This window comes from Vicugna pacos, chromosome 13 (assembly GCF_048564905.1).
Source record: "Vicugna pacos chromosome 13, VicPac4, whole genome shotgun sequence".
Taxonomy (NCBI): Eukaryota; Metazoa; Chordata; class Mammalia; order Artiodactyla; family Camelidae; genus Vicugna; species Vicugna pacos.
Genome location: NC_132999.1, coordinates 5,289,123 through 5,511,992, shown reverse-complemented (window position 1 = coordinate 5,511,992; position 222,870 = coordinate 5,289,123). Strand labels below are relative to the sequence as shown.

Below are 222,870 nucleotides of genomic sequence, written 5' to 3'. Positions count from 1 at the left end.
CCAATTTTCGGTGTCATTTCAGCCAAAGATTCTTTTTGCTGTAGGCCAGTGGGGGAAGGAATATCGTATTATTTTTCTTTGAAATTCTGATGGAAACTTTGGACCTCTCCTCCAGGCAAAAGCTCATCTTTCCACATAAAACTTTGCAGAATTGATGGACTCCCCAGAGTTCCCTCTTGCCCCCTTTCACGTTAAGAGTCCTTATTTTAGAGAGTGTTATGATTCAGTCCCCTGTGGAGATATTTAAAGTCTAAAGTCTAAAGAACAGAAAGTCTAAAGATGAGTGAAACAAACATAGGAAATGGTATAGTGAGTGGGGTTCAAAACTACATTCCAAATTAATTCAGTGATGGAGTTCATGGTGTGTCGGAAACTTAAGTAGTGCTTTGTTTTGCACAACACGTGGGAGGAGCGTTTACAAGAGACACTTTGCGTCCCCAGGTTCTCACAGTCCACAAACATTTCTCACGGTCTACCATTAAAAGGCAGATACAGGTGAGTACCCTGAGGTGTGATAGTGGTAAAAGGAGAGGACTGCACCTGCTGGAGGCCTGCGAGGGAAGGAAGGGGCCGGAGAGCCACTAGAAGGAGGAAGGAAGAAGAACTTAACCCCTAGAGGGAGTTTCCCACATGTGAAATAGTGATGATGTTTGAACCGTGTCTGCTTCCAGAGGACAGCACGAGGAACACCCGAGTCCTGCTTCTGCACATCTACCCGACACCTTCAGTGTTAGTTTGGAAAAGACTTGGCTGAGAATGATTAAAAAATTGCCTCCCTCACCCCTACCCCACCAGGGGTAAACAAAGCAGAAACCTGCTTCTCTTTATGTAAATGTCCAGACAGAGGGAAGAGGGATGGTAAGGACCACCATGATGTTAGGGACACAAATGCCTTCTATATTTTTCTCCATCATGCATTGCTCTTCATTCCTAGAATCACTTCACAGCCCAAGATGGCTGCTTCAGCTCTTACCATTGCCACTTAAATTCCAACTAGTGGGGAGAAGAGAGACAAGAAACATACCTCCTTCCTTGAAGGACACTTCCAAGAAACTATAGTAGGAAGTAATATTACTTCCTCTTGTATTTTGCTGTTCAAAATTCAGTCACATTCCCACACCTAAGCTCCAAGGGAGGCTTAAAATATTTCTCCTTTTTTTTAGAGTCTATGGGCTCAACTGAAATCAAAAGTTCCATTATTCTGTACACAAGGGAGAAGAAGTATTGGGGAACAACTTCCTGCTACCTCCATCAGCTGGCCGTTGAGCACTCGGAGCAAGTGACACTGAAAGTGTGTATGTGGTTGTATTTTTCTCTAGATTTGAACTTGGGCTCAGACTCCCTTCAGTCTCCGGATATTTTTATCATGATCAGTTTTCACAACTATTTGAAGCCTTGTTCACTACCCCAATCCTAACTAAACTAGTCCAAACTCCCAGCTTTAGACCTGGACTACTCTCTAAATGCTCATCAAAAAAAAAAAAAAAAAAAAGAAAAGAAAATATCTTAACTGAAAAGCAAACTGAAAAGAATCAAATCATTCCTCGGACTCTGTTGAGAGATTTCAGGCAAAATTAATAAAGACAGTCTGGCTTTTTCCTACCCGGAATCAAGGCCGGGGACAGACAGGCTTGAGTGCCTTGGTAAAAACTGAAGGTGCTTTCATTCCTACCCCTTTGCCCCTCCCCAAATCTAGGGGCAAAGTGGTGTGATTAAAACAGACCAGAGAGAGGCTGGAAGTACTTGAAATTCAGCAGGTAGGCAGCCTTTGTCTCCAGACAGCTGTAAAACCAGAGAAGTCTGATTCCTTTTCAGGTCACACTGGATTTCTGTTCACAGGATCTGGGTCTGCAACTAGCAGCGAATACACTTGCTACCTGGGGAAGCACCTCATGAGCATAAGTGGGAATGCGCATGCCTTTATGCCAGTATATCTTGTGTGTGAACTGTTTAATGTTGAATCTGAGTATCCTCAACCAGAGGGGCAGACAGGATATCTGAGTCATGAGGAATTTAACCAAGTAACCACCACTCCACCTCCCCGCCCCATGTTTGAACCTCGGATTCAGACTCTACAAAGGACACTTAATGAATTGATTTAAAGGCAAGGTCACAAGGTCGCTTTTCTGTAGAATCTAAGTTGACACGTTCTTCTCTGGCCAGTGCAGTATGTGTATGTTTTGACAACTACATGTGTGATCATCTAGGTGAGGCTGAAAGCTCCAATTTATTACAATCTCTGTAATTCCCTAATACTTGCAACCAGCAGCTGCATTTATTTGCATTAACCATCTGGACCCTGATGGGACATGCAATTTAGACCCCTGATCTAAAGCAAAGAACACACAGAGAGCTTCCTCAGAGTACGTGAATTCAAGAATTAGAGACTGCAAGTGGATTTAGTTGGAAAACAAAACACGCTGGCATATTGCATTAGAACGTGCAACAGATTTGAGCGTCATTTGAGCGGATACCTAGTAGACATGAGGATTATGAAGGAAAAGAAGCCGACTGGTAGAGCCTCTTCATTTTGTCCTCAATAACTATCCCATGTAAGCGTGAATTTTGTCCTTCTGAGCTTAGCATATACTGTCCGGGGCACACACTGTCCTTCCATTGCATTAGTGAAATCCATCCCTGAAGGAACTTAATTTGGAAAAGTCTAATGGCCCAGAGCTGCCCAGGCACTCCCATGTTGGGAGGCCGAATGCAGAAAGCACTTACTGATGGTGGTCCATCTGTCCCTGCTGGCCATCACAAATGGGATGTGCAGGGGTCAGGTCTGGGCATGGAGCCATTAAGTATTTTCTGTAATGATTTGGAAGATGAAGTTAAATGTTCAAAGAGCTGGCTGCTACTGGACCGATATGCCTCTTAGAAAAAAAATTTTTGTTAATTCTGCTTCTAAACTAGGAACAGAAGCTACAGGAAGGGGAGAGAGAGCAATGGGTGCATTAATGAGCAGCTTGTTAGCTTCGTGCTGCAGCTCTGTGGGCAATTAAGTATCTTGCATACCATTTCTGGCCACTAGTGGCAGTTCTATATAGAGAAAGAGATTGAAATGATCACATCCAGGCTCATTTGGTGACTGTGGCTGCCTTGTCTTTGTGAATCTCAGGAGAAGAGCTGTGTCCAGCCTGACCCTGGAGCAGAATAATGGAAGCCCCCGTGAGCAAAGCAAGAGAAGTCTTCGGCTGCCCACAGTAGGGAGCCAGGTTGTGTCTGCGCCGGTTAGGATGCATGTCCCTGTGTGCAGCAGTCTTTCGGGAGAAATCGCAAAAGCTGGGGAGGCCAGGTACTCTCCAAATGGAAAATATGTCCCTCTTCCACAGAATACGTGCATGGGCAGACCTACCACCTTTATCATAGCAGAGGTGGGAAAGCGGTCAGGGAGCACAGGCATAAAGAAAACTGAGGGTACTGATTCCCTGTGGAACAGCCGCGGCCCCGGCAACCAGATCCACACACAAGGAGGTAAGGAAGCATCTGCTACGTGACAGCACGCGCCATCACCTGGACAACAACCCACGGGGCATCTTGGGTCACACAGCCTAGAGGCCTTAAGCTTCCAGAAAAGTCAGGGAAGCAACCAAGGAAAGACCTGCCACCAGCTCTTACCCAGCTCTGTCTGGGGGCTGCCTTTATACCAAAGTTTGAGTTAAATGTCTTTGTTTTGAATCAAAGATACCAGAATCATTCAGTAAACTGTGTTTCACGTCCTTTTTCGGTGGATTAAAGTCTACCTTCCTATCCTGGGGAAACATCCAATTTGAAAATAAGACTATAAAACTGATCAAATTATCAATGTATTTTTGAGGAAAACTCAGTAAAAACTCTTCAAGTAACCAGCAGTTTCTGCCTTTAAGAATCAACGTTGGGGACACTATCCTCTCTCCTGTACCAGAACCCAGTGATACCAGATGGGAAACACAGTGGTGCAGTGGGTGGAAGCGCTGGGGCTTCTCCAAATGATTCTGAGTTTGAATCCAGCCCCACCACGTACTTGACACGGGAACCTGGGTAAGTTGCATGGCTCCTCTGAGCCTCGGGCACCTCATCACTTCTCTAGTGTAGATACAGAGACGGTGCAAAGCAGCACTAGCCTGGCCCCGTCCAATAAAAATATAACACAAGCCACAAATGTCATTTAAATTTTTCTAGTAGTCACATTTTAAAAAGTGAAAAGAAACAGGAGAATATATGCAATCCAGTATAACCAAAATATTACCTTTTCCACATGTAGTCAATATCAAAATCATTAATAATATGCTTAACAATCTTTTTTTTTCATGTCTTCAAAATCCACTGTGTATTTGACACTACAGCACATCTCATGATGGACAGATCAAGCGTATCAGTCAGGATTAGTTTCAGCTGACAACCCAAGGAACGGTGACTTAGACAAGACAGAGTTTCTCTGCCGTGTGTATGACATCTGAAGGTAAGGAGATCAGAGCCAGTACAGCCCCTCCATAATCATTGGGTCCCAGACTTCTCCTAGCATTTCTCTGCACCATCCTCAAAACATAGCTTCCTATGTGGTCCAAGATGGTGGCTTAAGCTTCAGTTTTATTACAATTGTATTCTAGCCAAGAAGGAGGAGGAGGAAAGAAGGGGACCTCTTATGAGAAGTTGCACACAGCATTTCCACTTATATCTCTTTAAAAAGAACTTAGTCATTTGGCCATCCCTGGCTGCAAGGGAGGTTGGGAACTCCAGTCTTTCTTTCAGGCAGCCAAGAATTCAGCTAAACAAGGACAGGAGAGTGGATACCGTGGGGGTAGTTAGCCATCTTTCCATGATACCAATCTCATAAACCTGATGGAGGATTGAATGAGAGTACATTTACAGTCATTGGTATTACATAGTAAGTGCATGAAATATGGTTTTATTACTCTGATCTCACTCCATTTCAAGCCCAGCCCAGTCCCAGAATCAGCAAACATATGCTGAACCCAAATACTGCTCATTTGAAGCGTCCTAATATGGCTGAAAGATAAAATCATTACTTTCTTAGGTCCTTGGATACTGAGTGGCTCTAGACGCTTTATCTTCACAAGGGCACATAAAAGAGAAAAACTTGCATTATTTAAACTCCATGAAAAATTGTCACGCTGAGTTAAGGGAAATGTGCTGAGCAAAATGCATATAGGCTTTTATTGGTCCCCAAAGACCCAGAGAAGTTAGTTTGAGGCATTTGGTGCATTCTAAATACATCCTGTTCCTAATCCAAAATGAACATTCAGTGACATTCAAGATGGTTTTGTGAGACTAACGAAAGGGAGACCGCTGATCCCTTTGTGGTTTTAATGAAGACATGTGTGGGTCCATAACAAACAGTAAGAAGTTTTTAAAAAAATAAAATTAAAAAAGTCTCAGTAGATCTGCATTTGTTAATCTGAGCCAGTTAGGTTGACATCGGTCTGTTTAATTGTCTATTTGGGCTGATTTCATAATGAATTTTTAATGCTAAGGTGACTTCTCCCAGCCCCCGGAATGTAGGTTTTGCATTGGTCTTCTGCATGGTGTACACGTAGAATGCAGAGGAAGTTACCATTGGCCGAACCCACACACAGTTATAAAGAAAACTGGAGCTATGACCCCACAAGGGAAGAGGAAAGGACACTGAACTAGGGGTCAGGAGACCTGCGTTCTGGTCCTGGATCCACTACTGATTTATTATCGGCAAGACTTTGTACAAATCCCTTAAACCCTCCTGCTTCAACTGCTTCCCATGTAAAATAAACAAGTCCAACTAGAAGTTTATTTCAGAGCTCAGTGTCTTTCATTTTCTAAGAATCCAATTATTTGATTTATATGTGTCACTGTTTCTCTCCACCATTCAATTAAAACTCACAGCATTGTCACGTTTTTACGATGTCATTTCCATTTCATGAATATCCTACGGTTTCAGTCTGATTATGATTCTCTCTTGGCCTTGTCGTGGGCTGGGAACAGCTGCTTTTCTTGAGAATTGTCAAGTTTGCTTATTTTACAACCCCATGGCTTTTGCTTCAAATTACTCTGATTTTAAATCCCTGGTGGAAGTACCTCCCCTCTATGAGTAGGACCTCTACACGATCAGAGCCCAGAGTTGAGGGGGTGGGAAAGCACAGACTTCCCAAATGGCTCGCTGGGAATGCTGGTTAAGTGGGGTCATTTCTATCTCACCCTTTGATTGGCAGCCCCATGTGTTCTACTTTGGGGGGTATAAGAATCAAGTGTTTAGGGAATGCACTGCATCCTGGAGGGTGGTACCCCCATTAGCACGTGGTATCATCTCCAAGCTGGAGCCTCAGTTGTGCCTTTAGACCATTCCATCACTCTATCAGGACAGCGGCTTCTGGGTGGTACAGTGCGTGATAAGACCATTTGCAAACTGCCACGTCTCCTTTGAAGTAGACGTTTGGTCCCTTGGTGTGAGTAACATTGTGTGGCATTGTGCAAACCCTTGGGCTGTAATGCCGGCTGGGCCCCTGTGGACAGGAAAGGCACACTCACACCCGTAATGCACATCACTTCTGGTTTAGATGAGTCTCTGCTCCTTTCAGAGCGAAAGGGATCCATGTATTCAATTTGCGGCCAGTCTCTCAAGGATTTGTGCTGTATCGAGTCTCACGCGGTATCGGTCTCAACCGCTAGAAAGTAGGATATTTGTCAGCAGGTTATGTACGTAATGAAAGCAGGATCCCATGCTTTTGGGTCGAGGCAGAGCCTCCATCCCTGCCACCATGACCACTCTATCAGGAGTAGGGCTTACTGGGATTACCAATGACAGAGGCGAGGCCAGCTAACATCAACCGGCCAAGCCGTCTTGTCCGCCTGACTGGTCGGTGCCTCTTCCATGGCTGATGCCCTGTGGTGGGTATTATACAACACAAAAATACTCTCATTTAATGACCACTCCCACAGAGAGCTGCACTCAGGTTTTAATTTATAAAGATGACTGAGTGACAACATGGAGATGTCAATGCCATTGAAAGATGAATTACCTGCAGTTCCTGAGGAAAGGGGGGCATGCCATGCCACAAGGGAAGCATCAAGATCTGGCCAGGAGGCAGACGCAGGAGCTGGGGGGAAGCCTAGGTTTTGTTGGGGTGCCCACTGGAAAGGCAAAGCAGAGGAAGTAGGTTAGGGTTGGCTGGCTTGAATAATTCTGGCAGGTTTGGGGGCACAGGGGCTGTCTCTGCTGTCTGGTTCCTGGCCTTGGGTTGGCTTAGGGCAGGGGAAACACTGGCTTGGTGTGTGAGAGTTCGAAAAGGAGGTGCTGGCCTTGTGTGTGAGACTCATGCTCCCAGGTAAGTTGTTTTCCATCTTTAATACCAGCTTACACTATGAGAGGGGCAGTCTGCCCCCGGGTCTGTAAGAGCCCCCAAGACGTCAAAACAGAAGATACAGAAAATTAAAAACATGATTAATACACACAGATCCATTCTACTTTCTACTCAGCAGTCTTCCAATCTTTCTCTCTCCAGAATCCTGACTAACCAATCAAGCTATTTGCCACTGCCCATGAGTTTATATATTTTCGTACCGAAAGCCACTTTCCTCCCCCAACACAAAGTAGATGACACTTTTATGCATTTCCTAAAGCTTTACTCACTAGGAGGATTGCCCTTCACCACTGTCATTAAGAACGACCCTCTTCTTACGGCCGTGAGAGGTGAAGAAATAGTGATGGATAACATGGAGGTTGGGGCCATGCGCCTTTCTTGTGCCCTCCAGCCTTAGTCGTGCCTAATCCTGGATCTATCATTTCCATCTGACAATGGATTGCTGCTGGGCCTGCCAGAGCCTAATACTTGATGCGTTTGATAGAAACCAGCTCATAATGAGCAGCTCCACGCACCAAGTCCCTTGTTGTCCCACAGTCAGACATTTGTCTTTCCAAAATCTAGGAACACACTGGGAGCTAATTTTAAAATGGTGATTAATTCTCCGCTATAGACAGCATGGCCTTTCTCTAGAACCCTAGGAGTCTACCTTGTAATTTCCCTACTAGGGCTTACCGTAAGCCACACACAGTGTCTTCCCCAATGAAAGGCACTTCTAATAGCACAGGGTCTGCTGATTCATGTGGCCCAGGTAACAGGAATGGTTGTACCTAGCCCAGACCCGCTGCAGCAACGTTTAGCGCTCTGGGCCCCACACAAAGCTGGAAACCTTTTCATCCAGTAAATGGGCTGGAGGAATGTTCAAATATTCCAGTGGAATATGATGCCCCTAAAACATGAGGAGACTACTAGGCACTGTGTTTTCTTCTTAGTGGTAGAAAGTTTGAAATGCAGTAATGTGTCCTCTGTTCGGGAGGGGATGTCCTGGAATGCCCCAGACTAGGGATCAGCACCCATTTTCTGCACAGGGCCGGAGAGCAAACACTTCAGGCTTTGTGGCCAAATAGCCTGTTACAACTTCTCAACTCTGCCATCATAGCAAGAAAGCAACCAGAGACAACATAAGAAAATGGCTATGGTTGCATTCCAATAAAATTTTTATTTACAAAAACAGGTAGAGGGACATTCTGACCTAGACCACTGGGCTCCTAAAAACTTCACCAACATGGTGGACCCGTGATGGATTTCTCTTCCATTCTCCAGAGAACAAGCATCACTTCTTGTTCTTCCAGTCCAGCTAACATATCATGGATACAAGGGACCAATGTGATGTTCTGTGGAATGTCCAGATAATGGTCCAAGTCTGGACTATCATGCAAATGGCAAGAGAGTTAACATGGTCCTAGGGCAAAACCATAAATGTGTACAATGATCAACCCCATGTGAATGGAAACCAACCGCTATTCCTCCTTGATTTGAAAGTTTGATGGGTTTTACCCCATCAGCACCCTCAGGATCAAGTCCCCTGTGTATCTCCCAGCTCCTGCATATACTGACTGAGTCTTTGCCACTCTTTTGGCCCGTAGTCCCTTTCCTCCGTTAGCAGGCCCAGCATGTCTCGGCTGGTTTACAATGTGACTTGATCCTATTTATAGGTCTGGTAGCCAGGAGGGGAGGTGGGGATAGATCCCAAGGGGGCATGTGTCTCCTAGCTAGGCAGAAGCCTCTGTGTCGTCCTCAAGCAAGGGGGCCAGTGCTACCTTTTAACAGGAAGGAACAGGCCACCTCTGCAGGCCCAGAGAATCCAAGGAAATCTGAGGATTCAAGATTGAAGGTGCCTCAGTCAGGATCCTAGCCTTGGTGTGACAGGCCTGTCCAGGTTGAAAATTCGATCTTTCTCAGAGCTCTGCTTTTCTTAATTAAGTCCTGGGCCCACCCCTAACTTTGGTTTGCCGCCTGGATGGAGAGTCTCCATTTGCTGCTGAGGAGTCCCTCTTGCTTTCACACGCTGCCTTACTGATGCTGGTTGTTAATCATCCTCAGCTTTTCATCGCCTTGATGCACTAGTGGTCCCCAGCCACACCCACTCCAACTCCATAGTCCTTAGAGTCATTTTCCCCAAGCCTCTCAAGCATCTGAGAAATTGTCCCTGCCAGTATAGTCCCTTCCTCTAGTATCTTACCCGATTCAACTCTGGTAAAAGTTTTAACAGTTGTATGACTACAACACGGCAGGGGCTCATTGCTAGCAGGCCAATGGGTGGTCCAGCTCCTAAAATCCCATTTCAAAGTCCCCTTCCTGTAACTACTCCTGGTATCACAGATGTGCCCGTGAAACACATATGAGACCCTGAGATTTTCATGCAGGAGGTTTGTGAGGAGTGCTCGGGAACAATGCCTGTGAGCAGTGAGGGAGCAGGATAGGGCAGAGGGAGAATTTGAACTGTGATGCAGTTGCAACGGAGGCCTCAGCCAGTCAGGAGCTGTGGAGCTGGAATGTCCCAGATGGATTGTCCCAGCTGAGGTGAGAGGGTCAGGACTCCATCTCCCACACTGACTAGCCCTAGATCTGAGCTGCTCCCGGGGGGTGGGTATAAACTTGGGTGAGACAGCCTCCTTCCGTCAAGGGCAAGTCCTGCAGAGAGACCCAACTGTAAGGCATTCATGGCCAACACTTCTGGCATCTGAGTGCTTTGGTCCCAGGAGAGACCTGGGTGGGTAATGCCCCATAGCATATTTGACAAGAGCTTACTCACCCACTTTGGGTTCATGGGGGAAACATCGCCACACACTGAAGACAGCAGAGCAAAGGAGACGGGAGCCTGAGTTGCCAAGTCAATCCCAGGAGAGCCGATCTCTAAACTTCTTAAAGATAACTTTTCAGTTTAAGGCACTAAGGTATTCAGTTGCTTGCAACAAAAAGCATTCTAACCCACGCATGCATTATCTCAGTCAATCCTCAGTTACTCTGAAGTAGATATTATTCCCACTTCAAAATTAGAATTAAAGTTTAGGGTAACTTGCCCTAGGACACACAGCCAAAACTTGGTGGAGCTCAACCTAAAACTTCACACTATCTAGACCCAAAGTCCATGTTCTTTACCATTCATGTGGCCAAACCAGAAAGCGAGATGTGACATCCTAGGTCTGAAATAGTAGTCTGTGTGTAGCTAGAGGTCCAATATGTACAGAAGAGCTGTCCTCGAGAAGCTCAGTTCCGAGTGGTGGCCCTCAGATCCTATGTCCCCATCCTAACCGCCAGAACCTGTAAGTGTGATCTTAAAAATGTGGGGGAAAAGGTCTTTGTAGATGTCATTAAGTTAAGAGTCTTGAGATGATGAGATCACCCTGGGTCATCTGAGTGGCCCCTAAATGCAAGACAAGTGTCCTTATAAGGGGGAGAAGGAAGAGGCTGTTTGATCAAGGAAGCAGAGCTTGGAATGATGTGGCCACAAGCCAAGGAGTCCCTGAAGGTACCCAAAGCTGGAAGAGCAAGAACAGCATCTCCTAGCACCTCTACAGGGAGCACACCCTCGTTCTTTGCCTCCAGAACAGTGAGGGAGGACGTTTCTATTGTTCTACGCCACTGAGCCGGCGTTACTTTGTGACAGCAGCCTCAGGGAACCAATGTATGTAGGATCCTTCTCTTATTCTACATACACGTATTTCCCTTTCTCATATAAAAGGTAATCCTTACACCTTCCATGTTTAGTTGAATATATTCCTTGGGCAGTAAATTTCTAGTGGAATTCATTAAGGATAGAGAGTTACACAACTTTCTTAGCAGATGTTGAGCATCTGTAGCGACGTGAATGAACAGTTTCCTGGAAAGAAGGTCCATAGCCTTTATATTTACAGTAGGCTGGCGCTCCATAGGCTTTAAAGAACTTTAAGAATTTCTGAGAGTCTGGGCAAATGGGAGAATGAGAGGCACCTGAGCGCTGAGAGAAATTAAGAACAAAGACTATGAAAAATAAGATGAAGTTGCCAACATTTGGAAGAATCCAGAGTGATTAGAAAACTAGAAATCTCGTCGTCTTGAGAAATGAGCTTTGGTTTTCGCACACATGCAGTGAGGAAGCAGGAGCCACATTTTACAAAGAAGACTGCAAAAGGCAAACTCCAGACAGCCCCACGTCCGAAGGAAGAGGAATCTTCTCTCTGGATTGAGGGTTAAGAGCTTGGAGAGAAATTCAGATTTCTGTAGTTGAATCTTGCAGGTGATTGAAAAAGGTAAATTCTGTGTCAATGACAAATAAGTAAAGCTCTGTCTCAGGAGTTATTTCTGTTACACGGAGGGGGTTTGTGCAGAAGGGGAGAAAAAGCAGGTTACTAGAAGCGAAGAATGCCATGGTAAAAGGAAAAGGATGGGACATTTTCTGAGCCTGTCTCTCCGGAAAGTTACGAGAGGGAATTTAGAGGATTTGGAATAAGTCTTAGCCAGATTCTTGGCTGCTAAGATCACAAGCCCCGTATGACAGCTGCTCCTCCGAGAAGCATGCAGACTGCCTCCCGGGCAGCGAACGAGCCAGAATCGGCTGCTTCATCCTCCTGTGAAAGTTACTTGAGGGGCTGGGGTGAAAATGGGGAGATAAGAGGGAGAAGTGTCGCGAAAGCAGCTCTGCTTCCCCCCCAAATTGGGAGAGAGTCCACGTGGCCTTCCATAAGGAAGTCACAAAGCGGTCTGACATGGGTTACCCAGTAGGTGTTTACAGTTCAGGCCGGCCTGCCCCTCTGAAAGGAGCGGGTGAGACGGGAAGCCTGGTCTTCAGGCTGTAGTTTGCCATCTTAAACACAAGAAGTCACCTGTTGGGCTGCACCCTGCAGGCCTGCGAGCCTTGTAGTTACCCAGCCCGGAGACTGAGGAAAGAGCCTGGAGGCAACAGTGACAGGGAGGTCAGTGGCTTACTGAATCCGACACAGACGGTCCTGAAGTGGAAACAGAAACAAGCCAAAAAAAGCCCCTGAGGGCTCTGGAGTGACACCCCAGCATTCCCAGCAGACGCAGGTAGGACACAGCAACCTCTGATACTCGGGGGAGGAGGAGGCTACCATTTATAGGGGGAACTGACGTCAGGCTGGCCCATCATCCCCAGGGAGCCCGGCAGCTGGGGCAGGGGCGGCACACAGGCGCTTACTGACCCTCACGTGAGTGAGGCAGGGGCTGGTGGAGCAGGCACTGAGCAGAGGGCAAGAGAACAGCCCCCTGGAGTGGCCAGACCACACACTCCACCCCTCTGCACCCTGCACGGCCCTTATGGTCTTGGTCCGCCCCCTTCTGTGATCCCCCTGGGGTCCGCTGTGTCGAGGGGCACCACAGCCAAGCACCACAACTAACACAGACGCCCACAGATAAGGGCACCCGGAGGAAGCCAGGCGCTTGTCGGGCAGCTTTACCCGGGCATCCCGAGAACGACATCTACTGGGACGTCGGCGCCTCACTGCAGACCCAGCAGTCGACTTGCTCCTAAGTGAGGCCGCCGTTGTCAGCAGATTCCCACCGGCCGCTTAGACTAGGGACGAAATGCAAGACGGCCAACAGGCGCCCGCAGGAAAGAGCACGACCGTTAATCAGAATGCAGGCAGCAGCGGCACTCTGAGATGACACCAGCCCTGCCCATGGTTTCTGTCCTGACCTGCAGAGCTAAACCGCCCGTCCACGCTCCGTCCCCGCAGCCGGGACTGAACGCCGGCGAGGTGTGTAAACGCAGACCAGGAGGTTAACGAAACGGTGCCTTTACCAGTGGGAGGCCCCGATACATCACCTTTGTAGTCTCAGGTGCGCCGGTAGAAGGCAGGTGACGTTTGTAATCCGTTTCTAACCCTGTTCCCACAAGGCAGCAAACCCAAACTGCAGGGCCATTTTATGATGTGTCCCCTGGGGGTAGGTCCTGGGCAGGGGCAAAAGGGAGCTATTGTCCCGGCCAATAGTTGGCAGCGGTCCTTCCGTGGCCGACAGTTGGCCTCAGATGCCGTGGACTAGCTGCGTCTGGGCGAACAGGGCGCAGGCACTGGGACGATTGCTCCTGGGATGTGTCCACGTGTTGAGAGCCTTCACGGCTGAAGTGCCCGTTTGTCCTTCCCGTTAGCTCAGCAGCGGTGGGTTGTAAGGCAGGTAGAAAGGCCAGTGTTCGCCATCTTTATCAGCCCATTCCTGAACTTTACGGCCGGTAATGTGGGCAGGGGCAGTTGGGGCAGGGGGCAAGCACGTAGGCACTTACTGATTAAGCCCCTTGATTAAGAGGACTGGATAGTCACGTGAGTGAGGAAGGGACTGGTCAAGCAGAGGATGAGCAGAGAGCAAGAGAACGGCCATCTTGAGTGGTCTGACCACACAACATCCTTCACAAAACAGGAACCCGGTCCTTGAAATTTTCACAGACCACAGGCTTTCCTGCCCCATATCTGGGATATAACATCCAATAGCTCATTTGCAACTAATTACGATAAATGTTTCAAGAGCTCAGGAGAAGCAAAATGCATGTATGTATAAAATAGGCCACAGTTTCTAAGAATTCTGCTCTTCTCTGAAGCAAATACAGTGTTTCTAAAGTTTATATGACCAAAAAGAATATCAAGTAAAAAAGGTCTAATTAAGTTTTTTGTTTTTCTTATTTGCTTTTTTAAAGGAAAAAACCATGTTAGGTTCTAAATTCCTCTTTGCACAGAATTATCGGATCAGCAGAGGAATAAAATGTTCTAGCCACTAGCCATGCGAGTTACATGATGTAGAGGCACATTGTGTAACGGGCGTATTCAGCATAGCACACTCTCCTTATCAGGCATTCTTCTGCATCCTTCTTATCTCATATTCTGTGCAAGCAGGCAGCAGCTTGTGGACGGCCTGCAGCACCTTCTAGGGTTCACCTCTCTCAGGCCTCCCATCTCTCATCTCACCCACAAAGTTCGATGATGACTTTCCACTTATGTCTAATAACATATGAAAAGACAGCAGGATATTTCCTTTAACAAACACATACAGAAATGTCTATATACCAGGCACAAATGCTACCGTAGGTCTTTTCAAACATTAATTCATTTAATCCTCAAAGATACCTGTGAGGTAGGTTCTATTTTCACCTCCATTTTAAGATGAGAAATCTCATCACAGAGCTAGTAAGAGATGGAGCCAGGACTCACATGAGTTTGCACAGTCAAACATGGCACCCTGCCCCCTGAAGGAGTCGTATTACAAAGGTGAATGCAGAATTATCAAATAATATTAAGTACTTATATGTAAGTATTTATAAAAATGGAGACAAAAATTTTATTAATGGAGTTTTTAATGGAGGAAGGTCATCTGAATGTTCATGTAGACAAGTTTTCATCATGGGCTTCTAAAATTATAGTTTATGGAGATTTATGGTATATACACAACAGTAGTGTTAGTTCATTGATGTAAAGATAATCACCACTCAAAACTACATATATCTTTAAATCATCAATTATATTTAGTTCTTGATTACAAAGTAATAAATGCTCATATCTGAAAGATTCAGAAAACCACATGGCAAAAAAAAAAAATCATTTATGGTCCCACCATCCAAAACCATCATTGCTGATTGTTGTATTGCTACATATACACATATATATACAGTCATCCACCCAGGTATTAGCAATTAATAAATGTGGCTCTTTGTGCCAAAGTGATAAAAATGAAAACAATTTACTTTTTTTTCAGTGCCTCAGTGTATACTATTCTCTAAGGGTTGTAAAAGTCATAAAAGCAATACATGAAGATTATAAAAGTTCTTTAAGAGTAGAAATAAACTCCTAATGACACTTATGCTAGAGCATTCTTAAGAATTCAAATATTCAATCTAATTGAAACCACAATGGTGATATTTTTTCAAAATATGATTTTATCATTACATTTTCTGCATTACTAAGGAGCAAGTTTTAGCATTAGTAGGATGAAAGCAATGCTTGCTTCTTAAACTTGTGTACAAATTAACACATCACCATTGATTGATGATTATCTTCTTAATAAATGGATTCTAAAGCTTCTCTGAGATAGGAAGGCACAAGACAACTAAAATGAAATATTGATTTATGATTATTCTAATACTGCTCAGCATTTGTGAAGAAAACGGTATCCATAAAGCATGGTATAATTACTAATCATAAAACACTCTGCTGGGCTAGATGAAGAATTCTTTCAAACAGGAGGAAAACACGTTAGCACCATGAATCAACATAATAGATTGAAAATCTGCATGGCTACACATCATGATTTCCAGCATCACAAGTGGCTCACTGAATGCCTCAACTAATCATGGACTCCCACTGGTGGCCACGATGTCACAGCTTCGAAGTCGGCTTCCTCTTGAGTTTACCAGTAATTCTGCCATATGGATTGTCTAACGGTAGGAAGACCTGTAGAAAAACCACATGGTAACTTCAGAGGCACTAGAACAGACCTCTCCTTTTTACTATGAATCACTACTATTAAATTGACAACAAAAACAACTTGCTAAACAAGAAAATATGTAGGCTCTCCGGTAGTTACTCCAAGCAAAGCAATGCCTATTTTCCTGGCAATAGCTGAGCGATGAGGTGATTTTTCAGAACATTAAGGAGTTTTTTGAAAAATTTAAATCATTGAGATATAAATGTTTCTCAAATGCATTACACATCCCTGCTTTTTAAATAGCTGTCGTGAACATAATTTGGCCTTTGCTTGATGACTTGCTTTGAGCATCCATCATCGGCCAGTGCTATAATACTGCCGTGCCCTCAGGAACGTTTGAGGTCCTCAGGGCTCTTAGCCCAGTGCTAAGTGGCTCCAGACAGCTGTGCATTTAGAGTTCTTCTGTCCTCCCATCATGTCACTGGTCACTTCTCTTCTGTTTTCAGTGTGACCTGACTCCCTGCTTCTCACATGTTGACTTTACTTCGTACACACCTGCTGGGTGAGGGCCTGGGAGTGAGTGCCTCCAACCATCCCCAAAGTGCGGACACAGACATGCGGACAGGTTGTTTAGCCACTCGTGTGTCTTTATGTGGAGCCCTGGCCCCTTTCTGCCTCCAGGTCTCCAGCTGGGTTCTAGGAGGAAGCTCTGAGTGTAGTTTCTTAGAGCAGAAGACACTGTGGCCTCAGTCCACATCTTTGAGCTAGGCCAGTGCAGGCCTGAGGTGTCGGGGGGCCCTGGGAGACACTCTCCCTCAGTCAGGGGTCCGGGAGCCTGACCCATTCTCTGTTTGGGGTCCATTTGTTTCACCTTTGTTGAACATGGCCCGGTCCCTCCCCTGTCCTTGAGAAAATAATCCTTTAAAAAAGGCTTTATATTCAAATTAGTGGCATTCTGGGAACCAACGTCCTTCCTTCCTCTGAAGTAAATAGTGCTGCCCCTCCTTTCAGCTGAAGGACAGCACGTGGGACCAAGGCTGCCCTCCTCTGCAAAGTCAGGGCCTCTATCAGCTATCCCAGGCACCCAAGCATGGCCTTAGTCACCCAGCGCTGCACCCCAGGCCCCGCCTACAGCTGTGGTGGTGCAGAGCCTGATGGAGCCATCAACACTGCGCAGAACAGAGACAGGGCACCTGGCCAGAGGGGCGTGGCGAATAAGGCTCCTGGGTCAGCAGGCTCAGAATGTAGGACCTTCGGGACACCTTCCTTGGGCTTTGTCCCCAAAAGGGAATGATTCTACCTACGGCAGCAGAGCCATGGTAATAGATGGCCCTTCCCCACCTCACTCTCCCTACACACTAAAAGCAGCCAGCAAAATGGTGTTTTTTTTGTTTTTTGTGTTTTTAACCATTCTAGAAGCCTGTGGAAAGATGGGTCCAACAGAGAAATCCTGCCATTCTGAGAATGGTCCAAGTGGGGAGGGACAGTTCTAATCTCCCAGGACTGACCACAGGACTGACCACAAGCTGCCTGCTGGGACTTCAGGCTGTCAAGTCACACACACTGACCTGGTTTAACTTTCTGCCATGGCTAAAGACAAGTCAGGGTAAGCACTTTTTCCAAGGCAAGGTTTCCTTTCAAAAAATTAACTTCCTCATCTTGCCTTCTGTAACTGCAATTAGAAACACAAATACCATGCAGTGTATACTGTATGCTACTTAAATCAACCAAAAGTTAGGGATGATGGAAAAAAATGAAAATAGAATGTTTTTCCCTCTGCATTGCCTCATGACAGAAGAATGATGACGCTGTGACCCTCTGTGGCACTTCCCCGAGAAGCAGGTCTCAGAGCTGTTTGGGTGCACTCCGTTCTTTCTTTGTCTTTTACTCTGCAACTTCCAACCCTCCTCTATAAGCATTCATCCACTTCTAGGGTACTCCAGCCTCAGATACTGAAAGGCCAGCGTCTAAGAGCGCTCTAATCAGTGGCAGCTATAAATAGTCCAAAAGCAACAGCTGTTAAAAGAGTTGTGGTAGGGGACATTATCATCCCAAGTTTAGAAAGAGGGGTTAAGGGAGTGTGGGGGAGGGGAGAAATATGCTTTTTAAATGGAAGCATTTTTCAGTTTCTCTTACCTCTTCCTTGTTGATCAGTCCCATTTTGGACATGTCGATTTCAACGTAGTGAATGTTTGGCAGGCTGAGTTCCACATCTTCTATCTGGAATCCACAACAATATGTGTCACACTGGGCAACTCTGTCTCTCATTCCCCCCCGCTCTAACCCCCAGCTACCCACTAGCTCATTACTCAGATGCCACCTCCGTCTCCGAGATGCACGCTGATGTTCCTCTGCTGCTTAACCCTGTTCTCTCCTGCTAGTACTATTATTAAGTGATGGACCCACTCTCCTTGCCTCTGTGTGTGGAATCTGTTTCCAGAAAAGTCAGATCTCCTTGGGTCAGAAACCTGGGAGATCTGCAGCATCCAACCGGCTTCCTGGTGCTGGCCTGTCAATCTCTTAAATTCCCTCTTAGCCCAATCCCTCCCCTCCAGGCCTGTCCCTAACATTTACACGCCTGGAAGAAGAGTATCGTGGAGGCCCCCATACCAGATATTTAAAGATTTCAAAGCTATGAATCAAGCTAAAATACTTTCAAGTGAAGTTCTGTCCCTCTAACTTGACAAAGACTCCTTCAGAACAATCTGGAAGGCCAGGATCTAGTTTAAAACTCTGACTCCTTGCAGCATCACGCCAGGACACGGCAGCATGGGAAGGGCCAGCCCCCAGCCCCTGGCCCATCCCATCTTCTCTCTTGGACTCGTGTGGGTTGATACCCCAGCTTGCATGTCAAGTCTCATCCATTCCTCTGACAAACACCTCCCCTTTGCTTACTCTAAGGCTTAAAGGTATACTGATGGCCTGCCCTGCCCTGCCCTTCATGGGGTAGAGCTGGGGAAGAGGCCTGCACAGGTTCTAGAAATAGTCTCAGGGTTAGCTGGGCAGGAAATTCTGGGATGCAAATATCCAGAGAATGGTCTAGAAGGGGAAGCATGGGCTGCTGAAATGTTGGTTGCCTTGGCCTCACCGACTCCTCGTCCAGTGGAGAGAGGTGTAGCCAGAGCAAGGCCTGAACGGGGCCTCTAGGCCATGGCGGGGGTCCCTCCTGCTGGGTCTAAGGACGGCCCCGCTCCTCTCCATCCCATCATGGCTTTCGTCCAGGCTCTCCTTGCCAGTTTTCTGCAACAACCTCCCAACAGGTCTCCTTGTCTGTGGCCCATCATGCTATCACACGCCTTTCATTCAGAGTGGCCTTTCTTAAGTGCAAACCCAGTGGTGCCACACCTTGCTTAGACCCCTCAGTAGCTCCGAAGAGTTTCAGAGTATAAAGAAGCCCACAAATGCCCTCCTGCTCTGTTTCCGGCCTCATCTCTAGGCACATGGAAGGACTTTCACTCCTGGAGCGTCCCATGTGCAGACCCTCCACAGCAAAGGACTGATCCATGCTGCCTCCTGTCTCCATGCCTACCCCCTCCCTCGCCCTCGAGTGTCAACCCAGATAACCCCTGCTTGACCCTTAAGGCCCAAATACCTCTCCCTCCGGAAAGCCCGGCTGGCCCCATCCCCTATATTGGAGTTAGGCACCTTCCTCTGAGTTTCCATAATATTCTTTTTTTTTTTTTAATTCCAGAGTTATTTATTTATTTTAGTTGAAGTCAGTTTACGATGCTGTGTCCGTTTCTGGTGCACAGCATAATGTTTCAGCCGTGCATGTATGACTTTTCACATTCTATTTCATTTTCATTATAGGTGACTACAAGATACTGAATATAGTTCCCCGTGCTGTACAGTATCCACTTGTTGTTTATCTATTTTATATATAGAAGTTAATATCTGCAAATCTCAAACTCCAATTTATCCCTCCCCCCAACCTTCCCCGTTGGTTTATTGCTGTGAGTCTGTTTCTGTTTTGTAAACAAGTTCATTGGGGTCTTCTTTTAGATTCCACATATGAGTGACAACTCATGGTATTTTTCTTTCTCTTTCTGGCTTACTTCACTTGGAATGATGATCTCCAGGTCTATCCATGTTGCTGCAAATAGCATTATTTTATTTCTTTAATATATATATACACACAATGGAATACTATTCAGCCATAAAAACGAATTTCCATAATATTCTGTTCTCTATTGAATCATTAGTTTACTTACTTTCTTATTTCACTGAATGATGAACTCTTTGAGGGTAGGGGCCTTGCCTAATTTACCTCTGATTTCCTCATGTGCTGACCGAGACATAACAGTCATTCAATAATATCAAACGGATGGAAGGACGGATGGATGGAATCGCTCCACATCTATCCTTCAGTCTCTGGCTCTCCTGAAACCCAGGCCCTTGGGATAATTACCCCTCCTTCAGGGCATGCAAGTCTCCTAGATATAAAACTTAAATTGTAGCAAGTTGAGGAGGCTTAGAATTTTCAACAGAACTACAGAATTACAGCAGTGGCCTGTGTTTTCAGGTTGCACAGATTTTTTTCCATTTTTTCCTCTCTTCTCACTAGCTATAAATAGCTTTTGAACAACAACAGATGTCATTTTTCATGTGTCTTCCACTTTCTTATTTTAACTCTCAACTCCTTCTCAGAGCTGACAGGAGACACAACAAACTCTCTCGGGCCTCAGAGGGCAAGTGACAAGCCGTACCTCAGGGATCTGGCTCAAGGAGAGCACCTGGATGTCACAGAGGGTCTTCTGGATAGAGGGCGAGTACTCGCCTCTGTCAAAGGGTCCAGCAAACTTCTTCAGGATAATGTCCCTCATAGTGTCCCTAAAACACAAAAAGAGAACGGAGGGCTCTCACAGGGTGGCCTTTTGGGAATGCATTAGGAAGCTAAAAAGTGGTGACCTTTCTGTCTCCCAGAAAACAATTTTATTGCTGGTTTTAGAAAGAATTAGAATCTTAAAATACAAACAAAAACAAAAAACCCACCCCAAACACCTCACTTCCCATTTCCCCGTGCACACACACTTCCCGGTGCACGCGCGCACACCAGAGACAAACACACACCATTCAACAGACATAACTAGAGCTGCCTTCAAAGCCTGGCCCCGGGCCCAGTGGGCCTTCCAGGGTAAGACTCCCTCCACGTTTGAAGACCTTACGAAGAGGACTTCCTGGTGCTCTAACCTTCCTCCCGCTCGGTCACTTCTTTGAACTGTTGCATTTTCAGGGGTTTTACTGTGCCAGGCTCTGTGCTGAGTATTTTATGTGATTACTTCATTAAATTCTCTCAATATAGTCAAGGCAGCAGTATTATCACCCCCAATTTAGAGGTGAGATATCTGAGCTTACAAGTTAAATGATCCTCTCAAGTCCCTCCCTTTAGTGAGAGGCCCGACAGGTACCCTGACTGACTCAGTTTCATGTTCTTTTCAACACAAATACATCAGGCGGCTGCCCGCGGGGAACACGTGAACAAAAGGGGAAAAGTGATTGAGATGAGGTTCTCTTTAAGCATCTCCAACCTATCACATAATAAAAGGAGCAGAGCAAAATGAGAGCAATGGGGGGAAGCTACCAGGGGGCAGATTCTGGCTCATCGTAGGGTCGAAATTTCTAACAACTGGAGTGTCGGCAAAGGAACGAGACAGGAGAAACCTGGCCAGAAAGCAAACTCTGGGAACTCAGAGGCCTAATTACTGCTTGTCAAGGATGTTAAAATAGTCATACTTGTCATTTATAAAGTGCTTCTGTAACTGTCATCTCATTTTGCGTTTAGCCTACGGTGACCAGCTGTCCCAGTTTGCCTGGGACTGAGTGGTTCCCTGGGATATGGGACTTTTGGGGTTAAAATCAGGAAAGTCCTTGGCAAACTGGGATGAGCTGGTCACCCTAGTACAGCCCTCGCTGCATCTGCTATGAAGTAGGAATGGCATAGCATTTGGAAATGCCATTATCCTTATTTGACCCAGTGGTTCTGAAAGTGAAGCCCCTCGTCCAACAGCATGAATGTCACCTGGGACATGGTGAGAATGTTCTCAGGTGCCATCCCGGGCCACAGAATCAGAGCCTTTTTGGGGGGGTCGGGGGGGTGGGCTCAGTGAGCTGCAGTTTAACAAGCCCTTCAGGTGGGTCTCATACACAATCACATTTGCATATTGCTGATTTCGTCAGTTAAAAAACAGAGGGTCAAGCAAATCAGGCGACCCACTCAAGGTCTTCACAGCTCATAGCGTCCTAGGGTCACCTGCAGATTTACTAACTCAAAGTAAGCCCAGGGTCTTTCTGTGATTCATCAGAAGGGGTTTCTTCCAGTGAGGAGGTTGAGTTGAACGGCTTCCAAGTTTCCCTCTCAGAGGGAAGACTCCACGAACTCTGGGCCCCTGGCAAAGAGGGCAGACACTGCCTGCACCATGCCAGGCCCGAGCCCTCATGCATACCAGGTGGCGTCAAAGTCCACATCTCTGCCCGGGTGGTAGCGCCACCTGCAGTACACTTGGGTGGCAAAGATTCGGTCCTTCGTCTCTGGGAGGGTGGTGAATTGGTCCCTGATGAATCCTTCGAATCCGGACTGGGTTGTTTTCAAGACCTTGAGGTCTTTGATTCCAGAATGAATGACTGGATGTCCTGTTTTAAGTCAAAAGGTAAGCGGGGATGAGGTCATAAACAAAACTGCCCTAAGGATCCTGGTCATTAAAATGTGGCACAGTCTGTACAGACAGCTACATCACTGCCCATGTTTTCTGTCTCCTCTGAAGTCCAAGTGATGAAGGTGGTGTGCCTGTCCCTCCTCTGTCTGAATTCCACAACTCCCTGCCCTCTCCTGCCCTCGGGGAACTCAAGGTCAGAGGCTAAGCCTCCAGGCTGTGTTGAAGCCCACAGGAACAAATACCTTTTTCTCAGCTTGTGCAGGAATAGCTTTTAGGCCAAGTTATCTTTCACATCTTGAGCCCCATCTCGTTCATCAGGCAGTCACGCTGGAATGAGGTAACAAACTCCTCAAAAAGCCGTTCCTCTGTTTGCTCTGTGACGTCCTTTACTGGGGGCAGTCCTCACGCTGACCACCTACACTGCTGATGGCTCCAGTCACAACCAGACCCTCAGTTCCCTTGTGTTATGAGCCCAGCAAAACCAGACAATGTCATAAACGGGGAGCAGCATGGGCCTGTTTTTTTTTTTTTAACCTATCCATTTTTTAATGTTTAAATTCTTGATATTACAGAACCAAATTGAAATTTATTAACATTCCACTCTTACAGTTCTTATCAACAAACAGAAATAAAATTCATGAGCCAAAAGCTCAAGACAAATTAAAAACAGGGAAAAGCTTATAAAACTAAATATGGATCCCCGCATTAATAGCTGAATAGAGAACGTGATTTTTCAATTCTAAGCAGATGATAGAGCCTAAATAGAGACGGGGAAGATGAGGCCAGTGGCCCACGAGGCGCAGATTGCCTAAGTGCGTACCCACAAAGGCTTTAGTTTTTTTGGCTGAACTTAGAAGGGGCAAAGGTGGCTCATGGGGGCCTGGGCAGAGAGGGCAGAGCTGAAAACAACAGAGCGGATGGTACAGTTCTCCTGCAGCCCCCGACATCACCCTATGAAGTGGTGGGCATAACCTGATGCTGATGGGCATAATCTGAAAAGCTGTTTACTTGTGCTTCAGGCAGTTTTAGCTCAAGGCCCAGGTGACAGATGGGGTACAGAGTCAGTGAGAAGAGTCTCTCTTTCTTTCTCTGTGTGGACACAGTGTACCTCCAGCAGTTTGGTGAAGACTAAAGAGAACATGGCGCCAGGGGACACCGTGGGAAGCCCCAGGGCACCACGTCTGTGGGGAGCAGCATTCTTTCCAAGGAGCAGGGGCACCGGGCACAGCAAACAGTGGGCAGAGCTAGTGAGGCAGAAGCTGCACACAGTGGGTGCAAACTTCTTGAGCACATGTGAGACAGCCCTCCAGGCTGGGAGAAGGTGGGAGAATTTTGCCGGGAGGCACAGCGGTTCTGTAACGAGAGAGCTGTGGGGCCAGGGGAATTTGGGAATTAACATCACCACGGCCTTATCTGTGTGGGCAGGCTCGCGAGGCCAGGACGGTCGGGGCCACGTGGGTACAAACCCCCAAAAGCAGCGTGCCAACGCAGGATGACTGAGGTCACCTCTTTCCAGTCTTGAAATTAATCCACACTAGTATCTATCCTTTTTCGCCTATTTAATCATAAGTCAACAGCTGGAAGTATCAGGCATCACTATGCTGTACGTGGTCTCTGTGGAAGAATAAGAATGTATCCATGATCCTTAATCAGAATCCTGGGCAGCTCTTAATAACCCAGTGATTTACATCTCCTGTGTGATTTCAATTGCTGTGGTTAACTCAGGAGCTGCAGAGTTTCAGAAGTAGGTAAATAATGGCTATATTTTGGTATTTTCCCAGCCACATGTGTGTACCAACAGAGAGAGCAGAGGCCATGGTTAGTGGTAGGTCTGCTAATTAAATGTGTGCTGATTAAATAAGGTGTTCTGGTCAGAGTGTTCTAGGATAATGTGGTAAAACAGAAAATGGTACTTGTTTCCCATGCTGAAGTTCCCATTGGAAGCTATATCTGAGGAATAATCACAAGAAAGATACCAGAAATGACTTAATGCCTTAAGCTGGCTGAGTAGATCAGATTCTAAATGTAAAAAGACACGATTCTGCAAAATCAGCGTTTCTAAATGCAGTGTAGAGCTGATCCAAGTGAGTCTCAGTCTCAGGCCCGAGAGAGCTGCAAAAGCAATCAATAAGTATCTGTTGAATTGAATGAGTGCAATAAAATTGATTCACATTAACAACTTAGTCTCTTTTTCTTCTAGACAGTTCTCCCCTGTCAATCCTTACTATTTCCTTCCTGATCTGCCCCCTCCCCTCAACTTTCACACAGAGCGTGGCAGGAGGAGAAGGCGAGGGCATCAACACTGGCTGAGAACGTCCTGTCAGCATCCTTCTGGTCATATGGCTAGAAACTGGCAGAGGAGGAGTTTGAACTCAGCATCCCATTATGAGATTTCATGCTCTTCTTCTCCCTTTTGGGGTCCCTCCCCATCCTCACAATTCCTCCTTCTTTTCACTCTCCCCATTTCTGTACTGTAAGAGGATTTTCCGACAGACAAGAAAGCTGCCACCTCCATTCCACAATGTGCTTTGAAGGCCCCAGCCTGAAAAATACCAACTCCATTGGTTCAAAATGAACATTAAAGCATCACTTTTAGAAACGGCCCTGTAAGTCTTGAAAACATAGTATTATTTAAAAATTTCCTATTGAAATAGAAAGACCCCTTAAAGGAGTGACTCCTTAACCTTTACAAACTAATATAATTTACTTGCAATCATAATCCCTTCTAGAAAAAAATCCTACAGAAAATAAACTTGGATTTGCAATCGGGAGTAGGGTTAGAACAAGCACTGAGGAACCCGTGAAGAGGGACAGAGAGAAGGTGAAGGAAACCAAAGGCAAACTTTACTCCTACTTTCCCTACACAGCTGGCCTTGACCGCCAGCATCCATGTGAGCCGACCAGACTGGCTCCTCCAATGGTCTCAGTCATAAAAGGGTTTCTGGATGCAGTGCTGAGTCCACAGTCCTGGGACTAGAGTCCTTGAATTCACCCCCGGTGCTCTCAGTGCCTCTCCTCCCCTATTTATGAGCAGTGTTGCCCTGAGAAAACTCCTTACCCTCTCTCTACCTTGACTTTCTCATCCGCAGGAGGTGATAATCATAGCTATTTCCTGGCGCTGACAGATGTCTAAGATAATACACATAAAGGACTCAGTCAAATGGCTGCCCCATCGGAAATGCTCTATAAAAGTTACATTGATGATTTTGCCACAACTGACGTTTTTTATTGCGTTCAACCACCTGTAAATATTTCCCATGCTTCACAAAGGCTCACTGGGGTCTAAAACTACTTCTGACATGCCAGCCCAGTCCACCCCAGCCCTGGGATGAGATTTGCTGACCTGAGGGGAGCGTCAGTCTGCCAGGCAGCTTTGAAATGATCTACTTTCTTGCTAACGATCCGAAAATGGAGAAGGCAGCTGCATTTTCTAATGTGTTTTGGCCTCAGCTTCTCACCGAATAAAACATTTCATGTTCTCAAAGACGGTTCACTACTGCCCCAGTTCAGGCAGGACGCAAACCATGTCCTCTGGCACACTCATCACCCTGCGAGCAAACAACAGAAACCTATTCTCTTTGAACGTGAAAAAATACATTTTCTTGGCGCACATTAGACACTCGGGATGAACCCTGGGAGCTTATTTTCCCTTCCCTGTTGGTGATTCCCCAGCTTTCTGAACACTGGTAAAAAAAACAAACCTGAGCCTTTCAAATTCATGGGCCCATCAACTAAAAATATGATGCCTCACACACTCTAAAAAAGATTCCAAGAAGTAATTCGACCAAAAAGACTGCCCTTTTCTAGGTTCCTTCCCATGAAACCACTTAATCAGCTCTATTTTGCCTTTCGGCCATGGTTATGGAGTGATGCAAAAGGAAGATTTTCCCATTTTACTTGGTTAGAACATAATCTTTTCTAGCTTCTAATGTCCTCCTACACACTTGACAGATTGTGGTTTCTCTCCCCGGGAAGCACGCATCCTACTCCTCGAGCTCTCCAAGGGGAAGAAACTCACTGCAAGTTAAGAGAAAATCACCCCAATTCCTTACCTACGCATCAGGTGTCACAGAGCACAAAGCGTTACTGAGCCAAGAAAAAAAAATCCTGTCACCAAGAGGATAATTGCTTCTACATTTAACACCTCCAAAAAGGACACAAATAGCTACAAGGAGGATATTTTAAAACTATATTAAATCATTCTAGTAGAAAACCTCAAACTTGTAAAGTGCTGGAAACAGTGAAGACCAATTAAATATCATTTGCCTTTGAGAGTCCATCTCGCCCAGGCGGGGAGGGTGGAAGCTCTCTCTGTGCAGCTCTGGCTCTGGACGGGAGAGATGGCGTCCCCCAGCCAGAAGACCGTTCACTGGGCTGTTGTACAACTAGGTGGTGATCAAGATGATTTTAAAAAGGTCTTGGGCTTGCCAAGAACTTTTCTTCTGGAATAAGATAACTGAGGAGTTATCTTATCTTGGCATCAAAAGGACATCGGCAGCCTTCTTGGCAGTGGCTGCCTCTGTCTGTCTCCCACTTTCCCCACCTCATTTCTTCCGTCTGCCCTGCTTGACGCCTCTTAAATCCATTCTCCTCTAGGACTTAAGTTTCATCAATCCCCTTCCTTAAGACCATCCTCCTGTGCCTACTAGTCTCCATGTCAATAGATTATTTTTCACCACCAGAAGGCAGTATCTCTTACTTGAAATCTCTTTGCTATCTTTCATTCCTGTATTTGGATATGCTTTAGTTGAGTTTTTATAATTAGTGTCAGATTGGGAGAAATTTGATGCTTAAAGAATTGGGAATTATAATTCAAATTTGTGTGTGTGTGTGTGTGTGTGTTGGGGGATGCTCTGCTATTAGTTCAATTAGTTTAAATTAGTGACTCAACCATCCCAGTGACTTTGAGGCTTGGCTGAACTTGTAGTTCAGAGAGACACACAGGTGAGAGCTGGGAAGAGCTGGGTTCCATGTAACACCTGCACCGACAGCCTGCATCACAAACGCGGAGCCCAGCTCTCCCCTCGGAGCTTGGGAAGTCACAGATGTAACAGCGGCCCTCATCCCTGCGGTGAGCAGACGTCTCTCTCTCTCCCAGGTTCTTCCATGGAACTAGCAGACTTTGAAACAGCTAAAAGTATACTTCATGATGTAGCTTAAAAGACACAGTAGGAAAAAAATAGGGTAATGGGAGTTTTATAGCAAGTCTCAGGGCCTAAAATGGGTGCTTGAGATTCAGTAGGCTTTCTATAAATGTTTGTTCAATTGATAAGAATAAATCCAGCCTACAGGAGAAACCCAGTTACACACCCTGCTTGGAAGGGCTGCAGGCTGCATGTGTGACTGAGCGCACGCGCTGGAGGGGGCAGAGTCCTCACCCTCCCGGCCAGCCCCGCACCAAAGGCCCAGCTGGGAGGCTGGTAACGGCAGCCTTCCACACGTGAACTGGGGGGCGTGTGTGCGAAAGATAATGATTACTTTCTTCAGCTAAGCTTATGCAAGGGGATTTCTTATGACAACGATCGTACACTGACTCACCTCACAATATTCACTGTTCTAGCTCTTGAATAATAAGCAAACAAAGAATTAAACTTTGTTAGCAAAAAACGCATAGATCCCTACTCTCCAAAAAGGGACAGAGTACAAATGTCATCTCCACACACACAACACGGAACGACACACACATTCAGGAAGGTGTGCACACACACACTGCACACACCCTCGGCAGCAGGCGCCTCCTCCCCTGGCGACCCGTGCCAGCCCGCATGCTGTCCGAGTCAAGCTGGAGCCCCAGGGACACTGCTACGGAGGTCGCAACACCCTGAAGCTTTCTGCGGAAAGGAAAGGTTCTGGCCTGATTCTGATGATTAGTTTTTCTACTCCACAGCCGCCAGGTGACTAGAATTCAGGCTGATGATAGTTCCTGGTAATTCCTGGAAAGAACAGGGTGTGAAGAGCAGTCTGTTTGCTTCCTATGATCAGCAGAGCCCTGTATCTGGCTACTCCACTTCCACCTCCAGGGATCTGCGAAATATTCTCGTGGACAGAGGTCATCAGCGACCCCTATTTGCCAAACTGCACACTCTCTCCAGTCTTTGTTAACCCAACTCCTTAACCTCCTGTGGCAGAGACCTCTGGCTCTTGTCTTCCTCCCGGCCCCGGGTGGACTACATTTCCCGGCCGTCCTTGCCGTCAGGCGTGGCCGTGAGACGCGGTTCCCTCCCGCAGCTGTGCTCTGTACTGCCTTCAGACCTGGTGTTCGGCTTGAGGGATCTGCTTCCTCCTGCTGCTCCTCCGAGCTCTGCCCCTCTCCTGGTTGTCTGGGATGGGGATCTACTCTCAAAGTGGCACCAAAAAGTAAGGATGAAAAATGTCTGATTATATCAACCAGGTACTTGAATAACTTCCAGGAGCAGAGCATCCTCCAAACACGCGCACGCACACACTTAACTCCACTTTTACAAAAAGCGGTGAACTTTGTGTGTGGAGCCACTGCACATAAACCTACTTGTCATGCATTCTGTTACCCACTAACTAACCCTCCTTTCTCGAGATGTATTTTTCTTTTGCATCCATGACACCGTCTCCAATTCTCCTCTTTCTCTGGCCATTCTTCTTTCCCATCCTTTACACTGTCCAACCCTTAAGCTGGGTAATTTTCCCCAGGGCCCTCTCATCTTTCCTCTTCTCCCTTTATATGTTTTTCTGGAATGTTCTTTCTTCCCCATGGCTTGACCTACCATCAGTCTCCAAATCTATCTCTGTCCCTTATTCCCAAACTCACCAGCTTCCCTAGGAAATTTCCTCAGTGCATGTATTCTTCCTGGTCGACTCCGCTAGGCCGCTGACTTTAGGGTAACTTTAACCCCTCCTTCTCTCGAACCTCCCATCCCTACTCAACTACTCAGACCTATTAAGTACACTTCAGAAGTGCTTCCTATGATGCCTCTCCCCCACCTCTGCAGTCTCTCCATTTCTACTTTTACTGCCTTACTTCAGACTCCATCATTTCTTCAACATCTCATTACTGCCGGTTTCTCCAGCCAGTTCACTACAACCTTGGTCAAAATTACTAATCAGCACACTCTATACATTAAGCCCCTCCATGGATTTCTATTGTCATTCTAAATAATAATAATAATAATAATAATAATAATAATAATAATAATAACAACAACAACAACAACAACTATCTTTCTTATGTGCCAGGTACTGGGCTAAACGCTTTACATTAAGATTTATCTCCGTTAATTACCTGGACAGTTGTTGAGGCAGACACTGTTCTCCTCATCTTATGAGTGAAAAACCACTGAAGTAGTGTATGCAACTTGCTCACAGCCACAAAGTTATTAATTAGTGGAGCTCAACTTCAGAGACAGTTTAGCCTGATTCCAAGGCCTGTGGGCTCATTAACTACCGTGTAAAACTGCCTTTGAGTCACTGATCTCATTAGTATGGTACATGAGGCCCAAACCAACCTCTTCATCTTCACCTGCTCCTTCCATTCTAAAAACTGGACCCTTCCAAGCTGCTGTCATTCCTCAGACGCCTTCCCCTTTCAACCCGAAAATGACTTGCCCACTAGGGTGATCTGCGTGAGGCAGGCGCAGATGAAAATAGTTTAGTTTCCCTTTTCCACTCCTTTATGATTCCTACCCATATACGTTCTGTTTCTTCTGCTGGTAATTTCCTTTCCCCCTTCTATGCCCAGTACGCTCTGAATCATTTTTCAGAAGTCATTTGGAATATTTCCTCCTCCCTGTCAAACTTTCCAAACTGCCCTAGGAAGTTAATTTTCTGCACCTCTTTGCTCCCATCCCATAACTTTAATTCCTTTATGAGGGTCTTTAGCCTTTCATATTGCAATAAATCTTTTTATAAGTCTATTTCCTACTGTTCATCTACTGGGAACTCACCAGGGTCAGAGAATGTCTTATTCACCTCTGAATCTACTGCCCTTCATATACATAAGAAGTCCTCAGAATCACTGTTGAATGAATAGTATTTCCATGACTGACATTACTATATTTCATAGAAGCTCTCATTTTTTTAGTTAGCTTTCCTGAAATCTACTTCTAGCCCCTGCTATTATTTTACATAACTGAAAGTAGAATAAGGAATATGCTAAGTAATTGCAAAAATCACCTGAAATGGTTTAGAGCTGTGCTAACCAATATGGCAGCCACTAGCCACATGTGGCTATTAAGCACTTGGAAAATGGTAAATGAGAACTGAGATGTCCTCTAAATATAAAGAATTGCAAACACTTAATTTTTAAAAAATAATGTTAAGTATTTCATTAGTAATTTTTATATTTGCTGTATACTTAAGTGGTATTTTATACATATTAGGTTAAATCAAATGTATTATTAAAATTCTTTTTGCTTTTCTAATGTGACTACTAGAAAATTTTAAAATTAGGTATATGGCTTGCGTTATATTTCTGCTGGGAAGTGCCAGTTTAGAGTGGTTTGTATAGGAAAACACTGGCCTGGGATATCAGGAAACCTTTCTTTCTCTCACTCCTCCAAAGTCACACACAAAAGGCAAGAAAGAAGGAAGGAAGGAAGGAAGGAAAGGAAGTTACATCTTAACTAACAAACAGCTCAGTCACCAAGTGAATGTTTCACATGACTACCCATTTGGGGGATGAAAAAAGTCATTGTCTCTTCAACTTAACTCAACAACTAGTCATTTGGTCTCCTTTACAGGATAATAATTTCATAACTGTTAGTTAAACACTGAGAAGGCCCTGGCTGTGTCTAGAATTCAACACAAAAAGGGAAAAATATTACATGATAGCTACAATACTAGGACTTTCTAAGGGATGGCATTATCCAGCAGAACTCAGAACAGGAGGGACTTAATATTTTATTAACCTTTTTATATTTCTGCAGTTTATGAGATGCCACCTCAAATTCTTACTAAAGTAAGCTAGAGAAGAAAGAGAAAGAGACATACAAAGAAAAGAAAAAGAGACAAATGAGCAGGAAAGAGGAAGAGAGAAGAAGAGAGAGAAAAGGAAAGAAAAATAGAAGAGAAAAATGTTCACAGTCCACATTCTCAATTTATAATGACCATTAAAGTTTATTTTTTATTAGGATAGAGATATTTCTACTATGTTGGCGTCATGGTTCTTAGAGATATTCCAGTCTAACTCTTCGCCAATTACCGAACTCTGCTCTAACAACCTCAACAAATCAACGAAAGACGAGCTTTGGGAATTTTAATATTTGCTAAGTTCAATCATCAGTACTAATAAGGTCTGTATTGTAATTATTTCCACAGTTAATTTTTAGATTTCTTGGTAAACAGAAAGAATTAGATCACTGTCATTGCTATTTTAAATGAGGTCCATTTTATGATAATTATAATAGTATCAGTGGTTTTATCATTATGACAAATAGAATTTTAAGGAAACTTCATTGTTACTTACTAGGTATTTCCTATAAAGGTTATTATAATCATAACATGGCGTAGTACCAAAAGCACCGGTCAGAAAATTCAGAGATTCAGGTTTTTGTCAGACTGTGCCTTTTTTACCCCTTGCCTCAAGATCAGGCAATAAAAATGATCTACCCCACTCCCCAAATTTGTTGCAAAGGGTATTATTCCATTTTTATATTTTTAAGATAAAAAAATTGATAGTTCTTTAATGTAATCTAAGGTCACAATGCTCATTCCCATCTCAAATTTTAAAGACTTCAAAATTCTCTAAGGTTTTCCTTGATGTTAATACAGAGTTGTTTAAAAGAAAAAAAAACCTGAAATTGCTATTGCAGAATCAAAACATGAAAAACATTTTTCTCACCACTCCTCATCTGCTCAACCTCACAGAAGTGCTTTTCAGTGGGAGTATAAATAAATGCATGGACATGCTTAACTCCATTCTGAAAATTAGAAAAAAAATTATTTCCAATAAAATTTCAGCATATATCATAAAACCAATTTCTTAATTTAATTAAACTGAAAGCATAAATAAAGAAGAAAACCTTTTCAAGACGCTTCCAAGGAACTTCTTCCATATAGACTCCAACTCGGATGACATGGTCAAAGGAAGAAAGGAAATGCTCACAGACATGCATGGCAAAAGTTTCTATGCTTTTAATCTGTAAAGAGAAACAAATGCTAGTGATCAGAAATACTTGCCCCACTTAAAAATCATTTTTAAATATCCACAACACTCTATTTCCTGATGAAATGCTTTTTTTTTTTAGAATCAGAGAAACAAAGAATTAGAAAGAGTCTTAGAGATGAACTGGTCTTTACCCTAATTTTCGCAAGGGCTTCTAAGTGTGGTTAATAGATTGCCACCACCAGGTGAGAATATCCTGTTTTTAAAAGAAACTTGTTTGCAGGAGGGGATGTGTCCATCAATGGATGAGCAAGAAGTGATCTTAGCATTCAGATTCTCCTCACGCTGAGCTCGGCCACCACCTGTGCCAGCGGAAGTCCTGCAGTAGGCTCCAGAACACCCTGCTCCCTTTACGAGGCTGGCCAACAGGCCTCCCAATTTCTCAAGGAAAAATGTCCATGAAGGGTCACTTCAGCTCCCTTGCCTTGCAAACAGGCCTCCTAGTGACCATCCCCAGCTCAGCTCTCTATCCCCATAAAGCAGCTCCCTACTTCCACACAAATTCTTCATACTAATCTCTAGGCAATATTTTATGGTCCTAGTACAGTCTACAGATTATTTATGGCTTTGCCTGTAATTCAGGTAAACTATTTACCTATAATCAGATTTCTCCAAGATAGTTTTATTTTATACCCGTTGTCGCAGAATAATTATAAATAAGCATTCCATTTCACTCTCAAAGTATCCTGGTATGGATAAGAAATTACATTCTATCTATAATGAATGGACTTAAATTATTTTTACTATCTAGGGCCATTCCTTCACTTTTCTGTACCTCTCACTCAGTAGAGGAAATATAAGAATTTGTGTTACTTGGCCCTATGCTATAGCACAGTATAGAGGTTTATTTTCAACGTAGTTTTTTAAGAAAGCAATGGCTTTTTCCAGAGCCCTGTGTAGGCTTGCTGGGCCATTCTGATCAGCAAGAGAAAGGTTCAGGGTGGAGAGAGGCCTTGCAGAAATAATATTCCAATTATTTTGCTCATTTCATGTATTATGGGTATGAATTTCATGCAAAAGCATGAGAAAAGAAGCTTGCCAGTCTACACGTCTTGCCTTTCTAGGCTTCTCAGCAAATAAAAAAAAATTATCTTGAGTTGCTCAGAAATCTGCTGGTTGTCCAGCACGGCTTCATTCACACTTAAAGAAACCTGACATACAAGTGCTAAAAACTCAGATTCTGTTAGTTCCAAGATCCTTTCAATGGGTATAATTACCACCAAATAGGGACACTATGTGGTCATGGAGTTGGGAAAATTCGGAAGGCGTTAAAAGTTGGACAAATAGATTTCAAAACGTATCTCATACTCAAGATTTTCTTCTATAGTAATGCCAAGAGGAGAAATGGTACTTTCTCCTATAAACACCATTCTAGAAGAAAAAAATAACAGGACTCAGAGAAATGCAAGACAAAAATGTGTAAAATTATATTCTGAAATCGTGTCAAGGCCTTGATTTGCCAATGACACTAATTAAGAGACAATGTGTAAATCTGTCAAATAGGATTCTCTACCTAAAAGATGTAGTGAGTTGAGAACCAAGAAAAGGGAACAAAGGAGAAAAAAAAAAAAGAGAAGAGAACAAAGAAGTGAGTTTAATTAAAAAAAGATTTTCTGTAAAGCTGAGAATATTAGAATAGAAAAGGAAAAATTTTAATAGCTTAAATGTAAAAATAGGGTTTGAAGTTAAAGGGAACTTGAAACAAGCAAGTAATACCCTCATACTGTAATACAGTGAATTCTGCATCAAGACGGGCAGCATCTAAGAAGTATGAGACATACGCCTTTGGTCTTTGCCAGGACATGAACTGTGTTCTTCATGGTGTCTGTGGGGATGATGTCTGCATTATCCCCATACAGGTAGTCTTTTTTGGAGCTCAGAGTAAGTTCCACCGAAGTTGCCACCTCTTTAATGCTGTGATATTTTCCATTTCGCTGAATACGAAGAACTTTGACCATATCCTTCCCATAGCCAGTTCGGACAAACTCCACGTCATCGTTCTGCAACGAAAATGATCGTTACTGAAGAAGGCTAAATGAAAGCAAGAAGTCAGCTGTAATTTCTTTAAGTCTTAATTTTATCATGTAATTATGAAAGGTGAGAGTTGGAGTGTTCATGAAAGCAAGATCACGCCCTACCTTTGTAGAGGAAAGAGAATTTGTATGGAGGGAAGAGAAACAGATAAAAATACATCAGACTGGTCTGAAGAGAGACAGGGAGATGACTCCCTTGATAACAATAAACAACAATAAAAATAACAGTACCTCCTGAGCCAAACTATTTACTGTCTTATTTAATCTCTACTAACCTAATCCTTATATCAGCTCTGTGAATTAATATTCCCATTTTGTAGAGGGAGAAACTGAGGTTGGAAGAGTTGAAGTGACTTGCCCTTGTTAGTAAAGGACAGAGGCAAGAGTTCAACCTCAGGTCTGTTGACTCCAAATTGTGCCTTCTAACGACCACGTAAACTGCCTTCCTCTGTAACACTTTTTTTATTCTGTTAACTGGAAATACTTCCCCTTTTTTATAGAGAATAGTATTCTAGAGAAAATGCCCTGTGATCGATAAAAACAATTTGAAAATCGCTTCTTCTACTTGCTGCCAGGAGGAAGAGTAATTAGTGACAGGGTCCAGATTACCTTCAGCAGTGCAGAACCAGGGCCATCTGGCTGCAGGGAAAGCCATGCTTTGAGCGAAGAGACACTTAATAAAAGCCGAGTGATTGATTCATGAGTACCCCTACCTGAAGCTTGCTAGCGAACACATCCATCTTTACTGCGCGCCTAAGACTTGTCCCTGGGCCTTGTTTGTGTTTAAAAAAAGAGGCAGGAGGGAGCAGACAGACAGAAAAACCTATTCCATTTGGCATGAAAATTAACATTGAAATGGTCATGAAAGAAGGTGACACAAATAAAAGTAAATTAAAAACAATACGCAGTGAGAGTCTGGGGAAGGTCACAAAGAAGAAACCTCACGTGCTGGTCGCACACAGGTGACATGCTTAGATAGATCAAAGGCTGCCCCAAAATCTGCCTGCAGGAAAAAACTCACCAGATCCTCTGGGAGGAATTTTAAAATACTCGCCAACATCAGGAGTTAACTGCCATATTCTCCGTGAAAGTGCGGCGGGGAGGCTGTCTTCAGTCTCGGGACTAGAGCCCGGGAGGGCGTGTTGATTACTGATCACACCCTGAGGGTTCGGGGGTCTGAACTCAGTGCTTCCTCTGCAGGAGGGACACATTTAAGGGTCATCTTCAAGAAAAGTGTCAACAAGAAAACCTGAAGAGCAACGTAACGGATCCTAGTAAGAGATAGGAGTGACCGGGAAAGAGGCGCTGTTGTACGGTTGTGGTGGCTGTGAAATCGGACCAGGTCCGAATGCTGCCCTGCCACTTACAGCTCTGTGGCTTGTGACAAGTGATTGGATGTCTCTGAGCCTCAGTTTCCCGCTTTGTACAAATGGAGATAACCACCCTTACTTGTAGAGTTTCTAGTGAATGTGGAAGGCCTGGCTCAGTTCCGAGTACCTAGCGGTGCAGTGAGGTCCACCCCAGCCAGAGGGGCCATGTCAGGCCTGGCTGTGGCTGTCACAGCAGCAGAGACAGCAGAGGAGACCTTGAGTAAGATTACTAGTTTCTAGAGCGGGGAGCGCTGCTGGCAACAGCAGAAGGATGCCGTTGCTGTGTATTGAACCACAAGGGAGGAAGGCACCTAACTGGCTTGGGGTCCCTGGATGGTATGCACTGGGGTCCAGGACCAAAGGTCTCTGAGCTCTTCCATTGTCCTCAGCACATGATGGGACTCAACAAACATTATTCTTTAGTCCTATCCCCTGTCACTGAATACTCAGGCTACAGTAGGTTCGTCTGTCGGAAGCAAGTGGTACGTGAGATACATAGAAAGGTTAAATGATAGCTACCCTTCACATCCGCACCCCTGCTCACCTCTCCAGCTTCGCATCCTGCCACACCCCGTTTCAAACTCTGCTTCAGCTATCTTGAGCGAATTGTGGTTGCCCGGGCCCTGCATGTTTTCTCTGCCTGTAGGCCTTTGGATCTGTTATTCCATCTTTCTGGAACATTCTTTCTCTTCCTTGGTACCCAACTACCAATCCCTTCACCTGCCTAACTTCTTCAAGTCTCAGATGTCATTTGCACTAGGTGATCTGCCCCAGCCTTCCTAGTCTGGAGTGGGTGCCCCTTCTATGCGCTCTCTGAATACTCTGTTTTCGTCTTATCAGAGTCTTTATCAAATTGAATTACAGTTGCCTCTTCATGTGTGATTTGTTCAAAAACAGGAAGCTATGAAAGTGGAAACATTTCTCTCTTGGTCGCCATGGCAACCCCAGAGCTCTGCAGAGTGCTTGGAACACAAATAGGCGCTTAATAAATGTATCGTGAATGAGTGAGCGCTGTACCGCCACCTGCCCCGCTTGGGTGATGACATGGAATAGTTCAGGGAAATATCCCCAAGATTTCAATACAGGAAGAGCTGCTTCAGCTCAGACCCTGATCAGGAAGTTCCTCTTCCTAGGAGAGTGGGGATGGCAACTTCTGCCCTCCAATCGCCACAGCCTGGGGGTCACAGGCAGAGCTGGCCAGAGACTAAAGGCCCAGGAAGGGTAGACAGAGTCAGCCACACAGCACCAAGTGTTTACACTGCTAACAAGGCAGAGCGCTCCAGCACAGCGCGGCCACCCTGGGGTTCGTGTGTGACATGCATGGGAGGGGTCAGCACTCCTCAGCTGGCTCCTGCCTGGGCCTCGGCGCTCCAGCAAAGCTTGAGTAATCATGTTTACGAGCAGTGAGTCAGAATAGAGGACACAACCTTCTGAGGCTGGAGCAGGTTTGAACAAGAACAACAGGGGACACCCAAGAGTCTCTCAGCAGGACCTGACAGAGCAGAGAATGGCCCATACCAGACTGAGGCTGGTCTCCACAAGAACGCCTCCCCAGGCCCGCAGTCAGAGAGCTCAGAAGTCGGTGCCAGCACCCTATTGTGTATAATGCACAGTATGGGGTGGGGACCAATGTCCAAGGCAACAGAACAGTGACACACAGAGGTAGCGCTCGTCTGGAGGCTGGGCGGGTGGCTGAGAAGATGGGGCCAAGAGACAGACCCTCTTCTGCCGCCTATAAGCTCTGTGAATGGGGGCAAGTTTCTTCGTCTATAAAATGAGTAATAGTAGTGCCCATCTCTCAGGGTTACTGTGAGGACTGCATGACAAAAAAAAAAAAAAGCACTTAGAAAAATGCCTGGCAAATAGTAGGTGTTCAATAAATGTTAGCTATGATTATCATTGATAAATAATCATTATATGTCATGTTTTGCATCAAGGGGTCCTTCCAGTTACCATTAGAGAGAAATACTCAGACTGCACACCGATCCAGAGCCCAGGTGGCTGGTGGATATGGCTCAGTGGTACAGCACATACTTAGCATGTAACAGGTCTTGGGTTCTATCCCAGTATCTCCATTAAAAAAAAAAAAAATCAGAGCCAGGGTGGCTAAAACCAAGGGCTGCTGCTATGAGAAGGCCTCCTTGTGTCTTTGTACTTCGGTTGTCCTTCCTCAGGCTTGTGTGGCTTGAGGGAACGAAGTTATAAGAGGAAACTTAATTTCCTAGAGTAATACTCTGGACAAAATATCAGTAGGAGTAAATCTATACTTGGCTCTGCACAAGAAAAATCTCCTTTTCTGAGACATGTCTTGAAATATAAAGGGATAAGAATCATTACTTGCCTGCAAGTGATGTTGGAGTGAACGCTCAGAGATTTTAAATGAATCTTAGGCATTTTCACTGTCGCAGTGAGACAGTGAGCGTTCTCTCGTTTCCAGACCACACTGAAAGCGATCTAGGTTGTCATGACAGGTCTGGGGCTTCTCAGCCTGGAGTCTGTTAACCTCTCTAAGGCCCAGAGGGTGGATTTCAGGTGGAAAAATACCAGAAAAGGTAAGGGCGGACTTTTATCAATTTAAATTCTAAACTGACTAGAATTTTCTCTCGAGTATTAGAAGAGCTTCTGTAAGCATATCTCTATCCTGCATAACAGAGAGAAATACAAAACTGCTGGCTATTTAGGACCCATCACACGTGTTTAAATCTCAGTCCAGTTGCAGTGCGCACCGATGGACGGAAGAACTGTGCGTGAAGACATGCCTCCCTCGCTCTGTCTTTGGAATGTGCTAGAGAAGTTCTTCCAATTCTCTGCCTAGATTTTCCCTCTGCCTGGCTATTTTCTTGGGCATCTGTGAACAAAACGTTGAACTAATATGAGAAAAAGGAGCACTCATATGAACAATCTTAATATCACTTCGGTGGACCTTAATAGCACATGATGATAAGAACAATAATGATGAATAATAACCTTAGAGGCAGCTGGTATATTTTTGGCTGCCTAGGATCTACTAAATGTCAGATGGAAAAATATTGATATCCGGTAGAAAATGTCATGTTGCTTTAGGCTGTAGAGTGGCTTATTTTTACTGTCAAGAGGGGATATGCCTTGAGTTACGTTCAAAGTGTGGCTCTGAAGGGATTTGTCAGGCAGGTGGTTCAAGCACAGTGTAACTCATATGCATAATCAGGGTAGAAAGGGTGGCCTGATACCTAATGAAGTCTCCATTTACAGGTGCTCAGTTGCATTCATGCTTCAGCCTATTACAAAGGGAGAGGACTTATCACTAAATGCCAAGGGAAACGCTAATTTTCCTGGCAGCCTCTCCATAGGACTGATAGCCTTAGGGCAGGGGACTGGAACAAGACCTCAGGGGCCTCTAGGACTAGCGGCAGGGAACCTCACAACGGAAGAATTGATGGAGACCTCCAAGTATGCAGTTGGAAGGAAATTTTACTGAAATGCATTCACTAAAAGATTTCTCTTTCCTAACGTATAAGTCTTGAAAATAGAAATAATAGTAACAACCACTTAGTGAGCATTTTGATAATGTGTTGGGAAATTTGCATATATGATTTCCTCTAATCCTTTACAAGAACCCTGTGAAGTAGGTATTCATATCCAAGTTTGACAAACAAGGACACTAGGGTTAAGTAATCTGCCAAAGTTGCAGAGTTACTGGGTGACAGAGGCAGAGGAGAACCTAGCCCATTTGCCCCAAAAGACATGTTCTTTCCCACTACATCAGGGTCCTTACACTCACTAGGGAGAGAAAGGAAGCATTCGGATCCCAATAAAAGAGAAAAATGGGCATGCTACTGCAGAAACTTGTATTTCTACACCATTTAACAATTTTCCATCCATTAAAGCCCCATCTTATCTTATCTATTCCTCACAAAATTCCTGTGATTCGGTGGGAAGAACCCCTATTTTAAAATAAACTAGAGCAGTGACGTTAAGGGAGCTTCCCAAGGTCACACAGCTGACGGGCATACTGGAGCAGGGCAAGGGCCCTCCTGGGACTGTGCCAGACAGAACTCACCCAGCACTGACAGATGCCCCCTGCCCAAAACATCGCTTCTTCTAGCACTTGTAATTTTTCTAAATTACAGAGGAATTCTAAGCTCAGATGGATTCTGTGCTTATTGCAGGGATGTTTAAACTGCGAAGTAAGGAGAGGAGGGAAGGGTGATTGCTCTCTGGGGCAGGATGAATATTCAGCTTCAAGCGTTCAACAACGGGGCACTATGGTTGAGTTGAACATTGACTTTTATCTGGATCAGGACCATTGAAAACATGGGTGATACAGGTTTATTTGAAGTCATTAGAACCATATCCTCAAAGGACTGTTTTTAAGTCCATCTGCAAGGATGAAGAAATAACTGCATCATGACAGAAATGGAAACAAGGTGAGAAGGAACCAGCATTTAATGAGCACTAGTTATGTGTCAGAGGCTATGTACACAGCATCTCACTGAACCCTGATAGTGTTCTATGAAGATACAGATCATGAGTCCCACCTTTAGAAAAGGAAGCTGACACTCATGAAGTTAACTAGTTTGGTCAAAACTTCATGGCTAATGAGCGGCAGGGCCAGGCATGAAACCCAGGTCTGCCTGATTATTTTTATGATACTCAGCCACCTCCCTGATATAACATTATAATGAAGTTCTTTGTAACGAGATTTTACCTGCATACCCACTTTTATTTTATTTCTCTGATGAGATTTAATTCATTCTAAAATCTGCATGACCCCAAAATAGAAATCTCTGAAACCTTTTTCATTCAATCCATCCACTCATCTCTATGTATTTACCTGCTTCTAAGTTACAAGCTCTGCAGTAAGTGCTGGAGATGTAACAGGAAACAAGACAGACACTGTTCTGCCCTGAGAGGGATTATACAGTAGAACAAAATTTTTGGTAAAGAATCAAGAAGTATTTTAGGTTTTGCAGGTTATATGATCTCTGTTGCAACTACTCAGCTCTGCTATTAAAGCATAAAGTAGTTACACGTAACACATAAATGAATGAGTGTGGCTGCGTTCGAATAAAACTTTATTTACAGAAACAGAAAGCGGGCTGGATTTGGCCCACAGAAGTTTACTGACCTCTGCTCTCTAGAGGAAGCCTCAGGAAAGTAACCAAGTAATTAGAACACATTGTGATCATTACTCCCATTGAACAAATACAGCGAGTTCTAGACACCTAAGCCAGATTAAGAGAGATAGAGGATTGCTTTCAGGAGAAACTGGCAGCCACAAAGCCATCTGAGTGATGAGTAGGAACTAACCAGGTAAAACTGTCTGGTCCTCTTCCACTTATTCTCCTTGTGTTTTCTTTAACTACATTTCTCAGGAACAATTCTTTATTTTACAAATACCCAAATACCTGAGTCATTTTGCTGGTCTCATTCCTTTTCATCCAAATAGTTCAAGTCCCTTCCCCCTTCTTCCTACAACAAGCACATCAACTTTTTCTTTCGGTCTGTCACAGTCTAGATTTTACTCTGTATGCTAATAGCCTTCTAAAAGTTTGAACAAAAGTAAAGTTGAACTTCAACATATAACTTTTGCAGTATGTAAATGATACCTCAAAAAGCTATTAAAGGTAAGTAAATAAAGCCAGCAGGCTGACTCCCAGGAGTCCTCCCAGGATGACTGAACGTTGATGAAGCCAACATAGACCAGGGTCTGGAAAAACCCAACTTTTTCTCAATCTCAAAATTCCCACACATAAAGCTACAAGGAACATAAGCTCATAACCAAAAATCAAAAGCACACATGGTAGCAAGGTATCACGAGAGAGAGTCATAGAAGTAATAGATGGCAAAGTCTGGCCTGCAAAGACTTCAGTACTGGAATTATCAGACACAAAATATAAAATCATGTATTTAATAATTTTACAGAAATAAAAGAGAAGATTGAGACAGCTTCTCCTTGAGATAGAATGTATCTTCTCTTAAGCAATGAGGAAGCATAAAAAAAGACGAAGAAAATTTGAAACAGACCTTCTAGAAATGCACTAGTAAGTGGATTAAGAAACAGACTGAACACAACTGAAGAAAGAATTAGTCATTTGTCAGAGATAAAGTAATAGATTAATGCTGCCAAAGAGAGAATTAGAGAACGGAAAGACCAATCCAAATAAAGAATCATACTATACACACACACACACACACATACACACACACACATATATACACACACACACACACACACACACACACATAGGCTTCAGAAGAGAAATTTTAGTCACTAAGTTTGAATAATGAATATTTAACACCATTGATTCACTTCTTATAAACTTTCAGGTCCAAGGTTAGCACATCAATTCATGTTCCCCAACTTTTCTTACTGTTATAACTCCCTTACTCTTTAAACATGCTTACAACACAAAATAGTGGTAGAATCTGAACTCTGTGCTAGATGAACAATAAACCTAATTATTCCCATATGGCTCCAGTTCCTAAGAGCTCACACACATGTGTCCACCTTTATGTTCATCAATCTCACGTCCAGCTCAAGAACTCTGAGAAGGTCAGAGATCTAATTCCTCAACATGATAAAGGCCATATATGACAGGCACACAGGACACAGAGGAGATGGAATATATGAAAGAGACATAAAATGTTCTACAAGTATATGATAGAATGTGGAAGAGGCACAATTCGAAGAGATGAAGACTGAGATTTTCTAGACTTATTGGACGAATGAATGCAGACTTCCACCTGTAAAATAAGAAGCCCAGTACCAGGTGAAGAACTCTTCTTCGCTCACTGAACTTGGCCAAGTTACAATAAAGGGGTTTCCTACTACTTCTAGAGGTAAGCATGTGAAGGAGACGTGGTATTTTCATAGTATTGTACTACATGGGCTTCAGAAGTGGGTAATACGGTGAAAAACATTCTGCCCAGCTTGAGTTTTCTCCATCCATCAAATTCATCGTGCTACTTTCCATATTACTCTGCTGTTTTTAGTAAAAACCCAGGACACACTGGAATCGAGGCTTCAGGGTAATGTTGAAATCCCTGGAGTCCCTCAGTGTCCGGTACAGTGTTTAAAACCTGGTGATTGCATAAGGAAGGTTGTTGACTGACAATCAGCATGATCAGGTCAGCAACAACGGGAGATAAGAAAACTTACTGAAAGTGACAACTGAAAGAAAGTAACCTAACTGTGTATCTCCAGACCATGAAATACGATTAGCTTTCAAAACCAACCTCAGCCAGATATCCCGCAGCCCAGACACAGGAAGGGCCCAGGTTGTAGTAAAAACAATCTTAGATAACATTTGTGGGTCGTTTACTATTTGCCAGGCCCCATGCTAAGCATGTAATGAGGAAAAAACAGGAGGTATTTTATATCTTATTCAACAAACGTTCCTTAACCTACATCACTGAAAACAAGTTGTATGTATTCTCTAAATGCATTAATGGTGACTCACCTACTATCATTATGATACCAAAAGGTATCATAAGATAAATAAAATTAAATTTATTTCACTTTAAATAGAAAAGTAAACTTCGTGCTATGAAATTTTTTTAAAAATTGATGAAAAGTTTGGGATGGCTGAAATTCTTTTTTCTGAATGCAGTAAAAACATATATTAAATAAAATAACACCCACGGAGGAACGGTCAGAAAAATGCTTCTTGGTTTACCAGTTTGGTAGGTTGAGACACCAGTGCATCACAGCCTTGGCCCCAGGGCAGCGGGTCTAAGGGTTCGGAGTACAGCAGCATCACCCAAAACCTCATAAGTAATGTAGCTTCCTGAGCTCAACTGGAAGGATTCTTATGCAGCCAGTTTGGGTTGAGGTCCACAAGTGTGCCCTTGCTGCAGGCTCCACGTGAAAATGTGGGCAGGTGGTCCAGAACATTCCTCACAAAACTATGTCGTAGGAGAAATAGAGCCCCAAGCCCTCCCTTCCCTGTGAACCCCAAGAATCCTGAACAACTCCAGCTCAACCACAGAAGTGATCTGATTTGCAAGGGTCCAGGTTCGCCTGATCAGTGACTTTGATCTGGCCCCATAATCAAAGGGATAGAGCAGAGCCATAACGATTTTCAGGCATAAAGTCAACGGCTATTTAATATGACAGTATCTTTAGTAATCCATTCGAAAGCATCAAGCACTTAAAGAAATTTCATATGCCTGCCTATCTCTTCTCTCCTCCAAAAAAATAATAAGCTCACCTTTTTATGGTCATTATGGTAATGAGCCATTTTCCCTTTGCCTTCAACTTCAGATTCACTTTCAAGAATGAGAAAGAATAATTTGGGCAAAACAGATGCTTGTGACATTTTTTATTTGATGAGTGGTCGATATGTTTACCTGATTGCATCACAACCAATTGGACACCAACCCCTCTTTGAAGTAAAGCGCCACACTGAGTGGCTAAAACCAGGAGGTGGAGAGGATACATAAACATCTTCAGTAAAATATAGCTGAATTTGCTCTTTCTTTGAAGCAACCCTCTGAAGTACCCTTTAGGAAATGTTTCCTTGAGACAGAGAAAAATACAAGTGATAGATGCCGATTGTTTCTAAGACATAAGGTTTTGTCATTTCTGTTCAATGTGTGACCCACAAGCATTTACTCTCACTCACAGAGAGACAGTCATCAGGGAAAAAACAGGATAGATTTAATTCAGCATCTATTTATCAACACGGAGTTCTCCTGCCCACGGAACTTCATACTACATGATGTTCACTCCAAAGGGTTAACTCCACATCCCGTTTTTTCTCTCCAGAACTTTCTGATGACTTTGCAAACCAGTCAACAATTCAGCACAAAGGCATTCAGAGTCATGCTGGCATGTTGTGACAGGATCACACTGTTACGCGGGACTCGTCCCATTCAGAAAATGCCCCAACAGTAAACGGCAGAGGTAAACAGAATCACACATCAGAGCCAGCACAGTCTGAGACCTGAAACTCAGACTCCGCGGTCTCTGGGGAAAGCTTCCCACTGGGTCACGGAGTAAAGGTGACAGACAGAAAATGACCACAAGACTTCTGAGAAAAACCCTGGCTTTGCTCTTCCTTGGCCTCTTTGGGGTCATGAAGGCGACAACAATATCATGCAGGAATGAAGAAGGTGAAGCTGTGGATTGGTAGGTAAATGAAATGCAGGGGTTGGCGTGTGCAAATAGAAAGCCAGGGTATTATTGGTGGCCAACTGTGAGGTTCCGGAGGAGACTTCCACCCTGCCCCTCCCCTCAAAAAGAAAGGAAGTTAAAGTGTGTACATGGGCCACACATCCAGATCGGGGTAGGCTTCCGAGTGAGGGAGCATCCCCTGGGGAGCGAGCTGAGCAGCCCCTGGAGGCCCTGATTTACACTCTCAGCAGGGCAAGGCTGCCGCCACAGAGGTGCAGCAGAGCTGACAACCCTCAGCTGGCAATTTCCTTTCATCGCATTGTGGCTTTCCTAACAGAACCCTTCCCACGTCCTTTTAGAGACTGACAAACGAGAGGAGGTGGACTACTGTTTTCCCGGCACTGGAGCTTCTCCTCACGAGAAGGAGAGAGACGGCCCGCTGGCACACAGCACTGTTTGGGTCACCTTGTTTCTCAAGCAGCACAGGGAGCTGCTGGGGTGGATGGGAGGTCACTGGTCTCCTGCAGTGTCACAGAGATGAAACACCGCTTTGCCTTACAGTCACGATTCCCCTGAAGCTTTGATCACTTTTTCGCTCTTTAATTAGGGTGCTTAGCTTTGCCTTTATGGTTGGCATCAAGGTTTGTGTAAACTTCAGGCTAAAGAACACAGACACATTCAGTCTCTCAGCAAACAGTTACTGAGTTCACAGCAGCCCAGTGCTGAGTTTTGAAAATACAAATATGAACAAAACATAGTTCTTAGCTTCAAAGGGCTCATAGTTCTGTGGTTAGGGCACAAGTGGGGATTAGGGGGGTTAGAGCCCAAAGGGCTTCTCGGGGAAGTAGTTTTCAGCACAATTAGTTAAAAAGACGAGGGAGACTCCACAAGGGCATCTCAGGCCAGTGAAGAAGCAGTGAGGAGGTCCAGAGCAGGACACAATGGGGGGAGTTTGGAAGCAGTGCAGTACTGTTGGCCCTTCAGGAGAATGTGGGGCAGTGGCAGGAGCGGAGCTTAGAGAGATAGCTGAGGGCCAGGTCAGAAAGGGCTCCACGGGCTGAACTGCAGAGTTGGAACTTGACCTTGAAAGGGAGCTACTGAAAGACTTCAAGCAGGGACTTGATAAAGTCAGATTTGCACTTGAGAAAGCCCACTGGCAGTACTGTGAAGGCCAGCTGAAGGGGACCCGTCTAGAGTCATGGAGACCAATAGGACTTCCACAGCATTGCAGGTGACAGGAGGTATGGACCTGAGTCAGAGAAGTGGAGACTGAGAGGAAGAAGCCTTGGTAATGGATGCGCTGAGGGTGGTAGGAGAGAGGAAGAAGTTAAGAAGGACTTCCAGGTGGCTGACTTCTGTGGCTGTGTGGCTGTGTTCCCTAACAGCAGGGAATGGGTGGATTTGAAGCCAAATACTATAAACTTGGTTTCAAAAATATGGAGTTGGGGGTCTCTGGGACCTCTTTGCGTTTAGGGTTATCTAGCCCTCAGCATAGAGGTCTGGGCTAGAAATAGATTCAAGAATCTTCAGAATGTAATTGGAGATGATCACCCAGGAAAAATGTTAACAAGCACTAGTTCATAACTTGTGTGCCCTGATAGTTCACAAGCCTCCCGCTGGTGGGCCACCACACAGTGATCGATATGTAAAATTTATTTTTGCCACAACTGAATGGACGTATTACTTAGCAATATCTGTCAGAGAGAATGTTGGGCTGAGCAGACAGGGAGCCACAGTCTCGAGCCACCACAACTTACTGTGACAGTTAAAGGGCCAAGTAACACGGGGACAGCACCACAGAGCAACTTCAGGCTTCCTGCCACATGTGAGGACCTTGCCCTGCACAGGGTAGGAAAGAGAATAAACAGAAGCTTACGACTGATGAGAACCAAGTGAAAGGTGATGCTTTTATGGGCAGTGTGAGCCACTGTTGTGTATCCAGTACACAATACATACAGCACAAGTGGTAATAGTGCGTGCGCCACAATGCCTGGTTCACTGTGAGTATCTGAGGGTTAATTGTGGGGTTCGTGCTTAGAAAATATTTGGCCAGACCAGGTCGATTTTGCCCTCCAGGTACTCTCGACAATGTCTGGAGACACTTTTGATTGGCACGACTCGGAGAGGCCTACTGACATCTAACAGGCAGAGGCCAGGGGTACTGCAGTGCATGGGACTCACCCCCAGAACAAAGACTGATTGGGCCCAAAATGAGCCCACTGAGAAACCCTGGGCGTAGGTGATCCAAGAGTGTCCGAATGCCATGTGGGCCCAACCACCTGCCCTTCCTGTGAGATACCCAAAGGAGATACACAAACAGAAGACAAGAGTGAAGAAAGCAAAGCACTTACTCAATTGGCACATCTTGGCCCTGAATCCTCAATGCAGAGCATTCTGATCACCTGAGCTGAAGAATGTGGCTCAGGCCAGAGTGTCAAGAAAGCCACCCTGAAGCCCAAACCCAAATCTCAGACCTGGCCAGCCAGCTGCAAAGAGATGAGCATGCCAAGCATATAAGGCAGCAGAGACCAAGACCTCTCCAGTCCAGACATGGTCCTTGGCCTTCTCCCCACTGCAGCCTTACGGATGGTGGGCACAGCAGGGAAGCCATTCTTAACGCACTTGCACTTCCACTGCAGGGATCCCACCCACCAGGCCAGTAAATGTCGTTAGAATACGCACAGCCAGAGCTGCATTTCCTTGTCTGGGAAGGAGCAATGATAAGGGTGCAAAAAGAGGCAGAGAGCTTGAGCAAATACCTTTCCTTAACCTTCTGTGAAATGTAAATGAAATGATATATTTGAGTGCTTAACACAGTGGCTGCCATCAGGGAAACAGTCGATAAATGTTAGTAATTCACAATTATTTCCTTTGTTAGGTTTACCTTTTATAAGTTACCTAAAAGGCAAGACAAGAAAAGTAGAGAGACTGGGTTAGAGTACCTATACCTAGACTCTACCAGCAGAGGCTGGAGGAGGAGTCAGCAGCTAGTGAACACCACCAAGAGTGTTCTGGGAAGGACCTTACAACAGCTGTACGAAGCATATGCCTCCGAGGTATGTTATAGTTAATCATTTATTTGACTGACATAAAATGCATAAAACAGACTCCAAAGCTTCCAAAAGATTTTAACTGCTCACCTTCCCAACCCCCAATCCTAGCAAGTGGAAGTAAGCTAGCTCAGAATCTGAACAAATCTAACCGAGACCTCAGGGAATCCGTCAGCCAACTCCACAGCAAGGCCAAATTTTCAATACATTCGGCAACATTTCCAATGGCATCACTGGGCAAGGTGTGAACTAGTTACATACTGAAGTCTTCTGGCTGCCAACCTCCGCCAGTCTGCCCTGCGGTCTTATCCCTGTAATGGAAATAGAGAGAAGAGCCCTCTCTTATTATAACGCAATACAGATCTGTGATCAGTCCGCCATGAGTCATGAGTTGTTTATGCCATGGTGGTGACGAGTTTGGTGGGCCGACCACTTGGTCTTCCTTTTAATTAATCATTTTCAAAGTAGCAGGCTGAGAGCTAGGGCTCTAGATCAAGGCCCTGGAACTAACTTGCCTGAATGGAGAGTAAGCCTGCTATGTGGACTTCACCAGGCGATGAGCTAACTGGCCAAAGAGACACAGGTGAGGAGGCCTCCTGCCTCAGTGTGGGCCGTATCCCAACGTTCCAGGCATCATCTGCTGTTCAGTGACAAGAAGCTGCTTTTCAGCCAGGGGTGACAAATAGCATTGAACAATAATTAACATCCAGTTACACTCATGTACACACTTCCTAACAATAACTTACGGAGAAGTAAATATGTAAGATAACTCAGCACTACAATGTGCTGGGCTTCACATACGTCAGCTAATCTAATCCCCACGACAGCACTGAGATAGCCTCCAGCACTCCTGCGCGTGTCCGAGTGTTTACTCACAAGGGGCAGAGAGCTGTCACTGTGTGTGCTAATGATCACCTTATTCACCTGCAGTTAAGGCCGGCCTTCAGAGCCAAGTTACAAAGTCAAAACTCACTTGCAGGCTGTTTGAGCACATGTGATGCTCTAAACACTGTCCTAGGGGCTTTTAAAAATTCTTCAATTTTGAATTAATAGATTATTATATCGAATCAAAACTACCTGCAGCTGCTTCTGCTTTCCAAGGTTGGAGGATGAAAAACCTGGACCATAAGCCATCAGTGAGAAAATGAACACATTGTTCCCTTCCCCATGGCAGACTGTCCAAGAGGAGAAAGGAAAGAGCAACACTGTGAAGGCGCTGTCATTTACCTTAGCGGGGGAAGATGCGTCTAGTTTGGCAGACTATACTAACGATCTTCAGAAATGCAGAACTAGCCCAACAGCCTAGGAGGGCAAATGAGCTACACTGCTCTGCAAAATAAAAAAAAGGGGCAGTGGGAGCTAAGAATTTAAAAGTATACAAAGTACGGAGGGAGATTAGAGGCAGGTCAGCATGGTGATGGAAAACTGCTCCATGTTTCATTACCTTCAGTAGAACCTGCTCATATACAATGCTTTGAGGGATAGATTCTTGAAGAAAAGGACAGCAAAGGGGCTGATTTCCATGTCCACTTGGCATGGAGACAGAAGAACAATAGTGGGTGATATCAAGATAAGACTGAGAATTCTGTGGAAGTTGGGACTATGTGCCAAAGGTGGCCATGAGAACATAACCCCCCTACCTTCTGACCTGGAATTGAACTTGTAGCAGAGAGTAGAATGCAAGATCAGATCAACCGGTTTTAAATCTCAAACATCAAGTTAGGCCAATATCTGGGTTATGTTGGAAATTGCTTCCCTTCTTTTGTCTTTCTAGATGAGAACCTTCCATACACCTTCATAATTACACTTACCAGACGACATCGCAGTTGCCTGTACTTGCCTGATCACACTCCCTGCTAGACTGGGGGCAAAGACTGTACCCTTCTTGTTCAACATTCAGTAGTCAAAATAATACCCAATGTATGTGCTAAAGGAATAAAGCTGTCCAGGGGCACAGGCCTTGGTCTGCCTATTCTTAAGCTCATGATCTTTCCCCTTTACCAGAGAGCCTCTCTTCACTAGAGCTACACCTCACTTAGCCTTAGCTGACTGTTACACCCCTGGTTAGAATGACAAACTGCATCTCTTACAAGAATAAAATTCCTCAACAAATCTTCCCAGAGCCCTTCCACCCTGTACCCCAAAGCCACACAATATGCCTCATCACCACATTCGGCGCAGGCTCGCAGGGTAACTGTCAGAGTTCTCCAGCAGAAAACACGAGTGCCCATGGCAGCTATGGTCAGTTACGGAAAATGTGGGTAAGAAAACAGCTTACTTTCCCAGATATTCTTAGACATGGTAGCCAAGAAGGCTACATAGACCATGTCGTGCATTTTTAAAAACAATTTTTAGATTACATGAAATAATGAAGCAACTGTAAGAGACTCAGTTATTGACTTTTTCCCTGAGAGAAAAGCAAGGGCCTTTTTTAAGGAGATGAGTTGTCCCTTCCTGCTTTTAATTATGTCACAGAGACTTTTTAATGTCGACATTCTTAGCTTCAATAAAAATCACTGCATCATGACACAATTGAAATGGAAGGACACAGAATAAAGGTTCTAAAACATGACAAAGAGATACTATCAAAATAATAGCTTCATTTTGACCCAGAGATTTAGCCAACTGTTTGAAGAATTTACTCGCATTTTGCCTTACCAGCGGAAATCCAATATCACACATTCAATTTCACCACTTTTTCTAAGCAGGGAAATGTCAAGTTAGAAAGGTGAAGTGACACTGAGAAATGGCTTGAAGAAAAATCCTCCCCTAAAGGGAAGGTAGCAGAAGCAAAGAATGAGGAATCCTGATTAAACACGAAGCTATGACTGAGCGGTGAAGCACAGAGTAGGCAGAGATCGGGCCCCGACAGCCAGTTCTGCGTTGTGCCTATAATATCAGTGGGAAAAGGCCAGGTGTAATTCTTGGCTAGCTGTTCCTACTTCATTTCCTGAGCAAATGTTGAAAGACTCCTTTGTTATACACTAGTTGCCAAATCAGAAACATGGGTCCAAACAACCGGAAGAAACAGGAATATTGCCCTCACACGCACGTCACAATGCACGGGGCTCCCGTCACACAAGACAAAAGCGTGCCTGGCTGAGAATGGACTTCCTGCCCCCTGTCTTGTCTGTCACAGAATTCATATCGATGGGAAAGCTCACTATTAGGGGAATGGATGACTTTTCATGTGTATTAATGACAGTTCTGTATTGCAGGCTGGGTAGCTGGTAGAAATGTTGTGAGCATTTATGAGTGAAAGGTTTGTGCCATTATAACCCTAATATGTTCCTGCAGAATAACAACACAGCCTATCTAATATACAACGATGGAGTCCCTAAATCTGTGACTCATGGCAGAAAGTACGGACACACCAAAGGTATGACAAAGGCTCCTATTTTCTCCTTCCCTGGAAATCAACGTTTTCTTAAACATTCCATCTTGAGTAGTCTTACATTCTACAATAAAAAGATAGCTTTTCTTGTTAGTGGCTTAAGTTATCAAAAGGAGTGATTTTGGTATCACATGTTATAATGATATAATTTGACTCTGCAGTATCCTTTTCACAAATCCCATTTATTAACATATTTTAAAATACATGCTTTAAAGCAGAAATCCAAGTATTGACTACTTGGAATACCAGCCAGACTATATGTGTGTGTGTGTGTGTGTGTGTGTGTGTATACACATATTTTAGTCAGGTTTATAGAGGTATTATTTACATAAAATAAAACTCACTCTTCCTAAAGCTCCATTTGAAATAAATGTTTTTGAAAAACTATTTTAACAGTTTTTTATATTATAGTAATTTCTGTTATTATATATTTTGTTACATACATTGTTATATATTATAGTAAGTTTTATTATTATAATTTTTGGTACTTTCCTATTTATAAACTATGTGCATATGTATATGTATTATTGAAAAATTCAAAATGGTAGTAAACAAAAAATCTGTAATCCTAATATTCATTTGGTAATCACACTTAGCATGTTCTACTTTTTCTCTAACACATATTTTGAAACATTTTAATAAATCTATTGTAATGACTATTTCAACCTTTTTTTCAACTTAATACACCATGAATAACTTCCCATGGCAACAAGTAATTCTTCAGAATGTTCCAAAGTCAAATGCCTTCAGGAGCAGGCAAGTGATGTCGCTAAGACAAGCAGGCTGGGCTGGCAGCTAACTAGACAACAGAGGGTACGTACTAGGTCTAAAGGGCCAGTTACTGTTCAGCTCGCCTTATGGGAATGCAGTTTTTTCAGGAGATGTTGAAAATTAGTGTTTGTGGAAAATCTCCCCCGTTTTTAAACGTTGGCATTGAATTCAAAGTTTGAAGAATACTCTGCAAGCATAATAGTATGTATCTGCAGGCTAGATTTGGCCTGTGGGCTGCCAGTTTGCAACCTCTGATTAAGAATATAATTTGTAATCGCTGTCAATGCCATGAGCATTGAAAGCTTTTGATTTAGCTGAGTTGCCCTCCTGATGGTTCTATTTGCATGGAACCCAAGCATTTTTATAAGTATGCCACACTCTCCAACCTCTCCTTCAACAAATTCCCATCACCACTCTCACTCCACCCTGTTAGTAGATACAAGGGTTGGGAAAAAAGACTGGAAAAGCAGTGGGACCTGATGGCAAATGGGGGAGTCCTCTGCCAACAAGGGCCCTGACATCCTGTGGCATCTGCACCAGGAGGTTAGGATGTCACACAACAACACACTCATCCGGGCAGAAGAGAGCCCCAGCAGGTCATCCAGCTCTGCTAGACAACTGAACTTTGAACATTTTCCATCTCAACACAGATGTTGATTTTACATCCACTGAGAGAGTGACAGTGTGCGTCCTTGAAGTGTGTTCTTTGACAACAAAATAACTGTAAGGTATTTGGCTTCTACTCTAACATTAAGGCAAACATGACTGAATTTGTCTGCACGGTCATATGCATACTGGAAATTAGGTCTCGTTTAGCATACCAAAGCTATCCTGGTGTATTTATGAATGCAGAAATTGTCATAGCTGCCTGCTGCACAGGGTTCCTTGTGCCATGTCACAAGACGATGAAAACCTTTCTGTTTTCTCCCTTTCTGGCTTTCATGTTATTTTGCTCTATAGAGATTTTTACTGAACAAAATTAACTTGGATGCTTTAGAAAATGGCTTCTCTCTTTGCTCTCTGCCTCTTTTTTTCAAGCTTGTGGAATTGGATGATTTCTGCACATAAATGAGCATTGGTTTCTTACAACAAACTACTGCAAGTACATTTCTTCATTTGATATTTTCTCTTTCAACCCTGTTTCTCAGCTGGCTTTTGAAAATAGCTTAGCTGCTTAGCAGTAAAGACATTATCTGAAGCTTGCCAGGTGACTATATAGTTTAATGAGGTCAAATTCCAATTTAGCAAATTTGCATTCTGCCAAAACAAATCTTGCTGGTCGTTTCAACATGAAATTCCTCTTAACTCTTCACAGGGTGGCTGTCCCAGCTCCTTTTTGTGGCAGCTTATTATCAGTAATGGGACAATGTGATATGTACCTGAATTGGCTTTAAAATCTCTGAAAAACGAGCATGATCCTTGTGATTATTAGCCGAATAGAACATTAGCCTGAAGGGTAAAGGGCTTAAATGTTGTATCTTTGAACTCCATTTTAAAAAAAAAAAGGCACTTTGTTTTTCTAATTCATCTGTATTAACTGTATCTTTGTTAGGTTTATTGCTGTGGAACAGAGTCCAGGGGTTCTGGCTGATTCATTCCATTCCCCAGTTTCCTCCAATTCCTGAAGAAGGCTATGATTATCCACCCACGGGGAGACGAAACGGACAAACCGGCATCTGCATCACTTTCAAGTACAACCAGTATGAAGCAATAGGTAACGCTAGAGTGTGGGAAAAGAGAGTTAGCAAAACGGAAGGAAGGATTTGGAAATGCACGAATAAATGTATCATTTCGTTTTCTTCTCTATTCATACACTCTCTGATACCCAGATTCTAACATTAGCTTTGTCACAGGGAGATCCTGGGCAGGCTCACTTACTGGACCTTGATTTTCTGGTCCACCAGCGAAGTCTTTGAACTTGATCAGAGGCAGTAGTTTCAAATGTCTGTAGGGGCGAAGTAAGTAACAAAAATGGGTGAAACAGGGGAACATTGCATGGGCAGTGGGGACAGTAGCACACTAGGGTGTTAAACACCCCGACTCCCCCAGCTTCCCTCAAAAGCTTCAGCTCCATCATACTGTGGCTCTGCAGGAATGCAGACCTGCATGTCTGTATTTTTCACAGGGAGTAGAAACCTAGGGGAGGATGTAAGTGTAGAAAAGACGGAGAGAGAGAGAGAGAGAGAGAGAGAGATTCTCTGATCTTTAAATGTGGTCTCAATCTTGTTTATTGTTTAAACTGTGCAGACTTCATGTTGCCTGAAGGCTGCCGTCGTGACACTTCTGAGCCTGAGCCAGATGATCCTCCTTTAAGATCTTAAGCTCAAATGGCCAAAAATATTCAGATTTGGAAAACTATGGTAGGGGAGGAGAAAGTAGGAGTGCTGTTTTACCAATCACTTTTTACTGAGGAAGCTGCTAAATAGTGAAGAGTGATTACATCTGGACATAAGAGGTTTCAAATATATTTTTCATCAAATTTACAACTTACGGAAAGGATTACTAAGCCTCTCACCCAAATTAAGCCTTAGCCTAACTAGCTGGGTTCCAGAAATGATTAGAGAGCTTAACAGCATAGAGATGGGGTGTGCACGCTGATGAGTGGATCATTTTGAAGCTGGCTGATCTCCACTTTTGTTATGTGTGCGCACAGGAGAAAAACACATGGCTTCCAAGGCCAGCCTGCCTGGGTTGGAACAGCAACTCCATCAGTTACAAGCTTTTTAACCTTGGTCATGTGACATAAATTCTCCATTAATTCAACATTAAAATGAGGATAATTATCAAAGAACTTACCTAATAATAAGGTTGTTCTTAGGATTAAATTAGTAAACCCATGTAACAATGCTTGCAAAGTAGGAAGTGATCAGTAGGTGTCAACTATTTAAATCAAAAGTTATTTGAAGGCTATTGGTTTAAAGAAGGGAATACGTTTGTTTTGGTTTTTGTTTAGTTTTTTTTTTAAATTCACAACAAGGTCTAAAATATCAACAAGTGTTTCCATTTGTGTCTTAATTCTCAACTCTACTATTTCTTGTTTCAGATGCTCAGCTCTTGGTCTGCAACCCGAATGTTTACAGCTGTTCCATCCCAGTAACCTTTCACCAGGACCTCGTTCACATACCCCAGCTGTGTGCCAGGTCCAGCTCAGCAAAGATGCCTGCCCGTCACCTTGCCACACTGCAGTCAACCCAGGGACAAAACTTCCTTCATTTTGCAAAGTCTGATTCTTTTCTTGATGGTAAGGAAGACCATTATCGAACAATATGCTATAACGTGGCTGCTGGATTCACTTTGGATTACAAAGAGGAAATATTCTGATTATTCAGAGGAACAGGAGTAGAAAAGAAGGGAGGAAGAAGAAAGGAAAGGGAGAAGGGAAGCCAAGGATCAATGCAAATATTCGCCTGCTCCACTTTAATAGCAGGGTTGCTGATCCAACCACAAAAATATCCCATCTAGCCAGGGGCCAGTGAAAACCATCTAGCCTCTACTGGGCACAGAACCACAACTGTCTCCTTTTTCTTCCATCCCCTAAGCCATTATTTTAAGCCTTCCTTACTCTCAAGGTGTTTACATTACCCTGCCTCCTCGCTCTCATCTTTACTTTTTCCTTCATAGAGATAATAGAGATCATTAAGGAGAAACCACTTTAAGAGCGCACCCCAACCTCAACAGTCTTACCTATTTTCATTCCTTTTCCCCAGTTTCCTACCATCCCCAACAGAAGCAGTGCACTCACTGTGGCCGGGAACTTACTGCAGCCTCAGGATACTTTGATTCATCCACTTGATCTGTTCCCCTCTTTCAGCTCTCCTGCTCTACAAGCCCCTTAGAAAACAAACAAAAATTCCTAAAAACTGTCCCTCAATTCTAGACTTCCTCTATCTCTGTGTCTTCTTTTCTTCTAACTTATTTTTAGAAAACTCCTCAGGGCCTTCACTTGCTCAATGCTCCTTCACTACAGTCTTGCTCCTCCATCTGTAGACATTACAGTCTCTCTCCCGGTCACCAATGACTGTCTTAACTGACCTCACTGTCTTCCTTACTTGCTTCCTTCCTTTTTTGAATATTGAATAAAATTTACTGAATGCCTACTATTTTGCCAAGCCCTGTGTTAGGCACTAAAGATCCCAAAATTAACAGGACAGAAATAGCTTCTGCAGAATTTGGCACGGCTGGAACATTTTCCTTTCTGAAACGTCCCCCTCACTGGCTTAGGGGAGAATGCAGTTTCTTGGTCTTCCTCCCACTTCTTCTAAGTCTCTTCTGCCAGGTCCTCCTCCTCTGCATACTCTTTATGTGACTAGGTTGCCATGTGGTCCTCTACTCATGCTTATCTTATCTACATATTCATGCTAGGCAGTTCCAGCAAGCCCTCGGGTGATTCCCAAGTCTAGATCTCCACCCAAGACCTTTGCACTGATAGATGTCTTCAACAGTGAGTGGGACATTCCTACTTGGAAGTGACACAAAATTCAACCTGCCAAACTCATGTCATCATTATCCCTATTATCTACTCTTTTTTCTCATATTCTACATATTCACGTGGGAACTCTCAATCCCTCTTTTTTCTCACCCTCCTTATCAAATCATCAAATTCAATCAGTTCCAGGTCCTTAATAACTCTCATATTTATCTTATTCTCTAAACTTTCTGCCATGGCCACAGTCCACACCTGTGTTTATTATCGCAGTTACTGCGATAAGCTGGTGTCTTCCCTGTCTCCAATCTAATGTAGCCTTCCCAATTCATCCTGCACATTGCTTCTCAATTGATATCTATGATCATAAATCAGTTTCTACTAATTCCCTCACTAACACCCCTGCAAAAATTTCCCATTGACTTCAGGAAAATTCAAATACTTCGGCATGGATTTATAAAGATCCTCAGAAGCTGGCCCCTGATTACTTCTCCAGCCTTATTCTTTCCAAAGGTCTTTTCAGGCTAAAAACATACATTGCTCCCTTGTTTGTGTAGGACAGAAGATGTTTTCAGACACCAATATAATCTTAGTAATAATGATAATAACTTTTATTTGAATATCACTTTAGCATCTACAAAATGTGCTCCCATCCACGAACTCAATCATGTTGTTCTTATTTTGCTTGTGACAGACACATATCAGGGATGAATGATGATTCTGTTGCTGAGGATATTTTCAGGGATTTATCTAAGTATAAATACTAACCTCACTATTTTTCTCCTTATAAACTCTAGACATCTTTGCTGCCTGGATCGCTCAACGCTTGAAGACACACTTGCTAACAGAAACCTGGCAGCGAAAGGGACAAGAGCTTCCTTCAAACTGCTCCCTTCCTTACCATGTCTACAACATCAAAGCAATTAAGATATCTAGACACTCATATTTTAGTTCCTATCAGGATCATGCCAAATGGTGTACTTCCCAAAAGGGTACAAAAAATCGCTGGACATGTATTGGAGACCTCAATCGGAGCCCATCCCAAGCCTTCAGAAGTGGAGGATTCATCTGTACCCAGAATCAGCATATTTACCAAGCATTTCAGAGATTAGTTTTGTATTATGAGAACTGTAACTAAACTTGCTCAAAGGACATACATGCCATCATTTTCAGCATTGATAATGTGTTTTCTTCTACTAGATCCGTTCTTTATATGTTAAAAGCCTGTTAATTTATTTATAGTCCACATATCATCAAATAAAATGCTTTTCTTCCATGCTTACTATTTTATCTTCCAATTAGTGACAATTCATCTATTTTGCATTTATATGCCATAAATATAATGACTATATGTAACCAAAATGAGAATGGAAGTAGTGAAAGGAAAAATTTTTGTTCAGGATTAGTCAGCTCTCAATGGTCCATGGATTGACTAGCCATCTCCTAGATTCATTTTTATCTTCACAAAGAATTCTGACACTCCTCCTCACCCTTTTTTGAAGAAAAAACATTTCTCTCTATATTTATCAAACTACTTAGTCATATCCTTCTTAGAGTTCTTTTCAGTGGTTTCTGGTTAAGTCTAATTGGACATTCTTGCAAAGCTGCTCACTAAATGTATGATCTTGGGCCATTCACTTGAACTCTCTAAGCCTTGGTTTTCTTCTCTGTGAAATGGAGATAAAACCTAAGTATATTCAAGCATCTAGCCCAGAGACTGGCACAGACGACACTTTAATATACTGGTAGAATTTATATCTGAATTCTCCTATAGCAAGAAAAGGCAAAGGAAAGTTTAGAAATGAGTAATATTTTTCAAAAAGGAAAAATTAACTGAGATTGGGAGAAAGGAAAAACAACCCACCAACACTTGGAGGAAATAAAGAAGTAAAACATAAAGAAACCAGAATAAAATTTAGTAATCTTAATTTCAGTATGTTTCATTCATGAAATTTATTCATGGAATTCTTATCATTAAATATAAATATTATGTAAATGCATAGTAATAAATTTGTATCAAGTACTAATTACTTAATAAAATTTGAAATATAGTTCCTAACTTCAAGAAGCTTACAATCTAACAAAAGAATCACAACAATAACTAAAGCTAGCACTTATTAAGCATTTACTATGTAGTAAAGAGTCAACCCACATTTTCTTATTTGCTCTTCATAACAATGCTATGCAGTAGAAACTGTTATGATCCCCATTTTACTGACATGGAAACCAAGGCCTAAAGAGTTTCAGTAACTTGCCCAGTATCACAAAGGTCTATCTGACCTCTAAATAACTTCTATTCCAAGAGACAAGTTTTTAAAAATGATGTGATATAGGATAATACATATCTTTATATCTTAATCAACCAAAATTCATGGGACATAATGACGCTGGCTCAACGAAAGTCAGAGAAAAAGCTAAGTTTGTCTTTCTGTCAGAAGCAAGCAGAAGCTATAGGAATGTTGAATACTAGCTAGTTAACTTACATGATGGGAAATAAAAAGAGGTTTGAAAAAATGTTTTAGCCTTACATGAAGCATAGAAGCATAAATAATTCCAATAAAATCAGGTTAGAAGAGAAATTTAGAAGTAAAAGATCCTGACTTTAAAGATGAAGAGGGTCAAAACTTAGTCCAATAGTACAAAGAGGAAAGGATGAAAAAGAAAAAGAAAAGCAAACGTGAAGAAATTCTATTGAACAAAAATAAGCAATAGGTATGAGCTTCCCCACAAAAGTAAATCCAAACCTTCAGGAAAAGTGGTTTCATCTCAAGCACAACAGAACAGTCTGAAGGAGAAGAAAATCAAAATCAGAATCCATAAAATAAAGAGTATAGGAATGTGACGGAGAGGAGAAAAAGAAGGTGCTATCTCCCTGGGAATGCACATTAAGGACGTGCTTCTTACTGAAGGAGAGGTGGGACGTGGTTAGACCTCCCCTGAGGAAGGGAAAAGATGCTAGAATTGAATGGCCCTCATAGTACAAGGATATCAAACACTGACCTGGGGATGAAGGAATGTATCTTGGTGCTGGCAGTTCCCTGCGGTAGAGCTTAGAGGCAGCTACGGTAAACCACGGGAGAGAGAGTATCACTGTCTTCCTCTAGCATATGCCCAGGATTGCTACCCAGTCATGCTGATTCCTGTAGGGACAGTGGGGATGTATCTTTAGAGTACTAATATCCCGAGAAGGAAATGGAGACATCTGAGAATACAGGCAATGCTCTTATTTGTTCTCTGGGAGAAAGAAGAGAATATGGGAGATATCAATGAACAAAATTTAAGTTCTAAATCATGATTTAAAATACTGAAATTAAAGACCCATGTCTAAGATGGGAATGTATCTTACACAGACATGCAAGACTGGGTTTGTCTATAAACTACTTATTGTAATCATGCAGAAAAGAAATTAAAAACAGAAATAAACTTATGGCAATAATCATTAGGATGGTAGTGCTAACATGGAAACTCCAAGTCATTTTTCTGCTGTGCCTCACACCCTTTCTTAGAAGAGGTATTTCCCCCAGTCCGTTTGTATCAAGTGACCCCTTCTGCTCTAGCTCCAAATGGCCGAACCAAGTGAGCTTGTGATAGCAAAGAAAATAAGTCATAGGCCATTCCAGGGCAATCAGATATGGGAGAGAGTTTAAAGTAGGGATACCAAGACTGAGAACTTGGGCACTTGATCTGGAGGGTTATGTCCACTGGAGATAACATACCACTTTCTGTCTTGGGCACTCTGAAACAGTGCATGCTGGGCTGCAGAAGCTAGAGGATGGTGCAAACGAACCTCAAGATCAAAGGAGCAGAGAGTGATATCAGATCTCTACTGTCCAGATGTCAGCTGAGTTCCTTGTGGAGCCCAGCTATTCTCCCTGGTCACATATTCTGTGACAAACCCCTATATTCTGTCATTATATCCCCCATGTTTAGTTTAAGTTAGTTTGAGTAGGTACCTGTTTCTTGCAAGGAAATAATTCGTGTCTAAATTATGTAGAAACAAGAATGACAGTGTGAATATGGTACCAAATCATTTCAATAAAAATAATAATTGAGAAATGTGTCCTAAACAAGTCTCACAGTCTCATAATCTCAGGTGTTTTACATACTAACACAATATGAGTTATAAAGGAAATACATTTGAGATTGTAGCACAGCACGGTAAATATGCTTTCACAGGAAGCAACAGGAAAGACTTGGTGGGAAGGCATAAGAAAGAGTTATGATACAGCTTCAAATGTCTAATTTGAAAATGCGACACTTACTAAGAGTCTCACCAGTTAAAATAATTCTTGATTAACTTTTGGCTTAATACGCGAATAATTTCATCTCCCAAAGAGTAGATGAAACGCCTAGAGGAATTTCAACTCTGAACCTAAGACTTGCCAGCAAGGAGGAGTTTGTTGGTAAAATGAAAGTAACAGTGTCCCAGGAGAAAAATGTGCCTGGATGATCATCAGGGACAGAAAAGCAGACCATAGTCCAAGCTTAGAAAGTCTGAGGTTGAGGTACAAGAGAAAATATGATTTCATGGCAGAAGACTCTTAAAGGGAACACAGCTCAAGAAGTTAAGAAGTTACCAAAACTGAAATTCTAACTATGTGATTTCTCCGCGAGGAAGAAAGGGCGAAAGCAACGCAATTATACAATATGATTTTTCACAAGCTTATATATAAATTAAGTGTATACAAAGCAAAAGAGAAAAAGATCAATGAACAAAGAATAATAGAAGAATGGTACCAACCTGCATACGGAATTATACGAAACCTCAGTGGCTACTTGTTGCAAAAGATGCTAAGGTTAACAAAAAATGTTTTATATTTAATCAAGATTACATTGGAACAAATATTTGTGAATGCCAGAAACCTCTTTGCCTCTTTTATTTCTGTCTTTTCAGTAAAGATGAATGGTTTTCAAATTGAGAAGGCAGGGAAAAAAATGGTCAGGGACAACTAAAGATCCCTGCAAAGCAATTTTAAGAGAGCACACAGCTCCCTATGAAGAGTTCATGTTTCCAGGCCTGATAAATAACAGTGAAAACTACTGAAAGACCAGAGCTCTTTGAGGAACTATGGGTGGACAAATATCATCTAATTTCCAAAACTGAATGGAAAGTATGGTCTCAAATGTAATCCCTGGAATGACCCTGCAGTGGATCTTTAAAGGGCCAGGTTGTAAGCACTTAGAAAACAATCAGCTAGACAATCTGCACGTGTCCGCGTGAACCAGGTTCTCTGAGTCAGGCATCTCTGACTGCCTCATTTCCGTTTTTGACAAGAGTTACAAGACTAGTGGATCGTAAAATTGTAGTAGGTAGCAAATCCTTGGGCAGCAACAAAACAAAGGTCTCTCTTGATATCCTGTGGTCAAGGCGGTAATGTTGGCTGAATGTGAGTGTAGTCCAATGAATTTATGCATTATCCAAGGGGTAGTCAAGATGAATTTGTGTCAATCTGCAACAAGGTTCTTGGTATCATACTGAAGACCCTGAGCACTTTTTCCAATTTAATGCATCAAACATACTCTCCTGGACAATGTGATGAGCAGAAGGAACAACAATGAACAAGAGAGACAGCCCGTGACTTTAAAGATCTTGTAAGTTGAGTCTTAGCCCTGTTTCATAAGCATTTTTATATGACTTTGGTGAACATCCAGAAAATACATTTATTAAGTTTGTATATGACAAGCAGGTAAAAAAAAAAAAACCAGTAGATCTAGGAGATGATGAAATTGCATCCCAAGGAAACTTGAAAGGCTGGTGTGATGGGTTAAATCAAATAATATTAAATATAATAAAGACAAATGTAAGGCTCTTCCCTTGAATCCAAAATCAACAGCAAAAAGCCACAATGGCCATCACAGAGGAGAAATATAATTTAACAGCAGATGCTATAGAAAATGACTCAGGGGTTATGGCAGAAAACTCAATATGACTAAACAATATAATTGGTTGAAAAAAATTAAAAAGAAGAAGAAACTAGTATAATATTGAGATGTATGGATAGAATATATTAGAAAGAGTAAGGAAATAGGCCTACTTCATCCTATGTTAGTGGCCTCGGTACCATCTTTGAGGAATATAGGAAGAGTGGAGGATGTGCAGAAGAAATTGGCCAGAATAAAGGTGGCTTCTGAGACAGTAGAAGGAACAGTAGAAAGAAATGTAAATGTTTATCTTTGAGAAGGTGCACTGGGGACAGGATAGATATCTTCAAATATATAAAAGAATATTCTCCAGAGGAGTGTTTATACTTGATCTATATGATGTCTAGAGGCAGAGGTAGGATAAAGGAATGGAAAACAGTGAACCACATTCAGCTCAAATTGTGTTGTACAAACTGTGTTGTACAAACCTCTTGCCAGTAAGTTCTACAGGTTCTGCCCAGACTTCCTCTCCAGCCACCCTCCCACTGCTCTCCCACCCACTGCTCTCCCACCCACTGCTCTCCCACCCACTGATACACCTCATCCACTGCCATTCTTCCCAACCCGCCTCAAAGCCATGCACTTGCTGGTCCTGCTGTCTGAACAACTTTTCTCCCAGACGTGCACGTGGCTGGCCTCTTCTTATCGTTAAGGACCTCAGCATCAAGGTAATTTCTTATGAGAGGCCTTTTCTGGTCACCCTATCTAAGTTAGCATCTCCAGTCTTTCTCTAATGCAACACTCTATTTTCTTTTAGCATTTATTACTATGTGATATTATCTTCATGATGGTACAAGGATTTTTGTATCCTGTTCACTGTTGAATTCCCAGCCCCTTGTGCCATCCCTGGAACATCGTGTGTTCACTGAGTATCAGTTGAATGAATGAATGAATGAATGTAAAGACGGCGAGATCTGTATTTATAAGATCTGTATTTGAGCAAAGAGCAAAAGGTCACTGAGAAGGCTGTGGTAGAGGAGATTTGTACAAAGACTAAGTATAATTGTATGATCTTAAAGTCCTTTTCAAATCTGAAGTTCTATAATTAAGCACTAATTTATGGGTGGCATTATAATTTCACTATCAGCTCAGAGAGGGATGATAAATGAAAACTGGAACAGCCAAAAGGCTTCATTTAAGAGGCAGAGATAGGTGGGATGTAGACAGTTGGAACAGGAGGAAAGTTGTTCTAGGAGAAGGAAACAGCATGAGCGAAGTCTCAGAGGCAGATCTGAGTACCATAGGAGGAGACAGTTGTCAGGGGTTGGGTTTATCTAGAGGAGAGGATGTGCTTTGGGAACTCGAGAAAAATGAGACTGGACAGGTAGAGTAGGGCCACAATGCAAGGTGGGACTAAAGCCAAACTGTGAATTAAACTCAATGGGCAAATCCTGGGTGTTCTTGAGAAGACAGATGAACACCATGACCAAGGCAATGATTTAAGGGCAGTTAGTCTCTGGTAGGGTCTGAGCCTTGTGATTGATTTGAACTAAATGATGTGCCTTCAGTTGTAAATTAATTAATTTTTTTCCTATGCCATTTTAGGAGGCTCTGACAATAATCCTGATGTGAGCTATGAGGTCCTGACCCAAGACAGTAACAAGTGAAACAGGAAAAGATCAATGTGAGAAACATTTTTTTAAAAAGCTATCAGGAGCACAGGGAAATATATACAAGATCTTGTAGTAGCTCATGCTGAAAAAGCATATGAAAATGAATATATGCATACTCATGTGTGACTGAAAAATTGTGCTGTACACCAGAAATTGACACATTGTAAACTGACTATAACTCAATAAAAATAAAAAATTAATAAATAAATTTTAAAAGACATCAGGATTTCAGGCCTAAGTTAATAATAACTATAGTTATTCCCATAACCCAACATATAGTATGTGCTCAATAAAAACTTGCTTATGTACCATTAAAAGATCCTGTTATTGAACACTGGCAAGTATCTCTAAGCCTTTGTGTGAGAATGGCAGTGGATTTGTACATGTTCTCTCACTCAGAATCCTTTGTCACCAGTATTCTGCAGGTGGCTGGGTGAGTATGGTCAGGTGGACAAAATGTCTTCTGTTGTAAACAGTCACTATGACTTATATGACTGTGACCTTATTAGACTCGTGCTCCATTCAGACCAGCTGTTCTAACCTTACGTGACCAGGACTACGTGAGGCAGCACCACAAAGGGATTAAAGTGATTTCTTATCCATCTTGTCAGCACTTTTACATGCAAATGAATATAGTCCTTGCCAATTAATCACTTTAAAAGCCCATCCCTTCAGTCTCACTCTTCCCATTCTTTCTGACACTTCTCTTTACAAAAGACTTTTAGAAGCCACACGCCAGCCAAACAGTGGCTCATGCCCTGTAACTCTCTGCCAAATCTCCTTTAAAGCATCAACGTAACTCCCTGCCTTAAGCAGTGATGGTTAGAGATTTATATTCAGTATCTTGTAATAACGTATAATGAAAAAGAGTATGAAAAGGAATATATATATATCTACGTATAAATGAATCACTATTCTATACTCCAGAAATTAACAGAACATGGTAAACTGACTATACTCCAATACAAAATTTTTAAAAAGGAAAAAATAAAGATCCCTACTGTCCCCAACCCCATTCCACTCCCTCTTCCTTAACAGGCCTCTGTTTTCTTCTCTTTCCATTTGACTCATTTATTTCTAAGATTGTTTGATCTCTGTTGTTGTTTTTCCCCCTCCACAGTTTTTGCAAAGCTCTTTGAAGGAAACGTCAAATATATTCATGTTACTTGAATGATTTCCGTATGACAACCCGTAAGAGCCCAGCTGAATTTGGGAAGGAGCGTAGTACAAGTGCAACAGCTCTGGAATCACACGACCTGGATTTGAAACATGGCTCTGTTGATCTTGAGCAATTACCAGCTCTGTGATCTTCAACAAATTATTTAATCTCTCTAAGCCACTTTCTAAATTGAAAAACAAGACTGTTAATAATAGGAATGAGGTAATCTATGTAAAACACTTAGTGCTTAGCACATAAAAAAACTTTCCCATCTTCCACATAAAACTACCAGAACAAGAATAAATATGAACTATATTAATTAATCTTATTAATTCAGAGGTTGAGGGAAAAGCAGTTGCTCTGTCTGCACCACGTTCTAACAACGAACCAATTCCTCCGTGAAGAAATCAGTCTAACAGGTTGGTGTAAACAGAGCAAAGGAACCGAGAGAGACATTTATTTGAATTGTTCCCTTTCTCCATGGTGATAGTGTTTTCTCAATAACAAGTAGACAAATAAATAAAAAGCAGTCAGTTTTTACTTGATCTCACACTTGAGCAATCAAGAGGAAATGAATGGAAGAAATATTCGCAGAGAAGAGGAAGGTGCAAGCATCAGCCTTACAACCATCCAGGAGAACTCTCTGCAAACGCTTTCAATACAAGATTAATAAGCAGACTAAAGGGCGCTGCTGCCTTTATTTGCAGAGCAAACAGGCATGAGGCTTTCATGCGTGCAGGGCTTTGGAGGTTTAAATTCCAGTTCTGCTGCTTTCCATGCAGCCTCAGGCAACTTACTTAAGACTTCAAAGCCTTGATTTCCTCATCTGTGAAATGGAGAAAATTAAGAAAAATAATATATGGGAAGTTCTGACATCAGGTGAGCAGTAATATTTATTGTATCCCTACTCCCTTAGGGCAATGTTAGCTAAATAAAATCGCTTGTTCTCATGAGGGTGACTAGGCTGCATTACCTGAAGGTACATGGTGCTTTGGTACAAAGGAGGACTTTGTATCTGGATATTAGGCAGGCAGGTGTTCCATAAATATTTGATAATTTGTTTTGGCTTTAAAGCAAGTACTCTCTGTACCCAATACCTATTCTAGGATCTTCTTCAAAATCGCTGTAGGTAAAGAAGCCACCAGCTTCCTAGGTCTACAGCATCCTAACCTAATCCCAAGATCCTGCCTGTGTCATTCACCGCTGTTTCTTCATTTCCTGTAATCTTAGAGTGCTTCCAGTGGTTTGGCAGGAGAGCTATCCACAGAAAGCAATCTTTTTGACATATTTGGAACACGTTAGGCTTCCACTGTGTTTAATTACCACTTGATGGTTGGGAGGTATTTCAAACAGAGTTAAAGGAAAAGGAGTAATTTAAATGATTGTCTTAAATGATAAATTACATCAATGTCATGTCATATACCTACAACCTTCTGAAAAGGAGGCTGTCTCTCTTTTTTCCAATTTGGGTGAGAAGATTGTTATAGCCCCTAGAGGATACTGATTCATGAAGGGGGTGGGGAGTTCCCAACTTTGGGGGCAAGGTTGGTCTGAGTGACTCTGGGTCAGTTAATTGTCTAGACTATGGCTGGGTAGGTGGATGGGGGTGTCCTTTAGAGTCAGGGGGCAAAGTAGGAAAATGGAAATCCTACCTTTTGGTGCATATTTTGGGGGAGAGATATATAAATCAATTTTTAAATAACCTTATCTCATAGATTAATTTTTTGCATTTCTTTCCTATTTTTAACATAGTTTCAAAATTATTTTTAAACTAAATAAATAAATAAATTTATTTATTTATTGAAGTATAGTCAGTTACAATGTGTCCATTTCTGATGTGCAGCATAATGTTTCAGTCATATGTATACATACATATATTTGTTTTCATATTCTTTTTCATTATAGGTTATTATAAGATATTGAATATACTTCTCTGTGCTATACAGAAGAGATTTGCTTTTATCTATTTTATATACAGCAGTTAATATTTGCAAATCTCCAACTCCCAATTTATCCCTTCCCAGCCCCTTTCCCCCACCCTCTGTAACCATAAGTTTGTTTACCATGTCTATGAGTCTGTTTCTATTTTGTAGATGAATTCATTACTGTCTTCTTTTTTTCTTTTCTTTTTTTTTTTTTAAGATTCCACATATGACTGATATCATATGGTATTTTTCTTTCTTTTTCTGGCTTACTTCACTTAGAATGATGCTCTCTAGATCCATCCATGTTGCTGCAAATGGCATTATTTTATTCTTTTGAATGACTGAGTAGTATTCCATTGTATACATATACCACAGCTTCTTTATTCAGTCCTCTGTTGATGAATATTTAGTTTGTTTCCATGTCTTGGCTGTTGTATATAGTGCTGCTATGAATATTGGAGTGAATGTATTTTTTTAAATTAGAATTCCTTCCAGATATATGCCCCAGAGTGGGATTGCTGGAGCATATGGTAAGTCTACTTTTAGTTCTTTGAGGAATCGCCATACTGATTTCCATAATGGCTGCACCAAATTACATTTCCACCAACAGTGAAGGAGGGCTCCCTTTTCTCCACAGCCTCTCTAGCATTTATCCTTTGTGGACTTCTGAATGATGGCCTATTGGCCATTTGTATGACTTCATTGGAGAATTGCTTGTTTAGGACTTCTGCCCATTTTTGGATTGGGTTGGATTTTGTTGTTGTTATTAAGTTGTATGCGCTGTTTATATATTCTGGAAATTAAGTCTCTGTCAGTTGCATCATTTGCTATATATTTTCCCCCATTCTGTAGGTTGCCTTTTTGTTTTGCTTATGGCTTCCTTTGCTGTGCAAAAGCTTGTATGTTTAATTAGGTTCCTTTTTCCTTTTTGCTTTTATTTCTATTGCTTGGGTAGACTGCCCTAGGAGAACACTGGTAAGACTTATGTCAGATTACGTTTTGTCTATGTTTTCTTTTAAGAGACTTATCGTGTTCTGTCTTATATTTAAATCTTTAAGCCATTTTGACTTTATTTTTGTGTATGGTGTGAGAGAGTGTTCTAACTTCATTGATTTACATATGGCTGTCCAGTTTTCCCAACACCATTTGCTGTAGAGACTTTCTTTCTCCATTGTACATTCTTGTCTCCTTTGTTAAAGATTAATTGACTGTAAGTCTGTGGGTTTATTTCTGGGCTCTCTAATCTGTTCCATTGATTCATATGTCTGTGTTTGTACCAATCCCATGCTGTTTTTATTACTGTAGCCCTGTAGTATTGTCTAAAGTCTGGGAGGGTTATTCTCCCAGCTTTGTTCTTTTTTTTTCAGTATTACTTTGGTAATTCTGGGTCTTTTGTGATTCCATATAAATTTTTGGATTATCTGTTCTAGTTCTGTGAAAAATGTCCTGGGTAATTTGATAGGGATCACGTTAAATCTGCAGATTGCTTTGGGTAGTATGGCCATTTTAATAATAGTAATTCTTTCAATGCAAGAGCAGGGGATACCTTTCCATTTTTTTAATGTCATCTTTAATTTCCTTAATCAGTCTTTTGTAGTTCTCTATGTATAAGTCTTTTACCTCCTTGGTCAAATTTATTCCTAAGTATTTTATTGTTTTGGATGTGATTTTAAAGGCGATTATTTCTTTACTTTCTTTTTCTGACATTCCATTGTTAGTGTAAAGAAATGCAACTGATCTCTGTGTGTTAATCTTGTATCCTGCTACCTTGCCAAATTCCTTTATCACCTCTAGTAGTTTTGTGTGGAGCTTTTAGGGTTTTCCATATATATCATGTCACCTGCACATAGTGACAATTTTGCCTCTTCTCTTCCAATTTGGATCCCTTTTATTTCTTTTTCTTGCTGTGGCTAGAAAGTCCAATATTATGTTGAAAAGAAGTGGTGAGAGTGGGCATCCTTGTCTTGTTCCAGATTTTAGTGGGAAGGCTTTCAACTTTTCACTGCTGAGTATTATGCTGGCTGTGAGCTTCTCACAAATAGCTTAAATTTTAAGTAGCTTTTTTCTTTGTTGAAAAAGAGATATATGGTCACTGGAGAATATTATACAGATAAGCAAAAGGAAGAAAATTCAAAATACTTTGTGCAAAAAAGCAAATTAGTGGTTGCTTCAGGCTGAAGAGTTGGGGAGGAGAACTGATTAAAAGGGGCATGGAGAAAGTTTTTGTCATGGGAGTGATTACAGATGTGTACACATTGTCAAAATTCATCAAACTGTATGCTTAAAATTCATGTATTTTATTGTATGCAAATTATGCCACTATAAAGCTAATGAATACTTTTCAAAGTAGTTCTGTCATTACCCATACAAAACTACTGTTAATATCTTTATGTACATTTTTCAAATGATTTTCTATGTGTATATATATATATATATATACACACACACACACATATTTGTTTACACAAAAGGTATCATTTTTGATCAAATGTAACTGCTTTTTATCAATTTCAATCTTTTATTCTCTTACTTGGAAGTAGATTTTACCACGATAACCAATTGCTCCCACAAAGTTTATTACATAACACCCAAGGGGGAAAAATTGCTTTGAGGAGAGAGAAACAGGAAGCTATTTTGACTTTTACAGCCTCCAGAATCTCATTATTGACAATTTAACAATCACTGCACACTTAATAGGCAGGGTCTTGTTATATAAACGTTGGACAGCAACATTTGCCATTGGTAATGTAATGGCAGCTGACTGTCAAGAAACCCACCGGCAGCTCCTGCCAGTACCCCACCTATGTCACATCTGCCTCTGAAAAGGTGAGTCTACCTATGTGTCTGTGCCTGACATATAGCTTCACAACCCTCTGCTTCTATAGATTTACCTGACATTTCAAAGGAGAGGACAACAGAAAATTCTGACCACTTCTTAACAGAGGCAAAGCTATTATTTTTCAGAGGTAATTGTAGGGGAAGCAAAACTACCTTTGCCCCCTTAGAGTTTCCAGTCAAGTCTAAAAATTAAACTGACATAAGGCAGATTTAACAGGAGAAAATCATACCAGTTTTATTTATTTAATATTTATTTAAATATACCAGTATTTATTTATTTATTTATTTATTTATGTAACACGAGGGCCTTCATAAGGAAGTGAAGACCAAAGAAGTAGCAAAACCCATATGCTTTTATACTAGGTTGAACAATTAGAAGCAATTGTGAAAAAGTAACTTAAAAATACGGGGAGGCTCAAGGATGAAAAGAGTCATTTTAACAAGGTCTGTTGGTAGAGAATTCTCTTAGCCTCAGCTCTCCACTTCTGCTGACTAGGATGTTTCCTTTTCCCCAGTGCAGGGAGAGCATCTTTCACATGGGAGTTTTATCCCCTGCTTTTAAGAAGAGAAGGGTAGGTCAGATCATCCTTCTTGCATTTGCTGTTTTTCAAGTGCCTTTAGCTTAAAATAATCCTTCTGCCAAAGTGACATATTTTGTGGTGACATTCTGGTTTCCTTCATAATTCTGAACCCCGCAAGAACCAGCTCCCTCTTACCTATATGAGACTTTAGGAATGCTGAAGGAGCCAGAAGAATTAAAGTCAAAACCATCCCTGCTGTTAATAGGGTGTCAGTTACAGGCCCGACTGCAGGGGAGGCAGCAACAGTCACCACCTGGCTTCTGCCTCTGCTGTTGTGGGTACCTGTGTGCATGTCTGTGTAGGTGGGCTATGCAGTCAAAGAGAGAGAGAGGTATATTTCCTACCAGGGCTATTAGACAAAGATTCTAACTACGGGATAATCTGTCTTGTGAGTAGCTGGTTCCTAGAGAACAGGAAAAGAAGCTATTAAAATCCAGCCACTTTTACCAGGGATGAAATAATTTGGCCCTATCGACAGAAAAACAAAAAAACAAAAATAAAACAGATTTCATGACTCATTTCCAGCAGTACCATATGCAGATGAGGGTATAATCAGAGCCTCCTGATGACTCAGGTGTACACGCCTCCAGAAGGAAGATAAGGAGAGGTTGCGCCAAGCTGGAGGGCTTGCCAGTAGTGTATCTATGTCCTAGAAATCAGACTTGCAGCATCCTCAGCTCCCACCAGAAGCCCAGGGGGTACCTGGATACCCAAAAGCCCGAGCTCCTTTGGGCCAGGGCTCAGCATAAAGGCACCTGAATGGCTGAACAATCTGTCCCATGTCTGTGTCTACACTTTGGGGACGGCTGGAGCCACTCACTCCCAGGCCCTCACCCAGCAGGTGTGTACGAAGTGAAGGCAGAACATGAGAAGCAGTGAGTCAGGTCACACTGAAAACAGCAGAGAAGTGACAAATGACATGATGGGAGGACAGAAGAACTCTAAATGCACAGCTGTCTGGAGCCACTTAGCACTGGGCTAACGCCCTGAGGACCTCAAATGTTCCTGAGACCAATGGCAGTATTATAGCACTGGACAATGATGGATGTTCAAAGAGTTATCAAGAAAAGGTCAAATTATGTTCAGAACATTTTGTTTAAGGAGGCAACGCATTTTGGAAAAATCACTTTCCAAAATAAAGCTTTAAAGTTGGCATTTAAGTTTGGGTTAAATTATATTGGCTGTTAATAGCACTTCCACTAAAACTCTTAGGGATATTCCACATTACTGCATTAAAATTCCACCCAGAGAGAATTATTATATGTAGTGTCTTACTGATATATAAATATGTATATACGTTCTACACCTATTTTTAAATCAAATCCCATATCTTCCTATTTCCTCCAGGACCTGACACCATTATTTATCTTCTCTCAACCTTTCAACCACTTGCTTTCTACTAGATCTTTCTCTTTAGCATGTAAGCATGTTCAGGTCTCTTCTACCTGAAAAACCAACCAAACAAAAAAACCTGCCTAGGTCCAACAGCACCTCACCCTCTCCCAACACTGACATATGCCTTTCCTTTCCTTCATCATCAAACTTGTAGGGATAGCTCTGAATCTTGTGGTCACTTCTCTAAGAAATCTCTTGCTAATTCCCAATGCTTTTTTTTTTGTAAGTTTTAATCTTATCTTTTGCATATTTGCATTTGCACCATTGACTGTGCCCCTTCCTTAAGCCATGCCTTCCTCCAGGTCCCTGTGATACTTTGCTTTTTTTTCTTCCTATCTCTTTTTTTCACCAGGGTCTTTTTTCAAGTTTACCTTTCCCCTGTCTGAACCCTCAGTGTCAGTATTATTCTGAGTTCTATCTCTGGATCTCTTCTCACTTGAAACATTCTCCCTGGGCAATGTTATCCACTATTCTTTAATGACACCCATTTCTACATTTCTGACCAAGTTCTCACTTGTATGTTATTTGTGCATATGAGTGTGTAAAATAATACAGAGTGAACATCACCACCTGAATGATACTTAAAATGTCTCATATTCAAGCCTCCTTTCTGCTCTTCAGACCTCCTCCTTCTTGGTTTCCCCCTGCCTAGGAATCACTCATCCAGTAACCCAACTTTGAAGACACCATAGATTCTTCCCTTCATTCACTCATCCAAACAATCAGCACCTCCCCTTGACTCTACTTCCTTATTATTTCCCAAATCTATCCTTTCCAGCCTGCCTCTTGTGTGCTGGATCAGAGTAAGTCTTTAGTCTTCACCTTCACATTTGAGTTATTGATTCCCCAAATTTTTGCTTCTACTCCTTGGCTCCTCTTTGGAATTTTGGATTTGGTAATCTAGATTTATTCTCATTCACAATCCAGTACATGAGGCCCTGGTCCTGTTGTACAGTCCAAAGACCCTTCTTCCCCTTCTCTTACCACCCCCCGCCCCATAAGGCAGAGAGAAACAGGACAATTTCTCTTGATCGAGGACACTCCCCCACAAACCATAGATCAATCATAAGTAACTGTTATTCTATATTGGAATTGTTGGTTCCTTTGTTGGCCTCCACCATATGCTCTGAATTAATCTACGGTTCTCAACTACTGATTTCAATATCTAGATCATCAATGGGCCTACTTCTGTTATCTGCCTTTTCTCTTGATTATTTGCCACATTTTATTGCCTTGTCACATGTTTATTAATTTTATATTATGTGTCAGACATTAGGCATAAAAATATAAAGCTTCTAAATGTTACCTTCTACCAGAGAGGGCTCTGCCTCTCCCTTGGTTAGGCAGAGAGGGTAAAGAGAGGGGCATTTTAATTACACGAGAAATTAAGGTGCACTGGGCCTGAACTGTAGTTTTACTAAAACTTGCTCTACTTCTGATCTGCCCCTGTTCCTAGCATATGGTTCTCCTGGACTTGAGACTGTAAGCGCAAGGGTCTTCAACTCCTCCTCCCTGAAAGACTGCCAGAGATTCAGGAATTTCTGCCCCTGGGAAATTCCAGCCCATCTCTTCAGCCTCCCGACCCCCACAGCTTAAAAATCTGGTAAATGTCTTGAGGAGATGCTGGAGGCATTTTGAGGCAAAGTCCTCCCCAGAAGGCCTTTGTTTCCTAAGCATTTCAAGACTAAGGGAGGTAGATTTCACTCTTTTAGAAGCTTTTGCTTTAGTTCTGTAGCCTCCTATACAGCACCAGAATTCAGCAAGTATGTTACGGAGAAAATCTGCCATGTGTTTGAGTCTTCTCCTTCCTGTTTGTCACATCATCCCATTGTAATTGCTAAGAACTTGACTGTTTTGTTTTGGCTTTTTTGCCCCAGAAGAGATTCTCTGCCTAAACAAGCCCCTCAACCCACACTCAGAATTAGCAAATGCTTTAGGGAACAAATATTAGATAGTGTCGATTCACTTTGGAAAGGATTCTACTCTCTGGAATTTTAGTTCATCTAATCCTTATTGTTTCCATAGCAACTTGATGCCTTTAAAATACAATTTTCATGATTTATCCATGTTACTCTAGTTGCTGTACTGGGAGGAGCCTTGGCCTGCCGTGGCCCACTGTATCTTACCCAGAAGAGAAAGTCTCATATGAGACTTTTTGATACCTACCTAGTATTTTGTGCATAATACACAGTAAGTTGCCAAGCAAATTTTTAATTAATAAACAAAAAAAAAACCCATTTAACTTTCTTAGCATCATTTTCTCCTAGTGAGATAGTAATATCTTACACAAATTTAATGCTTAATGGTACGTAAAACATTTTCAGTCCAAGAAAGAATGTGGTCTATATTTTATATTCATTTAGTTTTTACAATACCTCCTCAGTAGGAGTTACACTACCAACGAGGAGGATAAAGATAGCTACTATTTACTGAGCACCTACTCTGTGCCAAGCCTTATGCTAAGAACTTTACATACATTCTCTTATTTAATCCCGACAATAAGCTGGGAGATGGGGATTTGTCTCCCTACTTCCATGAAAAAATCAAGGCTGGAAAATGCCAAGTGACTTGTCTAAGTGCTTGAAGGTGGTAAATGGAAGAGTTGGGATTCAAACACAGCATGTCTGGTTCCCAGACCAGGATATTTTTCCCTGCACTTCAGCTTTTTGTCTGGCTTGACAGTTTTCCTACAGGGTTCAACTAAAATACCTGGAATCCTTCACCTGTCACGTTTCCTAAGCACTACATAGGTACAAAATAAAATCGTGAATGAACTACCCCAAGATGATACCGAAACACTTAGAAGTAGAGTAAGGGAATTTAGTTGGTTGTCTCTGATTGATGAAGGCAGGTTTGCCACATACAGATGATATTTCATGGTCTGATCTCCGTTCTTGACAGCAGTAATTATTTGTGGGGTGAATTATTTGTAGGACATTAGGGATGTATGTGTTTGTGGCCATAGTCATGTGTAAACCTAAACCTCATAGGAATTAAATTCCTTTTACTTCATTAGCATCTTAATTTGAACAGCTGAGTTAACCAGCTACAGATCAAATAAATCAAACTGCATTTTAAAATGGAAGAATACATTGGGAAAAATGAAAGCTACTCCATTTGTTTCTTCCAAATTCAGTACTAAAAAAAATTGTCATTTGGAAAGAGAGAAAAATCTACTGAAAAAAAACTCAGCCATTTTAGAAAGTAAGTGAATAAAAAGCATACTTTTCATCATACTGACTGAACCAGACTTCCCTCTATTAAGAATCACGTATATTTTCAAATCATTTATTTCTCTCAAAATGCTTACAAAAACATTTTGATGACATGCTTCTATTCAGGGTACAAATGAGACAATGGAAAAGTGAACTGGCAAAGTGTCTAATCAGGTATATTATTTGATAAGGATGGGTGTATATTACAAGCTTTAGTTAAAACGTCATCTCTAATTTCTTTCTTATAAAATGTGCATAGGAAACAAGAGAAACAAAGTTCTCACCAAATAAGAATTTTCAGAAGTAAATGATTATCAGTAGAGTGCTGGATTCTTTATTATTTCTGCCTGTAAGCTATTATTATTCTCAGTGAGTGAGTGGAATAACTATTATTAACAGTACAATACTTTCAGAAAGAATTGTCTTTACCTCTTTACCTCCTACATGTGTATAGATTTCATATACATGTATGAAATCTATAGACATACATTTCACATACACACATATATCTCTTACATGGATGTATCTGTTTAGCTCTATATATGCACATATATACATGGAGTATATGTGCACTATGTGTGCATCTATAGATACAGATGTGTCAAACCAGGTCTCCGTGTGAATTATTATGTACACATTTCCTGATCTTTCAAGGTATTTTAAAATCTATCATATCACTTCACTTCCTCTTCATAAAAGTGTATGATGTTAATAAAAGAAGAAATCGTGGTTCAGAGTTAAGTTAAACGTTTTGTCCCTGATCACAGAGCGGAACCCAGATGAGAGGCTGGTCTCCTGCCTCTTTTTCCACAACGCTGCCACCCTTGCTTGATGGGCTCCACCCTAGCTAAGTCTGAGAAGGATGCTATGTCCCCAATTTGATATCCTTGAATCAACTCACTCAAACAAAAGGTCATTTTAGACGGAAGTCCAGTTTGACTGATTCCTTTCACTATATTGACCAGTTTAAATAAAACGAGCAATATAGTGTCTTTGTTTCTGTGTCACACAGACACAGCCTAAATACTGACTAGGTGCTGTTACACTAGCCTCCGTGACCCATTTTAAACCCTTTCTCTTGGAGTAAATAAACCCCTCTCTCTAATTAGAATGTGGCTGAAAGGCAAGACAGAGGAGATGGAAAAACAGCAGATGACACCTTCCTAAGCAAACGCTATTGAATTACAAAGGCAAAAGAGGTTATTTTTAAAAATTGCAACCACGAGGGAGCAGATTTATCGATCGTATCGTTGTTTTTCCCTCCTCGTTGCTAGGATGTGGTCTATATCAGAGACAGTCGTTGCCTTGGTGAAAATCTTCCAGAGCAAAGTAGCAGCGCTCCCCCTGCTGACCAAGAAGCCCAGCTTACTTTTTATTTTTTTCAACTGAAAACAAAACAAAAAAATAAGGCAATGTCTTGAGTAAACAGCTTTAGACTTTACCTGCAAAATTGTATTCCAAGGATGTTAGAAAATTATTTAAACGACACTGGAAATATCCTTTCCTGCTACACATGACCTGACAGAAGGCAAAGTCTGCCAGGCGCCAGGTTTCTCACTGCTCGGGGCTATTTCTCTGTTTCATCTCTTCAGCTCAGGATGAGCCTGGCGATCAAGCCCTTTCTCATGTGGGTCATTTAAGCTCTTCGGGTGCAACCTGAATTTTTGAAAAGGCCCAGGGTAGGATATTGCTTATAACTATTAACTACTGATTTTTGTTAACTAATTACTTATAATGGAGAGGAAGGAGAAAAAAGAGAACCCTTCAAAGATCTTAGTTTCTTACACCATGGAAATTACTGAAAGCATCTAACATCAAAGCTGAGAAATGGTAGGGATGGGTGGTCAGATTATGGAAGGGCAGGTGGGCTCCACTGAATGTGAAGGGCCTGCAGCCTATCCAGTTAGCTATTACTCAGTTATCCAGAGAGAATAGAGTTGAGAGGGATTCAGCAATGAAGTTACAGATTTAAAAATCACCAACCTGTATATCAGAGTTGAAATCATGGATATGGATGAGATCATCCAAAGAGAAGATAAAGAAAATGAAGCGAGGAGCACGGAAACTTGGGGAACATCATCAAAATTTAAAGAATGGACAGAAATGGAGCCATTAGTGGAAACTGAGATAGAATCCTCAGAAAGTCTGGAGGAAAAACTAAAAGAACTTGTCATCAGAGTGATCAAAGGAGAAAATCTGACGAATGAAGAAGTTAGCAGTGTCAAAAACTGAAGAAAAGCCAAGAAGGATGAGAACTTAAAGAAACCATTTTCCTTGTTATTAGGAGATCCCTGGTGACTCCAAAAGAGTATAGGAGTGGAGGCAAAGCCCAATTTTAGTGACAGTTTAAATCACAGAGAACAAAGTAAAAGTAATGAGGATAAGCAACACTATTGAGAAACCTGGCACTGAAGTAGAAGAGAGAAACAGGGTGGTTCCCAGAGGAGAGACCAGACCAGGAGACACTGTGCTAAGACCTGCTGACTTGAACATGTTTGAAGGTTAATGAAGAGCCAACGAAAAGGGAGAGGCAGATGAGAGAAATAAATGACTGGTGCAGACAGGCTCAAGGGAAGCTGGGAAGGGAAAGAATCAAGGGCCCAGACTGAGTCTTGGAAAAGAGTAAGAATGCATGTTCTTCCTGGACAGCTGGACAGTTACAAAAGGATGTACAAATGACCTCTGAATGGTGTGGGGGGTGGTGATTTCAGGAGGTCAGCACTGAGATGAGGGCTTAAGGAGGACAGTAAAGATTTCATGCTAGAGCAGCTGTACAGGAGGGAAGGAAAATCAAACCAAATGAAGATCTGTAAAACTCCTCGGGCAGTATTGAGGGGACAGTAACACTGGAAATATAAACTGAAGGAGATGAGTGTCGGTTTGGTTGAGCGATTTTCTCCAGTAGCAACAGGTAAACCAAAGGCATAAGAAGAAAAAAACAAGTAATTGGGCTGACGCAGAGTGATGGATTGCCATGGCCAAGGCAGTGAGTAATGTCCGGGTGAGACTGTGGCAGTGAACTTTGGCTGTGGTGTGCAGGAGGAACATGAAAGGAAATGAAGCTGGCGAGGTAAAGGGGATGGAGTGGAGTGTGGAGTGGTGACAGTTTGGGAAGCTAAGATGAGATCCAGAGACCAGAGATGTCAAAGGAACTGAAAATCCCATTTAGTGGGAGAGCGAATTTGGAGAGAGAGGTCAAAGGACAGAAGCTGGAGTGGGGAAGGGGTTTTGAGAATTCAGGATCTCTGGGATGGAGCAATTGTTGGCCTACAAATTGCTGTCTGAGGCAGAATGAAATTAAGAGCCAGACGTCAAAACCCTCAGAGAATTCCTCATAGCATGTGGGAAGATAAACCTAAACATCAGGTTATGATGACTATACAGGTGCCAATCTGTAATAGGCTCCATTTTTGAGCCCCCTACATGTGCCAGGCACTCTGCAGAGATAATTTACACATGTTATCTCATTTAGTTATTTAACTGTTGCTACTCTGTAAAGAGCTACTATTATTCCCATTTTATACAAGACAAAACTGAAGCTCAGAGAGATTAAGTGATTTGCCCAAGATCACTCAGTTAGCAAATGGCAAAGGTGGGACACGAATCCTCCCCAGGCCATAAGCACCATACTGTGTAATTTAGTGTTGTGACCCCAGCAGCTAACAAACCAAGCACATTTTAGGAGCCTAAAAGTATTGCTGAGGGAAGAAAGAAGGATGGGAGGGAGGGAGAGATGGAGGGAAGTAGAAAGGAGAAAGCATAAATTAAAAAAAAAAAAAAGAATGAAGGACTTCAAAGCCCCTGTGCTATTTGCTATACCCCACTGTCTCCCTAGAAGGGTGTGGTCTAACATGATGGCAAAATCTAATTTCTAGCAATAAAAAACAAAGGAACCTTTTACTTGCTCCCCTACTCTCCCCTCACCATTAAACATAGGGTTTTATTTTTAAATCAGAAGCCTAAACTAAATTAAGTCGCCTACATCAAGCTTCCTGATTATCTTCTATCTGTCCTAAATTGTCCTGTGGGCCAAGTAAATAAAACAATCTGTTCTCTAACATGGACCTTTCCGAAATATGATCACCATTATTGGCCTCGTGCCAATCCCCCTTCCACTTCCATTAAAGTAATGAAAATGGGCTTAGATTCCTCCAGGGACAGAGACTATTGCTATAAAGGGAAATTCAGCTGGATTTTGCTGGTCAAAAGCTGAAGTGAGAATGAGAAATTTTTGTGTCTTTGCAAACTCACAGGGAAGTGCTTTCTCACCACAGTCACTGGAAAGGAGAACATTTTCACAAGTCTCTATTTTTGCTAAATATTTTTAACAGTGTAATGTCGTAACAACAGAAAGCTTGGCACTTGTGTGCAGGCTCTTGGCATAGTTTCCAGGACCCTTATCCATCAAGCCTAACCTCGTGACACTCACCATGGCGAAGTGTTGTTAAGACTGTGACTGCAGGGGGCTGGCACCTCACCCTCCAAGTAGGTTGGGGGCAGATAAATAACAGCCTCAAGTTTAGGAGAACAGAGATCAGACCTCCAAGAGGCAGGAGGAAGTATGCACAATGAAGCTCTCAGGCAATCCTCACCCAGCAAATCAGGCAGTTTGCAGAGGTCTCTGTGGGAGAGCGTCTCCATGGTGTCTCTCGGGTGCTCTGGGGATGTGGAGAGTGCGAAACTGGAGGACAGTGGGGACCCACTGCTCCTCCGTCTAGCACAGCTCCTCTTACTTGTTTCATATGCTGGATTTCCAAATAAGGTTTCTTTTAAGCAAATATCATGCTAATTAAAACAAACAAGCAAACAAAGCCAGAGAAGCTCTAAGGTTTTCTTCCACTTCTAAAAATATGTTAAGATTATACATCTACAGAGTAGCCACCCCAAAGGTGGAAGCTGTGATTTACTGTGGTTTTAGGAGATCCACAAGGATTCATTTGCTCAAAACTTTATCCTATAAAATTCTAGATGAAGGATAGAAGGAGGAAAGGCAGTTTGGAGCGGCTCAGATTGCTCTGGGGAGGAAGGAGACCTACCAAGTGATCCAGAGGGGACCACCAGGAGCCTAGGGACATCGCAGGGGCCCTGAAGGCCTGCAGTGGAGAAGGGTCTTGAGCAAGGCTGTGAGCACCTAGTAAATTTCACGCTTTAGCAAGACGCAAAGAGCTTGAATTTTTTTCTGGTATCCAGGGAAACATAATTAAAGGGACACAGGTGGTAATCCGTCCTAGCATTGACAGGGGAATCCCTCAAAGGCTCGAATACTGGGTTTGTGTCAAACAAACAAGCTTGGCTAATCAGGGAGAATCAGCAACTACGATCAGACAAGATGAAATAAATGTTTAAGAACTTCACGCATGCGTGGGAGGTGGAAAGATAAGTGACGACAGATCCTTCTCTTTTCTAAGCCCGAGGAGAAGAGACAGTGATTCTCAAATCCAGGGTCAATACAGAGTACGTGAAGTTCTATTTTTGTAGTATTTTATGTGACTGGGATGCATTTTCAGTTTATGAACAGTAATACCTAAGGACAGGGGTAAAGCTATTATCAGTAGAAAACAATAAATTGAAGATAATTCATACATTTACTAGGCTAGTTCCTTTGATTCTTGAATATCTGTACCTCCCACAGCAGCTTGCACACAGTAGGTGTGCACGAAATGTATGCCAAATGAACAAATAATGAAAGATCTGTGTGAGTATTAAGTCATGGGATCACTGAAGGCTTTCCTTACCGCAGGCCACTGACAGAGTCTTCTCGGGGGTCGTGAGGTGTGTCCTTGAGAGCTGTCACATCAGTGTTAGCTGAACAGCAGCCACAGTATCACAGACTTTAATGATCAAATTAATGATTCCTGTGTGGAAGGGCTATGTAAGGGATCTCTGCAAATCTAAAGACGTGTTAAGCCCTTACTAGCAGTGTTTAAAGAAACCACAGTTTCCTTTCAGGGACTAGCTTTTGGGTAATAATGTTAAAGTTTTCCAAACATTAATTTTTTTAAAAAAGGGAATTGAGTACAATGGCAATGCAGTGCATTTAAAGTAGTTCTAGGAAACCACAAACAGTCGCAAGGTAAATAAAGACTGCTGGGAAGCAGGGCTGGCATGAAGGCTTGGTTTTTATATGTAAAAGGAAAGAGATCAAGTTTTTATTCTGTTTCTTGTCAAAAGATCTTCCCAGCTGAAAATTTTAGACTAGATTAATACACTCAGGAAAGGGTTGCTCTCTTAGAGGATGAACGATGCCCAAATGTCCTAAGTTTCTACCTAAGTCATAATTTTCTAAAATCGGGTAAGTTTCTACAAACACAGAATATTAATTAGAATCACATTTGCATTTCTAGCCCCGAATCTAATCATTTGCTTATTTAAACAAAAATTTTCCTTGATGGTTACTGTTAAGAATTCTGAACATTATTCCCTGCTCAGTATTCAACTTTATTAGATGATAACTTGTTATTAATAACAAATCTTGATCGTGACAAGTCCCCTGTACATTACTAACAAATTCTGGGTTCACGGGGATATGCATGCTCCAGAACAGATGATGGGATGATTACAAAATCAAAATCCAACCTTCTAGCCATCCACTCTACTTTCACTTTTATCCATTTTCATTCTATTAAAAAAATAAGTCAAAAAATCCCACTCCTCTCTCAAAACCCCACAATGGCCTAAAGTCCCAAACCCTTACAAAGGCTGTACGATCCTGTCTGATCTCATCTTCTATGACTCTACTGCTTCTTCACTCTGCTCCAGCCATGCGGGCCTTCTTGCTGTCACTCAAATAAGCCAGGCACACATTCCTTCCCAGGACCTTTGCACTTGCTGCTACTTGAGTGTGGCCCATTCCTCTTCCAAATACCCTCACACTGTGGTTTGCTCTTTCTGCTGTTCCACTCACTCCCGACAAACACCACTTCCTAAGGCCCCCTCTGCTGCCCTAACACTGTAATGTCACTCCTCACTCTGGAACTTCACTGCCTTCACTGCTTCCTCTATTTTATTTTTTCTCCTTAGCACTTAACACCATCTAAAATAATATACAGTTAACTGGTGAAGAACGAGGGGGTTAGGGGCACTGACCCTCTGGGCAGTCAAAAATCTGTGTGTAACACATAGTTTCTCTCTATCTGCAGCTTCAACCCACCTCGAATTGTGCAGTACTGCAGTATTTACTACTGAAAAAAACTCTGCATATAAGTGAACCTGTGCAGTTCAAACCCACATTGTTCAAGGGTCAATGTATATTTCACTTTAGTAGCTTTCTTATCTGTTCCCTCACTAGAAGATAAGCTCCATGAGGGCAAGGATTTTTCTGGTTTTTTTCTCCACAGAGTCTCCAGCATCTAAAGAAGTGCCTGGTACTCTACAGATGCACGTAAATATTTGTTGAGTGAATTGCATGGATCCAAATAGCACCAACCTCCTGAACCAAGAATAAGTAAGGAAAAGGTGGGAAAATACATAACTTGAACACACTAGGCTTTTCTACTTTGGATAAAGCTTTTGATGAAGTTAGAACATCTGTATAATCTGAATCTTCTGATTAGTGGAGTGTTCCATTTATCCAAAGGTTTCTACCTTCTTTCCAACGAAAATTTCCAGAGATGATGTAATGAGTAGCAAAAATACCGCTTTGTATTTCAGCCGCTTTCTCTTTTCGCCTCTTTAAAAGCATATGGAGAGGGATGAGGAGTAAGAGCGAAAAAGAATAGATAACGTCAAATTGGGCAAACAGGCCCTGAAAACAAGGCAGTGGGTCTTATCAATAGAAACTAACAAAAGTAGGCACAAAGATTTTCTGGTTTGGGTTACGTAAGCCTCTAAATTCAAATGAAAATATGTATTTTTAAATTATATAGACTTATGGGCTAGAAGGTAATTCTCATTACACAAGGAGGCAGTGTTGCTCAGAAAAACTGCAGAGTCCACTTCATTAGCTAAATCACAGTTACGAATCATCATCACACGCCCCAAAAAAAGAGCCAGCATAATTTTCCTTTTGACTACTGGTCCAACTTCTCCAAAACTCATTACCTCTGAACTGAACTTGCAAGAAACTCAACACAAATGCATTTATAAAACCCTATGGGAAGGCGTTCTGTTTGAATATTCACTCAATCCAAATTTGTTTCAGACCAGGATTTTGCCTTCCATAGGAAGATTTTCTTTCAAGAATGCTTTTTAAAAGATAACTTTAAATGAAAAAAAAAGTAGCCATGTAAATTCTATAGCTTTGGAATTCTACAACTTGCTTTGCAGGAATTGAAATCTTACTGCATTTAAAGTGAGTCTGCAGGTACTCGGGGCTTTGCTGGAAAAGCCAGTGGTGAGAACTGAGGATTTCCCTTCTCCTGTTCTATCAGTATCCTATTAATTCACTCTGAGAGATAAAGGTATTGACAAGGTATGCCATGGAGATTAGAGTTACAGCTGAACTGAATCACAAATCACCCAGGGTAATGAGTTTTGCTTGTAAAATCAACTCTCAGTTATTCCCTATGTGCATTACTATTTGGTAGATTTTCCACATGGAATGTTAATACCAGGCTGACTTTCTCCTGTATGTATGTGTATGTACACACACACACACACACACACACACACACACACACTTCTTTCTCATATTCTTTTTCATCATAGGTTATTACAAGATATTGAATATCCTTCCCTGTAAAGTCATTTTAAATGCCATTCACCTAAAGCAAATCATAGTTAGGAGGGGAAATCCTCTACAGGATAGGAATGCAACGCATCCCAAGGCCAAATAAGCTACTCACTCAAAGTTCTGAATAAACAGCACGACATTCTTGATTCCTGTGATAGAGAAAAACTGGCTGCTAGTAGAATTGTACCTTTCTTGAAGACAGATGATCTTTCGGAAGCATACCCTTAAAAGCCTAATCCAGGACCCTGGCTGAAACAATGACCTGCATGTTCACAAGTGGGTTCTGGAGAAAACAGGGCATGTTTAGGGCCCTCCTTGGATTCTAAGAAGTAAATCCAAGGCACATTCTTCCTAGTGTTGCTAATCTCCTTTTCAGTTCTCCCTCTATTCCAAACCAAAGTTGTGTGAAAGGAAAATCAAAATGGAGTCAGCACTGCTAACAGAGCTCTCTAAAACAGAGCTGAGAGGCTGTTGAGAAAGTGTGACTTAAATGTCTCAGCCCAGATGAAATCTGAATTTTGACCACTTATTGTCTTAACATATGCTTCCAGAACATCTTCTCAGTGTTCCAGAAACTCAAAATGCTTACTGGATTGGACCCTCTCTCTAAAATTACTCATGACAGCTTATCCCTTAAGGACAAATATTTCCTTTTTTGTATCAGAGTCAATCATAATTCCTGCCAGACTATTTTAACAACCTTGTGGCTTTTGCCTTTATAAGCCCCTGACTTTTTCTCTTTCCTGGAATACACTTTTGGTTTTACCCAAATGTGTATCTCCTAAATTGTGATTCTTAAGACCTCAAATAAAGCTCTTTGATCTTTGCAGCCTTGATACTGATTATTGTTTGACATTTGACGTGTGTTTTAATTTAATGAAAAGTAAATTACAATTTTTCCAATCTCAGGATAATCTGGGCACGCCTTACTATTAAAAAGCAGGATTTAAAAAAAGTTGAACGCTCAAAAGACTACAAAATCCACTGAGGCCAGATATAATTCTTTTTTCTATTATGCATGAGTAAGAGAGCTTAAACATGTGCTCTTGACTAACACCAAAGACAAGGAAACTGGGGCAGTGGGGAGGGGGAACGAGGGGGAAATTTACAAGGAGACCTAATGCTTTGTTTCAACATACAAATCACTAAAATTCAAGAAATGAGTCCAGGAATAACCTCATGACTACTATGTGAGTTTAGGCTGGGCACTCCAGTTTTTGTTAGAGAAAATTATTGTTGCCCTTTGTGCCACTGACCATTAATGAGTGTGTATCTGACCATAACTGCAGCATTATTTGCACTCCAGCTTCTTTTCAGAAACATAATTTTGCACACACTGCTGCCAAACTCACATTGGCAGCTCACTGACTGGAAATAGTATTTAGTAAGAGGTGCCCCCAAAATATGCTGTCCATTTATTTACCTTGATCAGTGATTTCTCAATTTTTAAAGGCAAAAAATCTCTTTCTTCAAAATAAATCTTATTTAGAATCCCAAATTTCAAAGAGATAACAAGGCTACCCTGGTTGAAATGAAAGTAGAGACTTAGAGCCCCTTTTACACCCACCACATACCAGCCCTCAGATCCCAGAAAAACTTCTATGAAACCCTTAGGTTCTGCAAGAAGTGGTTTGAATCCATCACTGAAAAAACACTCAATATTGCTAATTATCAGAGAAATGCAAATCAAAACTACAATGAGGTATCATCTCACACCAGTCAGAATGGCCATCATTCAAAAGTCCACAAACGATAAATGCTGGAGAAGGTGTGGAGAAAAGGGAGCCCTCCTACACTGTTGGTGGGAATGCAGTTTGGTGCAGCCATTGTGGAAAACAGTAGGGCGATTCCTCAAAAGACTAAAAATAGGCTTACCATATGATCCAGCAATCCCACTCCTCGGCATATATCCAGAGGGAACCTTAATTCAAAAAGATATATGCACCCCTATGTTCACAGCAGCACTATTTACAATAGTCAAGACATGGAAACAACCTAAATGTCCATTGACAGATGACTGAATAAAGAGGCTGTGGTATATTTATACAATGGAATATTACTCAGCCATAAAAAAGAATAAAATAATGCCATTTGCCACAACATGGATGGACCTGGAGACTGTCATTCTAAGTGAAGTAAGCCAGAAAGAGAAAGAAAAATACCATATGATATCACTTATATGTGGAATCTAAGAAAATGATGAACTTATTTACAAAACAGAAACAGACTCATAGATGTGGAAAACAAACTTATATTTACCAGGGGGGAAAGAGGGTGGGAGGGAATAAACTGGGAGTTTAAGATTTGCAAATATTAACTACTATATATAAAATAGATAAAAAAACAAATTTCTTCTGTATAGCACTGAGAACTATATTCAATATCTTGTAGTAACTTATGGTGAAAAAGAAAATGAAAATGAATATATGTATGTTCATGTATGACTGAATCATTATGCTGTACACCAGAAATTGACACAACACTGTAAATTGGCTATACTTTGATAAAAACATATACACACACACACACACAAAAAGAAAGAAAAGAAAATATCATTGAGTGAAAAAAAAGATCAAACCAAACTTCAGAGATACAGCTTTAAAAAGTGATTTGGGCCTTTACAGAATTGTCTGAAAATACTGAATCAAATTTATTGAAATTGCATTGTTACCTTATTTTTAAGTTAAATTGATTTACTTAAAAAGTAACCAAAGGACCAAGAGTCACATTTGGTTGAGTGGCTAAAAGTACAGACTTGGAGCCAGATTATCCAGGTTTCAAATACCAGCCCCACCATTAACTAACTGCATGATCTCATGCAAGCTACTTGACTTCTTTATGTTTGCTTCCTCATCTGTAAAAAGGAGATGAGGACAATAGTAGTATCCACCTCAGAAAATGCTGTATTATAATGCCGTATATAAATGAGGAATAAATCAATTCAAGTATATAAAGCAATCAGAAGAATGTTAAAAAGGAAATAAAATGGAGAGCCATGGAAAATTCTTTTCCTTAGCCCTCAGTATTCAGAAAATTTATCTTTCACCCTAAACTATTTATTTTTATTATGAAAACATTGTGAGTCTTACAAGTGACTATGACCTTTCCTTTATTGTGGCAAAATACAAGGATACGTCTCCACTTCTTCCACCAGGGCCCACAGGAGACAAAACTAGCTGACTTCTCACTGAAACCTTACAAAACTTCAGATTTTTTGCAAGTAATCCAGGTAACCACTACTACTAAGTCAAAGCCGGCACGTAAGCGAAACCCATCACTCTCCCTGGGCTGCAAGTACTCCTTTCATTAAACCACCCTGCCTTCCAGGTGGAAGAACACCAAGACCAAAGAAACCAATACAGAGCATGTTTATAAAATAGCAAATATAAGAAGACAGCCTAGGTTTTATGCTTATCAAAACTTAGTAGTAACTTATTGTGTGCCAGGTGCTTTAAAATATTAACAATTAATATTGAATAATACAAGCTTCATAACAATCTTTTGAGGTAGACACTATTGTCTCTATTCACAGACAAGGAAACCGAGGCAGAGAGAAGTTGGGAAACATGCTCAAGGTCACACAGCTAGTAAATGCTGCAGAAGAGGCCTCTCTTTGGGAGTAAGGAAGAAAGAATGTCAGAGCTGGGCTTTAAGAGGACTGACCTGCTAGAGGAAGCAGGATGAACAAGGAGTAAGCAGTAATAATTACTATTACATGTTGAACACTTACTATGTGCTAGAACTCTATTGAGTGTTTACATACATTCCATCATTTAATTCTCACAACTATTTGAGGCCAAAAAAATAATGCCGGTTTTACAGATAAGGTAATTAAGAGTCAAGGAAATTAAGCAAGGACACATAGGTAGTAAGCAGCAGGGCTAGGACTCAGACCAGTTTTGCCTGACTCCAAACCTATATTCTTTTTTTCTTTGAAGTATTGTCAGTTTACAATGTTGTGTTAAATTCTGGTGTACAGTATAGTGATTCAGTTATACCTATATATATTGTCCTTTGCATGTTCTTTTTCATTACAGGCTATTACAAGGTACTGAATATAGTTCCCTGTGCTCTGCAGTAGGACCTTGTTGTTTATCTATTTCATAGACAGTAGTATGTGCAAATCCTAAACTCCCCTCCCCACCACCTTTCCCCCCAGTAACCATACGTTTGTTTTCTATGTCTGTGAGTCTGTTTCTGCTTTGTAAATAAGTTCATTTGTGTCACTTTTTAGATTCCACATAAAAGTGATATCATAGGCAAACCTAAATTCTTACTTGCTCACAAAATATGACTCTATGTGACATATACGAGAAATAGGAATGAAGAAGGAAAACTGATGTAAGATACATGGTAAAGAAGGAATCTATAGAGTTTAGTGACTGTTTCAATGTATGAGAGAAAGGGAGGGAGTCAAAGATGACTTAAGTTTGAAGTGTCAGTAACTTGGGGATAGTGACACTGTTCAAAGAGACAGAAGTCAGGGAGAGCCAGCCTCTGAGAGTGCAGTGCATTCATGCTTAGATAACACTCATTCCAGGGAAGGAAACTAGTATGGGGAGCAAAGTTTTATCATTTCATATTAATTTATGCCACTCATCAGACAGATTTTCCAAAAACCCACGCTGGAACTCCTGGGTCTTAACAGATTTTTTTCTGTCCTCCTTTACAGTTTGAACAATAAACATGATTTTAAAAGTGAAGTCAGAAGGAACAATTAAAGGTGTTAGTTTCTTAAAGAACAGGGTATTCTTTTTCTCTAGGAGTTTCTGGTCTGGGTTTAATCCTAAAGCAACCAACACACGCTTCTGCACAACAGCCACCAATATTTTGGCATGAGATATGCAGGAAATATAAAAATGGGCAGTTCCATCTCAGCAGAAATAGAAGTTCCACTTTTTTGTGAAAACTTCCGTTTCTTCTACACCCACCACCACTACTATCAACACAAGATAATGAGGGGAATTTTTCCAAGGGAAAAAAATTCACGATTGATAAATATGTCAGGTTTCTGCTTTTAATTAGTTGTAAGATCTATGCAAGTAAATTGACTTATTTGTGCCTCCTTAGTTCCCTATACAAACTAGGTAGGTTGGCTAGATTCAATGTAGCTCAGATACAACATGTACTAACCCGGTCTTATGTTTCTTTATATTTCATTATTCAGAAAGGTAGAAAGGAGGGACCAAAGGTCTTCAGCCTAAATAGAACATTAAAGTTGAAAGTATTGCTACAGGTCATTTCATGCAATGCCCTCAGTTTATAAACCAAGAAAATGAGGCATAAGGTCTTGATTCAGCTGGTCAGCAACAAGGTCCCCGCTAGAATTGAGATCCTGATTCCCAGTCTTGTGCTTTTCCCACTACACCACAGTGTCTTTTCTAACCAGCTGGTTTAGAAATATTTGCCTTGGGTGAACCCAAAGGGACTTACAGGAAAAAGACAAACAAACAAACAAACAAACCCCAAAAATCAAAACAAAAAAACCCCACAAAGGGTCACTGACCTGAGAGAGATTTATGTGTAGGACTTAAGGTGCTTAACAAATGAAATCCCGTGACACTTCAAATGCGACATAAAAGTATCAGACTGTGTTATGTGCTTTTTATAGCACAGTATAATGGCGAAAGCTTCAGACAGAACTGGTCTTGCTGCTGCAGACAGTGTATAACCTCAGAAAAGTTACTGAAGACTCGGCTCCTGTGACTACAAAAGGGAAGTGATGGTACCTTTCTACCTGGGAGTGCCCACGGCCAAATCTACATTTGGTTCCCACTTTAACTTTGCTGCTGAAAAAGCAAAGGAGAAAAAAAGATGTTCTGAACCAGGTAGACAGGAAAGAAACTGGATGAGAGAGGGTACCAGCCAAGTCCCCCATCAACAACCCAAGTGCCCATCATCAACTCCCTCTTTCTTTACTGTTGACCCTAAGAAGGATACAGAAATAGAGGGACAGCAAATAGAAAATTCAAATATGGAAACTCTAGAGAGAGTCAGTTGGCACTGCCTAAGGAGCTGTGTGCAGAAGTACATACTGCCCGCCCCAAGGGCTGGCTCTGCTCACAACCTCTGTGCTGAGCTGCGAGGCTTAACACGACCATCTGGTGGATACCTTAGAATTCCTAAGAGATGGGCACTAAATGAATACAGAAAAGACTAATAGAACGAATCCATGGTTTTTATAGATCAGAGTCTTTTTACCTTCCAAACAAGAGTGAATGAAAAGATGAAATTAACCAAACGCCTCCTTTAAGGCAGAACAATCTGGAACATAAAGCAGCTGTGCATTCTGAACATTCAGAAGCATAATCCCTGTGGCACTTGGGTGTGTCAGGTCTTCCTTTTCTTAATGACGGGCTTTATGATATTCACAATCCCAGGTCCAATATACTTAGTAAATCTCTTACTCTAAAATGAATTTCTTTTTGAAAAAAAACACACTAATATTCATTGATTTATTTATTAATTCATCAGCAAATATTTATGAGTGCCTCCCACGTGCCAGGCACTGTTCTGGGTGCTAGAGATAGAGCAGCGAATGAAATAGACTAAAATCCTGTGCTCATGGAGCTTACACTCTGGTTGAAACTCTCTCCCTCTTTATTTTCAAAGTGCCCAGTTTAATGCATATTTGTTGATTGGATGAATGATAAATAATATTTGGGGTAATCTGTGAGAATGAGATGAATTATAGTATAAAGATGGGCTGTGAGCTATATAAAACCTAAGATAAACTATATATATTTTATAAATCAATCCTTGAATTTCATCTCATTCCCCTTCAACTCTCTTTTTCTTTTCAGCTAAAATGCTACAAAATAAAATAGAGGTAATTCCTAGGAAGTGTTTCTCCCAAGGCACTGAGTATAAACTATCAACAAAGGAAAAGAGGCTCTTTCAAAGAGAAAAGAAGAGAGAGTCTGGTAATGATCACCCGAATACAATGAAGTCCGACACGCTTCTGTGCCAAGCATCAGAGTTTTTAAAACCTAATGAAGTGGCATCTCAAAGACCAACAGTAAAGCAAGTACCAATCTGGCTGAAAACTTACGTCAAGGAGGTTGAGAGACGATCTTCCATAGCTTGGATTTTGGGGCTCCATGTTGGTTGCAGTTAACCTGAACCCATCAGATTCCTGCTGCCCTCCACTCAGTGGCATCTTTGTTTTTATGGTGTCCTAGGTGGTGCACTCTGTGGAGAGATGGGTCAGACAAACCCTGGTATTTCATACTGCAGTCAAGCATAAAGCACGTCATTTGCCTCTGGGAAGTAAGTTATGACAATAAAAAGCTATGAAGGAAAGCACCTCTTAGCATCAAAGGATGTTAACAAATATCGAAATACAGACATTAAATCCTGGGTGATTATTAAAACAAATATCCAAAGAAATGTCATCATTGGATTAAGCCGCCTCTCACCCTCCTCTTCTAAGCTAACTGGATGAAAGAGGTTTATTATCATACCAGTTAAAAAGAAAAGAAAAGAAACATCAGAACACCAAAGCACACAATATTTGCTAGCATGAATAATGCTACCTTCACCTCAGGGTAGCTTCTCCTTAGAAGGCAAACCAGTAACAAAAGGAATGAACTTGGCTTTCTTTGCCATCACTCTTGAGCAAAGTACCATTTGTATTCCTATTGGCTACATTCATATCCAAGAAAACAGCTCAAGCCAAACAAAAGTTTTCAAATAATACCAAGGATATTCAGGTAAAAAAAATCATAAAAAACATAATCATGAACAAAAATAGAAAATGACTTTATGAGGTCCAGAGTGAGAACGAGAGACCTCCACCCTGAGGAGAGTAGTAAGAGGCGGGTCACAATCCTGAGTCCCTCCTCGCTGGTCCTCCCAGGCAGCCCCTCACAAGAAGGATGACTTCATTAATACCAATGATAAAGCAGTTAGGGACAGTTCTTGTTTAGTTAGAGAAACCCAAGTAATACGGAGCAATAGCTCTAATACATATATTGAAAGAACATGTTCAAAACCATTGTTATTTTGTGAAATGTCCTATATCTGCTAAAACGTCCTGTATCAGAAAGGCTTGGGGACAAGGAAATAGATGGTGTCGGGTGAGCAGATATAAAAGGAGAAGAGAAGGCATAAGTGACACTTTTTAATATTTTTGTTGACTAATTCTAATCTTTTGCTTTTTAATACCTTCAAAATATTTCAAGAGTTTTGGTTCTTTCTCTTTCAAGTTTTCATTCTTCTCTCCAGTTCCCTTTATTGGCCTTTTCTCCTTTCTGTACCTATTCCTTCTTCTTTGTCTCCACCTTCTCCTTGTGGCAAAGCTCCAAGTTTCTGTAGCCAAGAAAGGAATGAATGATGTGAGAAAGGAGGCTGAGAGAGTGATTAGGATTAGAGAAAGAACCATTGATCGCCCTTGAGCCCTGGTTCTGTGAGAATGTCTATATGACCTGGCAAGAATGATCACAGAATGTGGCAGAGATGGACACTTAGGGAAGAAAGTCCACCATTATGAAGTCCAGTCATGAAGCATGTTAAAACATAGTCATTTGTTGCACCTCCATACATTCCATCATCTGGATTAGATATTTACATAAAAGCACACAGGAAGCTCTGAATGCCAAAGGGTGTGCAGGAAGGAGGTGACTAAGAACAACAGCTCGACAGTGACCCAAAAGCCAGTGTTTAAGATGGACAGCCTGTGTTACGAACATGCTGGTGGGAAGTGTGGCTTCCCAAAACTCTTTCTGATAATTTGGAAAATGCATGAATATTGTTCATCTTGGAACACAGGCATGATCATTGCTGGCATTACAGTGACTAAAAAGAGCCACTGTATACCCAGGAAAACAACCTGATACATCTAGTCATAAATGTACACTCTCCATCTATGAGGAAAATATAAAAGAAAATATGCAAACAGAATATACAATAAAGAATGATAAAAGAATATCTTGAAAGGTACCATTATTTTTATTTTTAAACTACTGGGGATGATTTGAAGTGTTAACTTCTTTTCTTTACCTCTTTTGGGTCTTTTCACTTTTCTTCCACCTTCAACCTGCTCCTGAATTCATGCACATAGAAAATTATGTGTTTGCTGCCTTCCTAGTAGCTTTGGGGCAAGACAGAAAGTAGAACTGGCCTGCCAACCTCTTTCATTACTCATCTAGGACCTTAAGAGAACACAGTGGTTTTGTGAAGGGGATGAAAATCTCTACACTAAACAGAGAAAAAGTGTCTTGGCCAGAAGTGAAAAGGGAAGAAGACTGTCATAAGTAGAGACGTCCCCTGCTCTGAGTTGGTGGCTGAGGGGAGGAGAGAGAGGAAGGTCTGCAGGTTCTGAGAGCAAAACAAAGCTGAGCCCACATCTTGCTAGCAGACTAGCGCAGCAGCAAGGCCCAGAGAGAAAAGGGCTGTCTGCTGGGTCCGGGCTGATATGGATCTTGGCTCTGGTCAGATGACTCTGGGCAAAATATTTAACCTCTCCCTGCCTCAGACACTTAATCTAAAAAAGTGAGTAAAGTGAGGTTCATAACAGTACCCAACGCAGTGAGAGGACTAAATGGGTCACAGATGTAAAGCGCTTAGAACAATGCTTGGCATGTAAAAAGTGCTGAATAAATGTTGGCCACCATTCTTATTGCAGTAAAAAGGACACCCTACCATTATGACCACAGATTTTTTTTTGTCATTAGAATAATACGTAAATGAGAAGTATAGTAACAAAATGCATGAAAACATGAGCTTGTTTCTATCATAGTAGGAGTCAGGTTCTTTTGAAGTAATCACAGGGCATAAGAAACAATTCAAAACCACTGCAGCAGAGAATGACCCTTAAGGAACTGATAAATGAATGGGGAAGATAGGGGAAACACAAGTCCAAGTTCACCCAGAGACCCCTGAACATACTTTCTCACACCAGAGCTAGTGACTGGGAAATAACCAAGTATGAGTCCAACAAGGCTGCTTAATTTGAGGTGGCTGAGAGAGGAAGGGGGTTGCCTTTCAGTTTGGGGAAAAGGCAGCAGAGTAAAAAATCTCAACCTCTGTGAAAAAGTTTTGCCCCATTTAGCAAATAGAACTAGAACTAACTAATGAACCCGGTTAATTTATGAGTCAGTACTTATATTTTCAGTCTTGTTTCCTAGGATCAGAGCTACAAGGTTTACTAATCAGTTTACTAATGTATCAGAGAATCCCAACTCATTCACTCTGAAACTGACTTTTATTAAAGGAAATTTAAATAACTTACCCACTCACCTAAGTCTGTAAGTCCAGTTGAAATGAAGTGGGTGCCATATAAAACTGGCTTTCCTGGTTTTCTAAGCATGTTGGTCACTCAGTAAAAGTTATATAATGAAATATACGCTTGTTCAGGAGTTTCCAAATTGTCACTCTGCTTATCGTGGGAAGATGCTTGGAAATCCAAACTCATTTCTTAGTTCGCACTTATTACTGGTTGACTGGGGGCACTGCATGTTTTGGTAGTCATGAAAATAAACATTGGCCCTAAAGTCTAAAGTCAAAGCCAATGATGTTAATGATAATCAAGCCTTAAGAGCACTGAAATCACTTAAAATACCCTCCTCCTCCTTAAGCTCCTAGGGCTTAGCTTCTGAAGGGATTAATGAGTAAAATTCAGATTGCCGGCTGGGGAAAAATAACTGTGCTATCTCAGCACGTTTGGAAACAGTATGTGAGAAAGCCTTGGAGGATGAGAGAGACGCTACCTTGGAAATGTCTTAAGTCAAATGGAATTGGGAACCTAAGGCTTCTACAGACAATGGTAAAGCAGTAATAATGTATACTCTTGTTTTCAGTTTAGCTAAAATCTCCCCACTATGACCTTACTTCTACTACTCAAAAACTCCCTCAATTTTCCCAAGCTGAAGCCTACACATCTGTATAAAATTATACCAATCTTTTCTTACTTTCCTTTTTCCTAACTGAGGCCATTCCTCTTCCTGTGTTCTGGATGCCCCCAATTGCCTTCTCTCTTGTCTGTTCAATTCCTAATGCCCTTGTCCATGCACTGGATCTTTTCCATCAGCTTTCAAACATACTCAGTCTCCTTATCTCTAAAAAAGCCTCCCTCCCTCAACCCCACCTTCTCCACTTGATGCCACTCTATCCCTGTCCTGCCCCAGCCCAAACTGATAAAGGACTTGCCTACTCTCTGCCCTCCTTTTCTCGCCTCACACTCCTTTTTAAACCTCTTTGATCGAACTTACATTTCCACTCCCCTGAAATGACTGTCACTAAGGTCACCAGTGGTCTCTAGGTTGTTAAACCCAGTGCACATTTCAGCAATCACTGTACCTGACCCCTCAGGAGCATTCAACACGTTGATGACTCTGTCCTTCATGGAACACCCTCTTCTCTTGGATTCTATTCCACCACACATTCCTTGTCTTCCTTCTACCATTCCTTCTCAGTTTCTTTTGCCAACTTCTTTTTGCCTCTAGTCACCCTTAAACTGCTGGAGTTCCTCAAAGACTAATCCTAGCCCTACTGTTCTTCTTATGCTATGTCCTCCCCTCTCCCTACTTGTTTATACGCACATGGATGCTGTCAATTATTATCTATGTACAAATGACCCCCACATTTATTCCTTCAGCTCAGACTTCTGTGAGCTCCAGGCCATTTGTCTAACTACCTACTTGATAACTCTAGTTAGTCACTCAAAAGGCACCTCACACTTGAAATGTGCAAAATCAAACTCAAGGCTTGCCCTCTACTCTGATTATTTGGTCTTTTTTTTTTTTAACCTTTCCCTGTCTTGACATCCATTCATTTTTTAAGTCAGAAGTGGGGAATCGTCCTTGACTCTCTTCCCTCTCACCTCCCATATCTAATATTTCAGTACAGTAAATTGTTCTCTCCTTGTGTTCTCGGAATTGCCGCCAAAGCTCCAAAGCTAACAGTTACCAAGGAACCCCTATCATCTAAAGAGTACCAGTGGGTTAATTAGAAGCAGCAGAAATGGCTTTGCAACTTCAAGCGTCAGCCTCCCCCTAGGATTTTATACACATACACACACACACAAAGAACATGACAGAGTCCCTGAGGACGAATGATGTGCCTCTTTCCCTCCCTGCATGCCAAAGTAGGAAACCCAATAAAACTACTTGTATAAACAAGAAACATGTGCGAGAAGGAAATACAAGCACCTCCTTGGTGGGCTGGACATCTACTTAGGCAGTGGACTTGCTAACCTGTTCTCAGTACCACCCTGAGGAGCAGAAAACCAAGAATTCGAGAACAAAGAGAAGTGACACCAGTTAGAGTGGCAAGAGGCCTGGATTTCCCAAAAGACACTGAAGAAGCAAGCCACGCTTGACAGGAATTGCTGGCACGTGTCCAAGAGGGCCACACCCAGGCAAGGAGGCCCCAACATCAAGAGCCTGTGGGGTACGTTGCTAAAGTAGGGCGTCACAAGAGGTGGCCCCTCCCACAGCAGAGAACTGCGCCGAGGCCCCTTCAGGCTCCTATGGAGAACGCCTCATCAGACAGAGGTATCATTTGGATGCCTACCAAAGGCATTTGCAGCCTCTCTCCAGCTCTCCACTCAGGCCCCACAGGCCAGGGAACAAAGGACAACCAGTAATAGAGAAGGTAAGGAAACAGACCACATGGCAACCCAACTTCCGGGATGCCCTCAGTCCTTGGGTTATACCTGGACTGAGTAGGGGTGGGTGGAGAAGGGTTTAAACTGGGTGTAAGACTGCACTCGGCCAGACAGGATGCTTTAATAACAGTAAATGATCTGTAAACTATGCTAATCTGCTGGAGATGTCATTAAGGAATCTGAAAGAAAACTGTATCAGCACATTTGAATGCAGTGGTTAGCAACAGAAATAAAAATCTTACCCTGTTTATATCTCCACTGAATTCAGTCCCTTCAGTCACTTGACTCCACAATCAGTCCCAGAGACTCCTCTCTGCTTCCAGCACTCTCGGCCCTCCCCATACTGCAGCCACAGTGCTCTGAAAAAACACAGATCTGGTCACATCGCTGCCCAGCTTAAAGTCTTTAGTGGCTTATCATTAGCACATCTAGGATAAAGATCTAAATCCTTACCACTGCCCACAACTCCCTGCCTCTGGTCTCACCTGCCCTACTTGCCCTCTCTGGACTCCCCCAACGTTGACCAGCCCGGTCCTCAGGTGCACCAACACCAGCCTTCACATAGCTGTTCCCCTGCCCAAACCCCTTCCCCACTCCTCCTTCCCCACTTCTCACTCCTCCAGAGTTCAGTTCATGTATCAGTTTCTTAGGAAAGCTTTCCCTAAACAAGGCAGGTATTCCCTTGCTACACACTCTACAGTATATACCTACGTTCATAACACTTATTATAATAGTTACATATATTTATGTAATATTCATTCAATAAAAAAAGAGCCTGAGTATTTTTACCTACCTTTGTATTCCTGACACCTAACACAGCAGCCAGCAATGAGAAGGCACACAAGAAATATATGATGAATAAACAAATGAATGAGTGAGGGAATGAATGAATTTCCATGCATTTACCAATGTCACTGAGTAGATCTCCAACCAGGCATCTCTGATCATCTTTTATCCTCAGTATCAGCAACAAATGAGGTAGAGTTTGCACTCAGGGCACACACTGAGCAAGTCCACCTCAGTTCTTGTCTTCCCTGGGAAAACTTCTCTGATTATAATAATAGACTAATAATAATAGGAGGACTTAGAGCATACTGAGTGCCAGGCAGATTGTGCTAAAGTTTCATGCGTTAACAGATCTTGATCTAACACAACAACCCCACGGACTAGGTGCTTTCATTATCTACTTTTGTTAAAGGAGAAAGAAATAAAAGTTTAGACAAGTCAAGGGACTTGCCCCAAATCACACAGCTAATGTGCATAAGATGGGACTGGAACCCAAATATGGCTGACTAGAAAACCTAGGTTAGCCAAGACATGGAAACATTCCAAATGACCATCAATGATGAATGGATAAGAAAGATGTGGCACATATACACAATGGAATATTATTCAGCCATGAGAAAGGAGGATATCCTCCCATTTGTGACAACATGGATACACATTATGTTTAAGCACACTATGCTAAGTGAGACAAGTCAGAAAGAGAAAGACAAGTACCCTATGGTATCATTCGTGAGTAGAATCTAAAAAAGTTACATTTATGAAAAACAGAATTAAATGGTGGTTACTAGGGGGTAGGGGGAAGTGGTGCTAAGAGAGATGGTGTTTAAGGGTACAAACTTATAATCAATAGTAAATAAACCATAGAGATCTAAGCACAGTATAATGAATATAGACAATAACATTGTACTATAAAAAAATTTTTAGAAACCTGTGTTCCTAACCATTATAATACACTGCTTCCAAAACACAGGGCTCTCTCTCTATTTAGTAACACAGAACTTACTGGAGGTTTAACCATCTTACTCCTACAGCACTGTTCTTTTCCAGTGTTATTTAACACCTGGATTGAGAAATAAGATTTCATGTTTTTATGTTATGATTCTTCATTAAATTTTAAGCTCCTTGGAAAAAGGGGCCTTTGGTTGTGTTTGGCTTCTTTGGCTTCCTCACCAGGCCCATGCTTGGTTGTGAGGGCTCAGAAATATTTATAGAATAAATGAATAAATGAGTACTAGAATTGCCTTATTTAATAGTTTATATGGACTAAATGTGCGACATTCATTAAACACAATTCCAAGTTTAGGGAGACTTCCATTTTCAATAAAGATTCCTATGGATCAATGCCATGACTCCTATTTAAGTGTGTGATATGACAACACAGTGTTCCTCTGGAAAGCATAACACAGTATTTTTTTTTATCTAGAACGTCAAACCTGACCACACTATTTTAGATGTTCATTTCAAAACAAATGCAGAATGTTTATGTTAATTTGACATAAAATATTAAATACATGATATCTTTTATCAGCTATTAGGTGCATCCTCATTTTGTATAAGGCTAGAGGGCACCATTCAAATAGTAGATTTTTAGCAGCTCAAATATTAAATCTCCCCATGAATGGTGTGAATGTAAAATCTTATTCAGGTATTTGAAAACTATTTTATTCCTGAAAAAGAAAGCTGGAAGAGAAATCAATAATTCTCCTGGCTTCTGACCAACAATTCTGTAATTGTATCAACCAAATTTTCAATTTATTACCTCACCTCAGGAAATCATAAAGATAATTCTTTCCCACTTTCTATAACTGGGAACCCTGAAGGTTGTCTCCCTATTTAATTACAGATATGGGAAACGATACATCAAATATATATATTTTTGCTTAAATTCATTTTGCCAAAATTGTACCAAGCTCTACCATCTCCACAATAGAACACACGACTTGAGATAATTAAATGAAAAGCGAATACTGCTCTCACATTCACTGCTTCAAACTTCATGCTTCTGCCTCTTTTTAAGGATCCACATTGCACTGTCAGGTGCTTTGTTCCTGGACATACACTGCAGAGAAGAGAAAATGAGTTAGATACAGCGGTATGGGATTGTGCTCACTTACTCATTTACTCTAAGTAATATGGACCTAAGGGCGTGACACATGGTTAGTTGAAAAAGCAACAGCCTAAGAATTACAACTTGTAGTTTAATTTGGGTGCTGTTTTAAATCTCTTTGAATTTCCATTTTCCCACTGAGAAAATGGCGAAAATCCCTGCCTTGCATCTACTTGTAGGAATTTTGGAAGGAATGGGATAATATGTTAGAAACACTTTGAGAATATCGAAGGTTAGCTGTATCATAATTCTTGGTATTTTTAAGTAGCTTTGGCTTTAGTTAACAATAAATACCACCAAGGAAGGCTGGAGAGATAAATGGTTCCTCCCGTTATAGGCCTTTTTCAGAATTTCTCAACACATATCAACACATAGCAAAATAATATTTGTGATCCTTGATTTACTTTAAAAAAACAAAATACAATATAAAAAAAGCATGAAAGAAGACTGGTAACTTTCTGTTCAGATCAAAATTTATTTTAGAAATGTTAACTTCACCACGAACTATTCACCTTCAGTCTTGAATGTACTTCATATGGATGATTTAAATTTCTGATTTTCTGGTTTCCACTGATGAATTCTGCATTTTGACAAGTTTTGATGAAGCCTATTCACTCTAGACAATTTATGCAAACCTAACTTGAATAGTTGATTTTGACTTTATCCCCTTGAGTTCCCAGAACTGTCCTGATTAAATTTTAAAATATAATTACAGGTAGCACAGTGAGTCAGTCAGTTACTCAGAGAAATCTGAGCTCTGAATGCCTACTTCCTGCAGCACACTGCATTAAGCGCTCTGGAGGAGGGTGGGGGTGGATGGCAACAGTCATCGTGACATGATTTGAGGATTATTATTAAAACAACATATCACCAAGTACAAAGTACTCAGGTGGCAACTCTATACACAAAAATTCAAGAAATGGAGAGTAAAAGCACCTTTCCTGCTCTAACTGCCCATCCTATATATTTAGTAAATGTGTTTTGTGTCCATTAGTAGCCTTGCTGGCATTCCAGCGACACAAATTAAACAATGTTGGTCTACGTACAAATGGGCAGCCTGGATTGGTGTAGAGCAGTTCTTTAATTTCTTTTACCTGATGATACTTCAGTAGCTTTAAGTGAAGGGTCAAGTAGAGATTCTTTCTCAAAAAATGTTTTTATTTTGGAATAATTTTAGTTTCACAGAAATGTTGAGAAAATAATACAGCAAGTTTCTATATACCCTCACCCAGTTTTCTCTAATGTTAACATTTTACATTACCATAGCACATTTTTTTAAACTTAAGAGCCAACTGGTATATTACTGCTGATTAAATTTTGGAATTTATTTCAGTTTCATTCATTTCCCGCTAATGTCTTTTTCCATTCCAGGATTCAATCCACAAACTACATTGTATTTAGCAAGAAGAAACTCTAATGATTTGCTGCTGAGATTCAAAAATTAGCCATTTCCAGGCAAATGAGGCTAATCAGGCAAAATATTAACGTGAGCGGTAACAAAAATGAATTGAGTGTCAAAGAGCCACCTAGGCACACCGTAGTGTCAGATTCTTAACTAACTTTGGCATAAAGTAAATATGATTTTGTAGGCAGTCATTAAACTCTTTTATTCATGTAAAGATGATGATTTTATCAATATAAACTGTACCATCATTGCCAGAGTTTTGTTTTTTCTTTTCTTTTCTTTCCTGTTTTGTTTGTTTTTTGGTATATCTGTGAGAACATTTTGATGTGATAATTCTTTTTGTATCACCTACTGTGAGCACCTAGATTTTCGAAATGAAGACACGGGAAGAGGCTGATTTGGTTCCCAGTTAGGGAAGCTGACCTTAGACATCAGAGAAACAAAACCTTAGATGGTCTGTTAATGTGTGTCAGAAGATAATTATGGATCAAGACCAGTGGGTGCATCAGGATCACCTAGGGGGCTAGTTACAATACAGATTTCTGAGTCCCATTCCAGGTCTGGGCTAGCCCAGACATTTGCACTTTCTAACAAGTTCCCAGGTGCTGTGGATGCAGCTGGTCCTCGTACAGACTTCAAGGATCACTTTTGTTGACAGTCACCGGAAAGAAAAATAAAGCCATTTTGTTCTGACAAGGTATAATCTTTGGTTCCTGGATTTATCTGTTGCCTACCACTCAGAGAAGGGATCTGTTGAATCTCATTTCATGTCCGTGCAAGGAATAAATTAGAAAATAAAATAAATATATTAGCTTTCCATAATGGTTCTCACTGATCTACCTTCCCTTCAAGCAATGCAATCATTTTTAAATAATAAAATATTGTTTTTAACAATAATAAAATATTATTATAAACCAACCATAAATTTTTGGTTTGAAGCAATGCCTCTGATTGGTCAATAGGAATTAATAAGGGTGAGGGATGTAACACACATCTTCAGCAGTGGGTCTCAAACTTTAATGTGCTTATGGCTCACCTGGGGATCTTTCAGTTGGTCTGAGTGTGGACCCCGAGATTCTGCATTTCTATCAAGCTTCCAGATGTTGCCATTGCTGCTGATCCATGGGTCATACTTCAAGTTAGCTCTATGGGCCTTTTGAAGGTGTTAGCAAATACAAGATGTTCTAGCATCTGGTCTTCCCTAGAGAACACTGGAACTTCCTAGCATGTCTCTGTTCTAGAAACACTGTCTTTGATGAAGGCGAAGTTTGGAGTACACTGATCTGCATTCTGAATTCTAGGCTTTAGAATAAAGAAGTGATGATTGTTGGGAAACTAAATCAAAATCTCTCTGGAGTGTACTAGAATGCGGTGGAAACTTTGGAACCTGATCACTTATGAGGAGTCCTTTATCCCTAATCTCTACTTGTTTGCCCTAGTCAATCTAGTAAATAGAAGTAACATAGGGAAAAAATACTGAAGATAAGAGTGTAATCCAGTTGTTGGGCAGTTTCTGCCCACGTCATTGCTGTCAATGCTGACCTCATAAACAGGTCTTCAGTTCCTCAGACTGTTCTTTCATCTCCTTATCTCAGTCTGTCCCAGAGGTCTTCCTGGCTATTATGATGGAAATTCCAGGAAAACTACTGATTTCTGTTATTCCTCCAAAATACAGCTTAGCTTCCTTTCAATTTTGGAGCCAAAGGCCAACATTATGTAAGACTTTATTCTCCCTATTAGAGTGTAAAGGGATAAAGGATAAGGAGTTTTTTATCACTATTTCACTGGTTGCTACAGAAAAAAAAAAAGAAACTTCAGGAAAATTGAAAAGGTCTGTTGATTGCCTCAGAGAGAAGAGGAGTGGCTATTAGAACATATTCTTTTTCACAGTGGGTTGAACTAGAAGAAAAACCTTAGTCAGAAACAACAAATAGTACAAACTTCAGCTCTCCTGAGATGCTGTCTGAGGATTCATCACACGGTGGGGTGGTGGTGTGCATCCTGCACAAGTGAATAGGGTAGAAAGACCCCCCCAAAGCACGCCTCGGATTGCCTCTGTAAGTAGACTCTCAAAATATATTCAGGTGAATGATAAGCTTGCTCTAGCTAACTAATGGTGGCAATGGAAAAGTAAGCCAACCTTCAGGGGTCCACAGATGAAAAAAGCTAACAGTGAGATGGCCCAGCTGAAGAACTAGCCCTGGGAAGCATACCTCAGCAAGAGGCCCTCACCACCCCAGCTCCCCTAACGCCCTGCTTGCATCCCCTGCATTGCATTTTGGGCACTGCCATCAGTGTCATGGAGCCAAGGAAGCCCTAGTTCAAGAAAATCAGAATTTCGGAAACCTTCTATCCAGCACTGTGAGCCTGGCAGCTTACCAGTACCTGAAGACTTTTCTGATGAGCTGTAGTAGTGATTCTGACACATGTGATTTTTTGATATTGTATAATATAATGTGTCAACTTTTAGAAGACAGGCATAACTCAGAGAACTAATATTTTCCAGATGGCCAGTGAATGCATGATGTTACAAAATCATGTGTGGGTAAAAGATCCATTTGAAATGCAAAATAGATCAATAGATTTTAATGTACTAGAGCATAAAAAGTTTATTGATATGATTTCAGATTATTCATTGTAACTAAACTTTAGAAAACTTACAATTCTCAAATTTTTGTGTATCAAAGAAGAATATCCAGTTGTCTGAAAAAGTTCTTAAATACTCCTCCCTTTTCCAACCACCTACGTGTTTGAGCCAGATTTTTCTTTACATACTGCAACCAAAATGGTATGTCACAATAGCTTAAATACAGAAGCAGATATATATCCAGCTATCTCCTATTCAGCCAGACATAGAAGATATTTGCAAAGCATATAAAATAATGCCACTCTTCTCATTAGCATTTTTGTTTGGAAAAATACAATCATGTTCACAGTGTGTATATTACCACATAATGGGTATATTGTCATTATTTAAAAATTTTTTTTCTCAGTTTTAATTTCTACATGGCAAATATAAATAGATATAACCCACATAGACAAAAGCTCTTTGAGGTCTTCAATAATTTTCAAGGACAAAAAATTCTAAAACAAAAAGTTAGAAAACTGCTGGTCTAAGCTAAGGACTATGCTTCATTACCTTCCATTTAAAATATTGTGTCTTTGATTACTATATATAAAATAGATAAACAACAAGGACCTACCATATAGCACAGGGAACTATATTCAATTTCTTGTAATAAAATATAATGGAGAAGAATCTGAAAAGAATATACACATATGTATGTATATGTATAACTGAATCACTTTGCTGTACTCCTGAAACTAACATTGTAAATAAACTACACTTTAGTAAAAATTTTTTAAAAAATATTGTCTCTGATAATCATACAGAATGTTTGCTATATTTTATGTTTGTGAAATGATACAGCAGAGAATATTTTATTTCACATAATAATTCTTTCTACTATATGGAAAATTAAGACATACATATGGGGAAAAATAAACAGTATTGGTTAAAACAAATAAATATTTGTGTCTCCGGAGTGGGTGCTCTAATCACTACATGTGGGTTAATATCTATGGAAAATACATTCTGAGCTATCAACAAGGAACTTACAGTTACACCTAATTTGGCATTTTGAAGAAGACATGCTGAGAAATTTGGTCTGATTATAAAACAAGGTCGCAGTCATAGACCCTTTTATACTTTGGGACTTGCTTCTGTACTTGTTGGTCTCTACCCACTGCAGTTATCTGAGGGCAGGGAACTGGTTTCTTTTTGACTTCTATAGCCAAAGGATTTGGCATAAAGTAGGACTTAATAAACATTTGTTGAATGAATGAATCAACAGAACACTAAATACTCATATATAAAAAAGTCATTTCAGGCTGATATTTAAATTATATTTATGGTTGCTCTGTAGTCAGAAACACCAGCTAGAGGCACCATATACATTGCAAAGATATAAATAAAAACTCCTTTGATAAACTCAAACAACAAGAAATCACTTTAGATGATATTTCAGTGAAATTACATTTTAATTGTGGTGTTGTTTACCCTCAAGTGAGGATCAGAAATGTGTATCGCCAAAGAAGACAAATATGGAACTATATACACTCTGGAAATATTAACAGGCAGAAAAATCCATTTATCTTATTGCTAAGGATCAAGCTACCTAGAAAATATAGTGAGGACTATCTTTGCATCCTATACTATCATGGTCAAGTTTAGAGTCTACTGTAAAAAGTTAAAGGCCTCAAGGAGATGATTAGAAATTATTCCAAAGATAATCTGAAGACTTATTTCTGGAAGAAAACTTCTGGTTTCCTAATATATTTCTGGCTCCTGCAAAGGCCACCATACACATTATGTCTATTTTATAGTTTAGAGTATATAAAGATGACAGTATTCACCATATAATTACTCTCCAGGTTTTCAACATCTGAAAATCTTTGTATTTGAGTCACTCTAATTCAGTTCCTAGGAAGGAGTGTGGCTCTCATATCTCCTAACAAAACTGCATTCATTCCACTTTTGATGACTTTAACTTCTTTCGAAGGAGGGCTGACACTGCGACAGACCTAATAACACAATTACAATTACAATCCTTGTAATAACTTTTCAGTCAATTTCCCGTGTTAGTATAATCTGGGAAACAAACTTCATTAAGTCACTAAGATAACTTAATGAATAGAATAAATGAAAAAGAGAACTCTCAAAATTCCATCAGGTTAAGTAGTTTAAGTGCCAAAAACAGGTCTTGGTTACCAAGGAAACATTCACAGATGAGATGCTAGTTCTGTAATAGTTCTATTGTTCTGTCAAAAGAAAATTCAGAGATATAACCTGATATAAACACTTTATCAAGCAAGAAACAAACAGGGAGATTTTGAGCTGAAAGTCGTTTGAAGCTCAACATTTAGCAGTTACAGCTCAGTTTATAAAGTGTGAATGAGAAAGTACATTGTTTTTGTTTATCATGATTGGTTACTAGAAATTTATAATCTGTTTATGGCAGTAGCACTGTGTAATCATAATGGTATATGGTGAGTGATTAGCTGGGAAGCTATAAGGTCACACTGACCTGAAGAAAGGTTAAATTTTGTTTTAGGTCAGAGTCACTATTTTGGGAAAATCAGGATAGTTTAAGTTTTAGTTACATAACTACGGTGTTTGATCTAAGAGTATATTCAAAATGTGGCCTCTGTTTTGTTTTTTTTTTTAACAGTTCTCAGCACAAACCAACTGGCATAATTCAAGTTCAGAAAGCACTGATTTGTGTTTATCAAAGGGTTATATCACACTGTAAATACAAAATCTTCCAGCCCCCAAACTGGTATTCTTTTTTTTCATGCCACAGGTTAATATTTTCTGTCTTTGGAATGGTTTCTGTGATGTAAAGAGTTTAGGTCATATTGAAAACTACAGATCAAATTTTCTCAGCAGAATCTTGATCATAAATTTTTTCAGATCATTGAACTCATCTAGTGTTGTATTCCAGGGTCTCCCAAATGTCAGAATTAAAACAAATAAGTAAAAAATATTTATTAAATATAAAACATTAAGTGTTTTGTGTTTTTAAAATAATGTATATTCAGTTAGGAATGGGCCCTGAAAATAATGAACAATGAAGCAATTGCTGAGAAAAAGCAAATGGAAAAAACTGACCTCATGTTAAGGAACACTGTACTCTGACCGCTATTCAGTACTTACACTACAATTGCACTTCATCTTCTTCTAAACTGAAGCTACTTGAGGGCAAACATGATGTCTTTGTTTTTCTCCACAATGCTTAGCTTACTCTCTTAGACCTAGAAGTAATAAAAATAGCTCATTAGCATTAATTGACTGTGTGTTTCTTTAACATACATTATGTCAACAACCTATGCAGTATATAATCAGCCCAGTTTACAGATGAAGAAAATGAGGCTGACAGATTATGTGATTCAATTCAGATTTTACAGCATTTAAGTGAGTCAAAATCTGAACACAGATCTGAACATAGAGTCTATTGTTTCCATCATACTTACTTACCCTATTTATTTAATGAGTAGTGTTAAATACATATGTACTAAATTGATCAATGCTTTTGTGATTTCTTCCAAATAAGAAGTTTATTCTGATCGTAGAAGTCCTTTTATTCAACTCACACAACTGTTATTACAAATAAGCCATGAAAGCAGTCTCTGTAAACAGCTTTTGGTCTCATTTGTATGGCACCTCTGAATAAAGTGGGGACAGTTATATAAATCTGTTTCAGGATTATTTTGTATTCTTATGAGGAGAGAATGGATTATATGTAGGGAGACAAAATATTAAGGCTAGAAGAAACTTCCAAAACATTTTCTCAGTTTATATTTTTTAGGTAAAGTTTGGCTTGTCTCCTCCTACTTCACCTTCCCCTCCCTCAACCCCTCCTCCTCATTTTTGATTTGATTATTCCTCTTTAAATAAACTACATAATATTTTATGACTTAATGAAGCCCAACCAATATGACAGTGATTTCTGAGTTCAACGCTATTTTTTCCTTTCAATTATATTATATAATTCAGATCCAGTTTGGATCTAAACATGATAGGTTTTGTTTTCTAATCACAATTTTGGACTTGTGGCTTGATAATAGGATTTGATGGCACTTATATTCTAGAAGACTGTTTTGATGTTTTTAGTATCCTGTTTAAAAGAAATTGAAGAGGTGAAAAATGCAGTATGGACACCAGAATATCAGATTATCATAACACTCAATGTCAATATTGAAACATATAATTTAAAATTAAGGCAATTTCTGGAAAATTAACTGCTGACAATAAACCAAAAGGAATTACTTTCGTCTCTGTTTGGAGAACATTTTCATAAAATTAAAATGAGGAATACAGCAAATGAGGATATACAAATATATCCATTGGAGAAACTCTTTCTTCACTCAGCTTCCATGACACTACCGTTTTGATTTTCCCTTCTCATTCTCCTTTACTGTGTCCTCCTTTTCTCTCCAGTTCTTCATGTGAGACTGCTCCAAGGTTCAGTCCTTCATCTTCTTCTTTCTCTCCAGTTCTTCATGTGAGACTGCTCCAAGGTTCAGTCCTTCATCTTCTTCTTGTTTTCAGTACTCTATCTACACTCACTGTAATGAAGTACTGTGTATATACTGATGACTCCCCAGTTTTTATCTCTAGCACACACCTCTCTCTCCTGCTGCAGAATCATACATCCCAACTGACTTTCTGACAACAATGATCAGACGATAATAAGTGTCTCAAACTTAACATTTTCATTACTGAAATCTTGATCTTACCCTTCAAATTTGCTCCACCTGAAGCCTTTCCCATATCAACTGATAGTAACTCCATCCTTCTAGGCATTTAGTTCAAAAATCTTGGAGTCATCCTTGACTCTTCTTTCTCTCATGCCTTTCATTCAATCGTTCGGAACTCTACCTTCCAAAAGAATCTCATCACATTTTACCACCTCCACTAGAACCACCCTGGTTCAAGACATTCACTTCTCCCCTCCATTCACTTTCCCTCCCCTGTAGTCTATTCTCAAAAGAAGAGTCTGAGAGATGCTTTCAAAACATAAGTCAGGTCACGCTATTCCTTTTCTCAAAATCCTCCAAGAAATCTGCATCTCACGTAAAAGCCAAAGTCCTTACAAAAACCTACACAATCTGTCACACCTAGTCCCACCCCCACCCCCGCCTGCCCTTACTTTCCTCCTTTCTCTTTTGACTCCTGGCTTCCACGGTGTTTCCTGAACAAGCCAGGCTTGCTACTGACAAGGAGCCTTGGAGCTAGCTGTATGTTTCCTTTGCCTGGACATCCCTTCTCCCAGATAACCAACTTTTCTCAGATTACCAGCTCTGCCCACCCCACCCCACCCCACCCCACCCCACCCCCAACTGCATGGTTTACCCCATTGCCTCCTAAACATTTCTGCTCAATAGAACTTTTTCAATGAAGTCTACTCTGTGAATTCTATTTAAAAGGTGCAATCTGCCCCTCTAGCCGCTCCTCATCTTCTTTTATTCTGTTCTATTCTTCCCATACCGTGCATTAGTTAATAGTTACTACACTATTTGTGAGCTCATTTTATTCTTTCTCTAGTAGAACGTAAACGCTTTACGGCAAAGGTGGTTTTGTTCACATGTTTTACAGGATCGGCACACGGAAAACACTCAGTAATGGATTCCACCAACTCATCATTTCACTGTTCACGCGGCTGGCGTAAACCTTCTAAGCTCTCCTCAAGTCTAAACTTCAGCACCTTAAACGCTTAAAGCTCACGAAACAGTATACATTTTCCTTTAAGAACTTTCCGACCCCGGAAACAAAAGCTTAAGGAAAGGGGTCAGAGGAGAAAGCTACTTCCGTTTCCGTACAGACCACAAGGGGCAAAAACACCATGGCGAAAACCGGGGAGAAGAGCGGCGGCAGCGGAAAGAAAGGCCTGAAACGCAAAGCCGCTCCTGAAGAACCCCAAGAGGCTGCAGTCGTTGAGGATGGGACGACGGAAAGCGGGGTCCAACCCCCGAAAGCGGCTGCCTTTCCCCCAGGCTTCAGCATTTCGGAGATTAAGAACAAACAGCGGCGACACTTAATGTTCACGCGGTGGAAACAGCAGCAGCGGAAGGTATAAAGGGGCGGAGGCGCCAGAGCGCACGCGCGGTGTCCCTCCTGCGCCCGTGCCCACGGTGGAGGGAGGTGGGTTGCACATGCGTGGTCATCACTGCCCGGGGTTCCAGGCTGCGCTGTTTAATCCGGAAGGGGCAAGGAGGTAGCTCTTGTGTCCTAGTACCCCTCACCCTGTTTGGGGGACACTTCCTTTAGGCTCAGCGTTTTGCACGACAGTTGAAAATTCCTTTCCTTACCAGCCCTACTCTAGGGTCCGCGGATGAGAATGAAACCAAGAAGTCCTGCTTTCTTGGTATTGAAAATTACCACCGCCCCCGCCCCAACAACGCCCGCACCTAGAAGGCAAAAAAGTCTGTCTCTCCGCTTCGCCCTTTACAATTAACGTTAATTCGTAAAATCTGCAATGCAGACTGTACAAACATCCAAAATGACCCTTCTCTGATTCCTGCAGCAACTCTTACCGAAATTAGTACTGTAAAACTTCTAGTAATTATCTTTACAGCGTTCTCATACTATTCTAGGAGGTAAACAAATATAAGGAGATAAATAAAGCCCAAGGTCACAGTGTTCATTTCTGGTTCAATTATAGTTGGAAGCAAGTTGCTTATTTTTGAATATCACGAAAGTTCACACTTTTTTTTTTAACTTGCTTGCCTCCTCTTGCTAGACTTTGAGGCGCTGGACTGTCATATTTGTCATAAGTGACCAAGTGCTGTTAAAGTATATAAAAGGAACATCTAATCCATGCTGGTGTGGGAGTATGGGGGGAAGGGTGTCCTAGAAAACTTTGGGATTGTAATTTCTAATCCGAGAGCTGATGGATTGAGGGTTACCAAGCACTGGGGGAAAAACAATAATCTATTTTCTATTGTGTGTCAAGCATTCTGTTCAGGAATCACCAGAAGTTATAGATTTATGATATACCTTGCGGGCTCTTAATTTTAAAAGAATATTTTGAGTTTTAAATATTTGAATAACTAGTGATGGTTTTATTGGAAACAACCTGAAAACTTCTCTCCCATTCCCATTTATTTTTAGTACTTTCCAAGAAAAGCAACCAGCATAGTCTGGTTTTCTTTAGAATGTAACTTGTTAGGAATGCAAAACAAAACGGCAAAAACTTGTTAACTTGTTTAGATGTACATTTTGCACTTTCACTTAATTTGAGACTTTATAGTAAAAGATAAAACTAGTGAAATTCTAAATTATTCAAGCTTGTCAATTTAGGTTATTTTGAAGGAGAGATCTTTGTTAGAGAAATCTTACTGATTGGCTAGCTCATTTGGATTACAGTAACTTAGGTATGACAATCTAAGTCAGGATGTTAATTTTAATACATTACTAAGATTACTCAGTTTAAATATTTATAGCATTAGTAATTTGTAGTTTCAGTATGTGTTTGTGATAAAACTGTTGGTTTTTCAATATTGTTCTTTTTTTAAAACTCTTTAGGAGAAGTTGGCAGCTAAGAAAAAACTTAAGAAAGAGAGAGAGGCTCTTGGTGATAAGGTAAATAAAATTTTTAGCCATCTGCTTTCCATCTCATGTTAAGGACTGCTCCCTGTTACTTACGTTGAATCACTTTTAAAGTTTATTATGAAAATTTTGGATGTATAAAATGATAACAAAAATAATACAGCTTACCCTTCTCTTTTACTCAGCTGTAAGAAATTATGCATTAATAAATAGTGTTCAAAGTTTCTGTGTGCTTTTTTCTGATTGCTTCCCCTCCAGAGATAATGACTCATGAAATTGCTCTTTATTGTTCCCATGCGCTTCTTTATTATCTTTACTGTGTTTGTTTGTGTCCCTAAACAGTAAACACAATGGTTTTTTGCAAAACACAAAGTGTTTTTAACATTTTTTCAGAATTTCATGTAAATGGTGTGTATATTTGAACTTGCCTATTTTACTTAAGTTTGTGTGTTTGAGAGGTAGAGACTTCTCTCCCTGACTGGGAATGGGGAAGATCCACAGTTTAGGCCTGTAGCTGGAGCTCTTCTGACTGAAGCAAAGGCTCTTTGTTAAGCGAGGCTGGGGAAAGGCAGGGCAGATCCTATTCTCCTGTAGGGTAGGGGCTTGTAAGGATGAGAACTGACACAGAGAGTATGAACCTGTGAAGAGTAAGAATGAGGAGTGAGAGGAAGGTGAGATACCTGGTAGATTATGGCAAAGGAGAGAGCAGAGATAATGCATCAAGAAAGGATTTGGCTGTTCTTTTGGTGTTGAGAAAAAGTGAGATCTTTCTTTTCAAAGTTTTTAAAAGAACTGCTTAATACTTCCCACATTATTGCATAGCTAAGTTATTTTCATTTTAGTTTCATTTTATTTGTAGTTAGTTCTAGGTTACAATTTATATTTGCAAAATTTAAAAAATGTTTAACTCTTCTTCCCTCCCATCTCTTAAGATGAGGTACCACATAATGGGAAGCATTTTTGTGGACGGAAAAAACATAAAGACTATACACAAAGTAAACACCCTGCTTTTTCGTGCATCCTCTTTCATAGCATTAGGTTAAATCACATAAAATTGCTAATATTAGACTGTTTTGACCTGCAAAATCCTATCAAGCAATGTTAGTCTCTTGTTAACTGTCAATGATCAGTCAGTTATAGCAAATTAATATGCTGATAACCATTTGAAAATATCACCATTCTTGTTTTTTGGATTGAAAGATAACTTCCTAGATTTAAGCCATTTTATTCAATGTCAGGCATCTTCCAGTATGTGCATGTGTCTGTTCAGAGAGTTTAAAAGCCTCTTAGTTAATACTGTTACTGGGATTGATGTGGCAGTGGGTTGAAATAATGCACAGGTTTGAATTTTTGGATTATCTGCAGATTTCTGTTATTCTTCCTCAACCATAATGCAAAATTATTCATGTAAAATGTTTCTAAAACTTGATCTTTTTTCTTTTATTTAGGCTCCACCAAAGCCTATACCCAAGACTATTGACAACCAGCGAGTGTTTGATGAAACCATAGTGGACCCTAATGACGAAGAGGTAATGTTAGAAGTCTTAAGTCAGTTTGGATGGCGATACTTGATAAATTACCTGTTTGTGTGTCAGTGTTTAAAGTACTGGCTGGTGAAGTTATAATGGACGGATTCAGCTATAATGTTGGCATATTGCCTTATTATTTGTTGTAGATTATTTCGTAATTGAGTTTCCCAATAATGCTATAGAAAAGGTGGTTTTATTTTCTAGAAAAGTATTTTATGTAAACTTATTTGTCATTTAATCTCTGTGTAGTACTTTGCAGTGTTTTTTAATATCATTTGAAAAACATTCCTCAGACCTATAGATATTTTTTAGTATTAGACATTTTAACACGTAAGGAGAACATTTGATGGTATTTTTGTGTCCTCATAAAACTTTTGGTTTCAAGATAATCTTCCACTTTTCACATTTTACCTTTAAATAGTTTGCAACAGTACAGTGAGAGAATCAAGGTTTTAAAACTTTGTGTGTGTGTGTGTATATTTTTTAAATTTTTATTTATGTACAGGAAAGTTGTTTTTGTTATGCATGTTTGCTTTCAAACAATGCTGCTACCAACATTCTTTCACATATTTCCTGGTATAGCCATTCATTCGTTCATTCATTCAGTCTTCCAGCAAATGTTTTTTGATTGCCTGCTATGTGTGAACATCTGTTTTAGGGACATGGGATTCATCAGTGCACAAAACACTCACACATATGCACACAATATTTCTCCCCATCCAGAACTTAACATTCTATGAAAGGAAACAAACAGTGAACATAATAAAATAAATTACCATGTTAGCAGATGGTAGGTTAATGAAGTTACAGAATAGGGTAAAGGAGATTCAGGACAACTTGGTGTAGAGGGTATATGCAGTTTTAAATATACAGGGGTGTGCATGAGAGAGTGGGGGGGGCCCTGTATTTTATTTATTTTGACATAATTTCAGACTTAGTAGAAACAGACTTTAGCTAGATTTCCTAAATGTTAAATTGTATCACACTTTGTTTTCATTTATATTCTCTCTGAAATGCTTGAGAGTAAGTGGCAGACATAAGTCTCTTTACTTTTATCTGCTTAGTATATTTTACCTATAAACTTTTTTTAATAAGCAGAGTGTAGAGTTATCAAAATTAGATAATTAACATTGATATACAATATTATTATCTGATCTCTACAGGTTATTCAGATGTCACAATAATGTCATTTTTTGCAAAAGAAAAATCCATGCTCATGTGTTTCATCCCACTACAATAACTTTAACCTCCCTTAGTTTAGAACAGTTTCTCAGAATTGATTTTAATGACATTGACATTTTTGAAGAGTACAGATCAGGTATACTTATAGAATGTCACTTAATATGAGTTTGATGTTTGCTTATGATTATATTTGGCTTATGTACTTTTGACAGGAATGCACGATTGTGATGTTATGTTCTTTTCACTGTTCTTATCAGGAGTCACATATTGTTGATTTTCCCATTCCCATTGTATTAACTTTCATCATTTAATTCAAGTGGTGTCTGTCAGATTTCTCCACTTAACTATTTTTCCCTTTGCAATTAATAAGTATTTTGGGAGGAAGGTACTTTGAGATTATATAAATATGTTACTCTTTAAACTCTCACTCAAGATTTTGGAATTATAAATAATTTTTTTCAGTCTGACAGGTAAGAAATTGTATTTCAATGTAGTTTTAATTTGCTGTTCTCTTGTTATGAATGAGGTTGAACATCTTTTCATGTTTTCTTTCTTTTTAATCCATTGTTTGTTCTTGTTTCTTGCCCATTTTTCTGTTTGTTAGGGTTGCATTTTTTATTCAATGGTTAGGGTAGGCTTCATTGAGATGACCTATTAGCAAATACTTGAAGGATTTAAAAAAATTGGCCATCTTTGGGCAAAAAGTATTCCAGGATGAGGGGACAGCCAGTGCAAAAGCTCTAAGGCAGGAACATTCTTAGTGTAGTTTTGAAAAACACTGAGGAAGCCAGTATGCTGAAATTAAGTGAGCAAGAGGGAGGGTTGTAAAAGAGATGCCAAAAGTATGGGGAAGGGAAGAGGCCAGATCAGTGACTTTGATGGCCATTGTGGGGATTTTGGCTTTCATACTTAATGAAATGAGAGGCCATTGGATGGTTTTGAACAGGGGAATGATAGCATTGGACTATTTTTTTTTAAGTAATTAGTTGCTTTACTGAGAAAGCAATTAGAGAGGTAAACAGACTACGAAGCTAATCCAGGAAAGAGATGATCATGATTGAGACCACAGTAGTTACGATGAGTATTGAGAATCAGTCTGATTCTGAGGCTTGTTTTGTTTTTTTTTTTTTTTTTTTTTTTTTTGGCCTGGGTGTATTTTGAAATCAGAGCCACTAGAATTTCTTGATAGATTAGACATAGGATGTTAGAGAAAGAGGATTCAAAGATGGTATTGAGGTTTTTAGCCTGAGCAATTGGAAGGGTAGGAATATGGAATTTATCATTGACAAGATATGGAAGAGGTCTTGGCTGGAGATAAGTTGGGGATCATAGACATAGAAGTTGCATATATGTAGGTTTCCCTGGAATTTGTTGGGTCATGGGATATATAAATGTTCAGTTCTAGACTTAAGTGCCAGAATGTTTTTCAGAGTAGTGAGTGCATCATTTTGCACTTCCATGGTGTGGGAACAATATTTCTGGCCATCCACGTTCTGACTAATGTTTGGTATATTCAGACTAGTGATAAAGGGCTATCTCATTCTGGTTTGAGTTTGCATTTCCCTAATTCCTAAAGTGATGAGCATCTCTTCGTGTATGTACTGTGGTTTTGGTAGAGATATGCCAACTCATGTCTTTTGCCCAATTTTCAATCTTGTAGCGTGTTTTAATGATTTGTAGAATTTCTCTTCATATTGGATACTAATCCTTTATGTGTATTACAGGTATCTTCCAATTTGTGGATTCTCTTTTACTTTTTTCTTTGACGTCTTTTGATGAGCAAAGGTCCTTCATATACTTGGGTTTAATTTTTTTTAGTAGTTAATACTTTTTTGTCATACTTAAGAAATCTTTATCCTGTGACCATATGATCTCATATTTATATATATTTTTTCACCAATTTCTTTTTTCCACTGCTCCCTCCTTCTCCCCTGTATGTAATCAGTTTCCCCAGCACCATTTTTAGAGTAGTGCAACTTTTTCCCATAGTGAGTTGTGATGCCGTGTTATATATCAGGTATCCATATATGCTTGGTCTTTTTCTGGGCTATTTTCTTGGTCAGTTTATCACTGGATCAGCTCTTTAATTATGTAGCTTCATGATAAGTTTTGAAATCTGTTAGGGCAAGATGACCCTCCCCAGCCCCATCTTCAGATCCCTCTCTTCAGGAGTGTTTTCTCCTGGACCTTTGGTCTTCCATATAAAATTATAAATGGCACAAAATCAGATCAGTTTGAGGATCTATATATATTTTGCTAATTAGGTCTTCTTCAAATACTGAAAATGAATTTCGGTGAATTTCACGATTTTCTTCATACAAGTTTTACACCATAATCTTGTTAGAGCTATTCCTGGGTATTATATATTGTTACTTATTAGTGTAAATCCCATCTCTTTGAAAACTGTTTTATTTGCTAATATACAAAAATGCAGTTGAGCTTTGGATCATGATCTTCTAACCAGTAGTAGTTTACCTAAATTCATTTCTAATAATTTGAATGTTTTTTTAATTTCATATTTAGATACTCATTTCTACAAATAAGTTTTATTTCTTACTTTCAATCCAGTAACGGTTTATTTTTGTGCTTACTGTAATGTTCAGCATATCAAAGAAGTAGAAAAATGGTAGCATCTGTGGCATGTTTCTGATTTTAAAGAGAATACTTCCAGTGTGTGATCATTAAGGGTAGATTCTCCTTATGAGTTATGGAAATTCCACTTATTCTTTTTTTTGCTGGGTTTTTGTTTGTTTGCCTTACCTTGAATGAATGTAAAAAGTTAGATTCTTTTTCTACAAATATTAAGATAATATTTGTACTTTTTCTGTAAATATTGAGATGAATATGCTGTTTTCTCCTTTATTGTACTAATGTAGTAAACGAAATAGATTTTCTAATGTTAAGTTTCTTGTAGTCATAGGATAAATCCACTTTAGTTATGATGTTTTATCTTTCCTAATATATTGTTTTGGTTTGTTAATACTTTGTTTAGAACATGTACATCTGTGTCCATGAGTGAGACTGCAGTGATGTCCTGTTTGCATTCCTAATTTTATTTGGGCTTTTCACCAGAGATGTATCTGTTTTGTTATTCTTTTCAAATTGCTTTTTTTCTTTGATCTTCTCTGTTGAATCTTTGTTTTCTAATTCATTTATATCCTTTTGCCTTCATTGTTTATTTCTTTTTCATTTTGAGTGTATTCTGTTTTTATTTATTATTAGCTAACTTTATGATAAACAATAGCTTAAGATCTATTCTGGAGAATGATTTATCACAATCAATTTTAAGTAAATACTGACATGATTCTGGTAAAATATAGCAGGTTTGCACCAGTCTTGCTTCGTTGCCTGCACTCTTATTCATGCTGTTATTGTTGCCATATGTGGTTATGTATTGCATCTGTCTCTGTCATAAACTCAGTGTTGTAATTGATGCTTTAAACAATCTCATGTTTTTGTTTTTTTAAGAAATTAAGAGTGTACACACAAAATACACCCACAAAATCTTTTATGTTTACTTTCATTGTTACTTGTTTACAGTGCTCTTCCTTCCTGTCTCTGGATCCGAGTTACCATCTGGTATCATTTTTATAGCAGGTCTAATAGCTAATTATCTCAGTTTTTGTTTACCTGAAAGTGTGCTTATTTTGCCTTAATTTTTGAAAGAATTTTGCAGGCTATAGAAACCTTGGTTGACTTTTTAAAATTTTTTTTTCTTCTGGTACTTTGAACTTATTCCATTGTATTTTGACCTTCATTATATCTCTTGAGAAACCAGTCATTAATAATCATTGTTTCCCTGTACATGATTTATTTTTCTCTTACTTCTTTCAGAATTTTCTGGGGTTTTTTTTGGCTTTTACCAGTTGACTCAGGTGTGTTTGCATCTCAGTTCGTGTCTTGAAATTGTTTTTTGGCAGTTATTTCCAGTTTTATATTTGTATTTTACAGGTAGGAAATTACCCAACCTCTTCATTTTGCCCTTAACCTAAGTTCCTCCTGGGCCTTCTTTAAATTCCCAATCAAAACCAGGTAGTCAGTGTCATAGAATCTTACTGGAACTGCTGTCAAAATGCTGGCCCAGTGGACTATTTATTTGATGGAAAATTATCTCTCTGTTTTTAGGTTGCTTACGATGAAGCTACAGATGAATTTGCTTCTTACTTCAACAGACAGACTTCTCCCAAGATTCTCATCACTACGTCAGATAGACCTCATGGGGTAAACACATCAATTAGTATACCTCTAGAATTGTCACTTTTCTTACATCACTTAGGTTATTTAAAAGAACTTCATTCAAAAGAGTTAGATTACTAGTATCGCCTTACATATATTGCCTGTGAATAAGCTAAAGCAAATACGGTGCTGCTGATGTGATGTATGTTCACTAAGCGTGATTCTTCAGGATAGACTTTCTCAACCTCAGCACCAGTGTACTTTTTTTTCCTATTCACATAATATTTTAGGCTGGATAATTTTTTATTATGCAGATTGTCCTATTAATCATGTTTAGCAGCATCTCTGACCTCTACCCACTAGATCCAGTAACAGGCCACCCCTCCCCCAACCACCACCAGTCATAACCACCAAAAATGTTTCCAGACGTTTCCAAACATCCCTTGATAGCAAAATTATCCCTAGTTGAGAACCACTGCTTTAGTTTGATCAGCCTTTGATGAAGGATGAAATGTTCAGATTTCATTTTCCCTTGCCTTGCTTTCTATTAGTAACACTATCTTATAATAATCATTACTCCTTTCCTTATAGATGTATGCCACATAGATTTTTAATCTTTTTCACTTTTGAGGATTTTTGTTATTTTGCTTTATAGAGAACAGTACGACTCTGTGAACAGCTCTCCACAGTTATACCAAACTCACATGTTTATTACAGAAGAGGACTGGCTCTGAAAAAAATTATTCCACAGTGCATCTCAAGAGATTTCACCGACCTGATCGTTATTAACGAAGATCGTAAAACGCCAAGTATCCTTTTTTTTTTTAAAGGAAGTTTTCCCATCTGGCCTTTGCCCCCTTTTAAAATACTTGAAAGAATAGGAAAATGTTCCCTGTAACTTTCAGAACATAATTTTTTTTAAACCAGAAAATAATGTATCTCTGTTCAAGATTTTGTGAAATAATTTTTTTTCATTTAGCAAATATTCATCAAACACATGCTATTATAAGCAAGACATTATTTTAGCCTTCAGTGAAAGGTGGAGAGAGAAACAGGAGATGGTCAACTTTAGGGAATTCTAATCTAGTAGGAAAAAATAGACATGTAAACAAACAAAATTATAGTGTAGGGAGGACAGTTAGAGGAATACGGGATCCGGTGCAGACTCTGGCACCGTCTGCCCTGGGGATAGCAGGACGTATCTGGCAGAAAAAGATGCCTGAGCCCAGTCTGGATGGGTAAATGAGGCAAGGAGGGCATAGAGAGAGTACCTACTGCAGAGAGAAGGCCGTTTGGAAAGACAGAGGCTTGAAAGTGCTGCCCTACTGGGGGAATCTACAAATAGTTTGATACAGCTAGATTTTGTGTTGCCGGGGTGATATCACAGGATTGCATTTCTGACGTAGATATTTGAACCTTTATTATGTATTTACTAGTGTTTCAGATGCCAAGAATAATCTGTCCTTTTCCCGAGAGTCTCAGATCTGAGGTGAACGTGTCACCTAAACCCAGGGTGTTTCTTCCTGTTCTGAGATGAGAGATCAGATAAAGGATGCTGAGGTTTTTGTCATTGCTGCTGTTTTACTTATCCCATGGTGGCTGTGAACTCAGTAACTTTAGAGATTACCAGTCAGAATTAGTAAGGATGAATAAAAAATGGAGTTGGTACTTTCCTGCTGCCAGGATAACATTTTTCTTAAAATCAGTGAACATTGCTTTTATAAAAATAATGGTTTTATAGAAGCCATTTTTTTAATCTTAATAACTTTTATGGCTTTTATTGTTTTAAATATAAATTGAAGACGTTATCCACTTGTGCCAGTTGCTTTTCAGAGATTAAAATAGATTAAAATTAGTTTTTTATTATGGTGTATTGTTGGTCATTTTATAATTTGGCTGGATTGTGAGTTAATGTAACAAAGTAACTAAAATCTCTTGAACACTTAACTGTAGCAGAAGAGATCTGTTTTTAAGATAGTTGCTGTCTTTTTAAAAACCACCCCCCAAAATAAGATGGTAAGGTCTATGTTCCTGTCTTTTTATTTTTGGCAGTTAAAAACCCATTATCATTTCATTACTAGCAAGCCTGCTAGTAACTCTTTGCTAAGAAGCAAGCATTTCATCAATTCAGTAAACATTCTGTCCATCTAGTGCCTTCAGAAAGCTTACATTGCTCTTTTCCTTATACTATTGTATTGTCTTTTTACCCAAAATGTATTAATATTTTTCTTGTTATCATGTTGGACACCCTAGAGAGTAAGTTAACCATCTGGTAATTAAGGGACCATCAGCATGCAGACCTAACTTATATGAAGGAAATAATTAGGCTAGTTAAAGTAATCCAAATGTGGAATTGCTTACTCCTATTCACATAAACATACGAACATACAGTCTGCCCTCCGTGTCCACGGATTCCGAATCTGCAGATTCAACCCCCCGTGGATTGAAAGTTGGGAGGGCTTACTGTGCTATGCCAGTTTATATAAGGGACTTGAGCATCCTCGGATTTTGGTATTCTTAGGGGGTCCTGGCGCCAATCCCCCACAGATACTGAGGGACAGCTGTACGCACATATTTGTCTTTGTGTCCCGAGGTTGAAATTTTTGTATACAGAATTATGCAGCAGTTTCTAGAAGTCCTAATGATTGGAAGTTTTGTAAGTAGGATCCTGCCTGGATGTTAATTTTTATAATTTCAGAGATATTTCTTTTCTGATTAATATCTAATAATGCAGCTGATGTCAGAGTATTAGTGAAAAACAGTAGGAAAATAGATCTGATTTGCTTTTGTCTTCTGTTAACATAGAATGATCTTCAGACTAAAAAGGACATTGGTAAGGGGTATCGGAAGTCCGTCTTGGTTAAAGATACTGTAAGATAAGGCACAGAGTATCTGCACAAACCGTAAATGAGGCTGTGTTTCTCTGAGGGAGAAATGAGACAGGTAAATGGAGGAAGGAGGGGGAAAGAAGACATACTGGTTAATTTTTGCCATGATCCAAAAAAAATAAAGTGGTGTAATGAAAGGGAGAACAATTTGTAAGCACCTAATAGAAATAGTGGTGATTCCTAGAGACTTAACATGGGCTCACAAAAAACAAATGACTCTTAGTGAGGGCCCTTGCAGAAAAGTCGAAAGAATTGAAGATATTTAGCCTGGGAGTTAGAATTTGGGAACGTGACAACTGTCTAAAGATACAGGAAAGGCTGCTGTGTGCCATATGGTAGAAATTTATAGGGGTATAAATTTTTGACTTATTCTAGAAAAGAATTTAGTCATCTAAACACTTGGGTCAGGTAAATGTGATGTCAAATACAAACTTCATTACTTGCTACTTTTGTGACCTTAGTAAAGTTTCTTAGCCAGTCCACTTCCTCATATTTTAAATGTGGGAAATATTACCTATCTTTAGGATTCCTGCAGGGATCCCATTAAATACATTATGTTCCTAAGGCATAGTGCCGGGTCTGTAGGAGGCATTTTACTAAATGTGGTGTAGTGGGAAGCATGGGGGCTTTTTCTGGAGAGACTTAAATCCTTTATTCATTATTTCTAAATAGAAATCTGAGGTAGGACAAGCCTTTGTGCTGTACTCTCGGCAGGTTGTAGTATGTTTTGTGTTCCCGGTCTGAGTTCTGAAGGCCACTTTCACGTCAGTCTTAGCAAAATACCTCTGTACATTTCTAAATGCAAGTTGCCAGTGAAGGGTTTGGGCTCAGGTGTAACCCCACCCCATTTGAGGTCTATGGCCACCTCACTCTGAAACTTGGGCCATTCTGCCTGACACTTCTCAAACTCTTCTTCATTACTGAAGTCAAGGTGACTCTTGTTTTGCAGTTTGTGTTAGAGATTAGCAGTAATGTAAAGCCATTTGTACAACGCAGGTACTTAGGAACTGATAAGTTTGGATTTTGCAGTTTCTTTTGACACAAACGACAAGTTAGTAGGAATGTTCCAGAAAGGATTCAAGCCTTGATTTAGGTTGAAAGAAATGATTTATACCTCTCTTAACTCCCTTAAGATTTTATGATTTTTTTTTCAATGTGCAAATAATACAGAAATACTTTTGGCTATACCTCATGAAGTTGAATCTTTGAAGGGGAGGAAAGAATCCAAACATTGACTGATAATCTGCTGTGTGGTAGGCACTGATATCTGTTGGAAATAGATCTATCTTAAGAGTTAATGGATTAGTTGGGAGGAAAGGCATTTACATGACTATATCTCAAATAAATGACAAGTGCAGTAGTCACAGTGAGCTGAGACTGTTTAGAGCTTAATTTTGACTATGTAAAAAGAGGTGTCGTTTGAAGTGGGCCTTAAAAGATGGGTAAAATAGTGCAGTATTTGAAATAGCACGAACAACACGGTTAGGAAACAATACAGGGAGAGACAGGTTAGAAAGGTGGTTTGGAGCCACATTATGAGTGCTTTGTAGATGTCTTTAATCTGCAGATGAATCTGTGGTGAGAGTAGTTTGAAATTAGCTATTAGCTAATTAGCTATAGCCATCAAGACTCAATGTGTCTAGTTTTTCACTTAGGACATGAGAAACTATAAAACTCTGGGTGGAAAATCTCAAGGACTTCAATTAAGACAATAAGGGTAAAGAGGAGGCTATAGAAGTGAGGAGCTAATGAAGGTGAAAGCAGGAAATAGAATTTGATAGGCGAGGAAACTGAAAACAATCACCATAGTTTCTGATTCAGGTAAGTGGAAGAATGTTGATGCCATTATAAAAAGATGGCAACATTTGTTTTGTAAAACTAATGGTGTGAGCAGACTTGAAACAGTCTAATTCTGACCTCGTTTTAAGGTTCAGTATTTTGAAGAATCAAGTACTATAAAGACTCGAGGTATGTTGTACCGTTTAGCTGCAGTCCAGGTTTTAAAGCCTTTGGGCTGCTAACCCTGCTGATTGTCAGTAGGTATCATCCTTCATTTGTAGTTTGGAGGTTCCAGCATAATTCTCTTTGTGGTAGAGTCAGGAAGTGGTTATTAATTGGTTGATTTTGAATTGTGGTACAGTAACCCTAAGAATTAAGAGCTTGTCTCTCGAGAACACTAATAACTGATTTCCAGAAGAGAGTTTGCGTCTCTGGTCTTGTCCTACGCTGTCTGAGCATATCCTAACCTTACAAATGTATAAAACGTGTACACAGGTGTATGAAAGTGTGCCTTTTAAGGGTTATAAAGTCTCTGAACCTGGAGGTAAACTTAGATTCTACCTGCAATGCTGCAGTTATGCTAGACTCTCACCCTTAGTCCTGTTAGAGTATTAGCAGATTTTAGCTCTTGTCGCCTTCGTTAGTTGAATGCCAAACATAACCCTGTAGAGGGTGGTGAGCTACTTATCATATTGTAAAGAGAAAAAGTAGTACTACAGGTTAATCTTTTTCTGAAACATTTAGGTTGACTTATGTATCTTGAGTTCCTGGGTATGGTAAGAAAACTTCTGTTGAGATAGAGGAATACACGCACCCTAACTCCAGTTTTTAGGAGCCTTTGGGCATACAAAGGACTAGTTATTTAACAGGGAAAGATTTATTGAGTTCAGTGTGTTCTTAGCTTTATGAACAGATGGATTGATTCTGAGTCATTTGCCAAATGGCCCAACTGCTCATTTTAAGATGAGCAGTGTTCGTCTGCGTAAAGAAATTAAGGTATGTTTTATGCATTCTTTGGTTGGCATTGGTCTCCTCATAGTATTTGATTAATAAATGCTATAGCTTACAGAGCTAATTGATTGTAATAATGGTATTTGCTCTCCTGGTTAAAGCAATAGTTTTATCCACTTACCATTTTCTTGGAGATTATAATTGAGTTATGGCAGACAGGCAATAGCCTTCATTACTATGAAATGTCACTTTTTAGTAGGACTTTCTTTTTGGTGTATTCACTGTATATTAAATAATTTTAGATACATCTTATTTCATGGGTTTGATAAGTCACATGTGGTAGTTTGTCATTAAGGTAACTAAAATTTTTCAATTTGTCATGTAAATTCCAAAACTTAAAATTGCAGTGAGATAGTTTTGCCAGTTTGTTTTTGTGACTTTTCATCATTTTTCTAGAGAAGAGGCAAGGACCCCACAGAGCACATACCTGAAATAATTCTGAACAATTTTACAACACGGCTGGGTCATTCTGTTGGACGTATGTTTGCATCTCTCTTTCCCCATAATCCTCAATTTATTGGAAGGCAGGTCGCCACTTTCCACAATCAACGGGATTATATCTTCTTCAGATTTCACAGGTGAGGAAAGTTTGGACTTCGACTTCAATCATGAACTACATTTTCTACATGAACCTGTTCTCTAATGTATTCTGACAAGTATTATAGATGAGAAATTATTTCAAACTGTCATGTTAAGTAACAGTTGGGTTCATTCAGACTAATTTCCTTAACTCTTATTTTCTTTATCTTTGAAGATACATATTCAAGAGTGAAAAGAAAGTGGGAATTCAGGAACTTGGACCACGTTTTACCTTAAAATTAAGATCTCTTCAGAAAGGAACCTTTGATTCTAAATACGGTGAATATGAATGGGTCCATAAGGTATGTGCTTACTCTTTGAAAAGCCATTTAGAGAATTTGTATTATGGAAAGAATAAAACTACACACTTTAATCTTTGGGTGTTGATACCTTAAGTTATGCTTCTGAATTCCTTCCTATGAGCTAGAAAGAACTAATCTGTGTGATAATGATGTTCTGGTCTGGCAATTAACTCTGGTTCATCTGAAGTATCCTAACGTTCAGTGGTTCTCGGAGTGGGACCAGCAGCATCACGTAGGGACCTGTTACAGAGGCATATTGTTGGGCCACATACCAACTGAAACAGCAACTTAGGGCATGGGACAGCAGTCTGTTCAGGAGCCTGTGTTGTTATGATTCTGCTGCATGCTTGAGAACTATTGCTGTAGAGGTTTTGTGTAAGTTTGGAGAGCATTTTAAATCATAAATGAAAACTTTAATATTTTTAAAACAAAACTTTTCTATCTAAGCAGTATTTCAGTTAAGTATGGTTTTTACTTAAAAAGTTTATATATATTATATACACACATATTGGAATAGTAATTTCTATTATTTTTTACATTAGACCTAAAGATTTAACTATTCAATCTCAGAGACAAATCCAGAGGGTTTTGTTTTTGTTTTTTTGTTTTTAAGCACTGTTAACCCAGAGATTGTTCACTTTTTTTCTTTACTCTAATTTTCAGCCCCGGGAAATGGATACAAGTAGAAGAAAATTCCATTTATAAAGTACTGAAGGCATAGTACTGTATTGTGCTGAACAAGACTATCTTGAATGTAGTAAGACCCTTTTCAAAATGGCGTTTAGTGATTTCATAAACCTTCTTTCATGTCTGGACCAAGTGCCATGAATTGCCACTCACTATTTATGTAGCAAATACAAATAAAGGTCATTTTGGTGAGAGTTTATAGGTTCAATTTAAGTTTCCTAAAAACTCAGTTCTCTTATTTTTAAATAATAGTGAATAATGTGAACTGGAATCAGGTTTCAAACTAACATTCCCATTTGTAACTTCATGACGTGTGGGCTTGAGAGAAATACAGTGCTTATTTGATACTGTGTAATCCACTGGTTTTCCACGAGACTCATCTTCATAGTTTTAATTGTTTCCTGAAAATATATATTGGAGGCTAGGTTTCTAAGGATGTTTTAACATTTCTTTAACCTTAAGCCTTTCAAGAAAGGTAAAAATTTTAAAGCAAAATGGTTTACCAAGGACTTGAAGCAAAGTTGCAAAGTATTGAAGCTAATCTTTTGATTGCTTTTTTCTTGGTATTTCTTTACCTCATATTGTACTGTAGGGCTTCATTTATGAATTGTCTCAGGTGCTGAAATTTTTCTTATATTTTATAATGCAATTCTTATGTCTAGTCTGTACTGTCTTTATTAGGAGACCCATCTATTGCGAAGCAAATAATTTTTAGGTATAATGGCAATACCCCACAAAGGAGTTTGTTAGAAGTTAACTAATACCAAGTTAATTAGAAAACAGTTAATCCTGTAAATAATTCATGAATAGAAACTAGTATTGTTAACAGCCTCTTCCTGACCTTAAGAGTTAAGTTTGTAACTTAACCTTTAATTCTCTAGCAGTCTTGCATAATGTATGGCATAAAGTTGTGTGAGATGAGATGGGGGAACAAACACTAAAAACTTAACCCCTGAATACTGATGGGAAAACTGTCATTTATCTTAGGTGTTCAAAACAAATTAATACATAGTGTATTTAAACCAATAATTAAACAAAAAACTTTTATACTAAGTATTTTATTGTATGCTGCTGCCAGTGTATATAAAATAATTACCCTTGTGAAAAAGAAATTCATGAAAATTCAGAGAGGTAGATGTCAAGGACTGACAAAAGTAGAAGTTTGTATAGTATGGCACGTGTTACAGAGACAGGCGTTTATACAGGCTTCAGGTTTAGCTCTGCTTTGAATAGTCACTGGTTCATGGAAACTGGATTAGAAAACCTGAAATAGGAAAAAAAAAAAGTGAATTAGGGTAAAGTACCAAAGAACAATAGCTTTTTTCTGAATAGCAGTACATCTTACATTACTTTTGATGCATTCACTTGAATGTCAGCTTATAAAAAGTGCTTTCAATTAAACTGAGCCTGTTTTTTTTTTTTTTTTTTAAAGCAGACATCACAGGGTTCTGTGGTGGGACGGGGGTGGATGAGAAACAGGACAGAAAATGTCTGTGGTATAAAATGTAGCTTTTCCTTAACTTCTAGAACCACTCTGAAGTATATATAATTTATAGTTTATTAGTAAACATGACTTAAAGATGCACTTGCCAAGTTCACTGCCAAAATACACTCTGGATCCTAATAGAAAAAGGTTAGTATAAAAATCTCTTGAGAAAAATGTGAACAACTCTAGAAAATGAGCAACAGTATTGAGAGCAAGATGCAATCACTTCTATTTACCTACATAAACCTATACACAAAGAGGAATGTGTACATGGATATTGACTATAGCAGTGTTTTAATAGCTAAGAACTGGAAATAGCCTAAATGCAGCTCAACAAGGGAATGGATAAATAAGCTTTGTACCTGTGATGGAATACTATACAGCAATCAAAATGACTAAACAATCTATGGATCAATACAAATCTCAAAAATAATGCAGTAATAGTTATTCCTTAAAAATTATAGCTTTAAAACTATAAAACACAATAAATACATGTAGTAAAGGTAAAAAACATGAGAATAACAACTTCAGGGTAAGTTATCTATAAGGAAAAGTAGAAAAAGTATCTTTAAAAATTAATAAGGTAAACCATTTAATTCAGGATAGTAGATACACAGTTCTTTATACTTATTTAAAAATGTGTTACTTCATTAACAAAACATGTTCAAGAAGCATAAACACAATCAGTGGTGAAAAAAGTGTTTAACTTCAGTTAATGTATTTAAATCAGTGCAAATTACAAAAGCAAGATGGGCAGAAGATAGAAGCCTGAAGTCTGTTTGGCAAGGGCTTAATAAAGCACTCAAGCTCCAGGTGGAATAGCTAAGTTTAATATTGACAGTAGTTACCAAGGTTACTAAATTTTAAATGTCATTCCTTATTGAGTAGTTTTACTTCTGGAAATTTATCTTAAAGAAATAGGTAAAGTATACCTGGATACCAGGATATTCACCTCAGTGCAGCCTCATGTTTGGAAACCTCAATATTCGATGAAGTGGAATATAACTAGGTTCTAGTACAATCACAGGAAATCTCATTTACAAAGACAATTAAATAAGAAAATTTAAATGTTTCTAAAAACACAATGGAAAAACTTCATGCTATGATCATTATTTTTAAATATTTTTTTTCTCATAATAGGAAATGTCTGTTAACAGTGGTTAATTCTGGGCGTACTAATCATGGCAACTTCTATTTTCTTTGTACTATCTGTTGCTAAATTCTCTATGCTTTTTTAAAAATTATATAAACTATATTTTTTTCAAACTGTGAGGTTAAAGACTCAAATAGATTCTTTGCATCCATGCCACTTCATGTGCCTAGGACCACCAACATCAGTATAACATGAGCCCGTATAAGAAATGCAGATTTTAGGGCCTCATCCCAGACCTACTGGATTTTAACAAAATGATTTGTAGGTAACATTCAAGTTTGAGAAGAAATGCTTTTACATGCAAATGTTCTTTTCCTAGCCAAAAGTTTCAAATCATAATATCCACAAAGCTGTGGGTTTTATAATAACTGCCAGGATTAATTGGCTTTATTTTACTTTGAAATCTGGGCTCTTATCCCGGCCATATTTTAGCCTTGAATCAAGTCATTTAAACATTCATCTGTAGACTCCTATGAAGTGAAATGATTAACAGCCAGTTAAGAAGCCAGGCCTCTGAACAGTATCTTGTATGAAAATCAACACTTTGTGAAGAGAATACATGAGGAACAGAGGTTTAAAAACCTTTATTAAACCATGAAAACATGAAATTTCCAAAAACTGCCATGAAGAATTAACACCGTCAGAAGCAAGGAACTATATTACATTGTTAAATGTGAAGGTGCTAGACTGTTAAAAAGAATTACTTCCTTAAACTCAAAGGTGGTTTCCCACCCTATGTTTCAAAAATCTTAACCAATCATTGTATTTACTGGAAACATGGTGTACTTATACAGGCTTCCTGGACCACTCCCAAATCTACAAAGCTTAATTAGGGAGGGCACAACTATGTAACGTGGTATTTTAGGAAGCAGCTTCCTGGACTCTGAGGAGTCAGAATGTTTGTAAAGGGTGTGTGCTGTACACAGAATAGCCTTTTTTTTTTTTTAAACTATTTTGCTTCTCATAGGTCAATATGAGTAAACATTGTGACTAAAATCCTATGGATTTGTAAAAAGTAGTACCCTTGGGTTACATTTTTAGTTGTCCACATCATGTCTTTTGGTCACATCTCTTTTGGCTTAACATGACACATTTTTGCACACATTGACATTTGCTCTGAAGTACACGTTAACATATAGAAGTATGCCTTAAACCAGCCCATCCCTTAGTTTTTTAATCCTCTGAAATCCAATCCACTCTCTCTGCCACCATGAATTTATATACTTTCTCTCATGTTTTATCTTTACCTAACAAACAAGAATACAAGTAAAACCTGTTATTCCGCACTCCAAATGCCAGCACCACGTCAGCTGTTCAGCTATGTCCTGAGTTTCTCTCTTGGATTCACAACTCCCAATTCTTTGCTATGCCGTTCTATTAGAACATCATAATTAATCCCAATCAATTGATGGTACTTTAAAAGTCACCACCATGAACACTGTAGATTTTTTTTTAAATGTCTAAATATTTGCTAGGTATACAAAAGTAAAACTAGTATTTGAAGACTCCAGAATATGCCGTTAAGCCAATGTTATAAAAGGTAACCTGGCTTGTCAGAACTGTGAAATTTTCTAGTAACTCCTATATCCTCTATGGTTATTAAATCCTCTACTTAACCCTCCTTATAGTAAAATAGAAACAATTAGTCTTCATGACTACTGAATCAGCAAATTTCATCAATCCTCACAAAACTGTAAACGAAGTGCCAAACAAAAGCGTACAGGATGATCTTGCTCAACTTACAAATGCTGCAAAGAAAGAGACTTGACTAGTTACTCCTACTATGTGGGGTTTGGTTAGTTTAATTTAAGGGAACTTACCTTACAAAGATTTGTTTTACTACAAAAAGGAACAGACTTTCTGGGGTCGGAAGGGATTCGTACTTGAAGATACTCCAGTCAGCAAGGGGTCATGTTGCGCATTCTGCAGACAGAACTGTTTCAAATCTGCAGCTGCCTGGGAAACCTATATATAACAAGGGGAGGGGAGGGTGGGAGGTGGTGAGAATGTTTTATTGAAGGTTTTCTCAAATCTTCAAAAATACCTGCCAATAAACACTTCTCAACTCGAAGAAGATACATACTGATTGAAGGTCAATAGTCATATACTGAGCTCTTATACTTAAAAGACTGCACATAAATAAAACTAGTACAAACAGTGTAATTGTTTACCTGTAAAGCACAGCACATCTTGCTAGTTTATCAATTAAAAGGCTGTTCTAGTGTAATCTTGAGAGTACTCAACATCTTTTTATTAAAAGCAGTACATGGGATATTATAGGTTAAACCGAAAGTGTTAAAATGCTAGTAAACTATCACTGTCTTGAAAGCAGTATGCTGGGCATATGCTACTCTGAAGGAACATCATGTTTTAAATCTGAACCATTCTGTTTACTGTTTTGAAATTATGCACCATCAGCTATTTAATGTTACAGAACTGGACAGTGACAGTTTCTGCTCAGGCTAACGTGACTGAAAGGATGGTAGCAAACTTCAGTTTATTTTAACAATCCTGCTGAGCAGCCTGCCTTTAAGGACTATATTTGTCTTAAATGTGATTTAATAATTTTCATATATATATATATATGTATATATATATATATGTATATATGCATGCAGTGCCATTCAAACAGGACTAAGGAACTTCTATGGCTTAACAGTTATTTTATGTCATGTGTCACTTAAACATTCTTACTGTTTGTATGTATTCTAGTAAGGTGTGATGCAGGATACCTAAACAATGAATAGTTCCAATGTATAACATGAATGACTAAAAGATGCCTCAAATAAAAATAAATAAAGTATCCCAACTCCTGAATTGAGGTTTTGGAAGATGAGGAAAATAATCATTTATTTTATTCTCTAACTACACTTGAGGAGGGTAGGAGCAGGTGTCCAGTCTGGCTGGGTAATATTTAGCCTTTTGAAAGGGAGCTAAGGGCGTCACAAATGCTTTCTATACAAAGAAATCTTGCAGATGACAACTGTACCCCAGACATTAACGTGATAAAAGGATCCATCATCATGAGATGAATCTAAACTCTTCTCGGAATCTTTGGCTTATACACCAGTACAGGGTCATGAGTTCCATAAATTTATTTAGTAAATGTGAAAAGTAGCTTTAAATACCTGGTACCAAGTACTACAGCAAATGGCCACCCTGCTCCTTGCAAAGGTATAGCTACAATGGGGAATGGTGGTATCACTTTTCACTATCTTATAACGTGGTTTCATTCATTCACACTAACCAGCAGTAAGGATACAGTAAAATATCCTTTAATTTTCTGCCTAAAGTGTAGATAAGCTCCAACTTAACTCCCTTTCACAAACTTCTCACCACCCCTATGTGCTGAATGTAACTGTAGGCACTGAGAATATGTTAAGAACAGCCAGGTCCCTGCTGTTATGGAGCTGGCGGTTCAGATGAAAAGACAAGACAAGGTGCTCTGCAAAAAAGAGTGGTTTGTTAGATCACGACCTAAGGGAAGGTGTCTGTGAGGAGGTGACATTGAAACTGAGATCTCAATGACAAGAGATCCAGCCAAGTAACCATCAGTGAGAAAATGATCAGTGAGAATTCCAAACAGTGGGGAGGATGGAGACAAAGCTCTGAAACTCAAACAAGCTGCTAGCCCCTAAGGTACTGTAACAGTCACCGTCCACTATGTTGAAACCCTATAATCCTGGCATAATTATCAGTGTCTTCTTTCACTTTCAAATGTGTCCTGGGTTGGGAACAAATGTATGGTTACCCGACACCTGGGAGTTTGTCAAGCATTTGTGATCATTTCTATCAACTACTAAAACATAGATGTTTAAAAAGTAAACTTGTGCTAGTTCAAAAGTAAAATGTCACTAAAAAAAAGCACCTAGCACAGTCATGGGTAAAATAGAAACACAAAATGAAATTGAACTAACCACATTTTGCAACATGTCTAAAGAAAAGCTCATTTGAAGTCCCAAGATGGGATACTTCCCCTCGCTACACACTGCCCTGGCATCAGACAAACTGAAACTTCTGAAACCAAATCACTTGTGGTGGCTTCAATGATCCTGACCAAAAGCTTCCTAAGTATAGGAGGCAGGCTTCAGACTGGGGAGTTACTGGAGGCGCTAGGGTTTTCATGGAAAAGTCCTCAGAGTACTTTAGTATGGGGACTTCACCTCATTTTCTTTGGAAAGTAGGGCTAAAAATCTCTGCTTTACACTGCTTTCAACCCGTTGGTTTTTTTTTTTTGTCCCCTCACCCCATTTTTTTTCCTTCCTGAGCCAGTCCAATCTATGATAAAGGCACACCTGAATGATAACATGATTTCAGAGTTAAATCCAGCCGAGACTAACCATAAATCGCTGGAATGAGGTAAGGATCTGGAGATTAGAGAAATGGATTCCAAACAGCGATGGAGTTTACAGCACTTAAGGGACAGGAACGAAGGGGAATCCCACCCCAAGCCTGATGGGAATTTCCCTTCCCTCCTGAGGTAACCACAACTGAGTAAACTAGATCCCTGACATTTCTACTTTAGGAAGTAAATGGGAGACGATCTTACGTGGTCCACAAACAATTCAAAAGGAAGTAAAAACTGGCCTAATCAGTAGAGAATCAAATCATATTAGGAACTGGCTATTTCTTTCAACAGAGTGCATGATTTACATTCTTCTCTGTTTCTTTTTTTAATTACAAGAAGTGTCTCATATGTAAGATGATTTGCACCAGAAAGAAGCTAATCTACTCAGGATTTTAAAAATCAGGGAACTTGGAATAGCACTCGAATGTCAGGTTGTCATATCAACGCACACAAAAGGCTTTTTCCCCAAAGTAAATATCCCAGGACAAGGTCAATGCTAACCAGACGCCAAAATAAATAACACTGGTCCACCCTAATTACTTTCTCGGATATGCGGACCAGTAGATACCCGCAAGGTCAGATCACAGCAAACTGTGCCAAACAGATACGAAATGCAAGCTTCGTACGAGCTTGTACGGGGCACCGGTGGTGACCTGAGGCACTGGGAACGTTTCCAAAACATGCTTCTTTAACTTAAAGTTACACAAGAATTCGTTTTCAAGTGTGTGTTCGGTGAGTCACAGGAGCTGGAAGTAAGAATCCTCTACTGAAGGGAGTGGATTTGGGAAAGTTCTGACATGAAAAGGAAAAAACTTGTGTTCTGAATCCAAAGTCGGATAAAACCCTGTCGGGTGACAAGACTCGGGGGAGCTGGCAGACAGGGCGGGGAAGGGTGCGGACGGCGCCTGGAGGAGCAGCTGCCGGCGAGGCCAGCCGCGGAGTCACCGCGGAGGGAAGGAGGGAGTAGGACCGGAATGCGGAAAGCCGCCGTTCAGCGCCGGGGCCAGCCCGCCTTGGAAAGTCCTGGGGCGGAAGGGCGCACAAACCGGCCCCCCGAACCACAGCGCCGACCCGCGCCGCTACTTCTGTAAAGCTGGCGGCCGAGACCGTCGCCGCCGAGCGGGCGTCCTCCCCAGGGGAAGCGAGAGCCGGACGCGAGCGGCGCCCGGCCCGCCACCTCGGCCGCCGGATCCCACCCGCCGCCTCCTCCGCCCTCCCCTCCCCCTCGGCTGCCCGCCCCCGCTCACCTTCACGCGGTTGAGCCCAGCCTCCAGCCGGAGCTGTTGAACCACCTTCTTCATAGCGGCGACGCTGGAGGACCCAGACATGGCGCACCCAAGAGCCAGGCAGATCAGCGGTCCGACGGTGGGTCGCTGCTGGGTCCGCGGGGCCAGACGGCGGGGCGGGGCGGGGCGGCGCGGCGGGGGGCGGGGCTCGGAACTTTGTCTCTAAGTTTCCGGTTCTTTGCCCAGCGGCGCCACCCTCGGCGCGCATGCGCGCCGTCCTCCCGTTTCAGCTCTTCACCCGGCGGGAGCGCGAGCCTCAAGAGGACGGGGGGAGAGCTGGGAGCCAGGAGGGGCGGGGCGGACGGTGGGCGTGGCAGCTGCGGATGCGAGCGCGACCGGACGCCCATCCTCTCCGCCCTCCCTCTCCCGAGAGGTAAGGAGAGAGCTTGTCGTTATTCTCCGAGACCCAAGAGGGTCTCTGAAGAGTACCGGTGAGGGAAGTCAGATGCTTCGGGGAGTGTGTAGAAGGCCTGATGGCGGGGCGGCCCGGAGGTTCCCGGTTTCCTCACGGAGTAGGCGGCAGAGGCTGAGGGAAGGGGAGAGGCGAGCCCAACCTGGAGTAAGAGCTGAAGTACGGGCTTGAGTCCCTGACACTCCGCCCGCTTAGAGACGTGTCTCTGGGTGACCCGAGTCTGTCCAGCGGGCGGCCCATCCGCAGCCGGCTTCCCCACCGTCGGACCCGCGAGACCGAAGGAGGGCGGGATCACTGAAACCGACAGAGGGAGCCGGGCGGCGGGGAGCTGGGGCGCCGGTTCGCTAGAGGAGGAAGCGCCTTCACAAGGTTTGACTTCTGTCGCCTTTTCCCTCTTGGTTGTCTGGAAGAGGTTGTGAAGAAGCCAAGATGCTGGCTGAAGACTATACTTGGCTCCCCTTGTCCGTTTCATTTGGGGGATAAACGCTTATTGTACTTTAAAAAATAAAACTTTTTAGTTTCGAGAAAGTTTGCTGTCATATTTCAGTTGTAACTTATTACCTGCTGCTTGAAATTGAGCTTCAGAGGAATTTTCTGGAGAGAGGCAGTATGATGTAACCAAGCAAAAGAGGCTCAGCCAGTGTATGGTTCACCCATGGGGACGTATGTGTTATGTCACAGCACTTACAACAGACGATTCCTAGCTAGTCTGCTGGGACGGTCCATCAATAAATACACTGATGTTTTCTAGAAACATGAATAATTTCACCCTTAGTGCATTTCAATTTTTTTGTATCATGAGAAAAATTCATATATAATGTGCCCTATGCCAACAAAATCTAACTTACAAAACAGTTTAAATCATTTCACAAAAGTGTACACTTACTTTGGTATTTTAGTTACGTTGCACAATGAATGTAATGACTGGGCTTATAACCAAGGTTTGAAATCTGGCTCTATCACTTACCTTGCTGTCCCTGGGCAAGCCACTTAAACTTCACCGAGCCTCTTTCTTCATTTTAAAATGAAATAACAAAGCTTGCTTCCCAGAGTTGTTTTTGAGAGTGAAATAAAATTATATGTGTAAAGAATATGACAAGTACTGCAGTAAATGTTACTTCTCCCTCTTCCCCAGTAGTATTTCAAATTATTTCACCTTTGGTGCCTTTTGACTAATCATACTCATACTTAACAGATTTGTACAATTAAACATAAATAGCTTTACTCAAAGAATGTTCCATTTTACAGTAGTTATAGAATATGCCTCTAAACTCTAAGGTAAGAACTGTGAAATGTTGGTGCTAGGAGGGAATGTGTATGTAGTCCAATCCCCTGTCTGTGAGGCGTGTTGAGGAATAAGCAAAGCCTGTATTGTTTTAGCTTAAACATTCTGGAAAAAAAAAGGTTTTTGGTTTTGCTTTTTTTTTTTAATTACTGCATAGACCACAGAGTTTGGACTGCTCTGTCAGACTAGGATATTATCTTAGTTTTAACAGTGTCTAATAAAGGATTTAGTCCAGGATAGGAAAGAAGGAAAAAAAGCATTGCATTCATTTTAAGGTCAGTTGCATCTGAAGTGTTTAACAATAAATACAGCTAATGCATTACTTACATCTCATAAACAAACCTTTTTCTTTGAGTTTCCACAATGATTTAAAACATTTCAAAGGCCTTATCAACCTTACAGACATGGAAGTCACATTTCGGATGGTTAAAGACAGGTCCTGTTGTAAAAACGATTTGATACCAAGAGAGTCCTTATAACAATGTATGGCCAGAAAACACAACCAAGAAATCTGTCATTTTCTGTTTGTCAGCAGAGCACAGGCAATTTAAATTTACCTAGGATCTTCATCTTATTTGATTAGTACCCTCCGTTCTTTAGTTCACTAGATCTAAATTCAGTATCTGAATGAATAAAATACTTTAAATTTTAAGTGCCTTGCTTTATAATTTAACTAAAAGCTGAATCTCTTTTTAAAGATGAGACTCAATTCTGACTTCTTTCACAAAGAATTTGTTTACACTACTCTTAATAGTCACCAAGCAAATTGAGGTTTGGAAAGGATGGGTGACTTGCCCACTGTAATTTAGCTGGTTTGTGGCAGAGACAAGAATAGAACTTATATCTCCTGATTTTTATCCCATTATATGTAGGTAATGTATTTGTTTCCATGGATCTGCTCATATACTGGAGTAACAATTAGATATCATAGTTGAATATGGAACTATAAGGAAACTTGTTTATAAGAAACAATACAAAGACTTATCTCGTAAAAGTGTCATAAGACTATTTTTTTTAATTTAAATTATAGTCAGTTACAATGTGTCGCTTTCTGGTGTACAGCATGATGTCCCAGTTATGTATATATATACATATATTTGTTTTTATATTTTTTCATTAAAGGTTATTAAAAGATACTGAATATAGTTCTGTGTGTATTTTTAACTCAACATCTATGCATGTGTAGAGATATTATTAAATACCCTTTAATATTAAGTTTTCCATTTTTTTCCTATTACCTTTTCTAGTTTTCCCTTTTTTTATTGAAGTATTGTTGATTTAAAATGTTGTGTTAGTTTCTGGTATACAGCACAGTGATTCAGTTATACATATATATATATATTTTCATTATAGATTATAGAATATAGTTCCCTGTGCTGTACATCTGTTACCTTCCTGTTTACCTTTCATCTCAGTAGTTATGATTCTGGTCCAGGAAAATGATAGAAGCTATTTTATCTCTGTGCTTTGTCGCATCTTAAAAGTTTCCCAGAAGGTGTGTGGAAAATTACAAGACTAGTGTTTCTTTCATCACTGAACATGTGCTTTCAAAAACTATCTCTTCAAAAGGAAAGAAGATGGGGGGGCAGGGAATGTATTTTTTCCACCTCTTCTTATAAACCCATGCTATGCTTTCACCCCATGTTAATGACATCATGTTGGCTAGTACTTAAAATCAGGAAGACTGAGACAGGGTTTTGTTTTTTGTGTTTAAATATATTTGAACCTCAATCATTTTACTCTTTTTCTATTTCTGGAATATAAACTTTGAGATACTCTGTAACCAGACATTCAAATACCATTTACCAAGAGAAACATCATTGTTATGTTTATCCTAAATCAGGTTTAATGCTGGGCAAGAAGGTATCTCTGTCCCTCTGAAAACTTAGAAATAACTTTTGAACAGAACAGAGGCTTTTAAAAAAATGTCCTGTTATTGTTTTATGATTATGAAAACTAGACTTTCTCAAAAGACCTTAAAGGGATGTATGAAAAGAAAACATATTCTATAATTCCTTTTCAAACATAGATTCTAATTTCATATCATTCTGTTGCTTTCTAGGAGACCCTTCCCCACCCTAAAATGCCCCCATATATCCTAATAAGAATATCCCAAACCAAGACAGCTATGCCATTTGTCTACACTAGGGCCTGTACGGAAAACAAACTTCATTCCTCTGTTGGAAGGACTATAAAATGGCTAGGAGTTCTGGAGTGCCCTCAATTTAATCTATTTATTTAAAACTTACTTAATTCATTACTTTCAATGAATTAGGGAACCTTATTTACAAGTTAACCGTGAACTAGACAGAATTCTCAAGACACGATTTAACCTGAATTTATCTTGATCAGATAGACCCCATCCCTTGGTGATTTAAGAATCAGGAATTATATCAAAAAGAATTTTAGAGCTACAAAGAATCTTAAGAGTCCAAGCCATTCAATTTACAGACTAAAACAGGCTTAGAGTGAATGAATGGTCTTACAGGTTACACAGGACTAGAAACCTGCTTCTCTGCTTCCCAATCCATTTCCTTTGTATAAGATTCTACTATATTGGTATGCTTAAACATAGACCATTTTAGGTTTCCAATTTTAGTATTATTTAGGGTTTTACGAAAGTCCACTGAGCATCTCTTTGTATGCCTTATTATCAAATAAAACAGGAAATACGAATTACCATAATCCTCATTTCTAGGTGCTGAACAGTATTAGAAATTCTTAAGTTTGATTTTCAGCTCTGCTGTTGACTCCCAAAATCATTTTTAAAAAGGGCAGAGAAAGCATGATAGCTAATTCCCTTTAGAGATTAGATCAGAGATGGCAGATAGGTGATATTATCTACCAACAGTTACTCCCTCCCAAACCCATAGTTGACTATATACTCTTGCCTACTGAGGGCTGATGTGGCCTTGGAATCCTTTCAGTAACTCACTTTTATGCAGCCAGTACCAGTTGCTGGGGTTTAGTATGCAAGATAAAGCCAATTTTCCATTCCCCGCAAAGTGACAGGGAGGTCATAAAGCAAAAGTATGCAGTGAATGAAAGATTGAACCAGAACCCTAGAGTCACTTTATCTTTGGCTATTGAGCTGTCAGTCTTTTTTTGTTTGTTTGAATTGCCATTATCTTGTTCATTAGCTAATTAATAATAGGCAAAGAATTTGAAAATCCCAAAGATTATATATTAGGAATTAATACTCAAAATGTGATTTGGTTAGGATCAACTACAGATTCTATGCCTGCCTAAAAAGACTAACGAAGCCCTTTTTGGTTTTGACAGCAAAGATTTACTCTAGTTACCTCACACAATGAAGAGATTATTGTGAAGATCAACACAGAGTAGTGGAGATAGTTATTCCATAGAAATCCAAAAAACAGGAACCGTTGCCCCGAAAGGCCAAACTGGGAGTCCATGCAAGGTTAGGGACCTCCGCAGCAAAAAATGTTGACTCTTCTCTGTAATGCTTATCTATAAACATGAATCACCTATGAATCTCCTTAGTTTACTTCTCACTACCAGTCTACTTAGTCATTCTCTCTAGTCTTTATCTCTTTTTCTATCTTTGTTTACAAATGGTAACTCTCATAACATGGGCTTGCCTCATGGCCATGACACTGCTTCATGACTTCCCTTTCTGCATTCTTTTTGCTTCAATATCTACCAACTACATACTTAAACCTTGAATTCTTCTCCCAATTCTAATTCCTAAGGGCTCATTTTTTTCATGACAGGTCATTTTATTTGTCTCTGGCTGGCCAAGATTTGGTCTTTAGTATTGACTCAGTCAGAAATGACAAAAGGAATTGTCACTCAAAACATGGCTTCTTTGCTGTTCCTTCAGAAGGGGTAGTACAATAGGACAGTTTACCTTAGGATAATACTAAAGCAGGTCTTGACTGATCTGTCTTGAGTTTGCTGAATTAAAAATTTGTTCAGAATTAAAATAACAAGCTTTTTTAAATTGGTGATTATTTTATTTTTATTATTTTATTTTTTACTTTATTTTTGAGAGAGGTACCGGGGATTAAACCCAAGACCTCACGCATGCTAAGCACATGCTCTACTGCTGAGCCTATGCCCATCGCCCAAAATATGAAGTTTTTAATGCAGCCACAGAAATCAAAAGTTCTTGTCTCCCAGTTGGCATACTAGTTAATGAATACCCATATGCTGTATAGATTATTAACATTAATTCTTATCTAATAAGGAAGTTACCGTGTATGTTTGAGTTGTGCTTTGTTCACGTTCATAATAGAGACTAATATTATTAGTACAGTGTCAGAATGAACCTGTGGATAGATACAGAAATGAAAAGATCTTAATGTTCTCTTAAAGTACTAATGTATTTAAAGTAATGTTTGAGATGGTTAAAATGACAGATTGCATTTTGTTTTAATTATTGTAAAAAAATTATATAGGAAGTAATTTGTGAAAATAATTTGATTTGAAATATCATATGTCCCAAGATATAATCTTTTAATTTTGATACCATGAGACCAATTAGTGGACTCTGGTAAGATTTCATAGAGATGTAATCAGTACCAGATCACAGGAATTTTAAGTTTTGTCAGATTTAAATCACTATTTTAATATAAAGCAAAGTAGAAAAATGCTTTGAAATCTTGAAAAAGCTTCTGCTCTGCTGTTAATGTGATAATGTATCCTTAAGGATTGTCCCATTTTGAAAATTCTTTTTTTGTGTAATAATTCAGCTACTTTATTTTTCAACTATTATTATATATTTATATACTTTAAATTTTATTGTGTATTCTTGTAAACTTCCATAAAATTTTCTGAGGAAAGACACAAATATACACAAACATATCCTGATATATTTAAAGACTGGCATTTTCACCTAGAATAATTGTTCACATTTATTATTATTGAGGTATCCAAGCCCAGGAAGAAATTCAAATGGTAAAACAATTTTCACCATTCATCAGCCATTTGTATAAGTTTAGTCTTTCCATTTCTAAAAGTATATTTCTACTTTATATAAAATAGATATTTAACCTTAATTTTTGACCAAGAGAAAGTGAATTATTTAGAATAATAAAAAAAAGTTCTGGTCACAAGTCTTCTTTAATATAATTTACGAGCACTTAGTTGTATAGGATGTATGTTCATTTCATTGTGATGACCAGCCCTACTTACTAATAATATGTCTTTTTAAATTATTATAATAAGATTGTGTGCATATCTAAGTTTTCATTTTGAGTCTATTTGTTAAGTCTTTTGTGTTTTTCTTTTTACTTTTTGAACAAATCAAAGACCAGAAATGAGTGGAATGCTATCTTAAACAAGTCAAAAATCTGTTACAGCCCTTATTAAATACTACTTAGATGAAGGAAGATTTTAAAAATCCTACAGAATTACAACTGATTACCCCATTCAGACATTGGTAAATATGTCCCTCAATCCAAGTCGACCTTCCTCATCAGAGGTAAGAAAATCTTTTTATACTAAAATGTAAGAAAAATCCTGCTAATCATTGTTTTAGAAAGGTTTTGATAAAGCAAAAATATGGGTTATGTAAAGTGTTAGGTATTAACTCCACTGTGAACCAAACTTCATGTATCTCATTATTTGATTATAGTTCTTGTATCTCTAGCTCATTTATCTCTAAGTACCCTGATTACATTGGGACCTCCAGTGCATTGATCCTATCACTTTTTTTTAATTCCTCAGCTCAGAATGCCTTCCACAGCTGGCTTAAATACCACAGGGCAGTCTTGATCACTCTCTTGCACATACTTTTGACTCCTTGCCTTCTCTCATTTCGCTGTACTCCTTGTCAAAACAAGAACCCTGGTTAATCTGATTCTTTCACCTATTCTACACCTAGACGTACAGTAGAACGTGGCTGGAGGAAAACATACCAGCGTAAGGACTATTCTCACTTTAAATTAATGACCATGAATCTCAAGTGGACCTTTTGCTGGTAGGCAGTCAGACTATCTCCCACTCACTCATTCATTCTTCCATTATTCTAGATAACTGTTTCAGACCTTCTCAAACCCCCCAATACTTTCTTCCCCTTTTCACTTTAAATCAACTCCATCAAGCGTTCACTCTACTGCTCCACCAAAATTGCTCTTGTTAAATTCACCTCTACATTGTCTAATTCTTATCCCACACACGCTTGCTCTGTCTATGTACAACAGTTGACACCGTTGCTCACTCTCTTTTCCTGGATATAATTCCTTCACTGGGCTTTTAGCATACACATTATCATGGTTTTCCTTCTACATTCCTTGTTACTCATTCTCAGTCGCCTTTGCTAGGTATTTTTCTTCTTCCTGATCCCTTAATAGTGGAGAATTTCTGTGGTCATCTCTTTGTTCTCTTGCCTATCTGCTCTCATTGTGATCTCATCCAGTCTACTAGCTTTAAACACCAAGTTTATGGTAAGTATTCTCAAATTTATACTCCTATCCCAATCCTCCTTCCCAAACCTCAGATTGATGTTTTCAACTGCCTGCTTGAAATCTCCACTTGGATGACCAATAGACAGCTCAAACTTAGCACGTCTGAAAGTGAATTACGGTTCTTCCCCCTCATCCAAACCTGTACTAACCATGACTTCCCATCTCAGTTGATGGCAAATTCATGCTTTCAGTATCTGAGGACAAGTGCCTTGGAGTCATATTTGACTGCTTACTCAAACTTCACTTCTAATGGATTCCCTCTTACTTCAAATTATATACAAAATCTGACCACTTTCCATCATTTCTACTGCTAACTTTTGGTCTGAACCACTATCATCTAATACTTTAATTATTCAAATAACTTTATAACAGTTTCCATTTTCTTACCCCTTGTAGTCTGTTCTATTATTCCTTTAATAGTTGTTAAGTATAGCAAGATTTGGAAGTAGAGCATAATGTATATCCAGATGTGAAGTAATAAGTAATACAGGGCACCATTTATAAGTATTCTTGTCCCAGATGATTAACTTGTGTCAACTGAGAGCCAAACAATTAACTGTCTACAAGAGATGGAAGGATTGGGGAAATAAGTTAGATGACACCTTAGGAGTTAATAAGGTAAATTCAGAAAGCAGAACATTCTATGAGAAAATTAGCCCAATCTCTTTAAAAAGTCAAGGCCATTAAGAGAAAAAATGTAGGTCTGGAAAACTCTTCCAAATTAAGGTTTTTAAAACATGTGGTAAAGAGGAGAGAGAGAGAGAGAGGGACAAATGAGGAGTACGAAATTAACAGCTACAGACTATTATACATAAAACAGATAAGCAACGAGGATTTACTGTATAGCACAAGGAATTATATTCAATATCTTTTAATAACCTATGATAGAATATAATCTGAAAAAAATAACTGAATCACTGTGTTGTACACCCAAAACTAACACAATATGTAAATCAACTGTATTTCAATTAAAAGAAAAGACATGACAACCAAATGCACTGTACTATCCTTAATTGGATTCTAGGTTGAAAAAACAGTCTGAGTACAATTGGACAATTGGGGAGATTTGAATATGAACTAGATAATAGTTGACATTAAGGAATTGTTGATTTTCTTAGATGTGTGCTCAGATTATTCCATTTAAAACTAAGACCTACTCCCTCCTATGTCTTCCTTATTTTCCTCACCCTGGTCCACTTATTCTTTTTCCCCCAGTACCTCCCACATTCTAAAGTCCTATACAACTTTCCAGTGCTTTATATTTACTGCTTATTGTCTGTGTCCCTCACAGGGCTGGGACTAATCTGAGGCAAATGAGTCACTTGCCTTGGATGCAAAATTTAAAGAGGCACCAAAAAATTAAGTAATTAAGATAAATATTTTAATAAAAGATTTTTAAGTAAAAAAATTAATGCAAAACCCTACAATGAACAAGATATCATTTTAAATAGAAACAGAAATCCAATAGTGCTATGTTTAGCCATTTTAGAGACTGAGGGAAAAGACAAAATATATGCCCCTCTATATACCTTTTAATGTATTTTTTTAAGTGGTTAATACTTTTAATGAAAATATTAATTTGATGAGTTTGCCTCCATTAAAGCTAAGAAAGTAAAATTATAATAAATTTGGGTTTTGATATAAATAGAATATTTAACCTTAAAATAATGTTGTGAGTTTTAATATAGACTTTAAATTTTTTCAATATTTTTCGACTACTTTGTTGTTCTAGAAAAAGTTAACCATTAAAAATATATTTTTTAAGAAACGTATACATTGCAGTTCATATTTTTCTCTTTCACTCAGGTTCCAGTAGTACTAGTCTGTCTTTAAATTTGTGATATTTTGTTCATCGTGAATTTTTTGCATTGAATAGGTTTTTAAAAATATTATTTATGTTGATTACTGAGGTTTTGGTGTTCCTTTAAATTTTGCACAGGAGGTGAGAGCCTCACTTGTCTCACCCCTCTCCTTTTCCTGATCTCTCATTAGAATGCAACCTGCCTGCAGGCAAGGATCTTTGTTTTATTCACTACATATTCATAGTGTCTAGAGCAATGCTGGCACATACAGGCACACAGTAAATATTTGTTGAATGGATGAATAAATCCAAATTCACCGTAAATTAATTTGCATCACAAAATGTTTCAAAGGCCAAGAAATGTCTTACTAACTGTATTTTCTTTGTATTGTATCCTTATTCAATTATGGAATTAAAATCTATACAAACACTTTGAATTATAGTTCATGAATTGTTATAAAAATACTGAAGTAATTACTTGGCTTATAAAAACAAAGTAAAATGTGTAGTTCAAGAAATACTTTTTCTCCTGTAAAATATTAATACATTTATATAAAGGGTGAGGTCATATTTACTTCAGATTTCTGAAGGTTTTACAAATATTTAATAATACAGGTATTAAATATTATAGTATTAATGTATAGTATGGTTTTAGCTGTTAGTATGGTATAGCTAGAGAATGATCTTTTAAATGTTCTGATATTCAAAATACAGCATATAGCAAACTGCACTATCCGAGCTGTACAAACATCTTAAACTGCTGGTTAATCGAAAGTATATAAGTAATTTCAAGTCAAGCAAAATATTCAGTTCAAGAGCCATTTTATCTCTTATAAAATTACTGGTATTAAGATAGGGTCAAATTTACTTCAAATTTTGAAACTTTTTCTCAGATATTTAGCATTATAGAATATAATCATTTAAATTCTTTGACTTTTAATATACATGAATGGCAAACTTCATTAGACTAAAAGATAAGACTTGATTTGCTGTAATTGTTCTGTCTTTGTTGTAGTAATCTTTTCTTCTAAATACAAGAATTCTAATTGATATCATAAAACATGAATAGAATAGATGACAGTACATATAAGCACAAACAAGCTAAACTTACAGACATGCCCTATGTGAAAACAACCATTCCTTTCCTCATCACTGGTCAGGAATAGGTTTTTCCTAGAATTCTGGGAAACAAAAATATTCCCCAAACCCAAGTATTCACACTTTTGCAGGTGCTGAGCACTGGCAATCATCATAGCTATGTTAGGGAGACAATGTATAAAGGATAAAGATTCTACAAGGTCACACCAGTGGAACTGAGTGGGTAGGGATCAGGGGAGGGGAGAGGTTGGTAATAAGAAAGCTGATCTTGGCAATCCGGTATTCTTACTGCAAACCACAGAAGAACACTATGTCAGGGATGTTAAGGAAATCTTGGACCACATCTATGACATTGTATCCAAGGGAAAATGTGTTCCAAGTGCCAAGTAGCCAACTTAACAAATTTTTGGCTCTTCATTTTGGTTTTTGTGTTTGTTCAGAAGGATACGTGTATTCCATGTTTATTTCAATTACGTTTATTAAACTTAAAATTCTAAAGGACATCAATTGATTTTTTTATTTTTAAAATATTTTAACTGACATTCTTCTCAATTTATTCAGTTGGTGGAACTTCATGTTTTTTATGTTCCTGAAGGATCGTGGAACTATAAGTTAAATACCATTTCAAAAGAAGTTGTTAACAAATTCATTTCAGCTGGATTTATAAGGCAAGTATTTTGTAGTCATGTTACTATGTGCCGGAAAAAAACAATCTTTTTTTCTGCAGAAAAAAGTGTTTTCTGGAAATTCAAAAATTATAAGTGAAAAATATCTTGTTCATGTGATGGATCCAGTCCCTGACTTAATGGATACTATCAATAAATAGTACTATGTAACAGTTAAAAAGTACTGTAGGAACAGATGTCACTTAGCCATAGTACTGCCACCTAGAAAACAGAGTGTATTACTTTGGTTGTACACAAAGAGAATTGAGAGAAATTACCTGAAATTAGAAACCTGTTGAAGAGCTGGGAATAGTGGTAAAACCAGTATCTTCACAATTACTTTTTCACTGAACTATTTAAAAATAGAAATAATATATATATATATATATATATTTTTTTTCTTTTTCACATTCACAGAACCACACATGACACTGTGTGATCTAACTGTCTGTTGTTATTCTCTTCAGCACACCTCAGTCTTCCTAATCTTCCCCATCATTTTCTTTAAGCACAATAACCTCCTTTCTGTTCTGGAACACATCAGACATGGTCTTACCTCAGAATCATCGTTAGACCTATTGTCTAAAATGCTCTCTGCCTTTACATATGCTAGCTCATCTCCTTCAGGTCTTTGCTCAAATATTACTTTTTGTTTGGTCTTCTCTGATCACTGTATTTTTTAAAATTTTATTTTATTGAGTTATAGTCAGTTTACAATGTTGTGTCAATTTCCAGTGTAGAGCACAATTTTTCAGTTATGTAGGAACATACATATATTCATTGTCACATACTTTTTCACCTCTGATCACTGTATTTTAAATTGCAGATACTCTCCCTTCCCTGCTTTATTTTTCTCTATAGTACTTAGCAATGTCTTATGAATTAAATTTTTTCTTACTTATTTTGTTAATTTTTCACTCCTACCATTACGTTGTAAGGCCTATAAGGACAGAGGTTGTTGTTTTGTTGATTGCCTTATTCCCAGCCCTTACAATGCCTGACACATACAGGGGCTCAGTATATCTTTGTTAATTGAATCAATTAATTATAAAATGTTTCCCATAAGATCCTTGAAAAACCAGAACTCAGAACAAGAACATATTAAAGTTTAGGTGTTAAGGAATGAAATATCCCCAGTGAGCAAAGATGTGGAGTCTGACAACATTTGATCAGCAAAGAAAATGTTAAGCACTAGTTAATCCTAGCAAACTTCCAAAATAAATACCTGTGACTAAATCCTTCTTCAATATCTGTATAAAAGTATATAAATTCCATTGCAGAGTTTTATTTTAACAAAAAATTGGAAGGTGGATAAGAAAAGTAGACAAGCATTTTCCTTTTTAGTACAAAATGGACTTATATAAACAGTGTTCGTTGACATAACTTAAAAAGCAGACTTTTAATCATTTATTTAAAATAATATTTATAGGCCTTCAGGCCTGCAAAATACCAAGCAATGTAGAAACACAATATATTAAGCTATCTGTGATACATTAAATTAATCTCTATGTTTGAGATAGATGAATAAAGTTATTGAATCTTTAGTATTGCTGAAACTTATTTCATTTTACATTATAAGATAATGTCATGATATTTCAGAATATCTCCTCACCTTACTTTACAAGCCCTGAGGGAGCGTCTTGGTGAGTTCCTTGGTGAAGATGCTGTTGCAGAAAAATTTTTATTTCTGAAATGCATTGGAAATAATCTAGCTGTGGTAAGTTTTCTTAATTTTTTTTTCTTTTGATTAACAAAAGCATACCTTAACAAATTGTGTTTCTTAAATGCTTATCAACTCAACCCCTTAACATTGAGATATGTAATCTCAATCATAATGAAATTGAAATATCATTAAGCACACAGGTCATCAAGAAAAGACAAGCCTTTTTGGCATGTTATCAGGCACTAAAATAATGGGGGTGTTTTTGTGTGTGAATTTCTTTGGGAAGAAAAGAAAAACAAATTTTAAATATGATCAAATGTGATCATACAAGTAATATATACTTTTAAATTTAAATGATAGTGTTTAAAACCTTTTTAAACAAGTGTTTCTGTTCTAGAGAAAATGGTTTCTCACAACTAGCCGCCCAAACATATTTTGGGAGTTGGGGAGGAATCAGCTGTTATCTGCTGAACACTCGTATTTGTAGCCTGTACGATTCAGTGACAGCATTTTCTAAGCAGAGCGTTTTCCTGGCTGAAATTGTCAATCCAGCAAACAATTAGATCTCAAAGTTTCTGGTTTCTCATATTTATATAAGGTTTATTTTTTTAATCAAGATTTTCCATTTTTTTCTGACCCCCCCTTTTGATTTCTTTTTTTATTGAAATATAGTTGTTTTACAATGTGGTAAGATTTTCCATATTTAAACTGTTTAAAAATGCAGTATATTTCTATTCTACTCTAGTTAACATATCATTATAATGTATTTACTTCTGTGATTATTTATTAACATCTAACTCTGCTATTAGACTATATAGCTTCCTTTATTTATAGCAGGGATTTACTTTTATTCACTATTATCTTTATAATCCATGCCTAACAAGGTGTTTAGTACTCTAAGGCATTTAAATGCTTATTGAAAAAATTAAATAATGAATAATAAATGGAAAAAATAGGCATTTCCCCCAAAGTAGTATTGTAGAAGAATTTGCTATGTGGAATTCTTGGGATCAGCACCTAGATTTGAAATTTTTGTCATTCGAATTCTGTATAGTATGCCAGAAGATTAATTTACTAATCTTTAAGTTAGTTTTCCTTAAGCAGGGAAGAAAGGGAACAACTCTCATAACTTTTTGTTCTCTCTCATGATATGTAAAACTATACAATATCAATCACAGAATTCTAGATTGAAAGGGACCTAACAGTTATTTAAGTCAGCTTCTACAGTTCTTCTAATACTTTATTATTTTTAACAAACATTTATTGATGTCTTTCTATATATAAAATTAGAAAAAAATAACTGGATATCGATCCTGCTCTTAAAGACTATTCAGTGTAGTAGTGAAGATAAAATATAAAAGTAATTAAAATAGCATATTTTGTGTATTCAGAAGAAAAAAAGATTACTTCCAGCCAGAAAAGAGGGGAGATGGAGAACTTTGAGGAAGAGGTGATATTCAGTTTGGAGTTTGACAGATGAAAGTTTGATCTTGCAAAGATGTTGGGTGGGAGAATCTGAGCAGAGAAAATACTATGAGCATAGAAGTGGCAAAGCAGACAACTAGGAAAGAGTGAGTGCTTCACTTTTTTTTAGAGCATTGACTGTGAAAGGGAATAGTAGACAAGTTGCAAAAGTCGTTTGTTGAAGATCTTGAATGCCAGACTAATGAATTTGGATTTTTTTTTTCTGGAGCTTTGGAATTATTGAGCAAGAGATGACATGATGAGAGCCTTAAGGGACTAGAGGCGGGAATTGTAACCAGGAGACTTTTGCAGCAGTTAGTCGAGAGATAAGGAGGGCCTCAGGAACAAGCTGCCTCTAGCATGTTATCCACTACTATTTTCTCCTCGGTTCTGCACTTTAGCCACAAAAATCTTCCTTTGGTCCTCAAATATGGCAAGCTTATTTCTATTTTACCATCTTTGCAATTGCCTGGAAATCACTTCCCCCTGATTTTCAAATAGCTTGCTGCTTCTTTTCATAATTCAGTTCTCAGCTCAAGTATTATCTTTTCAAAAGGACCTTCTCCGACAGCTTAGTTTTCAGATATTCTTTCTCTAATTCCTCTCTATTATATCACTCTGTTTTATTTTCATAAATCACATAGAACTATCTTAAATCATGTTTATTTAATATCTGCTTGCCCCAAGCAGAATATAAACTACATGAGAGCAAGGACTTTGCATTGTTTACCAGTGTATCCCCACGCCATAGAACACTACCTGACACATAATATGCCCTCAGTACTTGTTGAATGAATAGATGAATAACAGATTGACTCTATGGATTGAATATTTAGAAAATAAAGTTTACAAAGAATGATCTGGTTTTGAATCCTGACTTGGAAACTTCCTAGCTGTAAAATCTTGGGCAAGTTACTTAACCTCTCTTTGCCTCAGTCTCGTCTGTGACCTCCATGTAATATGTGTGCCTGTCACATAGTATTGTGAGGATTAACTGAGCTTTATATGTAAAGCATGTAGAATAGTGCCTGGCACATAGTGACTTCATGCAAGTTATAGCCACAATTATCATTATTAAATGCATAGAATTTCTATTATGTTTCATACAGTGAATAGAAATAGAATTACATTCTACATTTTCTAGAATCTAACCTTAGTTACAAGCTTTTAAATTTGATTTTTTTTTGTCATGGATATATGCCTTCCACAAAAAAAGGTAAAAATGATTGAAAAATATTAAAAAGCTTTAATTATTTTCTCATTTATTTATTTCTAGGTGAAGGCAAAGCAGGAATCAGAACTGAAACTCAAATCATTTGCTCCTCCATATGTATGTAATGTGACATTTTAAACTTATACTAATTGATTTAACTTACTGTTTTTTTAAATTATAGACTAATTTTTATAATTTCCTGTATGTTTTAGGCTCTTCAACCAGAATTATATTTGCTTCCTATAATGGATCATTTAGGAAATATTTATTCAGCATCATCAACAGTTTCTTTAGACGGGCGGCAGACTAATAATGGTGTTGCTGATGGAATAAGCCACAGACCAGTTAGTGTAACTTTGCCAAAGGAAGAACATGGAACAGACCCCAGTTTTCTAGAAAACACTTTGAAAGAGCTTCTTAACAAGAATCAGAAAGAAGGTGATTTCAACTGGAATGGGAAAGACAAAGAGGTTGTTATAGTACATTTTAGTAGTCAGGTCTGTGAACAAATTCTGGGCAAATCTAGCCTTACAAATACAGGCAGTACAGGAGGAAAGCTACAATTCAATTTGGAGATATTTAAAAATAGTTTTGCCAGTTGGGAGGAAAAAAGACAATTTATGTTCTATGCTAAAATAAAATCAAAATACACTACAGCGCTTAAATAAACTCTACCACCATTTATAATAGTTTCAGCTAAAGTTAAGGCTAAAGGAGAAGAAAAAGGAAGTGATTGCTGTATAAAACCTTGCTATTAATGGTAAGTCCACAAGGATCTTAGCCAGGAAAACAGTATCAAACCAAAGCAAAACAACTTTAATGTTGGGATACATTTATATTCCAAAGAGTTTAAATTTTTTTCTGTTTATACTCATTAATTTGATGATAAGTCAGTTCTTAAAAAGTGGTAGGTAATTTAAAAAATCAAAATTAAACTTATAATCATGAAAATAAAACTGGTATTACACCCTTAAGAATTGAAAAAAAGTCAGTTGAACTTTTTTACCTTATTGCATACAGGAAATACATTGTGTTAGAAAAGCAAATATACTAAACATTTATGAATTAAATGAATTTCTCCCAAACTAACGACAACCTTCATTACAGCCACAAAATACATTTATTCTTAACTGGTTGCATTTTCTTCACCTTCAGTTATAGCAGTTCGTATAAGCTTTTGCTATACTCAGTGATGCTCCAGACTCAGCCCCTTCTTTAATCTTAGGCATATTTAATATGCTCAGGAAGTGTCTTTACTTCCTTCTTTATGTCCCTGCAATGTTAAATACAGCCTTCCCATCATGATATCAATTAGAAGTTAAATGGAAAAACACCTGAGTGGAATTTTATTTTTCCTGAAAAGTAGCTAGTAAAGTGGACAATGACACTACATACATTCATGAGTGGTGTCATATTTCATCCCCTGGGCTACTGGCCAACTTCCTGAACTATGCTCCTTGCACAAAACCTCCAAAAATCTTTGGTGAGAGTATTTAATCCTATGAATTTTATGTAAGTGTGATTTTTAAATAGTATTAATTCCTTGGTGCTTCACACCAAAAAAATTAACTATAATTTAAGTCAGAATCTAGTGTATGCTCATTTTAAAAAGTTCTAGAAACCCCAATAAGTATAAAGAAGAAAATAAAGATTAACAATAATTCCACCATCCAGAGATAGCTGTTAGTATCTGTCAGTATTTTGGTGTATATTCTTCCCTTTTTTTTCAGTTCTTGTGTGTATAAATATTTTTTTAACTTTTAAAAAATGAGGACACATACAAACTCTTTTAAATGTTCTTCTTTTATTTTAGAATATATCATACACATTTCATGTCACTAAATGTAGGTCTACATCATTATAGCATTCCCTTGTGGTATAAGTTATTTATACAACTACATATTAATATTCTTGTTATGAATAGTGCTGCAAGTAACAATTTTCTAAATATAGCTTCATGCATTTATCCTGTTATTTTTTTAGAAGTTTAACGGCTGTTTCTAAGTAATGTTTTTGTTGTTGTTATTATTATTGCTACATTCATTCATTTGTTTTCCTGTTTAGATTCCACATATAAGTGATAACATATGGTATTTGTCTTTCTCTGTCTGGCTTATTTCACTGTTCTTCTTCTTAAAAGGACTTTTCAACCTTGTATTCCATCCTCTTTCTGGTCACATCCTCCTCCTTCCCCAGTAGAGATAATTACTACTTTGATTTTTTTGAGATAAGTATTTTCTTGCTTTTCTTTATAGTTTTACAACCTGAATATGCATTCCTTAGCACAGTTTAGTTTTGTCTCTCTTGAATTTTATTTAGACAGAATCATATTGAAAGCACTTTGTTTGGGTTTTTCTTCTCTTATTCAACATTGTAATTGTAAGATTCAACCATGTTGTCTTATATAATACTATTTCATTTCTTTTTATTGTTGTATAACATTCTATTGTATGAATATATCATAATTTATTTACCTATCTGCTGATGGACATTTGGCTTGTTTGCTGTTTGGGGCGAACATATGATTTTGTACATTTTTGCACATGACTACTAAATGTACATGTGCAAGATGATCTAAAAAGAGTATATACCTAGCATTAGCCTTGAATGCACATGTTCAACTTTGCTAAATAATTTCCATGTGTTTTCCAAAGTGGTCGTACCCAGCACCAATGTCAGAAAGTTCCTATTGAACCATACTCATGCCATTCTATCAGACCACATTCTGGATAATTGTGTCAGATCTTTCTACCAAATCTAGCTTACTGATTCCTTCTTTAGCTAATCTGCTGTTAAACCCTTACATTGAATTTTTAATTCCAGACATTTTATTTTTCTTTTCTAATGATTCTCTTTGGTTGAACATTTTTTCATATGTTTAATGGTCATTTGGATTTGTCTTTATTCAAGTGTTCTGCCCATTTTATGTTAAGTATTAGTTCATTTTATGTACATGCATTTTTTCCAGCACATGTGTGTGTGTGTTTGTATATAATTCATTCTAGGTTTTAGTTTGTGGCTTGTCTTTTTATTCTGTTTATGATTATTTTGATGAAAAAAATCCTTAAGTTTTATCAACATGCTCTAACAATTATAGAGATAAAAATATTGACATTTTCAACTCTCTATCAGTTTTGCTTTATTTATTTAGAAGTGCTTTATTAGATGCAGGCACGCTTAGGATTATTATGTTTTCTTGATGAATTGTTCCCTATATTATTATGTAATATTTCTCTTTATCACTGGTAATGGTCTTTATTTTGAAGTTCACTCAGTCTGACATTAATATAGTTATTCTAGCTTTCTTTTGATTAATATTTACATAGTATATCTTTCTCCATTCATTTACTTTTATCTGACTTTATGTTCAAAATGGATTTCCTATAAACAGCACATATTTAAATCTTTCTTTTTAATCCAGTTTGGCAATCTATGCCTTTTATTAGGGCTGTTTAGACCATTTACATTTAATGCAATTATTGATGTGGTTAGTTTTAAGTCTACCATCTTACTATTTATTTTATGTTTGTCTCATCTCTTCTATTTTCTTAGTTTTTCTTATTTTCTTGGCTTTTCTTGATTGAGTAGTTGTTTTATGGTTCAATTTTAGCCCTACTATTGGCTCATTAGTTATTTCTCACTTTAAAAAACGTTGTTACTGTAGAGTGGAGGTTAGCAAACACCTATTGTTATCTTTTAAATTTTAATCCATGCCCTATGGCTTATTTTTTATAAATAAACTCTTATTGGACCACACCTATGCCCTATAGTTTACATATTGTCAATGACTGCTTTTGTACTACAGAGTTAAGTAGTTGTGACAAAGACCATATGGTCTGCAAATCTGAAATATTTACTATCTTGTCCTTTAAGAAAGTTTCTCTAGGCTATGCACTTATACACCTTTAATTTCAAGTATACTTTCAAAACACATACAACTTTTTATATAGTGTAAAAGCGTTAGCAATATAAATCTATTTCTTCCCTCAAATCTTTTGTGGTATTATTATACATCTTAGTTCTACATATGTTATAAACTCTGTATTTTTTTTTTTTTACCATTTTTACTTTATACTGTGAGTTATCATTTAAAGAGTTTAAAAATAAGGGGAAAATGACTTTTTAAATTTAGGAAAATTTCTTTCCCCTCACCCAGTAAACCTATGCTTTTTATGTGTGTGATCCTGGACCCAAGATGATCCTGGCAGCTTTTGCTTCTACAATTCCTTTTGCCTTTTCCTAGGACTGGTGGTGGGATGATTTCCTACCACCTCCTCAGTGGTAAGACTTTACAAGGCTACTGTTGGTGGAAGGGAAGTTATCTGCTTTTCCTTCTAGGGTAGAATGCTTTTGCTTCCATTTTTCCTCCAGAGCCAGTGGAATTTTGTCTGAACCCTAGGATGGGAGTTTCCTACTCCTCCCCATTGGCTTAAAGCTTTTGCTTTGTGTGAGAGAGGAGTGTTAAGAGGATGACATTTCATACCTGTGTGCCATTGATGGCTCTTTTGAGTCTCCTGCCCTGCCCCCAGTCTTTCTTGTGAGCATGTGATACAGGCACATGGAAGGAGGTAGCTATTAAGTATTGACTGTCTTTAGTGTCTAGGAATGAGAGATTACAGATTGTCTTGATAGCCCACGTTAGCCTTTAGAATTCCTTAAGACTTTAGCTGTTTTATTCTTACTTCTTTTAAGACAGTTACCACTTCCTTCTGTGCTCTGCCAAAAATGAAACAATTAGTTTATTTTCTCTTTCGAGGGAATTGAAATCTGATTCCTTGCTACCTCAACTCTGATGAGTTCAAGAAGAATTATATAAGTTCAAGAAGATTATATAAGTGTTTCTCCTTGTTCAGGTGGGAGGACTCTTTTGACATTCTACATTCTAAGCAGAAGTAGAACTGCAGTTCTTAAATTTTAATACAGTCAAATTTATTGCCATTTTCTTTTATGGTTAATGCTTTTTATGCCTTCTTTAAAAATTCTTTTTTCCTACCCTGAGACTATGAAAATAGTGTCCTGTATTATATTACAAACATTTTATGGTTTGCCTTTCACATTTAGTTCTTTAATATATCAGAAATTAATTTTTATGTGTAATGTGAAATGGAGTTCCTTAATTTTTTTCCATTTGTACATTACCATTTATTGATGACAGTTGTGCAGTTTCTTAAAATTGTCAAGCTTCTGTTTAGTAGTGCCTGAGAATACAAAATATCTGAGCTCTAACATTGTGACATCATCAAATATGGCTGGTAGGAATATGCACAGAATGTTTTGTAAGTCCTTTAATGAAGGAGGAGAGAAGTATTGCTTTACCCATTTTTGCACGTTAAAATGGACAGTCTCTTCCATTCGTTATCTTTTGTTCTTTCCCATGGGTCAGTGCTACACAGCTCTACACTTTGACATGCCTCAACTTTAACATGTGTAATACTCAACTCTGTCGTTGCCCCCAAACCAGTATGCTCGCTTAACTTCTTTCACTTCATAATTCATCCAGTTGTTCAGACTTTGAGCTTTGAAAATTTCCTCATTGTGGAATGATAGATTCTTAGTCTAAAGGAACCTTAAAAACTACCTTGCCTAGCCTCCTTGCTTGTACTATAATCTCCTTTCCAATCTATCCTCTTGAGTGCTGTCAGCATCATTCTTCTTATTTCGGGTAGAATTATTTATCTCCCTACTTAAAAAACCCTTGAAAGTCTCTCTGATTACTGTTTAAGGCCCACATTCCTTAAGACAGCATAGAGAACTCTTCATACTCTGACTTCAAACCTAGGGCTACAAATGTTTGGCCATGTAGATTATTCACTGCCTAACTCCAGAAGACTTTCTTCATATAGGTTATGATATGGATGGAGCTTTCAGAATTTGTTTAATGTGGTTGTTGGTTCAACAATTTTTAGGTATTATTAGTAATAGTACTATTATTATTGCAGTTTGGTGGTAGGAAGGGGAGAAAGAAGTACCCTGTAGTACAACTGGAGGTAGGTAGGGATTGATCCGTAAGATCCTTGCTTGCAAAGCTAAAATATTTTGTAGGCAATGGGAAGCCATCTGAAGTTTTTAATAGGAGTGGCATGTTTGGATTTCAGTTCTAGAAAAACAACATAGGTGACAATATGGAGACTAGACTGAGGTAATAAAGACCTGAACTTGGAAATGCAATGGAATAGAAATCAGAACTTGAAGTCTAGAGACTTCTAAGGATTGGGTATTGTGCTGAGTGTTTCACATGCACTGTGCCATTTCAGAGATAAAGAAACTGAAGTTAGAGAAATAACTTACCTGAGGTCACACCTGCTGTGATAATGCCAGAATCTGAGCTCTTGTGTGTTTGACTAAAGCCCGTGCTTTACAGCAATATGCTAGAGTAACACTGAACTTTTTTCACTATTGCCAAAAATGCTGTTATACGTGAGTACTTTGTCTTGCAAATGCCATTTTCTTTGCTTAAATTCCTCTTTCTCTCTTCTTTGCCAGGCAAACATTTCACAGTTCAAAACATAGTTTCACAGTTATTACTCCCTTTTCTGTGCATCTGTAATGTTTTATATGGACATTTACTATTGTTCTCAAAACACTGTTTCTTTTTTCAAAAGTAAATAGACCTGCTTTCTTTTTCTTATTAAATTGCATATGGAATTGAATGGTGCATTGCATCATGCCCTATAATTAGCTATAAGAGATACATGCCCTGTATTCCTACCAAAATGTAATTCAGAATCTATTTAGTTTTGCATTGTTGTTTCTTTTCTGGGACAGGTGAGGGGAGTGGTACTTTACTATTAGCTTTTAAACAGCTGATATATCCATTTTTTGTTCATTTTGCCTTGAATATATCTTTTAGAAAATCCCTGTTTGTTGTCCTTAAATGACTATTCCAATGCCAGCTGGGAAATAAGTGGTAGCAACCAGGCTAAAATTAAACCAATATGGGCTTCAGTTTGCAAAATATTGTGACAACTCTTGTAAAATAACTTTTCAAATATTAACATGACTCTAATTTTTTCTAAATTGAAAGAACTACTTTATTTCTCCAAGTGGAAAAAAATCTGCATAACAATGTCAGGTTCATAGATCTTTTGTTCACATAGATCATGTGGAGTGTTGGTGTTAATGTTTTAAAGACATTGTGTGGTTTTCCTATATGGAGAAGTTCTTTTAAGATGAAGGGAGATTTTATAAATGGAAATGTATATGAAATAACAAATGACATATATGCTCTGTATTTATACCAGTGCTTTCCAGAGAAGGATCCTCAGAATACTATTGTAAAAAACGCTTTTGGCAAAAGCTTTCTAAAGACAACTAAGTTGGAGTAAAACCCAACTTACCCCCTCTTGCAGTTTCACACTGTACATAAAAACAGAGAAATCCTGCAATAGGGATGTGTGTGTGTGTGTGTGGGTGGGTAGGGGGATGTGTGTGTGTGATTTGTGTTCCTGTTAGGATTGTTTAATCCAATTTTTCCCAAACTGCATGGACCAAAGAATTCTCCTTTCATATAAGCTAATGTTTTATGAAATTCAGCTTGGAAATTATTGCCTTATATCAGGTATAGTAAAGTTCATGGAGATTCTGAAACATGGGACATGAATATATAGTATGTACATATAAAAACAAAAAAATTATTCTAGTATTTTCTTATTATTATGAACTTTATTTGCTATGGATGAACATCAACATCAGCTGGGGGAAAAACCACTCCAAGTGAAACTCAGACCGGAAAAAATCAAGTGGGAAATTCTGAATTGCCAGGGTCGCTGGAAGATTCAGATAATGATCATTGTAGCAGGAAAAAAAGGTAATTAGTATGGATGTTGATTCTACATGTCATAATCTAAATCTATAAGAAAAAAGTGAGATATCCAGGCCACGTTATGAAGACTTCTAGTTAGAACAAAAATATGAGTAAAATTAGTGATATTTTTAGTTATAATTATCTTAATTCTGATCTTTACTATTATAGACAAATATTTCTCTCTAATTTAATGAGGGGATAATTTGTTGTTTAAATTGCTTCTGTTGTAATCCTTTGTCATCAGGGCAACCTAATGACAGAAAAGTTTCTGTCTTCATTTGCCTCTCTTAGAACTAGCTTTTCTGCCTCTCTTAGATTCTTGGTTATTAGTAAACTAATCATTATGCTTGAGTTTCACATTGGTATTATTTCAATCAAAATTATACTACTTAAACCACAGTTTTGCATAGAGTCTTTTGAAATTAAGATAAGGAATTCTCTAAACAATTAGCCACAAAAGAACTATAAACAAAGTATGCTTACAAAATTTGCAGTTAGTTTACCTTGCTATAGATATTGGACTGTGACTTGAATTTAGCTATAATGAAATGTTGTTTTATAACTCATACTAAATGTAGTTTATGTTAATCCTTTATGAGTTTGAAAGATCATGGTTCAAGCTGACTTTTTAAAATTTTAATTTTTATTTGTGTTTCTAGAATATTGAATAAAAATTTAAGACATGAAAAGTTAATATGCATGGAATCATTTTTTAATATGACCTTCAAATCTGTCATTTCCTTTAAGTCAGTTTCTTTGGAAAAATGAAGATGATAGAGTTAATATCATTAGAAGAGAGGACAATCAGGTATGAATTTTAAATTTTTGTTTAGATGTTGCATTGCAAAATAATATTTATACTGAAAGTGAAATGAAACTGCAGACTAAAATGTCTAAGTTTTCTAATTTTACATGTAGAGGAAGGGAGATAACCCTCAAGAAAATTCAGGAGCCTGAAATTCAGTGAGATTTCTGAGCGTTTCATGCTCTGGGACATGATGAGATATGCCCTTTGAAGTAAAAGCCAGGTTTTTGTGCCTTGCCCCAGCTACCATGGAGAATGAGTCACCTAATGGACCTCTTTGGAATTTGGAGAGAGATTTACTGCATTCAGATGCATTGCTCCATTTTTTTTTTTTAAATCAAATAATCCAAAAGACTGTCAACTTTGGGCCCAAAGCAAGAGGAGGCTCACAAGGTGATCCAAGAGACACAGCAAGCAGTGCTGCCACTTGTGTGCTAACATCCATCAGGTCCAGTGATGCTTGCTACGTAGTAGACTGGAATGCTGAATGGGCTCTGAGACAAGCCCTGATAGGAGACTCACAGCTCAGAGCCTTTGAGTTTGAGAGCAAAGGCATGCCATCTTTAGCAAATGATTTTTTTTATTGTTGCTGGATATTAACAAAACATGCTATCTTCACACCTTAAAAATTTTCCATCTGGTGGGAAGCTTAATGCTATTTCACTGTGGTTTGGACTTCCCAGATTACCCATAAAGTTGATCATGTTTTTATATTTTGTGGACTCTGTTTTGGTAACTGCTTTTTGAGCTGTTGTTTCAGGTATTTCTACTGTGTTGTCTGCCATGTATTTCTGATTAGTAGGAGTTTTTAATATACTCTGGAAGGTAGTCTTTTGATGCTTATGTATGTTGTAAATTTTTCTCCTACTCTGTGCTTGTCTGTGGTGTACCTTGCTGGATATGTTGTTTAAGTGTTCCATATCCTTCTTTTTTCCCACATTTTCTTTCTATGTCTTGGACTGAGAATAGTATATTAGAATCTCCTGTGATATAGTTTTTTTATTTATTTAGATTTATATGTATTGTTTGGCACAAAGTTATTCTTATGTGAATATTAATATCACTTTCGCATTGTGATGTGTCCTTCTTTGACTCATTAAATGCTTTTCCATCCTGAATTCTCCCTTATCACATATCAAGATACAAACTTCTCCTTTCTTTGTGTTTACATTTATTTGGTATATTCCTATCTTCCTCCTCCACTTTTTTTCCCCTAGCTTCTCTGAATTGCTTTGTTTTAGGTATGTCTTGAGCAGACTGCCTGGAGTTGGATTTTACTATGTGAGCCAGCCTGAAAGTCGTTTTCATTTAGTAGATGAGTTATGTCCACTTATGTTATTGCTAAGACTTATATGTTGGACCTCAGATTTGTCATTTTACTTCATGTTTTAGTTACTGTGTGTTGTTATGCAGTTTATTTGAACTACGCTCCTCAGTATTTGGGAAGGTTGAATCTTTGTTCTAATGTTTATAATGTTTAACTTTATACTAATACAAACCTATGCTAGTATTCCTAGCCCTCGTTTTTCCCTTCTTTAAATTTATGCTCCTAATTTTGATTTGTAGCCTCTAAAATTATTCTCTGACTCCTACTTTTATATTCAGGGCAATTAAAAAGTAATCTTTCCCTCTCCTTTCTCCTCTCATATACTTTCAGTTGTGTTATTTCTACTTTGTCAAAGAACAGAACATTTATGGGGTTTGCTTCTGGTCTTATCTACCTCACTTTTGTTTTAGTCTCAGATCTATAATTAAATATGTTCAGCACTTACTGCCAGTTGTTTTGCAGAAGACTTTTCAACCATTTCTTGGTTCGGTTAAGTTCCACTTACAAGGAAAAGCTTGTAAGTACAGTCCCTTACTTCTTGTGCATTTAAAACTTTGTCTAGAGCAGGAGTAGGCAAACAGTGCCTGCAGCCTGTTTTGTGAGGCCTGGGATCTAAAAACGTTTTTTACATTTTAAAAAAAGTTGAAAAAAAGAAGAATTATGACAAATACCATATGTGGCCCACAAGACCTAAATTATTAACTCTAAGGTCTTTTGCACGAGAAATTTGCTTATTCCTGCTTTAGAGCCTTGATACTGGAAGGATAGCTTGATTGGCTGTAACATCCTTGGTTTACACAATTTTTCTTTGAGTTTATTAAAATGTTGCTCTACTGAAGTCTTGTTTTATATGTTACTGTTAAGAAGTATGATACCAAACTGATTTTCTTTTCTTTGTAAACTGGCTTGGGTATTTTTGTCTGGAAAGCCAGAGCGTTCCTCTAATGTGCGGTAGTTTTATCAGGCTATGTCTCAGTTGAGAGTTCTAAGTTCGGTTTTTCTGGATACCCAGTGGGCCCTTCCAGTATGCAGATCAGGACTTCTTTTATTTCAAGAAATTTTAATTCTAGAAAAAAGTTTAAATAGCAGATCCATTCCGTGTTTTCCCCCCAGGGACCCTAACTAGTCTCCTCTTAGGTCTTCCTTACCTTTTATCTATTACTTTCTCTCTGATCCAGTTTACTATTTTCTTTATGTTTCATTTTCTTTGTCCTTTTAGCTCTATTCTCCATTACCCTTACCGTATCTTACCTATTTATCATACCTTTTCCTTTTTTGGATACCTGCTATTTATTTCTGAGATAATTCTGTTTTTTCTTTAATTTCTTTCTTCAGTTTGGTCAGTTTCCATTTTACATCTTCCTATTTTTTTTCATTTTTATTCTGAGTTTCTAATTTTATTATTTATAGTATTCATTAGTATTTAAAAGTACTTTAATCTATGTTGGGAATATTGTTAAGCTTTTCTCTGCTTCTTTGCTGCTGGTTTTGTTTTGGGTTTTTTTAGTTCTAAATTTTGTGGGTTTTCAAAAAGCAACTTTGGATGATAGATTATTTTGTAGATGTTGTCCGTGTTCATTTGTGTTGAATTTTTCTGTTTGAGTAGCAGCAGGTGTTCTTACAGAGAGGGAGTGGTGTTCCGGTGGTTTATTCTAGTTCATAGATTGAGTGCTCTCTTCAGTGATAGTGAAATGCAGTTATTTATGTATTTTTAAATAGATGAGGTCTTTAGGGGAAGTGGTCTTCTTTCTTTGGGTTCTTTCCTACTAATTTAGTTCAACAAAGCTCTTATCGTGACCACTTTCTTTTGTCTTACCATCTAACCCTGAAGGAGCAGCTCTTGCTTCCAAAGCATTTCCTCTCATCCAACAGTTATGCCTTCTCTTAATTACCACCTTTGGCTCCCTATGTTTTAAAAGCCCCTTTCTTTTGGATTTCTCATACGAAGGGCTCTGATTTGCCAGTTCATACCCTTACTCTCAGTATTCCTCCACCACATGCAGGACCCTCTCCTTTATTGTGATGATGTTTACTTACTGTATTGTCTGAGTGTAATGTTCTCTAATGCATAGTTCCCATCTGACTCTGCTCAAGTGTGGCCCCTGAGCACACTCTGCTGGTCTAAGGTATTTATTTCCACACTTACATGTGAATTAAAATATATGTAAATTAGAAGATTCTGTATTCTAGTTATGATATTGACGTAAATTATGGGTGATTTTATTTGCTTTCCCTTTATAGTAGTTGAAAGCATATGTGGATTTAATTTAATTTAGGTAGTTGCCATTATCCCGTGGGAACCTGACCTTGTAAGTCAAGAAAATAAAATGCAATAAACTAGAAAAGAATAATGAAACAAAAAAGTAGGGGTGAGGGCTTAATGAAGTTAAAAGTAGAAACTAATAAGTTCCAGAAGTAAAAAGCCTAGTAGGATTGAAAACAATTCAAGATCTACAAAGTGGTAGTGGGAGAAACGTCAACATTGGCAAGGCTTGAGGTGGTTTCTCAAAAACAGGTAGAAACACAAAAATTAGATGAGATGAAGGCAATGTAACACAAATACAGAGGTGATAAAATATGAGTAAAATGTATGCTAAAATTTAAAAATATGATAAGATTTCTAATTCTCTAAGCAAAAATAAATGATCAGAATTGGCTCAAGATGAAAAAAAAATCAATAGGCATCTGAGCAACATTTAAAAGTTATCATAACAAGTGGCTGAAATCAGAAATCTTGGAAGGAAGTCGTGTTTAGAAAGGAATATGGATTTTTTTCCCCTTCTTTTTAAATTTGAAGTTTAAAGCTCCTGTGTATAATATCCAAGTAATAGTGGAATGAGGAAGCTAAAGCACAAGACAGGGTCTATAGTTACAAAGGCAGATTTGGGAGTTCATCACCACATAAGTAAAACAATGCATTGCTGTTGCACATTATCGGATGTTTACAGATGTGTCATCCTACCAGGTCGCCCTGATTTTCATGTTTGCTTACAGATAAGTAAAACCGACTACCTCACCCTACCAGATCTTATTGATTTTCCTTCAGTTCCTTGTCGACCTGCTCTTTCTCCAAGAATAACTGATATCTCTTTATTACAGATTGAGAGTAAGTATGATAATACAGATGATTTTGTGAAGTAAAATTGAATATTGTGAATGGAGAGTTAATTGCTTAGTGGGTACAGAGTTTCAGTTTGGGAAGATAAAAAAGTTCTGGAGATGAATGGGGGTGGTGGTTGCAGAACACTGAATGTGTACAATGCCATTGAACTGTGCATTTAAATATAGTTAAAATGGTTAGTTATGTATATTTTACCACAAAAAGTTAAATTATTTTTAACTATTATGTTGATTACTGCATATGTATGTCATTAATATTGTTTCTGCTCTTTAAGTATATACTCTAATATATGCATTTTCCATGTAAGATTTAAGTACAAGAACTTTAGACCCAAGATAAAGTCACTTAAAGAATTAAGCCAAGAAGTATAACTACATGAGCTTTACTTAGTTTCTCTACATGACTATAAATGCAGAAAAGACATACTGTATTGTTTACATATATATAGGTCCCCTGTGTATCACTCTTATTTACCGAAATAACTTCTCAGTGTTTTCCATGGTGGCAAATGCTATACTGCAGCTAGAAAAACAGTAAAATGTATACTTGCTGTTTTAAGCACTTCTTAGTTTTCTAATCTGTATTTTAGGATATGAACCATCTTTTAGCTTTTAGACATTGATGAGTATGGGTTATAATCATTTAGGAGAGAAGATTATCGAACAAATGAAACAAGTGAAGGAAGAAAGAAGATATCTGGAAAGAATTAGAGGAGAACTAATAAAAAAAACTGAAAGGCTATTTGAACAAGGCAAATTGGAGCAATATCATGGTAAAGTTTGTTACACATCTTTTATCACTATAAAGGAAACTCAAATTTTACATAACTTATGCCTTTGGAGTAAATGATAAAATGATAATGTTTACTATTTTACTAGTATAGTTTAAGTGGTACACTATAGATATAAGTTCAGTATAGGAAAGGTGAAATCATTGTTTAATTCTACTTTATATAATAAACACAACATATTTTTAGTAAAATTCAATTTTTTTTAAAGTTACATTTGTTTATTCATTTTAACATTCATTTATTAATGAATGAAGTATTTATTAAGTGCCTACTGAATTTAGCCCCTGTTCTACGGAGGAGATACTAATAGGCCAACACAGTTTTGTCCCTGCCTTCAAAGTGCTTTCAGTGCAGTGGGGAAATGATGGTCAAGTTCAGCAGTAGTGATACATCCTGATGACTGCTGGGATAAAGGAATTACAAATCCTGTGCATAGGAGTACGGAGGTAGAAAACGCCTAAATTAGATGGAGGAGAGGAAGGAGGGCTTCCAGGAAAAGTGGTAGACACCCTGGAAGCTGGAGCGTGCCGCCTCTGGGCTGCAGGCCGTCAGGCATTGTTTTCCCTCTGTCGGCTGCATCTCTTCCTATCTCCTTCCGCTCCCTTCTCCCCCATTCCTGGCTATTTCCTACTAGTCTTTCAATCTCAGCTTGGGTATCACTCTGGAAGCCTTCTTGCAGTGCCTTAGTCTTCCTAGGTGCTCAGTTTTTTGGTGTGTGTGTCTGTCTGCTTTGCTAAACTGAATGCATGAATGAATGAATGAGATAAATGAGGCAGGAAAAATAGTTTCCCGGCAAAAGAATTAGAAAATGTTGTTAGGGTGGTAGAAATGGAAAAATGAGCCAAGGTGGAGGAAGTATAGGAAAATGGTTTGAGAGATGTTAAATAATTTAAGAGGCCTGTATTTTGGGTTGTATCTGAGGATAAAAAGGGTAAAAGGTATATACGGGGATTAACTGCTTTTAAGATTGTTAATTCACAGCAAAACTGTTGCTTCAGGACTAGGTTTGCCTGGAGGTTATGGACAATGTCAGGGGGTATTTCTTCAGGTTCTACTTCGTAATTAAAGTATATCCCAGAAGTGGTGGCAATGATTTGGCCTTGTTGTACTGTTAAAAGAGCGATTTTATCAAATTTGAGTAATGGATTAGAGATCACAGGACCAGGATTCTAATACCAGAATAATCTTTTTACTTAGGCAAGTTGTTTCTCTTCTTTGTGCCTCACTCTTTCTATTTATAAAATGGAAATGATTAGTCACTTTCTATTTCAACAGGAATGTTTCTAGATAAAAGGCATGTATCAGCTCTCAAATGTTTATTGAGTCTACTATGTGCCTGACTTCTCAGCATTGTTGTAAATGCTGAGGTTACGGCAGTAAACAAGTCAAACATGGCCCTGCCCTTAAGGAACTTGCCTCTAATGGGAGGAGACAAACAGTGAACAAATAAGACAATATCAGCTACTGATTAGAGCCATTAAATCCATTTAAAAGAGCGAAGTAAAGAGGGATGGAACAGGAGAGATGTTTTAGCTGGGGTGTTCAAGGAAGGCTTCTCTGAGGAGATATCCTTCAGGTCTGATTAATAAAATGGCAGGCATGTAAAGAGATAGGGGGAAAAGAGTTTGAACAGGAGGAACACTAAAAGTCAAGGTGCAGAGATAGAACTAAGCTTGCAGAATTAAGGACCAGTGTGGCTGGAGTGTGATAAATAAGGAGGAATGTAGAGGGAGAAAATCAAAAGGTCAGCAAGGAACAGATAGGCTCCTTCAAGAATTTGGATTTTATTATAAGTAATGTGGGAAGCCATTGGAGAATTTTTAAGCTAGAGATTTCCATGATTTTTAAAATATTTTAGAAACGTCAGAATGGCTACTGTATGGAATAGCCTGAGGGGCAAGAGTGGAAGCAGAGAGACTTTTCAAAAGGTAACACAGCTTTCAAAAGATGAGAGTGGGTTGATGAGGAATGCAGCATTGAAGAAGGGAGAACATGCAGAGGCTGAAGTCAGTATTTTGGCAATGGTAGCGATAGACCTTGCTGAGGGGTTGGATATAGGGCATGAGGGAAATGAATAGCTAAAATCTTTTTATATACACACACACACATATATATATGGTTATATACTTTTAACTAAATCACCTTATAGAATTTTTTAATTTGGGGTTTTCATTTCTTTGATAATCTTAAAATAAGAAACATAAGCATATTCTGATATACCAGCTTGCAGTTTGTGTTCCTGTTAAGTTTATATTTAGATGCTCATTGATGTCTCTAAACTGGCACAGTTTCATTTTGAATTTTCTCAATCAGAAGTCTCAGGTTTAAGAAACTCTGCCCTACAGAAGTTTGGGGATATATTTGGAATAATTTTGATAAAAGATAAATCAAAATCAGCTGATTTCACAAAATAAGTTTTTTTAGGGGCTAAAAAAACAAAGAAAATCTGAAAAAATATATTTTTGCCTTTTCTTAGTTTTAATTATATAAATAGCGAATTCAAATCAGATTATGGATTAAAGTAATCAAAATTAAAAATATAAACATTTTGCTATAAGTAGTATTTTTAAGAAAGATTTTCTTAAAAATAAGTTACAAGCCTAAAGAGGAACTTGGTTTTGGTTCCTGAATTTATCACTATTTTATTATATTTGTAGGCAGGTCATTTTATTATCTTAGCTCTAATTTCCTCAGCATATAAGAGGGGAAGGAGAGGGGAGAGGAATGGTTTAAATTAACTCTAGGGTCTTTTTCAGGTTGAAAAGTTTAATCAAACTATAGCCTTTTCTCTTTTCATAGCCTGTGATATTTGGAAGAAAAAGTACATTGAAACAAAGAAATTGACAGCATCGTTGGAGGAGATTTTAACAAAACTTCGAGAAGATTTGGAACTTTACTATAAAAAATTGCTCATGCAACTTGAAACCAGGGAGATCAAGATGAGACCTAAGAATCTGGCAAACATCACAGACTCTAAGGTACTGCTAAATATGTTCACATTCTGTTAGAGAAGTTCTGTTTAAAATACATGCTTTGTAATGTTAGTGTTACCGCATCTAGGATGTTTTGGGCTACTGGTAACAAACCTGGCTGAAATAATGAGTAAATTCATGATCTCATGTAATGGGAACTAAGGAAATAAGAATCAGCGGCTTATGATGTCCTTAAGGGCCTAAGTGCCTCTGATTATATATTTTCTCCCTGTTATTTTCAGTATCGGCTTCTTTCTAAGGCTGCTTTTCCTCATGATAGCATCAGAGTTGCCTATGGCAAGTAGGGCTACGTGCCTCCAGAACAAGAGACAGCCTCTCTCCTAGATGCATGAAATATTTAAAACTTCCCCTTTTAACCTGCTTGGGGATCAACCAGGCCTACCCTGGATTGATCATAATTACCAGGAAACACTATACACTGACTTAGACTAATTAGGATCTACCTCTGTGCCAGGGAAAGGGTCACTTTCTGATTCTCTGGGAAAGAAATAAGTACCTGATGAAGTATGTCAAGAAAGTAAAAGTGATCACTGCATTCCTTTTCCTTCAGTTGGGATTGGGGAGGGTGGTTTGATAACGACAGAATCTAAAGGTAGTGATATTCTAGAGAAATTATTAAATTATATTAAATTTTGGTCAATTCATTTTTTTAAATAATCTTGAATCTTGACAGATGAAAGACATGAAGTTTTTTTTAGAGGGATGGTAATTAAGTTGTTTGTTTATTATTAGAGAAGGTACTGGGGATTGAACCCAGGACCTCGTGCAAGCTAAGCATGTACTCTACCATTTGAGCTATACTCTCCTGCTGAAGTTTATTTTTCAATTGAGTAAATTCCACCATATAATTAAAAAACAAATTCCAGAGGCCATTTATCAGTTTAATTTGTGTTAGTTTATACCACTTATCCAAAATGTATTATAATATGCTAATTATGATTGAGTGTAGATTTACCTTTAGATGTGATGAAATATTAAAAGTTTACGAGTTTTCCCAGTTTAATTGAGGTATAATTGACATGCAATATTGTATTAGTTTAAGGTGGAAACATGGTTTGACATATGTATATATTGTGAAACGGACACCACAATAAGTTTAATTAGCATCCATCAACTCACAGTTATAATTTTTGTGTGTGTGATAAGAACTTTTAAGATCTATTCTCTTAACAACTTTCAAATATACAATACAGTACTGTTAATTATAGTCACTGTGCTGTACATTACATCCCTGGAACTTATTTATCTTCTGTCCACAACTTTTGACTACCATCACGCATTTCCCCCAGTTCCCCACCTCCCACCTCTTGCAGCCATCAATCTGTTCTGTTTCTATGAGTAAATGTTTACCATTTTAGATCAATTTCATTATTAAATATTTTAAAGTAATTCTAATCTGATTCAGCTAATAAACCAGTATGCCAATTTCTAAAGCCTTGCTAAGTATCTTAAACCTAGTCTATTCCTATTATAGTAATAGTTATTGGTTTTTATGATGCTAATTTAATGGTAACTTTTATAAATACCTATTTATTTTTATAATACATGAAAATGGTAGTAGACCCGAAAGGAAAGTGGTCCCTAAAACATAAAAAAATCAACAGTTCATTCCAAGTGAAGTAAGCCAGAAAGAGAAAGAAAAATACCATTTGAGATTGCTCATATGTGGAATCTAAAAAAGAAAAGAAAAGAAAAGTAAAAGACAAATGAACATAAATACAAAACAGAAACAGACTCATAGACATAGAATACAAATTTGTGGTTGCCAGGGGGGAGGGTGGTGGGAAGGGACAGACTGGGAGATCGAAATTGTAGATACCGACAGGTATGTATAGAATAGATAAACAAGATTACATTGTATAGCACAGGGAAATATATACAAGATCTTGTGGTAGCTCATGGTGAAAAAGAATACAACAATGAATATATGTATGTTCATGTATAACTGAAAAATTGTGCGCTACACTGGACATTGACACAACATCATAAACTGACTATAACTCAAAATAAAAGTTAAAGAAATCAACAGTTCAATATTACTCTAAGGCAATAAGTTTATTTTATGGAATAGGTTATTTTCATGATTTGCTTTTTTGATATTTGATATCACTTTGTACTTTCTATTTGCAAGGCAATTAAAATAAAAAATGAATACATATTATACTAAATAAAGACATCTTCATATATCTCATACAGAATTGCCTTATCATCCAGATCACTGAGGTTCAGCATGCTATTGACCAACTTAAGAGAAAACTGGATACTGACAAAATGAAACTCATAATAGAAGTTAAGGTACTTTGCATTTCCCCTCATCAGATTATAACATTTACCTTGAAATAAAATATTTTGGGGTTTTAACTTTAGGTGTCAATAGCATAAGGGTAAAAAGGATTGACTGCCTTAAAATTGTTAACTTAACAAAAAAAGAGCATGAATGGAAAAAAAAAATAGAATGACAACAAAATCCTGTGAAAAGATTCACAACAAAGCCAAAGTAAAATTTAGTAAAATTTCACTAAGAAATAAAAGAAAAAGACCTTGTGAATCAGTATAGAGTCTCCATAAAATACTTTAGAAGTAATTTTCATATATTAGAGTCATTCATAAATAAGTCTGACAAACCACTGAGCTCTCTGAGCTCCCATTTAATTTTAATTTTTTCCCTCTCTCTTGGGTCCTTATCTCATTCTCCTGGTTATTTTCATATATATAATATTATATGAATGCTGTCGATTCACCTCTGTATCAGAAGTAGCTTTACAACACAGTGTAATGACCCCTGTCTAGACTCAGCACTACTCAACAGAACTCTGCAATGATGGAGATGTTCCATACCTGCACTGTCCAGTGTGGTCGCTGCTAGCCACGTAAGGATGTTGAGCACTTGAAATGTAGCTTGTCATGTGCCTGAGGAATTGAATTTTACTTTTAGATTTAACTTTAGTTCATTTCAACTTAAGGAGTCACATGTGGCCAGTGGCTACTCTATTGGGCAGCATAGTTCTAGATTCTTTTCACTGGCAGCATTCTCAGGGCTAAACCCTGGCTCAGCGCTGAGAAGCTTAAAACTTAAAATACAAAGAGGACAATTTTAAACAAAAAAGGAGTTATTTAATATTCTTATACAGTATGTACTCAGAAAAAATTCATTCAGTGAATGAAAACTCCTGTGTATTCAAAAAATGGAAAGAAATTCAATGTGGAAACTTGTCTACTCAGGGATAGTTGGATGGGTAGAAGGAAGTAATAAAAATACCTCCAGAGACTTTATTTATGGCTCTCTCAGTGCTCTTCAGAAAGCATACACATTAGTTCTTACCATTTTTGTGTATTTTAACCTTATAAATATTACATGTGAATGGTTTGAACCCATATTAGAATTATTAATGAAAAAACAGGAAAGACAAATGGGAAAAAAAAAAGAGAGAGAACTAAGTTTTCAGCCTACAGACTTGGGAGAAAAAAATCCTACATTTAACAATAGTGCTTAATTGTCCCATAGAGGATATAATAAGAATTTATTATTGATTTCTGAATAATTTACCCAAAACTACCTATAAGATACAAAACTAAGGAACAGAAAACCTAGCTTGAATCTGTTGCAACCATATTCAAGATACTATAGCACAATCAGTGCTTCTCACAGTACAATGTGACATCACCTGGGCATCCTGTTAAAATTAGCAGGATCTGTCTGACTCAATAGGTTTAGGGCGAAGCCTGAAAGTCTTCAGTCCTAACAAACTCCTAGGTGATGCTAATGCTGATGGTCCACAGACAATACTTGGAATAGCAAGAGTTCTTGTACCAGATGGCTTAAGTCTGAATCCTGGCTGTGCCACTTACTAGTTTTATACCTTGAGCAAGTTACTTAACTTCTAGGCACCTCAGTTTCCTCTGCTGTAAAATGGGGAGAAATAACAGTATCTGCTTCAATAAAAAATTTGTAGTGTCAAAGAGATTCACGCACTTAAAAGAGTGCTTGCCACAGAGTAAACACTATTATATTTCTTAAGTACCTATTCAGTTTCTAAGGGCTGGGAATTAAGGGTTTTTTTTTGTAATTATTTTTAGGGGGCAGAGGTTGTGGGGTATTTTGGGTTTTGGTTTGTTTTTTACTATTTTCAGCTATTTTTAATATTTAATTAAATATTTTTAATATTTATATATTGAGAACAGATTTTTGAAACTTGAACAAAGGCAAAATTCTTTATCACTCTAGATTTTTAGAACAGTTTAATTTTATGAACAGTTTAATTTTATGATGCTTATATACTGATAAATGAAATTTGGTAGCATATTTAGCAGTTGCAACTTATGGCCTATATTTTACTGTAGTAATCCAGTGGGAGTGAAGGCATTTAAGGCAAATGAGAGAAGACAGTGAAAACTGTTATAGAAACCCTTATTAATATGACAATTATATAACTTTAGAAAGGTAAAATGAAAGTTCATTTTTGAAAGGCAATTCTTTTTTATAGATGAGAAAACAAGCAGTTTCAGATTTATGCACATTGAAAGCTGAACTGACACAGAAGTTTAATACATCTTTACAATCTCAATTAGGTATGTTAATTTAAAATTTTCATTTGTCAAAAAATTTACTTACTTGAACAAATTTGTTTAACCATTGTTCTCTTTGGCAATGTTTTTTATAAATTATAAGTTTTATATCTTTTCCCTTTTCATGTGTGTATTATACAGTGTTTCAGGAAATATTAGATGTAAAAAACCAAAATGGTACATTTTTGATTATTTTTGAAGGTTTCAAATATACTATATATTATTTTATAGTACTATATTTTATCATCTTCATTTTTAAATAGTCTTAAATTGTAATAGCTAGTATGACTATGAAATAAAAAATTATATATTTTAATAAATTTGAATCTAACTTGCATCCACAGCCATGATAGATTAGTACTAAGAATTTAAAGTTTTTAAATTAATTTTAGAAATAAAAAGACAATAGTAATTCAGCAAATACTACAGAAAATGGTTAATGTTACTCTGCCATAAATAATTTTAAGTAGGAAATGAAGTATTATCATAGCAGATGACTGTGAATAAGCATTTATTCCAACGTGGAGAGGAGGAAATGTGCAGGGAAGGCAGGATTTTATGTAAATCTAGAGTTCAAGGATGCAGATTTTTAATCTAAGTATTTATAGGAACTGATATAAGTGTAACACAGTTATATTCTTCTTAATTGCCTAAGAGAACAGAAACTTCTATACATTTAAAGAAAGTTCTTTGCACAAAATTTCTCTTGTAGATAGAAAAAACAGTTGAGAAACCAATGTCTTTAGGTAATTAAAAGTAAAATGCAGATATAGAAAATGAGAAAATTTAACCATGAAGACAAGACTAACCAAGAAGCACAGAGGTCCATAAATGAAGGAATATTAATAATTGGAAGGGTAAATTGAATTGAATCAGGTTCAGTACCAAGTTTTTCATAAGCATTTCAGATATAACCTCAACAAATAATTTAGCTGGAAAATATTAGGTAGCTCTAGCCTACTAATTCAAAATATTACTACTAAGTTATCTTCTTGTATTTTGTTAAGTATTTTGATCCTTTATATTCATTTTTCCCTCTGGAGGCCTAAGTGAGTTTAACTCAAGTGACTCAGAGAACATGAGTGCATATGGAGCCAGGAAGCAGAAAAATGACTTGCATCAGTTGGATAAACCTAAAGACACTAAATTGCAGTTTTAAATTTAGATTTATTGACTACTGATTCTCAAAGACTAAGTTTTAAAAAAAATCTATTCTGAACAATTCCACTTCAAATTATACATATTTTAAAAAATTATTGATTTATAAGTATACATTTTAATATCATGAGGAAAATTTTAGCATAATAAAGTTCTGAAAGCAATTATTTCTAACTATAGTATTAAACATCTTTTAGGAATATTTAACATAGTAAGTTGACTTGTTTCTTAACCCTTATATTGTTGTACACAATATATATAAATGTGCATTTTTTTCAAATTCAAACAATCAAAGCATTTCTTTATTCTTTATTTGTTTTTGAGTATACAAATAACTAAAATATATAGCAACATGACAAAAATGTATACTTTTTTAATCTCTTCAAGAAACTAGAACTACTACAGATCATTTTTCTAAATCTCAGTAGTTTGACAGAAGATGTTCATTCCTGTCACAGCTTTTTCCTTAAGGCTTTCCACATTTCTTCAGTTTGCTTTTTGGCTGTAGCATCTTCAGAGTAGTCAAGGCAGTTTGCATGCCACATGCCAATGCCGAGTAAGCCACGGTTTTGTACATATGCTGCCTTTAGAGAAATGCTCTGAGGGTTATCATACCACACTTGATGAAAATGACCGGCCTTATCCTATATAAATAAATTAAAATGGAAATTGAAAGTATTCAGTACAGTAAGAGGGAAAAATATTTCTTAAATCCAATGATTCAAAAAGGATACAATGAAATAATAAAAATTCTAGGGCACAATACTTTCCATGGTTCTGTATATGATACTTTCTAGATGTCATTGCTTGTGGCACTTTTACAACAGAGATTACACAGGTGAGCCTCTCCATATATTCTACTTAAGGTTCTTCTTATGCCCTAAAATTCCTTCCTTGCTTTGATCTGATGATTACCAACCAATATGTACACATCTGAATCACTTATGAGGGCTTTCAAAACCGGATTCCTGGGACCCACACCATGTGAAACTTACTGAATCAAAATCTTCCAGAGCTGATGCTAGAACATGTATTTATTTGTTTTTTTGTTTCATGTTGTAATGTTCTATTAGGTAATTCTGAGATGCAGCCAAGTTTAAGGAAGATCACTGCTCATACAACCAGCTTATACACTTTTTTTGTATCCCCTACAGTTACTGGAAATGTGCCTAATTAGGACCTCAACAGATGGTTTTGTTTATGATGAATCAGTCAAATCAAAAGGTAATGGCAATGGACAAAGAAAATACCTCCTTTTCTAAGTCTTATAAAATTGATTCTAACAGCCCGTTGAGTCTGGACCCCATGGATGACCAAGGCACACACCTCATTAAGAGCCACAGACTAGAAACTGGTCATATGCTCACCTTCCACCCTGTAAAGTTCTTCTCCCCAGTATCACGTGCCTCTATCTAGTACTAAACACAGTCCCCTTTAGGAGGTATATATGCTACTGGATAAAGGATGAAAGAAAGAGGAAAGGAGCAGAATTAGGCAAAAGGGTAAAGGAAGGAGAAAAGACAGGAAGTAAAAATAGAATGACCTGTGAGTTAAAATAATTTACTGATTTTTATATATATCTGGGGAACTCTTTAAAGGCAGTTCTCAATGAATACTAGTAATATTTTTACGTATGGTAGCACCACTGGAATCAGAATCCTCTCCTAAGATGGCTGCTTTAAAGGGCAACAGTCACTTGGTAAATGAATAAGCTGTGGCGTATTTAAGTACAGGAGACTCATTAATTCAAGCATGTCTCATACTATATCTTATATTCCATTCTTTAAAATCTTTAGTACTAGAAAAAGCCATGCATGCTCTAGTACCAATTGTGCCTCAGTACTAAAAGGCAACTTGCAAAACTTGTACGTTAATATAGAAAGATTTTTTTTTTGCAGAGTCAAGGGCAAACCCAAAGACACATACCTTTGAATTCTGCCATCATTCTAGCCAGTGCTTTGAGCCTTTTTGATATGATAAGAAATTTCAAATGCCTCAAACAGTGAAGGATCAAAGGATGAAAAACAGTATATGTAAATTTGATACATGCATGGTTAAGGAATATATGCCTCCAAGAATATGGAGTGCAAGATGAAGCTGCTGGTGCTGAGACAGCATAAGAAAGCAGAATGATTCTCTTCAGTTAAAATAGAAGCTTGATTTTGGTTGCTATGGAATTTTACAATGAATTAAAAAAAAACAAATTTGTTATAACTCGATGGTTGTCTGAAGTGCCATTAAATGAATAGTTTTCAAGACTCATAAAAATGTTTCTTGAGTTCTAAAATCAAAGAATGTGTCTTCTTACATATTAAGAAAAAAATAAGTCAGGAATTAACAAAAAGCAATACACCACAGGGTAAAACCATTCTAAATTTTACATTTCTAAACTATGTATAATTGGTTTCATACAGCCTTTACCAAACTGATACCCATGAAACACTGTTCCCCCTGCATGTTTCTAATAGTGCTGGGAAACAGGGTTCTGAGTCAGTGAAAAGGCTTTATGTACTATGGTACTTCTCAAGTCTTTGAATATAATATTATAGACATTATAAATCTCCAAGAGGGACTTACAGTAGATAGTATTTTCCAAATATATTTGGCCATGGCGTGCGTGTGTGTGTATTTGTGTGCATGTCGGGGGGGGGGAGGTTAGTATATTATTTTTTAAATTTAACTTTATTTTGTTTAACTTAAAAATTTTTAATACAAGTTTTAAAGGTTACTTTCTATTTACAGTTATTACAGAATATTAGCTATATTCCTTGAGCCTGACTTACACCCAATAGTTTGCACCTCTCACCCCCCCCCCACGTTGCCACTCCCCCTGCTCTTCCCACTGGTAACCACTAGTGTGTGTGTGTTATTAACAGTTCCCAGAAGAGGGTTCTATAAATACTCTTTGGTAAAGACAGGATCACAATATACCCTAGTTTAATTAATAAGTTTATCCTTTAGATTCTAAATTTTAGAAAGCTCTACACGAAAGCTTTCTGTATAATTGATAGGCATGTACAAGTATATATCAATTATAATGTAGTAAATATGTATATTTGCTGTCATTTTTATAAATGAGTACCAGACCATAAGTAAGAAATATAAATTCTTGCTGGAATGTCATATCATTTAAGGGCTCCTTTAATAGTAACATAATCCAAGGTGAATTCAAGGATGATCTGTACTTAGATTTCTGATATGTGAAAAAGTTTTTATTATGCTAAAGGTAAACTATGAAGAAAATAAACTTTCTTTTCCCCTTTGGTATGGCAGTTCCTATTTGTCACACACTGCCTGAAAGACTTGCCAGTCATCTTCTCTATTTCTTCAAGTTTCTGTTTTAATATTTCTCCGTCTCTAATTTCTAATGTTGGTTATAATTTGTTTAATATCCCGTAGTTTGAATTTTGGAATAAATTTGAAATGATATTGTTTTCCATTGTGAAGTCCATGATGACGCAGCTCCTGTTCTCAGCCTCACTCCTCCCTATGTAAGAGCCTCATCAGAATCTTAAGGCTACTTTGAAATGGAGGCTTTCAGAGCAAGGAGCCTATTTTGGTCCAAAGCCCTTTCAAAAGCCACAGACCCCTTATTTAATTGTCAACTCTTAAGGAAATCCTGTTTGTGATACGCATTTTTTTTTTATGTCACCTAAATGACAAGTGGCCCGTGCAGAGCAGTTCCACTATTAGCATAACTTGAATTGCTCATAAGGGAGGTAAATCTGATTACACAGATTCAAAGACAAGACTACTCATGTAAACGGTAGTCTGTATGTTGTATCCTATAAGAAAACTGATAGAAATTCTTACTATCAAATACGTAATTATGAACATATGCAGTTATGAAAACTAATAGAATAAAGGTTCATAACTTGTGAAAAGTCTTACTTGATAGTGGTAATAAGGAGACTGCTGACTTTTATCCCACAGGCTTTTAGAAGGAGAGTTGTTTACTTGCTTCATAATCAATTTATAGGGCACCTGCTGGTGTACAGCATCCTTACAGGGGTGCTTTGCAGTGGTACAAACATGATCCTTGAAGTGCAAAAACGTTCATGTTATAGATTATCTTAAGCAAATCTTAAGAGCCAAATCTAAATATAGAATCAAAAGTTATTTATTAGATCTAAAATACATACCATAAACAGATAACCTGACTACACACAATAAAAGTTAAATTTCATGATTAAATAAAAATATAATAATATTCAGAAACTTTCATAGGGTTTAATAATTTAAAATTGTCTACTTTTTCATCTCAAATTATGTTAAAGAAATTCTCAATAAAGTGTATGTATTCTATATAGAGAGAAGTTTCTAAATTCTAAATAAAATTTATGTAGAGGAAACACAACAGGCTTTAAAAAAAAATAGAAAGAAAAAAATTACATAAGAAATGATCTGCTCTTACCTTTGATAGATTCTGGCAGGTATAGTCAACACCATACCAGGGAATACCCATTACAAGTTTCTTAGGGCTAATACCTATCTTGATGTAGTCCTCATATCCTAATCGAATAGGGACAGAAAAAGCTTATTTTTTTCTCTTCATATATCTACTAATGTATTCATACAAGCTATACAACTGTCCAGAATCTAAGTCTGTAAAAACAGGTACATTCATGCAAAATACATAATAATACAATATTTCTCTAACATGATATTATAGAGGTCATCCATTAAGAAGTATAAATTCCATATCACTTTATAAACTATTTCTTTTTGAATAATAGAAAACACAAGATCAAACTGAAACAGAAAACTCTCAAAATTTAATTTCAGAAACAATGACATTTCAGGAAAGCATGCTAATCTGACTGTTAACTGCTAAGGCATAGATCTGATATTCTAGATTCTAAAGTTTTAAAAAAATTCTGTAAGTCCTAAACTTTCTGGCAGGGATGGTCTCATAATTGCTATAGAATGCACATGTGTTCCACATTTTATCAATATTCTATAAGCATGAATTACGCTTGGGATAAGAAATGCTCCCGTCATACTCTGTAGCAGATAATCTGTTGTTAAAGGAAACAAAGAGAAAAACGAACAAATTCCTGGTACTATCAATCCCTTTCTTGCCCAACGCTGCAGAATTTGTTTTCCCACCAAGATATGTTCCAAGATTATCTAGGATGTTGAGTAAATTTGCTGTTCTTCAGAACCTTTAGAGTTATTGTGTACTCTTAGAAATATCCTAAAGAGGGGTGGGGTATGTTTCATTTCCCAAACATATTTGATAATGAACCATTTATTGATGTACACAATTATCATCTCTTCCATGAAACACAGTTTGCAAACACTGGATCAAATGATTATTTTGTTATTAAACAAATTATTTTTCAAATTTTAAATAGAATATGCTTATGATCAGACTATTCTGTCCAAACAATTAGGAAATAATAAAATGAGGCCAGGTTCTACAATTTACCTCTATATGAAAAAGAAAAGAATTTTTATGTATTAATTAACCCTTAAATCAATGCCAACTATCCAAGAAAATCTCACTTAAGTCCAAAAGATAGCAAGAAATCTTTTATTCAATTGGCAAGTGGGATACAAGCCAATCCAAACTTTGGAAAGGATAATGCAAAGGCCACGTAATATGAATTACAGACTGGAAGTACTCACTTCTGACAGGGATACAGTTCTTCATTTAATGTGGGTACTAAGAGTAAGTGCCAAAAAAGGTAAAGCCAATCCTCTCAATCATGTATGATAGGAGCTCATATTATAGCTACCCTTGCTATTATTTAACACTGGTTATGTCAACAAAAATATCCTGTCAAATTCTAAATAAGCAAGTATCTTCTTTGTGTAACTTTCTGACTAGGGTGTTGACTTGAAGTTAAAACACCTGTTTGTATCCCTACCATATAATACTTAATAGCTGGTCAGTCATGAGAACTTAACACCCAAATAGAGGGGTAATATTAATATACCTGTCCCACAAGATTTTTAGAAGAAGTAATTGAAAACTTGAAAACCTTTTGTAAACTTTGGAGCTCTCTAAATTAAATGGTTTTTATATGTTTCAAGAAAAGTGTTACAAATGGAAAATGTATACAAATGACTTAGGAATACTAAAATATATCTTAATGTTTGCGGTTACAGAATTAATGCTACTGATAAATGGTCATTTTGTGAATTCTTACCAGTTAATGTCTGAGTATAGGGAGAATTGGCTCCTGCAATACATTGTGACCAGGGCAGACTTCGTTCATCATAAGACATCACAAAGAGAAAGTCACAAGCATATGCAATTTCAGTGTAATTATAGCACCTTCCACCTACGCAGTTTGAAGACCAAGGAACATCAAAGGTTACCTGTGGAAAAACTGTTTTATGTAACATGAGCAAATATGTATATTATGGCGCATGTTTTGTTGGTTATATATTCTCTTGCCTTGCGTTATCCAAGAAAAAAGAACTGCTTCCGTGAATGAACGTAGGGTTTGACATGTATGGAACTAGAACAATTCTGAGAAACAGATCTTTTGCCTACATGGACTGACCCAGACATGTATTTTGGATGATGTTTTGGACATATATTAGGATAATGGACATATATTTGGACCCAAGTGTATATGGACATACACAATGACCAGGAGCAGGGCTCTGTGCAGAAGAAGAGTTTTAAACCCAGATGCCTTCAAAGGATAGACTGATAACTGATTGAAGGAAACAGGTGTAATGACTGCAGGGTAGGGCCTATAAGCAACTAGAGAGTAAAAGCACACTAAAAGAATTCAGATACAGAGGTCTTAAAAATACCATGAAGGCTACATAGGTCATCTGTTGGCACAAGCTGACTGGGCTGTGTTGGGAGTTTGAGCCCCTGATTTACAATCACATTACACAGTAGGTTTAGTCCGACATTACAGCTCAAGAATAGTGGTGTTTTATGGCCACAGGTATATATTAATCAACTTGAAATGTTGAGCGAATCACTTAAATGCTCTTATTTTACGGAAATATTCAAATAAAACTTGAATGATAAATTATCCTTCATTTTGAATAGCAAGCCAGTCTTCATCAATGATGAGTCTCTTTGAAAGATTCATTGCCTTAACTGAATATTAACTAGCCTTGTTTTACATGTGTGCAAATGTTCTAAAGCTTCATTAAAGGTTTTCTTCTTTATTAGGCTCTCAACAAACATAATATTATGAAAATTGAGGTATTTTAGTTAGAATTTTTACACTTTGGCCAATTTATTCTACTACAGCTGTTTTTAGGACTTTCTCAAAATTCTGTCTATAATTTTCTCATTATGAGCATTAAAGGAAGCTCTGCTTTATAAGTACAAGCTTTCCTCAAAGCTCTCCAACAAAATAGGTTATAAAGTGAAATGTGTATGTATTGGACTTCATGTTGTCACTGTCTTCTCTTACACAATGGAAGTATAATAAGGTACTAGAGAAAGGAATTGATTACCTCTAAGTGGGTAAATTTCAAACCCGCTTTGTAAGTCCTTACCTCTCTCCTCGGGAGGAGGAATATTTTCACCTGGCTTTCCTGTCAGTGTTAATATATTAGAAAGGAAATCAGAAGACTCTGGTTTCTGGTCTTAGCTCTCTTATAACTAGGTCTAAAAAATACCTGAATCTTTTCCCACCTGTGAACAATGAAGGTGTAGAAAGAATTCTTCAAGAGCATTTCTAGCTTTTTAACTCTGTGACCACAGCTCTATAATCCTAAATTATCATCTTTTCCCAAAAACTCATTTCTTCTTCCAGGCTCCACATTAGTCATTTTTTTTCTGGTTGCCAGTTTAAGAACGTTTGGGACATTTTCTGACTCTTCTTCCCTTACACCTCATGACTAATCTCATATTTTCCTTTGGGTGGCCTCTTACAATTGTCCTGCCCCTTCCTTTCCATTAATTAATTAATTCAGTGAATACTGAACGCTTGCTGAGTATTAGAGTTACATCATCATCCCAATTCGAACCATAAATTCCAAGTTATTGGGTTATTGGGTTAGTTGGTTAGTCCTTGCTAGTCTCCCTTTCTCCTCTAGACTGTTTTATATACTGCCAGCATCTTCCCCAAATACTTTCTTTACACATAACACATTACATACAGAATAAAATGCATACTCTTCAGTCTGGCATTCTGGATTTCCACAATCCGGCTCATCTTGGCAACTGTACTTCCCACTAACTTACTTATCATGAAGCTAACATAGTAACTCAGATCGTTCACTTGCCCCTCAAACCTGGAAGCAGACATTCCTACTGCGAAGCCTTTGCTCAGTCTCGTCCTCCCTTCCGTCACACTGCAGCTTAGTCAGGACTAGCACGTAAGCTGTTTCCCAGACGTGAATTCTAGCCTATTAACCACACCAGTCTGGAGAAAGAAGGAAAGTTTCTGAGACCAAAATTTGTGAGGAGAGGAGTATGGTGGCCTGCATACCAGGTATTTGCTATATCCAAATTGTACTCACCTGAAAAGCTGAATTCCACACTGACAAACCTTCCCTACTATAAAGCCACAGGGATGTCAATCCTTATATTGTTTATTATTTTCCCAGTGATTCTCGAATTCATTTTGACCAACTATACCAGAATCACTTTTCACCCTTGGTAAAAATTCAGTTCCTAGAATCTATGCCAGAATCAACCTCTGGGAATATTTTTAACAAGCACTCACAGGTGATTCTGAGATAGGTTTAGAGTCACTGGTTTATACTGTATATATCCTACTTAACTAGATTCAAAATTTTGAAAGGCAGGTATCATTTATATATTCAACGAATAATTTTAAAATACTGTGTTAGTCATCAAGGAGCTGGTCCCTGTCTTCAACAAACTCAATGGCTAGCCTAGCAGTTTCTTTTTTTTTTTCTTTTTTTTTTTTAGCTTTACTGAGGTATAATTGACAAATAAAATTGTAATATATTTCAAGTGTACAACATGGTGATATGCATATATATGTGAAAGGATTCCTATCATCAAGTTAATTAAAAAACTCATCACCTCACTTACTTAATTACTTACGTACTTTCTTAGTTTGGTGATAGCACTTAAGTTCTACTCTCTTAGCAAATTTCAATTATACAATACAGTATTATCAACTATAGTCACCATGTTATGTAGTAAATGCTCAGACCTCATTCATCGTATAACTTAAAGTTTATACCCCTTTACCAGCCTCTCCTTTTGGTCTAACTACAGTTTCCCTATTGAAGTTTCCCTATTGATTATCTGTCTGTCTGGACAATCTGTCCGTTGCTGAGAGTGGAGTATGGAAGTCCGCTGCTACTGCTGTATTGCTGTCTGTTCCTCTCTTCAGATATCTTAGTGTTTGTTTAATGTATTTGGGACTCCAGTAATACACATATTGGCCCACTTGATGTATCTCAGAAGTTCCTCAAGCTATCTTCACTCTTTATTATTTTTTTTTCTTTTTGCTATTCTAGTTACATGAATTCCACAGCCCTGCCTTCAAGTTTGTCAACCCTTCCTTCTGCTTGACTTGGTCTGTTGTTGAACCCCTCTGTTGAATTTTTCAGTGCAGTTAGCAGACGCTGCTTCTCAATGATTTTGTTTGGTTTCTTTTAAATATTTTGTACGTCACTGTTGGAATTCTCAGTTTGTTCATGTATTGCTCTTCTGACCTCAGTGAGCATCTTTATGACTGTTATTTTGAACTCTATCAAGTAAATCACTTCTCTGTTTCATTAAAGTCTTTTTTCCTGAGGTTTTATCTTCTTCTTTTATTTGGAATCTATTCCCATGATTCTTCATTTTCCTTAAATCTCTGTGTTCATTTCTGCACATTAGATAAGACAACCAGCTCTTCCCGTCTTGACAGGCTGGTCTCATGTGGGAAACAGACCTTTTCATTCAACCTCGCCTGAGTTCCTGGTTGCCTAAACTTTGTGACTGTCCAAGGAGCTATCTTTGTTCTTTATGTGTAGCTCGTAGTAGTTGAGAGTGTGCCAAGATCCGCCAGGGTCCCGAAGGGAAGAATCCCAGTCAGCACCTAGATGCAGGCTCATTAGAAGCTGGACCCTCAGGCAGCAGCTAGGAAAGTAGGCACTTGATCCCCTTCCAGGGAGAACTGGAAGTTTTGCCTGCTCCCTCTGCCGGAGCTTGGGTGGATAGCCGTGGCAGGCTCCTGCCCTGTTTAAAAATTGCCTCCCTATTTGCTCCTGTCTTCAGGACTCAAAAATGCAAGCTCTGCCGGGTAGCAGACCTAGGTGATTTGGGAGCCCATCCCTTGGATGGCAGCCGTCAAAGTTAGGCTGCTAGAGATGTGGAAATGCTCCCTCCAGGGAAATACTGGTGACTTACTTTTAATATTTGAACAAACAAAAAAGCAAGCAAGGGGAAATGCTTACTAGCCTCTTCGGGCTCTGGAAAAGATTGCAGTGATTACCTATCTGCGTGCTAATTAGACCCGCAGGCAGCACTTGTGAAATATGCAGATAAGCCCCTGGCAGGAATAGACCTGGGACGGGTGTTTTGCCTGCTTCCTCTGAGCTGAGCTCTGCGGGATCAGATGCCACAAGTGCTCCTGTGCCTGCTAAGAACCTCATCTTTGCTTGCTATGGCCCTAGGGGGCTTTGTGAATGCGAGTGCTGTTGGCTTTTAGAGTTAGGTAACTTGGGGGTCCATCCCTCATGGGAGTCTTAAAAGTTGGGGTGCTAAATGTGTGGTCCAAACTTTTGGCTCCTCAGGGAGAAGCTGGCAGTAGGAGGTTTGCTCCTGACTGTGTGGTGTGTCAGGAATGGGGTTTATGACAAGTATGTCTCACCTTGCTTACCCGTTTCAATGCGGTTATTTTCTCAGTGACCTGATGTGTAGAAGTCACTCAGCTAGTTTCTGGATTTCTCTCAGAGGAAGTTGCTCCGTGTGTAACTGAACATTCCACACATCCGCGGGTGGAGGGAATTTAGGGGCCTCCTATGTCTATTTGGTCTAGAATCTCTGGTCTAGTAGTTCTTAATCATAATCACCAATGAAACTGTTTAGAAGCATGGATTCTGGGCCCACCCAAAACCTTCTGAATAATAGTCTCCAGGAGTGGGATCCAGTGTGTGTTGTGTGTGTGTGTAATTTTTTTAGGATTCCTGGTTATCTTGGTATATGGCCAGTTTTGAGAATCACTGATCTGGGACCACATTATCCTTTGTTACTCATACATTGCCTTCAAGATGCCATGTTGTGACCTTCTGCTCTGATCATACTCATTACGGTAGTAGGGAAGTATGCTGCCTTTTGTCATAGCTCTGACAAGTTCCATGGAATTAGGCCTTTGAGCCTTACTGGGCCTTGGGTGCTCTGCAGGTAATTCAGAGTCTGTGGCGCAAGCGAGACACTTCCCCAGAACTACCTCAACTCTTAGGCAAGAACTGTTTCTGTCCTGGACTCATGAAAGCAGGACCTGTGCAGCTAAACCCTTCCTGATTCTTGCTGAGCCTACTGCCTATCTAATATTTCAAACCCTGCTGCAAAGCAGTTAGGTGGGGCAATTCCAGTGTTACATCCCAGTGTGAATAGAGAACCAATTTAGCACTTTAAAATTTTGTAAAACTTCTCTAGTAAGAACCTCAAAAGTGCCGGAAAAAGCTTTTTTAGGATGTATATGCTAAAACTATTTCCTACTCAATAAAACTGAGATTCTGGAGAGAGAAGCAAGATGGCCTAGTAGAAGGACGCTTGTAGCTCACCCCCTCCCAGAAATACACCAAAACTCACATCTATGGGTCCCCTCAGCCAACCAGAGCACCTGCTGAATTCTGACAGAACATCGCCCTCTTCGAAAGACAAAGATGCCAAAAATTTGGTAGGAAAAAAGGGAAAAAGAAAGAAGAAAAAGCAAAACACTGTGGGATCTGTCCCGCGGGGAGGGAGCAGCAAAGGAGGAATGGCGCTTCTTCGCTGGGTCTCCCCCTCTCCAACAGAGAGGCCGACAGGAAGGAGGGGGAACCTCCGAGGCTCAGATCTGCCCCGAGCACCCAGTGACCAACAGAACTGAGTTAAATGGGCACAAAGGGTCCCTGCAACACCCAGCCCGAGACGTGAGCCGGCAGCTGGGGTTGGGCCAGGCCGCCCGAGCGGGGTGGAGGACGGGGGCGGCTGTGCTGAGGCAGCCCCCGGGGACCACAGGGGGCTGCGCACTGTGGCTGGGAGGGGATACGGAGCAGAAAAACCTCGGGCCCCCATAAATTGCGAAAAAGCAAAGCAACAAGGCTTGTGTGCCCTGGGGGCAGAGACACCGTAGCCTTTGTCTCCTCTGACCCGTGGCACCATTACTGGCACTTCTCATGAGAAGAGAGGTGGGGTGCAGCCACAGCTGCCATCTCCTGTGTGCAGTGCTTAGGCAGGGGCAGGGCTGGGGCTGAGACCTGAATCCGCATCTGGGGGCTCCACAACCTCCTAGGCAGGACTGAGACTTGTTTACAGCCTGAGACAGATAGGCTCTTTCTGCCCCGGCACCTCAGAGAACTCACACTGCCAAGACAACAAGGAGCTGAGATTTGGCATGGAGCAGAGGTGGAGCTGTTCCACGGTCTTCCCCAAGCCTGCCTTCAGAGCGCCGACCCGAGGTGGAACAGGCAGCTGCACAGAGCAGTGGAGCTACCGGTGCCAGGAGAGGGCGGGCAGCCACCCGCCTTCCTGGCAGTAATGCAGCACCTGACCACGGTGCTGGGAGGGGGCGCGATTCACCCACCTGCCTCGCCCGAGCACAGCATCTGACTGCAGCATCAGGAGGGGGAGTGACCCACCCGCCCACCAGCCACAGTGCCAGAGAGATATGAGCAATATGAGGAAGTAAAGGAACCACTCCCAATTAAAAGAGCAAGAGAAATCCCCTGAAAGCACGATCAAGGAAATAGACATTGATGGCCTACTAGATCAGGATTTCAAAAAAAGAGTGATCAAAGTACTGAAGAAACTAAAAGAAATAGTGTTTAGAGATATAAAATATGTCAAAAATGAAACAGAAGCTATAAAGAAGAACCAAGTAGAATTAGTAAACTCATTTGCTGAAATGAGAACTGATCTAAAGGCTGTACAAAGCAGCTAGATAATGCAGAGGAACAAATAAGTGACCTAGAAGACAGGACAACAGAAAGCACCCAATCAGAAAAGCTGAAAGAAAAAGAAATAAAAATGAAAACAATATAAGGGACCTATGGGATAATATACAGCATGCCAATCTATGCATAATAGGGGTTCCAGAAGGGGAAGAAAGAACAAAGGGGATTGAAAAGGTATTGGAAGAAATCATGACTGAAAACTTCCCAAACCTAAAGGAATCAGATATCCAAGTACAGGAGGCTCAGAGGGTCCCAAACAGGAAGAACCCAGACAGACCCACACCAAGATATATCCTAATCAATATGGCCAGAGTCAAGGATAAAGAAATGATCCTACAGGCAGCAAGAGAAAAACAAAGAGTGAGTTACAAAGGAACCCCCATAAGGCTACCAGCTGATTTCTCTACACAAACACTACAGGCCAGAAGGGAGGGGCAAGATATATTCAAAGTCCTGAATGTAAAAAAGGTGCAGCCTAGGATACTCTATCCAGCAAGGCTATCCTTTAGACTAGAAGGAGAGATAAAGAACTTCACAGACAAGCAAAAACTAAAAGAGTTTAGCAACAATAATCCCATGCTGAAAGAAATATTGACAGGTCTACTCTAAATAGAAAAGAAGCAGGATGCTACAAAAATGAGAAACTCATAACTGGAAAGAGATAACTGCCATGAATTAAAAAAAGAATAAACACAAAATTGTAAAAGAAGACATCTAAATCATTAAGAGTGGGAGAGGGAAGCAAGGAAAGCCACTGTGGAAAACAGTATGGAGATTTCTCAAAAGACTAGGAATAGACTTACCATATGACCCAGGAACCCTGCTCCTGGGCATATATCCAGAAGGAACCCTACTTCAAAATGACACCTGCACCCCAATGTTCATAGCAGCACTATTTACAATAGCCAAGACATGGAAACAGCCTAAATGTCCATCAACAGATGACTGGATGAAGAAAAAGTGGTATATTTATATAGTGGAATACTATTCAGCCACAAAAACCGATAACATAATGCCATTTGCAGCAACATGGATGCTCCTGGAGAATGTCATTCTAAGTGAAGTAAGCCAGAAAGAGAAAGAAAAATACCATATGAGATCACTCATATGTGGAATCTAAAAAATAAATAAATAAATACAAAACAGAAACAGACTCATAGACATAGAATACAAACTTGTGGTTGCCAAGGGGGTGGAGGGTGGGAAGGGATAGACTGGGATTTCAAAATGTAGAATAGATAAACAAGATTATACTGTATAGCACAGGGAAATATATACAAGATCTTGTGGTAGCTCACAGCGAAAAAAAATGTGACAATGAATATATGTATGTTATGTATAACTGAAAAATTGTGCTCTACACTGGAATTTGACACAACATTGTAAAATGACTATTACTCAATAAAAAATGATTTAAAAAAGAAATATTCAAAAAAACCCTGAGATTCTGTTAGTCATACCTTCATGAATACATTTTGATAGGGTAGATAAGGGGTTTCCAAAAAACAACAAATGAATTTTTACCTGTGATCCCTTAATTTCACGATGGAAAGTGTCTGTAGTTTCTTTGACTAAAGCAGTTAATGCATAATACTCAGGTGATGAACGCTGGACTTCTTGCTCTATGTCTAGATTAATTCCATCCATATGTTGTGTTTTGGCCAACTGAACTTGCTTAGCTATCCAGGATGCTCTGAAAGTAGCATTTTTGATATCCTTTACAGATACATCTCCTATGGAAGAAATATACATATTTTGTACATATATGCTTTTCACAGTTTAATAAAATTTACTTTACAAACCCATTCCAAACAGATCAAATGTCTTTAAGATATCTTGTTTATTTGGAATTCTAAGCCCCCAGTTCAAGTTTTCCAAATGAAGAAATAATATATCAAAATCACAGAAAATCATTAGTCATTAATTTACAAAATAACCGTTATGCATAATTAGTAATATCATTCTCAAAAGCAGAAATTGTGGACTACGGCTAGCAAAGGGTCATTATGCTAATCAGGATTCACATTTAAATATTTAAAAACATATCTGAGAAATAAACAGTATCTAAGATTAATTTTAGGAAAAAAATTTTAGGATGCTATAAAATATACTAGGTAAACACGAAAAGGGAATTTGCTGGAAATACAGGATCACAGATGATGCAAGTAAACTTACCAATTGTATAGACACGTGGTAAAAACTGTAACTCACCTTTTAGCACTACCCTGGCCCCTTTTGAATGAGCATGGCACATAAGTTCTGGGTCATAATCTGCAAAAAGTACCACAGTTGTAATCTGTGACCAGTCATAATATTTCCAAACTTTATGTCCAACATCAAACACAAAGACCTGTCAAAACAACAAGGATAAGCACTTTCACTTAAAGCAAGAAGAATAACACACTGACCACCCAAAGTAACATTAATTAAACATCAGTCACATGCCAGGCACTGGTGGACACAGAGTAGAACAGTGAACAAGACATAGGGGTCCCAATATAATTGGTGGCAGAGGAAATTAGTGGGGTCCAGAAAGTAGGAGAGGGCAGGCTAGGAAGAAATAGTGGAAAGTGCCAAGGCCTGGAGGCAGAGAGAGCGTGGTGGTTTGTAACTAAATACTGAGTAGAGCTGATGTCTGGAATTTGGAGGGAGACAGCAGTAAAGAACGAGAGAGTGGTAGGCAGGGTTACATCATGAAGGGATTTGCAAGCCCGCTTGAGACATTATCCTGAGGGAAGGGTTTTAATAAGAGAATATACATCTTTTAGGTATGCATTTTAGAAAAAGTCAGCTGGAGTGGGAAATAGTTTTAAAGAGAGGCTAAAAGTGGAGGCAGAACATGTAATAGGAAAGCTGCTGGAAGACTGGAGACAAGTGGAGGAGGTGAGCTCAACTGAAGTTGTAGAGCAGCAGAGATTATGAGATAAATGAATAGACCTGGAAGATCCTACGGAGGCAAAATGAACAGAACTCTGACTGACTGAATGAGTAAGGTAAGAGAAAGGGAGGCGGTTAAGACTACTCGCGTTTCTGGCTGCTCCAGATGGACCCACAGACACTGCATTGAGGCAAAATGAACAGAACTCTGACTGACTGAATGAGTAAGGTAAGAGAAAGGGAGGCGGTTAAGACTACTCGCGTTTCTGGCTGCTCCAGATGGACCCACAGACACTGCATTTCCTATGAGTGATTTTTGGTGAGCCTGACTTCTTAGAATAGTGCTCAAGTTAAATGCTAAAGTGGTTGATATTATGTTTCTCCCATATATTTTTTTCCATAGATAATTCTAGATGCACAGAAACACTGATCATTTTTACTTTACTCCAAATAAGGTGTTAATTCATTGATTTAGCAAATATTTATTGAATCCCAATAAGGCATAGGCGGGGTATATTGCCAGGCATTAGTGACATGGACCAGTTCCATTAGTTATTTAATAGTGTTAAGGGCTACATGGGAATGCAGGGCACTATGACAGCATATAAAGGGGACCTGTGACCTGGTAGGGCAGGAAAACTTCCCTGAGGACTGCATTCTTTAGGGGAGGACTAAAATGTGGGCAATGACCTAGACAGGATGGAGGAGGGGTACCCATAGACCAAAAAAGAGCATTCTCAGCAGAGGGAATAAAAAAAGGCAAAGGTCTCGAATTTTGGGAGCCAAAAGAAGGTCAATGCGGTTGGAGCACAGAAATCCTGAAAGTATGTGGAAACATAAATCTACTGAGATAGGAGGTAGCAAGATCAAGCAGGGCTTCACAGACCACTGAGGATTTTCTATTTTCTCCTGAGATGAACAGGAGGCCATTAGAGTGTCTTATGCATGAGGATCATAAGATTTGCATTAAAAAATATAAGAGACAAACAGTCTGGGAGAGGGAGAGGGGGGAAAGCGAGAGAGAGGGGTATCAATGATCACTGGGCCACTGTGAGGACAATGGATGAAGGAGTGTGGGGAGAGCTTGCTGTAAAAATTAAGCCAGACTTTTCCTAATTTTCAATTTCCTTTTCGGCTTTTTGTTTGCTTTTCAGAATTAACTGTGCATAACCCATTTTACTAAGCAACTGCCCACTGAAAAAATAAAAATTACAGAATGTGAGATTGAACAGCCCCTTGTTTTTAGATTTTTTAGATTCATATGTCCATCACAAACCTTACCCTATTTCAATTCTGATAACTAAGATTGAATTTATTAAAAATATATAGATAGCTTGTGATATAATAGAAATCAGCTTGATGAACCAGTTGAAAAATATAAGGGAAAAAGTAGGGCACCTTCGTCTTTGTGTCTGAAAAATGTAGGTCTGTAGAGAAAAGACCATTTACTACGAACATACAAATGAACAGAATTTTGCTTTTTTGCATAATTGGTTTTTTTAGAGGCCCACAGACACTGCCTACCCCACTAAGAGGCACTGGGTGCTACAGGAAGTCTCTCAGATGTTGGGCTTCCACACTAAGCAGGTCCTCCAGACATACTTCCACCATTTTTATTTCTTCTTAGCAGTTTACATGTACTTTTTATTGACATTTAAATGTTCCTGCCCCAAATGTAATCTGCTCGATTAGCCACTGTCTTTACAAAAGAATTGCTCTTTTGAACTAAGCTTTTCCACCTGCCTGATGTGTCCAGTTCCTGCTGCAGTCATCAAAGGCCAAGCAGCCAGGTCGTCTTCACATTGCCTCTGAAAGGGTGTTCCCTTAAAGCTGCCCAAGACCTTATAAATAGGTAGGTAGAAGGAGACCTATTTTTGTCCCCTTTCTTGGGTGGCAGATATAGAAAAACAAGGCAAGCAGAACAGTGTCTTCCACTGGACTTTGGCAGTGCTGAGATTCTTTCAAACTCATCCTCATTCTCTTGGAAACCAACGGGTCTTACCACTTAGCGGGTACCTCCTTCCGCGACCTCGCTGCTTGTCTGGCCAGAGCGTCTCCGGAGAGGCACAGCACGGCAACGCAAGGAGCTTGTACCTGGAGTCAGATCTGGGTCGGAATACCACTTACTGTGAGACCTGGGAAGAGTTACTCAACCTCTCTGAGCCTGAGTTACCTCTAAATTTGAAGGAAATCTGAACAGACGGGCCCTCCGTGAGTGGTTAAAGTCGGTTTTGCACCCCAGCACCTCATTTGAGGGCTCGGTTCTTCTACTGTAACTCCTCTTAGGTCCTTGAGGAGCAGACCCGGAGGGTCAGGAGAGAGAGGCACTGACCTCGAAGTTGAGGCGGTGGGTGATCGGGTTGCACAGCGCTGGGTTCTTGCACGGGCAGTTGGCCCCGGCCGCGAGGGGCAGAGCCAGCAGCAGGGGCAGCAGCAGCGGAGCAAGCCCAGGAGCCCCGCGCTGGGAGGGAACGACGAGGCGCCGGCTCCGGAGCTGTAGTCGGGCCATGCTGGCGTCTCAGCGGGCAGCGGGAGCGAGTCGCGGAATCCCGGACACGGTGGCGGGCCTTGAGGCGGGATGGGGAGGGGCGGGGCCGGGCGGGGCCGGGGCCGGGGCGGGGCGGGGCGGGGGCGGGGCTCCGGGCGGGCGGGGCCGTCGCCGAGCCCGGGGCTTGAACCAAGCAGAAACGCCGAGGTTCCCCCAGCACGTCGAGCCCAGTGAACTAGGACCTTGGTGCCTCAGGTGCATATCGTCTACTGTTTACGCCCCCTCAACACTGCGCCTCTCTTTGGTTTGTGTCCTCCCTGTGGAGTCTGAAACTGGAGGGAGCCCTCAAAGTGGAGAAGTAGGGTGCCTCTGAAGGGGTGACTGTGCTGCTTGTTTGGAATGGCCCAGAGATGTTTAAGAGGCGGATATCTGTAACAGTTAAGATGGCGATTTGAACACAAGCCTCTCATTTGCTTCCTGCCATGCTTAAACTCCAGGGAAAACCTAAACCCACAAGGGCAAGGAGATGACAGCAACATTTTGGGAGCTGGAAAGCACAAGTAGGAAGGGTCAGTGCCTGAAGCCCCAACAGTGGGGAAAGGTGAGAATCAACCCAGTTTAAGCCATAGATTCCTCAAAATGTTCCGAAACTGCAAGAGGCACGTCAGGAATTAGCGGTGAAGGGGAGACGGAGGGTAGGATGTCTGAAAAGGAGGGGAATGCGTGAAAGCTGCTTGAGAAGCTTTTAGCTCCCTAGATCCTTTCTCCAGCCTCATTATGCCTCTAGGCAGCTGCCGCTCTCACACCCAGGCTGAGGTCTGGGGATTAATTCCTTGGAGAGGTTGTCGTCTCTGGTACCTGCTTGGGTAGTATATCTAAAACGGGAAATAACCGACTTTGTGCCGGACCAAAGATACTGGCATCATGCCCCCAGATCATCCTGTAGCAAGTTCAAAGTCAGAAACACCAGGCACCCTCTCTTTATACTTTGTTAAAAGTAAAAGACTTAATCATGGACAACAAACAAGAAAATTCAGTAATATAAAAGGAAGAGACCTAAACAACAGAAAAAGGAATAGGGAGGAATTGTTTTTAAAGACCTCTCAGTAAGAAAATTGGAAGCGCAGTCTGGATGAGAAGAAATCAAAAATCAAGTAACAAAAAAATTCCGGGAATGAAGGACATGAGTTCTCAGAAGGAAATGGCAAACAATAGATCTTCAGAGCTTCCAGGGAGAAAAAAAGTGACATAGGATCAAGAATCAGAATGTGAACAGATTTCTTAAGAGCAACACCTGAAACTCAAAGACTATGAAGCAATGCATTTGAAATTCTGAAAGAATATGATTTCCACTTAAAATTCTGCCAAATTATCAATCAAGTTGTAAAGCCATGTAAAATTTCACTATATTAATCTATCATACACTCCAAATACAGTGTCCTAGGCCCTGCCCCCAGAGATTCTGATTCACAAGGCTACGGATGAGGGCCATGAATGTGAATTTAAAACAAGAGCCCCAGGTGATGGTGGTGCAGGAGGCAGTGGATTGTAATTTGAGAGACACTGCCATGGTCAGAGATTTCACAATCTCTAAAGTATAGTGTTTTGTTTTGATATCTCACCACCGTTTCAAAAGCTTTCCCAATTGCCCCAAAAGAAGGGCAATGTTTCTTATTATGAGAGCTTACATTTTTGTTTTTTTGAGCATCTACGAATAGCTTTGAATTCTCTCTCCAGAAAAGAGTATATACATATTCATGCAAATTTTGCGAAACTTTTTTTTTTTAGTTTATCTATAGACCACTAGATTGCATTTAGATATAAGGCTAAGAAGTGATTATTCACATTTACATTCCTGGAGTGACATTCATAACTATTTCTTTTACTGCCAAGGTTCACGCATGCCCCATTTTCCAAAACCTCCTCAGTTTGGCTCCTTCCCATTCTCCTTCCCCACTGCTATCTTGTCACTCCCACTGCTAACTCTACATGTAAAAGCATCACATTTTCCTGAATCAAAAATCAGGATTTCATACAAGTTGTGACATGTGATACAAGTGACAGAAAACTCCACGAGCAAAAAAGTGGGAATTTATTATTTTAAGGAATTAAACATTCATGGGTGGATCTTCAGGACCCAGACATGTTAATCACGCCATTAGTTCTCAGTCTCATTTTCCATTTCTTGGCTCTGTTTTCCTCTTGAGTTGGCTCCATTATCAGGTAGGTTTTCTCCTTGTGGTGAAAGATGGTTTCCAACACCACGAGTTTCCGGAAGTCTCCAGAGCCTCCCCTACCATTTGCAGGCCCCAGAGCAAGGTCACAAACGGAAGTCCACACTCTGAAGTCTAAATATTTTAGTTATAACTGAGCCAACAAACTATCCTCTTCCTTAAAAAATACATTTCATAATTGTAACCGTAAACTGCCTTGTTTTCTTGGTTTTTGTTTAACCATTTTGCGCAAGAAATCAGCATGGCCTCACCTATGCTTGTTTACCTAAGTCGTTTTTAATGATTAAGCTACTCCTACTCACGCTCCCCTGTTCTTTGTTCCAAGAAGAAGGTTGCGGGCAAGTAAACACGATCACTGGAGGAAGAAAATCATCTGAGACCCCTGATGCTGGATTGATTGTGTTAAGAAGGAAAGGGTGCAGGGACCCTCCTCTACAGATCATTATCAGAGCACCATTTCTTGAACAGACCCTTCTTAAAAGCTCCCCTTACCCTCCTATGGTGGGTCCACAGCCTTGCAACATTAGCTTGTTGTGACTCACTTTGCCTGGCAAAGCAGTAAGGCTGTGATTTCTGCTCCACCCAGAACTCTGCCTCTCAATTCAATTCATCTTTAGACAACAGAGGCCATGATTTTGGCAACATGATTAAACAAATAAATATCCCTATGTCTATATCAATATGAGTTTGTGTGTAAAGATGAGCATTTTATGATTGAATATCAATGAACCATTGAGATGATTACATTTAATTATTACTACAACAATGTTAATAATTTGGATTTTTTGTGTCTTTTATTATTCCATAAAATTTATTTATTTTGTTTTTATTTCAGCAAAAGTATGCTTTTATACTCAAGACTGTCATGTAATTTCTGTTGTTTTGAGAGTAATCTTAAAGATTTAAAAAATCAACTGTAATTAGTTGTGTTCAAAGCACATGAAATTTTAATACACATGTATTTTAAAAGTAGATTAAAGTCAATGTTAAAAAAAATTTTAAATTATTTTTTATATCCCAAAAGTTATTTTTATTCTAAAAGACTCAACATTTTATAATAAAATATATAGGCAAAATATAAAACATATAATGAGTGTAATTTTTTTAGAGCAGTTGTTTGTTCACAGAAAAATTGAGCAGAAAGTTCCAGTTACGCCCTGCCTGTATGCTGCACAGTGTCCTCAAATATCAACATCCTGCACCAGAGTGGTCCATTGTTACAGTCGGTGAACCTACATTGATGCATCTTTATTCCCCAAATTACATTAGAGTTTATTCTTGCTGCTGTACATTCTGTGGGTTTTGGCAATTGTATAATGACATGTACCCACCATTGCAGTATAATATAGGGTCATTTTACTACCCTAAAAATCCTCTGAGCTCTTCCCATTCATCCCCTCCTCCTCCCCAAACCCTGGCAAATACCAATCTTTTCCCTGTCTCCACTGTTTTGCTTTTACCAGAATATCATATGGTTGAAATCCTGCAGTATATAGCCTTTCAGATTGGCTTTTTCACTTAGCAGTATGCATGTAAGATTATTCATGTCTTTTCATGGCTTTATAGCTCATTTCTTTTTAGTGCTGAATAGTATACTATTTTCCAGATGTAACACACTTTATTTATCCATTTACCTACTAAAGGACATCTTGATTGCTTCCAAGTTTTGACAATTATGAATAAAGCTACCATAAACATTTTTGTTTGGGTTTTTTGTGTTGTAGCATTTTTAAACAAAGCAGAAATTTTCATTTATTTTTGGCAACTTCACTAAGTCTAGTTAAATATTTTTACTGAAATAAAACCACTCACAATTCTACCAGTCGGGCTGGGCCTACTTGTAAATCTAAGTGTAACAAGTGTCGGATTACTGATCTGAGTTCTGCTGGGCCAACTCGTAATTTAAGTTAATAAGTGTTAGTTTGCTGCTTCCCTGCTCTTTTTTTTTTTTTTTTTTTTTTTGCTAGCCAGCTGGATTTTCAGAGAGACATATCTGGCCTTGAAATGTTGGTTTGCTGCCTCCTTGTCTCGGCTTTTGTGATAATGATGCTGCTAAAGCTGTTCCATGCCTATTGGCTGAATACCCCAAGCTTGTAATTAACCCTATAAAACCTCATGCACACGTCTTGGAGGTGCTCAGAGCCTCAGAGCAGAAGCCCCCCTGAGCCTAATAAATCTGAGTACTCCAACCTTCCGAGTGGTGCTTGTTTCTTGGCTGACCTGTCATTTCTGTAACAGATTCACAGTGGCATGCCATAGAGCAAAAAATGAAAAAAATTGTTTAGAGTAGCAACACAAAATATCAAATATCTATGATAAATCTATCAAAAATGTGCAAGACCTCTACCTAGAAAAGAATAAAACATTATTAAAAGAAGTGTTAAAAGATCTAGGTAAACTAAAACTGCAGTTAGGCAAGAAAAAGACACAAAAAGCATCCGAATAAAAAGCAAGCCAAATTGTTTCTGTCAGCAAATGATGTGATCTTATATATAGAAAAGCCTAAAGACTCCACCAAAAACCACTAGAACTAATAAAAGAATTAGTAAAGTTGCAGGATATAAAATTAACATACAAAAATTAGTGGCATTTCTATACACTCACATTTTTTTTTAATTTAAATTTATTGGGCTTGATGCACTGAAGGACATTCTTTTCCAAATCTCAAAACAGGTTGTTAGAAAACCATACATTATTTAGGACAATATATTTACATTACCATATATTCAGTTAAATATGATTTGTGATCTCCCCGCAAGAAATAAAGTACGTTTAAAGGCAGTGGTCCAGTGGTCTGAACTTACGGATCATAGCTTCACGCAGAGCACTGCATTTTACTACAGAAAAACTATCAATAGTTTCTGCCAGTTCTCACACTTGTGGTCTAGACTAGTTTGCTATGAATACCAGTGGATCCTGGAAGAAAGAACATTTTGAAAGGTATTTTTTTGTCTCCTTTTTAAACAGCAATAGGCTTACAAACTCTCTTCATGACTATAAAGAAAATTGATTACCATAAAGCTCAAAACATAGTAACAATTGAGACACTAATTAAAGCACGAGTTTAAATTTATTTTAAACCTCCAAACACCAGTAATATTTGAAACCATGTAAATCCCCTTTTCAGAACCCAAATAGTGTCAAAAAAATTCTCTCAACCCAGCTTTCTCAAGAGAAGACAATGCTTTAACTAACGAGAAACAAAAATAAAGAATATATTTTTACATTGCATTGGAAAGGCTTAGTTTGAAACACTGTTTCTGAAAGGAAGCCAGATTTATTTTCTTCATCTTGAGGTCCCCTTTGTGATTCTTGGTACTGTACTACTGTTCTTTCATTCTTACAGGCTCAAAATTATGAGATAAGTTTGTTTGTTTTAACATTTCCTATCCATTACCTGCTACCATGATCATTCAAATCCTTACTCTTAGATCATAGTAATGGCCAAGTAAGACAGGGATGATTCTCAGCCCCACTCTACAGCCGACGAAACTAAGATTTATGGGGTGACTTGCCTAAGAAACAAATTATTGCAAGCAGTGAAGCCTGGATTCAACTCCTGGCTGTCTGGCCATCTGACTGCAGCAAGCTCTAGTAACTGCATCTTCTGCCTTCGAGCCTTCCAGCTGCAGCCCCCATTCCAGTCTCTTCCCCCTTCAATTCACCCAGACTAACCTTTCTAACACTGTAGACTGAAGGAAAAATGTACAATGGAAGAGATGTGGGTTTGAGTTGTATTCAGGATCTTACTGAGGACCCAGTAGACAACCATTCAGTAATTCCGAATAAATTGCCCCAAAGGCATAGGGGAGAAGCTAGCACACACATGAATTTTTGGCTAGAGAGGACGGATGGACAGTCAAAGCTTACATCGTGGTAAAAGGTTACTGCTAGTTACAAGGAACAGTCATCTCAGTTAATGATTTCAGTGCTTTTGTATGTAAGTGAAGGTGCAAAAAACTGGGTCCATTAAAATGCTTCCTGAAATATACATCTGACTACCTAAGGGGCCTGTTTTTCCAAAGCACAGAAAGCCATATCCTGTTTCTGTTCTTAATTCTCAGGGTGCTCTTGGATCTGCAGCTGCCACGGCTCAGGACTCGATCATTGTAAAGCTGGTTGGTGAGTGACCTTATTTCACAGTATCCTGCAGCCACTTGCCATTTGCTTGCCCCAGGGTGAGCCTGGACTCCTGATTCAGATTTCTCCACGGTCTGGCCTAATCTCGACTGGCCAGTATTTCCCTCCTGCCTGCCCTTCTTTCCGGCCAGATGGTCACCACTTGTCCTGCACGTGGGCCTCTGCCTAGGAGACCCCCTCTCCATTCCGGCCCCGGATTTCACTGTAGCTGGAGGCATCTTTGTTTTCTTTCCTCTTGCTGTACTCGGGCAATACCACACCATTTCAGAGACTTAAGTGATGTCTGATTGATTCATGTGTGTCAGTCCTAGGTCCTTCAAAAGGGACCCAGAGCCTCTAGGGCAGTGGTTCCCAAAGTCTGATCTCCCACCTGAAGCATCAGCATAGCCTGAGAACCAGTCAGAAATGCATATTCTTGGGCCTTACCCCAGACCCACCAAATTAAACCTCTCTCGATCTTTAGCAGGCATCAGAATCACTCGTGGGCTTGTGCAAACAAGATTGCTGGACCCACCCTTTGAGTCTCCAATTACATAGGTCCAAGGTGGGATGAGCAAATCTGCATTTCTAAAAGGTTCCCAGGTGCGATGGGCTGAAAGTTTGTGTTCCTGCAATTTCATAGGTTGACTCCTAAGGTGGTTGTTTTCAAAGCTTGGAGTGTGTTATCCCTTATTTTGAACAAAGACACGCTCCTTGAAAGTAATTGGGCTTTTACCTGATATAAGATCAAACCTTAAGAAGATAGCTTATAGTTTATGGTTGTCCTTTACCAGGCAACAAAAGTATTTTACCACATTATGTTATACTGGTTTTGTTTCAAAACCAATTTTAAAGTTTTTTTTTTCTTTTTTTATTGAAGTATAGTCAGTTTACAATGTCGTGTCAATTTCTGGTATACAGCATCATGCTTCAGTCATACATATACATACGTATATTCCTTTTCATATTCTTTTTCATTATAGTTACTAAAAGATATTAAATATGGTTCCCTGTGCTATACAGTCTAAACTTGCTGTTTATTCGGTTTTGTGAGAATTTTCCTCGCAGTTCCGATTGTAAGACATATTCTGCCCAAGTTCAGTAGGTGTTCTGTGACAGCTGTTCCGTGTGTAGATGTAGTTTTTGACGTATTCACGGGAGAGGGTGAGCACCGCGTCTTTCTACATCCTGGCAATCCTCTGAAATTATTTTTAATACTTGAAAACTCTGTATAAAATAATTGATCCAATCTTGGCTTATAGCTGTTTTTTTTCCCCCTCATACTTCTTTCCAGAGCAAGAAACAAAGTACCATGAGTTGTTCTGGCGTGAATAAGAACTGGTCAGCAGTGGCATTAATTTACATTCCTTACATCCCATCTCTGTTGCCTGGGTGATCCTCGCCAGAGCTTGCTTTCTTCATCAATGGAAGATGTGTTCCTTTCAGAATTAGAATTCACTTGAGGAATAAAGCCTACCTTATATTTGAGGGACAATTTGAATTTTAATTGAAAGGTCTCTGGTAGAATCTTTGAACTAAGGAAAATAAACCAATAAGTATAATATCTTTCAATAAAATAGAACTCTATACTACTGTACTTTTAGGTGGAGAAGCAGAGCCCAAGGTATCACAGATCAAGTAAAATTTAAAATAGTGTCCAGTCTATACTCAAAAATGAAGCCTCATTAAATGCCATCTAACAAAAACTAAAGTGGGATGTAACAGGAAACAAAATGATCATTTGAAGAATTCTGGAGGCAAGCAGACTCACTTTGGAAAGCGTAGGGATGGGGCCAAAAAAAGCGATGGAGTCATATACAGAATGATTAGCTTCATTTAGCCCAGGTTTATTTGACAACATTCAGCTGATCATCTTCAGAAGGTTTGCCTTACCAAAGAGTGATTATTAACAGAATTATACGAAGGAAGTAGGGCCCATTTAAATTACATAGCAAGTGAATAATAGCCAAATGACCTCTTTGGTATGGATTTTTTAAATGACACTTTCAATCATTAATAATACTATTTGTGATCATTTTTGCTATTAATGATACAGTTATCATTAATAGCAGCAGTATTGTTTTTAACGGCCATGCTGCTGTTTACAAAACACTTTATTGTAAGTATATTTATCTCATTAAAACGTTTCCAGTGAATAATCATAGACTCAGATCATTGTATCTAGTATATTCCAAATAGATTTTTGGAGCCCAGACCTTGAGTCTGGTGGCATGATTACTACCAACTGTATTCCTTGCCTTTGTGAAGATGCCAAAGAATTTCCTTTTCTCCTGGCTCTTACTGCAGCCAAGGATGCTTCTGCTACACAGCGGGACCCACTGGCCTTGGGGAACTGACACTGACTATTGAAGCTGAGCTTCCATCTCTTCCTTCTTGTTCCATCCAGTGTCTGTGAGTCGTGTCTTTCTTGGCGACCCCAACACCTGCAGACCATGCAGTGGGTCGACATCTGGGATCAGCTGCTCCTGGTGGGAGGCACTGTCCTCCTCTGCTATCCCCCGTGCAGGAGACTCCGCCCCGGTGGTGGTAACAGGTGCCACTTTCTCAACAATAAGTAACTCTGAGTTAATTATCTCCAGTCTCAAAGGGCTACTCTTAACCATTATCCTGTTTCCTTCCCACCCTTCTTCAAAATACAGTTGCTTCTCGTTATTTACAGTAGTGGTTTCCTAAAGTCAACACAAACAGTGAATTAGCAAACAGCGAGCCCTTCTCTCAGAGGAAACACAGGGTTAGCTTCCTGCCAGCCTCTGATCAAAATACTTTCTTCAATTCATCAATATATGACCTTGTTTTATATGTTTTTGCTCAAAGATGTCTTATTTAATATACAGTTGATTCATTAACATTAAACTCATGGCCAACCTCACTACATCTCATGCCGGAATGAAATTTATCTGCGTATGTATTTTCTCTGTAAGGCACTTCGCAGCCTTCTTGTGCTTAGGAACATTAGGTGATGCTTCAGCACTGTGAGTGGGTCCATTTTAGATAGCCAAATCAACAGCATAAGGCACAAAAATGCAAAAAATGCAGCACTAAATAGGCCATGAAAAGGACACAGTGTGAGAGCTGGTGTAGGATAGAGCATTGTCTGCCTTGTCTGACTTCAGCTGGGAATGTGCATGTATCGGGCAACTCAAAATTTTTACCCATGTTCATGAATGACTGTCAGATGGAGGCTAACAAATACATCTTAGTGTGTAAGTGAATTTATAAACAATAAAGATCAATTGTAAATGTTCTTAAGCACTTTGAGTTTCCAGTTTCCTCTAAGAATTTGATGAAGGCTTCTAACCAGAAAACTGTACTGTACACATACATACACAAATTTCACATGCCATTTGTTTATGAATTCCAAAGAACCCCGGGTTAAAACCCCTGCCTCCATGCATTTTGTCTGATTCATCTTCATGGTATTTGCTTGATGTTGGTAGGGATAGAAGCATAGGGCAATGAGTTCATTTGTCCAGATTATGTAAATTGGCAATAGTTATCTAACTGTCCAGGATTACATAAATAGCGTCACCTAGGCAGCCAGAGAGACTGTTACGCAGCCAAACTCAGGTCCACTCGCTCAACCTACAGCAAAGCCAATCTATTGACGCTGGGGGGTGTGAAGGAAAGTACAGCGTTTATTGCAAGGCACCAAGTGAGAGTACTGGCAGCTAATGTGCGAAAGACCCAAACTTTCCAATGGCTTTTGGGGGTAGATTTTTAAAGATAACGTGAGGGAGAGGCTCTTGGGGAATGTGATCAGCTCATGCAGTTTTCTGATTGATGGGTGGTGAGGGAACCAGGTGAGGCCACAGGGATTAACATTCCCAGTCTTCAGGTTCCAGCCAGTCTGGGACTGTGCACCCAAGGTCACCACTCTCCGTCTTGTTGGGGCATGGTTTCTGTGAAACAGCTGAGGAGGGTGCACTGGACTTTACTCATACCTTTGCGATGGAACTGGGAGGCTGATTGTTGCTTAAGTGGGGGTTCTGTCTCTGCCTGAGTGTGCTACCTTTGCTTCTACATTCCTTAGCTTTCCCAGGCATCAACTGCTGAGACTTGTCGGGGCCTTCATCTTTCTCTCTCTACTGATGGAGGGCCTAAGAGGCCACAGTACATGCCCACAGGTTCTTTTTAATCACAGTAAGCAGGGGACACCCCAGCAAGGCCTCTATATAGCTCTGTTCGGTTTCAAGGCCACTCCTGGAAGTTAAAGTGCTATTTTAAAGGATCTTGCCTTTATTACAAGGTGGTCTCTTAAACATGTTATCAAGACCTAGAGTCTTCTGAAGTTTCACTTGGACTTCTTTACTTTGTGGGATTCCCATCAACATTCTTGTCTTCATCGGTCTCACCTTTGCAAGTGGACAATAGCATAAGTTTCAAAGTGGCCTGAGACACAATTTCTCCAACAGATTCAATCTTTTCAGTTTCATAGTCTGTAAGAACAGCACACCAAATACGGGCATTAGCACATATTCAGTCTCTCTGAACTGTCTCCTGTTTCTGCTGATGGAGGGTGGGGAGATGCAGAGAAGGGAAACAAAAAATGTTTACTCTGTTCCTGTAGCCCCTGTAACAGCTGATTTCCTTTCCTAGTCTTTTCTTGCCCAAGTGAATGGTTTAATGGAATTCTATTCTCTGGAAATAAACCAGCGGCAGCGAGTCATCTCATTCCTAAGATAAGGAATGACATTTGGAGTTTCCAGCATCTCTTCTGTTCTGACAGCCCATGGTTGTCTGATTTTATCTCAGAAGGGTTTTGGGAGGCAGAATGAGGCTAACCAGGATTAAACGTGTTCTTTAGATAATCGACTATTTGCACTTTAGCAATTAAATATGAGAAACTTCTGTTTTCAATTTCTTTCCAAGTTTCACAAGAACAGTGAATGATTTCGAAAAATGTAAAGAAGTAGAGGTTGAAGAAATTGAATGCTAAGGTTTTATATAATGATGCATATTTCATGGGAAAAAATAGAATAGAATACTCTGAAACAAAAGATTCATGTGAATGACTTTTCAAGAGCAAAATGAAAAAGAATCTCTTCACCAGAATCAGAATATTTGGGGAGCCTCATTACAGCAGACACACATTGCTTCACTGGGTATATTTTGGAGATGACATAGTTATAAGCATCCTGAGAGACACTGTGTGACTTTTAAAAAAACAGCAGCAATTTCATCAATGAATACGATGTACCATCAAACTCATTGTCTAGAAGTTAATTCTACTGATTCTAGAGTATAACTTTAAATGCTGTCAGGAACAATAGGAGTTCGCTCTAAATCCGGTTCCTGTGTGTGGCATAAACTGTACACTTATGTATTCAGGGGAGAAAAAAATGCTCATTCACTCACATGGTGCCAGATATTTGAGTTAATTCTATGTTCTATGACTCACTTTGTAACAGTAAACAAATCACACTTAAGAATAGTACAATCTTAGCAGTGGGATTATGAAGCCATCTGGAGCCTCAACTGAACAGCTTGGAAGATTGCATTAGAAACTCTTTTCGAGTTAGCCTCCCCCAACCAGCACCACCACCACCACCCCGAAAGTAAGAGAAGGATCTTGGAAAAATATGGAGAGAGCTCCTGAGACTACAAGGTTCTTGTAAAGCTGGAGAAAGCCACCAGTTGGCCCAGTGTGTAAGTCACCACACCCACGTGATAATGGGATTGTCTGTGGAAACATGAGAAGATCCCAAACTGAAACTTGCTCCACGTTGGTTAGTCCAACCAAAGAACACCCTTCTGTCCACACAAATAGAGTCTTTACATCCTCAGAAAACCTAGCTTCTTTAGCTGTCACCATATCTCCCCCTCCACCTGTTTCTTATAACCATTTCTTGACATCCACATTGACCTTCTTAATTTCTCATTCAAGTTGGTAGTGAATAGGTTATTATCTATTTTAACAGGTTATTATTTAACAAATATACATTGGGCCTGTGAGTCTATTTCTATTTTGTGAATAAGTTCATTTGTACCTTTTTTTAGACTTCACATATAAGTAATGTCACATGATATTTGTCTTTGTCTGTCTGACTTACTGCACTTGATATGGCCATCTCCAGGTTCATCCCTGTTACAGCAAATGGCATTATTTCATTCTTTTTTATGGCTGAGTAGTATTTCATTGTGTGTATATACCACATCTTCTTTACCCTGTCATCTGTTGTTGGGCATTTAGTTTAGACTCACAGATGGTTACCAGAGGGGACTTTGGGGTTGAGGGGTGAGGTCAGGAGGGGTCAGGGATAAATTAGGAGTTTGAGGTTAACATACACATTACTATATATAAAATAAATAAACCCCAAGGACCTACTGTATAGCACAGGGAACTATATTCAATACCTTGTAATAGCCTAAAATGGAAGAAAATCTGAAAAAAGAATATATATATATAACTGAATCACTATGCTGTACACCCAAAACTAACACCACATTGTAAATCAGTTATACTTTTATTAAAAAAAAAAACAAATACATGCTGAGTGTCTTCCACTTCCCAGACACTACGCCAGGCAGTAAACAAGGCCAGTCTTTCCATTGTGGAGCTTGATCCAAGAAGGGCCGGAAAGGGAGCCAATACAATGGAGTCTGGGAGGCCCCACAGGAGGAGAAGCACACGGCTGGGCACACAGAACAACACCTGACTCAGTCTTAGGTGGTCAGTGAAGGAAAAGAATATTAACAAACATCTCCTAAATAGTGCTCATTCTATACCAGACATCGTCCCAAGTGCATTACATCACCGTTTAACTCATTTAAGGATTTCAGTGATGCTAAGTGAAGAGCCAATTTGCAAAGTGAGGAGAGAGGTCGCTGGGGCATTCCAGGCAGAAAGAACAGCAGGTCAGAAGGCCCAGAGGAAAGAGAGCGTGAACAAGAACTAGACCCAGTAGGGCACCGGAGGCAGCTCATGCCAGCTCAGCAGGTCTTGCTGTTAGGGATTCAGGAATTTTGTAAGCCAGGAACTGTTGGTAGCTCAAAACTGACAGGAGTAGGAGTATTTATATTATGGAAGTTGGCAAATATCACAAATTAATCAGAGTTGGGTTTGGTTTTTGTTTAATGTTTGCCTGTTTTTGAGAACCAGTTTACCAGCACACCACTGACCCTGAGGTACAGGACATAATGACCTCACGGTGGTGAGTGGTCACTAACCACTCTGATGTGGACCCCAGCAGGCTGGTGGAACAACAGCTTGCCCGAGGGTCCTTCTTCAGTGATTTTATTTTTTTCTCTTGAAAACCAACCAAAAGAGGCTGATTAAAGACAAGGGTATGACTGGACAATACCTCATGCCTGACTTCATTAACTCCATTTTACGTTGAGTTGGGTACATGTCCAGATTGAAATTCTTTGTTCGCATGCTATCTTGGCATCACATTCTATGGGAAAAGTTACTTGCATTTTTTTTTAATGGAGTTGAAGGTCATTTTCTTGATAGTCATGATCACGATGGTGTGCCAACATGATCTTAAGAGGAGAAAAAAGGTGGCATGTTAAAATATCATAGGAACATAATTTAACATTCCCCTGGCATTTTTTACCCAATTTATTTTATTTTTTAAAATTTATTTATTTAATGGAAGTACTGGGGATTGAACCTAAGACCTTGCATATGCTAAGCACATGCTAAGCCTATGCTCTACCACTGAACTCTACCTCCACCCCCAGACCCAATGTAAATTGAACAACTAGACCCCTACATTGTATCTCAAATATACGCACCTCCTCTATCTCCGTAGCTTAAGCCAGTTTAGCCGTCTCAAATTATAAAACCATTCTTGTCATAATGCATAGATAATGGCAATTTTTACAACAAAAATAGACATAGAGTCTATGAATAAAGCACAGTAATCTTAAAAGTCTTTGGAAATCATTTAGTTCAAGGAGGAAAATGCCTCTAACTCTTTTCACCTTGAATTTACATTAAAGTGCACATCCATAGCAGAGGCAAGCAGCCCTGAGAGGCAGAAACTTTCACTGATCAAGAGCCCTGTTTCAAATGTAACTGAGGGGAAAAAGCCCACTGTCTAAAAGCCGCAACATGGAGGCAGCAAAGAAACCCTGTGTTTCTCGTGTCCGGCTGTTCACCTGTTGCCGAAACCTAGAATCTGACATGAAGGTGCCGGCTTTGCTGCAGGGGAAACCCTGACATGCAGAAGTCACGTTGTTGGCGTTGAGCGTTAAGAATGCCTGGATTCAGTCCAAGAAGAGGCCTTTAAGGAGAAGGGAGATCATTTTTGTCCCTGTGTTCTCCTTTCCCCTGGATTCCACACTTTTCCCTGGTCCACAGGGAGTTGGTGCACCAGGTTATCTATATATTCATGTATTTATTCAGACTTTTAAAAAACTGCTGTGCAAATCTTCCACTCTGCTCAAGTTCCCAGAAAAACATTTATGGATTTTAAAAACAACTCACTGAAAGACAGCGTTTTTTGGAAGTATAGTTGATTTGCAATATACATTAATTTTAGGTGCGTGTGTATATGTTCATATATATATATATATATATTTATCACATCTTCTTTAGCCATTCATCTGTTGATGGACACTTGGGTGGTTTTCATATTTTGGCTATTATAAATAATGCTGCTATGAACACTGGGCTGCATGTATCTTTTTGAATTGGTGTTTTTATTTTCTTTGGATGTATGGCCAGGACCGGAATTGCTGGACCATACGGTATCTCTATTTTAGTTTTTTGAGGAAACTCCATACTGTTTTCCACAGTGGTTGTACCAATTTACATTCCCACTAACAGTGTACAAGGACTCCCTTTTCTCCACATCCTTGCCAATATTTGTTATTCTTTTTCTTTACAGGTTACTACAAGCCATTGAATATCATTTCTTGTGCTATACAGTAGGACCTTGCTGTTTACCTATTCTGTACATAATAGTTAGTATCTGCCAATCCCAAACACCTAATTTATCCCTCCCTACCCCTTTTACTCCCTGGTAACTGTAAGTTTGTTTTCTGTGCCTATGAATCTCTTTCTGTTTTGTAAGTAAGTTCATTTTGTCATTTTTTTTAGATTGAACATATAAGTGATATCATATGATATTTGTCTTCCTCTGTCTGACTTACTTCACTCAGTATAGTAATCTCTAGGTCCATCCATGTTGCTACCGATGGCATTATTTCATTCTTTTTTATAGCTGAGTAATATTCCATTGTGTATATATACCACATTTCCTTTATCCATTTATCTGTTGATGGACATTTTGGTTGCTTCCTTGGCTATTGTAAATAGTGTTACTATGAACATTGGGGTGCACGTATCTTTGAATTAGAGTTTTCTCCAGATACTCCAGATACTCTTGCCCAGTGGTGGGCAAGATTCTTTATTTACAGTCCCTTCTCTTTTAGTCTTACTTTTGACCAAGGTTTGAGAAACATTTTGTGGCCAGTTCATCTCATGGTGTTAACAGTGCTCATCCCCAGGTCAGTGAGGATTTCACTGATTGGCCACTCAACCTGCTGTCACTGCACGAGGCCCTGGTAACAAGAACCAAAAGCCCCCAGACCACCTGTCTTACTAGTCTGTTGTGGTCCAGGCAATGGCCCCCTACTGTTGACTCTTTTGTATCTAGAGTTAGACTGTTAAAATCGTTGATCTTACAGAAGTACATATTTGGTCAATCATTTTAAGTCACCTGGTCACCACTATTTTTATCAGAGGCTTTGCCACACATTTAATGCAAGAGACAATAATTTTGTAAAAGAAACAGAATACAAGTAATATAGTTAGTGACATTAACAAGGTCATAAGTTAAGTATTTAAGCTAAGAACTTTCAAAAGATGCAGCCCAGCATCTCCCCAGTTTGTCAGCCCAGTCTGTTTTGCACCAATCACAATCTTTAAGGAAATGACATGTTGGAGTTGTACAGAAAATTCACCAGAGATATCCGCATGAACAAAGCAAGTGGTGGGTCATTGTGACCCCTTACAGGATTGTGGTGCCAGAGGGAGAAACACTGATTTTTATGGTTGAGCACGTGTTTCTGCCATTGGAGTGGTCTGGTTAACGCATGAGCAGGTGCACGATGCGCTCTAGAGGGGAGAGAGGAGAACACAATGGGCAGAGAGAAAGAATTGTGCTCAGACTTCTCTTCCTGTGCCTTAAAATACGAATTTTATTGCATCAAGCAGCACATCCACCCCTGCACAAAAATCCAGGATAGATTTTCAAGCTGATGGTTTTAGAATATTTTGGAAAGAAATAATCACTCAAAATGAGCAAACGTTCACTGGCTGCAGTTCATAGACTCATTTCCGCTCATTTCCACTTCTGATGGGGCTACTAGGTCAGGAGGATGAAGCAGACGGGGTGCATCTGGCTCTCAGCAAGGCATCTGCCAGTCTGTTACATTCTCGGGGACAATCTGGTAAGTCCGTTATTGCAATTAAGTCAATGTGTCAGAGAAGGTTGGTCAGCACAGCTCTGTAAGTACCCTGTCCCTAGTTCATCTTAAAAATTTTTCAAACAACAACCTTCTTCCAACATTGTAACCTCAAAGCCTCCAAAAATCAAAGCACAGCATAACTCATCCTCATAAAAATGTGGCGTCCTTTGAAATAGAGCCTCATTTCTAAAAATAAGCTACAAAGCATATTTTGTCCACTTGGTTTTGAACTCTCATTTAAAAACCATTTCAAAACTAGAAGAACTATAGGTTTCCCTAGCAGCATATCATTTTTTTGGAAGGTGCTTAATGAGGAATTATTCCCTGTGGCACTTGTAGCACTGGAACATCCGCCTTAAGCTGGCAGATCTCGGACAACAGCAAACAAGTAGTTAAAGTTCACCACCAAGAAGCGTAACTTTCAGAAAATTTGAATTTGTCCCAAATTCCTGACAACAGCTGAACACTCAGCTATCAGCGCCTCCACATCTGTAGAATTCTGTTCATTTACACCATCACAGGGGCGACAACAATCCCTTTGTCATGTGGTCATCGCCATCTGGCAGCTGGGACGGAGGTCAGCGAGCCCGGGGCAGCACTCACACCCACCTTCGCAGTTCAGAGACCAATTTTTTTTTTGGTGACAAAGTAATTAGGTTTTTATATATTTATTTTTTTAATGGAGGCACTGGGGATTGAACCCAGGACCTCGTGGATGCTAAGCACACGCTCTACCTCTGAGCTGTACCTTCCCCTCGACTGATTGTTTTCTTGACAGTCATATGCAGTGTGCAGAGGGTCCTCGGACTATAATAGTGTTCGACATATTTTCAGAGGAATAACCGTTTCCAACCTTCCCACTGGTGGGCTCAGATTCAACAGGGACGCAGAGGGGATACCACCATAGCAGTCAGCTTTGCTGATGCTGTGAAGGGGTTTTGGGGCCAGGAACCATCATTACCATCAACCTGGGGAGACTGAATCTGGAAACGAGATTGTGGGAAACGGCTAAGACATTTTTCAGATCAAAACATTGCAAAGACCATATAAAGAACGTCCCTAGCATTTATGGTGAGTGCATTTTAGCAGTGTGTCTAGTCTGTTCATTCATCCTCCAGATATTTACCAGAATCTGCCTGGTGCCAGGCCCTGTAATGTGCTACACCTGGGGAGAGCCTTCAGCATTTTAGGGCCTTCACTTACCATAATTTTGCCCCAATTCCCTACCACTCTATTTCTAATAAAACTACAAGCGTCAGGAAGACCTCTCAGCCCCGGGTACCGCCTTACTGCCCCTCGGGAGAGTCCCTGGGGCCCCACGGTCACCCTCTTGACCTGGACTAGAAGAAGGGACCCAGCTGGACATGGGACAAGGTTTTATGGTTTTATCACCCGCAGGCAGAAATCTGGCTGGGTCCCTCCCAGGTGAGAAAGGGACAACCAAGAAAGCCAATTTCAAATTGAGTTGGCGGGAACCAGTGCGAGGTAGAAACTAAGCCAGCAGTTTTTAAATGACCCCGAAAGATTCTGCACTTGAGAGAGCAATGAAATGGGTAAGATAAACACCTGGATTTCACTGGATGGACTCAAGTGTAAAGTAACATGGGTAGTTCTCTCTTTTGGTCTGGGGATGATGGCTGGAGGTGGGGGACAGAGAGGCCACCTCCTCTCCTTTCCCTGCCCCTCCCCCAGCTCCATCTCACCTGGCACCTCTGGCTCCTTCCAGGATGTGGCACAGGCTCAGCCTGACCTGCACATTTGGGTTGGGAATCCCCCAGTGTGAGCTCTCGGGGGGGTTCAGGGGGAGGGCAGCATGAGTGGTTCGATCACAGGCTTTCTGCTCTGTGCTACTGGTAGAATAAAGTCAGTGGATCCGGAACCACATTTAAAAGGAGTTGCTTGCTTTGAAAAGAGAGAAGCCCTTAACCTCAGAAGATGGAAGAATTGTTGGTGTTCTCCCTGATTAGAGAAATTAAATCATTAGTTTTGCTCCCAGGGAAGTTGAGAAAGCTGTGTGCTTTTGCAAAGTCACAGCAGAAATAAATTAGAGGAAAAAACCTTTAAAAGGAGCCAACTTACTGATGAGAAATGGGCCTGTCTGTTTGGTTTCTAGAACTTCTTAGCTCTTCTGACTACTGACATTACAAAAGGCACCCTATCAGAGTCAGAAATTTATTTTAGAGGTATTTCAACTCCCTCACTGTTGGAAATACCTGCGGAAAGGCATCAAGGATTTGCAGCAGGTACATAAATGGTCCAGAAGAAAGGGAGAGCTTCAGACAGAAATGTGGGGGCTCTGGCTCTAAGCAAAACTCAGAAAGCTGCCTGTTCAGGAGGTAAACCAATCCCTGCTACACATTCAAGGGCTCGAGCTGCATTCAGTGGATGTTCCACGCTTGTTTACAGCATCTGAATAAAGAACCTTTCAGAGTAGACTTTGTTTATGCTCCCAGGACCCAAAAGGCCCCATTTTTATCTCAAGCCATTAAAAATTTTATAATGTAGAAACAAATGATGGATAATTCATGGACACTTCATTACAGCAATTAAAACAAAGGTGGGTAAAATCTACTTCTAAGGAACTTAGCTCTGGACAGACCAGGAGAGCGTAAGATAAATGTCTCTATGGAATTAAGGTCTATGTAAGTCTCAATTTTGTTTTAAACTCTATCAGTTTAGACAAATTGGATTATGTTGGCTAATGTAGGAGCAATAATATATCCCCATCATATACGGATTTCCTGTAAGCTGTTTTGAAGTAGAAAGGTTAATAAAGGCTTAGAGGCTTAAAAAGTCATTCTGTTGTGGCATTTTCAACATTTATTAACCGCTTCTACTGGAGTTCTTCATGAGGGGTTCTCTTAAGACATTTTGGTGGAAGTAGGGGTGATGCAATTAAAGCAAATAAGAGAAACAAAGTGCTGTATCACTGCTCAGGCTGGTGCAGAATGAGACTGAGAGGGCAAGGACTGGGCGTGAAGAAATGGGGCAGGTGATGACCATTCACTGAGATGTTTTTGATTTAAAAGAATTATTAATCGTAGCAGCCAAAAGAAGCAGCTGGGAAGTATGATTCCAGAAGTGCTGAATGTTTGAAGGTTTGGTTGAAACTGTGTCCCACAGGAAGGGTGTGCAGAGAAAAAGGCTGAAGATACTTGGAAGAGGATGAGTCCAGAGGAGACGGTGGTGGGATGGAGGGCAGGAGCGGAAGCTTTAACCCTGGAGATGAGAGGCACTGTTCATCTGTGTTCAGGAGAAAGGAGCAGGTGGGGCGGAGGGGCTGGGGGCTCAGCACAGGGCTGGGCTCTGTGCCCTGCTAGTCACAGAGCCCCCCACCACTCACCTGGGTTCCACTCCTCACGTGTCCTCCCTTCTGAAGCCACACACCCTTAACATCCACCCGTGTCATGGAGAGCTGACTGTCTACTCCTCTCTTTAAAATGCCTCTATGGTTTTGTTGTCATTGCTGTTTATAAAATCTAAACTGCACCAGTTTGGGAAGCCCGGCTCTCCTTTCCACTGCTCCCTGCTCCCCACACCCCATCATGCCCTGGCCCCAGGGCTCTCAGAGTGCGGCCCTGGACCAGCCACATGAGACACCACCTGGGAACTTGTTGAAAATGCAAGACCTCAGAGGGGAGGATAGTATAGCTCCGTGGTAGAGTGTGTGCCTAACATGCACAAGGTCCTGAGTTTGAAATCCAGTACCTCCACTGAAAATAAATAAATTACCATCACACCAAAATATGTTTAAAAGAAAATGCAAGACCTCGGGCCTTACCCCAGATTTAGTGAATCAGAAACTCTGGGGGAGGAGGGGCCCAGCAATCTGCATCTTACCAAGGCTTGCAAGGGATTCTGATCAAATTCAAGGGTGAGAACCTTTGGTCTAGTTTTATGGGCAGTAGTTCCCCAAACCACACAGTGTGTTGGCTATCTCTCCACATTTTCACACACTGTTCTCTTTGCCTAGAAGTCTCCTCTCCCTCCTGCTCCTCTTTAAGAGCCATCTCAAGAATCACCCCCATTTCAGTAAATCATTTCGTGACCAGTCCCCTCCCCCGCCGCCCCCGCCCCATGGTGACTGTTTCTCTCTCCTGCGTTTCCATAGAAACTGGTGAAAACGGCTATCTTTCAAGTGCTCACGGTTTATGTGTCTGCCTCCCTAAAAGCCAGCTAGCTCCCCAAGGTTGTAACTGTGTTCGTCCTGGGGCTCAGAAAATGTTCATTGAATCAAAGTATTACTGAAGATAAACAAGGTCCTACTGTAGAGCACGGGGACCTGTATTCGATGCCTTGCAGTAGCCTAGAATGAAAATGAGTATGAAAAGGAATGTGTATATATGTATAATTGAATCACTGTGCTGTACACCAGAAACTAAGACAAAGTTGTAAATCGACTATACTTCAATTTAAAAAAATGTTACTGAAAAGCAAAATTCAGAGAGAGGAGGAAAAAGAGGGGAAGTGGACAGCACGCAGGAGGCCGACACCCCCGAAACGGCACCAGCTGACGCTGCTGAGTCCCGTCTGTGCGCTGGGGACCGCGCTGCGCGCTTCTCCGGGACCGGGTCATTTAACCCTCCCAGCACCCCTGCAGGTGTTACGGGACTCATCTCACAGAGAAGGAAACTGAGGCACAGAGAGGTTACACCGCATGCCCGGGACGCCTCCAGGAGGTCCGGGGCGGCGCCGCGACTCACACGCGGGTCGTGCTGCCCGGCAACGCCGCCGCCTGAGAGAGGGGGCAGCGTCGTCGGAGCCTCGGTCAACGTGCCCCTGTTCCACACGCTTCCTCGGTGCCTGCTCCGTGCCAGGCTGAGAATCCCAGTCGCAGGCAGAGGAGGGCGCAGATGAGGCAGTGTCTTCTCATCTGGCCTTAGAGGAGCTCGCCCTTTAGCGAGGAGGAGGGATCTGGAACCAGGGACAGGGTTCCCTTGAGGACAAGGACTGCGGGATATTCCAAGCGCTGCAGAGATGCCGCAGCAGACAGGGTGGATTTGCTCTGCCAGGAGTTGAGACAGACGCATAAATTCACAGGCAGAGGAGTGAGGGAGGGGAAACATAAGGTTCAAGGCAGAAGGAAGCGCAGAAACGGTGTAAAGGCAAGACAGCTGAGGAAGAGCTGGGGAGACGGGGGAAATGGACTAGGAGCGCGTGCCGGACACTCTGGGCTGATGCACTGCGCGTCCCTCCTTCCCAGCGTGCCGCCTGTACTGAAAACACTGGAACTAAAGCTGTATTTCCAAAATGTCTTGAAGCTATCTATGGTCCCAGGTGTGATTCTGCCAATCAGACATGCTTTGCAAAACCCACCAGTCTGCCGTACGCAGGGGCAGAACAGTTACTTAAATGATCACCGTGGTCACCTGGAGAAGAAAGTGTCTTTGGAAATCAAAATGTCGATAAGCCAAGTGTCTGTGCTAATAAATCTATATAGCAAGAGCTGAAGACTTTACACACTGTGGGGTTGGATGGCTTCTTGAGTCCCTACAGAGCATAAAAAAAGATTACCTCCCGCGTCCCCTATCGGCACCAGGTTCTAGGTCAGTTAGGGTTAGGTTCAGCAGCAAGAGTCAGAGATTCCAAATGCCAGTGGCATAACCACTTTAGAAGTTGATTTCTGGCGGAAAATTCCAGAGGTCGTAGTCAGGGCTGTGGGCACCATCCAGCTTGCTGTCCCTCCCCCCCCCCCCCCGGGGTGTGTCCCTCATTTTCATCATCCAGGATGCGAGCCGGCACATCTGTGTTCCAGGCTGTCGGATGGAGAAAGGGTCAAAAGAAAAGGGACAAAGAATGTTCGCCAGCTCCCTCCCGAAAGTTTTCGGAAATTCTCTCAGGGTACTTTTGCTTACATTCCCCTCCCCAGAACTTGTCACCTGGCCACATCTACCCACAGGATGACTTGGGAATATCATTAACAAGTGTTTTAAGCAGCAAGAAGAAGACTGTAAGTGAGGGGGTTCTCTGTAGTCTTCCCTGTGGGACGCATGCTGGAGAGCATCCCAGGAGGACACTGGGACCGGTGGGAGCTGGAGGGAAGGACTTGACGTAACGTGCCAAGTACTTTGGACTTTATCCTACTGACACTGAGGAATGACCTGATAGGGCTAAGCAGGAGAGAGATGGAAACTGAGCTGTTTTACAGAGACCTCCCTGACAGCTATGTGGGTAGGTGGCTTGTGGGGTGACACTATGATCCAGAAACCAGTTAGAAAACAGTGGCCCTGGTCCAGGTGAGAGGGGATGAGGGCCTGGACAAGGGGGATGGAGAACAGAGGATGGGAGAGTAAGACATAGTAGGGGAGAAGTGGCTAGACCTCGGTGACCATTAGGAGGTGGCAGTGAAGGAAGAAGATGTTTAGGATGACGCCAAGGTCTCTGGCTTGAGCAACCTGGTAAATGACAATGAGGCTGACCAAAACAAAGAAAGGAGTACAGAGAGGAAGGGGGGTTGCTGCTGGTGCTGGGGAGGATGTGAGCCATTTGATTGGGGCTGTGCTGAGTTTAAGGTGACTATTGGGTGGGCGAGGATCAGCAAACAGACAAAATATGTCTGCAGCGCTGGAGAGAAGGCAGGGCTGGAGTGTGTGAGTCTACGTGACAGCTGCAGACACGAATTGGAGGTGGCATGACTGGAAAAGGACGGGGGAACCGAGTCAAGGACAAAGCCTGAGGAAGTGCCAGTGTTGTATGAATTCTCTGCAAAGTCCATTCTGATGGAAGAGTCTTTGGAAATTGCAGCTTAAGAAATTCGAAGCTGCAAAACATTCCTTTCCCAGGTATCCAGAACCTGGGCCAAATCTCTGGATTTTAAGATAAGGTAAAACTGCCCAAGCCTTTTCATCTCCCTGGCTGAAATCCCTTTACTTGTAAAGTTTGGGGGAAAAGTCATAAATAAGGTTGAAGTTTCCAGCTACTCTGTAATACAGTACAGTCCCTGCCCAGAAAACCTCCCACCCCTCTCATTGTCCAGAGAGCTGGGGGCTGGACGAGGTCCGCAGGCTAGGACACATGTTATAAGCACTGGCAGATTGGAGAGCCCTCTCAGATTAACTGCTTAAAACTTCTGGGTGATCGGATACCCTTCTGATTGCTTTCAAGGAATAAAAGGTTGATTGCTGGTCCCGGAATTCCTGCAATTCTAGGAAAGGTTAAAAAGATCTGTTTCTACACAGAACCCCTTACATTCCAATTGATTCTCATTGTCCTTCCCTTTCTCCGCTGCCTTCACCCCTTTTTCTTTCCTCCCCATCCCTGGCTCCCTCCCTCCCATCACCTCATCCTCCCCTTCCTCCTCCTCCTCCATTTCATTTTAAGCAGTTGGCTAGTATAACCCAGCTTCAACGCACTGCCTTCTTGAGATTCTACAATTTTAATTTGTAAACAACCTTAGGCCAAAAAATATGATCTCGAAGTACCCAGTTCTTTGGGTGATCACTAGCAGAGAGCCTTCAGCTGACAAGAATCCAAGGAGACCTTCACTTATCTAGAAAGTGTTATAAATCCAAACTCAACAGAAACAACAAAAACCATCTAAAATTAAATGGTGGTATATTTGTCTAAAATTGGAAGGTCTGGGTGCAGGACTAGCACAGGATCATATGAGTAGTATAAATTCGGGATTCATATGAATCCAGTCCAATAGCTAATATTTCTCACCTCATTGTACTTGGTATTGTCCATTAATATTCATCATGATGGCCCTAAAATAGTAGAAGAGTAACTCCCATCAAACAAAGATTAAATTACAGTCCTTGTGTTCTTGTAACTAAGACAGAAAAATGGCAAAACAAGAAAAGGTAAGGAAAATACGGTAAAATATTTTGTAACACAAAATCCATTTTTTAAATACAGTCCTTTATTCTGAGGTCGTGTCCTTTTTGTTGTTGTCAGTGTGTCCTTTCTTTTATAAAAACAAAAACAAAAAAACACAAAAAACAGTGGAGCCAGTCGATGACAGGTTCTTTTTGAATGACCTTACTTGGCAAAATTAAAAGTTGGCACACATCTCCCTTCCTAAATTTATTTTGGGATTGTATTTGTCATTGAAATGCAAAAGTCTAGGAATCTCTGGAATAGTGCATTTCCCACAAGCTTGGAAACAGACTGGATTTCTGTCGCTTTCCTGAGTGTTAGGCAGGGCTGGCTTCCCGTCCTCTCTCCCTGCCTGGACCACACTGGCTGGTGGGGATGCAGGGGCTTATTCAACAATAATTTATTGGAAATGGTTGATGCAAGGAACTCAAAGACTTAAACAGGGCTCTTACTTGTTTCCTCCATTTATTCCCAAAATGTTAAACATTTCAATTTTTCTTTTAAAACTGTGATTTTTAATATGTGTGTGTTTAATAAATCTGTTACACAGTCAAAAGTCCCAGCATCCCTGTGTGACAGCGCTGCAGGGGACCCTCTGAAGCTTCGAGCTTCTGCCCCTCACAGACGTCCTGGAAAGACCTGGTTGGGCTCCAGCTGTTCAGATGAGAACATCTAGCCCTTTTCTGCTTTTCAAAAAGGAAGGAAAGGAAGACTTGTAATCGCCACAGAACTCTCAAAGACAATAAAGATTCAGGCTTGTTTAAACAAACTTTTATTTTAAATAGGGTTCTCTGGCCTCCAAAATTAAAAAAAAAATTCAGAATTATATTTCAAGAATCTCAAAGAAAAAAAAAAAACACCCTTTTGTATAAGTTCCTAATCCACAGATTAGTTAATCACTGAGACACAAACCTCCAGCTCTGTTACTAGGAGCCCCAGAGCGTTGCTTGGCAAAGCCAGGAGAGGTTGAGGACGATGAGCCTCTCTCCACGTGAGACTAGGAGACCGAGGGAGTTACCACAGGGAGTCAGTGCCCTCATTGCAGTGGTGAGGACAGACTTAAGAGAGGAAATGGATTTTAAAATAATAACTCTCTCCACACCCACATTTTCACTGTACAATATTTAAGAAATTAGAATCGTTTTAATTCTACCACCTAAAAATACCTTGTTAATATTTTGATCAATACTTTTCCAGGGATGGATGGATGCATGTATGCATGAATGTACGGACGGATGGACCGAGGAACGGATGGACAAACATACAGATATCTACACTACACTGATTTTAAGTATGTGAATGCATGTAAGAACCTATCACTAGTAGTTTTTTTTCTGGAGAGGGGAGTTGGTAAAATGGTGGTAAAGGGAGACTGATTTTTTAAAATACATGACATTTGGATTTTTCACTATCTATGCATTATTAGTTCCTGAATATTTTAATTGTTAAAAAAAAAAAAAAACTCAACAACAGTGCACTCACTCTTGGGGAAAGTGGGGCCGAGCAAGAGGGGGACTGCGGCGCCAGGAGCCTGGCGGGGAGGGGAGGGAGGCAGCCCGCGCCTCAGACCCGCCCCAGGGCGACCCGCAGCTGCGGGGACCGCACCCAGGCTCTGCGGGAGGCAGCGGCTGGGCGGGGCGCCGAGGACCCGCGGGGCTCCGCCGCTGCGCTGTGCTGCACCGCGGTCCTGCGTCACTGCGCGCAGCCGCTCCCTCTCCGCGCCGGGCCGCCCGCGGCGCCGGGAGCGCCGTCCTCGCCCCGCCGGGGAGCGCTCAGGGAGCTACCAGGGGCCAGGACGCGGCGGCACCGGCCCCAGGGCGCCCTCTGGCGGCGCCGAGGTGCGGCGCGCGGCGGCGCAGGGCGGGGCGGCGGAGGGGCCTCAGACTCCGAAGCCAGGATGCCAGGAGCGAGAGCTTGGGTAAGCCTTCTGCGGACCTGCCCTGGTTTTCTGAGATTAGTTTTGGTTTTGGATTTTGGTTCTCCTTTCCCACGTCCTTGCCTCTCCATCCATACGTCCCTCCATTCGTGTTGTTCCTGTTTTTGGGGTTTTTTCGCAATACCAATTATTTTTTCTCTTCTCTAAAGTAATGTTTATACATTGTAAAAAGTGTTGGAAAACACGAAAAATCTTAAGAATGAAATAAATAAAGCACCTTTAACCCGTCATTTCAGAGATAAGTACATGTTTTTTTTTCTCATGTCTTTTTCTATAGGCGACATTCTATATAAGAAGCCAAGAGGCAGCCAGGCCTGGTCTCTAAGGGCTGGAGGTCCTGACTGCCGTTGGCCTGTCTTCTCTTTCACGAGGCCAGTTCCACGCCAGGCCTGACTCCTCACATGGCACTGCCCAGTTTGTTTACATTACCTGACCTTGGCTTGTTCATCTCTAGTGGGACAGAGTAGTATTTCCCTGGAGGTCGGGCTTCCGTGATTGCTGTGGGACTCAAATGAGTCTTGAGGCTGAATCTGCAAAATTTCTAACCTTGGAAACTTCCTTCTTTATGCGTGATCCTCCGGCGTCAGTGTTGAAGCCTCCCTGCTGATGGGGGGACATGGCTCAGCAGTGAACTAGTGCGTGTGCTGAACCACACTGACTCCATCTTGTCAGCTTCACCTTAGGCCCGCAGTCCTGCCCCCTCCCCTCTCCTGTGACCGGACTTTACTCCCCAGGATTGCACCGAAGCCAGATGAATTCCTTATCAACTTTTACTCTGGCCTTCATCTGATACAAAAACTGGAAGAATGCCTTTGCTAACACAGATGGTTAAAGGTCATGAGACTCTCCAGGGGGAGGAAAAAAAATAGCCCAGTTCCAGCCAGTGCCAACTGCGCTTGTCACTTGGGAGTCAGATTCTATTTTTAGCTTTGGCCCCTTTAAATCCCCGTTTCCCTTCCGATGGTGTGCATCTGCTGATACCTGTCTTCCGTTGCCCCATCCTTCCTGCCTGTGGGTAAATTACCTGTAATATGCTTCATAATTGCGCTTTATGGAATTGCCCAGTTTGTTTTTCCATTTCAAAGTTCCTTCCCAGTTCAGAGGCTATTATTCAATATTTCCACCTTCAAACAACCAGACAGTCCCTCCTCCATGTCAGGGCAGAGGCTGGGAGAGATCGAACAACTGCCCCGAAGGCACACAGCTTGGCCACGACAGGGCCAGACCCGGACGGTAGCATATAAAGGCACCTAAGCCACCTGCCCACGCACCATCTCCAGCAGAAGCTAGGAAAGGAGAGTTCCCTCGGGATCGGTCCAGGGCGTGACTGTGCCCAGGCAGGAGATGGAGAAGGGGGTTGATGCTCTCAGACTCTGCTCTGAATGTTCAGTAGTGGTAGGGTGAGCCCATTATTTATGCATTTAGAATCTTTTTCTTTTTAATAATGCTCTTCACTTGCCGCAACAGAGCTGAATATGCCTTTAGAAGCCGTTTGAAGATTTTATAAACTGGAATTTCTAAAACAGACAACTGTTTAGATGGATGTTAAATGAGCCACTTGAAATTAAGCAGCTCTTTTGAACTGGTGGGATGATTATGTCTCAGGGACTGTGGAGATGCTCTGACCTGAACCTTTGTAAATACTGAGTGACCAGTTAGACGCTAAATGCTTTCTGGTCTGCAGACTGCAGCTTTCTTAGACAGTTTCAGAGACGAAGCCCTGAGCCGGGTAGGACCTGGAAGCAATCTGTAAGACCTGAATATTTATGCATCAGTCCAGAGAAGAAGTTATCGAATTTTGACCTGGCTGAGCAACCAGTAAGAATTCTTCCATTAAGTCACATCATTTATGTCTTGTCCTGCTCTGATTCGTGCACCTGGTGGCAGTTCCCACAGGACACACTCAAACGTGAGACTCGCAGCCCTCCTGTTAGTGCGACTTGTCTGTACTACCCCAAAGGGGCAGTCGGAGGGGACTGCCCGGCAGCTGCCCTCTGCCGCCTTCCCCGCACCCTAGTTTCTCCTGAGGCGCACGTGGGCGAGGGTAGCTGAAAGGCCCTCCAAACTAGAAAACAAGAACCAGGAACATTTCGAGATGGCTGCTGGGGGACAGACCGAGGTGAGAATGCCATGCCCGGGGAGCAAAAGAGACCCTAGAAATGAGGGTTCTTTCGCAATCCCACCTCTGCATGTAGGCAGAGCAGAAGGTAGGTTTTGAAGGCAGAAGTGCCATCGGTACCATCGCCCCCATTGTCGCCTTGCTTCACTGCAGTATGTTAGGAAGAGGCTCCCAGGAGGGCGACACGCACAGGCAGCTTCCAGAAAGTAAATACTCAGTGCACTCCCAGTAGCCTGGCTTTGCGGACCTCATTTCTGACCACTTTCCAGGGTCAGGCAGCAGTGCATCAGGCAGGCCATTTTCTGATCAACTCAGGGAGAAAATGCAGGCAGGAGAAAAGCTTTGGACAACTCCTTCCAAACCTCCAAGGAAAGAATATTCTGTGACCTAGAGGCAGAAGCCTAGAACTTCAGCCAGTGGGTTGAGAGCCGTGGCTAGCTCTGGAGCAAACCTGACCAACACCAGCAGCCCCCGGGTAGCCTGGGAGCCAGGGCTCTGGTGGCCAGAGTGCCTTGCATTCCGGTCCCTGCAGTCTGCAGCGGTGGGCTCTGGGCTCCTGCAGGATGACTGCCGTGGGTCTCCTCTTGTTGGTCATCTTGCCACCTGCCCGGCAAGAGCAGTGGCATTCACATGCACAGCACATGCCCTGCGTGCTAGCGGTTAGTCTACACCTGCCTGCTGCTCTCAAGAAACCTAATGAAATGCAGTTGTGTGGGAATGACAAGAGGGAGAAGCTTAAATTTGCTCAAAATAATCTTTTTCCAAGGAATTCATTTGCAAACGTTTATACTTTATTGTAACTAATTTCTTGCCACATAGCCGTGAATGAGAACCACCAGCCCGGTCCACGGGATTGGGTTTCTGCTCAGATGCCTTGGGGACTGGAGTCTGCCCATGGCCTGGGGTTCTGACCACCTCCACGGTCTTTGCCAGCTCCTTCTCCTGGGTGGGGGGACCCCTAGCCCTGTGTTTCCAGCTACAAGTTGGCATCCCATTCTGTCAGGACACGTTGCTAATGCTTCTTTAATGCTTACATGAGTTGCTGAATTTTTTTTTTTTTTTTGCCTACGTCATGCCCAGGTGGGTTCCTGTCGTTTATACAGAGTAGCAAACATGAATTTGCTATGATGCGCCTGCTGGTTATGGAGGACCAGTCTAGAAGCTGGGATGGTGACCCCTTGCCTAGTTAAGCCCACTTCTGTCTCCCTCAAAAGATTATTTTGAGGCATGTAAAAATTACACGATACTCAGTTTCAGTGACCATCACCTAAATTGTATACTAACACCACCATTCTCACTCCTGCATACGCCGTCCGTGGCTGCTTTTGTGCTAATGTGGCAAGGTCAAGGCGTTGTGATGGCCGTACATGATGCCCACGCTGGCTTGGCACTGCTGCTCAGAGCCGTGCGCTGCAAATTGCAGTTACAGCTGGACAACGTTTCAAGTGTCACAATCTTCTCCATACAGTGCCATTTCAAAATTCTTTTTAATACCTGCGTATACTCATCATGACAAATCAAGACAAGAGAAGTGAACTTTGAATGTTGTATTCCTAAGGTACAGTAACATTTTGCGATCAAATTAGATACCAAAGCATGGTTTTGTTAAGCAATGCCACTCATAGCTGCGCTGAAAGAATACAGAGTAGGTTGACATTATTAGATACGCATTCATCACAGGACAGCAGTGGTTAGAAAAAATTTTAAATTTAAAGTGGAATATCTTATCGTAGCAGAATTTCTTCATGGAAATAGAAAATGAAAACGAGTTTGCAACCAAAGTTTCCAAGGAGTTCATTTGTTATCCAAGCAAGAAGAACTGCTTACCAATGGTGAGTTATTCAAATCGTATTTGATGACTGCAGCTGAAGACGTGCAGCCAGAGAAAATGACTCTGTTGAAGATTATTAGTTTCTGGCAAGAACTCAAAGAATTGAAGACATTATGAGCAACATCGATAGTAAATTTAAAAAGCCAAGGCAAGTGACCTTCCTTGACTCTTGATGCATCAACAGATATCACTGGTCCTGCTCAGTTACCTGAGTCACTAGCAAGTTTGAAGTGATGGAAAAATCAGCCTCTGAGTGGTTGGTGTAGAATGGTTATGGGTGAGAGTGTTTTCAAAGACATTGAGAAAATGCTAATTCAGTACAGTCTGAAGTAGGATCTGCTAAGACAAGTGACGGTCATGTGTGGAGTAGCAGGTATTTTGCAGGAAGATCTGAATCTACTTGAATTTATGACACCATGACACTGCAGCTGTGTGTCACTGAGCCAGTGGTCCCAATGGTGAATTTCCTTCATTCACGTGGACTCGACCATGATAAATTCTGTGAATGTTCGTCAGCAATAAGAACTGAATACCTCAACTTTCTCAGCCACACAGCAGTTTGATGGCTTAGCAAGGGTTAGTTTCATTGTGAATATTTGAGCACAGGACCAAGATTGAAGTTTTTCAAAGTGGGAGGGACCACCTTCATCCCCTGTTGCTTGAATACTGAATGGCTTTATAAATTCACTTTTGCTGCAAACTCAGTGATTCTTAATAAGTTCAACCTCTTTGCCTGAACTTCCTTGAAATTCTCCCCTTCCTAGGGATGGTTGACAACAACTTTTTGATATGCACTCTCAGAATCCTGGCTCTTTGCTTACACATTTGCCTGTTAGATGCCAGTGATCGCCAAGTCTCTACCGTCTGCCTTTCATTCTGTTATTTCTCCTTTTTGACCTTGTCTGTGCCCATAGCTTCAACAGCCACTCGTGTGTTTATTCTCAGAACTCAGGATCTAGCCCAGACCTCTTTGGTGATTTCCAAACCCATATTTCCAGTTGCCTACTGGACACGTGGACTTGGATGTTTCAGACAGCTTCAGTTCAACACGTCCAGAACAGTTCATCATCCCCGCGTCATCCCCAAGATCACTCTTAGGCTTGATGATTCACTAGGACTCACAAGCCGAGGAAAGCTGTTGCACTCGTGGCCATGACAGGTTACACGGAAAGGATACAGAAGGAAATTAGCAAAAGGAGACAGCACGTGGGCAAACCCAAAGGCCCAGGAGAGACCAAATGCAAGCTTCCAGGAGTCCTCTCCCGGTGGACTCGCCACGATGTGTGACAACACATGTGAAGTGTTGCCAACCGGGGAAGATCACCCAGGCCTTGGTGTCCAGCGGTTTTATTGGGAGTCAGCCCTGTGGGCACCCATGTGAATGCCCTTAGCTATTCAGATGCCAGCCCCACGGTGCAAAAACAGGCATTTGCCGTGAGTCACGTTGTGAGGATAAACGTACGTGGTCACACAGGTACGGCGGGGCCCAAGGTGTCGTGCACATGAAGACGTGCTTATCAGGCAGAGTATTCCAAGGGCTCAGAGGTGGTTTCCCAGCAGCCAGCCAAGCGCCAGTCCTAAAGACAGAACTTTCTTGGGAGTAATGTGCGTGTAACCCAGGTCTGCTGAGTCAACTCTTTCCAGCCCCCAGAGCTGTTCCTCCTTGCACTCTATCATCCGCCATCACCTGAGTGAGAAATCAGCCTAGAGTGATTTGCTTAACCCCAACACCCAATCAGGTTCTACCTGTAAATCCATCCCTTTTCCCAATCCGCCTCTCTTGGGTTACTGCAAACTGACCTCATCTCCACTTTACTTTCCTTCCAATGATTTTCCATATTGCTCCCATCTGAAAATTAAGATTGTGATAAATGCTATGACAGAAGTATTCACCATCGAGACATTTGTAATAAAGGCTTTCCTAAAGGAATGCTCTTGGTGCTGTGACAAGGGACAGAGGGAACAGTCTACTTGTGTTATACTTGTGCTTGATTTATTCAGTAGCATCA

The 222,870-nt window shown here is 39.7% G+C and overlaps 6 protein-coding genes across 21 annotated transcripts; 3 read left to right on the top strand and 3 right to left on the bottom strand.

The window, feature by feature from the left end:
• Window positions 1-14,769: 14,769 nt before the first annotated feature.
• Window positions 14,770-108,445, bottom strand: LOC102527220 (uricase). Of its 8 annotated transcripts, XM_072974120.1 has the most exons (13): window positions 108,133-108,445; window positions 106,550-106,647; window positions 99,299-99,380; window positions 96,778-96,894; window positions 92,095-92,238; window positions 90,980-91,119; window positions 34,253-34,471; window positions 32,329-32,445; window positions 32,148-32,226; window positions 22,127-22,313; window positions 20,390-20,513; window positions 17,820-17,903; window positions 14,770-15,709 (listed from the first exon to the last, which is right to left on the bottom strand). In XM_072974120.1, exons 6-13 carry the CDS (start codon window positions 91,085-91,087, stop codon window positions 15,635-15,637), a joined length of 993 nt encoding a protein of 330 aa, XP_072830221.1. In that variant the 5' UTR covers window positions 91,088-91,119; window positions 92,095-92,238; window positions 96,778-96,894; window positions 99,299-99,380; window positions 106,550-106,647; window positions 108,133-108,445; the 3' UTR covers window positions 14,770-15,634. The 8 variants fall into 8 exon arrangements, 7 of the variants coding, with proteins under 7 accessions (XP_072830221.1, XP_072830220.1, XP_072830223.1 ...); XM_072974119.1 differs by lacking the exons at window positions 106,550-106,647; window positions 108,133-108,445 and adding an exon at window positions 101,870-102,520; XM_072974122.1 differs by lacking the exons at window positions 99,299-99,380; window positions 106,550-106,647; window positions 108,133-108,445 and adding exons at window positions 48,112-48,332; window positions 97,329-97,388.
• DNASE2B (deoxyribonuclease 2 beta) lies at window positions 44,871-57,887 on the top strand. Its single transcript, XM_006205941.3, has 6 exons — window positions 44,871-44,986; window positions 47,850-48,027; window positions 51,319-51,400; window positions 53,739-53,900; window positions 55,230-55,427; window positions 57,407-57,887. Exons 1-6 carry the CDS (start codon window positions 44,874-44,876, stop codon window positions 57,745-57,747), a joined length of 1,074 nt encoding a protein of 357 aa, XP_006206003.1. The 5' UTR covers window positions 44,871-44,873; the 3' UTR covers window positions 57,748-57,887.
• Window positions 108,446-109,174: 729 nt separating the features above from the next.
• On the top strand, window positions 109,175-125,276 carry RPF1 (ribosome production factor 1 homolog). 2 transcript variants are annotated; one of them, XM_006205940.4, is made up of 9 exons: window positions 109,175-109,466; window positions 110,921-110,977; window positions 112,393-112,473; window positions 117,781-117,876; window positions 118,487-118,640; window positions 123,412-123,494; window positions 123,906-124,087; window positions 124,264-124,390; window positions 125,054-125,276. In XM_006205940.4, exons 1-9 carry the CDS (start codon window positions 109,239-109,241, stop codon window positions 125,093-125,095), a joined length of 1,050 nt encoding a protein of 349 aa, XP_006206002.1. In that variant the 5' UTR covers window positions 109,175-109,238; the 3' UTR covers window positions 125,096-125,276. The 2 variants fall into 2 exon arrangements, with proteins under 2 accessions (XP_006206002.1, XP_072830218.1); XM_072974117.1 differs by lacking the exon at window positions 125,054-125,276 and having other exon boundaries at window positions 109,196-109,466; window positions 124,264-124,498.
• Window positions 125,277-126,106: 830 nt separating this feature from the next.
• On the bottom strand, window positions 126,107-133,489 carry GNG5 (G protein subunit gamma 5). Its single transcript, XM_072974125.1, has 3 exons — window positions 133,312-133,489; window positions 129,537-129,681; window positions 126,107-126,341 (listed from the first exon to the last, which is right to left on the bottom strand). The coding sequence occupies exons 1-2, from the start codon at window positions 133,390-133,392 to the stop codon at window positions 129,556-129,558; spliced, it is 207 nt and encodes a 68-aa protein (XP_072830226.1). The 5' UTR covers window positions 133,393-133,489; the 3' UTR covers window positions 126,107-126,341; window positions 129,537-129,555.
• A 53-nt stretch (window positions 133,490-133,542) lies between these two features.
• On the top strand, window positions 133,543-196,681 carry SPATA1 (spermatogenesis associated 1). 7 transcript variants are annotated; one of them, XM_072974114.1, is made up of 15 exons: window positions 133,543-133,723; window positions 140,322-140,493; window positions 144,939-145,045; window positions 146,642-146,759; window positions 149,446-149,499; window positions 149,595-149,820; window positions 157,075-157,189; window positions 157,934-157,994; window positions 162,313-162,424; window positions 163,086-163,211; window positions 166,011-166,207; window positions 168,419-168,517; window positions 170,707-170,791; window positions 173,101-173,170; window positions 196,663-196,681. In XM_072974114.1, the coding sequence occupies exons 2-14, from the start codon at window positions 140,458-140,460 to the stop codon at window positions 173,121-173,123; spliced, it is 1,359 nt and encodes a 452-aa protein (XP_072830215.1). In that variant the 5' UTR covers window positions 133,543-133,723; window positions 140,322-140,457; the 3' UTR covers window positions 173,124-173,170; window positions 196,663-196,681. The 7 variants fall into 7 exon arrangements, with proteins under 7 accessions (XP_072830215.1, XP_072830213.1, XP_072830214.1 ...); XM_072974112.1 differs by lacking the exon at window positions 196,663-196,681 and adding an exon at window positions 178,105-178,166; XM_072974113.1 differs by lacking the exon at window positions 196,663-196,681 and adding an exon at window positions 178,061-178,148.
• On the bottom strand, window positions 172,173-190,438 carry CTBS (chitobiase). 2 transcript variants are annotated; one of them, XM_015240681.3, is made up of 7 exons: window positions 190,209-190,438; window positions 187,211-187,349; window positions 186,524-186,732; window positions 178,102-178,273; window positions 176,361-176,458; window positions 175,838-175,984; window positions 172,173-172,590 (listed from the first exon to the last, which is right to left on the bottom strand). In XM_015240681.3, exons 1-7 carry the CDS (start codon window positions 190,383-190,385, stop codon window positions 172,399-172,401), a joined length of 1,134 nt encoding a protein of 377 aa, XP_015096167.2. In that variant the 5' UTR covers window positions 190,386-190,438; the 3' UTR covers window positions 172,173-172,398. The 2 variants fall into 2 exon arrangements, with proteins under 2 accessions (XP_015096167.2, XP_072830217.1); XM_072974116.1 differs by lacking the exon at window positions 175,838-175,984.
• Window positions 196,682-222,870: the final 26,189 nt, after the last annotated feature.

Coding starts and splice junctions, on each gene's coding strand:
- LOC102527220 (XM_072974120.1), bottom strand. CDS start 91,087: ATGCCACTGAGTGGAGGGCAGCAGGAATCTGATGGGTTCAGGTTAACT. Junction 32,227..32,328: donor CTTGGAAGCGTCTTGAAAAG/GTTTTCTTCTTT, acceptor TCTAATTTTCAG/AATGGAGTTAAGCATGTCCA. Junction 20,514..22,126: donor GTGGACTTTGACGCCACCTG/GTATGCATGAGG, acceptor TTTGTGTTTTAG/GGACACTATGAGGGACATTA.
- GNG5 (XM_072974125.1), bottom strand. CDS start 133,392: ATGTCTGGGTCCTCCAGCGTCGCCGCTATGAAGAAGGTGGTTCAACAG. Junction 129,682..133,311: donor CTGGGCTCAACCGCGTGAAG/GTGAGCGGGGGC, acceptor TGTTATATATAG/GTTTCCCAGGCAGCTGCAGA.
- CTBS (XM_015240681.3), bottom strand. CDS start 190,385: ATGGCCCGACTACAGCTCCGGAGCCGGCGCCTCGTCGTTCCCTCCCAG. Junction 178,274..186,523: donor GTGAAATTAAGGGATCACAG/GTAAAAATTCAT, acceptor GTTTTTCCACAG/GTAACCTTTGATGTTCCTTG. Junction 176,459..178,101: donor CTATACTCAGACATTAACTG/GTAAGAATTCAC, acceptor CTATTCGATTAG/GATATGAGGACTACATCAAG.
- RPF1 (XM_072974117.1), top strand. CDS start 109,239: ATGGCGAAAACCGGGGAGAAGAGCGGCGGCAGCGGAAAGAAAGGCCTG. Junction 123,495..123,905: donor GTCTGCGTAAAGAAATTAAG/GTATGTTTTATG, acceptor TCATTTTTCTAG/AGAAGAGGCAAGGACCCCAC. Junction 124,088..124,263: donor ATCTTCTTCAGATTTCACAG/GTGAGGAAAGTT, acceptor TTATCTTTGAAG/ATACATATTCAAGAGTGAAA.
- SPATA1 (XM_072974114.1), top strand. CDS start 140,458: ATGTCCCTCAATCCAAGTCGACCTTCCTCATCAGAG. Junction 157,190..157,933: donor CATTGTAGCAGGAAAAAAAG/GTAATTAGTATG, acceptor ATTTCCTTTAAG/TCAGTTTCTTTGGAAAAATG. Junction 163,212..166,010: donor CAAATTGGAGCAATATCATG/GTAAAGTTTGTT, acceptor ATCAAACTATAG/CCTTTTCTCTTTTCATAGCC.
- DNASE2B (XM_006205941.3), top strand. CDS start 44,874: ATGACCACAAGACTTCTGAGAAAAACCCTGGCTTTGCTCTTCCTTGGC. Junction 44,987..47,849: donor GAAGGTGAAGCTGTGGATTG/GTAGGTAAATGA, acceptor TTCCTTTGTTAG/GTTTACCTTTTATAAGTTAC. Junction 51,401..53,738: donor AAAGTACGGACACACCAAAG/GTATGACAAAGG, acceptor TATCTTTGTTAG/GTTTATTGCTGTGGAACAGA.